This window comes from Cydia fagiglandana, chromosome 11 (genome assembly GCF_963556715.1).
Source record: "Cydia fagiglandana chromosome 11, ilCydFagi1.1, whole genome shotgun sequence".
Taxonomy (NCBI): Eukaryota; Metazoa; Arthropoda; class Insecta; order Lepidoptera; family Tortricidae; genus Cydia; species Cydia fagiglandana.
In genome coordinates, this window is record NC_085942.1 from 12,580,676 (window position 1) to 12,836,744 (window position 256,069).

Sequence of the window (256,069 nt, forward strand, 5' to 3'; positions counted from 1 at the left end):
TAACATTAACATTTTTTTTGTATAAGTACCTAAATGATAATTAACTTGCATCTCTTTTTCTCTCACAGTAGCATTCTTTATTTCAAAAGATGAATAAAATAGGGGCAAATAAAGATCCAATATAAAAAAGCATTATAAAAATCAAGCGCAATATGAACCGAGCGTTTACGGTCACAATCACAGAGTTAATTGCTACTTTGACAGACGTTAGGAACACAGGGCCTCGGATGTGGTTAGGAACCTCAGCCTGCGTCCGGATTACCACCGAAGGCGTTGTTTTTATTGCAAAACTTACGTTTGTCGGCCTGAACAGAAAATTAGAAAGTTTATGAACCAATGACTGGAGATGCCATAAATAAAAATCACAGGTTCGCAACTCAGAATCCAAAAGGGCATTTTTTAATTATCTCGCAAATGATTTATGCACCATCAAGCCTTATGAATAATTCTTGTGGCCGATTAAATCTTGACTGCTTCTTTTACGACACTAATAGTTACTCCTAAAACTAATTGGTTAATTTTATTATGAAAACGAGCGGGTTAGGGCTACTTTATTGGATATTTAACTTTATTTACGGCAGGACAATAGCAATCGTGATTCAGATTTCATATTTTGAGCTCAACGATAAATCACGAAAATGTATAAATGTTTTTTTCGATAAATAAAATAATGAAACGCGCCACGGAGTCGCAGGCGACGAAAAGTATTCGACAAGGAATGCACTTTTGCATGCACAATGCCTTTTGTTTAGAGAAAGTTCACATTTTAACCTCATGAGTGATTTATTTAATTCCTTTTTGTATGATTTATTCTGAGCCGCTTGCAGAAGCTTATGTTTCTTGTCTCTTTTTTTTAAACAACAAAGTAATTTTGACTTATAAGAAACTTACGCTTCTTCAAGTCGTTCCGTTGAGTTAAAACTAATTTTTGTACAGATTTTTTTAATAAACAAACGTGTTTAGTGTTTATATGTGTGTATTAATATAACGGTGAACGGAGCCTTATGAAAAACTAACCCTAATGGCTATGATAACATGTGCCAGCCGCGCTCTACTAAAGGTAAGTTATAGTAATTAAGAGCCTAAACTTAAGACGTCATTTACTCTAATTTTTAAATAAACAAAATATTAACAAATCGCCCCACATTTCACTGCAAGTATGGCGCGCACGGAACTATCCAATACTTTCTATTTAATACGTAAGGGTAGGTAAGGGGGAGGCCTATGTTCAGCAGTGGACGTCTTATGGCTGAGATGATGATGATGATGATGATGATGAATAGGTAAGTAATGTACATGTATAATAGAAGAAAGATGTAATCAACAGTAATACGGTCTTTTAAAGTACTTGTTCATTAATGCGGTTTGGTTGTCATTGTCACCCATACGACTTTAGTATGTACGAAGGTTTACCTGTGTTTGTCGCATGGTCCATCAACTGCACTTTACCTCCATAGGTTCGTCAGTTACAAAAGTATAAAAGCCCTGCAAAAAGCAGAAATTTGTTTAACTGTCATTATTTACTTAATTCAGCTCCTATATATCTAATATTTATACTTCCTATTTATAAGTAAGTTGTATGCTCTCAATTCTACATTTATAGGTTGAGTAGGTAACTATAAAATATGTAGGTTAGCTAACGTACTAAGCTCAGTAGAATTAATCTAGAAAATCACTAAGTGCTGAATAATTAGTTAAGTAATCAGGTGAGATTCAAAATCGATAGCCATTTGCATACAACCTACATTGAACTTTGCATTGAAGGCTGAACACGCGAGCGAGCTGTAAGTACTGCAGCTACAGATATATAACTATGTAGATTATCTAAGAAAATGAATCTAAGAAGAATCTACAATAAACATGAAAGAAATAGTAACCACTTGAACTTTATCCTCGTATTCTCCTTGGTCCTATACTCGTATTCTATAGAATTATAAATGACGGAATTTTCATATTGTCCGGTCGGTATTTAACTTAAAAGTTGTATTAGATTTTTATTCAAATGGCTTTTTCGTGCAAAACGGACACAAATTTGTATGTCTAGATTAATTTTTTAATTAAAACTGACATTGCCACGAACTTTATAGATTAATTGCACCCAAGGTTGTCTTAAAAAACGGACAACGCTGTCATACAGTTTCAGAATTTTTTTAAATCAAATTCATAATTCTAAAATGACATTGAAAACAATGTAATTAGGTACCACGTATCAATCACACCAAAAAGACGCAGTAAATTTTCATACAAAATGTCAAATACATACATCGTCTATTCGAATATATGTCTACGATTGCAGCGTATTACGCACGCTTGCTATTTGCCACCTCGAGCCATAGGGAGGGGTTGTAATGTTTTTGTAACTTTTGTGCGCTTGTAAGCACTTTTATGTGGTTTCAAAGAGTACAAAAACGCTTGTAAAACGCTTGTTATAATCCCATGCAATTAAAATTACAGTGTCTGAATATTCTATGTACTTACCTACTTACGTCACAATTTATTCATTTTCATTGCTATAACAATGTTCGGCCTTATAGTTGATCCTCTTGAATACAATAACTTACGGTCAACTAGCAAATATTACCAAACGAATACTTAAATAGTAGGTAGTACAAAATATTGTAGTTATGCTACATTGCTAACAATTCTGGTGCAGGCCATCACTGGCATCACTGCGCTGGAAGCCATTTTGACCGATATAAATTAACTACAACCAGAAATTAAGCCCTAGAAACTCTTAACTTCGCGCAGGTATCTATGTTCGATACAATAAAAAAAAATATTTGTACACTATTTCGTACCTTGTTCGTACGATTAATATCAAAGCCGCTAGAGATCTGATATTACAGAAATAGTACAGAAATCAATATTCCGCCCGTACCTAAGAAATATCAAATACAGAAAAAAAATAGACAAGTTTAGTGTGAACTCAGCCTAAGTAAAATCACTTCAATTACGCTCTAGAGCCTAGTTTTGACATGTCTATTTCCATTAACGACTAAGCAGTGCGGTGTCGGTGCTTGTGGTGAGCTGCACAATTAAGACAATTTATTTTTACCGACATTCTTGCGGGGAACAATGTAATAAGCTAATGGCCTTTCGGTTTTAATAACAGCACTTGAGCTTTGGCGTAGATTTCCTGTATCCTAAGAGCGGTTGCTGAGCTGGCAACGTTGCATTTTTGAAAGATGAACAGTTTTCATTTAGAAAATGATAATTATTTAAATTGTGACCGTTTGGCAATAGGATTATGAATTGTTATTGGTATTTATTATAAAGAGACGAGAGTAGAGGTTTCTTAATTGTATGTATAAAAAGGTTAAAGTTCAGATTGTGTAGATACTAAGATTACTAAGTACTACAAGACGATTCTAAAGAGTCTAAACCCAATGACATTAAGTTGTTTTGCTACATAGCCAGACATCGGGGCTGGTAAAAGAAAAGTTTATAAAAAAGAAATACACTACTTAAAATAATAATCACCATCAGTTGCTTATTTCAAAATCTAACATAACTTTTTACTAAGCAAAACTTCGCGCATTTTATTAGAATTGTTGTTTTGGTAACAAAAATAAAGAAATGTACGAATTTCATATCTATTTTGTTTACGAACAATAATCATAAAAATGCAAGACTTACATGAAATCGACAAACATTCAACAGTCACTTTGACCGTTAAGGCACCTAGTAAAATAGATATAACTGAGAAATTATCACCTTCCAAACTCAAATATAGTTGAACGAACTACCGCAGACTTGTTTATAGTTAATTTGAAATAATTATAAAGTAAGATAGTACTCAGACTATTGGTTTGTTCGCACGCGACGTCGGTCTGTCGTTGTATCAACGTCTCGGCTGGTTAGGTGTAAAAGTGTCTTAAGGAATTACGGATTCTACTAATGATAGTGCCTTTTTATCACGTTTTAATACACTTTGCGATTCCTTAATTTCAGTACCTTTATTTCCTAACTTATTTTAGAAAGGATTGAATAAGAAAACTCATGATTATAGTCTTGAAATGGTAAAGGTATTGTAAAGAGACTTCTTGAATATATTTTGCAGGCGATTAATCTGTTTTTTTTTTAATTTTACTAAACTTGAGGCAGCAAATCGATTAAGAAATAATTATCATTAATAGGTAAACAATCTAAAGTAGACAATACTTGCTCTGATGTTAATTTGTTAACCCTATTTCTTAAGATCAAATTAATTTGAACTATACAACTACGTACCCGATTTATTAATAGTAATGATTATGTCAATAAAACTACTGAAATAAACACATTACCCTCCTATGCGTCCCGCTATCGGGTACCAAATAGAGAAAGCTACCAGCCGTATGATAACGACTAACAAAAAAAAGTTGAGTCATAGACTAAACAGCAATTAGACGCGGCGAAATAATTATTCGAAAATCGAACAGACAATAATCGAGCCAACGCCATCTTGCTAGCGGGCCCAATCCATGTATTCGCATAGGTTGCGCGAGCGCGGGTGAGTAGAATTTTTGAGCCGACCAGTAAAAAGTTATCTTGAGATCCATACCAACTAGTACGTAAACAGAGAGAGCATTTATATACTGGATGACATGGCTTCGAATCACCGGCGTTCGGTAAGCGATTGTGTTGACGTCCCTGGCCAAATGTTTCCGCTTTAATTTCTCCTTTAATTTGGAGTTTCCGCTCGCAGCCAATCCGTCCCGTCAGTCGACCATAATTATATTATTTCGGCAATAAATTATCGAATTTTGAATACAAAAGGTGGTTAAAAATGGCTCCTTAATTTTGGTTAGACATTGTTGTGCTCATAATGGATAAACACAGGTAGCTTAGACACGGGATGTCGATTGAATTAGTTAATAACAATTTGATATGAAAAAGTAGAAAAATAAATACACATTTTCCTTATTAATAACATATAATATTTACTTATTTCAAAAACACTATTTTATAACTAGTTGTTAAGATTGTGTAACAATGATCCCAAAATGGCAATGAAACGGATCCTTATAGGTTAGTTATGTAACATATAAAAATATACACCTACATAGTTCTAAATTTCATACAAATACATCAAACCGACATCCATTTCTAAGGTAATTTGTATGAAATTTAGAACTATGTAGGTGTATTTTTAAAGCCATTATTAAGTTTAGAAATTAATATAAATGTATAATAATATTTTAAGGGTCTCTTTATTTAAATCGTACAGCATTTGAAATATCGCAATGGTAATAATGGTGGCTAGGTAAATATGAATACTAGTAACAAAAACATATGTAACTTCGTATAAGATGATTAAAGTCTAAGAAAAAAACGTGCCTCGGAAATCAAGAAAAAGTCATTCTCGGATAGATGGCGCACACACCTTTGGCCTATGCTCGGCTAGATGGCGTGACGACCGTTTCATATTTAACAATTTTAACACATAGATATCAGTGAATGAACACGGGTCAAAATGATATAAAAATAATAAAATCGTTTATCCATATATATAAATTTTTTTTGATAATTTTATACTTCTTTATTTTAAGTTTTATTCGTGTGACGATAGATGGCAGTAAATTCACAGTGACTACATAAGTTACTATGACAGGACCCCTCTATACTATCTATCCTTTTTGCTAGTAATTACAACAATATTCGAATATTCGTGTAGGTATCGCATTTCATCTGTCTGTTTGTAATTAATTAGTATACCTATACAGATTCTTTAATTGCCGAGCATTACCGAGGTCTTCATTTTATTTAGTGATGAAATGAATCATCCCAGTCGCAAAGCCCTTTAAAAACAATGATTAAAATAAAACAGTAACCAAACGCGTCATATAGTTACGTTACAATCGATATCGACCGCGTTGATTCGATTAATTCAGTTCGAAATTAACGCGGCGGGTAAGCAGGGTATCGACGTCGCCATGGCAACGCGCCCCATACTTACAACACTAATTATGCCACACTGATTGCTTTTCACTTTTTATTCCCCACGAGAAGACCCCCTTCGTGAGAGATGACGTTCGATATCGATTGTCGCTATCGAATGTGTGATAATGATAACCAGTGTGTCAATGAACGTATTTGGCAGTTAGGTACACTTTTTAGTTTACTTACATTGTTTTGGCATCTAAAATGAATTGAGTTACATCGATTCATTTATTTAAATTTGATTTATCAGTGGAGAAGGAAAATAAAATGTAAAGATTAAAATACAAAATTTCTTTTACGTGTATAATGGTTATTGGCCACCTGGCCTAAACCACATGATTTTAAAAATATGTAATTTTTTTTTCTTCTTACCTTTAAAATACTATTAGATATATTTAGTACGTTCAGTATAATTAACAGCAAATTAAAAATACAAGTAACAATCACTCAACAAATAAATATGTTGTTTTCGAAAAAAAAAACAGTTTAATAAGTCTGACTCTCTGTGATCTCTGTCACAAGCATTTTTACTATCAAAGTAACAACGAACGTGTTTAATCGTATTAATCAATGGAATCACGATTAATTTAATGGACTAAAACCTTACACGACTGAGCACCAAATCAATGCAAACAGTGACTTTGCATTCAAAATGTGATGACGTCACGCGGCTCTAAGGAAACGGGTCATTACAGTGTTTTTATTCGGCACTGATTAACCATTTGATTAATTGTACAGTTCCTATTAAAAGTTGGTTGCTTTGTGTCGTATTTAGTCGCGGCGGCTTTCAATGTTTTTAACGGAGAAATGAATTTTTGTTGTTTTTTGTAGTTGTGTTTTTATTCTCTTTTGTTATATGTATCTAGTTTAAAATTTTACTGTATTCCATGAAATAGTATAAATATAGTACTAGACATAAATTTCAGTAGCACATAGCAGGCATTTTTTCACCAGATGGCGTTAAGTATATTATTTTTGACCTTGGCATAAGGCTGATATTATGTTTTGTAATTTTTATGCTTAATTTTTTTTGAACTCATTATAGTTCAAAAGTAATAGGTATCAAATTATGACTAGCTTTTTATTTATATTATAAAATAACTTGACAAATAATTACATTAATAACGGCGATATTATTTCTTATTTAACGATCTCACGCACTGGCCACCTAAACAATCGTATTTCAAACTTCCCCGAGATAAACTGCACAATATACAGAACTGGCAAACAATAATTACAGCTTTATTTCAAACGCTTGCATGTTCCAGGTTTAAACTCGGCCATTCACAATGTTCACATTAATATTTCTCACGCTACTAATGTTATTTATATCTCTCGATAAGCCTACACGTCCTATAACTTTGAGACAATTTAATCAAGTTTCAGATGGCTGCAATTAATTTACAGTAATTTATACGATTGTTATAAATAGAGGTAACCTTTATGGGAGACATTTAGAGAAGGGTAACAGAAAGATAATCAAGAGATATTTTATTTATTAGGCACCCACTCGTACTGCCCGTATTTATAACATGTATAGTGGTCTATCATGTATTTATGATATTTACAACACAACAATCAGGTACTTACCTAGGTACAATATTATTTCTACTTCACGTAGCTATTCTTTTTGGTAAAAAAAAACAATATTTTTTTTGCATATGATGTATTCGGGTAAATCCGAAAGCTGTCAGATTTTGAGTGATTTTTTTTTTCAATTTTTTAGAAATTATCTAATATACGAAATTACCCGAGTACATCGTACGCCAAAATTAGTTGTATTTTTTTACTTCAGTATTACAGTTAATTCGGCGTTCTAAAAATAATTTTGAATTCAATGCGATGCACTTCTTATGTCTTCCTAACTCTTCATCAATGCACCCTAACGTTTGCCTTTTAAAATTAGAACGCATCGATTTGTAACTGGCCGTTTTCACGAACGAGATTGACCATTGATAGAGCAGCCCTGACCTTGCCCAAGGCACTCACACACACGCGCCGCGCGTACTACGCACGAAACCACACTACACTGCGGCTATTGGAATGCGAAATGCGCAAATCTAGTCTGAGAATTTGGCAAATTCCAATTTTGTATTCTAAAACCAATAAGTTTATATTATTGGACAAATAAGTCATTGGAGCAGTTAATCCGTTCACTCATGATCATAATAAGTAGGACTAAACAGAAAGGAAAAAAGCGTTGATTCTAATAAGCGAACGCGAATAGTTTTTGAGAAGGTATCCCTGTATTAAGCATGTGTTCTAATTGGTTATTTTTCACTAAAACGATGTTTAGACAACAGTTAACACGCGATAGCGATAAAAATCGTCGATGACTACGAAACTTTTCAAATTTACACCAACAAAGGTAAACGAACTAGTAAACGTATGCGCGCGTTTTAAAATCCAATAAAACTAAAACTGTCTCAACACTAAAACCACAGACATACTAGCTTGAAAGAAAACAAAAGAATGAATGCCTGAGTGCGAAATGAGCGAGTGAATTTACACGATCGTTTTCACGAGTGTTCACGGGTTAAGTTCGAAATTCGAAATTGGGAAAAATTAGAGTCCCCTTTAATAAAATCTCGGAACGTCCCATCACCGATTAACATTTCAGCTATCACAACAGCCGAAAAGCACGCGATCGCCTCACGAAACAAAGAAAATAACTATATCCGACTCCCTATAAATTCGACGCCGATTATTGATTTATTTTTCTTTAATACTTTTAATGCGGGTTAACACCACCCATTAAGTGCACATGTGTGCGTAGAATGATAATGCTATGCATTCGCAACACACATAATTAGTGAAAAGGGGGGGAATGTTATTAATGAGGGGTGGTGGGGATTGTTATCTACTCAAGCTTTTGTGTTCTTTTCTATGGATCAGACGGGTATTGATTGTTTAGTCGATACATTCGATACTTTCGTCGCCAGTCTTTAATTATAGGGGCTAACTGGCAACACCTCGCTCGACACAGTAATGGAAGGGGGACGGTTAGTATTTCGTGTAATTATTCAGTTGAGCACGAAACTCGGACCGTTTACTGGTCACATAGAATTTTAATTTGACGTCTTAGCTCCGCCTTAACGCGCCGGTGTCACTGTCGCCGCAATCGGCTGGTCGACACTTAAATACGGCGTAAAATACATTAATTTTAAGTTTGATCGGAAACTTATAATGCCTAATTAAAGCTCTAATAATCATATAGGGTCGTCTTAAATGATATAGAATTTCGAATAATTTATTAGGTGTTCTTGATTGTTTATCAAACGAGCAGGTAAATAACTATTTTTTTTATTTGCTAACCTCTAATCATAGGGCCTACCACGAAAAAAGAAAATCTAAATTTGGCTGTTTGTCTATTTAAAGCTCTTTCATATTTGTGGGATAGAGAGGCAGATAACGACATTCCGATTTTCATTTTTCGGGGTAGGCTATGTTACAACTTTCGATCTTATTAGAAACTTTCACAAGTAAGTATCTTACTCACAGTATTGGACCAGTATAAATCTGATTAAGGTTTTGCTCTCATAATAAAATTTCAAATGTATACTACCAAACAAATCCGCAGGAAATTTCAATTAGGTACAATCTAGAAGGCGTATCCGGCATGCAAAATTTCACAAAAATCAAGTGAACGCAAGAACTAGTGTAGGTGGGCAAGTCAAATAGACATGTGAAGAGACGGCCGGTACTTCACTGATTAATAAGATGGGGTTGCGCCAAGCAAGGGGTACCGCCACCCCACGCACCCTCGCGCCTTACCCACGAAACAAAAAAATGTGACTCATCAACCCACACCAAGAAACAACAACTCACCGACACCCAAACGCATAACGCATCATAACCAAAAAAACATCATTCTAATAATCAACCTTAACATAAAGTGCTAAAGTCCTAATTAACCCACACACGCCCATCACATACGTCTATTCATTACCATAGACCCGTCTCCTATAATCGTTCATTACCGCACACATACAAAGGTCATTCACGTATTGTCCAGACACGCATACAAGTATGCGTTAATTATATCGGAAAGTAGTGGGTTGGGGTTAGTTGATTTGATTAATTCTAGCCGAAGTAGCCTCGGCCTTGTTAGAATATGCCATAAGTATTGGAATATTCCTCCCTGGCCATTCGTATAAGTATCACCCTCGCGTTAATTGATTAATTTTCTTATCCACTGGTCTACTAAGAATTTGCACAATTCTTATTGCTTTCTAGGAATTAAGTAAGTGGAATTTGAAAGCAATTTGTGTCATGATGTCAACTCAAAAGTTACCTAAACCTTCACAGATCACTTCACATTCAAATCACACAGAAACACAATTTAATCTGTCAACCACAAAAAAACAAATAAGACACTACTACTAAGAATTTGCACAATTCTTATTGCTTTCTAGGAATTAAGTAAGTGGAATTTGAAAGCAATTTGTGTCATGATGTCAACTCAAAAGTTACCTAAACCTTCACAGATCACTTCACATTCAAATCACACAGAAACACAATTTAATCTGTCAACCACAAAAAAACAAATAAGACACTAAAAAGTGTCGTAATCCAAACGTATCAAAATACAGAAAATAAATCAAGGAATTCGTCCATCGGAAGTCGTTCGAACTCCGGCAAATCACTTCAAATAGCAGACACGCTGCCAATTTTCTTCTCTAACACTCTTTCATAGCAATGTGCTCCATGATACGAGTAAATGACTATTTTGTGCATGCATATTATACTTTTATATAATAGCTGAAAAGTTGTTACATTCTTTAAAAGAAAGAAACGTGGACGATCAAAACTTTGAACTTTGAAGGTATCCAAAATATTTTGAAGCAAAAAGTGCATTACGTGCAAATGTATGATGTAGCTCAGAACATTAGGAGACAATTTTATATAGCTTATTTACAATGTAGCTAATGTGTATACTCGTAAGTTGTGAGTGTTTAGTTAATATTTTTTAAATTATTTAACAGATCGGTAGCATGAGTTTCAGTATGAACTCGCGTGCAAGAACGCAACTCATGCTAGCCGGTCAGATACATTAAAGGAGACTTTTACTCTAATCTGATATTTTGACTGTTTTTTTTTTTCTTGCCTACTTGGTGTCCCACTGCAGGGCAAAGGCCTCCCCTCGTTTTTTCCACTCGACCCTGTCATCGGCATTTTCCCACCATTTCGGGTAGAATATGTCCAAGTCGTCCCGCCATCTCCTTTTCGGTCTGCCTAAACTCCGGCCTGCACCGTCTACTGTATTCCGTGGGTCCCACTCAGTAACCATTTTGGCCCACCTTTCTGGAGTTATCTAAAAGTACGAGTATTATGGATTTTGAGGTATCTAATAAATAATCTTTGACAAATAATAGATGAGGATAGAAATATATTGTGTTCTGCTTTCCTGATCTTACCAATACTCGACATTTAATAAGATTTAATCTAACATCAGAGTTGAAAGAATGAATGAAACTGATGAATTGAAGAGCACACTGCATTCCACAGATTAACAAATTATCGCCATTACTCAGCTTACCCGGTAGCTCCGGCCACGACACGAGGTATTCCACCAATTCCTCATTTAGCATTAAACAGGCCTATTCGGATTTCGAGATAATCACAAGATCTTGAGACGATTTAGAGATCAACTAGATCTACATTAGATATCGACTAGATGTGACTTGGATATCTAAGTCATAACTTGTCGAAATCGTTCAAGAGGACCTCCAGAATCGCGGAAACGTCAAATTTGACATAATATATCTATCTTACAAATATCTTTAAATTATCCGTATCGTAACTTGTTGAAGTCTAGTACAAATAAACGTTCCGCTCCACCACAAATTAGTAAAACCAAATATATTGCTCTGCTCCATAAAACTTTCAACGGCAATTAATATAGTTTTTTGCAACGTTGTTCTACTATGTCAGAAAAGTATACCGATACCGTCTTCCGAGTTCGCGTGTTTAATATTACCCGAAAACGAGAAAAAAGCAGCTAAAAATTTATTATTGACTGAGCCTTGCCCGATACGGAACACTGACAAATTGCTACGGTTTTTAAATAAAATTTTCCTTGCACTCCTACGTTTATGGCAAATTTGGTGCAGTAGAATTGAAATTTTGTTTTACCTTTTCTGTTGAACTACGGGAATGAAACGTTACGGTATTATATGATTGCTTTATCCAGTCGCAGTCTTAAAGAATAGTTGGACATAGCAGACTAGTCATTCATTAAAATAAAAAAGTATAGGTACCTGTAACAACAAAACTAATAATTGCATCTCAAGATCTCCACGTGACAAAATTTTCTACTCAAAAATATATTAATAGTTTAATACCCATACCGACATAAATTCAGCTACTGTATCGGTGGTCCGCCACATGTATTGCATTTAATAAACGCCACATTTTTATATTAGCATAGGTTTAATATATCACCTCATTACCATACACTTACCAACAATGAAATCAATGAGGCCCCTGACAAACGTTTACCAGCATCACTTTAATACGGACCACACTTCTCCGAAGTGTTATCTTCTTATGCAAAATATTGGCTCGCGCCGGACTTTATGTAAATGTATGTTCCTATTATACTGTAGTATAGAATATCTTATGAATTATCCGCACCTCGTGCTAAGGGCCTAGGGTGTCAAAATGTTAGATAGTGCAAACCGGTTTTGGGTATGCAAATAAGCGCGTGGACTCTTTGTATGCTAGTTTGACTCGTGCTTAGATTCTTTCTTATGGTGATCTGTTGAGTGAATGGGTAGCATCGTTAATGGCAACTTTGTGAAACTGAAATAGATGTCATAATTATAGGTACGCCAGAAATAGTGACCAAATAGTGACCAAAGCCTCTATAATAAGATAATAAGCCACTATAAAAATACAAAATCACATCCAGTAATGAACATAAAAAGTGGCAAACTTATAACATGATACAAGGATATAAAATGCATAGAAAATATTCTTACAACCGTTAGAATACCTTACATAAAAATCACGTCATAACTGAATGAAATACGGCCCAAGTGGCCCAACATATCCCAGCCTCTTACAGCCTAAATGCTTAAATCCTTTACAAAACAGTTATGTTCTCGCTTGAAATGTAATAAAAGAAATGATATCGTAGGTAGTAACGTTACATACGCTCCCACCTGTCTGCCGCTCCGAGTAATGCTCCGATATTCTTGAATTCTATATTACTCTATACCTATCTCTAATTTCAATAACCCCAGCCATCTCATCTACATATCAATGTTCGTAGCGTCTCCGAAACTTTTCTCTAAATATGCATCGCCCGTGCTCATATCATTACTACAAGAATTTCGCTAAAATTGGATCGCCCCACTGTCATACCCTTCAATAGTAACGGTTTCTTTTAGTAACGAACTTTTTGTAACGCGATATTCGCAGTGTCTATGCTAAGGGTGGGATTTGTTACAAAGATTTTTGATTGGCGTTCGCTTTGACGGTAGAGTTTCTTTAACATAACGAGGTCGTGTGATGGCAGGTGATTCTCCATAGTTTCCTTATTGTTTTCAGAAATATCTCGAAGTTTATATTCAGATATGGAATGCTTAGGAACGTGACTGGAGAGAAGTTAAGCCACAGATGCAATAATTCGTTACAATTATCTGATAAGTATCATTCAGAAGCGTACCCCTCTTCCCACACGACTTCGTTCTAACGCTCAATACCATCTCGATACATCCAGCTATTATTGAAAGCATCTTAACCCTACGACGCATCTACAATGAAATGCCTTAAATTTATGCATGTAGCCGACAATAGTGGCATCGGCTGCATAATTTGATTACGGAACTTTTGTAGTGACAGGGGCAGGTATCCGATCGTAAAATTAAATTTAGTCCTATCATTGGTTAATTTTGAACCGAACTCTCGAAGCTAAAGGGTCTATGTATCATTTGCAACAATAGCGCTCAATCAATTATTATTTCTCGGGTACCTTTGATGAAATTTCAAATTGTTGCGTTAACGGTCGCATTGGGTCTAACAATGTCTTCTGTGAATTTGCATATATCGGTTATTGATTGAAAAAATATTTAAATGCACTGTTTTGAATCAGTCGATCGATCCGTTACGGTTCTCGTAATTTGGCGTTTTACAAAAGAAATATGCAATTTAGATTATTATTTTTACAGTTCGCGTTTTGCATAAACTGTTCGTTAACTTTTGCAGCGTGAAGTTTAGTTTGATATAGACAATGGTCGGTGGTAGAATGGGGTTGGTTGTAACAAAACTATACCCATCTCAGTGGACTGAAAACCTAATTGTGCCGCGTGCTTGTGCTTGTGTGGAAAACATTGCGACACACGTCAGGGCTTCCGTGCAGCGCATACTTCTGAAAGGCTTTTGTTCTTACTTAAACAATGTTAACTGTACAATGACGAGATAAAACAACTATATTAAAATGGCAGACAATTTATAGAACCACCGCTTAAGTTGTTGTGATTGACTACAGCATTATTATAGGACTATTGCGACAGTTTCTATATGTAGTATATGGTAAAAGTGAAAAAAAATGTGTATTTAATCTAGACTTAGCCCCAAACTAAGCTTTGTTCTGTGGAACCATCGCGCAATACCAGAAGTATTTAAACTTATAGGTGGAATTTAGTGTTTCTAGAAAATATTTTTCGTTGACAGTGATTTTGGCAGCTTATATCAAACCTTTATAAATAAAATTGTCGTTAATTAAATGTTAATGTATGGAACTAACACATAATAGCTGTATACATTTAAAATAATAATACAATAAACCTTAACGATAGAATAAGAATGATTAATAGTGATTAATTTTAATAAGTGCAATTGACGCCGCGTGCTACCCGGCAGTGTCTGCCGCTTGTCTGTTTAAATAATTCTCACATACATTACCATACATACAATTTATTATTTCTTTTGCTCTATCTTACCTACAAGTGCTTTGCATGCATTTGAATAGTTAATAAAAGGCGTGTGGCAAGATTGTCTTCCTTATTTACATAATTAAATCGAATATAGTGGTACCTACCTACCCCAAGATGTATCTAGCGAGTCATGTAATGTGGTCAGATATCAGATTTGCATATTGCATAGATATCACGCGTGGGATAAGGCTTTTGGGTTTTACGTGACAGTTGTAATATTATGTTTTATTAGAAAAATAGCCGCTTCCATAAAAATTATCAAAGAGTATGTCCTAAAGACGCCATTCCGCGTGTTTACTCTACTTTTGTGGGCTTGAAAATGAACATGGACAAGACGAAACTTATGTCAAATGCCAATGTTGTGCCCATCCCAGTCTCTGTTGGGAACTCGGTACTCGAAGTTGTTGACTCGTACATCTACCTAGGACAAGTAGTCCAATTAGGTAGGTCCAACTTCGAGAAGGAGGTCAACCGCCGAATCCAACTCGGTTGGGCAGCGTTCGGGAAACTACGTAATGTCTTTTCGTCCGACATACCTCAGTGCCTCAAAACGAAAGTCTTTAATCAATGTGTGTTACCAGTGATGACTTACGGCTCCGAAACGTGGTCTTTCACTATCGGCCTCATCTCAAAATTCAAAGTCGCTCAACGAGCTATGGAGAGGGCTATGCTCGGAGTTTCTCTGCGTGATCGAATCAGAAATGAGGAGATCCGTAGACGAACTAAAGTCACCGACATAGCTCACCGGATTAGCAAGCTGAAGTGGCAATGGGCAGGCCACATTGCGCGCAGAGAAGATGGCCGATGGGGTCGAAAAGTGCTCGAGTGGAGACCACGGACTAGCAAACGCAGCGTAGGACGTCCACCCACAAGATGGACGGACGACCTTGTTAAAGCCGCCGGAAGACGCTGGATGCGGGTGGCTTCCAACCGGTACGAATGGAGGTCCAAGGGGGAGGCCTATGTTCAGCAGTGGACGTCTTATGGCTGAGATGATGATGATGATGATGACTCTACTTTTCTTTGTTTTTTAAATACATGAGCCATTACCAGCGTTTTTGTATTTTGACAATTTTTGGTGTATTATATTTAAAAAATGTTTGTTTCACTTTGTTTTCTAAAATAGTAACACAATTTTGTTGCACACATGCCAAATTACCTGCGGAACTAAAGAGAAAAATACGGAATAAAATTTCAAATATTTTGCATACGAATGTAGAACTTAACCCTTCCGATGCGCTCGTGTCACCGGAATTTGCATATCATTTTTTATGACCGACCGTTAAGCGATCTAAGATTTAAATTACAATATATATATTTATGGACACGCGACAAATCTGGCTCGTGCAGAATGCTTGAATAGCTCTCTAGTTATGCGTGCTCGGTAATGTTGGCTATTAAAGAGCGTATCGTTATATGAGCTCTAGTGACAACATACTTCCTTTTTGCTAAGATGGCAGAGTGGCGAGTCACAACATGCAGTTAACACGGATACCCTTGTTTAAATATGAGGAAGTGACAGCATATTTTCTTGGGAAAATAAGATATTACGAGTAAGGCTCTCATTTCTTTGGAGATTACATTTTTTACTAAGTTGTTAATTGTTTAATAATTTTTCTCTGACCTGAAATTCCTACTTAGAAAATGTGCTAAGCACTAAAATTAATATAGGCCGCAATTTGCGAGCAGTTTTATTGCAAATTGCAGGTAATTAAATTCCACGGACATGCTAGATTAATATTTCACAAAGAAAAAATGCTAATTCATCCTTGAAACGGTAGAATAAATTAAAACTAGCCGCAATATTAAACAGCTGTAATTTACAAATGAAATGCAGAAAGTTTTTATTGTTTTTCTCTTTTTTGGGGGAAACTATCGAGACTGCGTGACTGATTATTCAAAATGTTAAAAACTGGCATAAAATTTCGTGCAAAGTGCAAGGCATAGGCTACGCGAATGAGCAGGGTTGGCGATTTGCAATCAAAGCAACAATGTTGTATTTTAATTGATATTATTAGGCCTTAGGCTCGATTAAAACCCGCGTGTTTCGTGAAAATGGTTATAAAGCCGTTTATACAGGGTGGTTAAAAAATAACTACGTTCCCGTTGCCAGGGAGGTTTTGGAATTATACTGAGCAACTTTTACTATGGGTCCAACCCCAAAAACGCGATAAATATGCTCTTTCATACAATATATTGGCAGGTCCATTTTCTATGGGAGAGTAATTTTTTTTTCTTGATTTCGGGGTTGGTCCCATAGAAAAAGTTGCTCAGTATAATCCCAAAACCTCCCTGGCTAAGGCAGTGCAGATATTTTTTTAAGCCGCCGAGTATACCTATGTACGTAAGTAGGTAGGTACGTAACTACGTAAGTACGCCCACTTTAAAGAATTTCTTAGATAATAAAAGTATGAAAAAAAGTAATTTATTTATTTGTCCAAAAAATCTTTTGTCTGGCTTAAAATTCACTTATGTGGACATTAATACATTCTGTTCTAGTGTATAAATTGTAATTTCTAGACAACATTACATGCCTTGAAGGATGCACGTTACAACTACATAAGTGCAGCAAGTGCGAATGAGCGAGGTCATCGGAAACCCTACGGCGCGCGGTACGGCTTCGCAAATTAACCCGCTGCTTAATTAAATACACTGTAATTACCTACCACGCAACGGCCTAGGGCGCACTAGCAATGTTTGAAAACATTCGACGTGCTGGAAACAAAAGCTGGTGTCGTGAATTTAGGCTAAAACGAAGTATGAAAGACTTGAGGAAGAGCCTGATTATGAATACGCAGAGTCCATGTCGTGTCAAATGTGATGAAAAACATTTGGGTGTAAGATATTGAGTGTATAAACGAAGGCGAGTTACTATTTTCGACTTTTCAAATACTTTTTATTGCAATCTGTATTATTATAGTATAATTATCAGAGCTCGGATAGGGTGAGCTATTTGCCTTATATATGACATAAGACATGTCAAATTATAAGGCAAATAGCTCACCCTATCCGAGCTCTGATAATTATATTGTATTTTATTTGTACGAAAAACGTTGTCTCCCTATCTGACACTGTTTGTATAGTCTGTAATAGACTCGAAGGCCGATGATGATGATGATGATATTGTATTGTACGTAGACTCTGGCCAACGACTAATGTCCAAAAATTACAATAATTTCAAAAAATATTACCTACTTTCATTACCTTGAAATGAAATGGCAACTTCAAATATTGTTTAAGATATTTATTTTAAAAGATGCTGAGACGATTAAGATTTCAGTATCATACTAAACGCCACTTGCACCATCCCACAAACCCGGGGTTAACTGGTTAAATGAAACCGTTAACCCAGAGTCAAATTGTACAGGTTAGTTGGTAACCATGGTAACTCCAGGTTTGACTGGATATGGTGCAAGTGGCCCTTAGTAATCTATAGTATACTTATGAATCTTATGATAGAGTTTCAACCGACACGTTATTATACGTTTATATTTAACGGCTATTTGTTTAATTGATAATCAACTGGACGCTATTGACTGGCGGTGAATGAGGGTCCGGCGCCGTCCGTCCGCCGCGTCCGACCGGACGCGACCCGTGTCCGTCACTTTCAGCCCGGTCATAAATAAATATACTCAATTTTGAACAAGTAATATTATCAAAGACGTCTGTGTATCGTTAGCAGTTTACAGTCGATATAGTTAACAGGTAAGAGTTTTAAGGGGCCCACTGATTAACAGTCCGCCGGACGGAATCGGCCTGTAACTTAGAACAAAAAGTTGACAGTTCCGAACAACTGATAGGCAGATACCATCCGGTGGACTGTTAATCAGTGGGCCCCTTTAGAAAACAGGTAAGATACGGTGTTTTCTAAAATGAGTTTAGAATATCTCTCCTCTCTCACACCTACTATTTAACAAAAATATATTAATAATGTATGTATGAAACAGTGTGCCTTGACACTGACAATTTACTAAAACTGTACGTACAATTACCAACTGCATTGCGTGGTATAATTACCATGCATGTAAGTATTTAATTAAAGCATGAGTTGATTACCGCAGCCATATTGCATCGCCGTAGGGTATTCGTAAATATTTTATTCAACGTACTAACTCTATAAAATCATTCATTTATTCTGAAATTACAGTGTCAAGAAAATGCCCTAATTAACTTTTGAAATGAAACATTCTGTATTACACTCAATAATTATTGTCCTTTTGGAAAACATGTTTACCTGCTTATAGCAATTTACAGCAGTGGTAATATCGTTTGCCCCAAATGCAGAAGACGCGGGTTTGATCCCAGTCCTGGGCATTGAAGATCCTGGTCACTTTAGATGTTTTTTTTTTAAATAAGACAAATCTAAATATTTATTTCAATCATATGTTTTTTTTTAAGACATTATTGCACAATACTTGAAATTAGAAATGGCAGACTAATGCTAGAAGGCATTCTATGCCATGGGCGCAACCGAAAGATTCCGTCGTGACGCGGGTCACTCCGCTCAATATATCGATTGTGCAAACCGTGACACACGTATAGGTACGGTAATTAGATTGCGTACAATGTCTAGACGAAGAAGGGGTAGCGGTCATTAGCAAGTCTGCGGTCTTAGCAGGCGAGCTTGAAACGCACTGCCTGTCTTGACCGAAAAAATACACTACTAATATAATTGAAAAAACATATGCATAACAAGATGTTTTTTATCCATTTAACCTGTTGTAAATAATAGCATAATGTAAATAAAATTAGTGAACAAAAACAAGCAGCATAAGTTTTATTATGTTTGTTTATTTCTTTCTTTGTTTTTATCAATAAAGCAGCATAAAAATCATTACAAACTAGTATGATGGAAAAAACGGCATTTTGGGATGCATACCAGTAGGTAAAAAATAAGTATACTTAAATAGTAATGTAATTTTTTTTAACGCCCTTGATATACGAGTGTGTACATGACCGACTAATAAAGAATTCCTTAAACCTTAAAGCATACTAATCTGACAGTATGCAATTTAAAATTAAAACACTATTAAAAACAATGCGAATTTATCATTAGAGTTCAATACTAGTCAAAACTAATTCTCAACTTAGGACTAGGCACTATAACGCACCAATCAAAAAAGCAATAACAAGCATGTCATGTTATCAAGACATTAGGGAAATAAAACAACCATAATGATTTGTGTTCGAAGTATGCAGTTATTCTAATCACCCACACACTTGGCGTGGACGTTAACATAGTACAATGTTATATTTAGTTTATGGTGGCCATTCACTGTCGAGCACGGTCAAAGTTGCAAAAGGGAGCTGATTAAACAGAACAAGTTTAAATATGTCGTAGTTGACGGGACTGCAACTTAATGCGAGGCATTAAAATACGAGTATGGGTTTATAAAACGAGCTGAAAGTGAGTTTCATAAAAACATCACTCAAATGTTTTAATGCTCAATTATGTACGGTACTCACTGTTTTATCCACACAAAATTACCTATGTGAAGTGATAGTTACCTTGACTTCCAGCTTTTAAACTGACATGCCTTATCTCGTCTTTAAGTCTTCTCTTCCATGCTCTAAGAGGAATTAAGTTTTTTCAAAAGCTAAAAGTGGGCTCACTTTGTATGAAAATCTTCAATTTAATTAGCCATTACGACAATTTCAAAACCTTACCAAAAAGTAATTTGTTCATGTAATAAAATACAACAAAATATCATTGTTTAATTTTTTACTATTTACGCACAACATATTCAAATGGTAGGTAAGTACATATAGTACATTGTGCAACATGGGGCGTAAGTTGAATATTGCAAACGAGAGTAAGTTAAATCGCGACGGCTTGCGGCTTGCTTGCGGCTTTATAGACTCGAGTTTGCAATATTATTACGCCCCGAGTTACACACAATGTCTTTCATCACACTTGCGATACAAAAATTAAGTATAAAGACAAAAAACTGTTAAGTATGGCACTAGAAACTTCATAACTCCCTAGGGAGAACGCTTTTTCTATAACTCCCGCTAAACCTGCGTGCAATTCCACATTTACTGAGCGAGTGTGATGAAAACCAAACGATGAAAACAATATTAGAATACTAGCAACTGAAGTAGTGGAGGTAACGGTCAAGCCAGGCTCTGCAATGAACAGGCCCCTTTGTAGGGGACGTCACAGGTGGGGTTCCTTATCGCACCATCGGCTGACCACTTCACGCGCCTTTTGACACTTGCCGTTTTTTTCTTCAAAATAAAGATATTCTTACATCGATACGGGAATGAAAATGTTTTTTATTGTAATTAGTGGAGTGACAGCGCTGTTTTATCGTGTGTTAAATTGATTGATGTTGGTTTTAAAAAGTTAGAATGGAATTTTACGTAAGTACATGATAAAAAACATCTAAGTAATTGTAAAACAACACAAATAAATACTTTATTAAAAAAGATACTTAAAAATATCAACTTAAGATTATCTTAAGTTGATAAATAATAAAAAATACATAAAATATTGCCAGTATATTTTACGACCCACGAAACATATTTTTATTACAAAACAAGATATTATTAAGATCGTAACAAAACTTAAGAAGCATTTAACAATAAGTTAAACAGACATAAAGTTCCCTGCACATAAAGTATATGGTAACAAAGACTTAAGAGAAAGTCAAATAACACGATGCACCTATACGATCTGCTAATGTCATATTTATGGTCTTCTCTCAAACGGTAGGACAAGGGCTTCCTTATTTCCTTATTTATGGGTTGGAAGCAATTTCAGGACGGTTACATGCAATTTTCACATGCTTACTGTTACTTGATAAGAATGCTTGAGCGGTTGTTTATTAAGTTTTTAATAAATTAAACCAATGCTAGGCCACACAAAAAAATAATAGTACCTACCACATAATAAATAATAGTACTAGGTACAGAAGACTCACTCTCTAACAAAACGCGTCTGTCACGATCAGCACAGATATAGCCGCTAGGTGGCGACAGCGCCACGCGCGGCTTATGGCAAACCCCAAAATTGGGGTCGAACGGATGTACTTTTAGATACCTGTAGCAAAGCGACGAAATCGCGGAGTGAGCCACGCCTGATAGTAGGTACTAGGTACAGAAGGTTCACTCTGTAACAAAACGCGTGTAGTCATTATAAGAGATATGACCGCATGGTTGCGCAAGCGCGAGCAGGCGTCCGTTCCGGGTGGGTGGCTAGGCACCAAAAATGGTGTGGGCCGCATGTACTTGTAGACGAAATCCCGGAGTGAGCCACGCCTGGTTAGGGCTAGGATGGACTTGTGCACCTATGCACTAGTTATGAAGAATGACAGGACAACCAGGTCCAGGGTGCTAGAAGACTGCTTGTCTGATGGCTGGTAAGGGTCAGCGTTTTTGCGACAAATTGTTGTTTAATCGGTACAATTTTAACCTTTTTTTATTGGTATCTTATTTCAAAGTTGATATACTTAATAGACAGCCATGTTTTTATTCTACTATAAAAATAAAAAATAAAATTTCACACTAAAATTGGTAAATCAATTTACAAGATTGATCTACAAGCCGTTTAACCTGCCTAACTCATAACACCGAATATTTTACGGTTTCCACTCGACTAGTTTGTATCTCAACTTTAATACACCATTTAGATACACATTTAACCCGTACATTGCAGTACCTTTTACGACGAATAAACCGTGAGGAATGGATCTTTTACGACCCCCAAATATACCATAGTGACGTTAGTACAGATTTCGACGTCACCACGTAACTTTGAATTCTAGATACGTCATGATACGCGTTTGAAATGATAAGGCGTGTAAAGTCGATTTATTGTTATTTGGCAGTAAACTTGATACTGTTTTTTTATGTATTTGTTTTAATGGTCATATAGTTGCGCTGGTTGGGTGCTGATAAAGCAGAGTTTCACCATTAGCAGTACGGTTTGTATTTTGCGAAAATAGGAAAGAAAAATAAAATCAGACGTTACTTTGCGGAATTCCATATTAATTAAAATCAAAATATTACTTTGCCATTCCGCGAAAAGATAACGTGCTAGTGAATCAGTACTAACCCGTGCAGAAAGAAAAATATATTTGCATATTTTCAGCAGTACGTTTTTGTGTAAATTTTGTAATATTATTAGGAAATTATAAGAGCTGGTTTCGATATTGTAAAATAGTTTTAGAAATACCCTAACAAATAAGACAAGCCATATCGTTTATTAGTGAAGACTGAAATAAAAATCGTTTTTAATATGAATTAAGAACATTTTCAAATTTCAATAATCAAAACTACGACGCGAAGATAATACATAAATGAGAAAACAAAATTAACATTAGTCAAAGTTTCTCATACACTGACAAATTGGAACAACTATTGAACTTAAATATTGACAAATCTATTCTGTAACGGTTGAGTAAGATCCAAAATAAACACTATCAACAAGGCAAACAGACGAGAAATAATCTCCAAGAAGTCAACCAAAATGTAATTTTTCAAACATATCTCAACAGTCTCCAACCCTATAGTAAATACATAGACCTATGAATATGTACGTTTATTGTCCGTCGGATCATGCAGGGGGTAAAGAAAATAATATAAATATATCACTTTACAATGTGCCGGCGGAGTTTGCAGTTCATTGTAGTAGAAATCAATGTGTAACAGCTCTAATGATCAATGGATCCCAAACTTTCGCCGTCGAAATTCACAAAAAAATTAATGACTTGCAATTGTCGTTTAATAATGACTCAAGCTTTAAATTCACAACATGAAGTGTACAGATGAATATCTGAACATGATCACTACAACTTATGACTTCGATACCAACCAAACACTTGTTACGCGGACTTAATCTCTCTTATCATTCTCTTTTTTTTCAAATTTACATTAGATAGGTATGCTAACACTTGTACCCACAGCACAAACATTTTGGAACTAGGAACGATCTGTGTTAGATTGTCAAGAAAACGGCATAATTCATGCAAGATTTATTTTTCTACCGCTCGAATTTAAGATATTTTTTACGTGATCATAAAGTTTGAGAGCCAAGTCTCGTCAAAGCAATACGCTGACGATCTGCTCCTAATCCGTGCACAAACTTCACGCTTATCGAACACCATTCAAAACAATTTCTGGCCTATTAAAACGGCCCAGGTAAGGAGCCCTTCAAACATGGGGTTAGACTCTTACGGTCCTTTTATGGTATGCCACAATCAACACACATGCTCGATCGATTTGAATTAAAGCAGACGTAAGTTGGTACTTTTTTAATGTTACGTACTACGAAAAAAATAGTGAACCTTTAAATTGAAATTATTTTTAACACTGAAATTGTCTCCAAAAAAGTCATAGGTAGGTACGCCATTTTTGTTTATTGTGGCAAAACCGTTACGAACTAAAAATTAAATAAAAGAAAGTCGAACCTTCAATTTAAAATTGGTAACGAATGAAATCAATTTTTAAACAAAAATTGGATTCATAACCGGGAGAAAGTCTTTCACGCGCAATCGTCACTGTTTAAGAAACGAGGGTGACAAAGGGAATCGATAATTAAGGCGTATTCAGCCGGTGATCGGAAACTATAAATAATAGAAATCCTGCCCTGACCGGATCTCCTTTGTGCGCAATTATTATAAGTTCCTTGGTAAATCGAACCCTTTCGAAAGGATCAGATTGGTTTAATAACATGCTTGAACATTTTCACCTCCTGTCTCGCAGGTAGCATAATTATTGTAGGTACGTAGGTACTTATATAAACCATGTCAAGTTTAAGTATCGTGTCTACATGAATAATGAAGCATGTTCAAATTTCTAGGTTTAAGATACTCGTAGTAATTTTAAATATTACCTATTTAATATTTAAATAAAAGCAATGTGAGTGAAAACAGTGCCATATATTTTAAAACATACAATTGTGGCTATCAAAATAAATGTAACCTTAGAAACGACCAAAATATAAAGTTTGTACTTATAACAAAATTAAATTTCGCGCGTCCCAGCCGATACATCGCAAAAAACTGCAAGTTTTAATCTCTTGCAGAAAAAACTGTTACAATTAGACGCTTTTTGTTCATTGGCATTTGAATCAAGGAAAAAAATCTTTTAAGTGACAAAAATAAAGAAGTACAATGACACGTCAGGTTAGGGTTGATGGGTTTTGTCCCCCAAGAGGTATTGGGTGACACCGTGATCGCAATTTCTGACGAAGGCCTTTGTCATTTTTTTATACATAAAAAAGTGTACCGACTTGCATAAATTAGCTGGTGTATTTAGGGACATGAATATTCCCATGTGAATTATGATTGTGTTCATCCTTATCTGTAACTGTAGGATACAACCAAAATTAAAAGTCAACATGGTAATAGCATTGCACCTGGATTTTAAAGCGACGATGCTGAATTCATGCTTTAATTATAAGTCAACATTACGATTTGTGATTTTGAAGAAAAGTAACTAAATCATTCTATTGGTCTAAAAATATGAAAAACAGGCACCATTCTAAACTAACTGCTTATGTGTGAAGATCTACATATTCTACTGTAGATACCCAGCATCGAAATATAAATATAGGTTCTCACTTGTAAGTTGATGATAATGATTATGTATGTAAGAATATAATATAAAATTTTAGAACTTAGAACTCTAGTCTTCTTCTTATCGTGTGAAGGGATCATAACAAGATAATATGTTACCAATATCTTGCCACCGCTAACCCAGTACTTCTAGTCTTGACTTAAATCCAAAACACAAACAATGTTTCCAAGTCCGTTTACCTCTCACCACACTTCCAATATTTGTAACGTAAATAAGCCCTAATATCACCCCAACTAAACAGGCCCGATATTCCGTGTAACCGGTTATTTATTGCCCCCTATTGTCTATATCCAAGTGGACAAATTTACGACACTTTACCTATAAATCATTTCTTTGGGGACGTTTTAAATACATTTTTATAACCAAGCTCGCTGTAGATATGAAACGCGATTCGGCTCCGATTCACGGCGAAGACGTTCCAAAACGTGAATCTATCTCGCGTATTGTCATCAATTGGAACGGGATAGCTGCTTCTTAGGGGCACGACACCAAAGAAACGTAGAATGATACGATAAAGGTAAAATTTATAAGTAATTTGCGAATAAATCTTCCTTTAGCTAGGGGACTTTTTTGCTATCTCCGGTCACAATGTAAGAAGAGTATTAACGTCTTGTTCCGATAATTGTCACACATATTTTAAAATTTCTTCTTCAATAGACATCGAATTATTCTTTACGGGGGATATTAATGGGAACTAAAATGGTATTATTTTTGACGACACAATGCGTTCCATCTTTTGCGGAATTTTGTAAAATTATTTTTCATTGTTTAATTTTGAGGGCACCTATTCTATTTCTTGACGCAGTTGTTTTTTTTTGTTACAGAAGGTGAGTCCAACTTCGGAATTCATATTTGTGGAACATCAATACGTAAGTATAATAAATATCGTTATTCAAGAAATAACAATAGAGCATCGACAACTTTCCTTTACATAAACATGATTGACATAAATGTTGCGAAAGAAAACTTATGTAGATTTTGTAAACGCGGCAAACAATGCCAAATCAGACATCGTAGAAGACCCATTAGTAGACAAGGCAGTGATTATACTAACAAGCTGAAGCGAGGCGCGACGAGCGAAGCGGAAAACTGGGAGGGGGGGTGCCCTCCCTCCAAAACGTCTCTACGCAATCACGACAATACGTAATGATAAGTAACTGCGACTCAGGCAAGCTTGTACTCGGTAATTGACATTATTTTCCAATTTCTCCATTTTTTCCGTGTAATGAAATCCGTGCGCAGTAGGCTGTTGTAGAACGCAATGAGCTCAAATCACCTGTTATGCCATATTTACTACCTATTTGAGGATAAACGGCGCAATAAAAATTACCCGCATCGTATAATTAGGTAATACATTGTATTTTGCCTGCTAACCGACTATTTTTAGGCATCAATTCAGTGCACTATAAAACTTGTTAAAGAACTTGCAATATAGTGATCATTTTCCTTAACACGTCATGATTCACTCAAGTATCCGGACAAATTAAAATGACGTAAGTTTTTAACGAATCCATGATAATTAATGAGTCACATCTTTGAATAACAATAACGATCGTAATGTTGCACAAGATGACAATATGATTCATTCGTAATTATGTATAAGGAAAAAGATCGATATAAAAATAAAATAAAATAGTTTTATTTGCCAAAAAGTGTACAAGTTTTTTTTTACCTATGACTGCCACACTAGGCTATGTCTGTCTTGTGGAGTCATATTGAAAACAATACTAAATTGAGTTATAACCTACGGTTAAGTTTTGGTTTTCTAATAAGTATAAATAAATTGTGTGGCAGTTTTCTCTTTCAACCGGCCAAAATTAAGAATGAGAGCACAGGATCTCAGAAGTAATATCACAGCACTATCTATCACCCACTCACACACGAACAACAGTTAGCTCTCTCTACATATAATTTAAAGCCATTAAAGACATCTGCAGACCCTAGCAATGAGCTTCGCTTACTTGGGATGCGTAACGTCCCTTTGGTGCCCTTTTTTGTTTCTACGTACGTGCGGGGGTGACTTTTTCGAGCAAGGGGTGAAAGTGTGGGGTGGTATGTTTATGACTCCAATGTTCTTGACTCATATACCTCGTTTTATGAAAAACTCTGTCTTGAATTGCCATTTTGGAGTCATTATCATGTTTTTGATGGCGTTCTGAGGGACGGATTGCCGTTGCGCTGTACTTTGCTTAAATGATATGAGGAATAGTAGTAAGATACATGTCAAGCGAATTCATCAGTTGCGGGTTTTTATTTTTAGTTTAACAGAATAGCCATTTTGTGATTAGGAGGGGTGAAAACAGCTTATTTGAATGTGACATACTCGTAATATAAACTATTATTTTATTTTACCTGTGGAGTCATTAGAAGCGACTACCATTGTTTTGTTATGGTAGCAGATCAGCAATATAATATGTGAATGCCAGAAGCTGTATATGATTACTCACATAACCTCATCAAAGAACATAAACAGTAATGAAAGCAACGACTTTAACAACCTTATTAGCGTTTGGAACATCTATTATTTCATTTACTATAATTATTACTGTCCGATGTTTTCGACAAAATAACTAAAGAAGAAATCAACCTTAGTAGTTAGCTCAGCGCTATTACCATATATATCTGAAACTAAGTTATCTATGTATGTATATTTTCTTTCAGTGTTTTTGATTTTGTTATTGTTATTAGAATCAAAATTTATTTATAGATATGTAAGTGTTTATAAAACTACCTATATATGTATTGTATACACTTACACTATAGTTGATGAGGTGTGGACCCTCAGAGCAAGTGCGAACCGTCCAAACATTGGCAGCTTTAATCAAAACGCGTTCCCCTGATTAAGGCGATCCTCCGCGGCCATAAAAACATTATCGTCCCTCCGTAAAAAAATAAAGAATACACACAATGGGAACGGATCCGATGCATCAGATATTGGCAGTTAGCCGCCATGCGTCTTTGCTGATTAGATCCAATGGCCTCGTTTACAGTTGATCTGTCCGTTCGTTTTATTGTTGTTATCAATTGCTGAGGCGCTAGCAGCGTCAGACGACATTAGCACCATTGAACACAGTGGTAGTTGGATTAAAAATTATTTCAATCCATTTGTAGAACAAGCTTATTGGCAACAAGAATTTCAATTAATTGTTTACTTCGTCCGCCAACTCGAATGAAATGTTAATACAAGCTTGATGCATGTGTATGACATGATATGCCTTCCTTTCGTTCTCATTGTAGACCGGTAACACTGGTTTTGCAGATGAGATATAAAAATTGAAGGCATCTATACAATTTGTATCATACATGCCCTGTGGCGTGGCAAAGTGTTCGCTTTTTGTAGGTACGATAAGTTTTTCGTCTGTACTGAGGGATAAACAAACATGTAAGCTTGAGGAAAATACATTTAGATTGCTTGAAGCTGCCCTAGGTACTTAATTTACACATCCGCATACAACCACGGGGAAAATTAGCAATACCATTAGGTAAATTTTAAGGGAGTTTTTTTTTTCAATTTCTAATACGGACGGACCGGCAAAACAAAAATAAAATAGCCTTAGGGTTGGAATCTGAAAGCGCCCAGAAAAACATTCGAGCACAGTTCTGGCGATATTCTTAATGCACCCCCACACAAATTATCGATTAGAAGCTTTTTTATGCAAGAGGGAGTGCGTTAGGGGAGCATGCCTAGGGCGAGGAGCTGAAACAAAAAACGCGAGTGAAGAGTAAAATAAAAAGTTTAAACAAGTAGGATTGCAATGGTAGCCTCAAGACGCAAGAAAATCAATAGTCGATGCCGCCCCGATGCAAATCTTCTTGCATCCCCATTTGAATTTCAATGCAGCGAATTTGGAGTTTGGTGCATAATGTTTTATTTTTCGTAATTCCTACGTGGCAGTGTTTTTAACGATGTCGATAATGTTATTAACTTGATCTGAATTTAAATATATGTTTATGTCCATGGTAAAATTTTCTGACACGAATTTTAGAACATTTCTGTATACATATTTACCTATAGTAGTTGTAGTTTGTAACAATTTATACGTACATCTTATGATGAAAATAATAAACAAACTAACTAAATAAAGTTCAAAATTAAGGTAATTAATTAAAATAGGTTAGACAATTAGGTTCTAACTGTCTGCGTATGATAAGAAGCAACAGGTTACAGAAATAAATTAGGTACATAGTATTTCTTAATAAAATTCATTATTTATAAGCATCGCGTGTCTTTCAAATTACATTTCAACCGGCTTTAAAAACATATAAATATATATTGGTAGAATTCATAGACACCAATCTCCATCAAGGAAGCTCTTGAAAATTTGGCAATCAATCAACGACATCTTTTATAAAAAAATGCTATACACACCGGAGTACCCTAACACGTACATATACACGGCCCAATTAAACCGCCCCAGGCTCAGATGTGCACTCTTCTTGATCGCTCGAGCGTCATCTTTAAATTTCCGTCGTTAAGATTTAATTTTTATCAAGGTCCCCCTTAAGGGGAGCGAGGGGCAACCTGTCGCACCAAATATTTTCCTACGTAGTTTTTTTCCTCCTTCGATGGCACTTACTTGCCTCCCCGGCCTCCCCTTGTAGGTACGCATTTTTTTATCATTAAAACCCGGAGTGGGGTCGCCGACCCGCCGTTGCCAACTCGCGCTGTCATAACACGACATAATCATACGGAACCACGGATTGGATACTATTTGCAACATCGCGTTTTTTACTAACGATATAAGTGATATACGTAATGTAATAAGCCTTCATAAGTAATAAGTTGGAAGATATAGGCATTATGTCTTTGATATTAAGTGTATATGTTTTTAATCGTACTAATAAATTTTATGAATAAAAAAACACGACTGGCCAATCTATTGGTTTAGCATATTGTGATGGTTTTGTGTTTTTTCCAACCCAAATCATCATTTAATTTAGAAACACTCTTTGAGATCTGCACCACTATCTTATCATACCGTTTAAAATCCCAGTAAGACCATTCAAACATTAGCAGTTCAATGCTTGTAGAAACCACAGAAAATTTTCCTTATCTACATCTTCAGTCCGAGCAAACATGAACAGTCGGGTCACAAGGCCATGTGTTCTCATAGATTGTGCAAGCAGGGGGAGACAATCTCTGAGGCAACCAGTGTGTAATGTGACCTCGCGAGCCATAACGAGTATGTGTAGTCAGTTTGAGCTTTTACGCTGGTCGGCCTGAGCGAGCAACTCTGCACAGTTCTGTGAGCGATAGGAATGGCTCTGGTGCACCCCGTCGCGTCTGGCCACGTCTCGTAATCCGTCGAATTTCTCCCGAACTTTTTCCGACCACTTATCACCCCCGTCCGAGCTCCACCACTAATTGCGTCCGTTAATTACGAAACGTCATGAGTGTTTACCGAGAGAGCTAAGTGTGAAGTTCGCCTCCCTAATGCCTTGGCGTGAAATTACTTCCGGCCAAGTTGAAACTTTTTGTGAAAAACTTGCCCGGATTAATTAGCTGATGGGTGGATTAGATGTAGTCTAACAAGGTTATAAGAGTTTTGGGAGAGTTTTTGCGGATTGGATTAATCCTATTTTGTTTTTAACAACTGCTTAAGCTCTGATGAAGTTTCGCTTGAAAAGAGATGAGTGGTTTTTTTTCTGCACAACCTCTCATAAACAATAAATAAACAAGGCTTAGTTATGTTTTTAGATTTGGCAAGATTATGGTCCAACACTTACTTTTAATTAAAACAAATAGAGCGTTCGTCTAATTAGGATCGTTGCGCAAAGAAAAACAAAGCTGGGGTCATGTCAAAGGAAATTAATCGAGGCAAGGTGAGGCATCAACGCGGTAATTAACACGTAGCGGCTTAATTACACAGCCACATTGAGGCTAAGTGAAACGTGTCATCCCTGCTGCCTTATTGAGCTGCCAGCCTTGATCCTTATTAGTGTTGTAATAAGATCAAGGTTTGATTGCCATGTTGTTCAGAGTACAACGTGCTAGATAAATTCTGTTCAGAATTGATCAAAGTTGACGGCGTCTAAATTAGCTACATCAAGTAGACTCGATGTAGTAAAAGGTTGGTGCTTAAGGTGGCTGCCATTTAAACGACACTTACCAAGTTGTACCTGCAAGTACAACATGCCGTCAGTAAAGTTGAGAAAGGGAATTGACATAGTACCTAGGTACAAAATAATTATAAAGTACGTAATTATCTCAGTATCAGCTGTAACTACTGAGATGCAAGGCAATTGAAAGGGCCTAAGAAACAGATGCTGGTGAGTTTTGGATATACTACATAAACTGATGTCATAGATCACCATGATAGGACACGGGTATGTCCTTAAACTACGTCCAAGACCACCGGTGGACGGGCAGCAGCGTCCCTCAAATTCGGTGTACTCGACTGCGATCGCCAACCCGCCTGCCAAGCGTGGCGATTCTGGCATTCACCCCCCCCCCCCCCCCCCCCCCATAAAAGGGGGAGGCCTATGTTCAGCAGTGGACGTCTTATGGCTGAGATGATGATGATGATGATGATGTCATAGATAGACTGACACCAAAATAGTGAGTCTTTTTGACGATGTCCGAGGACAAAATGAAAAATATCTCCCGGTTCTCGTCTTATTAACATTCCGCCCCCGTGCGTTTCCGATGAGTAATTACTTTCTTAATTCGCGTCATCCATCCTCAAAATAGGGCAATTTTTCATTCCGCGAGCCTTGTATGAGCTTAATGGCAATGAAAAAACGTAGATGTAGGCCTTGCTAACGGGAAACAGTATTAATATTCGCTGCAATAGGAAATTGTAGTGTAATTACTGTTTTTCGTTTGCATTCGTGTGAGTCGTTGACCGAGGGTAAACTGAGGAATATTCCAGTACTGCATGATGGTAATTATTTCAAATGAATGACTGCCTTGCCAAACTTAGGGAAATACGTAGTTTTTGTAACAAGTATTATACTGCAGATAAGGAGCTTACCTACTCGTTAAATGTCTTCTTGAGAAAAATGAACAAGACGGAATTACTATTTTTAAGGACACCAGTCGACTTCGTTCCAAACAAGCTAAAAAAAACTTTAAACTTGAGTACTAGGCTACAATATACATACAAAGATATTTATAAGAAAAATGCACGCTTGGGTCTTTTTAAAAGACATGACTTTTTTGTATTAGTAACGTTCCATGTTCCTGTTTTCGTAGTATCAAAAGAGTCGTATTGGGAAAAAATCGGCTCATTATTACAATCTTGCAAAGCTTTGTAACAATTAGAGAACCGCCTTTCAAATTCAGAACCACGAAAATGCTTAGAAGGTTTACAAACCTCGAAATAATAGAGCATCGTTAGTGAAATCCGGGCTTACAGGCACAAAAACCTGAGTCGTTGTTGGCCTCTTCCCTTCCTAGATTTTTAATTTATTCCCCAAAAATATAAAAAGGATTCCGGGGAGAAGTCGTTAGCGATATTGTAATTTGATTATTTGTATTTTTTCGAATACTTTTAATCACTGGGGCTCAGCTCAATGGTTAGGGGAAAATCAGATTTCAATTTCAATTAGTGGAGATCTTCGGAAAACCGAGGAGCGAATGAGCATTGACGAGGTTTATTCGTTAATATAAATGAGTCAATCGAGAGGGAATGAGTCAGCCTTTTTTTGGCTATTGTTTTTATTTGGGGAAAATTTATTTTAATGAATCATGCCGAATCAGTGGAGGCTTAATTATGATTTATTATTACAGCTATGGCATCAACGTCGTATATTTATCATAAAAATAATAAATTCGCCGAAAAAAATAGCGTAGGCATGCATAAAAATGTTTATTTAATAAATTATTTATTTAAGTACCTATTTGTTGCCAATACGTGCAATGTTACTATAAATACTATCAAAGCTGCATTCATTGAAATATTATTTTAAAACGATATTTCTTGTGCTTGTATTTATAAGGAATTCCCTAAACATTTCTTAAAAAAGAACTTGAAGGATAGAAAAATCTAGCTAGAAATATTGTATAGGTTATTACAAATTCACATAACCACAATATATATCACCGTCAGTAGAAAAATTAATAAATCGATCGTCCTTTGTATATGATTAGCACTTATAAATTGTAACAATTCAAGGTTCAATTTTATTTTTCTAATAACAACGTAACTCCATGCAAAAGACCTGCGCATGCAATTAGTTAGCAGTAAAAAATTACAGAACTAAACCGTTTACGTCTACTGTACTGTCATATGTTGGAAATTATTAGTAATTTGTAATGCAAGGGAAACCCTATGAAACTAGATCATTTATTTTTAAATAACCTACTTTCTAGCCCCTAAACGTAAAACAATGATAGATTTTTTGTTAGAGTTACTTTACTTTATGTTAGATGACATTCGCTTGGATGACATTCGAAAAATCTCAGTGTACTTTTGGATGAAACAAGCCCAGGACCGGGATAAGTAGCGTACACGAATGCTCACTACTACACCGACTAGATGCTCACACACTATGCTCAGCAGTGGTCGACTGAAGGCTAAAAAGATGATGATGATGAGCCCCTGAGCTTAATATTCATTATAAAATAAGAGAAAATTGTATCTAATTGAACCCTGTTTTCGTTTAAAAAAGCAAATCGAGAGCTCATTTAAAGCTGTTTACATAGTTCCCAAGTCAGTCAACCTTTATCGATGGTCTTCGTACTCAAACCTAAACTCAAATCTCCAAACAGTAAATAAAAATTGCCGGCACATCATAAAACCAGACAATTAGTTGTTCTCAGTGCACGCGATGCACAAATAATTCATTACCGGGCCGTATTCACCGCATACAATCACTTAGACTGTCATGCAGGACGTTTAGACTTAGCAAGTGGAGTAATTACTGAACCGCTGAAAGGTTAGAAATAATTGGATAATGGGGGCAGGTTATGCACCGTAATGACACGTAGTTGTGGTCGTATCGATAGAAATAGAAGTTGGAAGACGTTAACGAGCATGCTCTATTGAATTTCAATTATAACTAAATGAGTGATTTCAATGCGTTTGCTGGTGACGTTCGCTTCCGAGTTAAGCTACTAAAAGGATTGTCGGAGGTCAGTAACAAAGTTGATCACTGTTGGTGAAATCTTAGTCAAGATAAAATGCTACATAGTTATATAAAAATTGCTTTCGTAATTATTTTCTAAAAAAACTCTCAATTTTAAATTACTAATGAGAAAAATAAATTACAAATAGCCTGAAAGAAGGTTTCACGACAAATTCAATTTGTCAAGAGTTATTCGCCGACACGAACCAATTAGAAGCCGGATGTCAAGGAAGCCGCAATTAAAAGGAATCCTCGAATATCTTCCGACGTAATGACTTCTTTGCTTGTTAATTCCTTGTCGCGAAGGAAAAAACCCGGAGTCGGATTAATTCCAAGTGCGAGTCGATTGTTTGCATAAGCCTCGGCTCGGGAAGCATCACCTCTCTGCCACCGGCTTAAAAAAATAATTAAAATCCGTAATCACTCTTGACTCGGCCTCCCGGGGGGACGGCGGTTTGTCTTGCTTCGAGCGAGCGCTTTCTGAACAACTTCAAATTTTTACAACGAACCCACCATCTCGAAATACGTTTACGTGACGTTTAAAATGACTTGTGCTGTTATAAAAATAGCTACATTACTGGCACGATTCATTTCACAATATTGTTCCAGTGGCATAAGGGTATGTTGGAATGTTTATTGTCGTCTCAGAAATCCCAACGACACACACGACAGTCCGGAAAGTTTGAAAGTCGCTTCGTTATAGGTTACCCGCAAAATATGAAAGCTTAGTTCATCCCTCGCATGTTCGGTAGTAGTTTTCTGCCCTCTTAACAACATATTTCGGCATATTTCGATTACCATAAAGCGCTTGGCGTGATGTATATTTACGTTTCATTATACTTGTTCCAATACATGCACCGTACGGTGTAGTTATTATGGCAACTCATACTTTTATACGTCCAAAGATGTTCGTGCACTCGCTGATTCGAGCAGTATTGAAGAATTTTCATGGTTAAATTTATATTTCACGAACTCAATAAGATGTGAAATAACTTACAATAGGTAAAATTCTCCATTCTCCGTTGAAAAGAATTTGAGCTTATCACGGTCCTAAATTAATAAGCATTCAAGTCGAGCCAAGTAAAAATGAATAAAGCTCGTAACACCGAACAATGGCGTAATAAGGATGGTGCATTTTGTCTCTGAGAGCTCGCTTGCAAAACAACAATAATTCTTCTTCCCGTGAAAAGATTTTCAGCGTTATTCCACTTGAAATTATTATTATTTTTTTCTTGTCGTTGTCTTGCCATTGTCTCGGATGGTAGGTAAGTAATGAAGGAAATTGGGGGTTCTTGGCCGGGACGGAGGGACGCTAAGATTTGCGTGGCCGACCGCTGGCTAATGCCGAATAATGAAACAGCTTTGAGATATTCTCCGCTCAGCGGTTGGGATTTATTAGATTCAGGCAAACGGAATTAGGCACTTACGGGATATATCTACTCACAGAAACACGTGGCCTCTATAACATTTCTCTTTCTACAATTAAACTGTTTGAAAAATTTAAGACAGTCCTGTATACTTTACGTATTAATAACAGTAATCAAATGACGCACTTTCGTAATTATGAACTATCAGCTAACAAATTACCTAACACAAGACTGTTGATTGGAGTGAAACTGTCTTATTTAAAACGTGTTTAATTTTCCCGACATTCTTTTATCATTACTTGGCAACGTTTGAGTACCTGTTGTGAATAAAATGAACGTCGGGCGGCTCCATTTTATCCACAAATCTTGGAAAGATTCAACAATTTTTAGTCCAGTACTTTTTACGCTCGCGGTGCATTTTCAAGTTGTCATTATGCTCAGCATTTCTCTGCAGCCACAGATGTAGTATCCTAGTTTTATTGTGTTTATGACCGAGTGTTTAATCAGTCAAGTTCTAAATTGGATCCACTTTCCCCGCAAATTCGAGGCCGCAATAATCCTCCTCCGCTCACTCACACGACACGTCCCAACTCAAACATTACTTTTGTAGTTTCCTATTTACATATCCCCAAAGCGGCTTTCTTCGTAAACTCCAATATTTCTTGGCTCATACTCGACCCGGCTCAGAGCGGTCCGCCATCCAGCATTTTTAATCTCGTTGCCCGGATCTCGGGAGCCCACGTGTGCCCGCGACCCTCTGTGTTTACCTTCCGAAATAGTTTAACGGGAACAATTTGCATCTGCTTATGCACGGTCCGTCCTCGGTTGTTAACTACGAGTCTTTTCTTGTGACAAAGGTAATCGCAAATTTGAGAGCGTACGCTGCATGTGTTTACATGTTTTACAACCTGCTGATATTTTGAGATGGGCACACAATACATTTTTCAAACTGAATTTGCATTTACGTGATAATAACATTGTGTTCAAGTACATAATGTTAACTTAATGATACTTCTTGAGTATTGCTGTTACCCGTTGTTATATTGAAATCAGCTTTGCGCAGTATTTTAAAATAATTTTCTTAAATCGTCAAAACAAAGGAGAAAGACATTTTTAAGTTTACATATTATTTTATTGTAAGACTTTAATTAATACGTCAATATTACGAGAAGAGTTTTAAAAAAAAACTTGTTATCACGAGTGACCCTTAAACTTTTCGAAGTGTGATAAAATTGTAGTGTTTGCTTCAATCCTAAGCACACACGAGTGTTCCAGAAAGATATGGGCAGGTTAGAGACGTGGGCCTAATCGATATCCTTATAATGATTGCCAGAGGAGCTCGCATACGAAATAAGGAGGGCGCTTGACGTCGAAGGTGTCCGAGGGGGGGCGGGCAACGGAGGGGGGAGATATGAGACGATTTAGATTTTTTCCCTCTTCTATTCTTTCGTTTTTTAGGGGGAGCGCCCTCGAAAAGGGTGAGGAATTTAAGACGGTGCCCGATCGATTTTTCGCGCATGCATTGGTATTCTCGTAATGTCATACTCGAGATTAGAGTTATGCTTTTTTATATGCGTCATTGTTGAACTGGAATGAGATGTTGACATGGCAATGTTGTTTGTTGCTTAATACATTGTTTAGTTTGTTTTTGCGAATACATTACACGAATAACTGCATTCTACAAATCAAAAACGCTTTATGTATTGAGATCGACGTCAGGACCGAGCATCTGATCAAATCAACCTAGTTATTAGAAATTGTTGAACAGTAATACATATATTATTTATTTCCGCATCAATAAGTTATCTTAAATTAAGTAACTATTTAGTTTATATATTTACGAAACAAATTCGTAAAACTCGTTACGTTCGTTCGACGAGAGTAAAATTGAGATGTATTTAGGAACAATTATTTTATACCTATAAACAAGACCTTGCAGGTCCGACCTTGCAACAGTGCACAGCAAATGGAATGAAGGGGTATGTATATTGTATAAGTACCTACACATTATACAATTGGAACTTATACCACGCTGTTTACAACCTTAAACTTTATCTTGGACAGTTTTAAAATGCGAATGCTGAAGTAGGTTATGTTTATAAAGTACACGCATTATAGTTACGATTGAATATGCATAATTTGTACTCGCTTTCATCCAGGAATATTGAGTTTTCTATTTCATTGGCAGCAACTTCAAGCAGTCACATTTCAATATGATGAATGATAGATCGATTACGTAAAGCAGTTAAAAAAATATTAATAAAGACATTGACTCAGGCACTTTTTCGTTTAAATATGTATATGATAGAAAATATAATTTTGAAGTAAATTGAATGATAATAATCATGGATTGAAAAAGTGAAATGAATAGTCAGCAAAAAAAAATATTTAAAACTTTTAGGTTCTTACATATATCACCTAATAGGATGCTAATAGATTTGTTATGCAATAAAAAAATGTAACAGCATTTTTCGTCATTAATAGATTACCGCCAAGCCGGCACAAAGGCAAGGCGCGAGACGCGTCAAACGGGCTAAAAGCCTTTCGGCCCACAAAAAAGTCTCAATTAAAACCTGACGGAAGCTTTTAGAAGGTAATCCTTCAAATTGTTTCCAACGCCCCCTCATTAGCACCGAAAGTGTTAAAAAATAAACTTTTTAATCTTTATTACTCGACTCCGCTAAACGGGTTAAATTTTTATAGAACAACAATCTGGATCTCCTTTTTAACCCTTCTTTGTAATTTATTAGTGGGCAGGGTGTTGCTTTGAAATTTTCTTCTATGTTTAATTTAGTGACTGGCTGTCATAATTTGGGGAGTTTTAATGTGATTTATCATTAAGATTGTTTCACTTTTCAACTCGTTTAACTTTTTTGTATTCTGCGTGATAATTAATTTCTTATTTAAGTATTTGTAGGTAATAATTAATCTTTTATAACTTCACCGATAAGTTACGAATTGAGTTAATCATACTTACTATAAAAATCAGAATAACTGTAGAAATTTGCAACATAGGTACTAACAGTACCGTAAAATTTTACAGCAATTCTGCTATAAAAAATTACACCCAATCCTGTCAAAAAAAAATCAATATCAAATAATTAAACATATTCAGCATTGTGGACATTTATATAATCCACAGTACTCATTTGCATAAACAGTTATAAGCACAAGTACTTAATTAATATATGTGTTAGAACTATAGTTCGTTTTTTTTAAGCATTAGAAAGAACTCCACAGAAGCAAGCATACAGTTTTTATCACTCTATAATTGTTAAAAATTATTGAATTATCTAATGTAGCATGGTCAATACATATAATTTGCTTTAAATTATTACCGCTAAAAGTGCCGGATTTCGAACCACAAGCTTACTTCTGCGAAGTTCTTTCTAATGCTAAAAAAACGAACTATACAAATTACATCTCTTTAAGTTCTACATAGGTATGAGTATAAATAGGGACGTTATTCAACAAAAATACTTTAAATTCGACCACCGTTCATTACGATGTAAACAATGTTCTATTATTCAACCGAGAAACAACAAAACAAAAAGAAAATTTGCGTCCTAATTTACTGTTTTACCAATAAGTATCACGAAAACAGAATTAAACAAACCGAATGAAACAAACTTCGCTAATTACACGAATAAATCCAAACAATTCCCCACAAACCCCGGGGCCCGCCGAATTAAAAAGAAAAACCAGCAGATTGGCAAAAAAGCATTTCCTTGACAAGTTTTATTTACCATAAACATTGTTATGGCGACCGGGGCGATGAAAAAGTTTGCAGTCATTAGATTCGTTAATTAATTCAAATGAAACTGCGACGAAACATTTACATTCCCTTCCGTGGGAAAGAAAATCCACGGGAGTTCGGTTTGCGAAAAAAAATCTGTGCGCTAAATGGAAATTAAGGATTTTTTAACACGGGTGTTGGACGAAATTAATTACTTGTCTTGCAAGTTTCAGCCCCTCTTAAGTTTCATTAGCCGATATCACTGGAGTCAAGGGTCGAGGGGGCTCTGTAATGGTGCAATAATTAAGACAAAGCCTCTTGTTTCTGTGAAAAGCTTGCTAATTATTCATTTCTGTGCCCGACACAGAGATTTTATGGGGTGACAATTTGTAACGATTTCTCCCGTTATCTTCATCTGCACTCCATCTTTCACTTTACATTACTTTTTACCTTTTTAATGGACTTTTAAAAAGAATTGAGGTTCTCGATGGTTATTGAATAATAATTTAAGTGAGAAATATCCTAACTTTTCTTTAATAATCCGAATGGAAATAATTTTGCTTTAAAACGATTTGCTAACTGCTTCGTTTGAATTTATGAATATTATCGATAGTTCATTTACAATTGAGTATCATTATAACAGTTAAGTAAAATGTTACTTAATATGGAAACGAAAATTCGCAACATACTACCTCACATACTCACACAAAGCAGGCTTTTCATAGGTATAGGTGATACCCAAAGTGAGGGGATTTTTTTTCAAACGGTACTGCAGGGTATTAGGTTATGTATGTATGTATTTACTTTATTGTACATTAGATGCTTTGCTAACTTCTAAAGTTCTTACATTCTTTAACTATATCTTAACGATTTTTAAATATAGCTTTCTAACTAGTGCCCTAACAAACTTTTCTTTCTGGTTACGGAGAGTCATATAATATATAATGAAATTTCTCCATCCAGTTAGTGTTTTAGTTTTACGGCGTTTTATGGGTTTTCATTGTTTTATGGCCAGTTCCCCACACCACGAGTCTCACTTAGAAAGCCTCTTTTATAGTGCTATATTGTGGTCTAAAACGGAGAAAGAACAATTAAATTAAATCCTATTCCATAGCATTCGATAGATAAGTACGTCGTCAGCTAAATATACGAGTATTTTATTATCTCGTCTCGTTTATGCATATTTTAAAATAAACATAGTCATCGCCCGACATTAACAGTGTCTACATTTCTGGGATACTTGACCACTTTTAATAGCAACTCCTGACATTAGTAATTTATTCATATATATGGTACAAAAACAAGTCAAAAAACAATAAATAAAAATAACTTAAAATTAAACTAAATACAAACTATTCTAAAATAAAATAAAACTAATCTAAACTAAATCTAAAAAAGGCCCCTGTGGCAAGGTCCCCAAGATGCTGGCTGCGTTACCCCGCTGAACTGCCAGACTAAAGCGTTGAGCGAGGTAACTGCCAGCTCTCGGGTCCCCAGTTGCGTCCCTGAGTCTCTTTGAAAGGTTTCCAAAGAGACTCAGGGCGCCAGGACCCCACGGACCCAGGGTCTCGACGCCGAAAGGAACGAAAATGTATTCGGCGCCGAGACCGCGATACTTCCCAACCTTTGCGTTTTCGGCCGCCTCCGCAGCAGCTGCCGCCCTCGCAGAGGTTCCGTGGAGATGTGACGGGGCCAGCGTGTCTACGCAGGTTGCGTCCCACACTAGCACCCGCCCCATACTCCACGGAATCAAGGACATCCCGTCAGGTCTCTTGCCGTCACTTCTCAATATGCCGGTCGGCTCCAATAGAGCAGGCACATTGACCGACGCAAGAGACCGACGGATGATGTCGTTAAGGGCGGCATGCCTGGAGAAGCGGCCCGCGCTCCGCTGGCAGGAGAGACCGTGGTGGCCTAACTGGTCTACGTCCGCACCGCAGGGGCAACGATGAGGGGCACACACCGGGATACCCAAACGGATGCAAATCGAGAGCCGGAGTGTGTTGGGCTCTAAAAAAGTTCCAATTTTAGGAGAAGGATGCGCGCGGAGCCAGTGCCCAGCCTCTCTAGTACCTACTGCCAAGAGTCTAGCTCTTTCCGCAGCGCCGCCGCACTGGTCAAGAAGGGTAGCTGAAGCCAATTTGCACACTGGGTCGTCCCAATTTCTTTGTGAATTTGGATGTTCAGGAAGGTCTTGACCGGGACACGCACGCAGCCACGCATTCTTTGCGTCTTCCAAGCCCGGGATCTCATAGTTTGTGCGAAGGATTTTACCTATGAGACCCAACGAACTGTGGACCGACGACAAAAAAGCTGGCAAAGCTACACCCGACATCCTACGGATGCCTAAGCCACCGTGCCTGATAGGAAGGGACCCTTGACACCATGACCGATCACTGAACTTAATGTTGAGGACTTTCTCTAAATTATTTTTAATTAAATCATCTACTCGCGATAAAAGATCTTGATTCTTCCACAAAGGACAGCAACGGAGCACATATGTTAACTTTGGAATGAAGAGACAAAATTTGATAATAGAGAGTGCATAGTGGGGACTAATTTCGAGTAAACGATGAGAATTATCCTGGAATTTTGATATAGAATTTTCAATGTAATCGGGATAACTTTCCTCGAATACTGGGGATCCTAGGAGGCAAAGTGTACGTCTATCGAGAATTTTAATATTGGGGGCCAGCTGATTGAATCGTTGTATCAAGCTATTGACATCGACGACGCAGGAATCTGGAATGTAAAGTTCGCATTTATCGAAATTTAAAGTTAGGCCGATGGATCTGAATTTATCGTTTATCCTCCTAAACTCCTGACATAATTTCTATAAAACACTTCTCTGAAATCGAGGTGAATGAAGTAACTGCCAAACAATTTAAAAAAATTAGAGAGGGCAAAGTGTAAATTGCGAGATTCTTCAACACAATTGTTGTCACCAGTACTAAAAGACTATTCGGAATTGCGCCTTGTGTCCGGCGGTATCATCTCGACCCACTTCTTTCGACACCTACGCCCATCGTGTGCCGACAACAACCGTGAAAGAATTAAAAAAGTCCACACAAAATTATCTCAACATAAACGCCATGTACGAGGTTCGATCTGATAATGCCTCCCATTAATTTGTGCAAAGTTCGCGTCGACACCGCCGCTCTCCTTATAAAGGTGAGAGGACAAAATTTATAAGTTCGATTACTTTAATCTCGGCTAACTTATGCGAGTACAATTTCGAAGCTGACAAAAGAAATGCATGCAATAAATCTGGTGTGCTTATCTTGTGAATATAGCCGTATTGTTGGGGGATGTCTGCGATCTAGAACTAACATGGTGTAATTAATTTAATGAAGTACCTAGTGTTATAAAACACGCGAAGTTTTTCGTCGCGTGTGGACGGAAGGGGACGTTCTGGGGTGTTCTTCCGGTCGCTTTTCTAATCCAATCTTTGGTAGACTAGTATAACGGCGCTCCCTAATTACGTCTAGTTTATAGGATTTCTGGGTCACCATTAAACTGGCTAGCTTGAGCGTCCAACTCGAGGAGCGAGGGGAAGATACAGCACCTTGGGCCTGTGAAATTGTGAATGTAGATGGAAGTGCTATCGCGCCGGGATTTATAATTTATTCGTCTGTCTGTACATTTTTAATCGGGCCATGTGTTTTGTGTAGCAGTTAACTGCCGAAAGAGGTCACTTACTGAACTTATAGGAGCACCTTGTCTCTACTATTAAAAATGGTTTCAGTTCTCAGCTGCATCAAAATCCAGGACGATTACGAAAGAACAACCGATCAAGAGTTCAAACTTTGATCAAAAATTCGATACCTTAAAAGTTATTTCCTTTTCCCGTAATTATGGGGAATTACGTTTAGGTAAATAATTAAATATAGTTAAGTAACTACTCAAAAAGTTGTAATTTAATCAAAATAGAAAAATACCTAACCAATGAGATCTATTTTTGCAAACCGATTGCTATATTGGTTTCTATATACCTTAAATGGTCACAGTCATGTAATATGATATATGTGCAGCAAGCTAGCACTAATCAACTTAGCACTAATGAGCGCAATATAAATCGCGTCTTAATCCGAGCGGGCAATAAATACGGGCATGAGCGCCATATTTCTCGATTAAGTGCGAAAGTGAGTGCGCAAATAAGCGTTACGCAGGCGGTATGCGTGCTAAGCGCAGACGCATACTTTAGTACATTTAAAAACTACGCAAAAATTATGAAAAAAAAATGTCGCCATTAATTGACGAGCACTTTAGGTATTATTTTGTGCAATAGCAAAGCAATATTTTTTTTTTTGGTGATAGAAAACATCGTGAGGAAACCGGAGACTTAGAAACCATTAAAGCCTGGTTCCCTTCTGGGTTGGAAGGTGAGATAGCAGTCGCTTTCATAAACACTGTCTACGTCAATTCTTGTGAAATTTTTCACTTTGCCTTTAGTACAAAATTTGTAATATCGCTCGCAGACGTACCTATCTTCTTGATAAAAAATAGTACACTTTTATGTATTCCGATTTCTCAAAAATATAACTTTTCAAACCTGCTGGTCTGCAACGATCCCCTTCTGTGGCGAGTCGAGTGGTAGGCGTCATTAAGCCGCGATTGGCCACGCGCATCAGCTCCGCTGTCCGCACAATTATAATCAGCACTCGTAATTCTAAAGCAATCAAAGGTGTGGCCTGTTTGCATATAAATTTCATTGTGATCGTGAGCGAAGTATCCCAGTTTATGTGAGTTTCAGTAGGATATATCATGCGGTGTGATAAAATTCGTTATTTATAATGTTTTGATGTAAATCTGGTACACTGATGTCACTTTAAATGTTTATGATGGTTGGTATTTAACTTGAAATCGTTAGGTAATGTTTTATATTATCAATGACAACTACGTTTTCATAAAATTTTCATCTGGCTATGAATGAAAAAATCTTCAAATATCTTGCAATGAAATATGAACCTAAAACTATTTTTTAACAATATGCCGTAATAATGAAAATTATAGTAATATTTAAATCAAAACGTGAGCATAACAGTTCAATAATTTGGTTAATATTTATCAACAAAAAGAAATCCATAAATATTTATGTCCGTTTTACTTTCCATACAAAAATGTATCCTTCTAAATTTTTATTACGAGTCATGTAGTTAGGTACACGTACCTAAATTTAATTAATGATGACAAAGTCAATGCCCGTTCAAGACTAGCAACAACACGGTTGATAATGAACCAAGATTATTATTTAGCCTTGTTGGCATTCGATCTACATAATCCTAAGCAAAGCTTCTTACCATAAATAATGCGTGTAGTCTTCCAAAGATAATAGTCCACGCGCGTAGGCGACTACGGATCGACAATCCTGATTGTAAATCAGCGTTGGTGATTCTATCTCACCAATCGACAATCGTATCGTATGGTTTGATAATAGAATCCTTACTGGCCACGTGTTCTCATTGCTTACGTCAGCGATTCAAGTTCTCAGAACAACCAGTGTAAAGGAACCTACAAATGTATCTCAACTATTGCGTATCGAAGTGCGCTCTTATGTTGGTTTCTCTGATTAGCCCAAGTGACAAGTTAGCAAGCGATTTCTATAACATTTTTGGTGTTAGTGCGGGTGAGACGACGCTATCGGCTTCAGTGGCCATTTTGAATGGGAACTGGTTTCAAAGTCGTAATACTGAAGTGACAGACGCGCAGATATATTAAATAAAGGGTGACTTTACAGATCCAGAAATGGCAGTTTCTATCTAGTGTTGTAATAATAATAGTGTTGTAATTCCTTAATTATTTACTCAACTTCTGTTATTTATCCACCATCTAAAATTTTGATTCTGAGAGCTCACTATACCGGGTGTAGCCTGTAATATGAGCAAAAAATTTAACTGTAGGCTGTACTCCTCATACTGACTAACATTTGTTCAGAGACTTTTCAAAATAACTTTGATTTTTAATACACTTTAAAGTTTATTCTAAGACGCAATGTATTGCGAATTTTGTTTTGTTTAAGGCGTGACAAGTAACGTCAATCACAATGATACTGGCGTGGCGATGGCGTCCATTGAAGATTATATTTATTTTGTATGAAAAATAGGGAGTCTAAATAATTCATAATTTTTAAAAGTTGTAGAACAAAAGTGTCACCGTTTGAGGAGTACAATCTATGTTTTAATTATTTGCTCATGTTACAGGCCACACCCGGTATATCGTGAAATTTCAAGGAAGACCAATAACAAAAGAAAATGAAACATCAAATAAAAAAAGCAGTTATGACGTACAATAAAAACGAAACTACGCTAGACAAACCTAGATGGAGAGAGCTGCTTAATCAACTCGACCGGCAAGAGTTATCTTATAGGTAATTATGATGTTACTGGTACCTTCATAAACCGGTACAGCACTTAGATTTCGAAACCCTTCGACTTTTAACAATCAAACTCCAAACCCGTCACTCGTCCGTGTTAATAACTGCATCCCAAACAACTATGTTAATCCATACGGAAACCGAGATTTATCGACTTGTAAACAAAAGAAACGCCTACGACCGCGGACCAGATACGAGAGTGTAGGTGTCCTAATAGAGAAATTACTTAGAATAAAATATAAGCGTATAATATGTAGGTATTCGTTCCTTACACTTACAAAAGGAATTCTGTCCAAGGGTGCTATTCCAGTGGTATACAAAATATACACGATCAAAAACTCTGAAAAACTAGTGTAAGTGAGCTTACCGAGATGTTACGGAGTTGCAGATCATGTTATACTGGCTCGTTTGAAAAGTCGACGTGTCTGTATCCGACGAACCAATGTGAATACTGGGCCTTATGTTTGCGGCAGAGATAGGTCCTTTTGGAAGGACAAAGGGGGATTGATAGGGAAAGTCTCGTACCCACGTGCGAACATGTCCGCTGTGTTGATTGTAATTTGTAGAGCGCGAACGCCGGCCGGCCGCGGGCGAGTCTGCGACGAGATTTAATCCGATATCACTTCAATATTTGTATAGTTAGAATTTATTAGAGGTCCGAATGTTATATGAGAGCTATTCCTCTTAAAAAATATGTGTAATCTGATGTAATCGCTAAGGAGTAAAACTAAATAATGTATTTTATTTTTATTGATGTTTCGAGAACTAGTCAAGACTCTAGAGTACCTAATCTGTTCTATTTTAGCTCAATTCAGTCTATTGGCCTTGAAGACTTTTTTAATGCGTTATAATTGACATTAGGTACCTATAGTCGACCCAAAAACACTTACAATCAGTTGATTTTAAAATGAGATTTCTTGACGGTTGGTTACTAGAGATTTGGGTGACAGGCGATCATTTGAATTCCGAACAATTTGACAACATACTTACTCCATGTTACACTTCACGTTGCTAGGAAAAGATATAGAGTCAATCCATGAAAAGGCTGCAGCGGATTTGATAGCCCACGCAGTGCACGTGTTATTTTAAACTTCAAACGTCTATGAAATTATGACGTATAAATGACACTTGCACTGCGTGGGCTATCAAATCCGCTGCAGACTTTTCTTGGTCTAACTCTAGATTAACATCTCCTACATATCAAAAGAAAACTGATTCCACTCGACCCTCATTAACGAGAACACGACGCGAGGGAAAGGATACTGTCAGGATATGAGATTCGTACCTAGCTGTAAGCAACGGTGTCCCAAACGCCAACATTAAAAGCATTATACCGGGTGTGGCCTGTAACACGAGCAAATATTTAAAACATAGATTGTACTCGTCGAACGGTGACACTTCTGTTCAACAATTTTTTTAAATTATGTAGTATTTAGACTCGCTATTTTTCATACAAAATAAATATTATCTTCAATGGACGCCATCGCCACGCCATATCATTGTGATTGACGTTGCTTATCACGCCTTAAAGATAACAAAATTCGCAATACATTGCATCTTAGAATAAACTTTAAAGTGTATTAAAAATCAAACCATAAGTTATTTTTAAAAGTCGCTGAACAAATGTTGGTCAGTATGAGGAGTACAGCCTACAGTTAAATTTTTTGCTCATATTACAGACCACACCCGGTATACCTAACAGCATATAGCTAGCAGAATAGCCCCTGGGTTTGTCGTCCGGCGGTACCGATCGCGTAATTTATCCCGCGCCCGCGGCGTGTCCGCGCGGGATTAGTCCATCACGGGCTGCGCGAGCGCCGGTTAACCCAGTCAACGAGGCCTTTCATAAGGTTTTTAGGGTTCCGTACCCAAAGGGTAAAACGGGACCCTATTACTAAGACTTCGCTGTCCGTCCGTCTGTCCGTCTGTCCGTCTATCTGTCACCAGGCTGTATCTCACGAACCGTGATAGCTAGACAGTTGAAATTTTCACAGATGATGTATTTCTGTTGCCGCTATACTAAAAACAGAATAAAATAAAGATTTAAGTGGGGCTCCCATACAGCAAACGTGATTTTTGACCAAAGTTAAGCAACGTCGGGCGTGGTCAGTACTTGGATGGGTGACCGTTTTGTTTTTGCATTTTTTTCCGTTTTTTTTTTTGCTTTATGGTACGGAAGTCTTCGTGCGCGAGTCCGACTCGCACTTGCCCGGTTTTATTTTATTAAGTCATGATTCATATAAAATAATGACAACAGGTTAAATAAATTATTAAGTACATTTAAGTATTAAATATACTTATTCTATCTTTCGATCACATATTTTCAATTAAACATAATAGATATTACAACACTGCAGGAAACGCGTATGTTCTCCAGGGGTAGCTTTATCAGTGTTAAGTATTTTAGCCCGAGACTCGTGTTAATGTTATCGAAATAAAGATGACATTTATTTGAGGTTTCAATTTTAACATTTAGGCTTACAATTATTAAGGTCATTGGACCCGTTGATCGGAGTAATCTGCGCCTGGGCCGGTAATGCCGCGAATTATGGCGCTCGCTTAATTGGAACACGCGATTCAACACAAATCCAACATTAAGGCTTCGATCCAATGGGATAAGGTAGATCTAGTTCTGTAATTAGTTTATGTAGCTTCAGATACCAGATTTTAAAAAAATACAGCGAATTTAAGTTTTTCATGACACAGCGTCGAGCACAGCGTGCCCAAAGTACTTATCTGCCAACCTGGAAATTTCCAAATATTTATGCAGTCTCCATTCAAAAGTATCGGCTACGTATAGAGACATAATATCTCTTTTTGTTCGGCTGTTAGAGAATGGTAAAATACTTTTGACGCGTAATCTGATTCGCTAATATTGATTCTGACTGTACTTTGTTTTAAAAAATTCTTTAACTATTTTTAAATTCACTTGTTAGATCACAGACCTAATGAATCAGATTAACGCCAACATATTTGACATTATTATGCTTGTAGAAAACTATACCATTTGCTTATCTCGTCAAAAAAACCAGTTTTGCGTAATCCTCTTTTAAAACTGGACAGGATGTCAAGTCTAATGACCCACCAACTTCGATTTCTGATAAAAATCTAATCGGATCGATTTATATACTAAATATTTCAATCAATGAATGTTTCGGTTCAATAAAGTCAGTCAAAATCCGTAGGCAGAGCTGGTTTCTTCCATTCATAAAATAAGGAGTGATGCGTGTTTATAAGGTCATTTATTAGAGTTAGACCAAGAAAAGTCTGCAGCGATTTTGATAGAATACGCAGTGCAAGTGTTATTTCAAACGTCAAACTTCAATGAAATTCTGACTTATAAATAACCCTTGCACTGCTATCAAAATATTTGCAGACTTTTCTTGGTCTGACTCTAGTACTTTTTAAACCAGCCTACTTACAAGCTACTGGTGGATCTTATTGTTCAAATCCTAGTAAAACAGTGTATGATAAACATAGAATACTAATACCTAAGCATTTTTTGTTTGTCAGATTCTTACAGGTGGCATATCTAAATATATTTTTATTTGTTTAAACATCAATGCCTAAGCAGCATCTAAAGATCTTTATTTGTTTTGGAACTAGCTCGATTTCAGTAATAGTTCACAATCAACCCCTATTTCAATTGAAACAAGTACCTACGTAACTATGACAATGCCAGTACAAAAGGAAATCATAATTACCTTAGCTTCAATACCGCGCAATACCAATTATAATAATTCCCTTATTCAATAAGAAAAACGTTTTAATAATAACAAGTACAAATGACTCCTAATCAACTTTAATCATTCGTATCTCGAATTGGGTTGCTATTATTATAGTAATGGCTGGCGGAACACACAAACAAACATACATGCAGGTAATTAAAGAAGGGGTTTCGTAATAGGCCGATAATTTCGCCCCAACAGCAATTTTCTAGAATTATAAGAGTAATGACGGCGTTTGATTACGTTACTATCAAGTTTTGGAACATTTCTATGATAAATGACTTGGCGATAGGATTTATCGTGCTCTTAATCGGACCACTTAAGTATGTTAGCGCGCCTTTAAAATTTAATTCGAAAATTATTATCGAATTAACGATTGGTGGAGTTATTTTAAACTTTATTATACTAAATTAGGAATTTTAATGTTATTATAAGTACAGGAATCGGCACTAAAACCTACCCTGCGAGATGCATTTAATCTTACTAAACAACTGCGTGACCAAATCCCGAAATCACCACTTAATAATTTAGTCGTTTCATACATTTTGACTGATCAGTTGCCATGCAACGTTTTCAATCACAGCAACATGAATTAGTTACCTACCAATATATTCAAAGGATTCATGAATTCTACTGTACATAGCATACTGGAGTCAGTTACGGATCGCTGCCATATATGACCCAAAAAAATTTTATTAAGCTATGAGCTTCATCACATATGATCTCTGAGTAATTCTAAGCATTTCTAGCCTCGGAGGCGATAAGAAGCGTGCGTCTAGTCGAGGAGGGCGGAGTACAAAGATGGCCGCCACCCGTCATCATACAAAAAAATCTGTTCTGGTCTTGGTGGCTACTAGGGCAAGTTTGGTATCATTTTCGTATAAACCGAAGACGTGGAATTCATTGCTGATATTTGTTTTTTTCAGTTTCATAGTAATTTCGCAAGAAAAACGTAAAAAGATAAAAATTTGGGATGGAGGTTTTTGCTTTGAGAGCTAATAACTTTTGTATAGTGGCCAAAAGTGTCATACAAAAAATACTATAATAAAGCGCAATTCATGCAGCTTCTAAACATATACATGTTTAGTAATATCCTACTGCAAAAAGATGGTGAAAAAATAATTAAATGACCGCAGCGCGGGTAGTTGGACTCTCGCTAGGCGGCGTTTATCTTACAAAATGGTCGAGTACGAGTATCTACGTAGGTAACTATGCTTACTTTGCTAGATTTTATGATGACGAATAAAATGCTTTCTGTATATTTAATGTCCGCAGTTTCCAGTACACAGACATAATTCTGGTATATATAGGTTAAAAAAATACACACAGGTATCCCTATGTCTAAAGAGGAGGGCGGCTCGCTTAACAAATAAGATCATGTACAACCGCAATTTCAGGTTGGGTTAGGTTAGGTTCGTTAGTTACCTTTTATCCCTCAGAGCAGAAAATAGAAGCCCCGCGAGGCGGGGCTTCGTTGGTTTGTCACCAAGTCATACTTGCATAACCTATATTAGTATGACAAATATACATAGCTGTTATGATTTCTAAATGTAAGCTCTCCGCATAATAGTTATTTGTTTTTAAAAGGGGGCAAAGTTGTTGTTTAACCGCTCGTGCTAATATTGATACCCGATCAAGCGAAAGATTTCAAAATTGAACCACGAGCGTAGTGAGTGGTTCGAAAAATGGAATCTTGAGCGTTGTAAGGGTTTCAAAGAACGAGGGTTAAACAAAATTTGCCGCCGAGTGAAACACAGAATTTTTCACCACACCAACCTGAAGCAAATATTAAATGTAAAATATCAAACAAAATCAAATCCAAATGAATGTTATGTGCAGGTTGAAGTTATTTATTAAAAACAACAAGTAAGTACCTATAAAATTACTTAAAGTGAGTTATAGCATGAAAATTATCGTGAAAACAAATATTTTGCCTCTTCCTAAGTAGTACAATTTCTCTCATAAATAGTGTTTTAATATTATCAGCAAAAATAAGAGCGCTATTTTATTAGAATAATTTCATTTATAATAGTTATTTCTCGGACCCAATTTTGGACCCGGGTATATCCTTAAACTACGTTCAAAAGAGGGGTATGGGCACTGTAAATGTCATCTCACTTTGTGTGGTAGGGCACAGCACAGCGGATGTCATTCCAGATCTATCCGAGCAGAGCCCAACTGGGGAACTACGTACTTACCTCCACCTTACAGAAAACACCGGTCAAATAACACTAGGCCCCACTCAAATCGTTGCAAGTGCATTAAAATTAAAGTGCATAAAATTATGTCTGTATGATGAATTATGTATGGATAAAAGTATTTTATTCATCATCATAAAATCTAGCAAAGTAAGCATACCTACGTAGATACTCGTACTCGATCATTTTGTAAGATAAACGACGGTCCGCAAGATAAACGAAAGTCCAACTACCCGCGCTGCGGTCATTTAATAATTTTTTCACCATCTTTTTGCAGTAGGATATTACTCAACGTGTATATGTTTAGAATCTGCATGAATTACGCTTTATTATAGTATTTTTTATATGATATTTTTGGCCACTATACAAAAGTTATTAGCTCTCAAAGCAAATATCTCCATCCTAAATTTTCATCTTTTTACGTTTTTCTTGTAAAATTACTATGAAGCTGAAAAAACAAATATCAGCAATGAATTCTACGTCTCCGGTTTATACGAAAATGATACCAAACTTGCCCTAGTAGTCACCAGGACCAGAACAGATTTTTTTGAATGATGACGGGTGGCGGCCATCTTTGTACCCACCCTCCCCTTATTGCCTCCCAGGCTTGAAATGCTTAGAATTACTCAAAGATCATACGTGATGAAGCTCATAGCTTAATAAAATTTTTTTGGGTCATCTTCATAACTGACTCCGCTAGCAGTAGTAGTAGTAGGTAGTAAGCACGTTATTGAACAAAACAAGTAGGTGCATAACTCAGAGAGAATACAGCAAATGTCTACAAAGGCGAACTTATCCCGTTAAGGGATCTTTTCCAGCTAACCCTTAAGTAACTGAGAGAGGTACATGCGAAATGGTAGTCAAACTAAGATACTATGTAGGTATATTTATGTGAATTCTACTGTTTGCTGTAAAACATTGTCTTTGGAACGAGTGCCGTTGCGGAAATTTACCTACCTAAAGTGAAATTTTCGTTGTTTCATTAAAAAACGCAACCCTGTCGGTGTCGGGGTATAAATGACTAACTAGTCTGAGGCTGTCTTGGAGGTCCGTTGGTCTACCAAGAAATTCCGTAGTCAAATAAAAAGGTTAAATGTCAAAGTGAGTTCTTACTTAGATACTTCCAGCCCCGTTCCCCAGCTAGCCAATCAGCCAACATTGTCGACTGCAGGCAGGTGTGAAACACATCATAAAGGCGTGCCAGTGATGTATGACTCGATTTGTTCCAAGGCTTGTTTACATAGCTTATTTGTAACTCCATTTGTTTGGAAGCCGTCGGTCGCAGGTAGCAATGCACGCACGAGAACTTTCCAAAGTTGCGAAACTTTCCACATGAGAAATTCTCGGTAACTTCTGAGAATGTTCTCGAGAACGAGAATTTATTTATATATCGTAGTTTATACCATGAATATTCACGATAGTTTAGGTGTAGTCCTTACCCCCAGAAAATTCCGACTTTTGGTCGTCCGCTTCCGGTCAGAAAAATGTATGACGGCCCGGCCAAACGGTCAGACTTAGGTGGGGGGTGCTCGACAAAATGTCATAGACGGACCCTGGCAGTTTTTGACGCCGCCATTTTTTTTCAATATGGCCGACTTTTTTTTTTACTTTTTTAATTTTGTCCTTCTTCTTTTCTTCTCTGTCGTATCGCTCTTGACAGAGCGGTCGTGGTCACGTTGAGGCGTCCGCATCGGTAGTAGAGGCGGACACAGCTCTTCGCACGATCTCCCGCCATCTCTCCCTGTTGGCAGACTGTCTGGCACAGTCAGATACGCGGTTTCCCACTGCGGATTTTATTTGGTCAGTCCAGCGCATATGTGATCTGCCGCGCGATCTGGTTCCCTCCACTCTTCCTTGTACGACCAGTCGCTCTATGGAGTCGTTATCTCGCCTAGAGACATGGCCAAAGTACTGTAGTATGCGCGACTGTACTACGGTCGATAAACGCTGTGTGATGCCGAGCTCCTGGAGTATGGACACTGGTAATTTTGTCCTAGCGCGCTGAAATTTTGGTCACGGAATCTCGGGGTCCCCTAGATACGTATAAAAATTTTTTTTTTGGATAAATGCTACAATTGCGGGAAAACTGGCCACTTTTATTTTGTATGGCAACTTTTAAACGGTGCGTGATAGGTGGGGGGTGCTCGACCAAATGTCATAGAGGGCCCCGAGACAAAATAAACTGCATTAAAAAAATCAAAATGGCCGATTTTTTTTTTTAATTTTTTCAAGTTGGTCCGAGCGCGCTGAGATTTGGCATGGCGGGAGACAGAGGCCTCTAGATTCTAATGAAACAAAATAAAATTTTTGGAAAAAATTGTCGAAAGTCGAAATGTTCTCTGAAATACAGTGAGAATTTAAGCAACTTATTGGTAAACTTATCACATCAACAAAATAGCTAACTGTAATAGACAATAATATATGCATAATAACATTTAGTTTTAAGTTATGCCTATTTAAACTTTATTTCAAGTATATTCTCTTGTTTAAACAATAATTTCCATGTTGCAGGAATGTTCTGAGAACATTCTCGAGAACGTTTCCGCTTTTTGGGAATGTTCTGCAATTTGTACATTGCTAGTCGCAGGTCAAGCCTTGCAATAAGCTTTTTGGGAAATTGAGCACGAAACTAACGTGCAATCACAGAGTATAAGAGAGAAGCCATACAGTGACATGTGAAACGATCAAACGATTTATGATTGAAAATTAAGTTGTTTTTATACTTTTAACGATGTAATTTTCACTTTAACTATAGTTAAATTAATGTGGTTAAATTAGTATCAATGGATTTTACGGATTACCCTGGACTTGAATTTAAATTTAGTTTTGCAAGTTCCCGCGGCATTTCGCACTGTATCCAGCACCATCTTTCTATTTCGCTATATTAAAAACACAACATTCTAAATCTGTACCTAGTGGTTGTAACGAAGAGAAATTCCAATGAGTGTTTATAGTCCTTAAAACAATGCATAATTCGCTTAGGATTTCTTTTATCTTCGATCTTAAGCAGATATTCCATTTTAATTAAGGTTTGTGTTATCCAAAGCACTCAATTAATTTAAATGTTTAATTCCCAGCCGCAAATATCCATCAAATTCTAACCTGTGTCAAGCAATGGCACAAAGCCAAGTCATCAAGCATCATTTATATTGTTTTGATTAATTAATTATTGATGCTCGAAAAAGCACGTTGGACCGGTCCGTGCCTCGTGCTGGAGCTGTATTCCTATCGCTTAGAAAACTCTCGCCTGGAGCGTACTATTATACATTTTAGTAATTTATTACTCAAATAATTCAATTCAATTTATTTATTTAACAGACAATAATGGCCCATAATGGTTAGTAACAATTAAGATTCAAATTAGTGACACAGCATTACAGTAAAAACCAAGGCACCGTAAACTATAAAACAAGAATACAAGAAAAAAAACTACAAAAGAAATAACGACAAATTAAACATTAGATTTGGGCGACGACATAACATCGTATCGTAGCTCCGTTGCGTCGTCTGACTTGGTATAAATTTTAAAACAATTATACAGCCAGTCTTCTCCTGAACGGAGACTTTACGTTGCTCTATAAGTACTATTTACTCGCTTCTGGGCTTTCCCTATTCAGCCACTGACATCAACTCACCTAAGGTTTATAAGACTAAGCTAAACCACACTATGATTGCACTATTTTTCTCCCCATCTCTTTTGTCACGGTTATAATTTCATGGTCATACAAACGCTGGTTTACTCGAGAAGTTCGTTCGGTAACCGACTGTAATATCAGCAACATTAACATAAAAATTTTAATTGCCTTCTCACAAACGTTATTAATACAATATATACATTAGCAACATAATCATATTGATTGTGTTTCGATGTTAGACTTGAGGAGCGCGGGGCTAGACGGGTTGGAGGTGATGTTATCTATTTGATATGTTAAGTTTAATTTGTTAGTGTTATCAGATCTTAGATGGGCATTGTTTATGTTACTTGATTTTATTTGTTACGTCACAGTGATTTTTTTGTTGCACGATTACACATACACTTGCATTGTACTTTTTGTTTTGATTATGCAAAATGGTAACAATAGGTCGTCAAACAATTATAGAAAATCTTGAATAAACAGAATCTTATAATACTCGTATTTTATACAAGTAGATTTTACCCAAAGCACCCTTTATAAATATGATTCGAGATAAGAATGGATGTTTATTAACCATTAAAACGCTATGCGAATTAAGATAATATTCTAATTTACATCCCACGCGATAGTTATAAAAATTTATGTAACACCGGTATTCTGTATTAATTTTTAATGACAAAATAATAGAGTGGAACTTGCTGATGAAATAAATAAGGTACATTTCTCCTTTATTTAAATGCTTCATAAAGGTAGTTTTATATTTAATAGGTAGACGGACTGTGTGAGAAACGATACAAAACGAGAAGAAATGTCGAGATGACGTACTTTAGAGAAAACGACATGCTACGCCAATTACCTACAACAAACTGGGAATAGGCACAAAATAGTGAATCAAATAATTAGATACGTAAGTACATGAATGAAAAATAGAACACAGATGTTTAGTAGACAATTACGTCTTGAGATGTAAGCGTGAACGTGAACAATTCCTGTGAAATTAAGGCAAATATATTTACGAAAGAAAAGAGTCACGACACTGCTATATGGTAAAGTAAAAGTGCACACATATTATATATATCACAAAACTCGTTGATTATAACAACATAAGGCATTGTACATAAACATTATCCTGTGTAACAACCACGACGAACCAACGAGACAATTATACCTACATAGAAAAAGACATGTCATTATAGCGTGAAGTCTTCTTAATGACAAATTATGGATCGAGCATCGTTGTAGTATGGCGGCGAAGACTGGTGGCGCTTTCACGGGCGGGGACCAGAGTCCTGTCATTTTATGTATGGCTGATTACCGTCTGTGTTTGACGAGACTTATTCTCAGTGACATTGTGGCTATAATATTCTGTTTTTGCTGTGTACTTAAACCAAGAGAGCCCGATTTAATTAATTGTGTATTAAATTTTCGGCTGCTGCGGGCATCCAGCGACAGCTCTGATGTAATAGTGACACGAGTGAGGCGCTAGGCTACTAGGTCTTAAGTAGGAATAGACTTGATAATTCTAATATAAATAATCAAAGAACGGTTTTAACCTTTCATGTGAGTGTGGTGGTTCAAACTCGACTGTGCTGAATAAGGCAGATAACTTCTCGAAGACGATGCAAAAGGATAACTAAAAATTCGGTCCGGATACTTATCATACACAGATTAGAGGTTAATACACACGTACTTTCTCCTATCAGATATATATCCATGAACATGTTTTACTGTTTTACATTATAACTAAACTAATACATCGTAGAGACTACCCATCAGGCATGCATTACAATTACCCCTCGTAAACGATATGGGATCTTACACCCATTCATTACAACCTACTATTCCTTGCACAACAGTATACGATCAAGTTAAAGCATTCCATGCTCGAATAATCATTGTAAAGACTTCTCCAAATTACACGCATGAGACAGCAGACCAGTGTTGCCATCTTGGCATAAATGATGCCAGATCTGGCATATTTTCACTAGCTTTGGCACCAAAATTTTCCATTTAGCATATGGCATATTTTTTAGCATAATTTAGTATTATAGTCTAAGCCAAGTTTGCACCAACTTGGCAGCAATAATATACCCCATCGCCTTATGTGGTTCATATTTTCATATGAATTTTGACTTTTGTGGACGGATGGACGTCAATGGACTATATAAAGTTGGTCAAGCCGACCTTGTCAGTAGAAAAAGGTAGTAAATTTGAAAAAAGTATGTGTTTTAAGTGTCTAATTTCAAGTGATATTTTAGCATTTTTTTAGCATAGGAGTTTCAAAAATCTTTGGCATAATTGTGGCATAATCTAGACATTAGTCTAGCATTTTTTCAAAATCCGAGATGGCAACACTGCAGCAGACTGTTTACACTAAGCTAATAGCATGTAAAGAACAAATTATAGCACTTGTCACTCACAATCTGATAACTGCTGCTTGCAACCCGGCGAATGCAACTAGGACGCCAGTAATGATTTGCATTGGTTTTACTAGGACTTAAGGCTACTCTTGCAGTTTTTGGACATTGTTAACTTCCTAAAATGTACTCATTTCAATGGGAAAATACTTATTTATCATTAGTTTATGTACACCAAAAAATGATGTACATCAAATCTATTAATTTACTTATTCATATTTTTTTTCAAATAACCCGCACTATTTTTTACACAACGATTTTTTTGTGAAATTGTATGTAATGGGAGAATCGCGACTAACATTAGGAATTAGACAAAGACAACATGGATCATGATAATCATAGTAAAAAAAATGATCCAGCAACATTACAGATGTTGCTGGATCATTTTTTTTACTATGATTATAACACTAATGTAAATCAACGTACTTACTCGTATACCTAAGTATGGTTATTGAGTTTTAAATATAGTGAGTGTACAATTTTTATTTATGCACTGTATGAATTATGATTAGGTATTGTTGTTAACTCGATAATGAATTGTGACTTAAAAAAAATAAAGTAAATGAAGAGATACAGTTTAAAGTCAGTGGCAGGTATATGCGCCTTAAATAAATCTAATGACATGACTGGATTTGATGAGTCGCAGACGTTTTCTATTATAGGGCGGAAGGGAAGGAAACTAGAACTTTCTGCGCCGCCGCTACAGAAAAAGGGGTCGCTTGAGTTAAATTGTGAATTAGAAAATTCCATTCAGAGATAATTATAAATTACGTACCTACTCCGAGCAACGGAGCAAGTCAAATATTTAAGTATTAGTTAAAACAGTAATCACAATAGGTTGTCGCACAACGAAGTGTAGGTTTTATAAAAATAGGTAATAATTACCTACTGCTTTTTGCATATGAGTTTGGACACAAACTAGAGTTTAGAGTACGATAATAATAAAATAAATAAAATAAAAAATAAAAAAGCCCATTTATTCCATAACCAAAAATTAATTAATTAAAATCTATTATATATATATATATATATATATATATATATATATTTATTTATTTTTTTTAATTTTTTTTTAAATATATTTTGTACACTTAAACTTATCTTTTTTTTTTTCTTTTTTTTTTTATAATTATATAATTTGGTTAGGACCCCTCACGGGTAAAGGCCTCCTCCAGTTCTTGCCATCTTTTTCTGTTTTGTGCAGTATTGGGCCAGTCCTTATCTATGTCACGAAGTTCATCTGACCACCTGGCGTTTGGTTTGCCGTGTCTTCTTTTGCCGTCTGGTCCTTTCCACAGCGTGGCCACTTTAGTCCATCTTTTGGTGTGCATTCTAGCCACATGGCCGGCCCATTTCCATTTGGATTTTAAACTGTATTCTAACGCATCTATTATTTTTGTCTTTGCTCTAATATCACTATGTCTTATCTTATCCTTTAGTTTTATTTTCAGAATATTCCGTTCGATAGCCCTTTGGCAGCTTCTAATTTTGTTTTTGGCTTCTTCGGTGTATTTCCATGTTTGACTGCCGTATGTCATAGTTGGGAGTAGGCAAGAGTCTATTACTACCTTTTTCAATTTAAGTGGGAGACTGCTTTTTAGAACTTCTTTCTTACTCCAAAACATATTCCAAGTTTTCTTGATTCTTCGATCTATCTCTTCTAAGTTGTTTGATGCGTTAAAAGATATTTGTTTACCTAAGTACACGAAGCTTTTTACGTATTCAATTTCTGAGTTTTCTATGATAACGAGTACGATAATAGCCAGCTTTAATTTAAATGGAAAGGAGACTATAGAAAAGTAATGTTGTCTCAATGGATTTGTTATATTTAAGCTCTTTCTTTCGCACGGTATATTCAAGACAAGTATGAAACAAATAAAAATTATAAATTCAGTTAGATTGCTCGTTCTGAAAGTTTTTTTTTTTTTTTTTTTATTATGAATGGGCTTACTCATGGCCACAGTTTCTTATAATCCCTTTTATTATGCCTTAGTATTTGGAACTTGTCAGGTCATGTGGCAGTTGTTTTCTCAAAAACTGGTGCCTACGCCAATTTTCGGAATTAATTGCCAAGCGGACCCCAGGCTCCCATGGGCCGTGGCAAGAAATGCCGCGACAACGCGAGGATGATGATGAGTATACCTATACTCCATGTCCTTGGCAGAGTATCCGTAACCTTCCAAGACTCCTATAATAAGATCAATTTCTGTTCTACCAACGGTACTTATTAAAATTCGCAGCTGCGGACCCGTTAATCCCGAATCTAAGTCGATCTCGACATTTATCGTCTCCTTATTCCTCCACAAAACAAAATAAAGCGTTAGGAGTCGCGAAGTTAGCTGCAGTGTCCATTGTTTCAAGGGGCTATCAATCACTTATCCCGGGGGGAGATAAAACAACCTCCTTTTTGAAGTCGGTTAAAAATAACGGTTATTGAAATGAGGGCCGCTCTTTCCGAATTTAAATTTTGATAAGGCGATGCCTCGTTTTGTGCTAACCTGGAGTTTTTGCTGTTTCTGTCTTTTAATGTTTGTGACAGGGTAGCATTGAATTTTTAAACTGTGAGGTTGAAACTTTCTTCCATATTTACTCTGTAATATAAGTATGTATGTCCTATAATATTAATTTATTTATGATGTGTCTCCACTATAGTGATTTTAAAAGTTTCACAGTTTTGAAAAAGCCTGTCAACCTGTCAAAAATAGTCAACCATGAGGGTATATTATATATGTAATCATAGAAAAGTATTTAAATACTTAGCATCAATCCCGTTTATCAAGATGTCCCGTTATTATCTATGTAGGTGCCTAGTTTTATTTTAATGGTGCCTTAATATTACCGCACTAATTCTAATTCCTTGAGAGAGTTAAACCTTCTGATATATTTATCTCGGGATGCATTAATCATTTAACTCCCAAAAATTTATTTTTTACGAACCAAATCACGTTATCATTTATGTAAAAACGTTGTGTATCGAATAGACACTGTATTTTAATCCATGTAAAATTCTTAAAAAGTATTTGAACCATATATATTTTTTATGAAACAACCAAATACTTCTAAATCCAAACGGTTGTGATATATATGTCTCAGGACGCGTTAATTCGTTTTACACCAGTAAAAGCGCCTCTGCACGATCCCAAAAATTTCGTTTTTGCGCGGCGGCCCGGCCCGAGCCCGAATACATTAGCGGATACGAATTAACATATCCGAAACGGAGACGCGAATTGAGAGTTTTTGTTCTTTAGTGGCTTCTAGATTTCATTTATGTATCGCGTTTGTATAGAACGATGATTTTCTTGGGTAATTTGAGTAATTTCTTCTAGGATAAGATTCAACATACTTAAATCACTTTCTGCCTTTTATCATGTTGAATAATTTTACGGTTTACGGTTACGGTTTTTACGGTTTAGACTCACTTGTTTTAAAACAGAACAACAGTTTCAGAAAAACAGAAAGGAGTTTCTCTAGCACTAACAGTGCGAGCAGCGTTCACGACGGCCGTGTTTCACGTAACTGTATGTTAGTATGTCTCACAACAGTTTAAATACGATTTTATATCATGTTGTTTATAAAACTATTTAATTAGTGAAAAGTTGTACATTCCATCATAAGTAAATTCCTAGATATAAGATTGCAGATTCTCACAATTACTTGGGTACTTTTTATTAGATTTCATGTCAACTTTGATACCAAATGCTGCATCATAAATTGATTTGATAGTGTTACATTGTAAAGATGTTTGTCATTCTTAAACCGTCGTGTTAAGTACTTGTCACTAAATTTTGACATAAAAACGTACACGATGTCCAGAATATATTAATGTATTATTTAGCTCACAGTCCACTTAAAAGAAAGGTTATATTTACGCCTGCGCCATTCCACAGTCATGAAAATATTTTAAAGCGACTTAAGCATCCAAAGATATCCAATAAGAGCTTTCATACACAGCAAACGCAATATACTTTTATGATACGCACTAATTTTGAAATTCCATCCTTAAATTGTTTAAAACAGCACTCATTGACACCACAACGGTTTTTACCCGATACAGTATTTATATAGTCTCCGGATCGAGAGTTGTAAAAGGTAATAAAACACCATTTTTATATCGCCTGTTTAGACAGAGTTCGAAAGATGATAACAAAACCTGTCACATTCAATACTGTTACAATTTTAAAGTCAACATGGCGTAAGCGTCATTATTTAGCAGATCGAGTTATAATATACAACTAAAATCGTCTGATGAATTTTTGACAGTTATTCTTAGTTTCCTTTATCGTTTGCTTGTAGTCACTTACGTCGTTATAGCGTTGAATCGCTGTTGTATAGGACCGGATATCGCCGACCATTCACAAAAAACTCACACACACACACGACACACGCGCTGAGCGGTCAGTTCGGTTCATTCATAAGTATTTACAACGGTCACAAAATAGCTGATAGCGCTGTTAAGTACGATAAAATACGAAAATTAAAGCCTAAAGGATGGTATTTTAATTCGATATTTGAAATGGGCTCCTTAAATTTAACGACACTATATATGATAATTAATTATGTTTCTTTTAATTTCTTCCTAATCTTGCGATGTCTAAATTTATTTTGAAACCAGTTATAAACATACATACCTACTTAAATATATTCATTTTTAGACGTTAAGTATTTTGACAGATTTTTTGTAAGATCAATGTTTATTAAACAAGTTTTTAATAGTTATTATGCGATAAAATTGTAAAATATTGTTAAAGAATATCTACGTAGGTACCTACAAATAATTAATTATTTTTATTAGAACAGGTGGGTGTACATAAAGTCTATTTATACATGCAACTAAGTATATTGTTAGAAAAATTAAATCAACTAAATAGATTTTATTGATACCTCATGAATTAAAAAAACACATTAATATATTGTCTTGAAATACGACAATGGACTGATTACATCTTTATTTTATTTTCTTAAACACTTTTCTCCAATATTTAGTGTTTGCGTGGGTTGATCTTATGCCACACGTTGCAGGTTAGAGATGGAACCTTTCCATTTACCGTATCGATAACAACAAAAAATCTCCAACCCTGTTATTATTGTTAAAGATAAAATAGTAAGGAATAATAAAATGCCAACATGATGAACATCCTACGTTATACAGAAAGAATATTTTTTATTACCACACATTCTAAGTACTTATATGTAATTATCATCTAAGTATACCTACATTTCTTTGCATCTCAACTCTTTCTGGTTGCGTTCTAAAGGAGCCCCGAGAATTATGGATTACCTAACCCTAAAGTACATGAAGTAATCATTTTGTGGCTAAATATAAAATGGTACCGAATAATATGACGTATAAAATTGTATTGGTTTTATGAATAAATTATTGTATTGTATTGTATTGTATTGTAACACATTTGCACAGCCACACCTTAAAACAACATGTTGTCGAGATGAATGACTCATTGAAGTCTAATCTAGTGTCATAAAATGTCTGTGTCGTCTTTCCGTTTCACTGACCTGTGGGCAGTAGCTAACAAACATTAGTTTACAAAAAAGTTCAATTTTCAAAAGCATTTAAATAGATGTTTATTATGTTACTCTTTCAAAATTTCAGTTATTTACAAGGTATTTCCCAAGTTAAGTATGTATGACAGAATATTAAAAGATTATTTTAAGTATTATATTCGCAAAACGAAATAATTCGGTGCAGAAGAATTATAATTTCGTAAATTAATAACAGCGAATGTAGGAAATAAGATAAAATATAGTCCGAATGAAAACACGCACGAAACGTTTAGCCATTTTTTAGGGTTCCGTACCCAAAGGGTAAAACGGGACCCTATTACTAAGACTCCGCTGTCTGTCCGTCCGTCCGTCTGTCACCAGGCTGTATCTCACGAACCGTGATAGCTAGACAGTTGAAATTTTCACAGATGATGTATTTCTGTTGCCGTTATAACAACAAACACTAAAAAGTACGGAGCCCTCGGTGGGCAAGTCCGACTCGCAGTTGTCCGGTTTTTTTAGAGTGACATTGATTGTAAAGAATTGTAAAAAAATACAAATTTAAATATTTGTCAAAAATCCAAAGAGTTCGCAACAAGCGAATATTTTATTAAACTCCATACATGTTTCCCCGTTTCTCAGTTGTCCGAGTTTTCATAACGCAGGATAGTGAACTGACTATCGTATCTGTGGTATATCGATATCTAAGCCTGCTGTATCGAACATCACATGCTAATTAATTCCAGCGTAGGCGCGTCGTGCTACCATTATCGATAGAATTATGTGGTAGGCCCTACTTTATGGTACCATAGCTCTTGTCGGAAAATGATAAAGATGTTCTCCGATACTGGTACCTAAACTTATGTGACTTTTTGATGTTAATTAAATTTATGAGTGCGTTGCATGGAATGCTGGTCTCAGTTGTATGTGACGAGTTGACAAACAGTTTTTGCGACAGCTAGTTGCTACCTATTTGGTTTACATACAATGGCTTCATGAAGATGTGAAAAATAAAGGTATCGTTTTTAAGATTTTAAATAGGCCTATTACTAGTACTACTTACGAGTAAGCATTTATGGAACATTATTTACTTATAATTTCTTGAGCAGTGGCGGTACCTACACCATCAAGTTTTGTGTAAGAGTTTTAATGAACATATTTTTATACATCGTTCTTCTATTATGCCACCATATAAAGGCTCCTCTTCACGTTGGGCCAACGCCAACGCCAACGAGAGGCGCAGCCATGCGGTAGAATGAGATAGCAATATCACTTGCTCCCTCTAACGCATAAATGCGTCCCTCGTTGGCGTTGGCCCAACGTGAAGAGGAGCCTTAAATGATCGTTGGCGCTCAATTTATCGTCATAATGCAAAATACGACAATTTCTTGATGACATAACCGCATTTGACAAATAAAGCATTTGGTTTCCATGTCACGAAATATAATTAAAATAAATTAAAATTATCTATCATAATTGCCTTAGACTATGCAATATTTATCAATACTTAAGTTGAATTATATTTCTTTATTGTTCTACTCAAATTAGCATTCAATGACGCCAAAGGACAATTTTAATTGCCAAAACCGAATTCGTAATGCGATCCGGACAGGGAAAAAGTAAATAAAATTAATTCATTATTTCGTAAAGCAATTAAGCGGGTCCAAGCCGTGAACAAAGGGACGGGATACTGAAAATTTGATTTGGGTCCAATTAGGGTCATCTAAAATGGAATTGAATTTGAAAATCGGGCCCAATGATATCGACAGTATGGACTTGGCATTTCCGGAAATTTCTAGTAGGTACTTGAGATATATTGGTCATAGATTTTTTTTATAATATAGGCGTGACCGTTTATTTGTTAGGTTAGTGATGGGCAATCATTAGATTGGAATTCTCCAGCAGATAATCATCATCATTGGCCACAGCATCTTTGCAGATGATAGTTGCAGCGACTGAAGAAAGTATTGTGAGGAGTTAGTCTACAGCCTACGTCGACTGCGATGACTGTATAGACCAATGGCCGATCGGCACTTCTTGCTGCATCTATCACAGATGCTAATGTTGTAATATAATAACTTTCCTATATTATTACCTCGGGTAACGACGAGAAAATTGGTGTTGATTGAGGTATCGTTTTTAATTAATTACCGAAATTTGAAGCCAATCAGTTGTCTTCTGAAGCACTTAAAAAACCATATGCACTATTATTGTTAACCTGAATTTAGTTATTGAATAAGCAAATCATTTCTAAACGCAATGGACCTGAGGACTTCAGATATTAATTTCTTGTTATCAGTTGGATATGATCTGTCAACTTTCCAAATCGATATTTCTGGTTATGATGATATAGTGGTTATTTCTAGTGGTTTCTGGATTTACTGTACTTACCTACACTAATTATATTCTTAAGTTTATTATTTATATAGTGAGACTATTTGAAAAACACAAATCAAAATATTATATAAAATAATTCGATTAATTCCTAAGTTGCATTGAATTTTAACTGACATTTTCAAAGCGTTCATATCCCTCAGTCTATGGTATATCCGGATACGGGCCGGAGATCCGGGTGAGACGGATAACCGGGCGACAAGGACGGCAGACGCAACAGGTGGCGTTTTCAAGCCAATTAAAACCGGGCTTAATTAATAGGGGAGCCTGTTATTAGCGAATCTCTCGCTCTGGGGCTTTTGAGAGGCAATTTTAGATGTTTTACACTGCCGCTGTAGCTTTAGGGAGTCCATTGATCTTTGAAGATTGGACGTTTCAAATAAATACTTATTTTATTAATGATTGCTACTTAATGGTTGGACACTTAGTGCTGTATTTTAATGAATTGGTATTGTCTTTAACACAATGCTGCGTCTTTTGAGTTTAGGAAGCTTACTGCTCTAAAATAGGTGTGTGATACTGATAGAAATATTTATATTATACATACATAATATAACTTTTGCCTAAAAAGAACTACTACCTACGTAAATAGGTTACTTTAAATACATTTTGTAGACTATTTTGGCTAGTTACCTGAAATAATAGTATACAGACAGTTTAACACTTTTCTTTCTAACAGTCTAATTGAGACATTATTTTGTTTTGGAAAATAATGATTAGGTATATTTAAACTAACTTTACTTTCTTAAGGAAAGTAAACTGTACTTACCTTTACACATTCCCATTGGTGCAAGCAGTGGTGGCCGAGTGGATATGACGTCTGACTTTCAATCCGGAGGTCGCGGGTTCAAATCCTGGCTCGTACCTACCAATGAGTTTTTCGGAACTTATGTACGAAATATCATTTGATATTTACCACTAGCTTTTCGGTGAAGGAAAACATCGTGAGGAAACCTGCATACATCTGCGAAGAAATTCATAGGTGTATGTGAAGTCCCCAATCCGCATTGGGCTAGCGTGGGGACTATAGCCCAAGCCCTCTCGCACATGAGAGGAGGCCTGTGCTCAGCAGTGGGACGTAAATAGGCTGAAATGATGATGATGATGATGATGATTCCCATTGGAAGCCACGATAGTGAACTCAATGTTATTATGACATTTAAGCAACTATTGATACTAGCGGTACTTAGCTTTCCCACAAATGTCTGCATTTCCTTATCAAAAGGCTCCGCGCGGGGTGATTTTTAAAGGAAACCCCCTGTGGGGGCGCGTCAGTGTGTGCGTGCCTTAGCGTGTGTTACTATTCATATATGTGTTAATGCGTTTTCTTTTTACCAATTTGTGGGGTGACAAGGTTGAGCGATAAGAACGGACGGGTTTCAAATTTGACGTTCAAATGCCACTTCATAGTTTGAAACTTATCTTACCTACCTACCTTTATTTAGATATATGTAGCTTTATTGCTCTGGAGGATTCAAACTTACATTGTGATAGCTAAATGATGTCCGTCACGCGTGCATTTCACTCATACTCGTACACACCTACATATATTAGCGCGCAGGCGACTCCTATCACTTAGATATATTAATTTTAATGTCACATTGTAAATTTTAACTGGCCTCCTGGATAAAAGTGAGCTAAATTACAAGATTCATAATATATATCATCAATTATCGATTAAAGTTCTTCTAGTTTAGGTGATTTTTGAAACCATCATGTTTCCAATTTATCCCATCCCAATACACATCGTATAATATCACCGTCATTCTAATGACAGTGACGATCTTTATTTTGCCAAAAATAATCGAGGAGTTGAATCAATTAGTTCATATATTGTATATGTACATACATACAGGCTGATTCATGAGACGTGAGCAGGACTAATCCTGGACACTCAGTAACTGATAATTGACCGATCACCGTCGTATTTAGGTGAAACAACCACAATTTTTCCTATTTTTTAACTTTTTGGTGAGGGCAAATTTAATTCTCTACAATCATGGTTACCCTACAAGACCCAATTAATAACCATAAAACCTCTTTAACCCTAATGACAGCATTTGATTACGAAGAAATAAACTGTCAAACTTGAGTGAGATACGAGTTTTCAAAAGTAACCAGACCGTGATGACAGTGATGACAATCAATTTGACACAGAATATCAGTAGTTTAGTATTCTAATTTTAGGGTGACCATGCATGTCGTAAATAAATTTATTAATTTTTTTTTCAACACGAGTAGAAAATTAACGCTAATCTCACTAATACTGATACGAAACAGTTGCTTATAATTTACAAAAGGCGCAGTCTTAGTCCTGCTCACGTCTCCTGAATCACCCTGTATAATAAACATTATACTTAGTCACCTGATATTGAAATCTTATACCAACCTACTAGTTTTAAACCCCTATTGCATGAAATTTACATCTTACAAAAAACGCCACATCCCAAAACACGGTCACCCTACAAAATGTCTTGGTCGCACACACTGAAAGCTTGCATATGATTTGCACCCACACACATCCACATATGTGTGCGTCACTTCGCTATTCACGATTTTCGCATCGATGGTGTCGGTATTGATTTCGTATTGTCGTTAGCTGCGACATGTAAAAAGAAAAGGGGTGTTAAGGAGGTTATACACTAGCGGTGTCCGGCGGCGGCGCGGGAAAAAACGGACGGGTGACTAGAAGCGTGAGAGGATAGTTGTATCTCTTTTGCGGTTAAGTGATAATATCGGAGTTCGATTCCGACGATAATCACTTATAAGTTAAACTATAAGGTATAATACCATTACTGGACTCTGTTTTTCTCAAATCCCTTTTGGAAAAATAAAAATGTAACATTAGAAAATGGTTTTAATGTTAGCTGATGAGATGTTTTGTTTTTTTTACCTAGGATCTAATAAATATTGGATTAGACTTATTTTGGGTCATCGTGCGAAAAAAGTACCTTTGTAAGTGTCCAATAATTATTTGTCTTTTCTATTCCCCAAAGTTGCATATATGTCAACAATATATAAAACTCTCTCTAACCTAATAAAATAATTTCTCATCATATTTATAAAAATTCTCAATATAAAACCTGTGTTAAACAAGTACCTAGGTAAGTACAGTCGATTCCTTAACTTACATTGTATCCACTTTCCTACACAATTAGTACCTATGGCAACTTGGGTACTTAAGTTGGGGCACCGACCGTACGTGTGTGTAAGCTCCTTTATAAAGAAAAAGGGTCTCAAACACGAGCCGCCATTAGAAAAACGTCGCGATAAGGATGTTCAATCATTTCGCTACCAATAAGGGGTGATATCGATTTTGCGAAAATGTCACCCGAACGATATCGAATATCACTCGAGCACACCCTCCTTTTAGGGTTACTACTTAATTTTTATGTTTTAGTTTTTTTTAGTTTTGGATTTATGTGTAGTGGGTAACTTTAACAAGTAGAATACATTTATTTTCCCAAATAGGTACAATCACCATCAGATATATTGGAGCGGCCAAGGTGCTACCAAATATCTGAACACGCCTTTAATTGTCAAGGCGTTAGAGTGCGTGTTCAGATATTATTGAGCACCTTGGCCGCTCCAATATATGTGATGGTGATTGTACCTATTTGGGAAAATAAATGTATTCTACTTGTTAAAGTTACCATAAGCCGGCCAAGATGCTCAATTAAAATTTGAACACGCACTCTAACGCCTTGACAATTAAAGGCGTGTTCAGATATTTGGGAGCACCTCGGTCGCTCCGATATATCTGATGGTGATAGTACATGAGTTTTTACTATACGTAAGTAATTTATTAGTAAGTACCTACCTAACTAATTAACTATACTTATTATTACCATGTTTTGTTTCAGGTACCTACTATTCAATTTCAAATCATCCACTGCTGTTTTATGTAAGTTAATTCATCGAATCTTATTTTAAACGTGAAAATGCAAATACGAGACATATTTACCTAAATTTTCATTTTTATCATAAAAAATACCAACTTATTTATAATAAAAACTTCCAACGTCTAACGCGAGGTACTTATTAAAATTAATTAGGTATAGGTACGCAATAAAGAAACAAACTTTAGAAAAGTTCAAATTAAAAAGTTAAATGCAAAGCCTAGATGCACGGAAACCAATTCTCAGCCTCAGTCTGCCACCTAATTAGTCCTTAAGAACTAACATGGCACCCTACCCGTCAAAAGATGGCAGCACCTTCTTCACGAGCCCGCTAAGTCACACACTCGCTCCACACACGGATTTTTCTACAGTTTTCCTCATACGCGGAAAAGCTGGGGTGGTTTTCTGTGCTAATAGTTTTAACTGTATTACATAGGGGGCGTTCTGTGAACGAACATGTGTGAGGCATATGTGACTTGTTTTTGCTTATGCTTAGAAGTTAGGTTGAAGAAATCGAAAATATATGCGCAAATATTAATGTAGGTAAACTTATCTAACATTCTTGTGAGATCCTACTACTCTTAGTCGAACATCGTGAATTTAAAAAAGGTTGGTTCTGAAAAAAAAACTTAAATTTACAAAATACCTTAACGTGTCTAGTATGTAGCTATACCTATATTATAACAGTCGTATAATTCTATATAAGCTTGACGAAATATAAAATGAGCCGATATCTCCAACAAAGAAGATCGGCTCACTTTAAATTTCTTCAACTTTACCTACATATATTTTTGAATATTGAATTTAGGTAAGTAAGTACCTGATAGGTAGGTACAACTGCATGTGAGTCAAGAGAATGACAAAAAGACCCATACCTTTTTATGTAACTCGCAATATTTTTTACTGTAAAGCTCACTAACACGTACAGTTAAGTAAATACCTAAATAAAGCTTAGATACACGTGACAGTGTCAGTCGGCTGGAAGCGCGCATCGCGTTTACGTTTGGTACAAGGTCAGGGGTTGGCCGCGCGGGTCAACGGCCGCGCTGCTTTTGTAACCGAATAGGTTAGGTCGAACTTGAACAGATTTCGCGCCAAAAAGTTATCTGTGGAACTGTATTTTTTTAACGTGTTTGATGGAAATTTAAAAAAAATTAAAAATGTGGGTAAACAAAGTTGACATTTGGTATTGTAATGTTAATAAAATAGAACATTCTCATGCATTCATTATTACAAAATTAATAACAAGCTTTGTAGCAAACTACTAACTTTCTTTGCAGCTACTAATTAACTACATACCTACTTATGATTTTTTTTTATCTCATTGTACGAGTAGGGCCAAGGCGGAAACAGTGGCTCAGTCGACCAAATATCGCCTCTTTCGTGTTGAAATTAGGTTGAGTGAGCCACTCTACCCGCCCTTTTTCTACCGAGCCACTTTTCCCTCCTTGACCCTACCTATATTTACATCTGCAAGCTCTGCAAGTTGTTCAGTTTGACCATAGGTAGGAGTCAATCTCTACATTTAATTAAACGCCCGTGTTCAACTCTTGGAGACCCTAATATAATAGACCCTACAACTCTAAGAATAATCTGATAATAGTTTTTATATAGGTACCTATCTTCTTCTTCCTGGCGTTATCCCGGCATTTTTGCCACGGCTCATGGGAGCCTAGGGTCCGCTTGACAACTAATCCCATGATTTGTGACGTAGGCACTAGTTTTTACGAAAGCGACTGCCATCTGACCTTCCAACCCAGAGGGGAAACTAGCCCTTATTGGGATTAGTCCGGTTTCCTCACGATGTTTTCCTTCACCGAAAAGCGACTGGCAAATATCAAATGATATTTCGTACATAAGTTCCGAAAAACTCATTGGTACGCCGGGGTTTGAACCCGCGACCTCCGGATTGAAAGTCGCACGCTCTTACCGCTAGGCCTAGGCGCTGGGTCAGTAATATAAAATATACACATTTTTAATATAGTATTCACAATGTATATGCACACTTTGTATAATTTTGTTTAGTATAAGATTTGCATAGTATAATTGCTGTATTGTATAATGATAAAATGTCTAATTCCTGTTTGAATAACATTCAATGTACATAATTTCATATTTTATAAATGTTAATTTTCATAACAATTATATAGTCGAACGATCATAAACTATATTAGTTAGTTGATCTAAGAACATAAATAATAATGTTCAAAACGCCTAGCAGAATTGCAGAATTTATTTTTTACAACCACTCTAAAAATCCCTTAAATAGTTAACCATTGAAGAATTTTGTTCTGGCGCTTCGCCGGCCGCTACCGCGGCACGCTCGCTTCGCTCGCTCGGCTCGCGCGCTGTTTGTTCGCGGTTCAACCTAACACTCCTCCTCGCTTCGCTCGTCGTCGTACCTAACGGAGACCTGCGTCATTATAGAACAACCGGCAGAACGTATTCATTTAGTTTCATATGTATAATTCAGAAGGTATTTATGTCATGTAATTATTATGTTATATATCAGATATTTCAAATATTTTTATTTGTAATAATTACTATAAGTTTTGTATGTTATACAAAAAATAATTAGCCAATACAATTTTTATATGACATACTAATATATGCGAAGTACATTAGATAATTTCTACAATATATATTAAAAACATATATTTTTTGTTGATATTCCTAACGTGTGTTATATATTGTGAATAATATTAAAATTAGATTATATCAAATGTTGGTATAAATTATAAGACGCACCCCTAGGCGCTAGGGCTTCTATATACGATACGATATATATAGGTACCTATATTAGATTTTTTTTACACTTTTACGCCAACAGGCGCTTTGATATTGTTTAGGCAGGTAACTATATTTTTTTTGTTATTCGACATGTACAGAGTGATATCCCAAATATTAATTAAAGAAAAAAAAATTAAAAATTTACGCTTCCGGCAGGATTTGAACCCGCAACCTCCGCAATTCGTGCGTTTACTATAAACAATTGAACAGTAAATTATTTAAAAAATGACGTAGAAATTGCATAAATGTTTAAGTAGATATCTACTTACCTACCTTATTATCAAATGTTCCATTGAATTCATATTTGTAATAAGTATTTTATCTTTTAATTTTTGGTGTTTTTTTATTTGTATTGCTTCTAAAACAACTTGACGTGTAAAAGTGCCCTAGTGGCCTAGGTATTTGCAAAATAAATGTTTAAGTCTGAATTTGAGTTCAAGGCCAAACACAGCCGATACCTACCTACCTAGTTATAGTTGAACAAATTCCGTGTAGTCGCCGTGGGTGGGCTACCGCACAATGGAAGATGGCAGTTCATCCGCCACTTCGCACTTGCCTATAAAACACCTTTTTGTGCAAGGAAGTCTGGTGGTCAACATAAAAAAACAATACCGTTATGATTTACAACAAAATAGGTTTGAGACAAAAATCATAAAGTAATTTCTTTAATCTTTTGTCGCCGTCTAGAACTCGCATTGAGACAATTATTAATAAACTCAATTAGGTGTTAGGTTACCTACCTACCTACTTCATAATGGTACCGTTCCAAAAGTGATCGGCTTTCTCCTGAAAAAAATAATATCATTATCAGGGAACTACCTAATACCAGGCGTGTCTCACTCCGCGATTTCGTCGCTTTGCTACAGGTAGCTAAAAGTGCATCCGTTCGGCCCCAATTTTGGGGTTTGCCATAAGCCGCGCGTGGCGCTGTCGCCACCTAGCGGCCATATCTGTGCTGATCGTAACAGACGCGCGACTTTATCATAAAGTTGACACACAAAAGTTAAATAAAAAAATATATTGATAGCTTTAGCACCAGAGTCTGTGCGGAAAGAGAAGAGTCGAGGAATGTAAGGGATCCCATACAGTCAGCATCAGATATACCTGAGCGGGTAAGGTGTCCAAGAAAACATATACACTTCAATCGTCACAAAAATAAGGACATCTAAGTTGTCATTTTAGCATAGGCTTTCAGTTCGTCACATATATCTTAACTTCTGAGTTTTTCTTTAACACATACACCCTTATTTAATCACAATGACAATAACGGTTACAAACTCAGTGGTAACTAAGCACTCAAATTCAAGCTGCTGTCATTAATACCTACACGCACTGCCAATCACGTACGTCAGCAGCCAGGGTGCCACCAGTTGCTAAGCAGTTGTTATTTCAATGGTAACTAAGCATCAACATTTTATCTGTTTAACTTTAAAAAAAATACTGTAGCAGCTACGAATTGACACCTCCTTTCTTAAAGAAGTATTTTATCGTCAAGTGTCAAACTTAGACAATAAATAAGTAGGTTTTACGAGAATGATAGGTTTTTTATTTTAACTGTCATAGGCGGACGTTCTTCCAAATCGTAGAGCATATTATATGTTAATATATTAATTTAGCCCGCTTATTGTACTAAAATATACTATATAGTATTAAAATACGATGCTCCGAATCGATCAAAGAACGAAGGAGAAAATAATAGAATTGAAACTTAACACGTTCTCTGTAGTAGAAGAGCCGGCCGCAAATTTTCTAACCGACTTGATACCACGATGAAATGCACAATGGTCTCCCATAAAAGTGATGCTAAGTCCGAATTCGATAGTCTGCCACGGCGGAACTTGCCGAAAGTACGAAAAAGAAGGCCACTTCCGGTGCGAAAAAAGGGGGCTGATTTAACCCATCTGATACCGAAATAATAGTTATGGCAGCAGTTAGAAATTTACATGTAGACACATAAAAGCGAAGTCTGCCAGTATTTTTTTTGCCGGAAGTCCTTGGCAGACGCTCTCAAAGGTGGCCAACGGGACCCCTAATTTAACCCATCTGATACCACCATGAAACCAATTCCAGTCGGTAGGTATGAACCCTCATGTCAGGAATATATAAGTCTGCCAAGGTTTTTCCTGCCGAAACACCTTGGCAGACGAGATTATAAACAAGATGACCATCGGTTACCGTACACTAACCCATCTGATACCGCCATGAAACCAATTCCAGTCGGTAGGTATGAACCCTCATTTCAGGAATATATAAGTCTGCCAAGGCTTTTCCTGCCGTAACACCATGGCAGACGAGATTATGTAAGCAAGGTCGGCATCGGTTACCCTACACTAACCCATCTGATACCACCATGAAACCAATTCCAGTCGGTAGGTATGAACCCCCATTTTAGAAATATATAAGTCTGCCAAGGTTTTTCCTGCCGAAACACCTTGGCAGACGAGATTATAAGCAAGATGACCATCGGTTACCGTACAGTAACCCATCTGATACCACCATGAAACCAATTCTAGTCGGTAGGTATGAACCCTCATTTCAGGAATTTATAAGTCTGCCAAGGCCTTTCCTGCCGAAACACCTTGACAGACGAGATTATGTAAGCAGCATCCACATACGAGGGATCCGTATTTTGGGATTATACAGATTACGGACATTATTAATAGCTGTAGGCTTATTTATTACTTTATGCTTATACATATTTGTATATAATTATGTTACTAATAAAATATATTTATAATTTATTAAACCTAAACTTAATACATTGGGAATTCATTACCTGCTTACGGCAGTAGTAGGGATAAGTGGGTGAGTTCTGGCTCACTGAGCCAGGCCAACAGTCCCTCCCCCTTTTTTCCCTTGTTGAGGCCCTGCAACCTTGCCTTGAACCCAAACTAATGTCATTGTAGCTCGAATCTAACCTAATCTATTTTTATTGCTTTTAGAATATTTCAATTATCTACTTTTGCAAAGTTAAAGGTTGAAATCTCTATTTCGCAAAATGGAATTTTAATGTGACTTTAATGTATGTGCAGTCTACTTAGTAATTGGGTTTAAAGATATAAAAACACACATTTTATTTCCTATCCTAAGTATCCTATCCTAAGTATATTCAAATAATATTCTGAACATATATAGTAATTAGACTGGTCATATTTTTCATAAAATCGATTTCGACTGGCAAAGCATATTACTTTTTGGCAACCGGGTTTTTTAACCTAATTAGACCCCGCTGAATCCGAATTTGCCGGTTGCTCGATCGAAATCTTGACCGGAAGTGAGATATTTGACATTAAAGGTCCCTTTTTTCGTTTTTCGTAAATAACTCTTAAACGGTGGCACATAGCAAAAAATGTTCTATTACATAAGTATTCTGCATAAAATTGCCTACAAGAAAGATTCAGTACAATTTTTCGCTAGGATTAATATTCAAAGAGATTTTAACGCGGGAAATTTAATTATAATCACTTCTAAGGTCCCGTTTTTTAGGTTTTCGTAAATAACTCGTAAACGGTGGCCAATATCAAAAAATGTTATTAGACGTTAATAATCTGCACAAATTTTGAACAAAAAAGATTTAGTACACTTTTTGCAGGGATCAATATTTAAAAAGATAATAAAGAGGGAAAGTTAATTATAATAAATTCTAAGGTTCCTTGTTTTTATTTTTTCGTTACTAATTTCAAAAGTATGACTCATAGCAAAAAAAATCTTATACATAAATAATAAACGTAAAATTTCCTACAAGAAACATGCAGAACACTTTTCGCTAGGATCAATATTTAAAAAGACAAAGCAGCGGGTAAGTTAATTATAATCAATTTTAAGTCCCTTTTTAGTTTTTTGTAAATAACTCGTAAACGGTGTCCCATAGCGAAATAGGTTTTTAAGAATAAATTATCTACATAAAATTTCCTCCAAAAAACATCTAGAACACTTTTCTCTAGGATCAATATTTTTATTGCTTTTAGAATATTACAATTATCTACTTTTGCAAAGTTAAATGTTGAAATATCTATTTCGAAAAATGGAATTTTAATCTGACTTTAACACGTTCACTGCTTTACGGGGGCTTTAAGCCCCGTACGATGTCATCATTCAGTGCGAAGTTAAATTAATTTTAGAAGTTAAAGGGGGAGGGGAGGGTGCACACATTTTACCACTTTGGAAGTGTCTCTCGCGCAAACTATTCAGTTTAGAAATAAATGATATTAGAAACCTCAATATCATAAGCGATAAGACCGCCTGTTGTTACCTCTATTGTCTTTGTTTATGTTATTGTCCATTTATTGTAAACTAAGTGTATGTGAGGCGTGCAATAAAGAGTATTGTATTGTATTGTATCATTTTTGAAGACCTATCCATAGATACCCCACACGTATGGGTTTAATGAAAAAGACATTTTAAGTTTCAGTTCTAAGTATGGGGGACCCCCAAAATTTATTGTTTTTTTTTCTATTTTTGTGTTGAAATCTTAATGCGGTTCACAGAATACATCTACTTACCAAGTTTCAACAGTTCTTATAGTTTCGGAAAAAAGTCCGTGACATACGGACGGACAGACAGACAGACATGACGAATCTATAAGGGTTCCGTTTTTTGCCATTTGGCTACGGAATCCTAAAAAGGAGGTATTAATTCGGTTTTTTAATGTTTGATATCTCCGTCATTTCGGGATCGATTTTGAAAATTATTTTTTTCTACTCGTCGACTATAATTCTTGAATTAAGATTTCTTATACCAAACTTCAATTGGGTATTTTTAATGTATGGGCTTCCAACTCAACTATAATATTCATATCGATACAGTTTAGTCAACTATAATGAAATTGACCAATCACAGCTCGCCGCGATCAAGAGGACGAAACAAAACCATAGCTCAAATTAATTATTTATTTTAGGTTGTATAGTAGAAACAATTGGTTCATAAGTCAGAAACTCGCATGTGACACCCTTAATATAGCAACATCCATAGACTACGAAAACCACTTAGTGTTGCTTGTTAGTCTCCATAGGCTACGGTGGCCAAAATCGAGAAAACAACTGTCTAAAAATTTAATTTAGCGCGGAGCAAGTACCAGGGCCTCATGAGTTACGAGAAGGTGTCGTTGACCATGGCACCGGGCGCGGCGGCCGGGGCGCGTAGTATGATTAAGGTATCGAGGCTGCTCGCGTACCATCTGCATACTTTTGGTTTGGTTTGTTTGTATGATTCTACTAGTTTAAAGTATTATTTTTGTTGACTCATAGAAAAAGTATTGTATACAATAGTGATATAATCAAGCTTTTCAATCTCGTACCTGAATTAGGCAACTCAGCAAGCTTCGTTGCCTAAACACGGTACTCGACTGAAAAGCTCTCTATTATATCACGATTGTATAAAATACTATTTTAGTTGAGTTGTAACTTGTAAGTATATACATACAGATTGGTTCCGACTTTGTCAAAACCCAGTTCTGATGGTGAGATTTATGAGGAATCGAGGGCACTCTTCAAATCTTGTAAGGGTGGTTCACGTTTGTATGGGAAAAATTCAAACTCTAGCTAGAAGAAGCGGCACCCCCTCATTTTGTTACACTTATTATGTTGACAAAATACGCCAAGTTTGTAATCTTACAATCTTAACTACAAGGGGGTGCTCAAAACACTTTGAAATTTTTCAAATTGTATGAAAAAAAAAATAAGTTACTATTTTTTTGATTTTTATGTAAGTAGTAGTTTTCACATTATTTGAAAGTGTGATTTAAAAGATATTATTTTGAAAGAAAATGTTTTTCTACTTCAAAACTTATACATCACATGTGCAAATAGTGTGAAACCAGATATTTAAATAAAATTCTGAATCATAAATACTCTTTTTGTTGGGTTTCAAACAACATACAAAATTTCAACGTGGTTAAGCACCCCCTTGTATATTTCGTTTTTTTTAGCATTAGAAAGAACTTGCAAGAAGGTAAGCGATCTTAGCATGTCTTTTAATTGAAAAACGCTTTTCAAAATTCAAAAACTATTACTTATGAAAGCAGACGAATATAAATGATCGTACTAGATTAATAATTGTTACATACACTCGCGTGCAAAAGTATTGCATCACTTTGCATTTTTTCAACTACACCCAATAATTTTGTAAACCGGTTATTTTCCATTAATTATTTTAATGGGATCATGTCCCTTGAAGTTTTAGCTTTACGAAAAGTTATAAAACATGGAAAACAGCCCAGTATTTTTCAAATTATCGACATTTTCCCGATTTGTGAGCGGTTTCGCGTTATCACGCGCACGAGTTGCGCTACCCTTGACCCCTATAAAACGGGGGGTAGGGGAGGGGTTGTTATCAGTCACTTGTCAAAAGTTGACCGGTACACATCTCCGCATATTTTCCCGTGAAGAAGACCTGTGAAAAATGGAAACCACTGAAGCTGAAGTCCGCCAAGTCGTCCAGCTCCTGCAAGAGGGACGTAGCCAACGTTCAGTAGCTGCCACGCTGAATTTAAGTCAATCTACAGTTTGCAGAGTTTACCAGAGGTTCCAACGGACTGGATCCTTTACTTCAAGACCAAGAAGCGGCCGCAAAAAGTGTACATCAGAGAGGGACGACCGCTTCATTGTCACAACATCTCGCCGAGATCGACACCTGACAAGCGTTGCCATCCAGCAGCGTCTGCGTGAGATACGAGGAGTGGCTGCCAGTGAGTGGACAATAAGAAGAAGACTCAAGAAAGCGAACTTGACATCCAGGAGGCCTGCAACAGGGCCCAGATTGCTGGCGCGACACCGTACAGCCCGAAGATAGTTTGCAGAAAATCATATGGACTGGACCATTGAGCAATGGACCCCAGTTCTCTTCTCGGACGAGTGCAGAATATGTTTGAATGGATGTGACCGAAGAGGAAGAGTCTACAGAAGGCCAGAGGAACGGTTCGCCTAATGTTGCTTCTCCGAAAGGGTCGCCTATGGCGGTGGATCCGTGATGTTCTGGGGCGGCGTTTCCTACGACGCGCGAACAGAGCTGGTTTTCGTGCCTGGCGGGGGCCGTGGCGGTGGATTGACCGCTGCAAAATACATTACTGACATCCTGGAGGAACATGTTGTTCCTTATGCCGGTATTTTTGATGAGGGGTTCATCCTAATGCAGCATAATGCCCGTGTCATACCGCTAGGGCCACCGCAGCCTACCTTCTCGAAGTGGGCATCGACACCATGGACTTGCCAGCGATGAGCCCGGACCTTAACCCCATTGAACACGTGTGGGACTATCTGAAAAGGAGGATTCGGAAGCGGAATCCTGCCCCGGCCAATGTTGAGGAGCTGAAGGGAGCCTTGCTGGAGGAGTGGGACGCTATTCCACAAGATTTCATTAGAAAATTAATTAGGTCTATGAAAAACCGCTTGATTTGTGTGAGGAGGGCTAGGGGTGGCAACACCAGGTATTAATTTAATAATAATAATTTATTTTGTATTAAATAAATGACTTTTATTCTTAACTTTCCTAAATTTATTTCTCGACCATTATGTCGCTACTTTCAGTTTCTGATTTTTTTTTAGTCTTCAGATTTGAAATTTCATTAAATTTCCCAATTTTCTAATGCGTTAAATTATAAGCTTTCAGTTGATACCAAAATTTTCAGAATCGGCTCTAGAATTACAAAGATATTGGGTGTGGACGAAAAAATGCAAAGTGATGCAATACTTTTGCACGCGAGTGTATTTGCCGTAACTTATTTTTAAAATGTGTTTTTCAATTAAAAGACACATCAAGATTGTTTACCTAATTTCTAATGCTAAAAAAAACGAAGTATAGTTGAGATAAATTAAGAAACTTGGTGTATTTTATCAACATAGTAAGTGTAACAAAATAAGGGGGTGCCCCTTAGGAAAAAAAATGTTTATTGAACCACCCTAACATATAGTGATACTGGTGTATTTTAAACAAACCAAGCATTTACATTCAGAATTGTGACATTTGATGAAGTGAAACTGCTGATGATGATCAGAATGGAACTCTTCAACGACGCATAGCTCATGTTTGGGGATTTGTCCTCTTCGTTATGTTTGTTAAGCACGTTAGATTTTTAAGTCATATTATCGTGAAGCTCAAGTTCTGATGATGGGATCCATAAGGAATCGAGGGAACTCTACAAATCTTAATGGCATTATATAGTGACTCTTGTATTTTCATCAGGCAAACAAGGATTTACATTAAGAACAGTGGCATTTGATGAAGTGGTATTGCTGATGGTGATCAGAACGGAACTCCTCGACGACTTGCCTTTTTTAATTGATTGTTAAGCAAGTTACCCCACTGGCAAAACAAGCAAGATTTTGAATTCGACTTCTACCTGAACCTGGACCCAGACGCGGACCCGGACTCGAGATCGCGAATTCGGACACGGATCCGTTTTCTATTTGGTTGGTGTAAATGGAGTTGGCGAATTTTTTGATTAATTCGGGCGAAAACTGGAAGGTTAGGTATCAAATGTTCATGAAGAGAAATTGTAAGAGATGGTATCATTACCAACAACTGTGGAAAATACTGTTTAGTTACTCTTTATTTAAAAATAGCAAAATCAAATTGCATGATTTCATTCGTTTTCTCTACTGTACACAGAATAAGTAATGATATTTAGACTAGACAAAAAAAATCAAAATCGCTCTCCTTCTTGATGCGACTGGCAAATCATATTACTTTTTGGCAACCAGGTTTTTTAACCTAATTAGACCCCGCTGAATCCGAATTTGCCGGTTGCTCGATCGAAATCTTGACCGGAAGTGAGATATTTGACATTAAAGGTCCGTTTTATTCGTTTTTCGTAAATAACTCTTAAACGGTGGTGCATAGCAAAAAATGTTCTATTACATAAGTAATATGCATAAAATTGCCTACAAGAAAGATTCAGTACAATTTTTCGCTAGGATCAATATTAAAAGAGATTTTAACGCGGGAAATTTAATTATAATCACTTCTAAGGTCCCGTTTTTTAGGTTTTCGTAAATAACTCATAAACGGTGGCCAATATCAAAAAATGTTATTAGACGTTAATAATCTACACAAAATTTTGAACGAAAAAGATTCAATACACTTTTTGCAGGGATCAATATTTAAAAAGATAATAAAGAGGGAAAGTTAATTATACTAAATTCTAAGGTTCCTTGTTTTTATTTTTTCGTTAATAATTTGAAAAGTATGACTCATAGCAAAAAAAATCTTATACATAAATAATAAACGTAAAATTTCCTACAAGAAATATGCAGAACACTTTTAGCTAGGATCAATATTTAAAAAGACAAAGCAGCGGGTAAGTTAATTATAATCAATTTTAAAGTCCCTTTTTAGTTTTTTGTAAATAACTCGTAAACGGTGCCCCATAGCGAAATAGGTTTTTAAGAATAAATTATCTACATAAAATTTCCTCCAAAAAACATCTAGAACACTTTTCTCTAGGATCAATATTTAAAGCGATATTAAAGGAAGAAAGTTAATTACAATCAGTTCACAGGTCACTTTTTTTTTGTTTTTCATAAATAGCTCGTAAACGGTGGCCCGTTGCAAAACAATGTTCTACATAAATATTAAACATAAAATTGTCCACAAAAAAGGTTCTGTACACTTTTTCGCTACCATCAATATTTAAAGAGGTATTAAAGGGGTAAGTTAATTATAATCAATTTCCAGGTCCCTATTTTTAGGATTTCGCAAATGACTCGTAAAATAAGGCTCATAGCAAAATAAGTTCTTAATGTTCTTGTAAACAAATAATCGATATAAAATTTTCTACGAAAGACATATGGAACACTTTTCTCTTTTTAGGGTTCCGTACCTCAAAATGAATAAAAACCGGCCAAGCGCGAGTCGGACTCGCGTTGCAAGGGTTCCGTACATTACCCCCTTTAATATCTCTTTAAATATTGATCGTAGCGAAAAAGTGTACAGAACCTTTTTTGTGGACAATTTTATGTTTAATATTTATGTAGAATATTGTTTTGCAACGGGGCACCGTTTACGAGTTATTTACGAAAAACTAAAAAAAAGTGACCTGTGAACTGATTGTAATTAACTTTCTTCCTTTAATATCGCTTGAAATATTGATCCTAGAGAAAAGTGTTCTAGATGTTTTTTGGAGGAAATTTTATGTAGATAATTTATTCTTAAAAACCTATTTCGCTATGGGACACCGTTTACGAGTTATTTACAAAAAACTAAAAAGGGACTTAAAATTGATTATAATTAACTTACCCGCTGCTTTGTCTTTTTAAATATTGATCCTAGCGAAAAGTGTTCTACATGTTTCTTGTAGGAAATTTTACGTTTATTATTTATGTATAAGATTTTTTTTGCTATGAGTCATACTTTTGAAATTAGTAACGAAAAAATAAAAACAAGGAACCTTAGAATTTATTATAATTAACTTTCCCTCTTTATTATCTTTTTAAATATTGATCCCTGCAAAAAGTGTACTAAATCTTTTTTGTTCAAAATTTTGTGTAGATTATTAACGTCTAACAAAACTTTTTGATATTGGCCACCGTTTACGAGTTATTTACGAAAACCTAAAAAACGGGACCTTAGAAGTGATTATAATTAAATTTCCCGCGTTAAAATCTCTTTGAATATTGATCCTAGCGAAAAATTGTACTGAATCTTTCTTGTAGGCAATTTTATGCAGAATACTTATGTAATAGAACATTTTTTGCTATGCACCACCGTTTAAGAGTTATTTACGAAAAACGATAAAAAGGGACCTTTAATGTCAAATATCTCACTTCCGGTCAAGATTTCGATCGAGCAACCGGCAAATTCGGATTCAGCGGGGTCTAATTAGGTTAAAAAACCCGGTTGCCAAAAAGTAATATGCTTTGCCAGTCGAAATCGATTTTATGAAAAATATGACCAGTCTAATTACTATATATGTTCAGAATATTATTTGAATAAACTTAGGATAGGATACTTAGGCTAGGAAATAAAATGTGTGTTTTTATATCTTTAAACCCAATTACTAAGTAGACTGCACATACATTAAAGTCACATTAAAATTCCATTTTGCGAAATAGAGATTTCAACCTTTAACTTTGCAAAAGTAGATAATTGAAATATTCTAAAAGCAATAAAAATAGATTAGGTTAGATTCGAGCTACAATGACATTAGTTTGGGTTCAAGGCAAGGTTGCAGGGCCTCAACAAGGGAAAAAAGGGGGAGGGACTGTTGGCCTGGCTCAGTGAGCCAGAACTCACCCACTTATCCCTACTACTGCCGTAAGCAGGTAATGAATTCCCAATGTATTAAGTTTAGGTTTAATAAATTATAAATATATTTTATTAGTAACATAATTATATACAAATATGTATAAGCATAAAGTAATAAATAAGCCTACAGCTATTAATAATGTCCGTAATCTGTATAATCCCAAAATACGGATCCCTCGTATGTGGATGCTGCTTACATAATCTCGTCTGTCAAGGTGTTTCGGCAGGAAAGGCCTTGGCAGACTTATAAATTCCTGAAATGAGGGTTCATACCTACCGACTAGAATTGGTTTCATGGTGGTATCAGATGGGTTACTGTACGGTAACCGATGGTCATCTTGCTTATAATCTCGTCTGCCAAGGTGTTTCGGCAGGAAAAACCTTGGCAGACTTATATATTTCTAAAATGGGGGTTCATACCTACCGACTGGAATTGGTTTCATGGTGGTATCAGATGGGTTAGTGTAGGGTAACCGATGCCGACCTTGCTTACATAATCTCGTCTGCCATGGTGTTACGGCAGGGAAAGCCTTGGCAGACTTATATATTCCTGAAATGAGGGTTCATACCTACCGACTGGAATTGGTTTCATGGCGGTATCAGATGGGTTAGTGTACGGTAACCGATGGTCATCTTGTTTATATTCTCGTCTGCCAAGGTGTTTCGGCAGGAAAAACCTTGGCAGACTTATATATTCCTAAAATGGGGGTTCGTACCTACCGACTGGAATTGGTTTCATGGTGGTATCAGATGGGTTAGTGTAGGGTAACCGATGCCGACCTTGCTTACATAATCTCGTCTGCCAAGGTGTTTCGGCAGGAAAAGCCTTGGCAGACTTATATATTCCTGACATGAGGGTTCATACCTACCGACTGGAATTGGTTTCATGGTGGTATCAGATGGGTTAAATTAGGGGTCCCGTTGGCCACCTTTGAGAGCGTCTGCCAAGCACTTCCGGCAAAAAAAATACTGGCAGACTTCGCTTTTATGTGTCTACATGTAAATTTCTAACTGCTGCCATAACTATTATTTCGGTATCAGATGGGTTAAATCAGCCCCCTTTTTTCGCACCGGAAGTGGCCTTCTTTTTCGTACTTTCGGCAAGTTCCGCCGTGGCAGACTATCGAATTCGGACTTAGCATCACTTTTATGGGAGACCATTGTGCATTTCATCGTGGTATCAAGTCGGTTAGAAAATTTGCGGCCGGCTCTTCTACTACTGTCCCAATCTGACATGTAAACCTTATGGCTTTGTAATAGAGGCTAGCCGTTAAAACCATCACTGCCATCCATATTTATTTATTTATTTATTTAAGCCTTTTATTTCTTTAATAATACATTATAATATATACAATACAATTAAATTTAAATTATACATTTTACAATTATACAATTAATGTTGATATAAAATTTGATTATTATTATTTACTTATTAACTTTTATTACCTATTATTAAAGACCTCTCGACGAGTATAGGCCTCCTCCATTTCTCTCCACTTTTTCCTATCTTGGGCTATTTTTGTCCAGTCGTCGTTTGTAAACTTTGTAAGCCATCCATATACACCTACGTAATATGCTAACTGTTGACCATAGGAATGACGAATTTTGTTTTTACAACTTAGCAGAGAGGATAGAGTATACGGAGTTATATACAGTATGTATCAGAACGAAAGGCCAAGAAAGAGAACCATTAATGTTTAGGTCATACTGAGCAACTTTTACTATGGGACCAACCCCGAAACCCCGTAAAAAAAATTACTCTCCCATAGAAAATTTCAACATCAGACCAGCAAAATGTATGAAACTTCCAAGTATTTTTCCGCGTTTTTGGGGTTGGTCCCATAGTAAAAGTTGTTCAGTATGACCTAAACATTAATGGGTCTCTTTCTTGGCCTTTCGTTCTGATACATACTGTATATCTTTGAACTTATTGTTAGTATAACCAGTATAACCTAGCAGTAAACATCAAATGGCATTCCGCACAGGAGTAATCTAAGGAACGCTTACTGCGGGTTCAAACCTACAACGTCCTGTTAGAAAGTCGTACGCACTCTACATGTGACATATCTTCAAAAAACATATAAACGTATGCGAAATTAATACAAAACCACAAATTAAGTAATAATAGAAATGAAACCCAAAAAACAAAAGCTGTAATCTCTAGGTGCATCCGACTGAGATTTGAACCCGCGGTCTCTGCTTTGAAAAGCAAACGCCTTAGTAACAAGACCACAACGTGCCTTGACAATTGGCTCTAAATTCGGCTTCAGTTAGCTTTCGCTATGTGTCACTCATTCGTTTTGATGATTCTATTAAATAAAAGAAATAGTTTGCAGTAAGCTGACTGACAGGCCTCTGTCAATGGTTGAAGGGCAAAACGTGAGATAGATGTATGTGATGACAAGACTGTACTGCTTTCGATGATTGTCAAAACGCTTTACCTGAAATTAGCATAGCTATTATTCATTCAATATACGACCATACATGTATGCTTTAAACGTCTATTTTTCCATATTGTTCAGATATATTTGACACGTTGACCGCTTAGATACCAATGGTTTTTTGACAGCTAAGGTATCAATGATTTGTTGTAAGTGTAGAAATTAATGAATAGCGACTGTTAAGATATTTGTGACATGTTGAGCGCTCACAAGTAAATGCTACCATGACAGTCAACAACTTTTTGACAGTTTAAACGTTTACCTCTCTTTGAGCACCTGGAGTGTATAGCGACTTCTGCTGCTGACTGTACATTCTATTACGACTCTTCAATTTCCGCACAGATTCTAATTATAAGACGGCATATTATGACACAAAACAAACAATTGGTCATTCTAACAAACCGTTAAATTGTGTTCCAAATTTGGATGCTCAAATATTGGCCGCTTCGTCTCTACCTCATTCGCTCATTTGTTATTTTGGACTTTATCATAAATACCTACCTACACAAGGAGGCTTATTCTGATTTTAATAACTGGTTATGAATTATATCTGGATTAGTTATTGATATAATTTGTTATGGTTATGAAAATCTCAGTGTTGCTACAGCTGACAATTTGACAAATCATATCAAAAACAAGTCCAGATCAAATTTATAGAGTGTGTGCGGAAAGAGAAGAGTTGTGGAATGTATTGAGCCCCATACATTCCACGACTCTTCTCTTTCCGCACAGACTCTAACAACAGCTGTTTCACTTGTTACAATCAGAATAAGCATCAAGTTCACTTAGGTGTTTTTTTTTTGTTTTAAGATAGGTAGGGATAGGGAACCTAATTTATACAGACATCGGATTTTAGGGGGCAAAATTTAATGACCGATAGGTAGTTCCGATATCGATAAACTCAATTATCGATGCTCGGCCTCTAAATTTCGATGTCTGCTCGTATATTACATAGTAGATAGGTAACTAATAGTAGAGACACGAGTAATACCTATATAATGTGATATTTTTCAATCCGTATAAAAACAATTATTAAGGTATACAAAGGTTACTTGCATATGGATAAGCAGCTGATAAATTATTCAAAAATTTCATGAATTGCTCATGCATTGTTTTTATTGGAAACATGGGTAAGTAGGTAGGTACCTACTTTATTAATAAGTAGGTACATAAATATAAAACAACTAAATAACTTAGTTATGCTCTAAAATGGAATATTTCAAAGATTAAAATTTATATTTTGAATTCGTTTATAAAAGTAGGTAGGTATAGGTACCTACACGTAATACATTCACACTAGTAAGTAGATAAACTTTGACATAATGAGATGACATCATTTTATAGAAAAGTTTATTTTTTCTGGATGACATGGGTTTTATTTGTAAAGTTTTGATTGGAAATAATAACCAAGATACTAAAATTACAATTATAGTACACAACTGTATTTTTATCGTACCTACGGTGTTACGTTTTTGTTTTTATAAGAATTTCCGCGAAATAGTTCAAAAGTCGGTTTTCATGATATTTTTATTTAACAGTTTTGAAAACAATACAAAAGGTAATCACGGTTCATATATCTCGGTCGAAATAAGTGTATTTTTATTTTACTTCCAATATTAACTATTTGTGGTTAAAGATTTTTTTTACCTAAGTACCTAAAGGTTACAGTTAATTTTGAAACAATATCAAGTAATGTAGAAGAATTAAGTATTAAAAAGATCCAATATAAATTGATCTAAAGCTATAAGATCCAATATATTGGATGCGGATCGCTTCCAACCGGTACGAGTGGAGGTCCAAGGGGGAGGCCTATGTTCAGCAGTGGAGGTCTTATGGCTGAGATGATGATGATGATGATGATGATATTGCACACATCTGTACATACCTAAAAATGAAGTTAATGTTCTAAGTCTGGTTTATTTTCTCATCTACGATTAAAACCCAGATATTGAGTGATTGTATATACCTAGCTTATTAGGTAGGTAATTGATTTATATCCATAAGCAGCTATCTACCTACCTATATGTCATAGCTTTAGTTTCCGTTCAGCTCTAGTTTTCGTCCACTTGACGGAGTAGCAACATTTTTTATTTCTACCTGCGAAATATATATTTTTATACAAAGATATTGACTTATTGCAATCCTTAATGTTTAGATATTAATACAAATACAAATAATTTATTGAGAAAAGTATAGTACAGTGGTTGTTCTTAAAGACTAAGAATTTATATAGAGACAATAAGTGGTTTACAAATGCCTGAACTAGGTTTCCCTGTGTTTCAGGCAGTGAAGGACAATATTAATCAATTTTTAATTATTCTCTTATAAACTATATGACTTACACAATATAACTGTAATCACCTTAACAAAGAAGTAGGTTCTTAAGTATTAAATATCACAGTGCAGTAGGTAATTATTTAATTAATGATTGCAATAAGTCCAACACGCGTATTCGGGAAACGAGATAATCACAAGATCTAGAGACGATATAGAGATCAACTAGATTTACATAAGATATCGACTAGATGTGACTTGGATATCTAAGTCATAACTTGTCGAAATCGTTCAAGAGGACCTCCAGAATCGCGGAAACATCAAATTTGACATATCTATCTTACAAATATCTTTAAATTATCCATATCGTAACTTGTTGAGGTCTAGTAGAGATCTAATTCATTTTCAGAATCGAGCCGCAAATTTGTGCGGCAAGGTAAGTACTATAGGTTTAATATTAAAGTTTTACGAAGTGGACGTAAATTACTAGACTGGATCTGGACGGCGACCAGCGCAACAATGATCCTATTACATAGATAAAACAAATAGTAATTACTTTGAAAAAAAAATCGTGTCTCTTTCTGTCAATAAAAAAACATGTTAGGTAACTGTTTACCTAATACGGGTTGCATTCAGACAGAGTTAAGTACTACCTACTGCGTTTCAACTTTGAGTAGCAGTGTGAGTTAGGTAGGTACAAGTTTTTTTCAAAGTAGTGACGAAATATTATCGATATTTTTGAAAAATGTTTTTGTCGCCACTAGACATCTTTTGCACAAAATACTTACCTACTTACCTAAATCTGATTTCCGCTTATGAAACAAAATAAATAAGTATATCTACCTAAACCTAACTACATATACCTTAGTATAGGGTTAGGTATGTAACTATTATAGGGGTAAATATGTAATAGGTACCCAATAAAAAAATATGCAGGTTTGCATGTACCTAAAATTAAAATAAAATAAAATTAACTTATAAACATTACCCTATAGGTAAAAAGCATGATTTTTCATCTGTATAAATATATACTTACTTATAAATTTATCTAACACAATGTCTAGTTAAGTACTTACCTATTTAGTTCTTTGCTTCCCTGACTAATTATCTCTTAGCCTATACCTACGTAGGGGGCTATTCATAAATTACGTCATTTCAAATTAGGGGGGGGGGTGTGGACATCGGATGACGGTAGCATGAAGTAGGAGGAAATGGAGTCATTTGAAACATGATTTTTGGATGATTATGGGGGGGGGGTCAAAAATCGTCAAAAATCGATGACGTAATTTATGGACAGCCCCTAGGTTGGTTTGTTTTATTTGCCATATCCACCTGGCGCTTGGAATGGGTTTCAATTAGTTTTGCACTTATGTAGAAATATCATCAATAGGTAGGTATCTATTAAATTATTTTTTAGTAGCCAGAACTCCTACTAATTGCCTTCGTATCGAGTATTGACTTTTAAATAACGATATCATCTCTTTTTAACGAGCTCTATCATTAATTCCTACAATAACAACACAAATAAATTGTCAACATTTTAGTTATTCAGGCGCCAGTTAATTACCTGCCAATTAAGACGAGGCATCACCTCGGGAACAATCGCGCAAAAACAATTAAACGATCGTAATTAAATCGAGGCGTGGCCAGGCGTTAATGAGGGGCCTCAGAGGCGGCAATCAACATTAAAGATTGGCGGGAGATGCGGCCCCGCACCCCTCATTACTTATACAAAATACTTAAGACGAGTCGTCCCGCTCTCCGTGCTAATAGATCGCGCCCACTCGCTATCGCCGTCCCGTTTCGCCCGTAGCGTAATTAAGGCTCGCCTCGCCTCGACTCGCTCGGCGGCCCCGCCCCTCGCGGGGCGCGGGCGCACGCCGCGGGGGGGCCAGCGCGCGCGACCGCGTAGTGTGCCGGCGACCGTTGGCAGTGAAGCGTCGCGCGTCGTTACTCCGAACTCACACACACTAACTTTTAAGTTCCCAAGTGTTTACGGTGTAGTTCCTTGTGTTTTGACTGTGTTTGTTTCATCATCCGGATACTGGACAAGTGATATTGTGACTGTGAATGCGATGCCGCGACGTGTTTAGCCGTTCAGCGGGCGATGCTAAAAGGTTGTAATTATTATAATTATTTTCTTGTGAGATTCTCACTGGAAAACCAGAAAATGATTCACGGGCGCGGTATTAACATTGTTGGCCGATAGCCCAAGTCGCCGGAACGGGAATGATTGCAACTTTCAAACGGCAATTAAAATCTTAAGTGCAAATTGGCAAACCTCATAAAGCCCGGTACAGTGTAATCGGAACCTTATTATAGGTATCTCATTAGACTGTAGGTGTTAGTTTATATGTTAATTAAACCAGTGGTTTATGACCGAAAGCTTATTAACTGGCATTAATGAGATTTTTGATTATAAGAATTATAAGTGACTTGAGTTGATTGAGCTCCGATTGTAGACCGATTCATTACCTACTTTTCCTTTGTGCACACAATCTAATTAGAAAAAGCGGGGACAATTCAAACACAAAAAGTTGGTAAGTAATCTAAAATAATTATGAGGTGAAATATTTAACATAGAAAAAAAATAAAAATTAATCCGGTAGGTACCTAATAATGACGCCGAAATACTTAATACAAAAAAGAGAATCACAATTTGTTAAATACTTAACGAAAAAAAACTTTTTCTTGAACTAATTGGATAAATTAATTACAGAAATCGTGCATTTTAAAACAGTAAAAACTACCTACTCGTATTTAATCACTTTAGAAAAAACGCTTGCCGTGTAAAGTAAAGGCCCTATTCGACCTTTGAATAAAACGACTTCAATTTTTATTATTTCTATCTACCTATCATTGTTCTGATAACAGAATGCCGAGATGAATCCAGCGTTTATTTTTAACAATAATCGAATTTGAAACGCTTTGCAGAAAAAAACAATGTCTTTGCTAAAAAAACATAAAACGAATGAATCATAACAGCCTGGGGCTAAATTAATTAATTGCTTGTCAAAATAAGTTTATTTTGTTTCGTAGGTATTTGTGACTAAGAAAGTAATTTCCCGTGCCAATTTCCTTCCTGTTATTGTTAGGTTGTCAGGAAATAGGGTAATTGTGTCTGTTTGCCGTCCAGTGCCTGTTTCCGTCCACTTGGCGGAGTTGCTACAAATAATTGCGGAAAATTTGAATATAAACAAGCCTTCTCACACATGTTTGGATTTGTTGCAATCCATAATGTCTAAGCAATATTTTTACCGAAATAAAAGTGTTATTTGACAAATAGCGGCTTAAAAAAAAATTATGTAAGTGGCGGCATTGCACCCAGAGCTTGAAAACGTCATTTTGCAAGAAAAAAAAAAGTGTTGGCGGCAAATGTTCACGGTAAGTTTATTAATTAATTTAGCTAGTTTAAGTTACGTTATTGGCACATACTGCAACTTAAAAGTATAATAAACGCAATTTTAAGTGTTTTTTATAGTTTTTTCATAATAATCTTTGATAAATTTAGTGGACGAGTACTGACATACTAATTTTGAAAAATATTTAGTTTCCGACCACACGGACGGTAACTGGAACAGCTAGGTGAGTATTTGTTATGGTCGTTTTACTTCAAAAGACTTATAAACTACTACATATTTTCTCTTAAAATGATGTTTCTTGCTTATAAGATTATACATTTTAGTTTTCGTCCACAATTTTGTCACTGTTGCTTGATTAAAATCATATTTAAAATACGTGGTCGAAAACTAAAAATAGCTTTAAATATTGTTTCAGTTTCCGTCCATGTACTATGAGTGGTGTAGACGAGATTTATTATTACATGATTACAGAGGGCGAAAATAGCAATTCGTGGATGAGTTTCGATTTTGTTCGACGAAATGAAAGAATTGAACTGAGTCCGACAATGAGACGATTCCAGGAATTGCTATTCCCACTGGAGCATAGTGCTTTGCTCCAAATATGCGAGGAAATAAGTTAAAATAGGCAATTAATTATTTAAGCATCAAGCATTACTCGAATCTTAATATAAAAAATGTCAAATACTTACGATTTTCCCTCCTTAATATAAAAAAAAAAATAAAGCAATTTTAAGAACGCGTATCCAGACTAGTCAATTTTTTGCCAATCTGATTAAATTGCCCGATCGAATCAGGACGTTCGGACGCAAACGACAATTTGGCTCGCCGAATTCAACCACCGATAATGCCCGATATTACCGATAAAATGAGATGCAAGAATACTATATAATTTGTGACGTATTTTCGTTCTGGGGTATTTTTTCAATTTAGAGGGCTCTAATATTACCATAAATCTAAAATTGGTGATTAAATTGGAGATTGACGCCAATTTCATTCCTGATCAAATAGGTCGATTTTATCATCCCGTCTGGATACCGCTTGTTTCGCAAACCAGTTAACCTTAAGCCCGCTCCACACTCGAGCGCGAATCGCGGCGCGAAGCCGCGAACGCGAGCGTGGAGTCGAGATCACAGATCTGCGAAATCGACTCCACACTCGCATTCGTGGCTCCGCACCGCAACTCGCGCACGAGTGTGGAGCGGGCTTTAAAATAATTGAAATGTCTATGATTATTAAGCAGTATTAACACGATGTTACAAAATAGTCCTGCAAGAACGAGACATATAATTGTCTCCCTATCTCGCTCTATATCCTACAGCATGCTGTTCATGGAACTGATAGCTGTACCAGGCCGTGTGGATGCTGGTTTAATAAGTATCTGTTTTTCGCTCTCACTTAAGCCCCGCATTCACACTCCTACCTTGTAGGCCGCCTCGTAGTCCGCCTCGTTGGGTAGGATTGTGTATGGGGGTTGCAGACTACGAGCCGTCCTACCGTTTAGCCGTTTGTAGGACGGTAGGAGTGTGAATGTGTGGCTTTATAAAACTGCGTCCTTAAAAGCCATCTCTTTCTCGCTCTCACTCATAGGTGCGGTTGTCTGTTACACGGCTTTAATGGACGTACATATGGCGGATCCCCTACACACGATCGAACGTGCGCCGGACCGCAAAGTCGCGGTCCGGGCGTCTGTAAGGCCAAGCGCGTACCACGATTTTAATTTTTGCAACACGATTTTAGAATCGCGCTGTAATTTATCGCAGAAAATTCACTGCGCGCACTGCGATGAAAAGTCGACGATTTGTTCATTCTCGACATGGATTTCGTACCAGTCGCTTGTCGTGAAACAATATGCAATCGCTGTATGACTTTGAGTATTTATACCACAAAGGTGATCTCCTTCTAATTCTATAATTAAACGGTCAACATCTAGCGTCTCATCTTTTGACTCCATTGGAGAAGCAGGTTCCGATATGTTGACTCTTGGAGAGCGAAATGCCGACTGAGGTCCGGGTGCGATTTTATTATCGCAGTGCGCGCGGGGCCATACAACTCCGTATGCTGCATATAATAAATATTATAGATTTTTTTTTGTGTGTGTTTTTTTATCTGTATTTTGTATGTAATTCGACATTAAGAGACCATATACATCTCTTAGTAATTGTAATGCGTTAGATTGAATTGTTAGTTTTATTTTATAAAATTGTTGATGTTATTATTTTTGCTTTTATGTAAATTCAATGTTGACGTGTAAAAGTGCCCTTGTGGCCTATTTGATGAATAAATGTTGATGTTGATGTTGATGCAATTCACTTTGTGACAATCGCGTCGCGAGCAGTCGCGGAAAAATGTGACAAATGACAATTTTAAAATCGCTGCGATTTTTTTGTCGCATGTGCGCGCACTGCCGTTTATATGACATACGTTACATTTCTGCGACTAAATTATCGCGCGACAAAAAGTCGTGGTGCGCGCTTGGCCTAATATTTTACATATTATTTATCATAGATTCTTTATAAGGCACCATCATACACGACACGAGCTGTTTTTCTAAAGAATTTCAGTGCCTGAATCTCTATGGGCAATTAATTAATTCAGAATGAACTCCCTCACGACTATGATCATACATAGAGATCTTTTCCTACAAAAAAATAAATTATTGAATGACCATGTATATTCAGACTCTGAATTTCTCAAATAATAATATAATATAAATAATATTATCTAAAGTTGATAAATAGATTGTATTAGATTGTTAGTAATTAAAGAAAAACAAGTTAAATATCTGTTATTAATAAAATAAAAGTGGGTAGGTATTATAATTATAACTGGTGTTTATCTTAATAATGCATCTGCATTAGTTTTTCCTATACATAAATTAACACAAGAAAACAAATAACTATCATATATTTAAGTGGGTATTTCATGATAAATTTTATTGTCCAGCTACTCTGGCAGCTCCGATAAGTTGATAAAAACTAACGCAATGACCCTATATACAGCAAAACTAAGCCGGTACTAGTAACGTACATAGCTTAAAAATAAATGAATCCTTATTATATTGATATTATATATTATAAATGCGAATGTAACACTGTTTGTCGGTCTACTGAGGAAGGAAATATATATAAATATTTATCACGAAAATAACCATTCTACGCGGTCGAAGTCGCGGGCAGAAGCTAGTAACTAACTAAGAATTATCTATATAACATAAAAACAAAAAATAAAGATAGGTATAATTGATTTTCAATGCAATAATGCACCCTACAGTACTTTTTCATACAGTGGACGAAAACTGACTCATACGTGGACGAAAAGTAGCGCACAGGCGGACGGAAACTGAAATAACCCTACTTTTTCAAAATATATTTTTTATAAAATAAACCGTAAATATTTTTTAAGGTCACGTAATATTAACCTAAAATAGACAATATGAGCAATACAAACAAATATAGCACATTTAAGTAAGACTACTTAAATATTTTTTTTTAGCATTTCAAAGTAGGCATCTCCTATAATTGGACGGTATCTGACACAATTACCCTACCTAGTTAGTAGAAGTTATCTACTTTATGATTTGTTTTTTTTAAGTTGGCCAAAATTATTTGCCTACAATTTTCAAGACAGTTATTTATAATAGTACTAGAATTTCGGGAAATTTTATTCAATTTCTTCGATAAAAGAAGTACCTACCGACGATTAAATTAATATTTTCTGGCTTACACATATTTATTCATTAATTAATTTTCGGTGTAATCGGGACTCGGTCTACATGTACACACAGTACATATTATAAACATTTCTGATTACTGATTAGTAACCTAATTCATTACCAATTTAAAAAAGAAACAAAAATATTATATGTATAAACAAAATCATATCGGACTATTTTTTTTCTAACTAATCTGCGGGAAAGATTGATTAATAGGCATATTACGTACCTAACATATATTTCCGGTACCGCTTTAATATTTGGTGTATAACAGATAGATGGATATATTCTAAATTAATCTGAAATGTAAGCGAATTTGACTAAATAGATTTACATCACCAATTAAAAAAAAAACTATGGGTAGTAAGTAGGTATGCATATGAAGTTATGTTTAAAAAAACTTCTGAAAAAAAGCCTGGCTAAAAACAAAACGCGTCGCATTCTCACAACGGGGCGGCCGTATCACAACCGTTCCCGATCTCCCGAAGATCGATATTCACAGATTGATTCATTAATCAAATACCAAAGATCCTTATCGCCGAGGGAAAAGTATTTAATTTATTACCACTAGGTAATTGATTTGGCTGCGTAGGAACAATGCCACTGTTAGTATGGTAATCAGTTTGCTTAACTTACCTATTCAAAATGGATAGGTATTTGCGAAAACAAGCGTAAGGTGGAGCTAGTGAATTTATTAATATTTTTTATGCGATGCTTAAATGTGTAGAATATTTCATAGGTGAGATTCAGTTTTTAAAACAGTGGCGTATTTTTTTAAAAGTAAAAGGAGCATAAAATAATTATTTTGGTTCATAAAATTACATTAAATTAATTCATTTAGGTATACCTACACTAAGATACGAAGCATAGCTACCTAAAACCACACCACATGTAGCGTACCTATGGACCCGATTCGGATTATGAAATAGACATCTATTAGACATCTTTTAAACATCATCAAGATACGATAACGATATGTTTAAGATCTAACCTTTCAAATTTTACATTTGCGCGATTCTGGAGATATACTCTTGAACGATTTCCACAGGATATGACTTAGAGATCTAATTCACATCTTATACAGGGTGATTCATGAGACGTGAGCAGGACTAATCCTGCACACTCAGTAACTGATAATTGATCGATCACTGTCGTATTAAGGTGAAACAAGCACATTTTTTCCTATATTTTAAATTTTTGGCGAGGGCAAATTTAATTCTCTGCAATCATGGTCACCCTACAAGATCTAATTAATAAACATAAAACCTCTTTAACCGCAATGACAGCATATTGATTACGAAGAAAATAAACTGTCAAACTTGAGTGAGATACGAGTTTTCAAAAGTAACCAGACCGTGATGACATTCAATTTGACACAGAATATCGGTAGTTTAGTAGTATTCTAACTGTAGGGTGACCATGCATGTCGTAAATAAATTAACTTTTTTTTCAACACGACTAGAAAATTGCACTGCACCGCACTAAACTGATACGAAACAGTTGCTTATAATTTACGAAATGCGCAGTGTTAGTCCTGCTCACGTCTCCTGAATCACCCTGTAGATATCTTACTCTATCTAACGTAAAAGTGACATTGGTTGCCCGAATTGCGCTGCAAAAGAGAACTAGTTGATATCTAACCTATAACATATCTAGAATGGATCTAGTACGTGTCGTCTCTTGTGAATATCTTGAAGTTCGAATACGGCAGTATGTCTCCGGATGATCATTACGTACGGCAATGTTCAATACCTACGTAATTACCTATCTATTCATAATAATAGGTATAAAATAAGTGCCATTACTATACTATTGATATAAAGGTGCAAAAGTATACTTAAACTACTGACGATATATAGGTACTTTCAAATACATAAATAAATAAATAAATAAATATTATAGGACATTTTTACACAAATTGACTAAGCCCCACGGTAAGCTCAAGAAAGCTTGTGTTGAGGGTACTCAGACAACGATATATATAATATATAAATACTTAAATACATAGAAAACAACCATGACTCAGGAACAAATATCTGTATCAAAATACAAATAAATGCCCTTACCAGGATTCGAACCCGGGACCATCGGCTTCATAGGCAGGGTCACTACCAGACTAGGCCAGACCGGTCGTCAACATACATACATTTTTTATTAATTTATTTAACATGATAGGTAGGTAGGTATATACCTCAAGCCTATATAAGGGATTATTTATCTTGAATAAAAGATCCGCAATTTAAGGTTAGCCGTATAAATTTAAAGATATTTTGTAAAAATTTATAGTTCACGAAAGCTGACGCAGAGTTTTTGTCAGAATTTTGACAATTACAATTTCTATTGGTCATCATAAATCTGTCAGCGCACATAGAGTTAATACCTATAGGAATAGCTACAATCACCTGCTCTTATAATATCTTGTACAACAAAGGGCGCAAAAATATCTGACGCTATCTTATTTGTCCTTAACAGCTTTTTGACGATCTCAGACCCAGACATAACCTAACTTCGCCTAGTCGGTAGTGACCCCGCCTACGAAGCAGGAGGTTCCGGGTTCGAATCCTGGTACGGGCTATATTTGTGTATTTATAACAATTATTTCTTCCTGAGTTATGGATGTTTTCTATGTATACCAATAAGTTTATATCATATCTATACACATTAAGTATATCCTCTTCTAGAACCAAACACAAGCCTTATTGAGCTTACTGTGGCTTTAGCTCGATTTGTGTAAAAATATTTATTTATTTAAGTGAGTGTCATATGTTTTACTTGCTTTGTTGTGCAAGATTTAATTGCAGATGACTGTAGGTATGTACTCAAAATAATTAAAATTATTAATGGTGTGCCCGGTATTACAAGTCCTTCTAAGGAAAATTACAATAATTTGCTTAGATTATTTAATTGCAGAAAATAATTACGGCAGGTACTGCCTAGCAATACCAGTACGAGTGTGAATACCATATCCATACCCTTACAATGGTAAGCTATGATATTACGATCTAAATATCTAACATTCACTGAAAAATATATTGTTCACTTCGGCCAAAGTAGGTACTTACCTACTAATTGAGCGGCTTATGTGAATTATTGTGGATTCATGATCTTAGTTAAAGCAAACACTTTTTAGTGTTGTACGACTTGTACGTGGGTCATACTGAGAGTTTCTGGATTCTAATATATGAGACGACTCATTTTTTGTGGCCAGTCCAGGAATTTTCAGTAAGACCTAGGTATTGTTATGATAGGTACTTATTAAGTATTTGTCCTCAACATCTTTTTTTAACAAATAAGATCGCAGAAATAGTTATTATGCTTCTTATTGGTTTTTAATTGCCTAATTTGATGTTGACACTAGGGTAGCTACTAAAAATTCATTTCCCACTTCCTAAAAATAATAAATGACTTGTCATAATAACTAAGTAGATATATAATATGTAAAGTATTTATTTTATGACTCTCGCATGTAATGGAAAGGAAGGGATCGCATTTTGTGCCTACTTCATAGCAGAAAATCGTATAAAGGGTATCTAATTTGACCCGTTATAAACTCGTGTATCCGCGAGTAGCGCCACCAGTCACGCCATCTATGAGGCGGTAGTGGAACTAGCGCCGAAACGCCTGGGAAACTCGTCAAGCACAGATAAGGCCATCGTGACAGCTCGTTGAGATGGACAACAGATAGAGAGATAACAGTAGATATGTATGTATTAGCTTGATTTAAATTTAAAATTGGAACTTTGATAGCGTGGGTGGAAATTTCGCTTTGTTCAAATGTCAGTCATATTATGTAAGTATTTGCTAATAAAAATGCTATGGTGCTTCATATTTTGATTCTCTTTCTGACAGTCAAGTGTCGAGATTTTAAATCGAGTATGTGTGTATTTATATTTAATATTTATTTTTTGTTACAAGTAAATTACTTACGCTTATTTATAGTATAAATATATGCTTAAAATTGATCCAATTTATTCCACAATGAATAATGAATATACCAAGTATCAAGTATTTTTCGTGATTTTAATGTAAAAATCATATTGTACCTAATAGTTTCTGGAAATTAACTTAACGATCGTAGGTATTTGTTGCTTAACATTTAAATTTCAACATTAGATAGGTACTTAGAACCGAAGAACAGAGGAAGAACAGAACAGAACCGGTACCTAAGTTACTATTTTTTACGTAGTTAAATAGGTATTTATTTTTATTTGTGTGACATTAAGAGATAAATCCTTTACCACTTTACCTCTTCACGTGACTTTAACTTATATAGGAAAATGACTTTATATTGCATTGAAATAACCTCTTAACGCATACAAATAACCGAATTTATACAGTCGTGAGCGTGAGTAATGTATAGGTCATATTCAGTACGATTTTTTTCTATTGTTCGATATCTTTCGGAGAGCACTAACAGTGCTTGAAAATTCAGATCTAGTCTAGAGATATATTTTTGCATCCAATTAAACTTTAGGGAATCGAGAGTTATGGAGAAACAGGGGAGAGAGAGAGAGAGAGAGAGAGAGAGAGAGAGAGAGAGGGGGAGCGAGAGAGAGCCTTTGCCCAGCAGCGACACACTCAAATAGGCTAAGAAAAAAAAAGGTTTACATTATATGGTAAACATTTACGCACACGGACGCTGGTAGGTAGGTTATTGCCAAATATATTTAATTCATACTAAATCAAATTTAAGTTTAATACATAAGTCACAAGCATAACGTGATTTAAAACAAATATTTAATTAAGGTTCTCCGAAACCTGTCAAACGTGTGACCAAAAATTCGTAAATTTAAAAAAATTACCCTTAGTCGCAAAGTTTTCAAGTTTTCAGCACACATACAAAATGATAGATTTATCAGAATCGGCATAATCTTGGTGTAAAGTCACCGACCTGAGGCCGTTGGCACCTCGCCTAGATACATCGCATTACGTCGCAGAATCACAATGCCTCTTTATATTCTACCCGGCCGATACTGAAACATAAATAATAACATCTAAGTTACCTAACCATGGAATAGAATAAGGTGTTTTTATCACAAAAAAAGTAATCTTAAAGTAATTAATGAGAATTTGCAAAAAAATCCTTATATACCTGCTCAGTTTGATGTCACTCAATGATTTTTCGTTTCAGTCACCCCATAAGTAAGCCTCGGTAAATGTTATAAAATAATAAAAAAAAATAAAGTAACATGAGACAATTTTTCTAAATAATATAGAACCGCATTTAAATTTCAATTGAGGACGACACGCGTGAAAAAACCGTTACAATTTGACACGTATCCCTCATTCATCGTCGCCGTGTCAACCGTTTACCTAACAAATTGTTCTACCGTTAAGTTTTTCAAATTCAATCTAGAAGTGTTCCATTTCCGCCGCGCACCCGAATGTCAACAAAACGTGACGCCATCAGAACTAACTTCCGAATTTGAATAGGTACCTACCGAACGTTTCGTTGCAGCTAACGTTAGGAAATGCAATTATGTTTTCTTTTATAATAATGATAGAAACTTAATTGTGAAAAATGGAATTTTGTAACGGTTACACTTGGCTGGCGACAAAACATCGCTAATTGAGTTGAGTTGCAAGAAAAAATGCATTTCAACGGTCGTATTTGGAAGCACTTTCTAGTTCAAATTCACTCGTTAGCGCAATTTATGTCGAGCGAGCGACATCAATAAGTTTTTCGTCGATTCCGTACGTGCATATATGGGTATGATAATTTGTTTCCGGCGCGTGCGCGGACCACGACAAACTATTACATTCATGGCGTTAGCACGATTTGCATTTGAAATATTTCGTTCGCCTCTAGGAGGTACAATAGGTACCTTCTCTTCTTAATAATAGATTATGTGCCATATCAGATTTCGTGGTACATTTTTCAGAGGCTCGTGCCGTCTTTCAATAATAGGACCCATTCGGTCTGCACGTGCGTAGAGAATGGGTAAGTCTTCGGGTTGTATTTAGCCGCTATAGTAGATGTAACGGGTACCATTTATTACATACCTTAGCATCTAGTTACGGACATCTTGTTAATATTTAGACCGACACGGTTTCAGGGTCTTTGTTGCATTGTAGATATCTGTCTTACTTTTGGATTATTTACATGCTTGACTTCATCGTTTAAGCACTGTACGCGAATTATTACCTACCTTCTTGTAAAATCTTAATTAGATACTTTTTAATTTCAGCGCATCTCTCTCGCGCCACAGTTCATTGATAATAAATAGGCTTCAACTATTTTTATTCCAAGTTGAAATTTTAAGTATACAGGAAATAAAATTTAAATCTCTTAGGTATGGAATGGAAGGGATATCACAGAGCGTGCACAAAAAAGTCACTCAGTTGAATGGAAAGTATAAAAACCGCTTCCTATTTGGCAATTACTTGAAAAATCTAATTAAATCCACTTATAGCGTTCAAGAAATAAGCACGTACTTACCAGAATATCGTCTAAAACTGAAAGGAGTAGGTAATCAAAAAATAATTATTGTAACTTAGTACTTATAATGGATTTGCATCGCATTTCTCTGGTAAAAGTAAAATGGCGCGATGCTTTTGTTTTATTGAATAATTGCCGGAGTTTGGGCCGAGAACTGGTTCCGCCAAGGCCAGCCGACGAACCCGCGGCTCTGCTCTCAAATACTCAATCGGAACAATCACTCCGTCCCTCTTAGTTCTCGGTCATACAAAACTGGTCTGAGAGAGACGGCAAGATCGATGATCCTGAGCTTTTGAGTGTAATTTGAACCATAATCGTTCTGACTCAGTGCAATCGCGGTGCTACAATATTTAGCAACTTTTTAATAATTTTGAAAACTTAATTTTATTAAGTAGGTAGAGTTGATAAGGCTATTTTGTTATAGGTATAGCTAAAGTAACTTGTTTATAAGGAAATCGTGACCATTACCAAGCGTCTAAATACCTACTTAAGGTAAATTGTCTTTTGTTTATGTACTTTTTATGACCATTTAAGCATTTTAAAAGAAATAGCATAACATGGCACGGTCAAATATTGGAACATTTTCAAACAAAACACTGTCCTTAATACAATTAAGAATATTTTTCGAAAATGGAACCTAAACCCAACATATAAACAAAAAGATATTTCGTTGATAAAAAAAAAGCCTCACCACCAAGACGGATGCCTCGCGGCGTTTCGCGTTGACATTGCGCGCGGTTTTTGACGCCTCCGACGAATTACGTTTTTACAGAATCGGAAATCGATTGTGCTGTCACCGAATAAGGCTTTTTACTATAGAATATTTGCACGATCGAGCTTTATAGATATTTCTTAATTAGATTTCTGGTGTTAAGCTGGTTAATTTCACTTAAAGATTTACTTAGATTTTCTTTTAATTTTTTTTTTAAAACTGTTCTAATCGTGTTTAAATAAGTATTTTTACGTCAGATATAGATGAGTACTAATTAATATCGTCACGGTTTGTTATGTCTAGATCAATAAAGATACATAGGTAGACAAATAAAGTACCTACATTAATTATTTGATAAGAGCGGTATCTTGTAATCCTGTCCATATTGTACCTAAGTATATTGTCGGGTACTTCAGTGTGGTAATAAACGGGTTATCTGTCAATAATTAGTGATAGTGCCCAAAACGTTATCGCCAATGTTTGCTATTAAATAATCGATAAACGGTCATTGTTGGTAGACAAAAACTTAAGTGGGCCTTCATACAGTGTTTAGATGAAAAAACTCCAAAGATGAGTAGGACCTTGAGTAGTGTTAAAATTATTCAACTAATAATAATTTTAGCATGAATGAAATCGGCGTCAAATGTAAAAATATAAAGTACAATAATCACCTGTATTAAGGCCATGATAAGAGCAGTGTATTGAATACAGTTAAAGCAAAATAAAAAGAAAAAAACAAGCGGTATTAAAATATGATTGTTGGAAGATACCAATGCGCATTCCTAGTTTATGCAACCAAGAATAATAAAAAGCAGACTTGGCTTTTAAGTAATTTAATAAATACCAACATCAATTTTTACACTTTACGAGTCCGTTCTGTACCTGAGTAGTTTTTTCTTTTTTGCATATTGAAACTAGTATGGCCAACTTAAGAATTTGCATTAAAAAAACATGTCCGCATATTACTAAGTACTTTGTATCATTTAACTTAATCCTGTTAGAAATTAAAATATTTTTTTTTGCGTTGGATTTTTTATGCGTACGCATGAATATAAATGAGTAGTTTAATTTGTTAAGCACTTGAAGTTCCAGCACTTTTCCTTGGGCTCCCATGAATCCTCTTTTGATATCCGAATTACACAATTCGTATTTTAGCATCGACGAGTAGCATTTTCAAAATTAAAACTGAGTTAAGTAGTCTTCAACTTGCATGCATATCCAGCAACGTTTACAATGGGTAAAAAGGTGCATTTAAAACTTTTTCCAGTGACAGTGGGATCCATCTTGGCGGCCATTTTTATTCCCTCGATTGTGCGTGAATCATTTCATTATGCATGCGGAGTGTCACTTTAATTAAGTTTTGTGTTTGTAGCATTGTGCTGCTTGTTATGAATGGGACTGCTTCGAAAATAGCTAAGTAATAAATAATCTAGAGAATTCTTACGTTTTAATGTTTGTAATAGTGTATTTTATTCAGAAGGAAAGCTGTCTGTCAAGAATAAGTAGCGTTTGCTTCGAATCTATTTGTTCATTTTAATTATATTTCATTATACATATCATGACTACATGCCAGTGGCGGAGTGTCCATAGACCTCGATTCCCATCGGCTTGTCTGATATTCAGGCTCTTGGACCATTTTCTTTAAACTCATGAAGAAAAGGAAGGGCAATTTAGCTACGGCTTGCCTACGAACAATCTAGACGCGCCGCCACTGCTACATACTTTGAAAAAAACTCGTTCTCTCTTGTTCTGCCAATCAGAAGAAAAATGTGGTAACTATATATGGGATGCATACAGAGTTACTGCGTTTTAACTTTGAGTAGCAGTGGATGCAAGATTTTTCAAAGTAGCAACGATATGGCGGTTTTTATGATTTTAAAGTGCCATAAGTGAATCTCGCTATGTCAATTTTTTTTAAATGAAACATAACATCTTATGTTCTCTTTAATTTCGTTATGTACCTATTAACGTTTCGTTATTTCCCAGTTATCAAGTAAATCATAAAGAATTTTCGGTACATTACATGTTATCGATAATTAAAATTGGTGTCAATTAACTCGTAATTACACTAATTGTAAATCAGCTTAGATTAGGCGGCGTTCCATTTGATCGTGCCTTATCTTTGTTTATGGTTTAATTATGTTTTAATATTGGATAGGTGTGGAATCGAATGTTCGTGGCAATATCTATGGCTGTAAATGATACGAGTAGAATGGGATTTTAATTAAATAACTGGGCCATCTGAATTGTATCATCAAATACATAATATTTTGACTGACTACAGAGTCACGCAAGTTATTAAATTATAGGTAGGTACCTACATATTAAAAGTTACTGAAACTGCTTCGGTTATAAAAAAGTGTATTTTGCGTAATTTAAAATTGTATTTAAACAACGAAGTTAGTTAATTCAAGTAATAATGTTGACTTACAACTTACAATCCTCAAACTTAACTGCATTTATTATTTTTCTTTATAGTGAATTAAGTCCTAATTGCTATTACTTTTTATACTTTAATAACAAATAATCTCAAAAAAATCAACCATCCCAACATTGCAAAATATTTAGAGATGTACCTACTGACACCCAAAGCTTCTTCAATTAAAAAAAAAATCTTGCATGTCCCCTGGACTTGCATCCGACATCCCAAATTACCCTCCCAAGTATCCCATTGTTCGGAATAACCAAAAGCAATAAAAATCTTCTTAAAACAATAGTACCCCCGGGCCACTGCGGGATGTGCATAATAATTACAAGCCTTATACGCATCGGGACAGGTGTGGCTGTATTAATGGACAAAACGTTTTATTATTAGATTTAAAATAACTTAATAGCTGCAGATGTAACAAAGGTTCATTTGCGAAATGTTAAAGATACTGCACTTACAGATAAAAGTTAACCCTTTAAACGGCGTCTATTGCGTGGACCGCGTCATCTTAAACCTTATCGGAATGCACTTAAGGTTGATATTGGGCTATAGCCGCGCGCGTCAGTTGACGTGTTTGGCGATACACACATAGAATTTCCAATTTTTTTTATCGTGTTCATTGTATGAATCTTACTGCCCATAGGTAAGGCATGTTCTTTCTGGCTACCAAATTATTGCATGCTTTTAATATGTATTATTAGTAAACCCATATGATACCTTGGCTGGACAAATTTTATTTCATGAGAATCTGTATTGAAATCTTTAGGATGCGGGGTCTTAGGAAGAACACTACAGCAATGGCATCGATGTAATAAATAGATACGTACATACTTCTAATAAAAAATCCTACTATTTATTTTCCATTGGTATATCATCATTTTGGTTACTTGGGTGAATCAACTTTTTCTTGACACTCGCTACCATGGTTACGGTCCCTTGGGTCACTCTCAAACCTGTGGTTTTCTTGGTAGGTATTGAAAATAACCAATCATTCATTTTTATGGCATTTATAAACCCGTTCCAAAATGGGTCATGTCATGTACCTAACACTTACTTTACTTATTTTGGGTACTTAGCATATTAGTAGAATGGGATTTAACATTTCTTCTAACAAACTGATGCTACGATTGTCGCCTGGCTGACGGACAGAATAATAACAAAAAAGTTGATCCACTCACTAACACTATTTTCCACGGCTAGTACTGTAATCAAAGCTGTCCCTTTACAATGAGATTATGTCCTCAATTTTCCCCACTCAGTGCGCGAGTTAAGCGCGTTTTAATAACATTTTCGGATGTGGTTACGTATATAATTATGTCCATATAATCAACACTGCCCAGCACAATTAAGTTTTTGGGAATGCGACAATCACGATTTGATGATGGCGGTAAAAACGTGGACATGGTGTGTCGCTCAGTAACGATTACACGAGCATTAATGTTTGAGAACCAGTGATTTGTTGGCTTAAATTTAGTTTTATATACCTGTGTCTAAATAAGTCCGAAAGCAATCCCTCCAGGCATCCACTTTGCCATATCTCTGATCAAAAAGAAAGTCTCTACATATGGACTTGCACTAGTTAGTTTACTGATTGTATCTGTTTTTTTTCTCGATTTTCGAAATAATGATCAAGTCATTTTATACGGTCATTTTTATAGATTTTTTTATTTGGAACAACTAGGCATGGCTCTCTCCCCAAAGATTCGTTGCTTGACAAATATTACAAAATGTGTACGTTTATGTAGCAAAGCTAAATGAGGAGGTTTTAAATATAATTACATTTCCTTGTTTAAATGATTGTAAAAATTATTAATTCCATTATGTAAAAGACGTTTAAGTTAAAAACAACATTTAACAAAAATTTGTCAACGTATTTGTGGGCCACTTAAGCTAGGTATTATTATCATTTTTTCACCTTCACTCGTAATGGCATGTCCACGTTTGTCCAACGTGCCAACAGTTCACAGCACACTAATGCCCGTTGGCAGTTATGTTGTTTCGGTCATATTTAGGCGTCACTATTTAATTGGTGTTGAAAAAATATAATTCCGTGTCTCACGGAAGGCGCAGCTCAGGCAGATTATATCGTGTAAACTACTCTTTTATATTAATTACGGTCGTTCCATACTCATTGTTGCGGATGACATTTCGGCTCAAGGCGAAAAAAAAAAGAAATTTTATATTCGAATGAATTAAACAGACCTCACACTGTCACACTTATTCTTAACGATAACGCACTATGTAGACAGGTACGTTTACATTCAGATTTAAATTTAAATTTTAAACGAAATGGAACCGTATTATAGCTGAGGTTAGGATGTTTATAGCTTGGCAGTCGAGGTGTTAGTTCGTTAATTAATGTGAAACACGGTTCTGAGATTAATTAGTGCTGTCCCGGCGACACTTACTCGACTATTAATCGAATAACGAACAATTCGACTTACAAATTGAAAACGAAAACCCGTTTTGGGTCCCAAATTTATTTTATTTTTAAACATTGGCACCAATTTATGGAGATTTACACTTGAATAGCGAGTGTCAATGGTAACTTAAGGTAAGTTACCATAATGGATGAGGGCAGATTTATAGTCAATTCTAATTAAAAAAATAATAAGCTTCGAGTCGATAATCATAAATGAAAAATTACAGTACGGTTTATAATTCCTTTTTCTATTAATCTAAACTTGAACATAGGTATTGAACAATGTTTACGGCTTGAACAAACAAATCGAAAAAAGATCCGAAATCAGTCACGATGTAAAATTTCTACTCATATAAATTTTACAAGTTCAAATATAAATTGTATAAGAGAAGGGTGGAATGTATTCACAGCCACGTACGGAATTTCAGTTTATCAAACGAGCGATTATCGATGAATATCAATCGATTACGAGTCAGATATTCCTTTTTAACATTCTAACACGAACGGCGTTAGTGGATCAAACATTCATGTCGCGTAGTTAATCGAAATTAGGCAGTATCGAAAATATTTATACATATTCATATTTTATCGACATAGTTTATCGATACTTATTAAAGACCGGCTACCACACGCTCGAGGTGAGAACGATGGCGCCCCCTGCTGCGCCGTTCAAGCCGATACGGGAACACACTGCACAGAATTCAAAATGAAGTTATGGCTTAACGTGCCTTTTTACTCTCCTCTTATTTTATTTTATAACCCTGGTCAAGGTATACTTGTTATAGCCGACGCACAAAATACCAATATGTGTATAGCTACCCAATTATTTAATGGTACCTATTACGATTGTACATTTTTGAATTACAACATACCTAACGTTTAAGGCTTGCCTTAAGTCACATATCATTTTTCACTCATACGTTTTTTGGTATGACGTGCTCTAGATAAATGTTTAACGATAGCGCTACCATATTGAAATTTGTATGTTGTGTGTTAGTTTTCGTTAATTACAGTAGCGGTCATGTGAATCTCACTAGCGCAAACAACTCCCAAGCGCCTCACGCCATTTGCTCGCGAGTTGGACAAATATCGAGTGCCAGTGTTTGCCGTGTTCGAGTAAATATCGACATCGGAGTTTGCGTTACGCATCACTAGCGCGTGTTTGTCGAGCGCGCGCCGCATGGGTGTGAGCACGTAAAGGGTTGCCCACTCGACAACCTCATGTCGATAAATATCCTCGTTTACCTTGTTACCTTAACAAATATTGTCGAGTGGACATTCATTAAACTAGCCTCTTGAAACTCATTATACCTATTCCATTATTTTCTCTTGCAAAATTAGCAATTATAATTTCAGCTCTTACTGATTGCTCGTGTTTCTATTAACATAATTCTCTTAGTTTATCTGTAACGAGCAATTATACTATTTATTGCTTTTACATAAATTCTCAATAACTTTTCCATTAGGTTTGACCGTCATCCATTATGCATGAGCCACCCATATTGTTTCCAAAACTAAAATGTCAAACGATTCATGCAATAATTCAGATTAAAACTGTACTTAGAATTATGTCACTTGCCTAATAGATTTAATATTTAAATGGGAATCGTGCTCGGGTTTAATGTGTTTAATCAATCATAAGCCACGATTAATTACTTAGATACGCGGCTCTGTCCGTCGCCTTGATTGTTCGCTATTTGACTAACTAAACTTATTTATAAACCTCCATTGTCCACTTCTTAGTATCAAAAGTTCAAGGCTTTTGTAATAGGATGTGTATTAATTAGATGAGTGGAATATACCAAGACAATGTCGCTAAACCATAGAGATAACAATGACGTGCCTTGAAATTTAGTGTAACATTATAATATCACTGTTTTAGTATAAAATTGTCGTATTCGTCGTAGGCGTATCTTCACATACGTCTTTATTTTCTCAAAGGCGCAATATGTCATGTCCTACACGCCCAGATTCCGCGAGCAATATGCCGTCATTTCTATCATCTAATGGATGATCTAAATCTCATGTTTGTTATAGATAAATTATTCTAATCTTAATTAATTCACTTCCTTTTTCAATTATGTCCAATGTCGAATTTTAAAGTACCTACAACTAAAATGGGTTCACTACATTCAAATAACACTTAAAAAATAGAGGAACCGGCTACCGTAATCAAGTAGAAAATTAATCAACAGCAGTTTTGATTGAAATCTGTATTACCACATCGTTAATAAACAGAATGTGCAAGTAATGACTCGAGATGAACCTACTACCGGTTTTACTCGACTGGCTTGGCTCTCATTATCGCTGCGGCAACCTCATTTTTGGACCCTACGTATTCTTAACTTCAACCTTTATGAATTGATATCTTAGCTTCTTTTACTTAGCAATGCACTTCACATTTGCATTAAGTACATTGAAATCTTTACGGGCATTCTTACCACCACTACCTACGTAAATGCTATAATGCCTATATAACATGCCTATTCTCAATGTCTAGTTCGTTTAAAAGGGTTAGAAAATCAAAATATGAGTCATTCCGGTAACCGACATATTCTTAAATTCTGTCAAAAATATGTACCATCACGCTCCGCGATTGTTGTGCCATTGCCATTTAGAGTGCCAGCTAAATTGGTTGTTCAATACTTACGCTATAACATTTCCAATTTAGCAAGAACCCTAAATGGCCCTAAAACCCTAAATCTCTTTCTGTACGTTGACTCTCAACTCTCATACAAGCTCGATGTATCCTGGCTTTAAAAATATTAGAGAACCTGTCAATGAGTTGTTAGACAGTTTAACTCCTACGTATTTAAGTAAGTGTTATCTATGCAATGATCCTTTAGTTATAATTCAAAAGGTAGTATAGGCTGTGTGCTTCTTCTATCAAGCTTTATTTTTAATATCTACGGCATTATAATACAGTCCATTGCCACGAGTAATCCCCAAGGTTGCTAGGCTTATAAATGCTTTGTTACTGCCACCGGTTTTACGTATATCGTGTTCATATCATTGTCTAGAGATGATACCTGCCTGGGCGACACCAGCGTTTTTGTCAGGTGTCAGTGATAAATTATATTTATTATGCAAACGATATCACAGTCGATTTTATTGTGACTTGAATATGTTTTGGCATAATGTTTACATTGTATATAGCTACCGATTAAAAATGTTTACACATCCGTACTTCTTTTTAAACTAGGGTTGGATTGACACAGTGTTTTGATGAATTATAAATTTGAGTTATATATTTGTCGGGAATTGTGGGCGTATCATACTATCGGCAGCACATTAGAACCTTCAATCGTGGATGACGAGGGCCTTCAATGAAATACGATGTCCAACTCACAAACTTTACTGCACAAGACTCATTACAAATCACAGCACGCGATACGTTTCTTATCTTAAGCAAACCAGTGGATTTGACCCAGGAGCCGCCGCAGACGTCATCTTCTCCCGTTCGTTCTCATCGTGCTTCTTCTGACGATTGATTGACAGCATAACTTCAATTGTTCTGGACTTCAATTGTTTTTAACAGCGCACTCTATGACGTCTTGGTGGAACTGCGTCGAACGCCACTCAGGTGTACGTAACACCCTAGTTTGCTCTATTTGTCAAGGTTTGCATGATAAAATGCCTCTTGAAGGCGACAGATGGCACATTTCAGCCATTCTCCGACATATTTTTAAGACATAATTGTTTTAATAATATATAACTCTATATTATTAAGACATAATTGTCTTAATAATATACCTATAACTCAAATTTGATTTATAGGTACCTAAATATTAATATATTAAGTACCTATAATTCATCCGGTAGGAAAAGTTTCAAGCGAAGTTTGACTTACTTACATGTACAGTAGATACGTCCTTATGGTTTTCTGATAACTCAGACCTAGCAGACAAGGTGGTGAAAATTCTGAACGCGCACATACGCCTTATTCGATAAAGTGCCTTTTAGAATCGTTACGCTTTGTCAGATCTGATATATTATAGATGCTGACTGTACCTAAATCAATAATTTATGCATTACTGATTATAATCTTATAAGCTTCCTCGCATACCTGCAGCTGTTTGGGACTATTAATAGTAGAGTCGTTAACCTATAAAACAAAAAGGTGTAACTTTGTTAACTTTTGTAATCTCTTATCCTGTTCAGGGGTATCGCGACAAATCGAACCTTTTTGTGCGCGAGATAAAGGTTAGATTCCACTAGCAGGTTTAAGAGATGTACGATCTAGGGGGTATAGTTGCGAGTATGTTATAAGGCAACGCATGTACAGCCATAAAGCTCGTCCACGTGTGCTCGGAATAATTACGGGCATAAAACTATACCTAAGTGGTCCGACTGAATCACGACTCTACCATTGCATACAAGATCGACGTGCTATCGCTCAAAAAAATTACGAAATGTGTATTTTAAGCGAGGAGAGATGAAAAATACATAGCTACCACAGCTACCATACCATAGCTACACTTACGCTCTACACTTATTCGTCATCGCCGCGCTTCGACAAATATGCAAGTGCGGTAAACACTGATATTAACATTATATTGATATCATATATTTTTCTGTAAAATTTTTAGGTATGTGATTTATCTGCACTACACTCTTGTTCCTGATGAGTCCTTATTTTTTATGATATACCGGGTGTGGCCTGTAACACGAGCAAATAATTAAAACATAGATTGTACTCCTGAAACGGTGACACTTTTGTTCAACAACTTTTAAAAATTATGAATTATTTAGACTCCCTATTTTTCATATAAAATAAATATTATCTTCAATGGACGCCATCGCCACGCCATATATCATTGTGATTGACGTTGCTTGTCATTCCTTAAACATAACAAAATTCGCAATACATTGCGTCTTAGAATAAACTTAAAAGTGTATTAAAAATCAAACCACAAGTTAATTTTAAAAGTCGCTGAACAAATGTTGGTCAGTATGAGGAGTACAGCCTACAGTTAAATTTTTTGCTCATGTTACAGGCCACACCCGATACATTATAAGGCGTATGTCGGTATGTCATATCAACTTATCGTCGTCTTTCTTGACCATTCGAGTCTCTCTTAATCCGAACTTTGTACGTAAATTATTACAAACACAACCGTTAATTATATATTTTTTTTGTTTTATATTACTCAATTAAATTTTATATCGACAACGGCATAAAGTAGCAATAAGCTTACGAAAACACGCTTCGGCTGCCATTAGCCGCGCCTTAAAATTAATAATATTATAATTAAATCATTGAAATAACAGTCGCTTATTAATATTGTCTAGGTGCGGATTTCGATATCCAGTAGCGATTCCACAGATCTGTTCTATTGGATGAACCTAATAAAATCGATCAGCGGAAATATCACGCCGCGTATTATTTACGACTCCTCGAAATATTTGGAATTCCCAAAGACCATTTCCATTCATAAGTCCACTAGCGTTCGTAAAACCTGTTTAGATTTTGATAATTTTATTAAAGATCGAATGCACGGAACGCGAGGGACTCCTAACGTCTCATATATTACAGCTTTAACACAAATTATACGAGTTTAGAGGCACAACACACCGAGCGTGGGCGCCTTAATGTTAAAATGTGTCATATGTAATTATACGATTCAGAGAATTTTAATGTCTTCGAAATGTCGTCTTTATTGGAATAGAGCTAATAGAAGCTTTAGTAAACTGGCTCTATTGTGTCACAACATATTTTGTTTAATGTGAATAACAGAGGTACCTACTCAATAGTTGACACATCTCAACAACGACCCTTCTTAGTAATAGGTAGTAAATTTGGGTTGATCTCGAGAATAACGTTGTCATCTTTCATCATGTAGTAAATTTTGGAAAAGTAGCCACGAATATCTACTAAATATTTGAAGAACTTGTGTATTCAATTTACACTTGCTCCAATTTCTAATGATAAAACAGCACAGCTCATGCGGCTTGAAAATGTAACTAAACTTAGCCCTAGAGACATTTAAAAACTCCAAATAATCGCATCTTTATCTCAGTAAGGCCCCCCCCACATCTGGCGTCTTTCGAGCGTTGGCGTCTACAATTCTATGGCCGACATCGACGCAACGTCGACGCATCGTCGACGCAACTGCGCAGCGACGTCATGTTCCATAGCGCTGACCAGACGCCGACAGACGCCGACGCTCGAAAGACGCTAGATGTGGGGGGCCCTAAAGACTCCAATTTTCAAAACACAAATGCGGTAAAATCGAACAATACGAGTAGTAGCAGAATCCAAGTCTGAAAGAAACGCTCGACAATTAACGTAGTGACGATACGCACCAAAGCATCTCCACTGGTGCACACAGTAATTACCCCGTTGTCCATTCACTTTACATCATTACCCAGATTTCTACATCATCTTTATGTCTCCATATTTGTAGCACTGTCGTTGTGTGGCGTAAATAATTTCTTTTACTTGCCCCGGTATTCATTAGGGACACATTGTCTCTTTCGATTGTGATGGCGTCAGCTTCGAAAGTTTATTACAATAATTTTCCACAATTACCTCCACATAATAATTATAGTCATCAGCGCGCTCAGTCGTGGAGATCAAATGGTATTTGTACGCAATGTTGGCTATCCTTGGCGGTAACGAAGTGCTAAAACGTAAATCACAATTACATATCTTTGAACACTATTAGTATCCACTTATGCAACACAGTATCTACAAGTGATCCGCTAATCATTCTCGCTTTGATCTTTAGAAACGTTAACTCCACAAATTCTTAGCACAAACAGTGCTGAGACTGGAGCTCGCTTCGGCGAATCAATTGAACAAATCGCTTTCGGCCACTAATAGAAAGAAAACGAACCGTGTTACGTCAGACGTAGATTAATTAAACTTCTTACTATGTACTAACTTTATGTACTTTCCTTCCATTTATGTCACATCCATGTACATTGATTAGGAGTTTTCCATTAATCGAACGCTGGGTAAGCTTAGCTTTTAATGGTTCTTTGACAGATAAAGTACTCTAATCTTTGAAATTTTCATGTTAAGGTTTAACAAGCATGTTGTCTTTAATATTTACGACGTTTCTAGAAGAATAACGATCCCAGAGCATCATTGGCCGGCGGTGTTAACGCAGCAATCACGAGTGAAACATTTTCAAATATGTAGTTACTTGTAGCATAATTTGGTAGCCGTACATTGTTGCCGACTTGTGAATTAGCTTATTTTATTTGTCTTTGCATGCTCATGCTAATTTATTTTTTAGCTTTTAACGGTTTCATCATGTAGTTTAAATAGAACAGCAATAAGTGGTATTGTTGCGCGTCTTCGTATCCGTTCGAGTTCATTATTTTCTTTAGTTTTTTTTAGATTTCTCCGTTTGAGTATTTCTGTGTAGGATATAAAAACCAACAAAATAATAAATGATGAATGATTGAATATCAAATGTAATGTTGTAGTGTAGTGCTTTGTCCCGCCGCTGAATGGAGCCGGGACGTCCAGGACAAATGTGGGAGATCATTCTTCATATTTGACGTCGCCGTGCATGGACATAATGCCATCCATTTAGCGACCCCGTGTCTACTATTGTCAGCTAACATTCGAACGAGTCATTAAATTTAAAATCCAATCAATTATTACACTTTGAATAATTGACTGTCCTCCGCGCTTCGGGCGTCATACACAATTATCGACTTTCTACAAATCGAAACGGAATCGCCTGTAAACAGTTTTGCAAACAGTTTCTTGTTCACGTCGACGCCTAATTTCTTGTCGCCGTTTTTGGTGTCAGCTCTAATGTCGATAATTAAATTTTGAAGGAAAGGCGCGCTGCCATGCCTAATAAGTGTTACACGAAACTACCAGTTTTTGTCGCGGGGCAGGGACAATTAGCAGCAGATGTGTTAATTATACAACGCAATCTGTTATTGTAGGTGCATATGCCTGTTACCCAGTAGTTCCACGAATTCGTGATAGATTCATCATACGGCGCGACTCTGAACATTAATAGAAACTACATTGATATAAAATTGGACCGTAAAACGTTTAATGGCGTCTCGTCAATCTGTAGTTTAGAAAATAAACAAATGACTTGTCACGCTTTTCGTCGTCCACAGCAATCAACAAGCCCACCCATTGAAAATGTAAAATATCCAATAACGGTAAAACTAATTATAGTTTCGGTAACGAATCGAGCCACTCACGACATCACTGCGTAAGAAGTGGTCGGTGGAAACGGCAAAAAACGAGTCGTGAGGTGAACACATTCTGAAACTTCCCAAATAAATGGAGCAAAAATAGTTAATGTAACCAAGTGTTTTCAAACTACGACTTTTTCCGAATGAACACGAATGGTTACGATGGATAATGAAGTACATGCTGATTGGTAAGCTGTAGTTTTTTCTGATTCAATTTTGATGTGGCGAGTTTGAGACGTGACACGAAGGGCTGAGGCTGCGGCGACAAAAAGTGCTCTCATTTACTAACATCGGTATCAATAAGTCGTGATTCGTAATTTCATACTGCATTTTCACTTCGACACGCATCGAACAGCACTTTGCCCTTTCCACTTTCGTTGTTTTTGTTACAAAACATTACAAAGTGATCTTCTTTACATCATCTTTTTGTCGAAAGATTATTTACCTTCCAAAAGTCAGAATAAAATAGTATCAGGTAATTGAGAACGAGTGTAACTAACACATCTAGAGTATACTTTAAGCAGTATTTTGGTCCTATACATTGTCTTTCAGTACATCACATCGGGCAGATGTTACATTCAATAATCGCAACATTATGAAATATCGCAATTAGTTCCAAATGCGACAAACTGTACGCACATGTGACATTATCACTATTTTGTCTTATTGTTGCCCGCAAATATGAACCCACACAATTTGGGGAATTAGTTATAATCCACGGCGACTCTATTGTTATGCATTGTTAGGGAGCCGGGATAGGGGAGACTGAATGTAATAATTTACGAATTTTGCCAAAAGATTGATTGATCTTAAATCAAATTCGCAAACACTAGAATTAGTCGATCGGGAATCTTGCATCAATACGGTCATTAAAAGGCACCGTGAACAAATTAAAGGGTGATGGTCAGGCTTGGTCGCGACGCAGGTGGAGGGTCGCTCGGGGCGAGTCGGCGCGGGCGCTGGCGTTATTAATAATCCGCGTGGACCGAGCACGAGCGCGCACGACCGGCCTGCGACGACATTCCTCACCATTGTGCCCGCTCCGCCCGCGACACTTTTGTCTATTCACACCTATAAATCACCTCCTCCGCTCAATGCGAGCATTATTTACCTCTAACGATCATCGCGCTACATCGATTAATTAGTCTAACACTACAGATAAGATAGCGGGGAAAGCGATCGCTTTCAATTTTCCTCTAGAGGGGCGACTTCACAAGTGCGCGTTTAACGCGGACAATCGGAGATAAAACGTGCGAGACGACTCCCTTAATCCCGATCCAAGATTGCGAGAAAACGTTTTGACGTAGGGTGGTAACTCGCTATTGTCTGCTGGTCTAATTCGATTGCCCACACACAGACGTTGACGTGGGCGACCGGAGTACCCCTAATTAAACCTATGCGACGTTAATGGGATTCGTTCGTCGCTAGGTCATATTGTCGATCGTAACAGCTTTATTAGGTACTTTAGTAGGTAAAAAGTTAAAAACATGCATTCTTTAAAATGATAATAATCTAAACACCGTGGCGTGAAATTTTAAGTATGGTGTTAGGCTTGATCAGCGTTCATTAGATGTGATCAAGCAGAAGTACTACACTCTAAAAAAAATTTGGTTGGCCCTATCAATATTTTGATAGTCGTAATCAAGCATCTTGATTCCATACGAGCCTAACAAGGACTTCGACATTTCAAATAAGGTAATTCTGATTGATCTTACTATTGCTATGTAACTGAGCCAACTAAGATCTTGTTCAATATATACATGAAAAAGAATTATGGTAACTAATTGACCCTAGTAAGATCAACTAAGCTTGATATTTATTGAATCAACCTACGTTACATAATTATGTCAACAAGTTAATAATAGATGCAAGGTATACAATTGTTAGGATTAATCAATACCTACTTTATTAGTTCAATCACAGATACACTTATTGTTTTAAGTAATCAGCTTTCATTGATTTATATAAGATCGTAATTGTTGTAATTAACTTAACGTCAACTAAGAAGAAACTGCTCTTAGTTGGTCTTCATTTTTTAGAGTGTAAGCATCGCCCTTATTGAGTTAGCCACACGCGACGCTCGGCCGTGTCTGTATGCTGGCGTTTTAAATTGATAGTAATGGGAATTAATTCTGAAGAACAGTGATTGCAGTGAGAACTGAACATCTCTTGCTTTCATTAGATGTTGAGTTTATGTTTACATGGTCATTCCTCTCTGACCTCGCGAGATTGCGTCGATGACACGCTGCGCTGGAGCGACTACAGACGCTTGGTAGCGAGAACCGCTCGAGGCCGAGTACTATCTATATAATCGGCCTGGATAATATGGTTATTAAATTATGTCGATGGCAAAAACCGAAGCCCGTTCGTTTAGCTTTAGGGAGTAATTAGCGGAATGAGGCTTATCTCGCATCTAATCACTGCCTCTAATTATTGGGTGAGGCCGCTAACATGCGCCGCGGCATGCGAGCCCTTCCCGCCGTTCACCTAATTGCAACAATCTTGCAAGTATTTTCTGAACACAAATCGGCATTGATTACTCATTATCGTGAGAAAATTGTACCCAACAATAGTTAGAATCATTACGAGTTGGGCTTGTAAATACAACCAGTCGGACAAAGTAGAGCACGGGACGGGCACCGCCCGCATCGGTAATGGACAGCTTTGCATATCAATACCTACTTTAATATCGACATGCATCATTTCATTTAATTGTTATACCTGAATGGACTGATCACTCGGTAATTCGTCATATACTTAAATGACCCGGCCGAGCCGAACTGTTCAATATTTATAATCACATGAACATGTTAAACGTCAATTAATGTTATACGGGAAAATAATTGACATGAAAATGTTATCAATTATGCAATCAAATAATACCGAGGCTCGCCTTATAAGTCTTCTGGGCAGGCTAAAGTACTGGCTACCAAATGTAGACTTACTATTTTTTGCACTACTAGTGAACGGGTTTACGCAGCGATTTGTAAGTTTGTTTATTAAAATGTTACAATAAATACAACCGGTGAGGATAGCGTTAACTGTATTTGGTTGATATGACTTAATCACATAGGTTTACTTACAATATTGTTCAAAATATGCAACCTAGTTCACCGCGAGCCGCATTCATGTAATTACTAATGCTTGCAGATTGACCAAAGAGGGAATTGTATAGACTGGTCTGGAATCCGTTGCCTAACATGGAGGCTGAACCTAGACCGAGATACAGCGTTGATGAATTGCTGTATCATCGAATTCAGACGTCTGCAGCGGCACTTCGAGCCGCGGTTATAAATGTTAACGATTAAAGCTGTAACCAACGGTTCCAGTTTCATCCGCACATTTGTCCCCGCGTGTACCACCTACCGTCAAAAGAATCTGTTCAAAAGTGTTAAATCGGTTAATATAATGATGATGGATGCCGGCCCGACCAAACAGCCCGCAGCGGGGGTGTTTTACCCCGCTATACAAATAAAATATTTTTATTATTAACCATGGCCCTGTGCTCCTCGCACCCACACTAGCACCCGATCTTCCCGTCCCTATCCCACCATTTAATCGAAATCATATTTCTGTTTTGTCATTATGGTATCACGTTTAGAGAGTTCCTCTCTTTTGTCCCGGATTTCGAATCGTTGGTTTCTTGTTTCCAATGCAGCTTACTTTTTGTTTTCTTTTTTAATAAGTCACAGCGGAGTAACCCGAGAGCGTAGGCCGAGCGCTTATTTGTGCTTCATCTATAATTGTCATCAGGTAGGCGACATTTGCGAGAAGGTTACAGTTAGATGCATTCATTCGACCTCACACTCACGTCTACGTGGTTTTTATCACACAGTAGTGAACTCCTGTTTCCGATGCATCATTTTTTGCCTTGTTTACCGAAGCTAGTTCCAGTGAATGAACTCGATGTTGCTCATAAAAAGGTGCAACCGTGTCAAAATCAGACATTATTGTTTAAAATCAGACAGACGCATATATTGAGTTCCTTTCATCATCGCGGTCCTAACGTCTACCTGTAGGGTGCACAAAAAACATAGCAGGTAGCCCATTTGTTTGTTATTAATTCTCGCGTCGAATCTCGTTTTTTTTCCGCCGACCACCTTAATACGGTGAGAATATTAATTATAATTATAAACGGCCTCGTCGCGTTCGAGGTGCGCTGCCTTAAGTTTTGGTTCCTAAATTTAAATCTGATCATTTATCATGCGACAATGTCAATTTTATCTTGATCCCTTTTTTATTATGTTCCACTTTTAAGTCAGAAGTGCTGGTCATCAAGAGCACCTTCGTGTTTTATTTTAGAAAATAAAACTTCTTAATGAGTTTTCAAGTTTTATATGTTGTCCTAAACTCTGATGTGCTTAAGATACTTACTCTTACAACTTTTAAAAACGTGTAGGTGGCTCTTTATTTGTTTGAATTTCCGATTCGGAACGTAGCACAATACATTGACGAAGGTTAGTAAACTCGTTTAACGAAAAAATAAGTAGGTGATCGTTAAGTAAGGATCGCCTCCCCTTCCCCAAACAAACCTGTGGCGAAACGGCGGAGGTTCCGCTAGGTGCGCCGGGGCAGGCGCAACGCAGGCAAATTATCAGGAAACGCCCGCACACGCTTTCTGCACACAGTAAGAGGCTAAAAATCATACTTAGCAGCTACTAGGCGATCGGTACGGCTACAATACTCAATTGTTACTTTAGCGTAATTGCAATAAGCAATAATAAGGAAAATAATGATGTTTGTATTTAAAATGATAGCGCTTTGTTAACTGGTTTCGTTATCGAGTAACCTTCTGGTTTCTAAATCGTTATATTTATTAAAAAAAAATGTTATCATTGTCAGTGTTTTAAAAATCAGGTACGCCTACGTACTTAATTGATTTTTCGGAATTTGAGTCATACTTTATGATAAAAATATTCATCAGCAATTAATATAAAGCTAGCATTAGATACTTATTCATGAAGGAACCTCACTGAGAAAATTATATTTGAGTTCGTGTGAAAGAGTATTAGGTACTTTACGTGGATAAAATACTATCGCATATTTTTGAAGGTCTAAGCGACACGGGCTCGGAATCAGGTCACAGCGACCGAAGCTTGTAACGTGTATTGACAAATGCAAGTCAGTGCATACTGGTGCATCGATAGGGCCCGCATCGCCTCGTTTTATTTCTCTTGCATTTTATATTGCCACCGGATATACAATAAAACTATCTTTTTATGAGGTAACTCGCACACGACAATCTTCGACGTATCTAAACTATCCTTACCTTGGCTTCAAAGGTCTATCTCTAGATATCGTGCTCGTAGGGAGTTTTCGAATCCACTATCTATTTTAAACAATGCCTGACTAGAAAGTATGGTTTATAAATTGCGCATTACATTGTATTAACCAAGTTTAAATGAGTCCGTTAGGTGTATGCTCAAGGTGTGGTATGGTAATAGGTAAGCATTAGCTCCTAGGCTAATATATCACGATCTAAGCATTATCCGTCTATCGCCCCCCGTTTAGGAGCAGTCTGAGGAAATCGCCTATTGTAACCGGTGAAATTTATTTTCTTCGGCCCGTGGGAATGAAGCAATTATCTATAAATCCGAGGATCACCTCCTATTTGCTTCATCAATACGGTCCCGAATTGATAGCCAAACGTATAAATTAAAAAAGCGGCCAAGTGCGAGTCGGACTCGCCCACGAAGGGTTCCGTAACAGCAAGTAACATAATAAAATTGCGGTTTACGGTTTATGACGTATTAAAAAAAAACTACGTACCAAATCTTGTTCAAACCAATTTTCGGTGGAAGTTTGCATGGTAATCTACATCATATATTTTTTTTAGTTTTATCATTCTCTTATTTTAGAAGTTACAGGGGGGGGGGGACACACATTTTACCACTTTGGAAGTGTCTCTCGCGCAAACTATTCAGTTTAGAAGAAAATGATATTAGAAACCTCAATATAATTTTTGAAGACCTATCCATAGATACCCCACACGTATGGGTTTGATGAATAAAATTTTTTTAAGTTTCAGTTCTATGTATGGGGAACCCTAAAAATTTATTGTTTTTTTTTTCTATGTTTATACTTACCAAGTTTCAACAGTATAGTGCTAATAGTTTCGGAAAAAAGTGGCTGTGACATACGGACGGACAGACAGACAGACAGACAGACAGACAGACAGACAGACAGACAGACATGACGAATCTATAAGGGTTCCGTTTTTTGCCATTTGGCTACGGAACCCTAAAAAGGAGATTTATAAAAGCAATTTCGTAGGCGTTTTTTACAAACATTGACAACGACAAGTAAGAAATCCGAAGAAAACGCTCAAAGTCGAGTAAATAAATATAAGATGGCGGTTCGAGCTCGCGATACTTCTCAAATTGAATATTAGATTGAAATTACGCGCTCGGGCTGCGGCTCTCCGCCTTTTGTTACGAGAATGATACATAAAGCGCGCGCGCATACAAACACGGCAATAAGAGTTTTAAATTAGCATTCTTTTTGTGTTCCAAGCCACCCCAGCGCACCCCACCATCTTAATAACGTGAAGAAATTGAGTTGTTATACACCCTTTTCGTAGGAGGCGCGGGTGCAGCGGCACACCTCGCGGAGAAGCCTTTTTGTAATTGAATTTAGATATTCTTTCCCCGGATATAACGACGGGGAGGTCGGGCCGCTAGTTCTGCGAATGGAATACATGTAAATGTGGTGATATGAAATTCTCGAGTCGTCGTTGCCGCGGTGTCGTACGTTATTATTGCTAACGTTATTTTGCTTTTACCTTAGGCTTGCGGCAGTAACTTTTTCTATTAGAATACTATATTTTTCATGCCGTTTTCATACACCATTTATTCAGAATAATTGTAGATGTTCAATTTTCTTTATATTTATTATCATAAGTAAATATTTTTAAGCGATTTCGGAGAGGAGAAAAGGGTTATTATTTATTTATTTATTTTAAACTTTATTGCACAGTAAAAAATATACAGTGACAAAAGGCGGACTTAATGCTACACGGCATTCTCTACGGGTTCATGGATTCCTTCTTACCATCACGTAACACTTTTTTATTTATACCTATAGGTAGGTACTTACTGGTATGTGTTAATTATGTAGGTACATAACACAAAAAATTTTTTTCGGTAGAAACGTTCCTCAATTTGGCGCTAAAAGGATGAAGTGCTTGAAAACTACCATGACATGGTCAATCCCTTTTCAATTTTACGTTGCTTAAAAAGAAGGTAAAATTTGTAGTTAAAGCAAGCAATACAGACCAAACTAGAGCAGAGTAATAAAACTGCGAAAATCGATTAATATTCCAATTCCGCGCAATCTCTATCCCCTGTGAGTTATCAGTTATTGGAAACGTCAATAAAATTAATATTACTTTTCTCACGAGTAAATCAGGGAGAGCTAACTGGTGGATGCGTGTGCGCAATTAAAACGAAACCAACAATCATACGCCATGTTTGTACACGGCCGATGTTAATAGCCTCATGTAATTACATACCAGTATCATGCTATCGTTGCTTCTCGGAAGGCTGATCGAATTAATAGAACCTTTTTCGTGTTCGCTTCTAGCGTGATATCTAAATATTTTAACGAGGTTTATAGAGGGTAGCTGGATTTTAATCGTAGGTAGGTATAAGAGTCTGGCCGCCAAATGTTGTATTGTAACGAACTGGAAAAAAATGGAATCATTTTGGCATCGTTTTTGATGATCGTTGCAACTTTTCGTAAACCAGAACTTATTTACTTTTATGTATACTTTGTAGAAATATTTTGATACAAAGTGATACATTTTCATTGAACTTGAATGTTTGAATCGGACTCACCGCCACATTTCGGTGGGTAAACAAAAACAGTTCACAAAACCGTCATCAAGCTTTCTTTCATTCAAATCTTCAAATTCCCACAATTTATTGAAACTCTTTCTACACTACCATTATAAAACGACATTAAATAATAGTTAAAGTGAACTAATTTTCCAGTCGCCAGTGACCCGCAGACCATTACGAGGCAGCACATTACAAGACCAAACTTTGCTGCTTAATGCCCTCGCTGGTAATTGTTCCGACATTACAAGTCGACACCATTTATTCACAAAATTGTCTCACTTGCCTGTGAGCTCTACCTTATACTCTAGTATAACTTGACTCTAGAATCCTTTACAGGTTCGCCTCTCTGCAGCTCAGACTAATGTTGAATATCCTGAAGCTAACTCTCTGTTAGCTATAGTAACAAGCCCTGTAATTATTGGGCGACAACGTCTCCGACGAGAAAGCCTGTGTGGTTCCGCACACTAACGAACCAACAGAAAAACTTGAGACACCGGAATCCCAATCCAAATCATAACCAAGAAAAATATAATAATCATTGAAATTAACATTAATGACACATTTCTCGGGAACTTTAAGATGGCGTCACGCTCATCGCTGAGATATAAAATTAAAACTAATTCGAGGTCTCAAATTATAGGAGATGTGCGGCGGATGTCGCGGCGCCAGAACTAAAACCGCACGTCATTGTTTTTTGTTCCGAGCCTTTAGGATCGACCTGAGCCACTAATTAATTATTTCACATGTATCGATCATTAATTATTGGAAACCGACCGATACCATCCACCCGTTATCATCTTAATGACGGCCAGCAATTTGTCGATTGTAATTATGCTCCGGCTCCGGCGTGATTATTTAAAGTTTTAACACGATCGAGGCATTATGTAGGTATTAATAGCAGAAAGCATCGGGATCGAATCAATCTTAATCTCGTACAGAAACGTAATCCAGATTTATTTATGACGGAGCTGAGCGTGTGCTATTATGCTCGTCTGCGGCAATTTGCCTCGGAAATTGTCTTAATCGGCCGCTCAAGGGACTATTTATCTATAATTATTTCCAAATTCGACGCTCCGTTTGATGCCTTTCCGCTCTCTTTGAGGTCGTTCGACAAAAAAGTCATCTGTTGCAACAATTAAGTGAAGAAAAAATAGAAATAAGTATCGAAGGGTCCGCAATAATTACAGACGCAAATTGACGGTTCCTAAGAGTAGACTGGCGGAGTGGCGCCGCCAGGGTACCTGCAGCTTCACGCGATGTCTACCTCACGAACCACTGCAGCTTTGTTTAAATACTACAAATCATCAAAAGTGGTACCTAATTGTATAAAGAACGGAGTGTTTGTTAATCTTTTCAAATCCAGATTGTAATCGCCGATAGAAGTAACAAGTTTGATATCTTCGGGCAGCAGCGATCGAGGTTACAATGGCGACAGCCGGCGGGCGTCCAAAACAATTAGCTTTCCAAGCAAATAAATCATAAAATCATCATCTCCCTCGATCTCAATTCGGCGATTAAGTACTTCGTGAGTATTTACGATCCTTGAAGCTCGGTTTAACGTTTAATTAACTTCGTAATTTGGTTAATCACGCGCCGCTTTGTTTTGGGGTTAATTAAAACTCAAATTAATGGGAAAGTAAAATCGTCGTTCGTTAATCAACAAGTGAGACTCCCGTTTCACGTCTCGTCTTTGTAACGCGTCGTGTGGTTTACGAATTCGCACTGTCACTTCATTATCGTGTGTAATGACAGACGTTTTAATTATGGCTTTCACTGGGATTTCAAAAGTTTACGAAAGTTTAATTATACTTACATAAAATACCCGATAATTAGCAAATGATTGAGAGATTAATGGATGTAAAATCTTACGCGGCTTCAATGTTTTAAAATACAAACGTACCTATTTTCGAGAGTTATATAGGTACGTTTGGGATCTTAAGGAGAACACCCGATTATTGTAAAAACAATCTGAATACGAGTATTAGGTATCGTAGTTTTCAGCAAGTCGACGCGATGTTAAATTGTTGACACTATAGTTATAGGTATGTGGCTTACTAAAAATTTAATGGCAGCCATAATTCTTAGAGAAAGATCTTATTGGCACAGAAGCTTATTACATCTCATAGAGGGAAACATCCCAGGAATCTCATAAGACGTACACTTGCTGGTCCGGAGCCCCGTGTTGAACACGGCTATTACCGTAACGCGCCTCGCCCGGCGCTCACGCAAAAAGAGCCATTCCCAGCCTCCAAGTTCAGGACCATTACCATTAATGAAGGTTTAAAGTTAAACCCTAACGGTAGACATCGCGATCCTTACCATGTAGTAGCCGGATTCGATCCCCATCGGCTTTCCCACGTCTAACGAGACTACCTCCATTACGTGCAACATTTTACATACATTCCCTCCACTTATTATCAATGTATTAAGTAAATCGTTCTCTCAGACTTCGCTCAATTTTATTTCCATTAATAGCTTTTCGACATTTTCGGTCCGGCCTGACAACGCGGGCTTAATACCTTATTTATTGTAATTCCTCGCGCCGACTTAGTAGATGTTGTTTAATGCGCTTTTACGATGTTTTCGTGAAGAAAGCGGCCGGGGGTAATTATTTAGCAGTGTTCTGCGGTTTCGTGGGGCGAGCGGCGGACGACTTAATGAGGGCTCGCGTAATAACCCTCGATTATTAATATGGACGTTGTCTACCGCGGCTCTCGTTACCGCGCATCTCTTTGCCCCTGCGCATGTTTGCTCTGGACTATACATTTTGTTTCGACTGTGAGCACACCCTAAGACAAGTATAACTTGCCCTCGCGATTCGTGACACTCAGAGCACTCTTATGATGATCTTCCTCAAGCGATGACGAAGCTTTTGTGAATTACCGCTATCGACTTCGCGTCTTTGTTTCTATTGCACAATCATAACGTATATGTAACACTGTGACATGACGTCGTATGATACTCGTTAGCCCGTTCTAAAGCTTCGGCATGAAACATTTAATGACTATGAATGTCGCAGTTTCCAGCCAGTAAATTCTTATTGGAAAGTGATCCGTGGCTCACGAATTCCCATTTCGCCGTCTACCGGTAATGAGAATGCTGATTGACTCAGCATGTTGTTTGCTAATTTATAATATACGATTATATATGTACAGTTGAAGCAATTGCACTGGCATCGGCTACTTCTCAGTGTCACTTCCATTGAAGCCTTATCAGCTTAAATTATAATTGATTGACTTTCTCCTTAAACAAATCCCGCAGATTAGCTGGTGATGTGGTGATCATGCAGTTTGCCGCTCATTGGCTATTGACAAAATCATCCAAAGTATATAATGTCGATAACATTATGGGAGCCTCATTAATGAATTGAAAAGCGCGCATCTTCATTATGACGGACTTTGTAACTATTGTAGCACTAGTCTGATGCGGGATCCTCGATTGTGTGCGTGCGCCGATAACTGTGTGTGCGGTGAACGACGTATCCAAACACGGGAATCGCATTTGTATTGGTGCACACAAGCATCATTATTTCCGTCGTAGTTTTCTCACGCTCACACACACATCGGCGTAAGTAATTTGCACTGAAATGTAACTACGTATTATGTTTATTTGTGTGTGAGTTTATCGGATATTAGTTCTGGTGCAGGCATCGGGGTATTTATTGGTAGAAATTGACAACTCCAGTGATTGTCATAGTGGGAAACCGAGCACGTGTCCGCTCATTAAACATTGACTTCACCACCACCAGCACTTGCAAATCCCAAATTATAGCTTAAACTATTCAAGCCTTATGATTTCGCATTTGTTTCATAATTTAAAAATAATATTCCATTTGAATAGAAAATATTAGCTTTAGTAATGTCAATGTATTGACAAAGACAGGTTAAACTATGAGCATTTTCATATGGAAATTCCAACTAGAAATTCTTATAAGACTTGCTATCAACTAGTTGGCTGCAAGTCTAGCGAAAATGAGCCTTACTGCTAATAGCAAGTAGGGCGTTCACCTCAGTCTAATTACCAGCTCTTTGCATAATATCCAAGGCGTACACATTAGCACTGCAAAATGATCTACAAATTGCCATTGCTGAGACAGACTATAATAATTACATAATTATTTTGTATTCCTTTGAGATTTTTTTCCTGTTTATGATTAGTACCTGCCTACCATGTGTATTAAATATTAAGTTACATGTGATGATGTTAGATCTTTCAATTGGTATTTACAATTTAATCTCATACCATAACCAATAGTAGGTAGGTATCTAAAATACGATTTAAGTCAAATGAAACTTACTATTAGGTAACCAAATCTAATCTTACACCTAAAACCCAAGAAAACTCCACGAAATAGATAAAATCACACAAGGAAACTCATTCACACAACTCGTAACTGTCGCCTGGGCCAATATTTGTTCAGAATATCGCCTGATATAATTTATCACGCATCAACTTAATTTCAAGGACCACACTCGATAGAGCAAACATGGATAGGTAGGTGCGGGCATTTGGGGAGCTTACAAGAGTTTTTGAAGGACGTACTCATCGATTAACTACATAATTGTATTGTTTTTTTGGGTGTTAACTACCAAGCGATAATTACAACCTTTGACGCTATAAATTTAACATACCTACAGGTTGCAAGGTATTCCCTTCCTGAGGTATTTCTTAAATAAAACTTATTTATTGGTAGTTATTTATCAGTAATCAGTAATTTACTGCTTTCATAGGTACAATTAGGTCTTACATTAGAATGGTGAACAAGCTACATACATATGAACCCTGTAAGGGCACTGCAATTTAAGTATGTAACTTACAATCTAAAAATAATATTACATAACATAATACTTAATCACAATATATGTAAATAGTTATGGAAATATTACATTTATTAGATCGTTATATTTCTATTATATGTAATTTAACGTTCAAAAAACTGTTGCTTATAATAAAACCTGTTGTCTAGTAAATATTTTGTAAGTTTTTTGTTACAATTTACAGAGATACTAGAAAGCAAAAATTACATGTTATTTGCAACATTATGAATCTTACAAGCACTATTTTCATTATTTAATTTATGGGTTTAATTAAATATGTATCTCTTAGTTTAAATCTTGTAAGACAAATATTTATGTCATAAGTCAAAAAAATTCTGATAGGCAGCAATTTCATTTTAAATAAGTCAAATACATAAATGTAAATGTATTTTTCCTTTTTTATTGTTTGACGTACCACATTATTACAACCCATAAATTGAAAATACAGTTGATCATCGTTGATTTTTTCATTGTGATTGACATCGGTATTTACAATTTATAGATTCAAATACATAAATTGACAATCTTTGCACTTAACTAATTCAAGTCTAGCCGTCTCCTTATCAGACATATCCGGTGTAAGGAATACCCGATTTCATATTAACATTATAATATATATTATAAATTTATAACGTTATCAGTCACATCCTGCCAGTTATTTATTCATTAGTAATATGATTAGTGCATGGCGTAATCCTCGAATTAGTCAGGCCATTCGTTGGAATTTGAATTACCTATATTCATTAATGCATGCAGATTTTCAAGGAAAACAAATGTTTATAAGATATTAAGATTAATAAGCCGGTTTGCTATAGGTACTTGTTTTTATACCTTTGAGTTGTTTTTTCGTTGATTTTTACTGACGCATCCCTATACAAATAGATATTGAATTATACATTGTTTCAAGGAATAATGACAGTGTAATGTCATTATATTATAAGTACCTATGTGATACAATCAAATATCATTTATTTTCAGGCAACTAAGACCTAAAAACGAACATACCTTAAAAAATTATAAGCTAAAAAAACATGTCGGCAAAACAGTTTTCTGTTGCGGTGTAGAATTCGTCACCTATAGGTATCCCTATACTTTCTGAAATGTTACTACGTGTCCGTACAATAATATAAAACTTTAATAGCTACTCTCGGGATGTCCTCTGTATTAAGTATATAAAATAAAACTCATTTATCAACTTGGGACGGTTTGTGTAATCAGACTGATGATCCTCTGGAATTTAAAAACATAGGTAGGTACTTTGGTAGGTATGTATAGTGTGAGGTTTATACATCTCAATCATTATTCGACTGTTTCGTGATATTGATTATCTCGAAGCTGTCAACTAAGTAAATACATATTATACCAGTCCTAGTTGCTCGGGCATTTGTAGGACACATATCTCTGATAACACCGAGATAACGAAGATGAAGTGTTAATCTTGTATTTTTAACGAATTTTTACTTTATTGATCAGTCGGAGTAATAGGTAGACACGAATGATTCATCACCATACATTCTTATGTAGTGGTAATAAGGATTGTTATTCGGTGAACTTTCTTTAAATGTTTATAAAAAGTATTTTCTCAGGTTCGTGTGTTTGTTGGTTTGTTAATTGTAGAAGTGTCGGCATTGACAGCACTGACAGGCTGTCAGGCCGATAAATTGATCGTAGTTGTTTGCGCAAATGTCTGTTAGATAAGCAACGATTACCATGTAGGTATTTTAATTTGGGTAAACTTAGTACATTCTATGGGAAAGTCTTATCTTTAAATAAATATTATTTTAAGCGATTGACAGTCTAAGTATTTGATCGAATACTTATAGCTGACTGTAGCTACAATTTTACGGTTGACATAAAAAACAAAATTAGTGCGCAGTGTATCTTTGGAAACAAAAACAAGTGACATAAGCGAGCGACCCCTCCTTTTTCCGGTCGGGTCCATTCTATACAAAAATCCATTGAGCGGTCACCTTCGGCTAACTAGGTGAAACTAGCCCGTGAGAAATGTCGGACACATTCAATGTGCACTGATGTTTTAAATGGCCGATTGACTTTGACTCATTGATCGGTAACACGGTTATCAATTAAATAGATGAATCAGAGTTAAATTAAATACTTAGTCTAGAAAACACTCCCGCTATCTATAATAATTAATTATATTACAGATAGTCGATTATAGATATAATAATATAATGCACGTACTACTATACTAGTACTAATAAATTATATAGGTATTCATAGTTATAATTTTATTGTCAATGCAGATTTTTTATTTGATTCAGTTTTGTATAGGTCACGGGAATTAAGTAGCTTGTTTAAGTCAGGCTAGTAGCTTCATAAGGCACCTCATAGCTCATACATACTAGTGACTCAAAGCTTATCGTCACGATGTTTTTTATTAACATATTTGTGTTGCTTGTTACAGGAGAGCATGTGATGCCGGCCCTTGACGCCCGGCGCCATGCCCACGCCGCTGCAGCCCGGCGGCCCCGCTAGCGGCCCGCCTCCGGAGCGCAAGCGGCGCCGCAAGCGCGACGACCCGCAAAGTTCCGCCGCGCTAGAGCCCGACGACGACGACGACGACGGCGACATGAGCCCTGAGGAGGAACCGCGCAACGCGCCCGCGGCTCCGGCGGCGCCCGCGCCGGCGCCGTCATCCGCGCCCGCTCCCACCTCACCCCCCGCTGCTCCCGACGCCGTTGACCTCACCTCGCGGAGAGATTCGCCACCGCTCTCTTCCGATGTCGAGCGCTTCGACGGCAAAATCGTCTACAACCCCGATGGCTCCGCCTACATCATTGAAGATCCCGAACTATCAGAGGGCGAGACGAGCTTATCCGACCTCCCGAAAATAGAACCTGGGTGTATAGTCGACAGCCGCGACAGCAACGTGGTGGAGAGGCAGCTCGAATTCCCTCAGATAGCGAGCGCGTTTTACGTGTCGAGGAACCCATCCCTGTACGGTGCACTTTATGGCAGGCTCGCAGCGGAACGAGCCCGGGCGAGACCCGACGCGCCTGTCATGCACAGCTATCGTGTGTTCAGTTTTCGGGGTGGGAAGGACGCCCCGAGACCCCAATCCCCGTCTGTGGAATGTCCTGTCAGCGTGCCAGTGAAACCAATCCTTATGTGTTTTATATGTAAATTGAGTTTTGGATACGCCAAATCTTTTGTAGCGCATGCCCAGTCGGACCATAGTTTATCATTACTTGACTCGGAGAGAGACGCCTTATCAAGAGAAAATGCTTCCGCCATCATACAGTGTGTTGGAAAAGATAAAGAAGCTTTAGTCTCATTTTTAGAGCCAGTAGGCGCAACGGCGCCACCACGAGCGTCGGCTTCAGGAAGCCCCGCGAATGTGTCAGAATTATCGAGTCCATCAATGGACAAACGACCTGATATGGTGACACCTATTGATAGAGATAGTGACTCAATGTTACCCAACGGAACGTGTGATGAAAGGAGGCCGAGCCCACCGGCATGGAGACCGCCTCGGTCAATAGCAGAAGCTATGATTCCACAACATTCCCTGATCTCCGTTGCACACCCACATACGATAAACGCGTCAGTCCAGCCACGCGCAAGTCCAAATTCTTCTCCGCCATTCCAAGCAACACCTCCAGCATTTCTATCTGGCACGACGATAGGAGTATGTCCAGACCACCTCGGAGGACGGCCGTCTGGAGCAGACTGCCCGAAATGTGAATTAATTTTGAATTCTGGCAGACTGGGAGGACCCCTTGCTGGCATGCACAGTAGGAACTCCTGTAAAACACTGAAGTGCCCTAAATGCAACTGGCATTACAAATACCAAGAAACGCTTGAAATCCATATGAAGGAAAAGCACCCAGAAGCTGAAACGAGTTGTATTTATTGTATAGCTGGTCAGCCACATCCTCGGCTTGCACGAGGCGAAACATACACCTGTGGATACAAACCCTACAGATGCGAAGTATGCAACTACTCCACGACTACGAAAGGCAATTTAAGTATACACATGCAGTCCGATAAGCATTTAAATAACATGCAAGAGCTACAAAATGGAGGAAATCCTGGGGAAGGCACTTTACCTCCTGCTCCTCAGCACACGCCACCAGGCCCACACAAGCCGCCTCTACCGCACCATTCTCCTCTGGGTCAGAAACCAAAGCCTACATTCCGATGCGATGTTTGCAATTACGAGACAAATGTTGCTCGAAATCTCAGAATACATATGACATCTGAAAAGCATACACACAACATGCTTGTACTACAGCAAAATGTCAAACATATGCAGACTTTATCAGCCTTACATCACAGACAACAAAGCCAACAACAGCTGGAAAGCTTGCTCCACTTCCATGGCGCTGGTGATGCCCCTCCACCAAACCCTGAGGCTGCTTTAGCTGACATGGCGTACAACCAAGCTCTGATGATCCAACTCATGACGGGTGGCCCTGGGCCCTCTCCACCTGAACTAGGTGCTCATCTAGATGTCGGCCTAAACCCTGACGCGATGGAGCCTCCACCAGAGCCAGCCGATCCTGAACCGGAGAGAACCTTCCACTGTTGTATCTGCAACTGCTTCTCAACAGACTCTCTCGAAGCGTTGGGCCACCATCTCGCGCAGGACCGCACCAAGATCAGAGAGCAGGAAATCCTAGCACTGGTGGCCGGTCATTACGTCTGCAAACTCTGCACATACAAGACAAACCTCAAAGCAAATTTCCAGCTACATTGCAAAACTGATAAGCATTTACAGAGGTTGCAGCATGTGAATCACGTAAAAGAAGGAGGTCCAAGAAACGAATGGAAGTTGAAGTTTTGCGGTGGTGTGGGAACGGGAAGTGCTGGAGTCGGTGGTGTTCAGATAAGGTGTTGTGCTTGTGATTATTATACGAATTCTGCGCATAAGCTGCAGCTGCACGCAGCTGGCGCCCGGCACGAGGCCGCCGCGCTGTTGTTGAGACATCTTCGCGAGTGTGTGTCGCGAATTCCCCGTGAACGCCCGCGCGTGTACCGCTGTGCGCTTTGCGGTTTCGGCGCACCGCACCGTCTGCCGCTCCTACAGCACGTGCGCTCCGTCAAGCATCTTCAGATGGAGCAAATACATCAACTGCAAAGGCGCTCTGAAGGCAAAGACCCCACGCCTGACGTCGCCGAGCTCTTCCAAGTCATCCCTCAGCCAGCGGAGCTCTCCAGCCCATACGATCAACAAGACAATGGTAAACATAATATGTTAAATTTTGAACAGTAACATTAGACTAAACGCCACTTGCACCATTCCATTAACCCGGGGTTTACCGTTTAACGAATGGAAGTTGAAGTTTTAGAGTTACCATGGTTACCAGTACAATTAGCCACTTGGTTAATGGTTTAACCGCTTAACCCCGGGTTAGTGGGATGATGCAAGTGGCCCTAAGACGTTAATAAAAAGTTAAAAACTCCTATTTATGTCATTCTAATACAAAAACCGTATTCGATTTTGTTTTTATATGTAATGTAGAAATTGATTAATTCAACGTCCACCTTGTTTGCCCCGACTGAAATTAAAGTAGGTAACTAATTTAATAAAACAAAACCTCTTTTTTTAAACCTTCTTTTCATGTTCAGCGAAGTGACAAGTAGGAAACAAGTAGTTTGTTTGATAATTATCGGGGCGTTGATAGCCTATTGTTATATTTTTGCGTTCGACTTCCTTTTAAGCCATTTGTCTTAGTCGAATTATTTCGTTTAAGAAACTCATACCAATTATTAGCCTACTTTATCATAAGATTTATAAATTAGTCAAAAAAAAAGCAAAATATGTGCAACATAAACAAAAACAACATTATTAAAATTAGGAAAAAGACTTTAAAGTATACCTACTTAATGTAAATAATATAGTCGATATTCAAGGCACACAATTTTGAGTATGTACTTTTGCCTGGACAGAAAGACTAAAAATACTATTTTGCCCAAACATTTTTTATGCAATATTATCCTTCAAAAATGTCCGCTCAGCATCTGTTACGCTACACGTCATAATTCAACAGGTTAACGGTGATGATAGTGAACTGATTACATGCGGCGGCGCGTGCGCCCCTCATTTTTTCCAACTCGTGTTTCCACCTTACGCCAGATGTCGCTACTCGCAACAAACTTCTTTCAAAACAACTATGGCAAAATAAATTCATGATTATTTATTACTTTGCCTAAGCATATTTCAAAACATTTTATTCTATAAAGCGTAAAAATCCCATTAAAATTAATTCAACCAGAACCATTACCGGCGTTCGTATCGATAAAGTAATACTGAATCGACTTATGAATGTGATTTCGAAACGTCACTATCGCCTTCAATTTAAACCGATTCGTTCCTTAATCAATTTTGTGTTGCGTTTTTACTTGTGCTTCGGTGGATCTTTGACAGACGTCATGTGTTTTGGGTAAATAGTAAACAAGTTAACATTAGACATTCATTAGGCAATGTTTGCCTCGCCGCGTGACCGTCACTTAGGCAGGCAATCTCCATTCCGAGCAGCATTTAGCGGAGAATTCGTAATCACAATAATGAGATAATTACACACGGACTAAATTTAATTTAAAGCGCGCAACATTAGAACAGGTTTCTTTAATAACGTACGCCTTACACGGTGTCGCCACCAGGCGGAGGCTGTCATTGGCCGGAGGCGGCTCCGCCCCGCGCGCGAGGGAGACGGAAAGAAGATTTGAATTGAGAACGCGAATTTTCCATAAGTACCACACGCGGGACAATGACTCGCATTACGTATGTGGCCATCGCGCATTAAGGATGATTGCCCCTTGTGATGAGGAGCTACATCATCGTACAATGTCGCCGGCCGCATCGCCCATCGCATGTTTATGGTCGCGGTGAAATACGATAAACTTCGAGAGAAACGTGGAGGCGAAAGAAATCCGGCTTACACCATTGTGTCTCATGTTTATGCTTATTACTTATTTTCACCTTATAGAGGACCGTTTTAAACGATCGCTTGTAAGAAAATTTCAAGTTCCCAATGGAATTCCGTTGATTTTAAACCTAATTGCTAAAGTAACTCTAACGACTTGTACGAGAATCATAATATTACAGTATCATAATTGGATATGACGCGTTTTTTGTCCCTTGGTTTCTTTATTCATTAATTTTTCTCATCATCAATTACAATTAAAACCAGATTATAACCGGTCTGAAATTACCCCTTCGTATTGAGTCAAAGAACCAGCTGGATCTCTGTCTGTCTAATAAATTTTTTGCTAAGCAAACTTGTAATATAAGGTTTTTTTGTTAATCTTGGAATTCTCATAAAATGATCCCTAAATAAATTTAAAGAGGTTTAGCCAGATTTTGTCTTTCAAATCTTGTGCATGTGTGCAATCAATTTCCAAAAAGCGGAACACAAAACGCAACACCTTCGTCTCGGCAGCAAAAAATCGTTCAGGCTCCATTGTGTTACTGACGCCACATTGTAAAAATCCTGACCTAAATCTTGCAAAACAAAACTTACATCGCACTGCACAATACCTACTTTACGACGCTATAACGATGTGGTGTTTCCTTAGAAAAGACCCTTTGTCCATTGACAAAAAGCGTTGGAGATGGCATTTATGCAGACAAGGTCCCTTTACCTGGGTATTGTTCTTTGCTCCCGCCAGACGGTGGGTCGGCGATTCTCCATCATAAATAATTACATTCACTGGTCACTTCGCCCTGGATTTAGGGTCAGTTGCGCTATTATTACTCGGATTTACTTACTTATCCCTCTCCCCTTCATTAGATGTAACGGTTTTAACTGATTAAAACTATGGAACGGGTTCCGAGCAGGGGACACGACTGGTTTCGGATCTGCTCGACTGTGAGATATTTTTCAAGTTTTAATTAAGGGAAATATTAGCCCCTTATTACTTAATTTTTTGCACTGGCTGTAACTTTGATTAATCCAAGAAACGGCTGCAAATTGTTACCTAAAATGTAAGTACCTATAAGATTTTGAGAAATAAAATTTCATGACCCATTTTTCAAATGCACGTTGAATTCTTTTGTTTGACGGTTATCCTCGGATTTATTTGTGTCATTTTTTCTGTATCTTAAATGAGTACAATAGCCGGGCAGGCTGTCAGTTGCTCATCTAATAAAGCGTGATTGTAACGTTACTTAACGAATCTGCGCCCCTGCCGGCCGTTTCTTTCACCTTCCTTATTTGAGCGTAAACAATGCGGCCAGCTTCTTTCACACGCCGCGGACTTATCCCTGGTCAAATAATAATTGCACTCTCACATATCTCCACACTACCTGTCCCCCTCGCACCCACCGTCATATCCGTCAATGCATTTGATCCAATGCGAAACGAAATATTCGAAACCTTTTGTAATAATGAACAATGATTGTTTGCCCGTCCTGTATCTTCTTTGTGTGCGAAATTACAATATACTTGTTACCTTAGCATTAATGCATCTGTGCGTGTGTGCGTACGGGATGGATAGAGCGATACCTTTGTCTTGCCGGGACATCGCAAACAAAACGAACCTACTAATAATATAAAGGAGGAGATTCTTATTTTTAACTTCGATTCAGAAAAGTAACAAACGTTCACGCCGAACAATAGTGAGCTTCATTTATAGAAATAATCTTTTTTGTAGATGAATCTCGTGTATAGGTAGACATTGTGGACGTGCGGCTTATAGATCTGTATCCATTCGCAGTGCGGATTCCGTAGCGGGAGGTTCGATGATCTATTTTTAACTTATACTGATCCTGTAACCTACTTACTTAGTGTTTATTTTTAGAACATGCAAGTAGAACATAACTCACGTATTTTATTTTGTTCACAGATAACAAAGAACCGGTCGATCAGAAGCCTGAATTGACGCAAGAACAGAAAATGATGCGATTTTTGGAACAACATCAACAGCAAGCGCAGCAACAGCTACAACAGCAAATGCAACAGCAGCAACAACAACAACCGTCGCAACCAGGATCCGGTGAAAGAGACGAAGAACGAGAAACTCCAGGCCCACACGCTTGTCCTTACTGCAATTTCAGTTGTGGAAGCGAGAGCCGACTACACGCTCATGTGACCGCATCGCACGGAGACAACGTCAGACACTTCATTTGCCCGCTTTGCCAAGACGCATTTAAGGAAAGGCCAGCTCTTGAACGACACGTGATGCAAATCCATTCCGTCAACTCTGAGGGCCTGCAGAGATTACTACTACTTGTCGATCAAAGCCATTGGCTAAACGGAGGTGCCCAAGCGCAAGGAGATGGACGCCAGGGCGATGAGGAGCGAGAGATCTCATCACCACGCTCTGAAGGAAGTGCGGACGGAGAAACAGAACGATGCTCAACTTGCAATCGCACTTTTCGTAATGTGGACGAATTATGTCAACATCAAAACGAATCTGGTCATTTCGAACTGAAACAAACACCTCAAGGCCCAGGTTACGTTTGTTGGAAGAAGGGCTGTAATCGGTATTTCGACACCGCTCATGCGCTACAAAATCATTTCAGAGAAGCGCATGCCCGCAACTCCATCGCTAACATGTCTGTATCTGAAAAACATGTATACAAATACCGCTGCAATCAATGTAGCTTGGCTTTCAAGACTGTCGAAAAACTTCAACTTCACTCACAGTACCACGTTATTCGTGATGCTACAAAATGTGTACTCTGTGGACGAAGCTTTAGATCCGTTCTTGCTCTACAAAAACACGTAGAAACTTCACACCCAGAACTATCTGAAGAAGAGCTCGCTGCTTTCAAACGTAGTCTGGCCTCCAACCCTTTGCTGCAGGCGAGCCAAGGAACAGCTTTAGATGCTGCTACAGCAGAGCTATTACGCAAAGAAGCTCTAAGAACGCCTGAAGATGAGATGGCTGAACTGGAAGACAGAGATTCAAGTGCTACCGTAGCAGATGAATCGGGCCACAACGATGCCGAAAACTCAGATGACTCCATTATTTACAAAGACCAACAGTTCCTAGAAGACTACCTAAATTCACAAGCTATGGCAGAAGATTCTTACAATGATCCAAATAGAAAATACAAATGCCACAGATGCAAAGTTGCTTTCACTCGTCAGTCTTATTTGACAGCGCATAATAAAACACTCCTACATCGAAAGGGTGAGAAACTCACATATCCAATGGAGAAATATCTTGACCCTAATAGACCATTCAAATGTGATGTATGCAAAGAGTCGTTCACACAAAAGAACATTTTACTTGTTCATTATAACAGCGTGAGTCATTTGCACAAATTGAAACGAGCCATGCAAGAACAACAAAATAACAACAACCCTCCCGTTTCACCGGGAGCTGGCTCGGCGCCTTCCAATTTAACCCTAACACCTAAAAGCACATCAAGTGAGGAAGATGAACGCAAGCGCTACAAATGTAACATTTGCAAAGTAGCCTATACACAAGGCAGCACTCTCGACATTCATATGAGATCCGTGCTACATCAAACGCGAGCTGGCAAGTTGCAAGAACTCGCGGCCGCCGGACACGTGGACTTATCGCGCCCTTTGGTAGAGCAGCCGGACAGAAACGACCCCGCTAAAATTTTACAAGACGTGTTGTCGCCGAAAAATACATCCCCTTCGTCAACGAGCAGTGGGGGCCCGCGCTCATCGCCCCCCGCGCGGCCAGGTAGCCCGCGCTCCCCTCGCGCAGGTAGCGCCTCGTGCGATCGCTGCCACGCGTCATTTCCTACCGGGGAGTTACTCGACGCACATCGCGCAACTTCATGCCCGTTTGGCGATGCGCGGGCACATTCGCCGCTAGCTGACGCAGACGCAGCTGCTCTAGACGAGATGGTCGCCAAGGGCAACCCGCCCAAAAGAAACTCGCAAATGTACAAACAACTACTTGAGACATTTGGCTTCGACCTCGTCATGCAATACAATGAAAACCAGCGGCGAAAAATGCAAGAAGAACGAGAGATGGCGCGCGCGCCGAGTCCGCCACCGCCGCCGCCCGAGGAGAAGCCTCCGGATGGTGAAACCAAATCGACGTGTCAACATTGTAACAAGGAGTTCTCTAGTGTGTTCGTGTTAAAAACTCATTGTGAAGAAGTGCATAAAGATAAAGTTCCTCTTGAGTTCCTGGAGCAGTTCGCTGAACATTTCAAGTCGGAGTACGAGAGGAAATCTGGTGCGCCTAACTCGCCGCGTGCTGCCTCGCCTGCGCCTCAAGAGGAGAGGTCGCCCTCGCCCCGCGGCGAGAGCGCCGGCAACTTCAGTAATGAGAACGGAAACGGTACTGGCGAGGCTCAGGCCGGGGCCTTGCTGGCGGCTCAAGTGCAGGAGATGCAGGCCGCGCTGAACATGCTACAGCTGCAACAACAGCTCGGTCAACTGCACCCGATGGTGGCTCAGATGATATCGCTGGGCCTGCCGCTGGGTCTGAACGTGGGCGCCCTGGCTGCCATGAACCTGCAGCCGCCGCTGGTGCCGCTGATGCTGCCCCCGCCCCCCTTCGACGCGATGCCTTTCGCTCACGACGCTCAGATGAAACAACAACAAATGTTGCAGCAACAACAACAGGTCAGTTGTAATAAATTATAAGTAATAAATAATATGAATTGGCTCTGTAATGCAATTTAAAAAGTTAAACGAATCTTTCATAGCTGTTGGCATTGGCATTCCTTGTATAAATAAATAAATAAACTAAACGCCTCACGTCAACTTACTAATCAGTTTGAAGTTAATTTACTAGTTTATTATTATTACATACTTGCACAATCAATTAGGTACCTAAGTAGGTTTAATTAAGGAATAATTCCGTACACGGCGGGAAGAAGTTGAGTTTGATAACTGGCGGGAAAAAATTGAAGAAATTTGAACCTTATGTAATTCTATTTAAGGCTCAAATTTCTTTGATTTTATATTTCGAGTTATCAACTTCTTTCCATGGTGTACCGAATTGTGCAAATGTTAAACCATAGCAATTAAATTAATTCTAATAAACCAACGATCACGTTATAAATAATCGATTCAATTAACTATGCAAGTATGTTGTTTTACCTAAAAAACCGGGCAAGTGCGAGTCGGACTCGCACACGAAGGATTCCGTACCATAATGCAAAAAAAGGCAAAAAAAACGGTCACCCATCCAAATACTGACCCCGCTCTGTTTTTAATATTTGTTGTTATAGCGGCAACATAAATACATCATCTGTGAAAATTTCAACTGTCTATAGCTATCGCGGTTCGTGAGATACAGCCTGGTGACAGACGGACGGACGGACGGACAGCAGAGTCTTAGTAATAGGGTCCCGTTTTACCCTTTGGGTACGGAACCCTAAAAATACTTTCGTTTACTTACGATATTAAATTTCATACCTAATAATGCTAACAAAATATTAAAAATAATGCACACGCAGTCAACTGTTACTTTAAACGTCAAACATCTGTGAAATTATGACGTATAAATAACACTCGTTCTGGGTGTGCTATCAAAATCGTTGCAACTTCTCTTGGTCTAACTCTATACTATATACTTACTTAAATAATTTTAGATCTATACTTTATATTTAATGCGTACCTAAGCTTAGTTTCTCAATAGAATTCTTGGTAATCTTATAAATAGTCTGTGTGAGATTACAATAATAATATAATTATACGAAAATTATACGATATTTTCTCCAATTTAGAAACTTATTTATAAGCCATGTACCTATTTACAGACCACGTAAAAGTTTTATTTGTAACATTTAGGTACCTTGTTTGTTTAACGATCACGAGGCACCGGTCTGATTATTCCTGTAAGCTTTACTGTTTGAACTCCGTACGGCAAGGATATCGACGGCTATTGTAAGATAACGATTCGAACGTTAGCTATCTGTTTGCATAAAGGCGACAGACGATCTTTTGTTAACTAGCTAGGGTCGAATCTTATTATTAACAACGGGTCTTGTTATTCTGACTTACCTGCGAACACCGATCGATAGGGCCGTAAACAAATGCTTTTAACATTCCAGTAGGGCTTTGTCTATTACGAGTATAGGATGATTATTTTTTGTATTAGAAACCGTGTCTTATTTTGATTTATTTTTTGTTTGTTAGCAGGCAAATGCTGCAGCTGGACAGAAACGCGCTCGTACTCGCATTACTGATGAACAACTGAAGATTTTGCGAGCGCACTTCGACATCAACAACTCGCCCAGCGATGAAGCCATCGCCAAGATGGCTAAGCAATCTGGACTCGCTACCAAGGTAATCAAGCATTGGTTCCGAAATACGCTATTCAAAGAACGACAGCGTAACAAGGATTCGCCGTACAACTTCAACAATCCGCCATCGACGACACTCAATCTCGAGGAGTATGAGAAGACCGGAGAGGCGAAGGTTACACCATTAGATTCCTCTGCGAGCTCGGATGAAGGGAAACCTCCCCCAGAAAAGAAAGTCAAAATAGAGGAGCCGTCTATGAACCATCAGGATGTCAAATCGGAACCCAACGATGAGCCTTCGATCGAAGAAAAGTACAATTCTTATGATGATAGGCATCAGGAAGACAAAAGTTTCGTATTTCCACAGGCACCATCTCAAAGCCCTGCTCCCAGCCTAAACCATTCTGATCACCACCAAAACATATCAAGGCCGCAGACGCCCACCCATCTGTCTCTGAATTCCTTGATCCAGTCGCAACTTGACTCTATCCCGGCTACGAGTATACCGCAGCCGCCTCACCCGTCGATGCTACCACCAAAGTTGAATCCAAATTTCACGTCCCCAAACTCCGCGCCCCCGAACGTCCTACCTTTGACCCCAAATCGCAGCCTCAGTCCCGGCAGGGGACCGGCCGATTTCGGACTTTCCGGGGGCAACTCGAACGGATCCAACAGCTCGGGGTCTTCTGGCAAACGCGCCAACAGAACTAGATTCACCGATTATCAAATCAAAGTTCTGCAAGAGTTTTTTGAGAATAACGCATATCCAAAAGACGATGATTTAGAATATCTATCGAAACTACTAGGATTGAGTCCTAGAGTAATCGTAGTTTGGTTTCAAAACGCTAGACAGAAAGCAAGAAAAGTTTACGAAAACCAACCAGCTGCAGAACCACCTGCAGGTGCGACCGATGATGCGAACCGATTTCAAAGGACTCCCGGGCTTAATTATCAATGCAAAAAGTGCCAATTAGTTTTCCAGCGTTATTATGAATTGATAAGACATCAAAAGACACACTGTTTTAAGGAAGAAGATGCCAAAAGATCGGCACAGGCACAGGCGGCTGCGGCGCAAGTAGCAGCGACTTTGAGTAGTGAAGATTCAAACTCAAGTATAGTCGAGCACCACGCACCTCACGTGCCCGTATCTCCTGCGCCGCCTCGCACGCCAACACCCGCGGCTGCCACCTACCCCGTGTCTCCGGCGCCACCCACTCCCCATACGCCCGTTACACCCATGGCACTCGCACCAAGAAGTGATGAGAAAGATGGAAACTTTCAATGTGATAAATGCAACCTAGTCTTCCCTCGGTTTGATTTATGGCGGGAGCATCAACTTGTTCATATCATGAACCCAAACTTGTTTCCCACGTATCCACCGGATTCCCCATTTGGTATCCTGCAGCAACATGCACAGTTACAACAACTAAACGCTCAACTCGGCAATGACGAGGCGAGACACCCTTTAGTTGCAGCGATGAACCAACAGGCTGTAAAGAGGAAATTCGATGAATACGAAGAAGTGGACACTGGAGAACAGCCTAAAGACAAGCGTTTAAGAACTACGATATTACCTGAACAACTAGATTATCTCTATCAGAAGTACCAAATTGAGTCGAATCCTTCTAGAAAGATGCTAGAAAATATAGCTCGTGAAGTTGGACTGAAAAAAAGAGTGGTACAAGTATGGTTCCAAAATACACGTGCGCGAGAGAGAAAGGGGCAGTTTCGTGCGCATGCACAAGTCATCAATAAGCGATGTCCTTTTTGCCCAGCATTGTTCAAAGTAAAGAGTGCTTTAGAAAGCCATCTGAGCACCAAACACGCAGACCAATGTGCGCGAGGTGAGATCAACGTTGATTCTCTTCCAGACGAAGAACTAAGCACCGAATCAACTCCCAGTTTTGGCTCCCAACAAAGTGACCGGCAGCAAAATTTTTCGCAAGCGGGGGCTCCCATGTTGCCCCCTATTTTTCCACCCTTTCACTCAGACATGGAGAAATTTATCAAGCAGTACAGTGAGGAATCTATGAAGCGCTACGTTAGTGAATTACAAGCGCATGCTGCTGCCCAACAAAATGGCGGCAACAATGAGCCCTCCGAAAGACGCAATGAACATGGAAAACCGGAGATACCCTTAGATCTCAGCAAACCAGTCGACCTCTCAAGGCCGGGATCAGACGCTGACGAACGCTCAGATACCGCATCTGAGACCATGGAGTTCTACGAAGAGGATGAACCAACCTCACCACTGCCCGGGCAACAGACCTCGAGACCGCCCGGCAAACGCTTCCGCACCCAAATGTCCTCTCTACAAGTCAAAATAATGAAATCATTATTCAGCGATTATAAAACGCCAACGATGGCCGAGTGCGAGGCGCTCGGGCGGGAGATCGGGCTTCCGAAACGCGTAGTACAAGTGTGGTTCCAGAACGCGCGTGCGAAAGAGAAGAAGGCGCGGCTTGCGGCTGGCTTATCGGAAGTGTCGGACGCGCCGCCACCCGAGGAGTGTCGAGTGTGTGATTTCAAATACAGTCACAAGTACTCGGTGCAAGATCACGTATTTACGCGCGGGCATATCGCCACGGTCCGCGCGCGGCTCGAGACCGGCGTCGGCGTCGGCGTGGTCGGAGTCGGCGCGGAAGACAGCACCCTGGCGCTCATGCAGATGGCGGCGCGGCTAGAGGGCGGCCTCGACGGGGAGCTCCATAACGCGTTCCTGCGGCCACAGCTCGCTGGCAACGGTGAGTGCACTTGACCACGGTTTGCGTCGCATACCGCTCCCGAGCGCTACGCGATTCGATCCGTTTACGTAGAACCTCGCAGCGGCGAGCTTCGCTCACTCGCGGACTTAGCATGTGTAGATCCATGGACCGCAATCTGAGCAAAGCTCATTTCGTGCCGTGACGGTCGTTGCTCTATTATCCTACTAGTGAGTCCTGTTGTAAATAAAATTTAGGTTTAATTTCAAATAGTTTTATGCTTCCCATGTAGTGTTGGTTTTCCAGTGGCTTTGCGGGTCGATTTTCAGTTGAAACTTGGTTGGGTTATGTTGATGACTTGGTCCATGTCACCCGGCATTGCGGTGCGGCTGGTAGTGATACTGCGAGCATTGTCGGCGTGAAGGCGGGCCGCCGCTCCGACCGGTGGGCGGCCTCTGCGCCGCCGCTATTCAAATGCAAACCATTCTCAACAATGGTAGGACGCGTGAAGGACGTTCGTATATCAAATGGGACCGATCTGGCGCACATGCATTTCGCTCCACATGAATAATCAATTATTTAAATGACGCCAATCAAAAGACTTTCTCGGAAATTGTACGTCAATGTCTATTGTCTCTTATTTTCATTTTGCTCCCGATGTTCGACTTCTGATTTGCTCATTGAAAAACCAACACTCCGTGGCGTGTAGACTAGTAATCTGTTGCATAATATTATTCTTCCTAGTTGTTCATATTTAAAACTCCTATTAGGTATTAGAGACTTGTCGATTGTTGTAGGATTTTAATGAAAACCAAATTTATATATTTTAGAGAATTTAAAACGTTTTAGTTATTTTGTAAAGTCATAGCGAAGCCTGAAGTCTATATTACTATTTAAATAAGGTGCCTTGTAGGATTCAAGTGTCTGTAAATTATTTTCTTAGGACCTCCACTGTATATAAGTTGATCGTGTAAAAGTATACTATTAGATGTAATAATAGTGCGCTGTACAATTGTTTCTGACGCCGCTCGAGATATGTATTGCGATAGGTATATCTGTTTAGATATATATAAATATATTTGTGTTTGTTTTGTAGAGGCATCTTAAGAACTTGTGATATAACCGTATCTTATTGTTTAGTTACTTCGAATATCGATCGAGGCTAACGTCTGACGGCGCGGGCCTCTAAGGACAAAAATATATACAGACATAACACTACAGAAGTTTGTCGAATTTTACATAATAATGAGATCCTTGGTCGCTTGTGGGGTCTTGCCGGCTGCAGTTTTTGCTATTCTCCTGACACATTTACATAAGAGTGGGTCGAAATTGGGGAGTTAGGCGATATGCAAATATTTAGTTGAAATTGAAATGGCGGCGCGTAGCGCAGCAACGCGCGGCGCACGCGCCGCGGGTGTTGCCATTATGGTTCTATTTACTCTGTGGAAAGTCGCGCCTCCCGCGGCATAGCGTCTTGATACGTCTCCATCGACCTTTCAAATGCAAATGTTCACTTCTCGGCACAAACACAATACGGCTATATACAATGTCACACGTGTTATTTTGGCTTCATTTTTATTTGCATATCGCATTTTTGTTATTATTTTCATTTAATTTTTAGTTATGTTTGTATTTATTTTTGTTTCTTAGTTTTATTATCTACGACTTTTTGTTTCATTGTGTAGATAAATGCGTGCCGAACGCATGCGCTTGTTTGTATACCTGGAGAGGTATTTGATGCACATGCCTCCAATACGACTTCCAATAATTTTATTTTAATATGTATAATTTAATTTTAATGTAACTATGCGCGATCTGCATTTACTGTTATTCAGCCTTTGGTTATTGAAACAAAGCCCAGTGCCAGCCAGTGAAAGCATTCTTTGGTATTGTTTATGACGAATAGAGCGTCAAGAGAAAGATTGAGAGTCTTGTAAACTGATAGTATTATTATAATTATTCTACAGTTATTATATTTGCAGAATTCGTTGAAATAAATGCAATATTTATATTATTGAATTATGTTTTGTTATTTTTGTTTTTCCTTGGTTCCTTTATTTATCTGAGTTGGTTTCTTTTGTTTTTGGAAACAATTAATTGCACGTGATTTATTATAAGATATGTTAAACAAAAGGAAGCCCGTTTTAAGAAAGTATCCAGCTAAGTTGGAAAGCGGAGGTATTATACAGAGCAGGTGAGCAGAGTAATTGAAATAGAGTATTAGTTAGTTTTTGCTGGACCGCATTGTGCGGGGCGTGTACCTGGCAGTTTAAAACAAAGACCAGTATTGTTTCTCCATCCGCAAGTCTCGATGAGGTGAGACAATCCCCGCCGGCGTCGTGGGAGGTACTGCATTATAAGCCAGCCTTTTAAAACACTCAACATTGTAGAGATGTTAACAGATTGCTAGTTGTATGCATTGAGAGCTATTCTTAAAACAAACAGGTTTTTTGTGCAATTTTTAATGTAAGTTCCTGTGACGATCGCAACGGCACGCTGCTGAGGATCTACCTGCTGACATTTGCTTAAATCTTTCACATGTACCTATCTCCTAAAAATCGAAATACATATTTTGTTATCTTTCGCTTATTTATAATAATAGTATAGTATAATGCACAAGCTATAGGTTTGATTTTTTACAACATATTTCTTATTGTGAAGATCCATCTTTCCGATAGAAAACTGAACAAGTTAATTTAAATCTGAAACTAAACATGAGATAAATTTTAGTACCTACCTAAAATTCGCACGGTTAGTCGCCTAAAATCTCAATGTCATTGACATAACTGCAACCTGGAAGTCTCTTTCCGCAGACTAAGTAAAATTTAGTCACAGATATTCAATTTGACTTAGGAAGGTAATTCCTAATACTTGGTATGGGAAATGTTATCTATGTCTTTTGTCAAAAAGTTACACACTGTCGAAAATAGCCAATATTAAGTGGGCACACCTTAGGTAGGTATTCACAGTTAAATTAAGTATGTACAGTGAAGTGTAAAAAATGGGTGTAGAAAACTTACTCAAAAATATGACTCCTAGTTCTTAATTCGCTGATTTAAGATGAGACTTATGGGACATATTTTTGAGATGATTTGTGCACCTATATTTTTATGCTTAATTGTACCAAAACTAAGAATTACTGTTTGCTTAAAACCGGCACATTTACCTAAACGTCCCGGTTAGTAGGTATCATCTGAAAATTACCGTTCAACGTGAAATGCAATAATATTTCAATGATACCTAGGTAGGTACTCGTCATTAATGTAGGTAAGTACTAGGTTGTCCCTGGAGTCCGCTCGGCAACGTAATCCCAAAAATTTGCGCAGTTAACTTTTACGAAACAATAACAATCTGAGAGGATAATCTAAGCCTTTTGGGATAAAATACGTTTCTACACGATATTTTCCTTTCACCTAAAGTGAATTGTAAATAACAAATAATATATTTTTGATTAGAGTTAATAAGTCTATAGAACGAGTATTCAGCCTGCTGCTAATATTTTCGCTTCAACGAGAGACGGCTACGTGACCTTCCACATTATTTCGAAAAAGGCTATTAACAGGCTAACCTTATTAGCTATTGATTTATCTTTTAACAGATTATAGTTAGTCTGAGTATATTACCCCGAACCCGGGTACCCAGGGAAATACGGGCCCCTTAAGCATATACCGTGATAACATGAAAATAGATTAAACTAGACCATTACTTGGATAATTATTCATAATAACAATGAATTTAACTGGCTTCACTTAAAATGCAAAATAATTAGCTTACCATTTCTTTAGAACAGAGGCATTAAAAAAAAAGTAGAAATTGCTCCTATTGCCCCGAGCCCGGAACAGAGGGCCTACCGCGAACCACGTTCGACATGTTGCCTCTCTGTCGCACTTGTAAATTAGTACGTAAGTGTGACAGGAACGTCGAGCGTGGTTCGCGGTAGGCCCTCAGGACGGTCAAACCTGGAGCATTATGGCCCGGAGCACTTTTCTCTAAATAGCTATACAAAGATATGCAAGTCCCTGTAAATATTTAGAACAATTAGAATTTGACACATATTTTAGAACGCGAACTGCAGAGGACATATAATACCTATCTGGAAAATAATGTCAGGATGTATTTTGATGCTGACTGTACCAGACGTAAGCTGGCGGCCTAGCCAAGGTGACTAGCGCTTGCGCTTCGCCATTGAATCGCTTTGTGTCTCTCTTTCACTCTTCCGTATTAGTGTGACAGTAACAATGCGTTTCGTTGGCTACATAGCGTTAGCGATTGGCATGTTGTCTACGGAGCCTGAACCGATAAATCGAAATATATATACACGTCTGTAAGTAGGTAGGTACCTGTAAATTACACGTCTCACTGACTCCGACTAATTCACAAAAACTAAAGGGCATGTAAGCGATATCACAATTGAACCTTTTTCTCTTCTACGAACAATGAGGTTTTTTTTTCAGTCTCCCACTCACCGCTTCGAGTGTTCATTACAAAAAAATATTAAATTACAAGCACACAAAGAAATAAGGCTAATCTCGGTGAAAAAATATTCCGTTACTGAACTACCTAATTATTTCATTGTTAACTCACAATATATAGGACGTGCTTGCCAGAAAACAGCGCGTTTTGTTAGCCCACAATAGAGGTTTTTTGCATTAAACCAATATCATGGCTGTAGGCAATTAGACAGATCAAGGATAGAATCAATTTTATGCCAATGGGTTACACGAAGTACCGCAAGTACCTACTGTAGGTAGTGTGTAGGCAAGTAAACTAGGTTAGATGGAAGCTGGTGACATTCGAGGATTTAGAACTTGGGCGAGAATCACGATGTAAACCTAAAATAAACTGAAAAAATAAGAATGTGAAATACATGAGTAGGACGGTCCAACGTATCCAACGAAGATACATAAAGCCAAATCGTGTGGAGAGCATATTCATATATGAAATAATGAAACCTTACAGAATACCTTTGTTCTAAGTACCTACTACTGGCGTAGTAAAGTTAGGCACCTATTCAGCTACCTATATATATATGTAGTTACCCATATAACCATTCCAGTCGCAGAATCATCAAAGTGGTAACTAAATGTCAGATGTGTCGTAACAGAGTCCACACAATGTGTCTAGAATTGTTTCGAAACAAAGTGTCGTCGCCGTGTGTACACTTTTCCGTAACAAGGTGTCGACACATTTGTGTGCACTTTGCGTGCGGTTTGCGACTAAATCTGACAGCAAATTTGTGACAGCAAATGTCAATATAAAATACCTCTTGAAAACCAAGGTTTGTCAAACTATTATTAGTGTCTCGTGTGCTCGTAAGTAATTCTAGTAAGTCATCATGGGCGATGCAAATGATAATAATCGACCAAAACCATATAAACACCCAACACCCGTCAACCTTTTACAGAAAAGTTATTAAAGAAATGCAATAAGCTATTTAGGTCAGCCAACGAATGCTCAAAAAAGTTGTAGAGGGAAATGCTCGGAACACAATTTTTGTCTCTGTAACTTGGTTTGGACAAGTTAGGAAGTGAACATATCAAAAGTCCCCGGCCGTAGCCCTTGAGCGGGGGGATGAGAGGGGGCTTTGAATGTCCCATTTTCCGGTTTTTCGATTATATCTCGGAAACTATGCATCTTAGCGACATGGCCACTTATACAAAATGAAAGTTAATTTAATTTGTTACAAGTTTATTCAGTCAATTTTTTCGATATGTTGAATAGTTTTTGAGATATCCGCTCTTGAAAGTTTATTTAGGGCTCTCAATTTTATCTTGATATATCTACATCCCCCAAGTGAAGTCCCCAATCCGCATTGGGCTAGCGTGGGGACTATAGCCCAAGCCCTCTCGCGCTCGAGAGGAGGCCTGTGCCCAGCAGTGAGACGTATATAGGCTGAGATGATGATGATGATGATGATATCTACATCAGTGAAGGTGCTAGGCCGTGTATGGTATCGTTTTCGTATAAATCTGGGTTGCTGAATCCATTTAAGGTATCACATTGAAACCATTCCACAAAATTAAAAAAATCTTTTTAGGGTTCCGTACCTCAAAAGCAAAAAACGGAATCCTTATAGGATCACTCGTGCGTCTGTATGTCTGTCTGTCTGAATACACAAAATAGTTCTTTACCTATAGATGACAGGAAAACCTATTAGAAATGTGCAGTCAAGCGCGAGTCGGACTTAATGTACGGAACCCTTAATACGCGAGTCCGACTCGCACTTGGTCGGTTTTTTTTAAACTCCTCTTGACGCTTAACTGCTGAACCGATTTCGTTGAAATTTGGTATAGAAATAGTTTGCGTCCCGGAACAGGACATAGGATAGATCTTATAACCAAAATCATCTTTTGAAGGTGTAAAAAGTGGCGTGGAAATTTGTACGGGAAATCAATAACCGCTGAACCGATTTATATTAAATTTGGGATGGTCTACATCTTTGATTTAGTTAAAAATGAAAAAAAAACATGACTTCAAACCTAAACTTAAACAGTATTAACTTCAAGAAATCAATTCTGAATTCCCCCCTACACCTCATTTCACACCTTTGAAGGATGATTTTTGAGATAACTTATTATGTCCTGTCTCGGGACTCAAAATATATGTGTACTAAATTTAAATTAAAACTGTTCAGCAGTTTAAGCGTGAAGAGGAGTTTAAAAGAAAGTAAGTTTATATGTTTTTACTTTGGAATGGTGTCAATGTGATACCATAACTAAATTTGGGACTGCGAATTTATACGAAAACGATACCAAACATGGCCTCGTAGCTTTACTGTTGTAGAAGTCAAAATAAAATTGAGAGCCCTAAATTCTTATTACTTGACCAAACTTGTGTAGAAGGAAAAGGAAAAATAAAAGTCTCCGGCAGGAATATAAGACACAAATATAATTTTTTTTTGCGTTACTATTTCAATTATCAAATATAAACATACCTTGATTATATTATTGTAGTGAGATCCTCACAGATAAACAAAAACATTTACTTAAAAAATTACAAGGTCGAAATGTCACGGAACTTATGAGAGTAATACGTGAAAAATAAAAACTTTTATGACAAAAAAATCTGGACACAATTTAAGAAGCATCCAATTGCGTCGAGGAATCATCTGTATTTTTGCTTGTTTCATTACGCTTCTTTTTTTGTCCTTTGTATTCTGTAGCAATTTGTTAGATCTGAAAATAAAGATAACTTGCGTCGTCACGGATGTCGATAGATAGGTTTGGTTGGGATAGGGATAGATAGATAGGTTTTAGGGAGTGCAGAATTCGAAAACGATGATCATTTTATAATCCAAGATGGCCGCTACGTATTTTGTCATAAAAGTCGTCATGAATATCGTTTTATAGGTTTTAGGAAGTGCCGATTTCGAAAATGATGACCAGTTTGGAATCCAAGATGTGTGCCGTGCACTTTGTCATAAAAGTCGTCATGGATATCGTTTTATAGGTTTTAGGGAGTGCAGAATTCGAAAATGATGACCATTTTGGATTCCAAGATGTCTGCCGTGCACTTTGTCATATAAGCCGTCATAGATGTTGATTTATAGGTGTTAGGAAGAGCAGATTTCGAAAATGATGACCATGACCAACAAAACGACATCCATGTCGACTTTTAACATAGTGCATGGCCGCCATTTTGGATTCCAAAATGGTCATCATTTTCGAAATCAGGGCCCCCTAAAACCTATAAAACGACACCCATGACAACTTTTATGACATAGTGCGTGGTCGCCATTTTGGATTCCAAAATGGCCATCATTTTCGAAATCTGCGTCCCCTAAAACCTACAAAACGACATCCATGACGACTTTTATGACATAGTGCATGGCCGCCATCTTGGAATCCAAAATGGTCATCGTTTTCGAAATCTACGCCCCCTAAAACCTATAAAACGACACCCATGACGACTTTTATGACATAGTGCATGGCCACCATTTTGGAATCCAAAATGGTCATCATTTTCTAAATCTGCGCCCCCCAAAACCTATAAAACGACACCCATGACAACTTTTATGACAGTGCATGGCCGCCATTTTGGATTTCAAAATGGTCATCATTTTCTAAATTGGGGCCCCCTAAAACCTATAAAACGACATCCATGACGACTTTTATGACATAGTGCATGGCCGCCATTTTGGAATCGAAAATGGTTATCGTTTTCGAAATCTGCGCCCCCCAAAACCTATAAAACGACACCCATGACGACTTTTATGACATAGTGCATGGCCGCCATTCTGGATTCCAAAATGGTCATCATTTTCGAAAGCGGGGCCCCCTAAAACCTATAAAACGACATCCATGACGACTTTTATGACATAGTGCATGGCCGCCATCTTGGAATCCAAATTGGTCATCGTTTTCGAAATCTGCGCCCCTTAAAACCTATAAAACGACACCCATGACGACTTTTATGACATAGTGCATGGCCACCATTTTGGAATCCAAAATGGTCATCATTTTCTAAATCTGCGCCCCCCAAAACCTATAAAACTACACCCATGACGACTTTTATTACATAGTGCATGGCCGCCATTTTGGATTTCAAAATGGTCATCATTTTCTAAATCGGGGCCCCCTAAAACCTATAAAACGACATCCATGACGACTTTTATGATAGTGCATGGCCGCCATCTTGGAATCCAAAATGGTCATCATTTTTGAAATCTGCGCCTCCTAAAACCTATAAAACGACACCCCTGACGACTTTTATGGCATAGTGCATGGCCGCCATTTTGGATTCCAAAATGGTCATCATTTTCAAAATTGGGGCCCCCTAAAACGTATAAAACGACATCCATGACGACTTTTATGACACAGTGCATGGCCGCCATTTTGGATTCCAAAATGGTCATCATTTTCGAAATCGGCACTCCCTAAAACCTATAAATCGACACCCATCTCGACTTTTATGACAAAGTGTTTGGCTACCATCTGCATGCAAGACATTTCTACTATTTTTACGTACAAAAATGGCCCCCTGTCAACTTCCAACCGAGATTTAATCGATAATTTATTCGATTAATGTTCAGATTAATTCAATTTCAATCTATGTTAGGTCGACTAAACTAATCGTGATTAAAATTTGAGGATTAACTTTTTTTTATTCCATTAATTAGTCGAATAAACAGTTAATCTATTAAGTCCCATCTCTGACCACGTCATTTTTACACTTTGAGAATATCTGAAAACAAATGAACACAAGGAGCCATTTTGCAAATCCAGTAACTTTGTTATTACTTTTGACAGCGCGTGTCATGTGTCTACATAGAGTCGACACAAAGTCGAAACATTTGCGACTACTTTGTGACTGCAATATTTCTCAGCCTTAAACCATATTTATACATCATAATTAACAAGTTTCGTAGTATGTAAAGCGTTATTTCTGTTATTTAAGTATAGTATACGCATCGAAGTACTAAAAATGCATCAAATAATATATTTATGAACACAAGCACTGAGAAGTAAACAATTTCATTTCCGGCTAAACTAAAACAATGTGGTGGCGCGTTGATTATATTACACTTAGTTTATCAAATCACTCGAGCAGTTTAATTCCCCATAATAATTTAAGTCCTATTGTAATATAAATGCAAACAATATATAATTACGTCTTGTAATCCGTTTTAGAGATGGCGTATTAATGTCACTTATTATTATTTAACTATTTTTCCATCTGACAGTTTCCATTTGACAGGAACAAAATGAACGAATGAACGAATGATTTTGGCATAAAGTAGTCGCAAACCCGAAACAATGTGTGCACACGGCGACCACACTTTATGTCACTTTGTGTCATGTGTCGACCCTTCCCCATTTCTGGTAACTGTGTCGACACGGCGACGACTCTGCGACTGGAATTGTGACCGAAACAGACGGTGTCGACACAAGATGTGTCTACACGGCGTCGTAACGGCGACTGGAAATGGTTGTATGGGTACTTTAGACGCACATACATAAGCAGACAAAGTAAAGTCTGTCTTTAGGGCTGACACAATCGTATCCCTTACCCAACTGATTGCAACCCATACCAGCAAAATATAGCCTAAACTGCAAAACATAGTACAAGACCAAAAAAAGAAAGACAATGTTGCTACTGCAATAATTTGTTTGTAAAGTAATAAACTCCTTTTGATAAATAATCACACTAAGATAGGTAGTTTATTTATTAGTAATTATGCTCCTACGATTAAAAAAAGTACTTTTATTTACTTATTTTTACATAATACAAGACGCGCTAGTAAAAAGTGGCAACATTTCCTTACTTTTTTTGTCTTGAATTACATTTTGCAGTATAGGATACATACAGTGCAGATGCACATAAAGTAGATATTTCAGTCCACAATTAACGGTACTCCTCGTATGTGAATGATAAAGATACTACTGACCAAATTATGAGTCAACAACTTATTGAATTTTTCTCGAGAACTATTTTTTCTGCTCTATATGGCACGACCGAGATTTGAACCGACGATATTTGACCACCACACACATACGAATAGATTAAGGTAGGTAAGTAAATTGTGTGTGAAATTTCAGACCCTAAAATAAAGAGAAGTGCCTAATTAGATAGCTAAGACATCAATGGCCGATTTGCATAAACGTGCAGCGAATCCCCGTATAGGTTCATAGGTACTTACTATAATCACAAGGAACTATAAGCAGTAGGTAGACCATAGAGAAGATGTACCTAGCTATACCATAGAGATGTAAGTAAACGTATAAGTAGTGCTCATGCACTCGTCCACACATCAGTTTCCTTATTTGAGTTTAAAACTCGCTTAAAACTTGATACTTATTAAGCGTTCAGGTTATTACAAATAATTAAGTCCTACTCTTAAAACGACAATTTCCAAAAATACGTTTTCCGGAAATACTTGCTGTCTATTTCGTTTCTCTCATCCCTCGTCTCAGACCCCACGGTCTTCTATAAATTATTCGATAAATCTTCCATTACCTACTCACTATATTTGATTGATCCTAATCGATAATGGTTCAGATCAAAACCAAAACGCAACAATACGGATCGATCCGCGAATTCTGTTAATCGTAATGGCCGCGGCTCGGCGCGGGCGCACGCGGTCACGTCGACCCTCCCATTACGCGCTCCAAACCGTATCGACAAATAACCACCAATTATTGGATCGCTCTACAATCTTTTTACAATTTCTTCTCCGTCCAACGTTATTATATTTCTATTAAGCCTTTTTTGTAATCAAACTACTAATGATTCGATTCCATTTCCTAGGCGGACGTGCCGTCTCCGCAATGTTAATGACACTGGTAATTAGATCCGGATGGTTCGAGGGCGTTGCTCCACCGGTAATGGCCAAGTGTCAATTTTACTAAAATATGGCAATTTACAGGACGCCATTTTGTCGTGAGTAAATAGAAACAAAGCGCTAACGAACCGGCAGAAACGGTAAAGCGTGGCTTGTTGCACATTTAGACGCGATTAAGTACCGAAACAAGGTTTGCTCTAAACTTTAGAAATTTATTTGATGGTGTATTATATACGGAACCTAAAAAAGTCCTTACATATAGATAAATATACCTATACTTACATAAATTACTAATTATTATATTATACCTTACTTTACCCATTTTTGATTAGTCATTTATATTAGATACCTACTTATTTAAAAAGTTTTCATTTTACACATGACGAAATATTTGATCCCAGGTTAACTACAATACGTATGTAAATACCTACCATATACGTATATCACTAATACTTACATCTACTTTTTGTCTGTGTGTACGAATCCGCACAATGCGGAGGGATCCCTATCACACACAGTATCCTTGCCTGTTTACCTACCTAAGTCTAGGAAGTGTAGGAAGGGAACTTAGGGCACTTGCATTGGGAAGTTTTGGGAATTGGGATTTGTTTTGGGAACACTTCCTTGTATCCACCACCACCCACCACCACCACTTGTAACCTTGTTCCTATTATTCAATTTGATGTTGATTCACCTATTTAACAGGTACTAGTTAACACGACGGGGCGTTTTGTCGTGACTAAATAGAAGGAAATCAACTAGCCTCATTATAACGTTAGTAATCTGTGGATTTAAAGTAGGTAGCTGTGGGTAGGTACCTATCTGTGGAGTTAAAGCAGATATCATTAAGTATGCGTGATTTGAACAGGGACATGACAGGACATGACCGAATTAAGAAACGTAATATGTACGTACTCGTATACCTATTCACGCTCAATTAAGTAGTAACTATTATGATATTTAAATGTCTCATTGTCAGCTCAGTAACTGATGAATAAGCGAAAATCAAACATTTTAAGTAAAAAGTTTTTCGTCTAAAATTTACAAATAATACGAGAGAGAGTAGGTACTTAAATAATAATAATACATAAGATTTTAATGTAATTTACCAAAATTAAATTTGCTGATGTAGTTAGGTACCTGCCTACCACAAACCCTTTACAAAAAACGCAACTAAGCAATCAATCCGTTGGAGAATTTGGAGATACCTGCTGCATTATTCATTAAATCGTCCGTTACATTAATGATAAAAATTAAAATTGATTTATACCACAGAATAAACAATAGTACTAGGTACAGAAGACTCACTCTCTAACAAAACGCGTCTGTCACGATCAGCACAGATATGGCCGCTAGGTGGCGACAGCGCCACGCGCGGCTTATGGCAAACCCCAAAATTGGGGTCGAACGGATGTACTTTTAGCTACCTGTAGCAAAGCGACGAAATCGCGGAGTGAGCCACGCCTGCTTATACCTACTATGCAGTCACAACAAACTGAGTACAATTGGCCAATACTCTCACGGAAATAAACGCACTTTAAGCAACAAGCCACGTTAACCATCTAATAAAACGCATAGGTTCACATGATAAAGCCTGTTTAGAAGATAGCAGCGGTCGTGACTGCGGCGTAGCCAATGACACTCGGTGCCAATTAGAAGTTCACTCACCACGCCAATGAGGGAAGGAAAAAAGTAGACAAGGGCGAAACGGTTTCATAGTGCGGGTTCTTGATTTTCATAGAGATAAAGTAGGAGACATTCTGCCATCGAACTTTAAGATCGAATTAATAGATCTAGAACAGATGTGTCAGTGTCAAAAGTGATGTTTTTGTTTGAAGAAACGTCACATTTGACACTGACGTATCTAATCCATATCGTTTCTAGATCTATTAACTGACTATCTTAAAGTTAGAATCGGGCCGATTGATTAAAAAAATAAGCTCCACATGATAAAACCCCCATTTTTATACCGAGTCTTTTAAAAATTAGGAAATGTATTATTTAGAGATTGACTTATACCTACAACATTGTGAGAGTGTTTTACCAAGAATTTTCACTCTTTCTTTTTGTGGAAAGTTCTCTTACTTCCATTCTGTGGAAAGAAAAGTACAGTCAGCGATAAAAGCTTGTACCAAAAATCAAATTTTTGCCAAAAACTTATTTAACTTCATCATTAAGCCCATCATAGACATCATATCAAGGCTATTCTAGTTGATTTCTGGACATAAGCAACAAGCAACCTCCTCTTTTTTTTTCGTCGCCATTAAGCTCGATCTCTGGCCATCTTGGCAGTCAACCTCCTAATTTTTGTTCACGTTCAACCTAGTGTAAATAAAACTTTCTGCTGAGAAATGATTTATATTAAAGGCAAATTACTCATTCACTCTACATTACACGGAATCCTAAGATCGTCCATTGTGCACGGAGCCATGTTTCAATTTGTAAAATTGATTTGTGACGCGACGACATCAGTTCCTCGTTTAGTGGTCGGCTCATTTGCGCTGCTAACCGTACCTACTTAATTGACGCTAAAAAACTTCAGTACACGATGATGGCGACAAAGTGTAACTATAAGGCTCATCTGATGGAGAAAGGATTGCTATGACAGGTCCTTCATCAAAACAACGCTAAATGACGTTTGTATTCTCACCAAACATATTATAAGTACCTAGTATAAATATAGTAGAGTAGTCACGCCGCAAATAAGTTCAACATGTTACTAACTAAGTATGTACTTGTATCTGTATTTCACCATGAAAAACAATCCGCGCATTTTACAAAAAAAAGAACACCTAGTATAGTGATGGAACATAAACAGCACTAGTGTTGGAGGAACCTCATCCGTTATTATAAATTATTCTTAAAATTTAAAAGTTCAACATGTTCCTAACTATGTAGTTACTAATATCTGTACTATCACCAAGAAATGTTGAAAAGAATTAGCACATTTTACAAAAAAAGAACACCTAGGATAGTGATGGAATAAAAACAGCACTAATGTTGGAGGAGCCTTATCCCTTATTTTAAATAATTGTTAAAATGTAATAAAATACACCCTAAAGGATTTATAGGTAGGTAAGTGTTATTTGACCTTGTTAACCGCAACATTTGCAAATTTAATAATTAAATGTTTCGAGAGATGTTCACTTTCTTGTATTAGGGCGTGACACATTGATTACAGTTAAGTGTGTCTTCATACATTTGCTATTTGCGTTTAAATAGTAGCAAATAATTACATATATCATCATTCTTTCTCGCTCTAAACAGCGTAAACAGGCCTTTATTTAGTTCATTTTTACTTTTGGCTTTAGCTTTGTATTGGGGATTTACAACTATCCATCTCCATCTGAGTGAATGATCAAAGAAGGATAAAAAGTGTATCCTACTCACTCACGAATATTATCCCTATTTAAGGAACTATTGATAAAACCTACATTGTTTTTTTTGTAATATTAGAATTAAATATAACCAAAACCAAAATAACAATTTAGGTTTTAATTAACTAGCAATTTGATGGCTGACTCGATTCCCCAAAAAAATAATAAAGTTTAGCTAGAATCTAGATCTTAATCACTTTAAATTATGAATCCAAGAACTTTTGTTTACATTTATTTATAGCAGGTTCCACTGAATAATTAGGTACATTTTCAATACCTTAGTACCTTCTTCGCTTTTTCAAAAGTTGTTCACTACTTACTTATATATCTACAACCTCAACAAAATCGATAAATCCGTTTTGATCATAAATCATAAACTGCGATAATAATTCATAAATAATAAAATAAACTGCCATAATGTCTATTTTCCGTCGTGCTAAAAATTAATTAGAACCAAATCACAATATTTACAATACTTTACACAGCTTCCTCTATTAAATCAATTTTTTATTTTTTAAACATGCAGATACGTCTGCGAGCGATATTCCAAATTTTATATTGAAGGAAAAAATGGAAAAATTACGCTTCCTCTATTAATTAAAATTAAAACATAACTCCACCATTGATGTAGATATACGTGACAAATTAGTTACAGAAATTACAAAAATTTCCAAATAAACGGGAATATTCATTCGCTAACAATAGAAATTGTCCAAGTTCTGTCGTGCGTTAAAAATGAATAATCAAGTCGCAACACTAGTCAACCACAGCGACACCTATTCATTAAAGGCACTTACTAACCAGGAAGATGTTGCCTCATAACTGAGTTAACCAACGATTATTATTTTAATCGCTTCTTAACTAAGGATCCGCTGAGACTAGACCGTAATCATTATAAATCCACTTTTGCCTCGGCAACATTGACGCATTATACACTTGTTTTTCAAATTCTTCAATAAAACGTCAACTATATTATTTTCTTGCATATATAGATAGGCTACCTTAAAAATGATCAAACCGCCACAGAGCCATGCCAATATCTCGTCAAAATAAAATTGGTACCCATTTAAGATTTTTCTAGTTTTATGTGTATTCATAAAATTACAAATTTTACATGTCATGTATGTATGGATTTTGTGCTGCAGATTCACTTACAAATCATTCAATTCAAATTTTCCTATTTAACAAAAAGCAAAAATAAACCTCTCGTACATTCTATTGCGCACTTAAGTAGTTTTAACTAAAGAGCTCAATATTCAAATCTCGAAAGCTCGGTACTTACAATTAGATAGTCTATGCTATATAAATATTTCATAAAATTTTGATCTTGTTCTGCTGCTCATGATAAAATAGGTGTAGGTGAAAGGTATCCAAGAGCCGTGTCATAAGATATCTTGCTCGCACTTTTGATGCGCGTGAGATACCTAATGACATCAACAACATATAGTTAAATAAGAATCATCCTCAAGAAGGTAAAGCCGAGGATAGACGAGGTGAGGTCGTGGTCGCCCGTGCCGCGTATTTTCATTAGTGCCGGCATGCGCGCAGGCTTTGCTGATTGCTTACCGCTAATACCTGAGACGTCGATTTTACACTCAGGTAAGTAGCTACTTAGTTTTCTGCTATATTAGGGGAATTTTAATAAAAATATTGGGCGGCGTTCTCTACTACTCAATCTTATTCAGAGTCTTTTAATTAGAATACTCCAGGTAGGTACGTTTATAAACCTAAAATGTTTATGCTTGTTTTTAACGGCGTCTGCAGACACCTAAAGTACAAATAACGCAAATAAGCGTTCTGTTTTTACTAACTTCAGTATCTACTGAAAAACGTAGGGCATGATAGAATTCTCTGTTATTCGTACCTATGCTTTATATTGGTATGAAAAATTATAAATGGGCATGTACTTTGGAAGGAAAAAAGCAGTCGTTACCGGATCTTTTTTTTGCAAAAGATTAAACATATCTTTACGTCGACTGTCGTTTACATTACATACTTACACTTTTTTATCCTACCTATTACCACAGAATAAATAATAGTACTAGGTACAGAACACTTACTCGCTAACAAAACGCGTCTGTCACGATAAGCACAGATATGGCCGCTAGGTGGCGACAGCGCCACGCGCGGCCTATGGCAAACCCCAAAATTGGGGTCGAACGGATGTACTTTTAGCTACCTGTAGCAAAGCGACGAAATCGCGGAGTGAGCCACGCCTGTTATTACTACCTACGCTAGTTTTCTACGCTAACGGAAGCTACGGGAAACATCTCCTCAAATTTAACACCTAGCTCGTGACTGTATCTCGTCTAGAAAGGTTTAATCCAAAGAACCTACCTATTAAATAACCATTTATACGCGAAGAGGATCATTGAACGTAATAAATGGATAAGTGAACATCAGAAGCAATGCGTAAACACCCCGATGACGACAGAACGACACGCGATGCAATGGAACTTTTCCAGTGATCCCAATATGTCCAAATGAATACTTAATTATACATTTGAGAACGTTAGAGGGCTATTAAGCACCCAGATTGTTCGATGTGGAGTACCGCACTTGCGATGCTAATTTTATGGATAACGCAAAGTTACGTGCATATTGAGCACATACAAGTCGCCTTCCATATTTGATTTATAATAATGAATACAGAGCGCCTGGCTTTGGTCCACAGCGAGTCCACTTTGAGAGTCAGATCTTGAATTGCAGCTGCCGCGCGTAATAATCGATTCAGCCTGAAACTTTATATTCCTTGCATAATAAATGACGTACAAAATCATCACAAATTACCTTATAGATTTGACTGTGAGATATATTTATGACTGACCGAGCTATTTGCGCAACAGGGTATACCTACCTTCGTCACGGAAAATTCCACCTTCCCTTTGGTTACTGAAAATTGTTATAAATATTAAAAGTACGGTTTTGAATTTTATATTTTGGAATTTTTCATGAATCACGTCCATGTGTCGTGACACGTGAATGGCACATCACGTGTAACTTCACAAACATAAAGTCTTACAAATTCCTGAATCAATTTATATTTCAATATTTCTATATGTAAAGAGTCTGCACTAGAAATAGAACATACACGTGAGTCTGCACGTGTGGATGTTCTATTTCTAGAACTTTCTGTCTGCATCAATAAAAAATAAATAAAAAATATTATAGTTTCAATACTACGTCCCAATAGTTATTTAATCTGAAAAACAGAAACTCCCGATTGTCTGATTTTCCCTTATCTGATTAATTTAGATTGTCGACCAGTCTGGCCTAGTGAGTACTTGAGTAGTGAGCCTGCCTGTGAAGCCGATGGTCCTGGGTTCGAATCCCAGTAAGGGCATTTATTCGTGTGATGACACAGATATTTGTTCCTGAGTCATGGTTGTTTTCTATGTATTTAAGTACATATTTATATATTATATATATCGTTGTCTGAATACCCATAATACAAGCCTTCTTGAGCTTACTGTGGGACTTAGTCAATCTGTGTAAGAATGTCCTATAATATTTATTTATTTATTATTTATTTCTCAGAAATAATAACCATTTGAAATAAACAGCGTAAATGTCAGCAAAATTAATAAGTAGTTACAAAATAAATCATTGTTGAGTCTTGTCACTAATAGAACCGAGAATCAGTGCGCTCTACTGGGCCACTAAAATGTTGCTCGCCAGTTAACCACCATCTCATTCCCAAGTAACACTTGCTTCTAGGTATAGCTTTTTACATAGGTATTAAGTATTTAACATTAAGTTTATATTATATAGTAGAGAGTAGTGTGCATCTGAATGCACAAGATCAATTAAGATGTCATTATGTACAGTGTAGGTATGTGTATATTTCCTTACGTATATTTTTTCGTTAGTTTCGTTTTTCGTTAGTATATTTTTAATTTTAGACAACTATCATTTCTGTGGAGTGGTGATGGCCGAGTGGATATGATATTTTAGCCATTAGCGATGGCCTCCCGATTGAGCCAATTGCCGCGTTTATTAATTCAAGTTTGATTAATTACGTAAATAAGAAGATACTTCATAAAAAAAGTCTATCAATTCGTAAAATTCCTGACATTTTCGTGTTCCGTCCCCATTCCTGACAAAAGGCCAAAATTCCTGACATGTCAGGAAAATTCCTGTCATCTGGTAACACCCTACCTGTGCCCAGCAGTTGGGACGTATTTAGGCTGAATTATAATTATAATAATTTCTTTAGCGAAAGCGTAAAAGGAACATGCAGTAATATCACGATAAGATGCGCAAGCGTCGTTTTACGCGCCCGGCACCAGCAGGGGCCCGCATATCCGTCCTAATTGAGCGCGCGCTAAATAGTCCAGATTGGGCCGGGATTGTTATCGCATTGAGCAGTTAATACAATAAGGAAGTCCAGCAGGATGCGCGTGAGTGGATCCGACGGCGGTGGGAACAGATCGGGTGCTCATTTGCCGATTTCGGTCATTGGAAATCGTGTTTCAAATAAAGAGGGGATCACCTCTTTCTGCAGCTGATTGTACTTACTTAATAAACGATAAAAACGCTACTAATAAATATATGTTTCAAATAAGTACATACGTCGGGATGTGGTGTAGGTACAGTCAGACCAAGACTTTAAATGCAGTGACAAAGTATGTTTGTGCCACTGGAAAATAAACTAAAAATATGACGTCTATAGTGGCATAGTGGCATCCTCACACTTTGTTATGTCATAGTCAGTGCAGTGATAGCTTTGATAAACCTCTATCATGCGGTATCGCATACGCCAGCAGCATTACTGCCTCACCAAGCATAATAATTATTATGTAACAGTAAAAAGGTAAAGGGCATTGAGAATCCCGAGAGTAGGTACTTATTAAACTTACTTGTTGTCATTTCGTTTATTTATTTCATACTCTACAGCTTACGTCTCTGAATCTTGCAAGCAATTTAAATTACAAATAACACTTGTAGAATAGTAATTAAAAGAACAAAACTTAGAGGAAATTATATGATTTCTCTCCTCCTAATAAAAATGTCCTAGCATTTTTGTGATCATTAAACAGAATAGAAATGTACGAGTAGGTACCTAGGTAGGTATGTGTATTTTTTAAAGTAATCAGGAAAAAAAATTATATCATATTTTTCCATTTCGTTCCCATGTGACGTTAAACCCTAATCTTTTATCAGATCTTAAATTAAGCAAATAACGAGCACTCAAAGTAACGCTTAACCAGACTCTTTGAAAGTAACATATTGCAAGATCGGACTTTATTTTAAGGGTCCTTAGCACAATATGCTGGCCTCATTATGAGGGTCCTTTATCCTAAGAACCAGTTTCTTTGATTCTATTCATTTGGCAACGGGACACTGGAGAAGTGTATCAAAACCAAGTGCCCCCCTCGGACTTTTCTATTCATGACCTCTTCAATATTTCATGGTCACGAAAGAGCTTAACTGACTCCACAATCCTTTCGGAAAAGGCCCTTTGTGTAAGCAGGGGTAACCCTCGAAATGCGACTTAACTTTAGTTTTAATTAAACTTGATTGTGTTTTAATAATAATAAGGAATCCTTATAGAAACTTTTGTGTACGAAACAATTACATTTTTTTACGATGGGTAACTTTGATAATGAAGGAGTGGACATAATATTTTTTTTACTATCCGTTATTCCCACAGTATCCCATCAACAAATGAAAGAATATTTGAGTTCTCTGAATTAAAATATTTCATTGTAATAAGAATACCTACTTCCGTCATTTTTTATCGGCTACTAAGGAGGGGTCCTTATAGTGTATTAATTAAATTACAAAGATGTTTCATTTCAAACAATTTTGCTGAATTCAAATTGAGTATACTGAACATATTAATAACGCATATTTACCAAATTTCAGCGCTTTTATTAAAAATGTTATAACTACAATTTACCGGTCTACGTATAATTTGAATTTATTTAAGTATTTACTTCACTCACACTCGATGAAACTTGTTGTTTTGTGTGTGTGTGTGATTTAAAAATGAAAGTGATTTAAAATAGCATTGTTCAACGACTCCTCAAACTGACCAACATTTGTTCATCGACTATTACAAATAACCTGCCTTTTGATTTTTAACACATTTCAAAGTTTATTCAATAACGCATTTTTTCTAACATTACGTGAAATATATTATACTAAAGATAAAATAGGTAACCAGGCACTTATTATAACGAAGCGCCTAAATAGGTAGTTAGTTACATTTTGCTGACCAATTTTTAAATAAGTAGGTACCTATTAATTTAAACCGGCAGCCTATAATTATGCATTCATGCTCAAACTTTGTTTTGCTTTTTAAAGAAACCTTTCTATTAATTTGTGAATGCTGGATTCATTGAGCTTAAGTTTCCATAAGAAACACCATAAATTAGAATACGTTAGTCAAACTCACCTTTATCAAAATACATAAGTCTAGGGCGCTCTAAGTATTCACGAACCTATTAATTACCTAGGGATGCTCTCGCGCACGACCACGCCGCAATCTTATGCAATACTGCCAAATTGAAAAAGTCGTAACTCTATACGAATTTTAAAGGTTCATACGACTTTTGGATGAATCTGGTGGTATACACTTCGGGTAACTGACGATCTCGACCTGTGAACTGTGGGTCTAGCCTCAAATGTGCTACAATGACACATTGATTTTGGTGCGTTAGCGACATATTAACGAGTAGGTACATAGTTTGCAATTTGGCATGAGCATGGTGATGCAAACAAATTTCTCGATTGCTCTTATACGACTATACCTATTGGTGGAACGGCATAGATTAGAGATTGATACCATATTTTAATTGTATTTTCGACCGTATTACTATTTTTGTTTCGGTAGTCTAATCGTCGATAGGAGGGTTTTGAGGGTTAAATGTTGGTTCCTATACACGCGCGGGCGACTGGTTCCTATTTCAGCCAGTAAGTAGTGTAACACTAAACTGGCTGCATTTGCATCATGCTAATGCACTGTCTATTCAGCACGATGACTGCGCCAAACAATGCAAACTGCCACTTACTGTCGCATAAACTATCTGTGCAACTAATTATTAAGACAATACCTACCTATTTCACAATCATCCAGTACAAGTTGCCTTCCGTTTAGACTGTTTAAATTTAAACATAATTTAAAAATAAACCTAAAATATACATTTTTGGCGAATACGTTAACCATTAATTTCCTGTCGTGATACGCTTGGTCTCTTCCCTACAGATACTAAGACCCCTTTTCACATGCTCCATATCAAAGTAACGACAACACTATTATTATCACTCCGTACAATGCTACAATAATCGTCGAAATGACAAACCGTAGACTGTAATTGTACATTTAGCAAGTTTCACTTTCGAAAACGGACAAAAGCGGTTTGTGATATTTAACATTGCCATGGTAGGTGCACTTTATGGCAAAGTGGCGCTTACAGGAGCCAGTGGCGTTTGGAGGGTTAGTTGAGGTTAGGATGGAAGGCAGTGTGGCGTGGTTCCCTCTGCGGCGTATTGTTTACACAGGCATTACAGTTAATGAGGACCATAATGACCCCGTGACGCGGTAATTAATACTCTTAGACTTCTCATTACCTGCCGACGCACGGTTGTAGTATACAGTGGGTTGTGTAGTGTTGTTAAATTAAATTGTACACACGTAGGTAACGCAACACGTGCAGGGAACGTCAGTAACAGCAACACACTCTGACCGTTGGGAGACCTTATCACGGTGCAATAAAGTTTAAAAATAGTCAATAACAGTGTCAACTTATGGTTCCTGTGGTTTTCATACACAACATGCAAAAGTTATATATAGGTGTAAAAGAATTTGACAACGTCCTCTTCTGAAAGATTAGGTACGAGTACAGGTGGGTATGTAGATTTTTGCAATAAAAAGACCTAACCCAGGTTTGTCCAACAGTAAGTGATATGAAAAATCTTTTTCTCAAAAATGGACGGCAAGGTCGACTTTGCCGTCTAAAAAATAGGTCGCGAAGCGCGTAGTTTATGGTCACTCAAAAATTAAAAAGTTAAAAACATTGCAGTCTCGCTTTTGGGACTGCAATGTTGCATACAAATTCCATTATTTGTCGAGTTCCAAACTTTTTAAAATTTGATATGGCCATATTAAATGAAGGCACAGGCCCATTAAACAGCCAAACAGATGATTAGTACCGCGACTATTTAGTTGTCTCAAATAGGTTGGCGTATTTTCGGCAGAAAAATACACTTCTATTTTTTTACTAAAAAAATAAAAAGGCGGCAAGGACTTTGTTCTGTGAAAATATATACGTAAGAACGTTGGTTTTGTAAAATATATCTATGATATTCATATTTCTTGCACCATTTTTGAGAAAAGCACTATATATGACTCGGCTGGAAGGCTACTTGCTGGCTTCGGATTCAATTAAACGGACTCCCAAGGTCGTCCGTTTAAAACGAATCCTCAGCCTGCAAGTAGCTACTTCCGAGCCTCGACAATAATGTACTATTTCACCACACCAGCTCGGAAAGGCTTACTTTGCACTTCAAAAACTGATAGCAAAGTTGCATTTTATTCACATGTGAGACAAAGTAATCAAATGCAAATTTTGAGTTGGTTTCTTATGTTTGCTGGTAGAATTGACTTTTAAATGATGATTTTGGATGATAAATATTTAATAACATTCATTTGGATTTGATTTGGTTCGATTTTGTTTGATATTTTCATTTAATATTTGCTTCGGGTTGGTGTGGTGAAAAATTTTGTGTTTCACTCGGGGGCAAATTTTGTTTAACCCTCGTGCTTTGAAACCCTCGCAACGCTCAAGATTCCATTTTTCGAACCACTCGCTACGCTCGTGGTTCAATATTGGAATCTTTCCCTTGCTCGGGTATCAATATTAGCACGAGCGGTTAAACAACAACTTTGCCCCCTTGTAAAACAAATAACTATTCTTTTTGCCAGTCTCAACTCAAGTATTTTGCAGGTACCGACTGTTGTCACTTATTTGTTCCTGAGTTATAGATGTTATATTTTTGGGCATATATATTTATCTATATGCGCAAAATACAAGTTTTGCTTAGATTGATGATTGATTGATGCAAGATTATCCCTAATCCCCAAACATTTAATTTTATTTTAATCTCTGCTGTTTTCACATCAAGTCAAACCTACTGAGCTATTCACTATGTAAGAACAATGGCGGCCTCATGTCTCTAATTGCCGTACGCCTCTCGGCTAATAAACGTTGCGTCAAACGTTTAATTGTGGTGTCTTTGGCCAATTACACGCATTGGTGCATCTGGGCCGACCGCTTGATAACAGATTTCTCTTCTGACCTGAAGATATAAACTTGGTAAGCTAAAACTGCTATCTGTGAGGTCGTAAGGTGACAAATGAAAGTCTTTATTTTTAATACGAGTCACATTCTTGATTAACTATTAAAAATAAAAATATTGAACAAAACTCCCTTGGCTATCAGATTCAATCACCTGAAACGAAGCCAAACTGATAACAAAATATTTACAGTGTATGCGAGTAGATACCTACATATCGCACCGGGATTCATCGATAGAGTTACCTATTATTTAATAAGTACCTAGGTACCTACCTATTTAATAGTTTTTCACTAGAAGTGTGAAAGATTCGCTGCTACGAACTAATTGTTTATGAAGTACTTACTTCTATGTAGGTATTCCATGTAATGTAAATGGCGCTATTTGCATTTTGAACACATTAAATTCCTATTTCTAAGGTTCAAATAAGAATTCTTTAAGAAGTTTGATATTGATTAGTATGACCGACGAGTGCTCATAAAGAGTTCGCACCATGCAATGGTTAAATAGAATATGAATCAAAATCGACATGCGTACTCGATACGCGCTTAGAGTTCTAAAAAGACTTAGCTAGACCAATAGGTCTCCTCACATGAAGAATACTAAAATCTAGAAACTTAGGTCCACCAAGTTGAACTATACGTAAGTAAAGCCAATACTATCCTCATCTCTATCGCTATTACAATAATCAGGTGAAAGAGCGATATGGCCAATTGCCCATGTCAGGCGTGGCTCACTCCGCGATTTCGCCGCTTTGCTACAGGTAGCTAAAAGTACATCCGCTCGACCCCAATTTTGGGGTTTGCCATAAGCCGCGCGTGGCGCTGTCGCCACCTAGCGGCCATATCTGTGCTGATCGTGACAGACGCGTTTTGTTAGAGAGTGAGTCTTCTGTACCTAGTACTATTATTTATTCTGTGCCCATGTATGGAAACTGTGGGAAAATATTACAGTTTAGGTAAATGGCTTTACCACGGTTGCTGATGGAACTCACTTTCTAGGCTTTATTCTAAGTACTGACACCTAAAATCAGTTCTCGTTATATCGATTGACAGTCTGTTTATTCATGTACACTTTGGTATTTAGTATTGTGCATAGTGCGCGTATAGCATACAAGTACTAAAATTAACATTAGGTAGGTACTTATAAAAAAATCTAGACAAGGAGATTAATAATCGAATTCCCAAGAATCACCGTTAAACTTAAAGAAATGAATCTAAGGTGTTGCAATTGAAGGGATGTATACAAAAACAACATTACTGACTACACTGCACTGAGAGAAAAGTACAACAAAAACACACTTACAATTACAAAAATAAACTTAATCCGGGGACAAGGAGAGTTAACTAATAGGAACAAATTGACTTTTGCAATGTCTATTAGTTCTTGCAATTTCTATTATCTGTTTGTTGAAATTATATTTGGGATTACTGAGCTGTTTGTAGAAATAAATAAACTTTACATAAATAGTGAGACGTCCATAATTATTACTAAAACTTCATTTTTTCTCCCAGTACAGAACTGTTTTTTAATTCCTGGTGATGATTTTTCTCTCAGTGTGGTGCCTGAAACGATTGACAAAGTTCTTAAAAAAGTGTCAGCCGCTCTAAGCAGTTATGTTGTTTTTGTAAACATCCCGTCAATTTAAATGTACACTTTTGGTTTTTTAAGCAAGTTGTGGCCGTGATATAAAATATTCAATAAAAATAATTCCACGACGTTCCCGTTCATTTGAGGTGTTAATATACAAACGCAATAACCTCAACGGGTGATTTTTTGCATAATTAATTCCAGTAAAATGTGCTATTGGCACGTTCACATTGTTACTCAAAATGAGAACGTTGGAAAAAATCGTCAAGCGACAATAACAATGGTCGAGAATTTGTCATTACGAGAGTACGTGACTGTAGCCCAAACAGTGCGACTGCGCCGTGTCTCGCTTATTTTAATATCGCCCTGATATTTTAAGGTTCCGCCTAATCTAACTTATTAATGAAACGTAATGCTGTATTCGAACTTCAAGATATTCACAAGAGTCGACACGTTCTAGATCCATTCTAGATACGTTATAGTTTAGATATCAACTAGTTCTCTTTTGCAGTGCAATTCGGGCAACTAATGTCACTTTTACGTTAGATAGAGTAAGATATCAATTAGATGTGAATTAGATCTCTAAGTCATATCCTGTGGAAATCGTTCAAGAGTATCTTCAGAATCGCGCAAATGTCAAATTTGACAGGTTAGATCTTAAACACATCGTTATCGTATCTTGGTGATGTCTAAAAGATGTCTAATAGATGTCTATTTCATAATCCGAATCGGACCCATACCAAATCAGCAAGTAAAGTAACTATTCCTCCAAATTCTAAAGTCCACGAAAATCTATCATTTTGGTCCTTCGAGCCGCATATGTCGTATGCTAACCACAAAATAGAAGCCATTAATTGTTTTTACACGACTGCCCAAAAAAAAGAATGTTTTAAAATAGTTGAATAAATAAAGTTTGTAGATAAATTCCAAATCAGTACACTATTTTTCTAAAAGAATGTTCGCGATGATTCGATGCTTGACCAATATTAATCTCCTCAGAAGGAACCCACTTCATCGCCTCTGAATACATAACAAACTTTTTATACTTTATTTTCCGTCGCGTCGCGTTTTTTTTTATAGTTTTTGTCGAGCAACGTGACACTGTCTGATTTTCACGTAATCTGATAAATAATAAACAGTTCCTGAAGAACCTTCAGTGCTATTACCATACGGCCTTGTGGCCTGTATAAATCCGCAAAATCACGTAAACACCCGCTGATAAAAGTTTCATGATTGTTCACGTGTAACCCCTTAATGGGAAAAGTTTATATGTCCCAGTAATTGAATTCTATTCGCAAAGTAGAATTCTTTATCCTTAGAAACGTTTGAAGTTTAATTGATTACCCGACTCATAAAGATTATATTACCTTTAATGTGAAAAATAAGATGCTGCGTAGTACGAATTCCAACTTAAAACTTCCTTATTAAATATTAAAAGAAGGTAGCTACATATTTCCTTACCTTGGCGTTCTATTGCCCCAATTTTACAAATATAGTTAACGATTATTATTTGACACTGGCTTTTTACCTAGTCTTTTCTAGATAGTTAGTTAGGTACAGTCAGCAGCAGAAGTCGCTAAGCGGGCGAGGTGTTCAAAAGTACCTTGACTCGCTCTTATACTTTTAACAATAAAGTCGCGTCAAGATCATTTTGAACACCTAAGACTTCGCCCGCTTAGCAACTATTTCTGCTGACTGTACCTTTTCAAACAAGAAGTGTAAGATGAATTGTCAATGTTTGCTGTTAATTATTCTGTTAAATTACCGGATATTACCGTAATAACTTTGCATATCATCTGTGAACCTACTGCAATCGCACAAGACTTGGAACGTAACCCTAAAAGCTTTACTTGATCTTAACTACCATGTTTTTCATATTTTAATTGACCTTTTTGTTTCATGTACCTACTCGCTGCCCATAAAAGTATAAGTAGGTATTGATTGTTATTAACTCTAATACGTTTAATTGATTGTCATAAATGATGGATGGGGTCCGTGCCTTAAGTATCTTAACCACAATGCACCTTGGGTCCTCCTAAATATGGCAAGACTTTCAACGCGAGGTTGACGACGAATGGCCTTCTGTTTATGGGAACGTATATTAGAATAAGCTAGATTATTCTTTATTTACATTAAGGTACGGATCGAGAGTATATTAACATTATTTACTATTCCACTGACGATTGAATATCTAATAAATATATGCAATGCTGTAGAATAGAAACAGAATAATAATTTAAGCACTCTTATATTTATCTATTTACCTACTTATTTACTTATAGCATTTTATCATTGCGTCAAGGTTTTACCGACGGGTCAAAAAAAGTAAAATGCCTGTTCAAAATGGCATGAATAAGTTTGTCTTAAGTTCAACGAATCAAAGAAGATACATTCATAATCAGAAACATGTATTCACATATCCACCTTTAATGCCATGAAATAAGGTGTAAAACTGTGTAGGTGTTTATGACCGTTAGTGTACAATGGACAGCGCCTAACCCCTAAGCCCGCGCATATTTCCAAGAATACTGAATTATTTCACATTCTAAATACAACTCGCCGACACAACTTTGATGTCATTTAGCGAAAACAATGGAAAGATTCGCGCGCACAGTTGCATACTAAGCGCTGCATTTTATTTAAATAAACTTATTTTTATTATGGCCGTGTCGCTAAATTCCAGGTGCTTGCTAGTAAAATTTTAATGTCTAACTTAGTGACTCATGTCTTGATACTTTGAATGGGTTCTTTACTCTCCAGCCTATTTATTAGTAGGTTGTATGAATGACATCACATATTAACTGTAAGTAAATTAAATATTCATGTCTTTTCTATTAGTAAATACCTATCTATTAAAACATTGGTATTCACTACAATCTTGCTGAGAAGCGAGATTATTTGATACAAAGTTTTGTTCCATAAGGAAACATACATAGTAGGTGTAGGTAAGCCGTTCAACATGGCATCACAGGGAAATCAAGTACCTAGTATCAAGACATCATCACAATTTCCTCAAATCGTCACTTTCCGTTATGAAGAAGTCCATCCGATCTTCAGTCACGCTCATGTAAAATCCATCTTACTTCGTTACATTCGACTTAATCCGAGCCATTTGCATTTCGCACAGCTTTCCCGCTGTTAAACCAGGTTCGACTAGCTCTTATGCCTTTCAACATAGAGTTCTTAATTTTCGTGATCCATGATGCACCTTGGGTGAGAAGTACATGTGTAAAGAAGGTAGTTTTCGCTATCATAAAGTGATCAAAACCCCGTTCAAATACAGCTATAAATCAGCCTGGGACTTTCCCTGGTCGTTATCATTCTCCACGCCTCGCCATGGCTTCTGATATTTTGCCAGCTTTTTGTACGCAGTTATATACGTAATGTAATGACTAGCTGTCATATTCCGCAAAACTATCAAGCGTGGCTGTGAATCTTAAATGGTGCCAACACCGTTTAAACGTTACGAGCTGACAATTGCTAGTTTTCTAATATTGTTGACACTTTGTTAACCTCTCTGCTGTAAAATTTGTAGTAAAACTCAAAATAACAACATCATCATTAGGTTTCTAAGGTTTAAAATACTATTGTCTTATGTTGAATCTCATTTAGTGTCTAGTTACATTCAGCAAAAGAAAGCGCAATAGGTATTATACCTAATGTATTTTTTTGTCGCTTTGATTTTTCTTTATGTTTTCTTTTGACTGTTTCTCAATCTCATATTAGTTAGGTAGATATTTTTTTTTTGATTTTAGATAATGTACTGAAACAAAATAGAAAACCTACTGGCCAGTAGCACCAACCACATTTGACAGACTGATAGTTAAACCTCAGCCGGCGCGCCCCCCCGGCGCTTTACTGTGAAACTTTCCATACATAAAAATTTAGCGAACTCTTTACAAACAGTTTGGTGCAACCGACCCTTAATCAGTTTCCACTTTTGTATCAGCAAAATTAACTTCAGCAAAAATGACGATTCCAAATGCAGAAATGTCTATAATTAAACATTAAAACGACTCGTATGTAGGTTTTTAGAGAAGTTGATTGGTATGCATGAGGCGAGGTTGCGAACAAAAGGCATTATAGCATCCTGTTCCCGACACCAGCTCTTATTATTATCTTAATGACAAAAATTTATAGCTCCTTAAATTCGCCGTGACGTAAATATTAATATGTAATACCTATTTTTTTTTTGTTATTGCGAATTATACGTAGGTAGAATGTTTTAAGTTTCGCAATGCCCATTTTTTAAACGCGCGGATGTTTTATGCGATAAACGCAGCTTTGAACGCATGCATTAACGGAATACAACAACGCAAAATAGATTTTATACGTACAGTCAGGAAAATTATTAGCTTAGCACCCCTGCATACTGCATACGTAAAGCCACGTACTAATAAAGCAATTGAATAAAAAAACTGGCCCTTACTGTATAGTTAGTCAACGCATAATATGATTACTTTGATTGCCGTTACAGACTAATCAAATCAACTATAAAAGGATAATAACTTAATTGTCAAGAAAAAGTAAAACGGTTCTTGCCATATGCGGTGTAGGTATAGTCATTTCATACAATCTGAGGTCATTTAAAAGGTTTTATGTGAAGTACCTATGTTACATTATAAAACATTTATTCACACCTCGGTTCATTTGATATCTTTACGGCCTAATTCGAGCTTAAAAACAGGTACATAAAAAAATTGCTAAAGGTACGATATATGATAAAGATACATATGAAAAAAAAAGATATGAAAGATAATGATAGCCATGGTAAAAGTTCGAATCAGACCGTTAATAATTCCTACTATACTGTATCTTTTGGTATTTAAATAAAAGTAAACAAAATCTACCTTCAAATGGCTCCTGAAGCCAGTTGAGGGTAGATGAAAGCATTACATGATCAAATAATGTAGGTTAAAGTCAGGTCGTTCAGTGACTGATCCAGGCGGTTTTGTATTTGGTTGGTTAACCAATAAATGTTATAACTACCCGAAAATGTACAAATTGTATGTTTACTTTTTTTTAATACCTATAGATACAGACAGCTGCTGCCCGCAACTTCATCTTAAAATACATACAGGCTGTTACTGACCATGGGGCTTTAAATCCAGGGCTCGATTTTACTCGCTTAACTGAGCTACTTTTATTATGGCACCAACCCCGAAATCCCGAAAAAAAAATTACTTTTTCATACAGTTTTGCTGATCATATGTCGACGTTTTCTATGGAAAAGTCAAAAAAAAAATCCCTTATTTTAGGGTTGGTCCTATAGTAAAAGTAGCTCAGTGTAGCGAGTAAAATCAAGCCCTGGAATTAAAGCCCCACGGTCAGACACGTACTGTATAGTTAAAATACTTACTTATTTATCATGCATACGTTATTCCTATAACTATATAAATGTTTACCGATATAGAATTATTGATTTCTAGTACTAAAGGTATCTGACCTAAACAGCAAAGCCTGAGACGTAATATATAAGTATCTTTCAGAGTAATAAGTTGACATTTTTAAGCTGACTGATTAAGACTATGAGAGCTCATACTTAATAAAATTCAAGTATACCTACCTAGAGTTACACCAAGAAAAATCTGCAGCAATTTTGATAGCCCAGCCCACGCAGTGCAAGTGTTATTTATACGTCATAATTTCATAGAAGTTTGACGTTTAAACTAATACTGGAGGGCTGTCAAAATCGCTGCTTTATTCTTTTCTTGGTCGAACTCTACATACGTTGTTTACTACGGAACTCTAAACATCAATTTGTCGTTTATGACGATTAAATAAATGCATTAATAATAGATAAAAGTGCCATTTCATTGCTCAAATTCCACTTTTTCTCTTCCAGGTAAGTTAACGAGCTGATATCCATTTACACCTACACTAAATAAGGTAAGTGTTAAAATAATGGCCTATCTTATATTGAATTTCGCTTCGGTTACGACCTAATAATTTTACAGTCAAGTGAGCTCGAAGCCTATTAAGAATACTATAAATTAAAGCAGGTGGCATGTGTTTTGACATTTTCAAGTATTTAAAATAAAATTGAACCTAATTAAATGACCATTGTTCAATAATTCATGTAATTTAGTATCGAATTTAAGGTATGCTATCAATGACATTAATTTGCTGGTTGCAAAGCTATAATAATAGGTTTTTTAAATGTCATGTTCTACAATCGTAAGTAAATCGTAGTTTCTGCATACGCATTTGAGTCATATTTAGTATTAGGTACCTACATATTTCTCAATATCAATTTAGACGATGTAAGTACGAGTATGATAGAGCTGTTCCCACTGACGTCCAGTTTTGCGGGTACGGTTTTTTGCAGGATCCCGTTTTAGTAGTATAGATGCTAATATAGTAACTTTCACAAGAGGATTCTGTTTGCGGGATCCTGCATGCATACTACAGAAAACTGGATCCTTCAAAAAACCGTACCCGCAAAAAACTGGACGTCACTGGGAAACTCGTAGACGAATGTTAATTCAAAGGCTCCTCGGCTATCCATCAATTGTTTAAGTCCTGCACTATACGTATGTATATGTATAAACGCTAAACATCACAAACCTAATTTGCATATTCCAAAAGCAACTGTAATTCATTCCTTATATTTTATTTACCTCGCGGTTTGAATCTGCATTTAAGGCGGTCGTCCAGGCATGTCCCTTCGATTTTTATGCAAATGTTTCGCGATGCTGAGATGGAATGTCCATCACTCGGTTTCTATAGTTTCCTTTGTTTTAGTATATAATTTGAATTTCTCTTAAGCCAGAGTCAGACTTGCGCCAAGATGTTTTAGGATAATGACAAATTCTAAAGGGACGTGTTTTTCACCTTTTGACTACGGGAGATTTTTGAATAAAATCGGTATGTGTTATATTTAGAGGTAGAAAACAGGCGGTCTTATCGCTAAAACGGTATTATTTCGACACAACCTTTAGTTAGGATTATTCTCTCGTAAACTTAAAAAAAATGTCTCTCAATTAGAGGTCCAAGGGATTAAAAATTCCAAATTATTAAAGACTGATAATAGAATGATTGATGAGACGAATTCTTATGAAAAAAGTATTCCATTGCAAGACAAGCGGTCAGTCAAACTTTTTATATGCCTATTAGGTATACATATTCTGGCCATAGTAATACCTACACCCAAGCGCGTGTGACCTCATTGTACACATATGTATTAGGCACACATGTGTAGACGGTGCTTTAAGTCTTAAAAATAAGACTATCTCTTGGTTGCAAGTTGAGAATTGATTCAGATGCAGGCTTTGTCAACTTACGTAAATACAGGATCGTCCTCCGTTTGTGAAATGGACATTCAAAGCATTTGGTTCTTATTTTATTGATGACAAAACTGTAAAAATCTAGATGAAATCTTGGTACAAAACATAAATATTGGTGGCAAATTTGAAAACTTATTAGAAATCTCTGGCTTGTTTTTTACTTATAAGTTTATACTTACTATCAAAACACCTTTTCATAGTTTTCATACACAAATTTTTGTCCCGTTTCTCATGAAAATTCTTGTACTGTCCCAAGTAACATACCTACTCAAATAGTCATAAGTATGTAGTAACATGTCCCGTTATTGAAAGCGTTTTCCTCCAAACTCCAGTTGTATAATCAACGCTTTTCTCGCGTATTTTTATTGATTCTCCCCCGCCTCCCACTGCAAGGAAGCTGGAAGCTACCTCCTACTGCGCATTCATAATCGTATCGGCACACACGGCACACACCGCAAACCAATCGACACTTTAATACTTACCCCATAAGAATCATTTTCTATTAGAACCCCCTGAAAGAACAGAACAGAATCGTGCGTTACCAGCTATGAGACATTAAGCATCATATAAATTACATTAGCATATAAATAAAGTATTTTTGTTGTTGGTCTGGACGCAGTGTTCGGGTTTTTTACGATGCACGGTAAGCCGCGACATTTTTGTTTTCCTTTTCCGATAAATACAAGACAACTGCGAGCAAATATCATATATATTATCATCGATGCACATTTATGACTATCCAAAGTAATAAATAAACCAAAAGGAATGTGAAATTAATTAAGTTAGTACTTAAATTATAGTTGCTGAACCTCGAGTACTTATGTGTAGGTACCTGCAACCTGCTTAGATTATAGCGAAGGAACTCAGGCAACATTTAGCAACTTGTGACAATTGGATCGTTTGCAGAACCTTCGTTAATTAGGTAAACTAAATACCAACTAAATTGTTATGAAATCCTACTACATACTTACATATATACTATTTTACTGCTTCCCACGTATGTTCATCATCATCATCATCATTTCAGCCTATATACGTCCCACTGCTGAGCACAGGCCTCCTCTCATGCGCGAGAGGGCTTGGGCTATAGTCCCCACGCTAGCCCAATGCGGATTGGGGACTTCACATACACCTTTGAATTTCTTCGCAGATGTATGCAGGTTTCCTCACGATGTTTTCCTTCACCGAAAAGCTAGTGGTAAATATCAAATGATATTTCGTACATAAGATCCGAAAAACTCATTGGTACGAGCCGGTATTTGAACCCGCGACCTCCGGATTGAAAGTATACCCTCCCACGTATGTTACTATTAAATTAATAAACTGTTTATTTGTGAAATTTATATTTACCAATTATCTACTAAATACTTACACTTCCTTTTGCAATAAACAATTGAGGCACATTAAATAACCATTATACTTAGGGCATACTGAAAAATCCTGGAACTGGCCACTTCGTCGTCTCATATATCAGAATCCAGAAACTTTCAGTATGGCCCACGTAGCTTGTACTAGCGTCCATATACACGTAGGTAGATAGCCGATGTTTCCAGGATAAATGGGACAAACGAAGATGGGGAGCGGCGATGGGAGATAAGGAGGACACTTTGTAAAGCGTAATTATTTCACAGAGAAGACAAAACTAGACATTGCCCCTAAGAAGTTTGCAATCTTTTTTTCGTTACTCATTCAAATCCTTTATAACATTACGTAGCATAAGTAAAGGAAGGAAATTCCACGTAATACTCTATCTTTATTATTCTCTACGAACAATTTATTTGTACCTATTGAGGAAAATTATATATTTCTTTCCGAATCAAATTGACAATTCAACTATGAGACACGTGTAACATCCCACCCTAACAAATCCATTCCCATGGGCATAACGCTCAATCATTGACATTTTTTCATTTCCCTCCGAAACGAAACTAGAGTCTTAAATTCCTTTACATATACATATGAAAGGCATTAAGCATGTCGGGGAACACATTGTGTCTTGAATACTAAGGCAAGAAAAATTACGGGAGAGATAATATCTTGCGGGATCGGGATCGAAACATGTTCGCCGCATAATTCGGGCCGGAGCGACACGTAGACAAATGAAGGCAGTAGACCTTACGTCGGCCGTAACGCGCGCCCGTGATTGAAAGCCGGGTAACGCCCGTCCTTTAGAAGGGTTCGTAGATCTTTTGATTGACAAACTGCGCGACAACCCAGGAACTATTTTAAATCAAGATTTACTCCGCGCTCGCGGCGAAGTTCGCATCATTACGAATCAAGATGAAGGGTACGCGGAAAAATTGCCTAGGCAAGAACAAATCAAAAATATATGCACCCTTCCTCCCTACGTGACGTGCTTCTCAAAAGGCGATTTACATGAGTACCGTCACCTCGTCGCGTGCTACGATTTTTTATGTAAATCATACTATTTAGATATGCCACTAGACATTTCTCTTTACCCGCCCGCGGAACCTTCAAATGAACTCGATTTTTAAGCGACTCCGAAAAATGGGGTCGGTTCGACGGCACGCTTCGCGACTCGCTGCCAAACACACACAGTTTTAACCGATCTCCATCGTGATCTTGCAGTAACAAAGGTAAATAAATATAAAAAATCATATTTGTTGCCAATATACTTTCAAAGATTTGTTCTTATCGCAGAATTATGAAGTATTTGATTATGCACTGTGTGTAGTTACGCCAACAAAAGATACACTGAGTTGACGGAGAAGGAAGTGCCAAAGAAGAAGGAAGATGGAAGGTAGTCATTTACTTATATACTCGTACCTATTGTAATTTGTAAACATAATATATAGTGCCCTTACGCTTCGCTTTGCTCGTCTTGGCGGGGGCACTGCCGTGCCCCCAGATACCGCGCTATAGTTAGTTTTTTTTAGCATTAGAAAGAACTTGCAAGAAGGTAAGTGATCTTGAAATGTATTTTAATAGAAAAACGCTTTTTAAAAACCATAAACTGTTACTTATGAAAGCAGATCAATATAAATGATCGTATTAGATTCATAATTGTTACATATTTGCCGTAACTTATTTTTAAAATGTGTTTTTCAATTAAAAGACACATCCAGATTGTTTACTTTTTTTCTAATGCTAAAAAAAACGAGGTATAGATAAAGCACATTAGATAACTTTAGCATCAAATATTAGTAAATTGACAGCCAACATATTTTGATTTTAATAAGGACATCGAAACATGTTTTTGTTTATACAGTTAATTCTGAAGTTAACTGTATGCTTATAAACAGTTAAAGTACTTAGATAAAAAAAATACTTATTGAAATACTTCAAAATCCAAAACAAATCATACTGACTTATTTCACCTTAAAATAACATTTAACCTAAACTAAACACAAAGAAACACCCCTTCGAAAACCTATTTACTTCCCGAATCCCAGCATCAATGCTCCGCCAACTGTACTAATACGTTTTGAAATCACGTAGCAATGTACCTTTATTTATATTAGGAAGCTGAGACTAATGCCCCCTCCCACCCCACGTCACCCCCTTATTCCCTCATAAAGCCTCCTTATCTAGGATTTCGAGCCCATTTCATTTGAATGTGCGCCAGATACGTTAGTTTTATTTATTCGTATTATACGTTATTACTTATAAATAATACAGTTTATTTATGTGTCGTAAATCCAGTGACGTTTGATGAGGCGCTTCTAGATGTAAAGGTTGGTTTGTGCGTTAGGGCTTATTAAATATCCTTGGTAAATTTTTTAACGCTAATTTATTAAATATACTTTAATGAAATCCATTAAGTAATTTTAGAAATAAATAAAATAAAATGCGTTTATTTTTATACAACTTATAGATCCATAGCATTGTTACTAGGCACCTATGTAATAAAAAAAAAACAAAAAACAAAAATGAAAACTAAAATTATTAATATTAAATACTAAAAACTAAGGTAGGCACTGAAACTAAAATGATTAACACATGATTTTAAATTTCGAGTCATATCATGTATCGTTCGTTAATAATAATAGTTTACTACCTATTCAATAATATATCCTTTTTTATTCAATACAACTTACAATCAAAACAACTTGGTTTTCAAAAAACTATCCGCCCGCCCAAAGCCTTTCCTACACTGTACATAAACATTTTCCTTTGTCGTCCGCCCCATTATTATTGCATCGCAATTCAGCCTCAACAAGCTTTAAGGAAAACGCGCACATACAAACCTAAGACAACATTTCCATTACATAACACAGCTACACTAATCACCACGCCCACCCTGCCTTAATGAAGCGACGATGAGCGGTAATTACACCGAGTACGCCTGCGCGCCACGCCCAGCCGCGCAGCCTCCCCCCACCCTGCTTAATTACTGGGATATCACCCCTTAATGTAAGGGGTGCTAAGCGTGTGTGGCTGAAAGGGGCTGAAATTTATATGGGGAAGTGGGAGTCATATAAGGAAAGGCTCATGTGTGTACAGTTTCACCTTATTGTTTTGATTCTAATGATATGTAAGTAAATGTTAGTAAGTAATGAGCTGTTATTTCATGTACCTAAACAATTGAAAAACTAAGATATTTCTGCCTGTGTCTATGTACAAGTACCTTTACCTATTTACTATTGAGATAGCGGTGTAGTGTATGTGAATTCTCACTTAAGATAACGTACTTACTTAAATTGAGCCCCTTATAATTTAAAATTCTCAACCATACCCACAGTTCACTATGTGTAATACGACCACAAACGTAATAAGTATATTTGTTTAAAGGATATAATGTTTTACGATTACAAACCCGGTTATCTTATCTAGTTATATTCAAACGTTGTCAGGATGATTTAATTGAAACACAAGCTGAAAATTGGAAGAAGTATAATTCACCTTACATTTTGGTGCACATCCAAGCCAGTCAAAACCCCCGTTTGCACTAAACCTTAAAGTCTTTGCAGCGTAAACAAACGAAAGGAATAGAAACAAACAATAATTCACACGTAAAACCAATGTAGTGAAAAATGAGGAAGCTCCGAAACGTGAGACGCGTGCCGAGCGCGCGCCCTAACAAATGACCACATTTGCTTCGCGTGTGCCGAACGGTATACAGCCAATGTAATTATGAAAAAGTCTGAAATATACATGAGTTAAACCACCTTTATGTTTACAGAAATGTATCTCCCGTTTTTGAAAGGAACACATTTTTGCGCATGAGGTACTTTCTTCAAGTTTTTGTTTGTTTTAGGTTTTTGTGCTATGGAGAAGCCTTTTATTTAATATACATACTTAAAAAAAACATAATTAAATAACTAACCTACAAAACTTAAACTATATCTAAAAATAAATAAAACTAAACTTAAAATAAATGATTATAAAATATCCACCTGCGGCATGGTGCCGTAGATGCTGGCAGCATTTCCTCGCTGTATCGCAATACTTATTCTTTGCGCGAGGAAGCTGCCAGATCTACGGTCACCAGTGGCGTCAGCTAGTCTTTTTGATAAGTCCTTAAAAAGGCTAGACGCGTTCGGACCCCACGGGCCAAGGGTCTCGACACCAAAAGGTACGAAATTGTATTCGGGGCCGAGACCCCTATATTTGGTCTTTTTTAATTTTTCGGCCGCCTCTGCTGCCGCGCCGGCTTTTCCAGTAGTGCCGTGGAGATGAGACGGGGCTAGGGTGTCCACACAGGTGGCGTCCCACACCAGCACCCGACCCATCTTCCACGGAATTAGTGACATTCCGTCTGGTCTCTTACCATCGTCTCGTATAATACCAGGAGGCTCGAGAAGAGCCGGTACGTTGATGCTGGTAAGAGACCGGCGGAGAATATCGTTAAGCGCGGCGTGCCTAGAGAAGCGGCCGGCGCTCTTTTGGCAGGAGAGCCCGTGGTGTCCGAAGGCGTCGACGTCAGTGCCGCAGGGGCACCTATGTGGAGCACAGACCCGGACGCCGAGTCGCAGGCAGGCCGCAACGCGCAGAGTGTGCGGCTCCAGGAAAGTGCCGGTATGCGCCGACGGGAAGGCGTGCAGCCAGGCACCGGACTCCCTGGAACCGGCTGCTAGCAGTCTGGCGCGTGCAGAACCTGTACTGCGGCTTAAAAGACAGTCATAAGTCATTTTGCATTGTATGTCGTCCCAGGCCCTTTGCGAATTTAGATTTTCGGGAAAATCCTTACCCGGGCAGGCGATGGACCAGGCGTTTTTAGACTCCGTTAAGCCAGTAATCTCAAAGTTTGGAGGACAGGACCTCAGGATTTTACCTATGAGAGTTACTGAACTATGAACGGAAGATAAAAACGCCGGTGTAGACACACTTGAAATTTTGCGGATCCCTAACCCACCGTGGCGAATGGGAAGGGATGCCTGGGTCCAAGACTCTTCGCTGAACTGCAGATTCAAAATTGATTCCAAATTAGTTTTTATCAAGTCGTCCAAAGGAGTTAATATATTTTGAAATTTTGTAAAAGGGCAGCAGCGAAGTACATACATTAATTTTGGTACAAAAAGGCAGAATTTGATAATAGTTAAAGCGAAATGCGGACTAATTTCCAGAAGACGACTTTCATAAGTTTCAAATTTAGAGGTAGTATCGCATCTGACAGTACTGATTCGATGTCGCCTCCCAGGGTTCCGTCGTCTAAGTACCAGACGTTAAATTTTGATTTTAAATTTTGAATAATTGGGTTAATTGCCAAACTGAATATTGCCGGCCCGAGAGGATCACCTTGCTGACAACCGACTTCAGAAGATAAAACATTTTCATGGTATATCAAATTTGTAGGGTCAGCATAACAATGCAGGAGATAGTTGTAGATTTCGGGAATATTGTTCTTTATTTCAGTCAGCAAGGTGTCCCTGTTTACTGAGTTAAAGGCGTTCCGAACATCAATTTTGACCAGCACATCACAGGGTGAATTTGAGAGGTAAGTACGTAAGGCATGGACGGCTGCCTCACAACCTCCTTTTATACCGAAACCGAGCTGAACAGGTTCGAAAAGTGGTTTTAATTTGGAAATGATATACCTGACTGCAATTTGCTTGTTTGTACATATTTTAATGCTGCCGTGTCCTATGGCGTACCGTACCTAACTATTAGAAAAAAAGGTCAAATACACTCTAAAAAAAATTTGGTTGGCCCTATCAATATTTTGATAGTCGTAATCAAGCATCTTGATTCCATACGAGCCTAACAAGGACTTCGACATTTCAAATAAGGTAATTCTGATTGATCTTACTATTGCTATGTAACTGAGCCAACTAAGATCTTGTTCAATATATACATGAAAAAGAATTATGGTAACTAATTGACCCTAGTAAGATCAACTAAGCTTGATATTTATTGAATCAACCTACGTTACATAATTATGTCAACAAGTTAATAATAGATGCAAGGTATACAATTGTTAGGATTAATCAATACCTACTTTATTAGTTCAATCACAGATACACTTATTGTTTTAAGTAATCAGCTTTCATTGATTTATATAAGATCGTAATTGTTGTAATTAACTTAACGTCAACTAAGAAGAAACTGCTCTTAGTTGGTCTTCATTTTTTAGAGTGTACGATCTATCTATAATCTGTCTTTGTTCTTATTTAGCTTAGGTGACATCTAATCAATTAGTTGGGTATATTTGTAGCAACCTTCTGTGCAACTTACTCCTTTGTAATAAAGCGAAAAATCTAAACATAATATTTAACGTTGACTGTACAGTACGTAAATACTTTCCAAGTTTAGTTAGTTTGTAATATTCGTTCGGCGGTCAACCCTAAAAAGACATAGTTGTCATATTATCTTGATTTTTAGTCTTACTAACATTGTATATAAATATTTACAAGCTTATTTTCTGACGATTTCTGACACCATGTCGTAATTAAAATAATATTTTGCTACAATTACATAAATATCAATAAAAACGCGTAATATACAACTACAAAGGCGTTTTAAACATAGATTGAGCTATTACTCCCTCAAACATAGCCCGGTATATGCAAATGGCCCCCAAATTACAACAGAGATAGCTATGTGCGCGGCTCACACGTCTCGTATTTACATATGAGTAATAGCCAACCCTCATTTCAAATGCACGCGAGCACTCTTACCTTATTCGAAGTTTTCAGGCTCTTTGCCTAGTCAAATTGGTAAAGTCGCTTTGTATAGGTGCACATTAAAAGTTGGAGCGCCGTGGAAATTGAGAATCCGTTCGTATTGACGGTGTGGAGGTGCCTTAATGCTGAATGGAATTGATTTTGGGAACTGACTGGGATTACCTATATCGAAATATTAGGTACGAACTTATAGAAATAATTCTTTGTACTCAGATATTAACGGTATTTTTCTCTTTAGTATTAAAGCGTATAATTGTTGATTGTTTGCGTTAATCAATATTATGTAGTGTAGGTATGTACTTTTGAAGGTGTGGTACCTATAAAGTAATTTACGGCCAACTTATTTCTATGCATGTGTAACTGGGGGTTTATTTTCAAATCTGTAATTAGCAGGTATTCAGTCTGACAGTAAAATCAAAAAAGAAACCCAATAGATAACTTTAATAGGTAATAAGTATGTACATATATCACTAAGAAATAAGGATGTAGGTAGTTGACAAATACATTTTGTATCCCGAAGCACCAACAAAGACTCCAAATTCAATATAAATTTCATTTTACGCCCCAACTATCACGTACGGGCATACAGAATACGTTCGCGGCAGAGCGTCCGCTGTCAAATTTTAATTTCTCTCTCAAATATTTACCCAAGGAAAAAGGATTCCCCGGCGGGCCTCGGTCTAATAAGTTTTCCATAAGAGCGAGGGAGGCAAGAAGGCAAGAAGGGGGCAAGAAAGAAGGCAAGAAGAGGCAAGAAAGCTCTTATTGTGTTTGCCGAAGCTGGCGCATCCGGGCGCATACCTAACAAGATGAATATACCGCCACCCCTTTCGGACCGCCCCTACTACGATCAGATAGTGCATTGAAATTGCATTGTCGAATACTAATTCCGTTTTGCTGACCATCGGGATGGTGACAGTGGATTTACGACTGTCTAGGTATTAATTTGACTGAAACCATTGGCTAAGTAATTTTATCACAGTTTAACATCCTTAACACAATCACAACGGGGTTAAATACCTATTCAATGGGTTAGGAGATTATGATATCTTTAGGCCATTGGTAATAAAATTTATTTATTGAAAAAAATAACTAGTTACTACATATAAATTACTTAAGTAATAAATAAAATTGCAATATATTCCATTAACCGAAAGGATTTTAGACCTCGTTTGGTATGCAATAATTACATGTATTAAATGTGTAGCTATGTAATGTAACAAATATCAAATCTATATAAGTTGAGCTCATGAATGTATTATTAGGAATTTCGATTGAAATTTTCGACGGTACCTGTCTGCCGCCGGGGATGTCATGCCCCCCGTTAAATCATGCAATATGTATTAGCACCAGACGCCAAACGTGTATTGGTCTTATGGTAACATTCCATTTCTGACTGCAGCTGCACTTGCACTACTAGTACTGAACGCGTCGCTGTTATTGTCAATTTCCATAGTAAAATGAACAGTAATGCAGCTGTCGCTGGAAATGGACTGTCACCTTTATTCGAACTACGAATACGTAGCTATGCCATAGTATCAGAACAGAACACAGTAATTCATCTTTGAATGTGTAGGAAATTATGTTTGACGTCTAATATCAATGCCTGCTTGGCCTTGCTTCAGGATAGTTATTAGACGATCAAATATCCAAACATACCAACTTTGCTATTTATAATAATTATACTATGATCTTTAAGTAAAAAGTATTACACTGACTTACGTATAACACCCTATACCCACACATCACAAGTAACCCCCATTTAAGCACTAAAAATAATTATTTATTTGTACAAAAATAGTACTTATATGAAGTACTTATTTCACTCCAATGTCAGCTCAATTCTAAAACGATTTGCTGACATCATTTCGAACGTAAACAGGGTATGTTTAGGTTAGCAACGTCACAGCTCGATATACTAGCAGTAATGTGGAGCCAGGAGATCCGCGACCCCGCGAGTAAAACTAGCAATAAAGGGTAAGAGCATTCGTAGTATGTTCTACACCTACTTGCCAAAGTTTTTTTAAATAATTTCCTTACTAAAAATAGTGTTTCTTTAGAAGCGGCACTTAGCCTTTTTATTTGTAAGTAAATAATCAATGAAAATTAGGATTATGGAATTTCTTGAACAAACAAAAGCTATATACTTACTACCTGTGTACCTACGTCTGAAAAGATTTATAATGCCCGGGTTAGAATGTAGCTTAATTAAATATTTAAATCACTATTTTTTATCTGGTTAGGGTAGTTAGATCTCATTGTTTTGCTAACCGGCTCCTGCATATAGTATACTCTCCGTAACAACACCTCGTAACACTTTCATCATCAAAAACAGGTGCGGCTAAAAATAGTTGTTACGTCCTTTGTGCGTAACAGCGCTGCAGTTGACAGGTTCTATAGAACTTGTTCATAATCCCCGCTGGTTCCGTGGCCTGACCTTGCGCGCCCTTCAGTCGCAGCCGTTCCGTCGACTTACTTATATGCCGGGTCAGTAAATATGTTATAGACATGACGTAGGAATTGAGAAACAATAACAAAATGCAACTGCTTGGGAAGTGCAACCCGGAAGTTCTTTCAGACTAATTCATGAAATGTTTCAGAAGTTAGTAGGTGGGCGTTTTCGGAAAAAAATATTTGGGTAAAATATCACTGTCCTACGACTTCGGTATACTTTTTTACCGTCAAATACTGTTTTAAAGTGGACTACATGTATACAAAAATTGTAAAGTGATTTATTATCTGAGTATTTATGGTAAAAAAACTGATTAAGTGGTACTTTAAAGTAAAGAAAATGTACAAAAACTGAAGAAAGGGAGATGATTTTTGAGTGTCCCATGCACACTTTGCATACTTTGGATCCAAATATTATATATCTGCCTCCTTCTAGGCCCGAACCTGGTTGTTGTGTGATAAGATCGTACCAGCCAAAATCTATTAAAAACCTTATTTTTTAGCACCTAAAGTAAAAATATGCATTAAAGTTTAATTTATTGTTGTCCTTTAATATCGACGTAGTGGAAATTTCCACCAACGTCACGGAGTTTTTACCAACTTAGTAGCAAAAATCTACTAATATCATACGGATTTTTACATGATCGTAACATTATGTTCCTATAATTACCCGGTGTTTAGGTTTTACAAGGCAATTGGGCTCGAAAAAAGCTAGTGTAGGTTGTGCGTCACGATGTGCAGAAATTTGTTTTCCACAACGAACTGAATTAAACTGAAGATAAGGAGTCAATTATTGACTAAATATTTATGAATTACGTTAGATTATTATGTGTTGTATGATATCAAATAATTATAATTAAGAAAATTCAAACGATCAGACCGCTATTTCGCTTTATTAACCAACCGGCATGCCTACGTCACATCCAAAACGTTACGTGATGTATTAGTGGAACAAAAAAACGTGACGTATGGAATGAAAATGCACGGTTTACATGCCGTCAGTTTAAGTTGCCAAAATATAGTAGGTAGAGTGATATTAAAAACAAACAAATAATTTTATTCTAGCTATATTCTTCTAACTACTCGACCTACTAGTAATTACTTAGCACCAGTGGCGGCTCGACCTAAGAAACGCTGGCAGGCGCAGGTTATGCTTTCGACTGCAGCAGTATTGCAGTACGACAATACTGCTAACTGCAAATGTCAAAAAACTGGGCAGCAACATCTATTTTGATTTTGTAGCAGTAATTCAGTCGGCAGTATTATCGTGCTGCAATACTGCTGCAGTCGAAAGCATAATTACTGCAGGAAATTTCAAAATCTGTTAAGTTAAACTATAATAATAGGTATTAATTACTAAATTATTTAATTTAGTACAACATTAAGTAGGTATTAAATTAAGTAGCTATTTTCCGCACATGTAAACCCTTCATGTAGTTCCTAAACGCGATATTATGGTCCATAACGTCACTTTGTCCTACTGTGGCTGTGATTGATTTTATTATAATTTATATTAATTTTTAGGATAATTGATACTGATTTCGATCTCATTTGCAAGAATAATATATGATAATTATTAAAAACAACTTTTTATAATACCTTTACCTTACGTTTATTATAACAAAATGATTGCAAAGCAACAATTAAAACGAAAAATGTGACGTATTGGAAAGACTTCTTTAAATAACTTTATTGTAATACTTAGTATTGCAGTTATTATTCGTTTTTAGAAAATTAATATTGTTTTGTATTTCAATAAATAAAAACTGGTTCACTTAAAACACTCCGATCTTCACTTAAAACCTGCCTAAAACTTGTAACGTAATGGATCGTCACATTCGCTGTCATTCAGTTTAAAGTGATTTATTAGGAATATAAATAATTTATATAGAAAGAAAGTAACATTTTCATAAAATATATAAATAGTAGATTTAATTCAACCCATTTTTAGTAAAAAAAATTTTTTTTTTGGTGTGTGGAATTCCATTACGTGACGGACTCTAATTCTAAAAACGCCCAGGTAATGCCCAGAGCAGCAGAGCAAAGACAATTTAACATCATACTAAGTAACAGGTGTGTCAATGATGAGAAAAATCTTAACTCGCATTTTTGCTTTACCGGTTAGATTGTGAACCCATTATTCACTTCTTATAGACGAACTGTAGCTTTCTGACTGATGAAGATGGTGTCAAGCACTCAGCTCGTTTGCAAAACACAGGCATAACTAAACCGGGGGCTACCCTGGCTATAACTCGCAGGCATTTTTTAAAGTCCTGAGCTCGGTATCACTCGCTTTGAAACGGCCAAGCGCCGACGCAAATATAAAAGGCTCACGTCCTTCGCCGTTGTCGCCGCGACCAAATCGGTCCAATATCGCTTTTTCCGTTCGATTATTTCAGCGCGTTAATGTTTTTATTTAAGCGGTATTGAGCGGTGTCGGCGTCGCCGCTGGCCCTAATTTATTGCAGGTCGACGCGTTCGCGGCGCGTGTTTTTGACGCGGCAAAAACGCGATGCTTGGCGCGCCCGCGCAGCGCCCGCGGGTTTTTCGTCGCGTAGCGCTTTAATTACGACGAGTTAGGCCCTCCGCGCACTAAGTAGCCTCTGAAGACTATGGGGTTACCTTAAATTTTATATCTAATGATGTTTGATCATAGGCTGCGGTGTCCGCTTAAGATTATGTCATACGTGTGCTCTATAAAATATTGAAAGCTAAGGCTAAGGTAGCAAAAGAAAACGGAACGTCAAAACTCTGTTATACTAAAGATTTACATCTGTAAATAAAATAACGTTAAGCTAAAATAAACCCGTGTCTCGGTTATTAATCAGGAATGTTTTCAAACAGCATTAAATATTTGGAATAACATTGTGGACCAACAAACCTTGAATTCGACATGGGTAACCATAACCCTACCATCCCTTCCCTCTTCCATTTCCCGCGATTTTTTTACTGGTCGATAGTTTAAATTAAAAGATAACTGCTTACATAAATCTTTTTTTAGAATGTGTGGTGATTGGATGGCACGTGTGCCCGAGCCCTAAGAGAGCCTCTTTTACACTTGGGTATGCAGCGCCAAGCTGACTTATATTGCCGTATTTCCATGCTTCGAAAATACTTTCAGCCAATTTACTTTATGAATAATAAGAGAAAAATTGATTAGTTTGCCAACAAATTTATCACAAACTCATGTATTATAAATCACTTAGTAATTGGAAAAGTTGATTCAAATAGAAACGAGCCGGATTAATTTTCCTTAGGTACCTACTTAACTAGAAGACTGATTTATTGAAAAGTAATGCGAAAGTGAAACAAACGAGGAGCGTATTTCACGCACGTACCCGTTTCATTCTTTGGAAAAATATAAATCTTGTGAGCAATATTAAGTGGAGAAAGGGAGTATCTTTTATTTGTTGTCTCGTATCATAAACAGTGAGTGTGTAGACGTCGGCATGTTGGAGAGGCCCCCGCTGACCGGCCGGGAAACATACATTTTTAACGTCCCACCCCCGGGTGAGAAGGGAGAAAATTACAAAAGAAAACAGCCTTAATTTCCAATGTCATCTCCGTTCCGTCTAATCCGCTTATCGTTTTATATTTCGGCTTTTGAATTTTCATTTATTTTTGTTTGTTTAAGGAAAAGGAACGCTGAGTGGTCTCCTGGGTTGACTCGATTTGTGAGTTCTTTTTATAAGTAAATAACTTTTGCGTATTGACCGTAAACCGATGATTTTCCAAATGCAAGATTATTTCGTCAAAGTATGAACAACAACTTTAGTTTATTGAAATGTTTTTAATAATTCTGCTACATTTATTGAAATTTTACACCTACTTTTCTTTTTAGACTTTCAGTATTTAATCATTAATATTAGAGAACTGAACATAGTACTCTAAATATTTTCTTCATCTAATTAAGTAAAAAATACGTCTTCGGGCACCTAAAACCTCATTATTAGTCGAAGCTAGATGAAAAGACAAATAAAGTAGACAAATAAACATGGACAAATGCTGATACTTACACACATTCCGCATCCCGATCTCACTTCTTTCTTATTGGATGCAGATTCAGCACACAATAGTACGTCAGATGTGGACGCGCATTAATCAGGAGCCCGGCCACCATAATTCAATCACTACCTGCCGTTCGTAGGGTAAAGGCACGAAGAACTGACCATCTTCATACACGGTTACTGCGTTGTTCGATTGGGCGAAGGTATGGGCAGCGGGCAGGCTGCTTTATATCTGTAAGGATGACCAGCATGGAAGATGATGTGCAGGCTATACAATGGATGCGGCAGTACGACTGTGGTTTTAACATTATTAGTGGTTGTTTTTATTTAAAATATATATTTACATCATTCTAATGTTCATATTATACTTCCTTTTTTTTGTCATTTACAATAAACAATATTTATGTACGTTAAGTACTTAAAAAATAATCAAAAATAATATTCAGTAACCGATTTGCGGTATTTAAAAAGCATTGAGTTTTTTATAAGTGCATAAGTAACAAAGTAACACGGACCAACATAATACATGTATAATGTACACGTTGAAAAACTATTAGGTAATAAGAACTTGTATGCCATATCCACCGATAATGCCTGCGGATGCGACTTCATATTTTACATAGAATGCGTACTGTCAATACAGCAGACCTCAATCACGGACAAGGCCAGCATTTGCAAATTAAACGCAATACCATCGCAGTACCCCTAATAGGCACTTTTACCCTTTCTCACGTCAGGAATCATTTATAATTTTTGTTAAAAGTGTTTTTGTTCTAGACATATTGAGATATTTGAAATGTAGTATTTTTCGACATAGTTTCTTAACATTTATTCATTTAGGACGATAATACTATTTATCAATTACCTAAAAATCGTTTGTTAATTATAAATAATATTTGAATTCGATTAAATCAGATACGATTGTAAATTTACTAGTGAAACTAAAATTAGGAAAAGTAATTTATTCATAATTATTTAAAGTTACGTGTTAAATCATTGTTAATGATTTACCTATACAACTTACTCTATTTACTTACTGAATACATTAATAAATGGACCGGATAATGACCAGGTTGTAAAACCCACATGAGTAACGTGTTATGATAACATCTCGGCATTAGCGTAACGAATCGCAGTTTGAATCTTTATGCCTATCCCTGCTTATGTTCATAAGTTTAATGCTAACTATGTAGGTAACCACCATCAAATAAGGGCTTACTATAAAGTTGATCTTAACGCGTCAGTGAGATACGGCAGCTCGTAGCGTAGTCTTATTTGTAGTTATCCTTATTGTTATGTCGTAGTAGATATTATATCAAGCAAACCTAAAAAAATACAAAAAAGCTTATAAATCCTTCAAACGAATACTTTAATGGGTTCGAATTTGTATAACGAAGTATCCTTAATCCCAAACAGTTAAATCTAAAGTCGGTCCAGCCAAGGGTTCATTTAATGATTAAAAGACCGTACAAAAATGTAAATTAGTCATATATTATGTGAGACTGTTCCGGGAACCGCATTAGACGCCATTAATTGGGCTAAACCAATAGAGACGACATCAGGACACGTGTAGCCCTCCGTTACTAAAAACTTAAAAAACTGACTTGTGCTTGGCCGACGTATTCTAAATATTTCTTTGGGCCGCCGGGCCTCACTCTTTAATTGTTGTTTTTGCCCGGATTCCGTTTTTTGTGATTGATTCAGCATCAGCATGCAGTTGTCATTGTGTTCCTTCAGGTTTTGATCATATTTTTTTCTCCGACCGTCCAATTGTTTGTATGTTTTAAGGAACAGTTTCTTCTTTTTTAAACTCAACGGCATGGTAATGCGAGATCTTTAAATAATCTGATGAATTTCAAATGTGATGCATGGATACTGTTTAAAATTGTACATTCATAAAGCATATGCATTTATAAGATGTATTGACGAATAAATTGACTGAATGGAGGACGGACGGGTAGCTGGGAGCAACGGTTAAAACAAACAAGGATAAATAAACGTTGAAGAATTTTAATAAATGTGTGAAGCACTAGGCGGGCCTACCTGAGCTCAGAGAGACTTCAGGCAAACGTGACAAGGAAACGATGCTATCACGTCTAAGAACACGATTTTGGTTTTCAATTAAAGTTAAGTAACTAGTGAATTTTTGCACCATCAAATCTTGTTTAAGGTAGCACTATTGAAAACATTATATACCTTTCTAACTATCTAACTGCCTTTAACTAAGTATGAGTGTGCTCTTGAGAAATGTAGGTAATGGGTAAAATTCAAAGTGGGTTTTATTTAATTTAATTCTTTTATTGCTAAATTACAAGTATTGATGTATGTAGAAAAGGATTATATGGATAGAGTCAGAGGTTTGATAATAGTCGTCCGTAGTCGCTCTACATAATAGTAGTCCGTCGTCGCTCTACATTCCACAGGGGCCTACCATACCATGTATGGCTCGCGCTGACGCTTGAATAAAGCCTATAAGGAGGGTCTGCCTTCTAATGTCGTGCCAATCGGGAACCGAAGACGGGACTTCGCGCGAGTCATCCACCACACATTTATCATATCGACGTGGCTGCACCCCTAACATTAATATGTAGCCATTCATAATGTTTCATTAAGTGTTAATGCGTTTATGATACGCGATCAAAAGCAAAATCGCCTTGACTATATCTCTATACGAGATCTGTTGCTTAAGTAATGGTGACTGACGATTTTTCACCGAATGACGCAGATACATTAGCGCTAACTACCTCAATGAAAGTAATAAAAAAATGAATTGGAAATGAGTTGTTATTGAAAAGCATCAAATTAATTAAATATAACTCTAAAAAATATCACCTTACGATGTTGTCTAGAACTTATTTTAATTAATGATGTTTGGTTTTAATATTTCTTTATGGCATAGGTATGTTTGTTTTTTAAGAGGTAGGTTTAAAAAAGTTAATGTTATGGTAGTTTAACCAGTAACTGGATAGATATGTCCCAAGTAACACAACGTAGCTGAATATTGTTTGAATAATAGAGCATGCCGTACTTAATGCTGAATAAGGTAGCTGTATAACAGCTGAATAAGCGTTATACAGACGTTATACAGAAGGTTTGGGCGCAAAGTGGGCAGTGCCCACGCCGCTTATTTCTGAATAACAGTAATGTAATAGCTATATAAGTGTATGCCCACACATTGAATCGCTGAATAACACTTGTATAGAGGCTGTCAAAAGCTTATATACCGCTTTTAAACCAAAGTTATCCAGCTTTGTACACAATGAATCAGTTATTCACACGTTATGAAGCTTTCGGTTCCAAAGTGCATTTTTACAGAAAATATATTCAGATATTTGTGTTAAATCAATGATTTGTCTTCCATTTTAATTTGTGAACTCGTGTCAAAGTGTAGTTTCTGCAGTGAAAGCTTACAAAATAAGGAGGACATCACCCATATATTTATTTGATGTTTACATAACTTCAATTTCATTGCGCATGCGACTTTACTGTTAATATATATATGCATTTTATTTAAAATTTTAAAGCGCCGCGTAAATAATGCACCGTTTCAAAAGTAAATATAGAAAATTTACTACTCCACATTTAAATTTGTAATTTTTCTGCGGTGTTTAGATGTTTTAGTGATAGAAAATGTACTTTAACAAGTTATGCTACGATAAAACTAGTATTAAAAATGAATAAAATGGGTTTTTCAGTTCATTTTCAATTCCTATATAATTGTAGAGGTTAGAAAGTGAGCAACCGTAATGGCGTCCGACTGTGCTGAATATAAGCTGCTGCCACAGCTATTATTGTGCTAATTTCTGAATAAGCATTCACATTATTCGCGTTACTAAGCAACATGTTAGATAATAATGGTCTTAACACAACAAGTTTTGAATAACATCAGTATAATAGTAATTGTTTTCTCAATCTTAAAGCCTATTAGGGTTCTATACACAAATAGTAAAAACCACATAGATCCTCACTACTTTGATGATAAAACATTATAGGTATGTAACACGGGCAATATTCAATCCTACTTCCCACTAATATTATAAACGCGATATAATATATAAGTTATATGATAAATCTGGGGGCACGGCAGTTTACACAGTTATTTTTTCCGTTATCAGTTCCGACAAATATGTAGTAGGTAAAGGTAACGCAAAGATGTACGACGTGAGTACGAAGATGTATATAGTATGAGTGGTATGGTTACGAGTATGGTATGAATATGAATATGGTATAGGTGCGAAGGTGAGGGTATATCATTCATTCATTCATATTAGTAGCGGGTATCACGGGTATGAGTACAATTAAGTATAGTTTGATATGGGCAGTATTGCTTAGGTATGAGTACGAGTACAGTGTGGGATGGGTATGAGTAGACCCACTTGAAAACTAAAAACAGTCTGTTCAAAATCGACAGGAGAATCGATTTCGCTATGAGGGTGATTATTTTATTTTTCTCATACCCAGTCCAGTCTACAACTTTTTAATGCAACAATATGAATAACTAGCATTTGACACATTGTTTGCCAACTAACAACAACCTTAAATGGCCATTGGTAAACTTTATCTCGTTGCAATAAGGTATGAAAATGGTCAGTTAACAGTGTTTACGATGGTAACTAGCAATTGTTTTACGTCATTAAAAGTAGAGATGCAACGGATAGTTGTTTGGCCGGATTCCGGATATCCGGCCTGGACACTGGCCGAATATCCGGTATCCGGCCGCCGGATATTCGGCCGGCGGAACGATACCTACATTTCGGTTTTTCAGGTGCGCATTCTGCAGGTTTGACCTGTTTCCTAGTAAACGTTCGCGCGGACTCATTTCTAGGTTCGAAATGAGTGCGCGTGCAAGTCAGTGGAATGATTAAATTGTTTTAAAATAATAAACAAGTACGATTATGACCGTGTCTGTTTCTTAAATCCAATTTGTTTACTCCGAAATCATGCAATGTTACTATCCGGTATCCGGCCGAATAGAAGGTCACTATCCGGTATCCGACCGGATAGTAAAATAGTGGCCGGATAGGCCGGATAGTAACCGGATATCGTGTGCATCTCTAATTAAAAGGACTATGCATCTTGTGTAAAATAACCAATCGAAGAGAATTGTTAAGAAAACTAAACCTCGATTTTTTAAATAATGGTTGGATTAAAGAATATGCGTATTTATTCTTGATGCGTTCAAAATAAAATAAAAACACGCTCAAGCTCAAAGCAATCAGACTCAAGTAGCACTGTTGACCGTGTATAAAGCTACGGAACCCTCTCCACTGCGCACTTGTTGATACTAAGCAGTAGTTTGAATAGCGCTTCTCATTGCGTTCATTTTGCAGCTTTTAGCAAGAAAATATAGTATATGTGTACTAAAATCGCTATAACTTAAGTATAAGTGTTGTTTTAGTATTTATTATTCAGACGTTATGCCAATAAAAGCCATAATTAACCCATATATGCAGCTACTGAATAACAAATAATATGTGGATTTTATTACAGCTTCCAGTAATAGCGTCCACCTTTATTCAAAAACTAGCGTTAAAACAGAAACTGCAACCGCTTTTATACAGTTGAAAGTCTTCACCGACGCTTCTTTTCAGCATTTAGTAGCCACTATCACATTTTTCTTAATATTGTCTGCTTAAAATCATACAACACAGAATATATACAGCTAATTGCTGCTAATGCTGCTATTATGCAGCTTTTAGTAACCACAAATGCTTTAAGCTGAATAATGTCTAAGTAACTGTGTAAGAAATAAGTATTATTCAGCTTTAATATGCAAAACCGATACTATGCAAAATTTATTCAGCATTTATTGGTATAAAGGCCCCACTAGGCCCACATATTTTCTTATTCCGAATTTAGTAATTTCCACCGCATATACACAAAATTTATGCAATCTTAATTTGAATAAGATGATAATTTTACTCTATTATCCTGCTTGTGTGTTACTTGGGGTCGTCATTACTAAAGCATTGGTTTTGTAAATGTGTACAATAAACCAAAGTTCACTGTATACTGTCATACCTTTCAGAAATATGATTGTACTTTACTGATTATAAAATGACTATAAATAAAAAAAATCGTAGGAAATTAATTGGTATGCTATTAAGAAAATATAGGGGTGTTGAAAACCAGTACATCACAAAAGTGAGTAAGCTCTCATCTGCTGAACATAATTGTGGCTGGCGGATGTTTTAGTGCGGTGTACATTAGTCGGCGGATTCGCCCAAGTATTCGCCAGAACAAAACATAAAGCGGTTTACGACCGCCCCCGTTGATTTATTCCTCATTCATAATTTTGTATTTCGGAACATCTGAGGATTTAATAACACCAGATAGAGATCGCTCGAACTGCTGTAAAACCGCTCTCGTCTTGTATACCAATCGTAAAATACACATTAAGACGCATTAAGAGACCGACGTAATAGATTCAGCCAGCTTCAAGTCTTTTATCCTTAATCTAGAGTTATTTTAAAACGCAAAGAGATTTGGGAATTTTATTGGCCAACATCATAACCGTTTTTATTGCTATAAATCATTATTACACTAATAATATTTTATTATTTTATTACGGTCATCTAAAATGTGTACCTTAATAATGTTGTTTCGATCGTCGAAAGTATTTTTATCTTATCGACGCCAAGATGGAGTCCAATTCTGTAGATAATTTCTCATCACGTGATAATCAAATCACTTGATCGACAGAAGTGCTCGTATTTACTTGCGTAGTTTTTTTTGGATGTCAACGCTCTCTTTAGACCAGTGAAAGCACAGTAGCCGATGAGTGACGTGTCGACAAACAAAAAAGACCGGCGCGGGCGGCGCTAGCCACGACTGTCAACAATGTTCCGGCGCTAGTGCACCTAGCAACGTAAACACTTAATTAACATCGTAAAGTACCAAGACGCTGCAATCTACCAACACTTATCAAGCGTCCATAATAATTTGAGACGAGTTGTTATGGTGAGGTGCAAAAGTGGCTGACCTGACATCACGCTTGTGACCCTCGACGTCGCTTCGTCCTCCTTGCTCCCCGTTAGCTTTCTCTGTCCCGCATCACGCCCCCACTCTTCCAAATCATCTTCTTATAGTCGCATGTTTTACTGGCGTCTTCAAATTAATGAACTCTAAATCAGTGACAGTAAATTCGAATTTGGATCGGGACAGGCGATGCGTGGAGCGCGCGCGCCGCCGAACGCTGCGAAGTCTCGGTCCATCACCGGCGTCTATTTTCATGTCGTCTTCCCCGGCTTTATAAACAATCTCTTTTATTTTCACCTAGAAGTTTAATCGGCTCGCGCTTGTGGGATTCCTGTCTCTATTCTTATCGGGTGGTCGTTTTGGAGGTAACAAGAGGACAAAGGTTGTTGTGAGGTGCCACGTCGTGTCAGCGGTGCGGTGCGGAATGAAGTTTCGTGACATCATTGTTTAGTTTTTATTATGTTCGTTTTTATAATCGATGCTATGTGATACAGTTAGTTATTTAGATTATAGCTGCGAAGTACGTTGGCACCAAGTTCTACAGGTTAAAGCACTAAAATTATATTAATGTTATTTTCAGACATTACAGATAAAAAAACAATTATTTTGATGATCAATGTAACTATACATATATTGAGAATACAATAATGTTTTATGGGTTCTATACAACTTTAAAATGTTGACTAATTGTATGCAATTCGTCATTCTAAGATACCTAGCTTAAAATTGTGGAGAATATAGGTACAAAAGATTCAAAGTTACTAGCACAGGAATGATAATATCCAATAATATACCAAACATGCAACAAAAATATTTAAATTAAAATTACCTCCTTAGCGAAATAGCGCGGTCATTTCAATATAAATTGCAGCAGCCAGCACCCGCAATATAAATAGTTATGAGAACTGACAACAGCTTGCATTCGGCCGGCTATCAGCCCGGGAATCTCGCATTCGCACTTATTAAACTCACTTTTTATCGAGGGCAATTTGTCATTTATTCTGAGCTAGTTTTTGCTTATATTATCTCATATTAATTGCGTCCCCTCGCTCCTCGACTCATTTCCTAGCTGTTGCTCTTTAATAGAGGCTGAAGTGGGAATGCGGTCATAATTTGTAATGAGGATCGTGAGATATTTCTCTACGCTTCGCTTCTTTAATAGGTTTGCCTCGTTACAGCGTTCCCATGCTCTCTGTACGTACTGAATCACAGGTTTTTCTTGTTGTGCTTAAATTGGGTGTGATTTAGGGTTTCATTGCTACTATGTTGATGAGAGCGCGCGGATGGGCGGTCGTTAGCAGAATTGACCGGTCACAACGAGGTTTGCTCAAGGGAATGCCCGTTGACTGATTAGGTTGTCTTTATTGCCTTGCCCTTTTACGTAACAACTGCAGATAGACCAGCATTCACTTTGATTTAACTTGAACACAAAGGTGTTATGTAATAGCAGCTTTAAATGCCAATAGTGTTTTAATTATATGAGGCAATGTTTTAGTCAAGTAACGAATTTTTAAACAACTGTTTTATTTTAGTCCGTAAAGAAGGAATTACATTCGTAGATTTCATACACTGTTTTAGGAATCTAGTGCCAAAATTATCCCGAATATGAAAGTGAACTGGACTAAGTCAGAAAACAGGTTGAGAAATGTTAAACGGCGCGGACGCAAGGCCGTATTTAAACAGGCACGGAGAAAAATTAAGCGCAATTAGAGGAGCGAGACGGCGTGAGGGAATCTGGTGAAAAAGCGCAGGAATGCGCGAGCGACGCCTGCGACGCGCGCTCCGGTGCGCGGGAGCAGCGCACAGTGCACGCACTCAGCGTGTGACAGTGCTAGGTGTGGGTGTAAAGTATGAGTACTTGATTTCATTAAGGGCAGCACTTTTCTTTTTCATCCTCATCTTTTCTTTTTCGTGTCCTTGTAAGATGAGATGTGAGATCGTTACAGTGCATCGCAATGATCTGTGAACGGCTTGATTTTTGACTAAAGAACCATGGATGGCAGTTGATATTGAAATTAAATACCTAAGTATACTAATACTAAAAGATAATAGCTTATACTATAGGTATGTATATTACTAGACGAATTTAAAACATAAATAAACAATATTTATTATTTATTACTTAATAAACATTTCATAATACAAAGACGAAACGAAACATTTTTGTAGTAGCAAATATTTTTAGTGTTTTATATACCTATACCTACAGCATGTTATATAACATACACTATTTAGATGCCTACAAAAACTTTAAAGTTGCTAAAATAAAATATTTTTCTTTAAAATTAATCGTTGCTTTTGCTTACTGTTTTAAATCTGTGTAATACGCACATGTGTTGCGCAGGTCACTTTTATTGCTGCCGTATGAAGTTAGGTTAGATTAATTACGGCTTTCCTGCGAATTGTAGTTTCACACCTACCGGCACTTTATCCATTCTAATCTGAAATAAAAAGTAAGCTAGAATTCAAGTCCGTTTATCACTAATTAATTGCTAAATATGTGGTTTCTTCTAGCCATATATTATAGGAGGTATTTAAATTATACCCTCTTTGAGAGTTAACTTTATCTCTATACTAGTTCAAATTCTTTTCCATTTTTGATTACCTTGTGGTTTGTGCGCGAAGTTATAGGCCACTGGTTGTAAAATTGATTAGGTGATATTTGTATGTTCACATATTTTTAGATGGTACAGTCAGCAGCAGTAGTTGCTAAGCGGGTCAGGTGTTCAAAATGAACTTGACGCGACTTTATTGTGAAGAGAATAAGGGCCCTTACGCACTAGCGGCTGGCCGCTTAGGCGGTTCATTTGAGCGGCCAGCCGCCTGACGCGGTTGATATAGCGGCTGGCTGCCATGGTGGCCAGCCGCGATGAAACCGCGATGCGACCGCGTTAAGCGGCTGGACCGCTCGGCATAAATAAACACTACAGTAATACAAGGTTACAGGAACTTTTTAAAACAATAGTCGACCGTAGCGGTCGCAGGTTGTGCAATAAACATAGTGCAACTTTATGGCTAGGCAATCGGGTCCGAGCTAATAGACAATAACTGTTATTTTATTTTTATTTTATTTTATTTTATTTTATTATTAAGGTTCACCAACAGTGGCAACAACAACTTATGCACTAAGTAACACACTTGCGTACTGTTTAATTATGATTGCGCCACCAATTACAGGCGAACACAGCATGCATATTACTTACTCTAAACATTTTAATAATTACTACATATGATGCCTAATAAGTCTAATAACTAAATACATAAAAACTAAACAATAAACCTAAAATCTACAAAATGGAATGTCAAGAGGCACTTCAATCGGGAATCGAAGTAAGTTTCTTTTTAAAACTATACAAGCTGTCATAGTATATATCCAGCTGGGCATTGTGCTTGCTAATTTTATTATACAAGCGCGACATGCGGGGCACCGGTGAGTGGGAACCAAGTTTAGTGCGACAAAAACGCATGCTAAACAGAGGGCAGGGGTAGCGTGGAGTGCGGGTTGGTACTTTAAGCGCGAACATACTTAGTAGGCTGGGGCAGTCTACTTGGCTGTTGATTATTTTGTATAGGAACGTCATGTCCAGCATTTCTCTCCTACATTCTAGTGATTTCATATGGAAGCGCCTAAGTCTTTCTTTATATGACGTTAGTTTCGGTATTCTGTTTCGGTAAGCCAGGTGTTTGGTAAATCTTTTCTGCACGCGTTCGATTCGGTTGACATGGATTTTGTAAGTAGGCGTCCAGATAATACTGCCATATTCAAGCTTACTTCTGACGAATGAGTTAAATAGCTTTATCAGAGTAGAGTTTTTCTTAAATTCTTTCCCAGCCCTGAGTACAAAGCCCAGCGCCCTGAATGCAGCGTCAATCATGGTGTTAATATGTTTATGAAACCGCAGTTTGCTGTCCACAGTAACGCCGAGATCCCTGATCTCAGTCACTTCCTGCACATGTTGGTTCATGATTTTGTATTTTGTTTGTAACTCGTTCCGCTTCCTATGGAATTTAATATGGTAACATTTTGTGGGATTTAAATGCATTCTATTGAAGGCACACCACTCCACCAAGGACGTTACATCGCTCTGCAATTTTTCAGCATCGGCGGGGTCTCTAATGATTCTCGTGAGTTTTAAATCATCGGCAAACAAGTACACATTAGAAAATTTAAATATGGATGTTACATCGTTGATGAAAATGTTGAAAAACAGAGGGCCCAAGTTCGATCCTTGGGGTACTCCTGAAAATGCTACGAACTCACGAGACTGCGCGCCCTCAATAACCACAGTCGATGGCCTATCCTTCAGGTAAGACCGACACCAGTCATACAATGATTGACATATCCCAAATCGATGCAGCTTATCTAAAAGTATCTGGTGATTAACCTTGTCGAATGCCTTCGAAAAATCCGTATAGACTGCATCGACTTGGCATCCCTTGTCAACCGCTTGAATAAGGTCCTCGATAAAATTGCATAGGTTTGTGTTAGTTGACCTCTGCGGCATAAACCCGTGTTGCAATGGTGATATATAATTTTGCACATGGCTAAAGATATATGGGTACACTACCTGTTCGAAAACCTTGGCAACTGTGGACAGGATAGATATAGGTCGGTAGTTACAGACTAAATTGCGTTTCCCGCTTTTGAATATAGGAACTATTCGAGCTTCTTTCCATTTATCCGGAAATACTCCTGTTCTGAGAGACCAGTTGTACAAGATGGTGAGGGGCTCAGAAAGTGGCTTTGCGCAATTTTTAAGAAATAAAGGCGGTATATTATCGGGACCAGTACCTTTTGAAATATCAAGTTTTTTTAAACGGCCTTCAACTTCATCCTGCGAGAGTATTATGTCTGCCATTTCATTACCGGTAGTCAGTATTTTTCTACTTGGATCGTTTCCGTGTTTTTCATATACTGATGAAAAATGATTAGCAAATAAGTTACAAATATCTCTGCGATTATCTGCTTTTGTGTCATTGAGCACCATAACAGGTGGGTACGCGGAACTATTACAACGCATTTTGTGGCGGTTAAGTGCGTATGATCACAAGCAGTCGCATATTAAACTGGAAAAGCGGCTGGCCGCGCGGCCAGCCGCCCCCGCGGTTAACCGCTGGTGCGTAAGGGCCCTAAAAGCGTATCAAGGTAATTTTCAACATCTCGCCCGCTTAGCAACTTCTGCTGCTGACTGTACACACCTTATAAGTATGTATCTACCCTACAGCCATATGTTACAATTTTATATTTAAATTAATAAGGCATTTTTTTTCTTTACAGGTACGTATCTGCCGACTCACATGACACTGTCATATTTGTAAGTACCTACCTACTTAGTTTTAGAGATGACATGTGGGATTTTGCATCTTAACTACTAATTCATTACTTCTAATCCTAAATGTTGGCTAGCCAGTAGTTATGCTAAATTGGAATTAGGTATAACGAAACAAAACTTAACTGCAATATTTTATTAATTATTGCTATTCCATATAGTATTGTATTGATATTCCACCTGTCCAATATCTGTCCAATGTCAGTGCGTCTCACTCTCTCATTAAAGCAAAATGTGAGACGCAATACACACTGGACAGCGAAATTGGATAGGTGGAATACACCACCCTTACTAACAGCTATGTTCTGAGTTCCATTGTCAAAACTTTTAATAAGTATGAAATTAAAACTATGACCTCATTAAATAGCAAACAATGTTGTGTTGCAGCATTCTGCAAACAAAACAAAAAGGCATAAACTTAATTTTAAGTCATTTTGTTCACACAAAATTAGGTGGTGAAGTAATTGTTATTGTTCTCAGTGCAATTGTGTGTGTGACCATAACGGGTAACTGTTAATTATATAGCACATATTCTGCGGTATTCCGATACTTGGCCTGTCGATATTTACGAGAGTTATGACTGGGCCCGTTGCGTGCGCTTCAGAAAATGTTATTGCTGATAATTGTATTCGTGACTTTGTTTGTGAAATGAGACGGGGCATGGATCAGAGTGTTTGCAGTGTGAATGGGCCTTTCTAAAGCTCAGTTTTAAGCGCTTTCTAAAGATAGAACAGTATGACTTCATCAGTTTTTCTGGTTTATGGCTGGAGCAATAAATATAGGTTTTTTCATAACGAGAGTCAATAGCTATGTTGTCTCAAATAGATGTGGATAATGAGTTAATATCTTGATATCGTATAAAATTGTGGGCATTTAAACTTGACCGGTTACCCTTGGCGAAGAATCCGCATCATTTCGGATAGGTATAATTCCGCAGCGCAGATGAAAAACCGCACGAGACTTTTACGGCGACAGTGAAGATGGTTTATGGCACTGTTGACCAGTCAGTCGACCAGTCAGTCGACCAGTCGGTCGATTAAACCTGCAATTAACCAAGGAGCTCATTGTCTGCTAAACTGTTGCTAACGGGCTAAATTCCATCTGTAACGCAAAATGCATAGTTGAAGTATGACGTGATTAAACGAATAACTTTGATTATAAAAAGTATAAAAACAATATTTTATCATCAACATCATCATCAACATCATCAACATTTATTCAGCAAATAGGCCACAAGGGCACTTTTACACGTCAACATTGAATTTACATAAAAGCAAAAATAATAACATCAACAATTTTATAAAATAAAACTAACAATTCAATCTAACGTATTACAATTACTAAGAGATGTATATGGTCTCTTAATGTCGAATTACATACAAAATACAGATAAAAAAACACACACAAAAAAAATCTATAATATTTAGAGGTGTAAATGTCTCTAGGTGTCAGAACTATAAGATTATATAGTTTATCAAGTTATCCTTAGAGATGTGTAAGGTCTCCAAGAGTCAATATCCTGTATAATTAATACATTCATTAAAAGAAAAGAAACATACGAGAACAGAATGAGGCGTCTCACTGTAATTAATTAATAAAAGTTACTAAGTATAGTATATATAGCTAATAGCTCGTGTTAGCTTAACAGACCAGTCTCCACAAACAGCACCCGTTCACGAGTATGACGCGTATCTCAGCCATCGCCTCCCTCAACCTTCATTCGGGAAAGTGGCGACCCGATCAACAACGCCACCGTAAGCAAAGACTTTTAAGCGAGCATGACATGTTCAAGCTACCGGCCTATATTAATATTAAAATAGTAATAACATGTAGCTGTAAGACACGGCATTTTGTGCTCATACGTTACATAAAAAGACAGTAATATAGCTTCACATAATTACTAGCCTAAGTTGACTTAGAGATGTAAAGGTCTCTAAGTGTCAGAAACATTAAAAATATAGGTAAGTATGTACAATCAAAAATAAAAATCAAATAAATAAATATGTACTTAGAGATGTATAAGGTCTCCAAGTGTCCAAAACTAAAATTAAATTAAACAATATAATCAAGCGAGAACATCATTGTCTCATGTGTCAATTCTACTGGACACTAGCATATTTAATTCACAATGTAAAAAAAAACAATATTTATTTAATTCTTATTATACTAATGAAATCAAGCTACCGGCTTAAAAGCATCTCTATCGTTTATAAAATCATTTACAGTGTAGTACGCCTTACGTAACAAGGAGTGCTTAATGTGCGACTTAAATTTATGAAGTGGTAAATTCACTACATCAGTAGGGACTTTGTTATAAAAACGTGTACAGTTCCCGACGAAAGACGTACTAACCTTAGGGAGGCGGTGGGCGGGCACAGCAAGTTTATGTTTGTTTCTAGTGTTATAGTTATGGATATCACTGTTAACCTTGAATTCGTGGATGTTTTTCCGAACATACATAATATTCTCTAGTATGTATTGAGATGCAACGGTAAGAATGTTAACTTCTTTGAATTTCTCTCTTAGGGATACTCGAGCGCCCAGTCCATAGATGGAACGTACAGCTCGTTTTTGCAGCACAAATATTGTCTGAATATCTGCCGCTTTTCCCCACAACAGAATTCCATAAGACATAACACTATGGAAGTAACTAAAGTATACCAGCCTGGCCGTCTCTACGTTTGTCAGCTGTTTGATTCTCCTCACTGCATAGGCTGCTGAACTAAGTTTTCCGGCTAGAGTGCCTATATGTGCATGCCATTGCAGTTTGGAGTCTAGAGTGACTCCCAGGAAAACAGTTCGGTCCTCAAATTCCAGCGTATCACCTTTTATTTTAATCTTGCTGTTATTTACCTGCTTGACGTTAGGTAGCGTAAACTTGATGCATTTGGTTTTCTTGGCGTTCAAAAGCAAATTGTTTGCCGTAAACCAGTTTACAATGGTAGATAGCGCGTCATTAATGCTCTCGAAGCTATTTTCCTTTCTGTCCACTTTAAATATAAGGGAAGTGTCATCTGCAAATAACACTATATCATGTCTATCTTGCACAACTTTTGGTAAGTCATTAATGTATACCAAGAACAGGAAGGGACCAAGAATTGAACCTTGAGGCACTCCGAGGGCTACCGGGGACCCCGCCGATTGAGTTCCATTAATAACTACTCGCTGAGTTCTATCCGAAAGGTACGATGAGACCAGGTCAAGGGCACTAGCTTTTATCCCATAGCGGCTTAATTTTCTCTTTAAATTTTCGTGATCAACGCAATCAAATGCCTTTGACAGATCACAGAAAATTCCAACAGCATCTTGAGCTTTTTCCCAAGCATCAAAGATGTGTTTTAGAAGTACCGCACCGGCGTCAGTAGTTGATCGACCTTTGGTGAAACCAAATTGATTGCTGTCAAGCAGTTTGTTTCTGTTGAAATGTGACAATAGTTGATTCAGAATAAGTTTCTCGAACACTTTGCTTAATGCCGGTAGTATTGAAATCGGTCTAAAGTTCGTGGGATCTGTTCTCGTTCCTGATTTAAACAGAGGGATAATTTTGCTATGTTTCATAATATCTGGAAAAATTCCAGCATCAATGCATCTGTTGAAAATCTCAGCTAAGTATGGTGTAATTGACTCAATGATGGAAAGTGAAAGGAAAATGAATTATAGAAAGCTTTATTTAAATATGTCTAACTACAACAATTTGTCCTGCTGGCGTAGCCTTAAAGTATGTAAACAGCAATGCAAATGCTTTCATACCCCCCAGAACTAACCCATACATCAAACAGTTAAAAAGGCAAGCACACCGAGCGACCTCTCACAATTAATTCCAATAACAACAATTAAACGGGCCCCTAGAGTGGACATAAAACAAACTGTCCGGCCAGGTACAACAATGGCCTCGGACGAGCGGACGAGGCAGTATAAAAACTCTTACGACATAAAATATTAATAGAAATGCACGTGTGTTCATTGTCAATAAATTACCCAAGTGACAGAGCAATAAAAAAGTATATTTCTTACGGAGTGAATGGGAGGCTGCGAGGAGGCTTCGATGTGAGGTAGCCAATAAAAGTGGCTGGCGTTCGGTCGTAAACTTCCGCCGTAGACTGCGTGGCGAGACGCGCCAGCCCGGCCTCCTGGCCCGGCCAGGCGGCCGATGCACCAAACAACACCTGAATAGATGCACTTCTAGAGTTTTCATCGGCGCCATGCACATAATTCAAATCGGAATCAACCAGAACATTTAAAATTCATGTCGTCGCCGCACGCATCTGATTCCCCGCGTTCCCGAAACATTCCGCCGCACTCCGCCTAATGCGATTCCTCCCGTAATACAATAAGTGCCATGAAACTTGCATGAGTCACGTGGATTCTAAGAGGTATTTTTCTAGAGCCGATGCAACACCGAAAGGTCAGGGGAGATGTAAATTAAATTAGATTGGATAAATAATTTATAGAGAGCCTCGACAGCGGATGGACGGCTTGACGTAGGTACTGTCGAGATATGATCGGTGACCCGCTGCTCCAACCTCACCTCCTAATCTCCACGACTCCATCTCCTAATACCTCGTCTTGTTTCGTTATCGAACAAAAAACATGTAATGCTTTTAATTAGATTAAATTGATTTATTTCATATCGATCGGTTCTGTAGATAGCGTTGAATAGGCCAGGTAATTAAGCTTAGCAAATAATGACCGTAACGAACGTGCCATAGCTCATTGTTAGCTCTTTTGTAATGAACGAGGAGACGGGAATTCCTCGGATAGCTGCGATGCTTCATTATCTTTACATCTGATAATTTATATGATCTCAAGCGTCCGCGTGATTTAACTATTCCGCTTCCAGCGCGTGGTTTTCAAAGAGCGTTCTTAATACAAAGGATAAAAACGTTATAGATTTTGGTTAGTCGAAGGGATAATTAACGAGAGTCTGTTAAACAAGGCGGAACGGCAGCTGGGCTTTGTCGATGCCGACAAAGTGATCGTCCACATCGCAATGAGCAGGTAAACTCACATTTCGCTAATGTGCATCGCTTTTGTAACCGCAGTACTAATGTAATTATTGTTCCCGGCCTGCATAAATTCTAGACGGCTGGTATCACTTTCTTCGTGCCTATTTTACTGGAATTATAAACTGTTAAACGTTGTAGTGAAACCGTTAACAACCTGTATTCAACACACGGTGACATCGAATGTGCGGTATATACCTAATAGTTATTTAAGGCAACAAGCATGTATTACTTGTGATGTGGCATTACCGTGTTAGAAGGTTAGTTAATGCGTAGTTTACACATGTTTGTGTGATGATCTGTTATTAGGCTTTGTGGTCGGTGCGGCCCTATTAAACTACTGCACGATGAACAAACATTCAAACAATGTATTAGTATTACTTCAACGTAGGTAGTCATTATTGTATGAGCAAATATGTACGTAATAAGTATTTGGGAAAATTTAATTTTTGGTACAAGCTTTTATCGCTGACTGTACTTTTCTTTCCACAGGCAACTAATACTCATCGAGACAATTCTAAAAACCCCAAACACAATTAGGTTTCGTTGTTTTATCATAGAGTTCCGAAGGCCACCTCCAGTCTCCATCATCAGATCAGCTCGATGACATCATAATATTGCATTGTCACCCGACTTACGTATGTATGCAAAATTTCAGCTCAATCGGAAACCGGGAAGTGGATCAGATTTAACTTGCAAGATTTGATTAGACACAGACAACGGTCAGGTGAAAGTAAATAAAAGCTTGTAATAAAATTGAATTGCTTTTAAGGTTAATAATAGCAAGCGGCGATTAGCTGAATTATTAAAATCTTAGAAGTCCCTCGACGTATCTACGCTTACCTCGCCATTCAAACATACACACACAAATACCCTGAATAAACAAGGCTAAAATAAATTACACAAACTCAAAAACTCGGCGTAAAACCGAAAAAAATCAAACCACCCAGCTTTTATTGACAAAATTCTCATGTATTTGACGAAACAATGAGACACGTCCGTCTAACCGTCGATCGTGATCCATAAAGCGCGAACTTAGCTAATGAAAACTAAAAAAATATATAAGTACACCTGGACAATATTAACTAATGCATTCCGGATCGCGCAGCTCTGCGAGCCTGTAACCCTTAATTTGAAGAGCAAAAGGGTGGTTTTGATCGGTGTAAGTGTTTGAGCAGCGGTAAAAGGCGGTGTTGTTTTAGGAAGGTACGTCTACCTGCGCGCGCGCTTCGCAGTGTATTGTCTAGTCCTGACTAAATGCGAACTGCGCAGCCGGCTGACTGATGTAGGGTTGTCAATCTAATTAGCTGTTTTGAATTTATGTTTCAAATTAATTATTTTTGTACTCGAGTTTCCGAACGATTCTAATAGTTAAGTGAGTAAATTATATTGGCTTAGTTTGTTTTCTCTTTAGATACAAATATAATATAACTAAACAGTGTGTTTTTCAACCCTTGAAATGCCTAAATGGCTGTAATAAACAAAAACTTCATGACTTCAGGCAGTAGCGGATTTAAGAAGAGGGCTAAGGGGCCCAAGCCAAAAATTCAAAATATAAAGGGTTCTTGTTTGTTGTGTTTGGCTTCCATTGATAACCATGGAAACTGCAAATGAATTACCTGTATTTTATGATTTAATCCTGATGTCTCCAGAATCACAGTATATTACTTCCACTATCGTATCTGTTTTATTATAAAGTAAAATTACGGCAACGGTGGCAACCCTAATCAAGTTCATACACCTTTAACAATGGGTGAAATAATTATTATTTTTCATCTGCCACCTTTATGTCACAGTTATCAATCAACGCTAGGGCAAGCGTCCTTTTTACTCACATGCTATCTCAGAAAGCGCCATCCTTGTCCATAATATATAATATTATTTAATGAAAGGAAGCGAAGATGCTTTGCTACGTTTTGTGGTAGAGTTGATTTGACGCATGCCGAATTTTTAATTTGCTTTTGGTATAAAGAATAAGTACGTTAATAAATAGTAGTAGGTGGAGAAAAGTACAGTCACGTAGCTTCAGTTTTTAAATGCCTCCGTATACATATTACTTGTTTTAATCACCACTTGTACTCATATTTCCTTGAAAGTCGTAAAATTCGGGTTTTGTTCTAAATCATTCATATTTCATTCATATAATTCATATAATCATCATCATCATTCATATTTCTTTGTTTTAAGTACAGGGTGGCCCAAAAGTATTTGAAGCCACTGTTTCGCGTTTTCCTTAACTTGTATCCAAACAGCGAAAGATTACAAAATGTTCGTGTACCTACAGAACCCCAAAAAATCAACGCACCTGGGCAAGTGTCGCACAAAGAGTAATGACTATCCGAATCCCGATCGGGTTCCCTTCAGAGAAACCTTCATTAATTGTGAAACATAATAGTTTACTTAAAATTATAATCGTTCGAGTTGTCATGCGAGTGATAAATAGTCCCGAGAGCCTCTCGTTTACTTTGTTTATTTGTCGGTGTTCTTAAATTTGAGCGTGTTTAGATATTTTGGTTTTTTTTCTGTACTAATAATTTAGGTACAGTTGATGTCAATAATGTACTTTTCTACATTTTGCTACTACCACAAGGCGAAACATTTATTTAACATTATAACTAGGGACATATACCGGGTGTGGCCTGTAATATGAGCAAAAAATTTAATTGTAGGCTGTACTCCTCATACTGATCAACATTTGTTCAGCGACTTTTAAAAATAACTTGTGGTTTGATTTTTAATACGCTTTAAAGTTTATTCTAAGACGCAATGTATTGCGAATTTTGTTATGTTTAAGGCATGACAAGCAACGTCAATCACAATGATATGGCGTGGCGATGGCGTCCATTGAAGATACATAATATTTATTTTGTATGAAAAATAGGAAGTCTAAATACTTCATAATTTTTGAAAGTTGTTGAACAAAAGTGTCACCGTTTGAGGAGTACAATCTATCTTTTAATTATTTGCTCGTATTACAGTCCACACCCGGTATATATGTCCTATTAAATCACAATTTTAGGCAAGGAAAGATTAAACAAACCCCGATTTTGTACCAAAAAAATTGTCTAGACATTTTTTTCTTGGCATTAGAATTAAGGCGTAAGTCTCCCTTTGCATAAAAATAAAAAAGTCAATACGCTCGTTTACAATACTGCACCGGCCGTGTACTCTCTGTGGCACGTCTTTAATGAAGAAATATTGCACGCGGGCGATAAAGGCGCGATAACGCGTCGCACCGCCCCGGGACTTGAATGAAGCTTACAGTATTAATTATAAGGCGCGGAGAATGGCGATCTATGGAACCTAATTCGAACATTTCGAACTTACATTACGATATCAAAATGATGTCATTTAGTTGTCGTTCGCGCGTGTGTTTCGCTCGTATTTGCTCGTACATGTAGGTACAATTGGCGCGAGGAAGACGCATGAAAAAATAATTTTGACATCAAAATAGAAGTTCAAATTGGCCATTATGGCTTGCGTTGTAGAAATGCCTAACAAGTTTAATCGGTGTATCGCTTATACTGGATTGCCTGGGCGATCAACACACACGCACACGTGGCTAGAATGACATAGCTTGACTGTAATCCTACTGGTAACCAAGCAGGCAAGCGTTTGACTCTAAACTGCAAAACGTAATTCAAGACCAAAAAAAGTAAGAAAAGTTGCCACTTTTTTACTAGCGCGTCTTGTATTTATGTAAAAAAAATAATTAAATAAAAGTACTTTTTTAAATCGTAAGAGTAAAATTATTAATAAATAAATTATCTTAGCATGATTATTTATCCAAAGGAATTTACTATTTTACAAACAAATTATTGCAGTGGCAACATTGTCTTACTTTTTTTGATCTTGAATTACGTTTTGCAGTATACTCAACAATTTGGCATGCTTAATCGAAAATGGCTTTAAGCGAATCTCTCAGTTGCGGTTAGTGACCATGCTCGTTTCGTAACAAGATGCAAACGTGAACAAAATGTTAAATCAGAATCGGCCTTCAGGACCCTTTTCGACTAATTTTCCCACTGAAGGGCTTGTTGTAAGTGGAATGTGCAAAATTTATATAAGGTCAAACGGCTAATTCCGTCATAGGGTCTATTTATTCCGCCCACTAGCGTTTTTCTCGAACAACGAACAACATTGATAATGTCGTCAAGAAAGCAGCGATTGCTTTTAGTTTCAGCAATAAGCAAATGTTTTTTTTCCTACGATTGAAAATCAAAGAAATGTACACTCATGGACGGAATAGTCTCTACGACGGAATTAGCCACATTGACGATAGGACAATAGGTAAGTAGGTAATCAGTGTCATCACGAGGTCAAGTTAGACGATGAACAAACTAAAACCTGAAAAGATGAAACTTTTTGTGTATAATAATGAGCCTGGTTATGTTTGTGATGACGATTATGAACATTGATAACGTTCAACTAAAATTTTAATTAAGCTCAATATGGAGAAGACCGGCATATAGATACATTTCTTAAGGCAAATATAAATTTCTTAGAATAGGGCAAGAATTCTGGTATTTGTATTGCTTCGCTCAGGCACAGTCAGAAAGGAAGAGCCTTGCTCCTGCTCTACCGACCTTTAAATTGAAGTTTTATGTATTTAATTCCTTTAATATATTTGTTATCATGTATTTATATAATGCCTTTAATTTCCATAGCTAAGCGGAATCATATAAATATTGTTAGCTGAAGTAGAAAATAACAAATACTTCGACTTAATTTACTTAACTTATCTTTAGACGGTTAAGTTTTTGCACGTCAGAACAGTACCGTGCGAAACACCTGAACAAACAGGAGACAAGATTAACAGACATTACTTATTTCCGCTATTGACTGTTGACATTCAATACTTATTACCTTTACGTGGTTATCTTGACAGTGATAAATTATTATGAAACTTTAAGTTTTCTTCATTAATTACCTACCTTACCTACCATACTGTTCTTCCTTATACTTTTTTATTACCGAGCAATATGAACGACCGAGATTGCATAGAAGACGCCGGGAAAAAAAATCATAAACAAATATCATCCAAGATAGCGGACTATCCATCTCCATCATAACATCCAAGAGACTATCCACCTTAACAACAAAGCGTAAGACCTATTTTTGAGAGACAGGAGACGTGATGAAAAATTCGGCGTATTAAATTGAAACTACTCGAATATCGGCCGGCAAATCCTGAATGTGTTTGTTTAGGGCGGCCCACCCTAAAATATTTATTTTATCTCGGTTTGCCGAAGTCACTCCAATACGTTTGTTTCCATTTTTACCCTGCTCTGAGATAGGATCGATATTGGTTATAATTTATATGGCTTATTTGTTTGTCTGTCCGTGATGGAGATATGTAAAACTAACATCTGAGCACGTTATCTAGTCCAAATATGGTCACGCAATTTGAAGATGGACGATTATTATTGATCTTACCTTATGAGTTCACGTGTGTTTGAGGATTTTATATCAGTGTCAAACTAAACCAGACCATTATCGAAGATCTTGTTTGTAGAACTACAGATATTACATATGTATTTTAACTAGAGATGCCCCTCTCTTGGCGGAATACCGAATATTAGGCGACCGAATATTCGGCATGACATGCGAACATTTTAAATCACAATTATTATGAAAACTGTTCGGCAACAAAGCACAACGCAACGTTTGCTAAGATTTATTTTTTTATGTTCAACAGAATTAATGAATGTAGGTAAGACAAGCAAATCAGGCCCATGATAAAAATAAAATATTTTGTAATCGACAAATGCTCAAAAACGTGCCTACGTATGTTCGTATTTAGCTACTTTCCAAGAATACATTTTAAATATTAAATATATGTAGCTTTTGGTTATTTTTTTGTGTAGGTAATTTTTCTTTTTATTAGGTAGGTGCAGCAGGTATTCGGTATTCGGCCGAATAGTAGGCAACGTTCGGCTGAATACCGAATATTCGGCAAAGTGACCGAATAGGCCGAATACCGAATAGTTGTCGAATATTCGTGGCATCTCTAATTTTAACAGATAGTGTCTTTTGACAAAAACTGACAATCACGTTGAATTTAAATTTTCTTTACCAGATCAGTTTGAACTGCCAGTTTCATTCTAATGTATTATACAAACGAAAGCCATTTGTGTTCAAATCGGTACAAATTTAATTTATCTTGGCCAAGCATCACTGCTAACAATACAGAACTTAACATTTTTGTAACTTAAGAATAACAATGTGCAGTCACATTAGTTTCGCGGAACCTACGTTCTCGTTTAGTCACTTTCCATTTGCCGAGTTTCATATCATTCTTAAACTCTATACTATAAGAGCTATATTTGAAGATTTTTTGTATATTGAGATGTATAGTTAAGATTGTAAATTTTGTAAATAGGAACAGCTACCTGAACTCATACGCATTGTCTTGGTACAATTGCGGTGCAGTCCCGTATCTCAAGGGATATAATCCCTTAACAAACGCCTTAGCTTCTTTTATTTTAAACCTGTGACGTAAATTCTTTTAAACAATAAGTACGAGTGAAAAACGACCTTACGTAACTATGATAAGATTTAAGGTTGAGTAATAAGTAATAGAAGATTATAACAGCTTGCTAATCTTTTGTACAATTATTATTACCTTGTTTTAAAAACTAAAGAATTTCATTCCTTAATCTCTTCCTTAAATCCTAAGGCACTAGATAAGAAACAAGTTTTAAAAGTGTTACAATAACAAACAATGCTATAGAAATACTATTTGTTAGATAACAGGTCTTTACGCAAAAAACACAACCGAGAAAGGTTATAATGTTATAAATTTATAATATAAGCTAATTATATCTGTTCGTTACTCGTACATACTAAAAGATGGATTGCTTTGAAAAGTTTAAGCTACATATGAACCAAGCATAATATGGAGGCTAATTAGATAGATAGATAGAAAGAGTATCGGCGCGATTCGAACTTTAAGATATCGCGCCGTTAGACATTCACTAGATATGAAATAGTATAGATATGTGACGTTCCACGGAAAAAGGTACCTTATGGCGGCTGGCGCTTACGCTTATTATTAACGCCGCTCCAATATTCAGTCGGGGCAATGGTACCTTTTGCCGTGGAACGTCACATATCTTTACTATATCTTATCTAGTGCATCTCTATTTCATTTCCCGAATCGCGCCGTATGATTCTATATTGCATGCCTCAGTAAAAGATACATAGGGAAAAACAATTACATATATTAATTATTTTTCACCACACCAGTGCCCTGTTTATCAAAAGCTTGTAACTTGTAATACAAGTGGAAGTCCCTTTCTAACAAAAGCTGTCAAAAAGGGACTTCCACTTGTATTACAAGTTACAAGCTTTTGATAAACAGGGCACAGCTCGGAAAGAATTACTTTGCACTTCAAAAACGAATAGCAAAGTTGCATTTTATCCACATGTGAGGCAAAGTAATCAAATGCAAATTTTAAATTGGTTTCTTATGTTTGCTGGTAGAATTGACTTTTAAATGATGATTTTGGATGATAAATATTTAATAACATTCATTTGGATTTGATTTTGTTTGATATTTTACATTAAATATTTGCCTCGGGTTGGTGTGGTGAAAATTTTTGTGTTTCACTCGGGGGCAAATTTTGTTTAAAAACGCTCGTGCTTCGAAACCCTCGCAACGTTCAAGATTCCATTTTTCCTTGTAAAACAAATAGCTATTATTTGTCTTTTCATCGTTAATTTTCGCTTTAATACCTATGAAATAAAATAAATATAACTTTTTTAGAATCGGTGTTTTGTGCGTAACATAACAACCTTTACGTACCTAACTCATATAGATATTTTATGTTATAATGCCGTTTTGGCGTATAATGAAAACACGACGTACAGTCAGCATCAATAGTAACGGATGAAACAACGCTCCAAAAGTATCTGCCACCCTGGATTGCCCTGGAATTATTTTCCAAATAGAGATTTACAGATCTACATTCTACAGTTCGTGTTCTAAAGTATATTTCTTGTGATGTATCTCTATTTAGAAAATAATCCAGGGCAATCCAGGTTGGCAGATACTATTGGAGCGTTGTTTCATCCGTTACTATATGCTAACTCTACGTCACATTTACAGCAGACAGTATAGCAACATGTAGCACAGGGTGTTATTAATTTATCGCGCTCATCAAGCGAGGCCCATTGTCACAAGCCTCGGGTTCACACTTCGATGCGTCCGCGCATGCAGCTGCCGATTTTAACAAATAGCTTTTATTGATAACCCTCTGTTGAAACGTTTTTCGTACATATTGTAAGTCGGGTATTTAATTTTTTTCTTGTAATTAATTTGTGTTGTAGGTACCAACTTTGGAACCGGTTCTTCTACGGAATATAAATCCGTGAACCAAAATGAAAACCAAGCGTTGTAATGTGTTTTTTTTTTATTGCGTGTAAGTAACTAAAGAGTTCATAAATTTAGTAAAAGTTATAAACATTTCGTCTTCTGATAGTAGGTACAGTAGTATAACTTTAAACTACAGAGCAATGCAAATAATTTTTAATCATAATAGATGTGCTCATGCCCATTTGTTTACTCAATTATTAATTGTATTGTTTGTTCGATTACTGGAAATGTTCACCACAATATAATAAACGCTATGTAAACACCAACATCAGGCAGTGCAGTGGATTTCACTTTACATAACGCCGAAAAATTTGCCTGTCATGCCTTTCGCTCATCATTCCACAAGTAATTAATATCCAAAACTTTCTCAATACCTAATATTTTTTCACGCAAAAAAATATTGGCATGGTCCATTGATACGATTCCATTGTCCATGCCCACCCCACATCGCCCTACCTGTTGTGAATGGCCGGCGTTACAATGAAAAAAATGTACATTTTTTCTCTATGCCTTTTGTCGGTGGCAACACTATATTTCACGTGGAACAATTATCATTGTCTTTGGCACCTCAGAACAGTGCGGTTGCGTTATTTCGCGTCTCTTTTGTGCTCTTCGAGATGTTTATAGATGCCGCTTTGTTTAACTAAGGAGGGGCTATTGTAGTCTTTCAAAGAGAGATGAAACTGGAAATTTGAATTTATTAGCAAAATGACACTCCAGCTAATCCCACAAGACAATACGAATAAATATCTATAAGTATGTACTTATACTTTCTATGTTAATAACGCAAGATCTAAAATAAGTATCATTGGCTTTAGAATTTTAGAGTTGGGGGGGTTTTGATTATCATCGACATCAAGAAAACCGACAACTTCATTTGAACTATTGCCACAAAATTGACGCGTTTTCATTTGATCGTGTTTCTTCCCAACTTTTGATTGTATTTAATGGGTAGTAATGTTAGTATTGCAGCTAAAAGCAATGTGGAACAATATCAGCTCCATCTGCCAATTATTGGAAAAATAACAGAGATCATTACGCGGGAAAGGAAGCCGGGATTTGGCAGCGATTTAATTTCGACTGCAATTTACGACTAGCAATAAATAATGCCTCGACTCCGCGCCATTGTCGCTTTTTAAAACCATTAAAAATCCTATCAATGGCTTCCATTGGGATGACAAAATCAATTTGATTAGAAATCGTGTGGGGCATACGCTTGTCTCTTTCTGTTGCATATAAATAATCAATAAAGGAAAGTGACAGAATTAGTCTGTGCATTTGCTAACTAAATGGAAATATTAAAACCCGTTACAAATTTCAATAAATAGGCAAATAAATTGCTGCCCGATAATGTGCCATTGTTGCCCGGTAATGTTGATTTATATGAATATTCATGTAGTTAATTTCGGAACGGTGGTTCGTTTTATATATCGTATTTATTTTAAATGTTAAATTTATTGATTTGTAATAAAATAGCGTGACTCGAGCTGCATGCAGGCCGCACGTGTACCTTGTTGTTTTTAATATCATATTTATTATAAATAAAATATACAAAGATTCTATGCATTGTAACATTTAAAATATTTCTTTATGACAAAGTTACCCATCTACTTACCTAAGTGAGAGTCTGTCCTAGACTCCTAATAGCTGTATTTAAATTATTTACCTCTGTTTAAATTTAATATCCTGTTAAATATACAAGTATGTACCAGCAATTTAGGCAAAAAGGTAACTTATTAGAATACATTTCTATTTGGATCTATACAATATCTAATAAGTATTTACCAACTCGAGTATATTTGCCCAAATATACTGCACACTGCATTCCCTTTCATTTTCTTGTTTTAACTCTAGATATTGTCTAAAATGCAGTTATCGGTAGGTCGTCGCTGAGCTTAAATACATGGCAAAACAGGCTTTAACTGCCAACGATTAAGAGTCAAAACGACGGCACGGTAAAGTTGTCGCCAGACGTTCAGATACGCTATAATATCATGTCTAGGAGCGATTCGTCGTTGAACAAACAAGGTTTTTAAATGCTACCTAACTTGTCTTTTTTATATCGCCATTTGAATATTTCGATCGTTTCTGTTAGGTTCGTGACACGACACGGCACGGGTTCACGTGAGAGATATTTATAAAAGAAAAGCGGTGTATCGGCGATATTAGCGTTATTTCCAATTTAATGATTGCTAATACCAAATCGGGGCCGTCGGCACGTCAGACTATCGTCGTTCGTAATCGGCCGCTATTGCCGAATCGTCCGCTTTATGCGTGCCTGCTTTATGTCATCGGCGGGCTCGAGTGAGGGGTGATAGCCGTCTTTACTGACGGCAATTCTCGTCTTTTACATGCGAACAACTTTTCAACTCTCGCAGTCAATTTGCCAACCTGTCGATTGAACTGAGGTGAAATCCTAACAAGCCGTTAAACTTTTTTTATTCACATCACCCAAATGAGCACATTTATATTCACACTCGTACAATATAGGCAATGTAAACACTTTAAAACCACCCCTACCATTATAAAACCATGCTTCTGAAATATTAAACCGCTAACTTGAAATAAAGCCATACTGCACGCTACAAACAAAACAAAAAAAAACCCTTAAAAAACCTCCTCAACAAAAGTGACGAAGAAAAAAGTCCCCGCGTATATGCAAATGTCACGACTGCTCATTACCGCACCATAAAACCATAACAACAGTCATTACGGGAGCAATTAAAAAAAAACTTTGCAACACTAACACTCTGCAAGTGTGACGAAAACCGCTTACTGTGCCCACATAGTTTGTTTCGGTATAAAAAAAAACTTTGAAAAACGAGGGCGCCACTGTCTTATGCAAAAAACTCCTTACGTATTCACCCCTCGCGAATTCCGTTTTAATGAATGCTCCTCGCGTTTTTTTTCTGAGCACTCGACGCAGTTGTTTTGACGGTACGCAATCTAGCCACTAATTGCTTTTTCCTCGTCGGGGCGAGTACCTCGCGAAATTACATTTTATTAATTGAATAATATTAATGATACTTCCTCAAGACGATCAATCTTTAATGACGTTTTTATTCGTCGTGAGAGTGACGCGCCGCGACTCTCCCTTTCCTCCGACCACTCGGGATGTTGTTTTTTTACGTCGATCGATGTTAATTACGTATCTAATGGCTCCCGTGATACACTTCCATTAATAATACGCCTGCGACATCGTCCCGCTTCTCCAAGATTTAATAACTACATAGTATAGAGATTAATAGTGCATCTGTGCCGACGTTATTATAAAAATATGTCCGCGTCATAAAAGCACTCCTAGCCGGTTTGAGTTTGGATAAAACTGTTCATTCTATACTCATAATTTATTTATAAATGCACTTTAGATAAGGTGGCGCGTGTTTAGTCACAATTGCAATTCTAACTAGCATTAGTTATTATAAAAGCGGACAGGCGAAACAAAACGTCTCATTTGAATGCAGTGTTCACTTCGTTCTGAGTGACTTTAATCCAAAAATTTGCGGCAGCTGCCAACTTGGGTCGCGCGCGAACGTTAAAATGCTTAATCTATGTCGAGCCTAGCTAAACAAACCTTGATTCATTTAGAAACGCATAAAATGTAGCATGCGCGTCATTGTTCTCCACCGTTATTATTACTGCTTTTTATTTAACCATTTTATTTTATTATCATAACTATTTTTTTCGCGATGAATCTGCGCGTCGGTATAATTTCTTTTGTTCCGCACGCTGTTGTTGTTTCTTTTTTGTTGTTTTTTTTATTGTGTTGCGATGTTACCAACGTAGTGTGCGGTGATTTATTCCCCCTTTCGGGTAAAACAACACCCGTGCGAGTTACGATTAGCTGGGAGTCGTAATATCTAAGTACTATGTGTGGGCACGTACGGACATAACTCCCATGTTTCCTCCAACCGATGTGCTTTATGGAATTGGATCCTCATATTTCGGCAGTCTTGGTACGGTAGTTTGTCCGTGTCTCGCCTCTCGTTGCACTTTCTCCGTAATCTGATATCTTTATGTCACTACGCCCCAACTCGGGTGAAAAAACCCGCAAATTATATCTCGTATAAGTAGGTAGGTACGAAGCGTTTTTTATGCATCTCCCTCGGGAAGGTAGCTAATGTTGGTAATTCCAAATTCAATCATCTCAAACAAAGGACATCTCACGCGTAGCTAAATGGCATTTTTTAATCGGATATTATAATTAATGTTCCTTTTGTCGCGTGCTGACGCGCCCTCGCGCGAACAATGGGATTTCTAATAGAGAGAGATATAAATATTTTTTCTTAGAAACTGAGACTACCTGACGATAAAACACAGGCGACGAAGACGCTCGGAGCCGAATTAAATTAGAATAATAAATAATCAGGAGAATCTCATTGTATACACGACTAGGGGACGCTTGATTCCAAATGAACTAAGATAACTTGTTTGCTCAAAGTTTCCACTTACCCGTATTTTTCGTGCGAGTATACTCTTTACTAGAACGCTCAAAAACATATTTCATCACTGCACACCGGACCCTGCTTTGCTTGATTGCAAGAAACTATTACAAAAACTCTCAAATGACCCCAAGTTCGTCCTCGCGAAACTAGACGTAAATTTTTTATCAAGCGGAGCTTAACCCTCTGACACAAACCCTTCTCAGACACATACAGAAAAAACGCTAATAGTCAATATTCGTACGGTCAGTGTTATAAACCTTATTGTCAAACCGTTAAGATATAAAATTATTTAGTTTTTTTAGCTGTGGGTAAGGAGTGTGCAATAAAAAAGTGCATTATATCATGCTGCCCTCCCTTCATTACGTGTCGCGAGGGTCGCCGGCCTGTTTTTCCATAGGGATGTTGTATACGAGTGCGTATAAAGCAAAACATTTAAAAATTAAATCATTTTTCACTTTTCAATTAAACAGAGACGCATAATAAGATAAACACAGTATTGCGTAGGTATTTGGAAAATAAAGTAAGAAAAAGAGCGCAACGAAATTTTATTTTTGAACGATTTTGCGAGAAAGACGAGTAGATTATACGACCTTTCGCTAAACTTGCGACAAAAATGCAGCAGCATGTTGGCAGAATAAATGCTTTTACTTGTTTTGCCACGTCCAAATACTGTCAATAAAAATTTCATACAGTTATCCTTTACTTTTTTGCGAATACAATTTATTTACTAAAGTCCTAGTTGAACCCATTTCTCTCCTGCACCCGAGCATTACGGACGGACAAATAAATTACGCTTTGTGTCCCATGTATTGATTCATGTCCGCTTTTTTAGAAGCCATAAAACTAACGAGCCTCTCAATTGTGACTGCAATAAATCAGAACGACGCGTTTCCTAGCTTCGATTTCAGTCATTAGCTACAAACATTAATTTGAATTTATTGATTGGAATACAATCTAGCACGTAATGGAAATCACATTGATGCATAATGTTTTATACTGACTATAGAAAGTTTAAATTAAAGAGAAATTATTTAAATTCTATATTTAAGGATAAGTAAGTGCTTACCTACACCTAAAATAAAATAAGTATACCATATCTGTCTACTCACTGACCGTCCATTTTCATTGTTGGCTTAAGCTCCATGTCACTATTGTCAGTGCTTTACATAAACAACTACGCAACAAAGAAACATTAATTGAGCTTTTTACTTTACCCATATGTAGGTACTATGTATAGCTAAATTGACTCAAAATTAACAAGTGCCCATAAACTCGTTCCATAAACAATATTTAATATTAAATTCTAGTAAAACAAATAGACATTAAGTCCGAAACCGGCCGTATCGCCATTCCGCGCCATAAAAATAATCAAATATATTCGTTCCATCTCATTTGGCGGCGTCTTAAACGATTTCTCTCGTCCGTCCTTTATTACCGAAAACATAACTCCTCATTTTCTTTTTTATCCCCTACTCACGCCGCCCGGCCGGGCATAAACCTAAACCTACAGGGGTAGCTGCATATTTTTATGTATTTTCACAGACAAGGGGCGCTTCTCATAATATATTTTATTTACCCAATAATTACAACCAGAACGCTTACCTCAAAAACAAGAAACTGTAAAGAATTTTTAACAAATAAAAAATGTTTATGATTTCTGACTTGTGTATTTTATAAACGTCGTTCATTCCAATTTGAGCTCAATATTTATGGCCATAAAGTTGATTACGCTTCACCGGTAGTATCGTTAGAACTGTCAGGAATACATAATAACATATTGTTTCATTTACGCGAAAAACGTACATAAAGTGTTTTATCAGTGGGAGCCCACATATTGCGAGGGGACGGGATTTCCTCGTGTAACGCGGTTAATTTCCTTTTTCCTTTTTATTTATAGTAATCCCTTTATAAGGTGATTACGGAAATGTGTTTTTGTGGACGTAAAAGAGCGCAGCGTGGGGCCCTACACTCGTTCTTTACGGGCTTAGGCGCGGTGGAGGAAGTCGTAAACAAACAAACTCACACGACCACTCCGACGACGAATAAAATTAAACGTCTCGCTAATGTACAATGCCTGGGAAATATTACTTTGTTACTAAGTTTTTAAACCAAGGAATGGATAGGTACTTGATATTTTTAAATGGCTCAGACAACCATAATTTTTAGTGTTCCGTACTAAACTTTGTTCACAGAACACTTATTAACAGTGACGCTATTGTTTTATTAACTAAAACGGGACTTACCCGCAAATCAACCAAGTTTCAATTTAGCTCCTCAATAAATGTGAATTTACAATTACCTAATAAATAAATGTGAATTTACAATTACCTAATTGTAAATTCACATTTACGTACCTACATCGTTGAAAAATTTTGTCAGAAAAAAAAAGCGGTCTAGTTGTTTTTCTTACCTAAACAATTATCACTACAATACAGTAGCCATTACCAGACCTTGACCTAATTTTGCCATAAAAACTATTCTAATACTTGCTATTCTATTATTTCCGCGGTTTCGCTCATGTTTATTGTAAACAAATTCTAATACATTCGATAAAAAAACGTTGTTACACTCACGAACAATGGAAGATTTTAAAATAGCAATTTCAATACTATATGACCAGTTTAAATTCTTCTTGAGTGTACCTTCACATCTATCCAGTAACATTTAAGAAAGTCTTATTTAGTGATATGCTTATTTTAGTTTGTTATGAATGTGGTAGGTAATTCATGATAAGTAGATTAATACCTATAGTTAATAAATTAACTGTGTTTATTTCAATGATTAGGATTGGATTTCTTAAATAATATAATTAAATTATACATACTCTACTATAGTAGCAAAAGGCGGGCCGATCTTTTCCTTACCACCGTTGCACGTTGTGGTACCTATAAAATTGTCGACATAAAAATATGTAAGTGTCCACACCAGTCGTTTTTGCAGCTCACTGAGTACAACACTACTCATTCTTATCCTTACCATCATAATCTTAGTTTTCCTATTAGAAATGCTACGCAGATTCTATCTACTTTAGTGAGATAAATAGTCTTATTAGAAAGAAATAATGCGGATCTACTAACTTTTCTAACAACCTTTGAAACCGAAGAAAAGTGCCTCATTATCCTTCCCCCCCTTTGCATATAATTGCATCTTTTTGTTTGAGCAATGTACCGCCCTGGGCCCTGATTTACGCATACAAGGTGTGCAATAATAATGCCGCCTCGCAAAAATATTATTCAAACACACAAACGTGTTCAGCAGGAAAATAACTCTTAATTTTCAACCAGCAGAGCTCATTTTCGTGTTAGCCAGTTTTAATAAACGAACCATATTTACTGAAAACGTTGAGAAAAGAAATTGAGGGAGGTCTCACCCTCGCTTTTTTAGGGTATTTTTCTTGCGCCTCCTTAATTTATAAAGAAACTAGCTGCGTGGCTTTGATGTTAGAAAATTGAGAATTAATAATTGAATGTGAACGTATTATTTTATCGATCATAATTTCATAATCAACCATCAAAGTGGTAATTGCTAATTTTCTAACAAGAAAATTGTTTGCATAGATTCGATAATTTTCTTATTGGAGTTAGACTTACTAGGTACATTAAGTATAACATACATTTTTCTACCACTTTTTTTGAATAAGTTCATAACTAAAGTAATCCTCAACTATTACATTTTTGTAATGTACCCTACAATGTTGGGGATTCATATTAATACAAAGTATATTTTGTTATCAATGTCGTTATAAATAAACTTTCTTTTAAACGTGAAAGTTCAAAAATAACATTTTTCTTTTACACTTTCTTGTACATCCTTGTTTATTTGATCGCATTTGAATTAAAAAGTATTCAAAGCGCCTCGCCTTTACTAACTTCGCACTGATCACGACAAGGCTCTCATTTCCGCGAAAGGAATTCCTTATTCCGTGCGATGACTTTCTTTAGCGTCGTTATTAAAAATATATCCTCTGTTCCCCTCCGAAAGAAAGTTGACTCATAATAAAGGCCGGCATAATTTTTCCTTTTAAAACTTTTTGATTAGATAAAATAATGGGGAGGTGGGGTGGTACTGAGGGTGCTCGCGGCGATCCGCCGATATCGGCATTATTCTAATTGTTGTTTTCTCTGAGGATGTTTACATTCCTTTGTATTCGGAAAAAAATACACTTCGTTAGGCCGCAAAGTTCAAATCGAAAATACGCAGGTAAAAATAGCTTAGTCTTAATTTATATTTACTTATTGCAAAAATACATTTACGTAAGATATATTTTAAATAGCTACCACCCACAACTGAAGCTACCTACCAGAGTTAATTGGTGTTTTTGATATCCCTTGTAACGAATTTATTAGATACGTCAATACAAAGAAAACATTGCCAAACAAAATCACTTGCGCAAACAGAGACCAAACATCGGGGCCTATATTAAATCCTTTTGGTACAGACTGCCTAATCGATTTAAATTGAAAAAGAAATCGACGTTTGTGTTTGATATGTCAATGTCGCTTGCACTAACAGAATGTTTTAACTCAATGAGGACTTTATTGTTACAGAAAGAGGGTTGGTTTTAGCGCTGTTCTAAAAGTGTAACATATTAATAATCACGTGCCGGTTTATAACTGATTGGTTTTAATTTATTTCACTAATGTTTACATTACGAACGTGCAGATGTTCTGATTTAGACTGTCGATATACTTAAGACAATTTGAACAATGCCAAAGTTGAAAGCCTTAGGGTCGGTTGCACCAAACTGTTCGTATCGTTAAAGAGTTCGCAAATTTTTTTATGTAAGTATGGAAAGATTCTTAGTAAAGCGCTGGGGCGCGCCGGCTGACGTTGATCAGTCTGCAAAATGTGGTTGGTGCAACTGGCCCTTAATGTATCTAAATTAGCTAAAGTCGTTACTAAACGTTATAATTACTTATTATCATAGTGTTAATAATGAAGCATGGGAGCTTAATACCTATTCTTAAATCAAAATTGAACTTTCCATAGTTTGTTATATTTCTGACCGTAGATATTGTTATACTCGTACCCTATGCCCACAAAATGCCTATCAAACCTTCAATTACAACTCAGTATAATAACTCCCCAAAAATATAAAATGTCACATTCTCCGTTTTAGGGTTGTCCCCTATATTTTTTTCAATTTAAACCATTTGACAAGCGGCGCGTCGAACGCAGCTCCGGTCTTTCCGATGGCATACAATGGCAGTTTTCAATAAGATTGGTTACACTACACTAAGCAATGCAATCAATCAAAATTGCATCGATCTATACGGACGCAGGCCGCCCTACCCACGCCGGCCCATTAAACTTGCGTGCAACAAAAGCAGCTAAACAACCCAAATTTTAAAATGACCTTTTATGTAACTTATTGGCTTAGGAAACAAATATTTTCTTCAGAAAAAACATGCATGATACCTATTGTGAAATAGTTATTCATTTATTTATTGCTTTGCGTGTGTGTTTACACTACGTACACGAGTTAATTGTTCCCATGATAAGTGCTAGTAAATAAACTATTAAACCAACAGAAGAATGTGTGTAATTATGGAAATTAATTGTAAAAGCGCTCGCGTGCCCACACGAGCTTCTTCAAGCCAAACAGAGCGTGAAATGCTTACAAAAACCCGACAATTACTCGTATCTCATAATTGTTCTTAATTGAAACATGTTATCGTCATTGTATCGTGTAATTTTTATGATAGCCTCGTGTTCTTCCGACACTTCTATAATTTAATAACCATGCGTTTCTACCGCTTGATAGCATGCTTCGTATTTAATTATTAAAAGTCAGTGTTTTTATGTTTGAATTTTATTCCTACGGGTCAGAAGCGAGGGTTTGTTTGAAAGAGGCGTACAAAAAACAAAGTGGGAAGTTCTCATTAATACTAATATAATTGTAAGGCTGTAATTTCTCCGCTCGGAACGACTTATTAGTGAATAATGAATGCATGAGGAACGCCTCCGATGTGTTTTGAAATATTTCTTCATTTGTCTAACAAGCGTTTTGTCGTTTTTAGCTTTTTAAAATTCTCCACGTTAATTATAGTTTGTGTTTGTAACAGATAAATATACATCGTATTTGTTGGATGGAACCAGCGGTTGGGTCTCGTTAAAAATTAATAAAGTTGATGTAGGTAGTGAGGTAAACGTACTGGTACTACTGGTGCTCGACGCGGTCTCAGTACATGTCATCATGAAACTTAAGTCATTGTCAATAGAGGTGTCAGCAAGTCGTCATCTATTGGGCACTAGCATGTCGAGCAATAGTACGTTTACCTTAGCATGTTGTTACATTTGCCGTTTGATAAAAGATTTCAATTTATCAACGATACCTACTATTCACTGCTCATACAAATAAAACATATTGTAACTTAATATGAATATTACTAACCTTATAAATTACCTTCTTTCTACAATTGTAGTGCATAATTGCTTTCCGTCATATTTTCACGGAAACGTACGAACGTGTCTATTTTAGGCAGTCTCGTAATTGTAGTGCATAATTTTTTTGCATCGTATTTTCACGGAAACGTACGATCGTGTCTTGCTATTTCAGGCTCGGTACAATAAGTACTAAGGTTGACTGAAATAGCATGACAAATACGAACGTTTCCGAGAAACTACGATAGAAAACAATTACTATGCACTACCTGCGCGATTCGAACTTTAAGATGCGTCAAATATTTCGGCTAGATACGGTATGGATTAGATATGTCAGTGTCAAATGTGACGTTTCTTCAAAAAAAAATGTCACTTTTGACACTGACATATCTAATCCATATCGTATCTAGCCGTAATATTTGACGTATCTTAAAGTTCGAATAGGGCCGAAAATCTGTAATCGTGCATAAACCGCGACTCAAACTGCGAAAACCGCAACGTACAACTTTGTAAAACAAAAGCACCATCGGCAGGCTCACAAAGTGATAATTAAGCCCCGCAGTTTCCCTGACCTGCCGCAATTTTCCCACGAGTTTTCCTCCTATCCTCCTAATTGTTGCCCTAACGAACCTCCAGTTAACCCTTCCGACATGCAAATCAACCCTTCACAGTTTGCCAGTTTTCGCGGCTTCATTGAATTAAAGCGAACATCGGCTAATAAGGAAAGGGTTGGGTATATTTGTTTGCGAGATGATTCTGGTTGTTTAATTAATGATCTTGCCCTTCTGAGGTTTGTTTAATTGCGGAGTTTAGGGCTGGAGGCTGTGAGGTGATAATTGCTTTGTTTTGGGGAAGTGAATTATTTAATTGTATTGTTATAACTGATTTTTATTTTGTAAGTAAGCAAGCTTAATTATTATCTTACCAATTAACTACTTATTAATAACTGCTGTGGATGCAGGTAGATTAATGATATTTTACATTTAACCTAATTATGATTAATTATAATATAAACTCACATTCACTAATAAACCACAGGAAAATCAAAGCAATCTTGTAAACATTTATAGTACCTTCCTATAGATTCCCTCAAACTTCCAAAAAACCTTTAAATTAAACTTAGCTTAAATCTTACATTTCCGAAACCGCCCAAACTTCGCAACTCCTAAATCGCATTAACAGCAAAGTCTGTCCCCTCCTGAAAACCGCAAAAACCGAGTGGAGGAAAATCAAAGGAAAGTTAAATGAGCGAGTGTCCGCCCTCTGGCGTTAATTGCTTAATCGTCTCGTCGTGGGCGGGATTAAGGCTCGCTAGAGGCCTCACGAGACGATGCCGACACGATTTATGTAACAAACCTCTTGAGTTTATGCTAAATTCTTTGATTAAAGTTTTACTTTCGGAAGCATCCTAAAAAATCCACTTGCAATTATTATTTTCTGAAAGTAATTAATTGTAATTAATTATCCGGCTCGAAGGACCACCCTTTTAACAGCATTGCTATACTTGTTTCTACGATCGACTAATTTGGGTGGATACTTAAAAACGGTGAGAATAAAAGGCAGGTTATAGGTAGGTACTTAATGAATATCGTGAAAGAAATAGGTTGACAAGTCGTGTCGTCAACGTCTCCCAGCCTGACTAAGCCAGCTTAATTGTCCGGACTGACCGCTTAGCCGAGCCCCGACTTCCTACAAGTCGGTAATCACAAGGCTGTTTAATTACCCGCCTCGGACACCGGGAATTAATTCCGAGTTCACTTTGAGTACTTGTTTGCGAGGGGAGTCCCTCGGAGGTGTCGAGCGCTTTGATTGCTTTAATTTTTGTTTCTAATTGCGATTAGGAGGTTGTTTTAGGGAAGATGACTTTGTGCATTACGTACCTATTTATGATGTTATTAATTTTTATGTGAAAATAAACGTTTTTCGATTTAATGAATGAAAGCTTCAACTAAATCACTTTTCTGACTATATCAAGAGAGGAATGGAATCTATTCAATTTGGGTTTTATAGTTTTCATATATTATCTATATGTTGACGGAGTTTTCTAAACGCACTATTTAGAAAATTTTGTGATCCATCATATCACAACTTTAGGGATCTGTTCGTACTCCGGTGACATCAGTGTGTCATGTCGATCAGTGAGTGTAATGGACATTTAAGTCAACGAGAAGCCAGTTACCCTTTACCCCATTACCTGTTCCGATTAATTAGTGGACACGCGATTGACGGAGAAGGAAGTCGTTACCGCTCGATCTTCTCGAGGACTACGATGTTTCGCACACCCTGAGATATGTCACGTCTCACGTCTAGGGGACTCTTCAAAGTCAAAATCGTTAAGTCGACCATAGTAAACAAAACTGATAATTGAAATAATCTGTTTGCGCAATCTAGGGTCGCAGATAGCAAAGTGGCGATTACATTACAATAGTTAGGTGGGTGATTTGATTTTAATCAAGCTAGAAAATGTTTTATAAATGAGAAAATTAAATTAAAAGAACCCAGGCTAACAAGTCTCGATTACAAATTAAACAAGCCAAGTGTCAGCGGCGGTGATTTAAGGAGATGAGGAAGAATCTAATTACAACGAGTCTTTCCGTGGCCTTCTTTAATTGAGAACTTTCCAGTGCCGCCGCCGCGGCCCCGCCGTTTTTGCATTTCCCCCTAATCGTAGCCCCGCGTCGATTACACTTTTTCACATTTTTTAATTTCGTTCGAGCTTTTAATTTTCTTCGCGCTCGCCTTTTCTTTTATAACGCCTCCTTCTTTCCGTTCGCCGGCGATATTTCTCACCGCCATTATGCGGGCCGTAATGAGATTTTCTTTCATTATGCTTAATCTCCCGATTAATTCAAATGTTAATCTCTTTTATTCACGTAGCTTTTTTTTACGAGCGAATCGCTACCGTGGCGAAACAGCGAGGCGTCGCCATCGTCGACGGATTTCGGGCGCGACATTCAAAATAATTAAGCGACGTGACTTTTAGGCCGGCGCTGGTTCCCAGTGGGCGAGCACGTCCGAGGAATAGGAGATCGGCCGGGCCGATTAGGTCATCAATAATTTAATTCGCAACAAATTCAAAACGCCGGTCGGCCCCCAGATAGGTGCGTCGGGACGTGTCCGGAACGCCAATGGCGAGTCTAGGACTGGGCAAATTGAAAACACCTCCGGCGCGGCTGTAAACACGTCACGTGATTTAGGTTTTAATCAAGTAGGGACGCGCGCCCAGTCGTAATTGTGACAAATCCTCTGTTTGTCCGAAGGAACTTTTAACTCGCCGGCGAAGCGGCCGTAACGTCTGTTCGCACGTGCCGCTCCTACCGGGGAGACGGTTTTTTGTCGACACATGTGCTCGCTTCCACCCCCGGAGGCTTGATTAATTTTTAATATTTTTTCTTCCAGTTCACGTACGCAATTTTCACTTTACCACTTACACGGTGCACTTTGTTCCGAACGGGAGTGATCAAGTCACGTGCCTGCAGTAAAACTATTGACATTTTTGGACTCTTGCTTCTTAGTGTCGGATGCAGGCCGTTTTAATCAAAGTTCAATGCAGAAATGTGACTAATTCCTATTAGGTACTCTACGCGCTATGGATAGAAACAGTGACAAAATTGTTTGCTTTCATGGCACTTTTAATATTACATGTGGTGTAACAGAAGTTCACCTGACCTATCTTCATGCTTGAAATGTAACAATAGTTAAATTGTGTGTCACTAGTACATGCCATTGAGTGAGTTAAGGCGACGTTTAGCTCGCCCGCGCTACTCCTACGGGCTCATTACCAATTAGCGACGATTAACACTGCAGTCGTCCTCGACGAGGTAATAAAGTTAACTCGTCCGCAATCTGGCGACGCGATGTAGTCGAAGAGACCTGACATTTCACACTAAACACCTTTACGATTACCTATTACTAAGGAAAAAATACTGAGAGGTGGATTCTCAAAGGCGTGATACAAAAATCGAGTAGTTAAAAGGAAACAAAATCCGATGTACTCAAGAGGTCCCCTTTCGGTTGTTTGAAAGTTTTTATTTTGTTACATTAATGTAGGTTACCTATCAAATTAGGTATGCGGTAGGTGTATGGATGACCTGATTTGTGGAATTCTATGTGTATGTTATCTAGTAGTTATAACAACTCCAGGTGATTAGTAGACTCTATAAGTAAACTTGTAAAGAAAGCCACATCTTTCCTCAAGATGGCGGTTTAACGATCTGTGCTCGGAAAACACAATGTACTCACCCGAAGAAAAGGGGTGTCTTGCGTACTGTAAAAAGCTTCAAAAGAATCCTTTGTTGAACCTCGTTTAAACCTCATCTTTCAGCAAGACAAAGGTGAAAGTGAAATGAAAAGACCAACGATCTCCGTAATCCCAGATTTATGAAACTCACTTACGGGCAGACGTTAATCTGTTAGCGGAAGAAATATCTTTAACAGTAGAATTTACGGAGCTACTAACAATTATGAACTAACTTTTGGGTCCAAGAGGATATATTATACTTAGTCATGTTCAACATTTTGCGCGAGTCATTATTTTTCCAATATGTACCACTGCAAACATACCCAGTGCAGTACGAATATGATGGTTATTCTTCTCTACGTGACGGCATGATAAAACGGTATCGTCTCTTTCTATCCCACGGTGTTTGAACACTTTTTAAAGTGACAGTTATTTTATCACGTGGATAAAGATGAATAAAGCCATCCATAATACGCCGGCAGATTGAATACTCTTAGCGAAGGAAGGATTAAGGGACTCGCGATTTGATTGCTTCGTTGTCGTTAATGCACTTATTTTAATAGACATGCCGTTGAACACACTTTCCATTATTACCTATTTTGGCACGAAGTTTTGGTATTTTGCAGAGCCTCGGCGCCTCTGTCCTTATAAAAGCCGCTTGCTCTTTAAGTAATCTGTCGCAATTATCGCGTGGCGCATATCCCGATTAGACGGCGCGACGACAATTAGGGCAGCGGACACTCGTGTTAGCGCAATGAGGAAACGCCTAAACACCGCTCGTTGTGCCAAAATGACTGCTTCATTGACAGCCCGACTACGACATGTCCAAAAATTGTATTTCCTTGTAGTTTAAGCTGCAGAGCGCCCAAAGATCTAGATTTTTCCGGTTTTCCATTTGCAAATAATGTATTACTTTGCAGCTTGCCTTCAAATTTTTATGATCTCTTTTCTTCCTAAAATTGGATGAAGATATTTTTTTTTACCCGATGATTCTGAGACTCAGTATGTGTATTCAGGAGGTCTGTTTCCGTTCGGAGTTTTATTTCAACTAAAAGGTAGTGGCAAATTTCAAATTATGATTTTTCGTACATAAATAAGTTATACCACAAAACTACATGTCATACAAATACAAACAAGGAATCGAAACCATGACCTACGGATTAATACCAGCGCCCTTAAAAACAGTCGGCTACCGGCATTAAGTAGGTACTCTTACGGTTGACTCCACGCCTGATAATTTTTTAAGCCTAATGGAAAAAACCACTAACGAAAACGAACGGTCAGCACACGCATCTGCTCCCCTATTTATAAATCACATCCGCACTCTTTGTAAATTCACCTCCGTAACCGTAACCGACCCTCTCGGAGTTCAAAGAGTGCGCCGTCCGGGGCAATGTCCAAATTATAAATTCGCATTAGATCGGACGCGCACGGTTCGTTTACCATTTCATTTTGGTTCAATATCGCCACTCTACTTTGTTCCACACACTCCCTGCGGCCCCCACGCCCCCTCCAGCGCCTTAAGACGCCGGGAAATATCTGCGTTTTAAGCTATATTTCTTTCATCCCTCATTTTTGCAGTTCGTAGCAATCTGAAATCCAACACGTCCCCCGCAGGGCCCCCTCCTCCGGGTGGTTCCCCCTACGTATTCTTGTTCCCGGATAAAAAAAGCGATATCTATTTATAAAATGTACGCTTGTACGTAACGTGTGTGGACGAGGATTAGCGCATGTGTGTGTAGGCACGCGAGTGTACGTGGCCCGCTCATTTGCAAACCGTCTCCTGAGATGAGGTCCTCCAGTTGGTTATCCCGTTCTTATTGCCCCCTTCTTTACTTGATTGCTGTGTATGTGGAAAAGTTTGGAGCTCTTTCAGTGATGGAAATTGATTTTGTCGCGGAAACGGAAAAGTTATAATACGACTTACTTCCAAAGTGTTGTCATTAATACTTTTATTCTCATAACGTCCACGGGATCTTTTAAACGATGTTCCCGAAGAGAGAGTATCGAGTTGAGGAAATGCTTTCACCGGGCGTTTATTTTTGCAATGCTTTTAGTTCATTTTAAAGTTGAAGTAATTTCAGAAGCTATTTAAAAATTAAAAAGTGCTAGTGAGAGAGGACGGTGTCGGGAGGGAAACTATTCTAAATAAGTAATCTGAGAGTGGAGGCGGGCGGCACTCGGCGGCTGGCGCAGTAGCCGCGCTCACGTATGAACGTAATTATAAAAATTGAAGGCAACTCGAGTCGCTCCTTGGATCTCTCCCTCGCTCCCGCGGCGTCGTGCATTTTTTCGTACATATTAAACTCCCTCCCCGCGCCCGAGCCACTTCGCCCCGCGACTCCTCTTTTTAATCGATTTTCCCGACACAAGGGGTGAGTCCTCTGGGGTGAATGTAATTTTTTATGCGTTTTTTTCCGACGGAGGAGACGGCCGCCGGAGGTGCCATTACGCCACGGCTTGCTGAGAATATTTTAATTATAAGGCATTAGCGCGTTTTATGATAGCACTCTCGCCAGAATTTATAAACGATCGGGTCTTAAAGTAATTAAATATTTGAACGCGGTGAGATTTCCCGAGCAGCCAGGGAAGTGGGATAACACTCCAGCCACTCGAGCATTAATATGATGGATAGAAAACTCGATGAAATCATTGCTTAATGGCCGTTAGGATTGCCGCGGGAGTGAAATTGAGTTTTTTTTTGCATTTTAACGTTACGGCACAATCTGCACTAACTTATTTTTATTGCATTAGAAGGAAGGAAGTTATCGGATTTTTATTCGATCTTGTAACTTTCTGATTAACATAATTTTATTACACATTGTTTTTATTTTTTATTTTGCTATGTGCGCGCTCTACTTTGCAGATTATTGTATGTGTGTGTGTACGATTCACATTAATCAAACAAACTTCACAAGTAAGCGAAGTTACAACACATATCTGCGCGAATTTCTATATAGATACAGCAATCCCATATACATTCTGATTCAATAGCACAAACGTTTTTGAACAACTTCAAAGTGTCCCGGCCACCCGCTGATTGATGGTGACCGTCCCTCTGCAACTGGCCAGTGGCGATTATCGCTTTAGATAGCGTGACACATCGTTTGCTCGGCTGTAGTAACGCTCGCCGATTGTTTTTGTTACAACCTAATTCTATCCGGTTCAAAGGATAGGGATATAATCTTTAACAGAAAAATACCGATTTCACAAAACAGTTTGAAATGTAACTAAAATTATTTACAGTACCAACATATGGTTAGTACCATGGTTAGCCCTAGTGCGGCAATTATCACAATACGTGCCTATGTTAAAAATTTAAAGGGCCACATGTACTATACACGTGCGAAAAGATAATTCGCAATTCGTGTCGATTTAAAACACACCCTAAAACACACTTCGGTCGTGTTTCAATTTATCGCCACTCGTTGCGAATTTACTACTTTTCGCACTTGTGTCATTATGTACTATTTCGGTCAAAGCCATACGATTGATAAGGCCGCAGCAGTAAAGTCACAAATGAACCTAATGCAGCTGCAGTTGCCACCCGAATGTCACCTTCATTTGTTATCAGATGTTCCTATGAAAATCATGCTATCTACAGAAACTAAGATAATTTAGCAACTGTATTTATCAAACGAAAACTAAACCATACAAAGTACTAACTGCAAACTATATTCTAAACAGAAACACGCATCTATCGTGTAATAAGCACATAACATCGTGTCTTAATTCGATTACTGCGGTAAGTAAACGCGGACAAAGCGGATTCGAGTACTTACTACCTACTTACTCTGGTGGCGGCACAAAGCGCCGACACCTAGGGCTTCGTGTTAAGACGCCCTGGCAAGGGTTACATGACGTCTATATCAACCCACATGCCTTTTGCAGTTTCTAGGCTAGTCAGAAGTGATAAAAATAGGTTAGTATGTAATGCAAATCTCATACAAAATGCTCTGATTTGCTTTTTTTCCGTAAAACCTTAAACGTTTATTTTAATTCGTAATTATTTAACTTGTGATGAACATTATAGTTTTTGTTTTCATTTTACGGACGGATACGGCTTTTAAACCTTGCGTTATTATAAATGCGTTTCTAATCATTCATTACGTACTGTAATCTAGAAGTAAGTCTGATATGCATCCCTCCACCATGGACTTTGTTTTACTCTTATTAGAGTAAAACTATTGCGCTGGTCTGTTTTTATAAATATGCATAGTGCACAATGACAAGACCGTTGACCTAAGATTTACTTTCAATTCGATTCGAAGAAGCTCGAATTGAAATTTCATCAAAAACGCATATCATGCCATGCCGTTACACTCGTTTATATAAAAAGACGAGACAGGGACACAGTATATTGATCAAACCAGAGACTTTGAAACTATGTAGTAAATTACATACCTACTCTACATTGTATTACGGGTATAAGTAGCATACAATTCTATGATGATTGATATAAAGATGCCAGGATAACTTAATGTTACAACTAGGTTAACACAACAACAAAATCGCTCCATCCATTTTATGGACACCTATAAAGGGCACGTATATGCTAAAAATACCACTATCTCAATACACGCTACACACTGAAAAATTGGTCACATTTCATTATTTAGTCTATGTACAAACGAGTTGAAACTCACATGTCATTATGGGCCCACCGATCTTGATTCACCGTTCCAATGACTACGACAAGTTGAATGTTTAAAACTTCTGTATATTTGATACTTCGAAAAAGAGGTCTCTAAACTACGGCTTACGGGGCCCGCGACATCAATAAAAGTTAAGGTTTGGCCCGCAATATTTTGTTTTCTTTGAATGCAAAGCAATAAAAACTCTACCGTGTATTCAGAATTATCCAAATGACCATCGGAAGGCTAAGGTTAACGCTGGCCTTATTCCACTAACATTCGCTCTAAGTCGAAGCTCCGTTACCCTAATTGCTCCGCCGATGGGCGGGCGACAGTGATGCGCTGTCACTCGATGTCCACTCCACTACGCTTACGGAATACGATGTTCGATGCTGAGATCGATTTGATGATAGAAATGCATGGTAACTAGTTCAAAATCATACGTATCCCAATTTACATACCTACAGAAAGAGATAATCAATTACGAAATATTGTAATGAAACTCGCTTATGCCCGTATATTATCAGCAAAATGTTGGAATTTAACAAATTCGTGCAAAAAAAACAGCAAATAAAATTTTAAGTGAATGTTTACTGAGGAAAACATTTCTACCTAATCGCTTCAAATCTCTGTCGTTTAGATGTCGCTCAGTCCCTTATTTTGCCCAGTCTAATTACGATCCATCACGCCGGACTGACTCGTATCACTTCGAACTGCCCTTTAGATAGTTGATACCTTTAACCAACGTCGAAGTAAATGTTTATTTACCATTTAATGCTAATACCTACATACATACTCCAAATGCCATGTTACAGAAGAAAAGAAGTACCTAGACTTTAAAAAGCTAATTAAAATTTGTAATTGATTATAGCCTACAGCTCTGAAGTCAGTAGAAGCCCTGAACAATGCGTCCTCTAGTCCAATAATAGCTTCCTTAATGAGATGTAAATGAGCAGAGAAACGCCGTCGCCAGCGCGTTATAATAACGCGTAACGACCTACAAGTCCGGATTAAGAAGCCCTTTGACTTAAACCTGGCTACCAAAGAAACTGACCATTCCACGCGCTTTCCTAACAATGCAAAACGAACTCTAAAACCAACGGAGTAAAGTTTAATTTTGATGTTTGATTTACGTTTCTTGGATGCGATGTGTGGTCGTTTTAGTATCACAATAGTGTGGCTATTTTGTAACTAATTGGCAGAAAGGGTTGCGAATTAACGTCAGGGCCGCGGCGTGTTGTGGCAGCCGGCTTTGTGCTCCGTAAATACCTCGTTTATAGGTTTCAATTATACAATCATGCAGATAGGTAGGAATGCTTTGGTTGGAAGCAAATATCCTTAATCAAATTGGATTGATCAAAAAGACTAGAGCATCTAAAGGCTTGTCTTTTTAAATTAATGAATATGGTTCATTTTCCACCTAGTTGAACTTTTAGCTCAGCCAGACAGCCATACGTCAATCCTATTAAAGTGGTGGAACATTTGGCCATTTACGGCGATCATTAGCATGTCGATCCGTGACATGCGTATGAGCAACGCCCGCTGCTGTTCTCATTACCAAGCCCACGATCCACCAATCGGAGCGGGCGATTGTTAACAGCCTGATTGAAAGCTATGCTCCGTTTCGCACGACATTATTCAAGCAGATTCCCGCATGAGATTAGGCCGGGATCGCGTCGGTGCAGAGATAAGTATAACTTAGGAGTCTGTAGGCAGTTCAAGCTATGATCGTATAAAGCTCGGTTATAAAGTACATATTTACTTCCTGATGATATTTACGACTTCTATGCAAGGTTGTACAAAAACATACAAGGTACAGTCAGCTGCAGAGATAGCTGCACCCCCCTGCAAATGAATTTATATACAGGGGGGTTAGTTATTTCTACAGCCGACTCTACATCTCAACGTATTTAATATGAAAATAAATGTCACTATCTTTTACTATTTAATTTTCATTTCTTATGCAGCGGCGTTATAATTATAGGTAACTGATGGCGAAGTTTTTAAATATTTAGTTAACTGTTAACGTTATTAGTGTCGAATCGAATCCACTCATCAGTTACTTTAAAGGTGTCCATTCCAAAAAGTTAATATGTATCCGTAGGGCCCTGAATCTTTTAAAATAAATTTCATCTAGCTACTTCATTATACAGTTCGCACTAGCGATATAAGGCCTGGTACCTTTTAACCAGAGAAAATAGGAGGGAAACTGGAGCGGGTATCTGTATCGGTGCACAATCGCTCTTGTGGCATGGCCCTTACTTTGAGGCTGGTATGTATTATGCATTCGCGAATATAGCCCGCATAAAGCAGCGTCCGAATCAATTACAGCGCGGGGCTCGTTAGAAACGCATCACGCATGTAAAATAACCTGCGCGAGCGACTTTCTTGATCCTGGAACAATGGCGAGCCCAAATTGGGTGGTGATAGTGTCTTTTTGGTTCGGTTTATATCTATGACAGCTGGTGCGAGTATTGTTCGGAACTAGTTTAAATTGCTATGTTTAGTTTAAATAGTTTACACGATACTATTTGTTGACTTAAAACAAACATTTGTTGGTAGGTACATAAGTCAATTTACAGGGTTTAAAACGTACAATTTGTAAAGGCATTAGTAGCGACGATGACCCTCACTGTAAGAGGCTTAACCCCTTTGCAGCCGCGTCTGAGAGCTCGCAAGAAGGCGTTACACATGTCGATACTTAACCCTATAGACCGTTGATTTATTTATAGCCGTATTGCGAGCTATTTATACTGTGTCAAGTACACATACACATACTTTGCTTAAAGATGCAAATTCCCATTTTGTTTTAACTGAAAAGCAAGTGTTATCATGATATGTTATCTTACCTGCCTATTTCGTACTTTACCTTACAGGATAGGTAAGATAAAGTAGACACAGTTATAAATTTAGTAAATAACCAAAAAACAAGAAGACTAACGTAAGGTTTCATTTGTTACAGGTGGCAACCCTAGCGCCCCGCAACCTCAACCACAGCCGCAGGGTCTGATCGTGGAGACGGGCAACGGCGCCAGCGTGCTTCAGCTGCCGGCCACCACGCTCGAGCAGATCCGCCATATCGCCTCCGACCCTGGAGCGTCGACCTTGCGCCTCCCACCGCCCGCGCCTGAACCACCTGCCGGCGCCCGCGAGCTCGACTTCGATCTCTGCTACGTGTGCAAGCACTGCAAAGTAGCATTTCCCTCGCCCGGGCCACTGCAAGCGCACCAAGCTCGTTCGTGCTACGCGGGCCGAGAGAACGCGCGCGGCGTTATCAGAGTCGTCCAGCCCGCGCTTGAGTGCCGCGCCTGCCCCGGGGAGCGCTTTCGCACAGGGGTAGACTTCCGTCGACATGCGGAGACAGAAGCGCATTTAAGGAACGCGGCGCCACCTCCGCCCCCTCCCGCCGAACCTTTGACGCACGAGATGGAGGACGTGGTGAACCAGATCACTCTGTTGGCTGCACGCGCCGCGCAAGACGCCTCATCTCCGAAGGATTCCAACGCCAACTTCTGCGCGCCTAGCCCCCGCTTTCCCCCGCCCGGCGAATTACCCCTGGCCAGCGCCGGACACTAATCCTAATCTGACGAAATGTATAGTTACTATCCTAGAGCCCCTCGCTCTCTCCGTTGTCCGACAACGCAGCAGTTCACTATTAGATCTTAACGCTTCTTTTCGTTGATGAATGTAGCCGCAGAAGCGGCACTTTCCTAATGAAACATTTAAAGCTTTTAGTTTAAGTATTAGGTTAATCACGAGCCGACCGTCGTCCCGTTTTAGAATCTAGTCGGCGGGCTGCGCCGACGGCCGGCGTTTAGTCGGCGGGTCGACGGCGCCGTCGCCGCGCGCCGCGCACTGGGAGGCGGCCGCGGCGAGCGCCGCGCGGCCGCGTATCGCGTGCGCACTCATATCATACGTTAGACAGGTTTTATTATATACGTTTATCGTGACAGCACGCGACCGCGGCCGCGTCGGCGCCTTCTCTTCTTTAACATCAACTCCCAGGAAAGCAAGTTCCTATCTTTATGGCATATAATATTATCGATATTGATAATTACGATTTAATTATTGTTTAAAGCTATGTAATACATACATATAATCGTTCTAATTTTAGGCATAGATACGTTTTCGTAAGAAGTTCCTGACGCATCGTAAATGTATGAAGATATATATAGTGATATACGTATATGATTTTTTAAAACATGAAGCGAAGTTAGGTACGTATGTTAAGCAGTAGAGCGGTGGCGGCCCCGCGCGGTCCCAGCTCGCCGGGCGCGCCTGTACGCGGGCTCGCCGCGCGTTACCTTTCGATGAAAGTGATGTCTGTGCAGGCCAGGCCACGGCCGCGCCCGAGCCGCCCGCGGGCCGCGACACCGCGTAGGCTTATTGGTAACGGTTAATTATAATTATTATCGTAGCAAACTTTTCCAAAACGAACGAACTCGAAACTCGGGCTGCGCGCCAGCGCTCAGCCTACCTCGCAAACAAGTGAGTTTATTTTGGAACTAAGTGTGATTCTTGAATTTTTATTGATATAGTAATGATTATTAGTAGTGGCGTAAGTGAGTCCAAGGGCATGGAGGTACATGCGGCGCGGCGCCGGCGACGCGGCCCTCTCGCATGTACATTCATCACTTTACCGTGTGCGTGGAGTCCCTTATATTTTCGATGGCACAGATCAAGTTATTTGAAATATTTCACATATTTACATTTTATCTAGTGGAGTTTACTACAATATTTTATCTACGAGTGAATCCTACTACAACATTGATTTGTTTTTAGTAAAGTGCAATGTTTTATTCCACCGGTTACCGGAGGTCCTTGTTATCCTATAGGTATGTGTGCAATGACTGCGCGCGCGTGCCTCCGCCTCCGACCCGCCTCGCTCTGTTCGCTACTGGAGCTACCTATACCAACGTTTTGATTGAAAATTTTATTCCACTCTCAATATTGAGGAAATTATAGCGAAGAGGGCGCTTAGTAACTTCGTAATGCAGACGAAATCCTTGGAGATACGGGAAAATGCTACTATTTACATTTAGTCCTTGAGCTGTACGACTCATATTACCTATAATTCGTCTCTACGACAATTACTATGCAAATTTAAACTTTCGACAACTATTTAAAAGTGATCATGCTTATATTTAAAGCATTAGTTGCCCCAAATCGAATGTCGTACGAGTCAAATGTCTGCAATTATATTTCTAGAGGGACGACACCACCATCGAGTGTGGTCGGGAGCGGAGGCGACGCGCCCGCGAGTTGACGCGAAGGCGCGCGTTACTACAACATATTATTTTATTTGGTGGTTGAGTACATGAGTTAAGACTAAGTATTACGAGCGACTGCTCGCGCGGTAGTTGTTGAAGTTGTGTTCGCCCGCGCTCCGCGCCGCACCGCGCTGCACCGCGCCGCGCCGCGCCGCGCCGGGCCGCTCTAGGTTCCCTAGGAGTTTTATTTGGATCGGTTTTGTAATCGGAAGTATGTAAGTTTGAGTTAGCGTAGGTGGACAAGTCGGTAGTGCGATTGTGTCTCCGCGGACGTCAGCCCGCGGAATGAATCATGGTTCCTATGTATATTTCAATATTATCGCATCTAGAGTTTCACTATACTTTCCGAATACAAATTTTAATATTTAAGATTAATTCGGATTAGTCTGTTGTATCTGCTGCAGAGTGCCCACGGCCATGTTATTTGTTTATTTGTATAGGATACTTCTCTTTGTTTTATCATTTGTATAAATGTAATCTCAGTGTACCTTGATATTAATTATTATATTTTTTTGTTATTCTATAAACATGAAAGTGTGTAGACTGTCCTAATCCTATAGGTAATGTTGGTTACGAATAAGTTTACGATCGTAAAAAGGTAGCACTTGTGTCTATCATAGTTCCTAATACTGTGTAAACGAGAACTTATTTTAAAAATTCTTTACTAGTGAAATATACCGTTCCTACTATTTTAATCTAACGAAAAATGTTATACTGATCCAAATGAATAAATCATTTTCAAATTGTAATATTTTATTGATGCTTCGAAATGTCAATTTGTTCTTAATTTGTTGATTGGTGTGATTTGGTAGCAAATGTTTGTCACTTCTCCGAGAAATATTGTTTAAGCTAATTTCGTAGCGTTTAGTTTCTTGTACCGCATGGCTGCGCGTAGGCCTCTACGCGCTACGCGCTACGACCGCCGTAGCCACAACAGATAACGAATACATTGTCAAGTGTAAATGGTAAAAATAAACTCAAAGTTAGTTTATCAGATGACGGAGTTTTATTTTGCTATCCTCCAAATAACTGTTTAGGACTTCATAATAATGCAAAATCATGTGAGTATAATACGAGCGTAGTTCATAAACTGGCTCAAGTACACATGGGGAGCATTTTCCTCGTATTAGAATGAATTCTCAAGCGCAAGAGGGTAACTTAACAAGGAACAAGCATTTGATAAAAGAGGTAAGTATCGTTAGAGAAACAACTAGGTACCTAAGTTGGTGATTCGAGTGCCTGCAAGGGTTTACTTTTAATAATTCTGTGGATAATATTCAGCAGCAGTACCGTTTTACTACATTTTTTTATACCACATCGGTGGCAAACAAGCATACGGCCCGCCTGATGGTAAGCAGTCACCGTAGCCTATGAACGCCTGCAACTCCAGAGGTGTTACATGCGCGTTGCCGACCTTTTAAAAACCTGTACACTCCTTTTTTGAAGAACCCCATACTGTAGACCCTCGGGAAAACCTCGGGAGGGAGCTCATTCCACAGCCGGAATACATACCGTTTCTAAAAGAAAATACACGAATAACAGCCGTCTTGGAGGAATCGGTGACTGTAATTTGTACCTACTGCAAGCTTAATGTTGTGGAATAATTAAATCTACATCTAAGCATATATTTAAAAAAGATGCCGACTAATCGGAGAACCTCAGTCAAAATCTTAAAATCAGTTAAAAAACTTTCAAAGTGGCACATTCAGATAAAAAAAAACAATGTGATATTAAGGTCAGTGCGCATCAATTGCACTATTTGCACTACTATATTGATATAAGACGAAAGCCCTGAGAACAAAAATAATATTCGAAAGTATCCTATCCTGCCTAGGGCTTAACTCGACCTTGCTAGACGAGTATTCAGATGTACAACATATGTTATTATAAAAGACATAATAGTATGATAGAAGCCACGGACGTCTCAGAAATTCCATACTCACCTGCACGATGGAGGACGAACGTAAGTACCAGTAAAATAATAAAATAAATAAAAATAAAAAAATTAGGTCAAACTGAGCAAACTTTCGTATGGGACCAATCCCGAAATCGCGATAAAAAAAATTGACTCTCCAATAGGAAATTTCAACAACAGAAAAGCAAAATGTATGAAACATCGAATTTTTTTCCCGCGTTTTGAGGGTTGGTCCCATAGTAAAAGTTGCTCAGTATGACCTAAACATTAATGGGTCTCTTTCTTTGCCTTTCGTTCTGACACATACTGTATTATATATTTTTACACAGATCAACCTAGCCCCAAACTATAAGCAAGGCTATTAGTAGGTATTCGGCGATGATACACATACCGGTAACCTGGGGCGGCAGCACGGTCGCATTTTTATCGCCTGTCACCATGCCTGTCACGTTCTAATAAGTATGTAAGTGCGAAAGTAACAGGCGTAGTGGCAGACGATAAAAATGCAACCACATCACCACCGCTGGTCTTACATTGATTCGTGATGTAACATTGGTCATCTATTTTTAAACTATAAACCGTATTTAAAATTAACTTAATGTTATTGTCTTAAATCATAAAATTATATTTATTATAAATTACATATATTATAAATAAACCAACTCCATATTCCGAAAAAAAATTATGATCAATGTTACACCCCAGTTGTCGGTACCTAATTAAATAATTAAATGAGATATTACGAGTATAGTAAATACCCGAAACAATTATCGGTGATGAACAAACAAATAACTAAATGAATGTCCTTATCGCGATACGAACCAATGGCATCCAGCTTCGTAGGCAGACTGCCGTATTCGAACTTCAAGATATTCACAAGAGACGACACGTACTAGATCCATTCTAGATACGTTATAGTTTAGATATCAACTAGTTCCATTTTGCAGCGCAATTCGGGCAACCAATGTCACTTTTACGTTAGATAGAGTAAGATATCTATTAGATGTGAATTGGATCTCTAAGTCATATCCTGTGGAAATCGTTCAATAGTATCTCCAGAATCGCGCAAATGTCAAATTTGACAGGTTAGATCTTAAACATATCGTTATTGTCTCTTAGTGATGTCTTAAAGATATCTAATAGATGTTTATTTCAAAATCCGAGCGATTTCGTCGCTTTGCTACAGGTAGCTAAAAGTACATCCGTTCCACCCCAATTTTGGGGAAAGCCACAAGCCGCGCGTGCCGTTGTCGCCACCTAGCGGCCATATCTGTGCTGATCGTAACAGACGCGTTTTATTAGAGAGTGAATCTTCTGTACCTAGTACTATTATTTATTCTGTGGTTTAGGTGTGATTCTTTAAGAACAGCGTTGATACTCTTACAAGTTTTCTTTAAAATTAGTATGGCTATAATATTTTTGGAGTGTACAAGCACTAGTTGATTAACTACTTATTATATATATGTTAACAATTATTATAATACCTATTTCTACATGACACTAAGGGCCCCCCCACATCTGGCGTCTTTCGAGCGTCGGCGTCTGTCGGCGTCGGTCCAGCGCTATGGAAAATGACGTCGCTGCGCAGTTGCGTCGACGCTGCGTCGACGTTGCGTCGACGTCGGCCATAGAATTGTAGACGCCGACGCTCGAAAGACGCCAGATGTGGGGGGGCCCTAATGCTCTCCAAAGGGCTCAAAAGATAGGGGTTGATAGGCATGTGAAATCCAAAATGGAGATACAAATGTTATATTAATGTTTATGGTGTCTTATTAAATATTAAAGTATAAAAACAATACCATAAACCCAAATAAACTCTTCAGGTGCACTGCAAAATGCAGACCTGCGGGCGCAGCACGGTTCCATTTTTATCGACTATCACTATGCGCGTCCCTTTCGCACTTACATACTTGTTAGAACGTGACAGGCATGGCGATAAGGGATAAAAACGCGACCGTGCTACGCCACCTGATCAACGTCAGAGAGCTATCTACATATATCTATCTCACTTTACTGCTTAAATAAGTCTGAAAAAAGAAATGTTCAGGTTTTGATCTCGTTATGATAACTTACCCAGATCAAATTAATCCTGTTGTTACAATCTGAATACGCCTTTAGATCATAAATAATCTCTTTTTGAGAGGAAGCCCTTGAATTTCAAGTAATTTAATGAACCAGTCGTTTTTTTGCGGAATTCCATATTAATTTATATAATAAGATCGCTTTGCTAATCAGCAGAATAATAACGTGCATATCAATTATTTTATTTTACTATTTTTATTTTAACGCTATGTTTTATTACGTGCAAAGAATATTTGCGCCCTCAATTTTATTTAATTATTCATATTCATTTTTAGGCTACGCAATGTACCTATCATTTACATTTATCCAGAAAAAACGCATCAACGCTGAAATCGCTGATAATATCTATAACAAATCCAGATTAAATTTATAACCTGTTATTTCAATCAGAATACGCCTCCTGGTCTATACCGATGCAAGCGATAGATGCAGATATCAAAAGTATACTAAAATCAGATACATTGTTGTTTTTTTAAGTTGAAATATTAGAGGTAGGTACAGCTTGCGTCGCTTATAATATAAATGATAACACCTCATATTTTAAGTTCCAGAGCCGTAACTCCTAACCTGCAGAGCCAACATTTACACAACTTATGCAAAAAGAGGCAACATAAAGTAAACATTATTACGCCAAGCCTGGAAAATGAGTCTTTCGGGGGCAAGCCAGTCGTGAAACAAAATCTTCAAACAGCCCCAAACACGGTCTCTAATCAGGCCGTGTTTGAAGAGAAAAGTAAAAAACAACCCTTAGTTCGATTGGCGGCACTGTCACACGGATGCAAAGGGGATCTCACTAAGTTATTGATTATATCGGAATAAGTCGCGAGGGGGGAACCCCACCGCCTTGAGGAGGTAAAGGATACATCAGCCGCATTATTTTACATATATGAAACATAGTTGCAGTGAGGAATTTAGGAGTGTGGGCGATGGAGGACCGTAGTTATATACGGAAGGGGTCCGGACCCAGATGCGGGGTAATCTTTTCTTTTGTTGATTTATGTTAATGCCTCCTAGATAGTTATAATTGATGGATATCCTGGGTCATTTTTTTACGTCTGCCAACCATTTTTGTTCATTTATCGATGAGATTTGTACATACAATCATAGTTGGTTATTGCAGACAAAATTACAAAACTGCAGTCCTATTATAGATAGCTTTATCCACGTGACAAATCATCCGTCACTTTTTAACCGAGCGCGATTGAAAGTGACGGATACCGTCTTATCACGCTGTCACGTAGACAAGAACGACCATCATATCCGTAGGAGTACCTACCAGTAACGTACTACTACTACTATGTACTGGTACGTTACTGGTGGTGGTTACAACTGTAAGTCTTCCACGGCTGACTGTAATAAGGGTTTTATATTACAGCCCTAAAAACCAACCTGTTAAACGAATAATTCAATAGAAAAAAAGAGAAAATTTAGCGAGCATTGCCTCGGGGCTACTTTATATCCATTTGTGTTGCAAATCGAAGGATCCGGACATAAACAAGGCGGCGGCGAATTAGTAGAGGCGTAGTGCTAACTCCGCTATTTATAAGGGCACAATTGCTTCAGAAAAGCTCTGCTTCGCGAGAGATGAGAACATATGAGGGGGCGGGGCGGCGGGGTCTCCACCCTTTACGCATTCACGCCAAATCCTTAACGCGCGATTTAAAAAAGAAAACTAACGGCGGGTGGCGAGCGGGGAGAGCGATTGAGATGGAAATGCCGATTGTCCCGATCGGGCTTGCGCCGATGCACTTGTCGCCGATTTGGCAGCGACCCCGATCCAGTATTATGGTCCTTCTTGTCTACGTGACAGCGTGATAAACCGGTATCCGTCACTTTCATTCGCGCTCTGTTAATAAGTGACGGATAGGTATTGTGTCACGTGGATAAACCATCCATAATAGACCTGCAGAATTTCAATCACGGTAAATATCCAAAGTAACCAGAATTATCAAATGTTGATTTGTCAAGAAACCCCAGTTTGAATATTGCGCAAAAAGCTAAACTTTACAATAAGACTTTATTCGATTTTTTTTACAATTATTTTGTCAAAAAATCAAGATTCGAACCCATTCGAGTCACGCTTTCGACCCCCGGGACTTTTTCCCATATCCATATAACATTACAGTAATCACTTTTTTCGAAATAGTTTTAGCATTACGTTAGTAGCAGTACATTTGATTTACCAAAGTTAATGCAAATTAGCCTCTCGTTCTCTCACTAAAAATGCGATCACCGGCTCTTATGAATCAACTTATGCTAACAAACTCGCCTTCTCGGATTAGCGTGGCGAATCGGCGTCGGCACGGCGGTCGGGAGCGCACCGGCCCGGATCGACTCCGGTTAACTCCGGTTATAACGACTGAGAGGGAATTTTAATGTGCCACCATTTTGGCGCAATGCTCAAATTTTACGACCACCGAGTCATTATGAGGGAAATTATTGGCGCTCTGATTGCTTTAGCTGTGATAAAAATTCTCAAGTCGGCAATAAGGTGGAACTAATTCGGAGTTAGACAGAAATGGCGCTTTCTTAATGGAATTATTTTACATAACTGCCTACTTAGGGATTAATGATGACGACGTAGTGTTGACTTTTGGTTATGATTAATGAAATGTTGCCAATCGATTATGAAATCAGAGAGATTTTACTCAAGAACGCAATCCGTGATATTTTCTACAATTTTACGAAATACAAACCAGAATAGAACGCAATCCGTGATATTCTCTACAATTTAACGAAATTAAACCGCTATTTTTATGTAATGTTAGCTAATAGTTATATATAAATAAATAAGGTAACGTTTGTTAGATTAGTGGGAAGGTAATAGTGCTTCCACAAATCAATACAACACAATACGTGTCAACTTTTTCTTTAACACCTACACAGTAGCTTACGAGTACCTACAGTTTCTAAGTAAAGTTATACATTATGTGGTAAGAACAAACAAACATACGTAGGTTTTTCTTATATATTTAGGTACCTACCAAAACAACTTCTTAATAGCTCTCCAAAATTCCAATTACTTACATGAACAACAAGAACGTGAATACATGATTATATATATTATATGTAAAAATACATCATTATATATGTAAAACTAAATATCAACCTTAATAATGTGATAAACCAAGCTCCTATCAAGAATAACGAAGCTACTAGTAATCCCTTAAAGCGCTATAAAGAAGCAGCGACACAAGATATATTACTATTCAACTTACTTAAAACTCAAAGTCCATCAAAACTTTGAACAGAGCTTAAAAGTTAAAGGAAAATATCCCGTCAGGTGGAGTAGGCGAAGTTGGGTGATTAATGAAGGCGGCGTTCGCGCAGGCCTCATATTACCAACGTGTGCTGAGTAACCGTTTCATCACGACCAGAATAAAGTGACCTAGAGAAACACAGTAATTTATATACTTAGTCCATGATGTTATGAGAAATTATCATGTGAAGTAAATTTAATTTCTCTCTTCGTGGTCGTGACCTCATGTCTGAAGAACTTGACTCCTATGGGTAATTCTTCCTACCACTGCTCTCCAGGCCGCTCGATCTTCGGCCATCTGCATCGTTGCCTCGAGCGAAGTCTGGGTAATATTTTGGATCACATCTGACCATCTACTGGGTGCACGCCCTCTACTCCTTCGAATTTAATTTAGATTACATTAATTAAAATGAAAAAAATAATGGTCCCCGTGAGACTCAAACTCACATCGATACGCCTCACTACTAGAAAGTTTCTAGGCTACCTAAAAACCGCTTATGTCAAATACGAATTTCTGAATTTAGGCTTTTCAGTACAGTACTCTATTTATATTATTAGTAAGGATTTGATAAAGCTATCCCTATATAGGTATATTTAGCTCTGAAATGGCTTATCGATCCGAATTCGAGTTCATTTTTTTTTTTTATCGTTTGTGACCTGGAGCCTATATTGATTTTAATTTCTTGCTGACTGTTATGGGTCAGATTGGTCAGTTGTTAATCAGTGACAATTCTAGCCCAGAAATAACAGTAACAGTTTCAGAACAAGAAATCAAAATCAGAATCGGGCTCGGTAGGTACCCGTAATAACTCATCATATCGGTCCAGAGCTCATCAAAAAATGACTGAAAGACCTTTAAACTACATCAGGTATGCGTGAAGTCCCCAGTCTGCAGTGAGCTATCGGGGACTTAAGTACCGAAACCTTTCCTGCAAGGAGGCATATAGACGCGGTGACACGTACCTATTATATAGGCTGCAAATGATGATCACGTTGGACCAATTATTTGCCCCGTCACTGCTCAGAATGGAGTCACTTCCTTTCTATGTGTATAATATGAAAACTATGTAAATACTCGTAAAATCTGGAGACCACACTTACGCTGGTTCACTCAACGGCCGATAAACGACTGCAATAACAATCTAGGATTACTGTCGAGAGTATTAGCAGCATCACTTCGTGGCAAGAATGCCACAAGCTTGCTGTTCTAGGGGTAGGTTTTGCATGGATAAGTAATATGCATTTTTAGAAGATTTTTTATCCCATGTCGGTGACCAACAAAAGTACGATGATGAAGTTGACATCGTGTTTCGACTTCTTGCCATACAATAACGTCATTATAAGTTTTAAATTAGATTTATAGAACTTTATTTTTCTCAAAGAAATTACCTATAACATTTCACTTAAGATAAACTTAACTACAATAGAACTAAATATAAATATCAAATTTTGATTTATAAAATCTTGAATCGAAACTTATTATTTATAACCGTACATTAAAAAAACAACGGGTTGCACTCCAGGAGTGCCGACAGAAGTGAAAACTCAATGTCTAATCCAAAATGTCTGCAGCACTATGTATTAATTGACCCATCCGCCTTTCTATTGAAAAACTTTAGTTCCGAAATTGCTGGTCAGTGAGCTTGTTTAAAATTCGAAATTCAAATTTGTAGCGTTAATTGTTTAAAATTCGAATAGAAATTGTAAAGTTACCTTGCAGAACTCGCATCTTTGGTCATGATAATTTGAGTATTATTCACCAGTACTAGAGTTCACTTTTATTAGCGATTTCATCAAGATGTAGCTTTATTGAATTATATTTCTGTGATATAAAGTTAAAATGTAACTGTGAGATCTTCGTACAAGATTAGAACCTTTTTCATGTAATGTAATTGAGTTTTTCTTTATTGATTTAAATGCCATCTAAATGAGTGGCTATCTAAACGTTACGGTCACGTGATCGGGTTACGCTGTCTCATGTTTATCATTTTTTCCCCACCTCAAAAAGTGCCCAGCGCCGCTAAAGAAGTTTTCACTTCAAAAATCTAGAATTCAATTTAAAAAAAATGTAACAACGCAATTCATGTGAAGAGCTTTTTGTGCTACTGTGTAAATAAAAAATTAGAGTCAGACCAAGACAAGTCTGCAACGATTTTGATAGTGTTATTTATACGTCATAATTTCATAAATATAGAAGTTTAACGTTTAAAATAATACTGGCACTGTGTGTCCTATCAAAATCGTTGCAGACTTACCTTGTCAAGCTCTATAAGTCTATAATTTAATCATTTAATCGATCGAAAAAGAATGCATGCCTACGTTTTGGAAAATCATGGGTAGGTAATTGCCATAAAGCAATGACTGTATTCAGCCAAATTTCTAATGTAAGGAAACGTTTCCTCTAAGCTGCAAAGAGTCGGATCGGAAAATGCATCCCTTTCAGCCACAGTTCCACTGTGCTTAGTGTGTCTTCAACTCGCATAAAAAAGACAATAGTCATTGACGGAATCACTTATGAAATAAATGCAAGCAATGCCATGATTTGAGAAAGTTTATTTTTAGTTTCGGTATATTAACTGAATTATATCCGTTTAGTAAATCAGTTTTTTTAATTTTTTTTAAATTGTCACCATTTACTTTTTCATTAATATAAATACCTACGCTTAGACGTTATCTAAGACTCAGCTTTTTGAAAGAAACCCGTTCTTAACTTGCAAAATTAAAACATATAAAAGAGGAATCTTAACTTTTATTAGGGACCGGACCTTCACTCACCCCTGCCCACTCGGACGTTACCGGGGTTGTGTCGGCAGTACAAATTGCGCCACTGTTTACCCGAGCTGCAGGGGTTGCGATATCTTCAACCCCTTTCGAATGCGCTTGTTTGTAACGTCCAAATGCCAATGTCAAGTTGGATTTTGAGATTAGCAGATGACTTTAAGGGTTGTCTGACTTCCGACGTCCGATTGAACTTTAGATAAAATATCTAATACTTATCCAACAAGTAGGTACCTACCTATAGTTGGGTAGGTTAGTCATAATAGTCATATTCTTACGCCTCTAACACAAAAACTCTTAATTTATAAATTGTACTTATATAACCCATCGTAACTCCAGACATATTTTTGATTATTCCAACACATTATGTTGTTAGTATTTACATAATTAAATATACAAAGGTACTACAATACAAACACTAAAATAAATTAATAACTAAATAGCTTAAACATTAGCTTTATTTTTTTATTCTTTTTAATCTAAAATAGGCCCTTGTGTTTGATCTAACATATTATGTTAGACCCCTATGATCTATGTTGTAGTCCCAGTGCTAATATATTGCGACCTTATCTTGTATATTCTACAACTGCATAAGTACACACGACCCCCGACGGTGACTTGAACATTACAACATAGCAAATTATCCGAGGAAGCTTACATAGTATGTTTAACAATACTATGTAACTATAACCTCTATTGGTATTCCGTAGTCTCCCCAACGTAGATGTATTCAAAAGGTCGACTATGAAAGGGTGCCGAGAAACAGCCCTAGTCAAGGAGTTAACCGCATAATTTAGACAGTCATTTGCGGCGAGTAGCGCCAAATGCCAAGCGCTTTCCGACCTTAGAGGCGCCTTTACACGATCAGCGAGCTCGAGATACGAATGCGGACAGACAACGTTCGAGGAGTTACAGTGATTGCATTAAAAGATCGTTTCTAAATGCGGATCTACGTTAAAAATGGACTTGATAGATGGCGAAGTCACAAACAAAAAAAGCCAATGGTTGGAATGGGAATTGATATAAAAAATAGATATTGTGCCTTAATTTGTTTTATATGTTTATCTATTTATTTATTTTTTTATATATTTTTTTTTCTTGTTTATTTTTGTATGTTTATCTATATTAATGTTCTGTGTTGTTTGACTTGTTTGGTTATATTCAATTCGACTTTTCAAATATGAAAAGTACGATCTTTGCGCCACCTACCGTATATTCTAATTCATATGTCTCCTATACCCAAAGGTTGTCTGGAAGAGATCGCTCTTAAGCGATAAGACCGCCTGTTGTTACCTCTATTGTCTTTGTTTATGTTATTGTACATTTATTGTAAACTACGTGTATGTGAGGTGTGCAATACAGAGTATTGTATTGTATTGTATATATACATTATTTAATTGCTCGACAGGTATATCACATAATGTTATCCGAGAAACAACGCCTCTTCTCCTGTGAAATATTTGACACAAGTCATAGTACGGTACGCTGAAACAGCCTCATCATTTATCCCTACTTCCCTTCACCTTCCTAAAAAGATTTCACAAAAAACTTCAAAGCGCCCATTTGGACCAAGGGGTGCATTCCCCGAGCAGAAAATCAATAGGCTCCTTGTTTATTACTCAATCATGCAAATACATAGCATCAATTCGTTTAAATTGAATTCGGAAGGCCTAATTGGAATAAATATTACTGCACCCCAGTCGGACGCGAGCGGCCGAGCAAATGAAGATCTGAACGCACCGTGTAAAGGCCTCTGGGGGGATTTATGGCCATAATTCCGCGTGCAAAAGAAAACGGCGAGGTGTTATCGAGGCCGTATTGACACTTTAATGCTATTGTTTGATTTAGAGGGCTCATTACACGAGGGAAGAATAGCGAATAGCGCTCGTGAGCGCCGGACTTACCGCGCCGTTCCCAACCCGAGCTCTATTCATAATTTTCTGTTACAATTTAAGTGTCGCAATAAAAGCCGTTATTGCACAAAACGTTGTCATTTAATAGTTTCATGATAATGGCATAATGGTAGTATGTTTATTGATGTCGTGATACCTGGTTGGCGTTTAAACAACTTTATTAATTACAATTGTTATTGATGGAATAGCTAGCGAATAAATAATCGAACAATCATTATTAGTAGGTATTATGTTTTTGTTGCAGACTAATTCAATGACTTTAATTGCCTAATTTATAGATACCTATAAGCTTGTTAAACCACTAGACACAATTCTAATACAAGTGTTAATTACATTTGAAACGATAAGGTACGGTTCGTGATCCTCTCTGGGAGCCCGCGCCCGATCGGCCGATACCGGCACTCGGCAGCGGCCGCCCGCGCTGCCCCGTAATAACAACAGAAAATTTTACGCTCCAGGACAATGCGATATAAAATTATCTGTTTGATCCAATAATCGCCCGGAACAGCCGGCCTTAATGCCGGGCAATCATTAGCTACGAGGGATAACGGAGCCCACGGCGGACAGCGCCACTAACTATGTAACCGCCGTCCGCGATGCGCCGTGACCAAACATCAATGCAACATCTCGTATTTTACGCGTACGTTTGCGAGAGATGAATTCCTTCGATCCCCGGGGTGATTCCTCCGACACAAAGGAATGACTTCATTGTACCATACAGTCCGGCCCGTTTTACTGTTATTGTGGAGGATACAAAATCGCGCGTTGTCTGCGATAATTACAGGTTAAGTGGTGTTTCCACGGACCGATTGCGGCTCAATAATTAACAAACGCGTTCCCAGAGATTTCGCGAGGAATCTTTAAGTGGTCACGCACGCGGGGCGCTTAATAACGTGTATCAAGTTGCGATTAAGTGCGAGCACTTATAAATACTCGTAATTATTTTATCTGGATCGATTAAAGAGCGGAGGACCGGGACGAGAGCTCGCGGCGCGCTCACTATCATTAGCGCGGGGAGCGATCGGTTATTTACGCGAGCGACCAGCCCGGCCGTGTTGGTTTACGGCGCAACCCCCAAGGAGATGCATTCCGCCATTCCACCGGCTCACGAACTCACGACTGCACAACAATAATTACCCGTGGGTGTACGCCATTATACTTCGCGAGCGATTATTATCAATCGTTGTGCGCTAGCGAACGGTCGCCGCTTAGAACCCGATGTAATGGGACGAAATTATCGTAATGCTGTAACGAGAGATGCAAAGCAGATTATTATTCGATAATTATACGAGATAAATCAAAATCTCACGAGTGCAAAAACAGTTGTCTCTGTCGGTTGCTAAGGTGATAGGTAAGGGCGTCCTTGTCGCGTGCCCGCGGCGCTGCAGAGGTTTGTCGCTGCGTGTGCGCCGGTATTGTTCGCGCGCCGCCGCCGGCGACCCATTCCTCACCCTCACCTGCAAACCAGGATATTCCTAATTTTACAGTAATCTCTTCGAACTTTATAGACCTTTGGCAAAATTGAGGCGTCAGTAAATCGTATTTATTGACGGCTCGGCAACAACAGTCGGGCGCAATTTGCAACAAAGTACCAACAAGTTTTGTGTAATCGCTAATCGCCGCGGTCGAGCACACAATTATATATCACAACAATCTCGCAGCAAGCTGTTATTAACGATATAAGTTGGCTAACAAACATAATTACTTAAAATTAGGTGTGTTTAAAATAACAACAGCTACCTTTTATTAGGTGCCGACATGGATTGGAATTATTGGTCAAAAAAAATGTACCTACGTTATAAGAGGAAAACAGAATGTAGAT

The 256,069-nt window shown here is 37.3% G+C and overlaps 1 protein-coding gene and 1 long non-coding RNA gene across 5 annotated transcripts; one reads left to right on the forward strand and one right to left on the reverse strand.

Moving 5' to 3' along the window:
- The first annotated feature begins 90,409 nt into the window (after positions 1–90,409).
- Positions 90,410–243,296, forward strand: LOC134669026 (zinc finger homeobox protein 4). 4 transcript variants are annotated; one of them, XM_063526547.1, is made up of 6 exons: positions 90,410–90,620; positions 130,834–133,612; positions 137,220–139,933; positions 141,455–144,305; positions 191,267–191,306; positions 239,993–240,128. In XM_063526547.1, exons 2-5 carry the CDS (start codon positions 130,870–130,872, stop codon positions 191,296–191,298), a joined length of 8,340 nt encoding a protein of 2,779 aa, XP_063382617.1. In that variant the 5' UTR covers positions 90,410–90,620; positions 130,834–130,869; the 3' UTR covers positions 191,299–191,306; positions 239,993–240,128. The 4 variants fall into 4 exon arrangements, with proteins under 4 accessions (XP_063382617.1, XP_063382615.1, XP_063382616.1 ...); XM_063526545.1 differs by lacking the exon at positions 191,267–191,306 and having other exon boundaries at positions 239,993–243,296; XM_063526546.1 differs by lacking the exon at positions 191,267–191,306 and having other exon boundaries at positions 141,458–144,305; positions 239,993–243,296.
- LOC134669050 (uncharacterized) lies at positions 200,921–209,701 on the reverse strand. The gene is made up of 3 exons (XR_010098847.1): positions 207,962–209,701; positions 204,839–204,989; positions 200,921–201,058 (listed from the first exon to the last, which is right to left on the reverse strand). It is a non-coding gene; the product is annotated as an uncharacterized LOC134669050 (long non-coding RNA).
- Positions 243,297–256,069: the final 12,773 nt, after the last annotated feature.

Coding starts and splice junctions, on each gene's coding strand:
- LOC134669026 (XM_063526545.1), top strand. CDS start 130,870: ATGCCCACGCCGCTGCAGCCCGGCGGCCCCGCTAGCGGCCCGCCTCCG. Junction 139,934..141,454: donor TGTTGCAGCAACAACAACAG/GTCAGTTGTAAT, acceptor TTTGTTTGTTAG/CAGGCAAATGCTGCAGCTGG. Junction 144,306..239,992: donor GCCACAGCTCGCTGGCAACG/GTGAGTGCACTT, acceptor CATTTGTTACAG/GTGGCAACCCTAGCGCCCCG.